Here is a 288,358-nt window from a genome sequence, read left to right on the forward strand (position 1 = left end):
TACTCTGGGTAAACAAGAAATGTCATTATCATTATAGTTATTATCGTTATTATGATGCCTTGAAGAAAAATTAATTTCATATGGCATTGAATTTAGAGGTTTCGAAAAAAGGAACAAGAAATTAAGTTACCAAGCAAAACGTCCTGCCATATTATCATTTTGAAAACATAATACATATGGTAAACTAGCATTATGTTGGCAGCTCTTACTTGAAACAATCTCTAGGAGCTTACTTTAAAAAGTCTTTGAGTATATATTTAATAATAAAAAAAAAAAGACATTTTTATAGCGCGACATATCCACCCAGAGGGTGCTCAAGGCGCTTACAATGATCGAGCTACATAATATACTTAAATACAATTTTACTTACAATACATTACACATTACACATAAAAAAGGAAGAAGATGATATTAGTTAAAGTTGGCCATTAGATAAGTTTTCAGGCTGGCCTTGAAACTATCTACTGATTTACAGTCCTTAAGTGTGTTAGGGAGACTGTTCCACTATTTGCGCAATTGCAAAATTCATCTACCTTCAAAAGGTCATGGATTTGACAAGTGATTGAAAATCGAAAATACCAACAGTATCTGTGCTACATAACAATCCTCAATAAGCATTTCTTTTTTCACAGGAAATTTTAATATTCAATTTAGAATTGGCAAAAAGGTTCATATCCATGTTGAACATAATGAAAAACTAATAAAATGGACAAATTCATGAGTATACATATTTCCTTTTCCTTCTTTGTTTACTTGTGTGTGTGAGTATGTGTGGTAGTGGTAGGGTGGGGGGGGGGGGGGGGTCCATCTCCCCATAAAATATATCTCAAAGCTTTGATAAATTCAAATATAAGTTAAAATATTTGTTTACACAATAACAAATTCAATCTCAATACATAAATTAAAACCACTGAAAACCATTACCGGTACCATATGTTTCTTTGAATAATGATTGATTGATGTCATAACTTCTATGTCACATTTTAATCTTCATTAAATACTTAAATTAATCAAGATCTTCTACAGAAATGGAAATTCATAAGAATAAAATTGGAACTTTGGCTCTGTACATGTATCTACATGTATGAAGTAAGGAATTGTTTTTTTAAACAAGAATTCAAGCAAAAGTATATTCATACCCACCCTTGCCTTCCTTTACTATTCATTAAATGATAAAATATATTCAAGTGTAAACATATGTCACTTTGACTTTCCTCTTTCTTAGACTGACCTGTTAATAATGTCTTGAAGTTGAGTTCTGGTCATGCGATTGCATTGTGAAAGAAACGGTGTGAAATCGACCAGAAAAGGTTGATCATTTAGCATATAAGAATTTGTGTGTACTGAAAGGTTCTGGAATCATCAAAATGATAAGAAATTTGGCCAAGTCTCGGCAAAGTTACAAACACTGTACACAGAAAGATGTATATGGGACTACACGAACATGTGGCGTAAAAATCCTACCCCCGAGTTTTACGATGTTACATGACATATTTAGAATATGAAGGCATTTGAAGAGCCATGCTTTTCAAGGAAAATGTCTTATCTGATGTTCTTCCACACTTGCATAATAAGAATGATAATGCTCACAAATTATTTTTCACCTCTTCCCAGAACTCAACCTTCTCTTTAATGTTTCCTGATGACATTCAAATAAGAAACATAAATGTTGTTCATTTTGTCGGGTGAATTCATATATGAACAAAATGATGCCTTTAAAAAAAAAACTAGATGGAATTCGACTGCGCGCAGTCGAAAATGATGCCTCCGTCATAGAGCAATTTTACAAACCAAAACAGAAGAAATTTTTCGAATTCAAGTTCAATTGTAATCCATTGACAGGTTCTCAGAATATCGTGATTACAAGCAATTTCTCATATACATATATGACCCTTTGATCTTTGACCTCATGACCCTAAAATCTACTCAGTTCATTGGCTCTGCAAGATGTCCTGAGTTAAATAGTAATCCATCTGTCAGTTCTAATGAGAATGCGTTCACAAGCTATTTTTGCATACATAATGAGCCCATGATCTTTGACCTTTGACCTTATGAACCAAGAATCTACTCAGTTCATTGGCTCTGCAAGTAACATACATGACCTAATTTTGGCAGGAATCCATCAATCGGTTCTTGAGATAACGCGATCACAAGCTGTTTTTGCATACATAATGTGTGCTGTGGCCTTTGACCTTTGACCTCATGACCCCTAAATCTAATCAGTTCATCGGCTCTGCAAGTAACATACATGACTTAAGTTTGGCAGCAATCCATCAATCGGTTCTTGAGATAACGCGATCACAAGCTGTTTTTGCATACCTAATGAGCCCTGTGACCTTTGACCTTTGACCTCGTGACCCCAAAATCTAATCAGTTCATCGGCTCTGCAAGATACATACATGACTTAAGTTTGGCAGGAATCCATCGATCGGTTCTTCAGATAACGCGATCACAAGAACGGGACGTACGTACGTATGGACGGACGGACGGACAACCCGAAAACATAATGCCTCCGGCTACTTCGTAACGGAGGCATAAAAAAGAAGGAAAAATTGATTATACAACCCCTCTAGAAAAGACTTGTTTCCAATGCTTCATCCCCATATGCCACATCACTACATAACTCACATAAACAACGGCGTTTTACACAAAAAGTTTCTTCTCATGACACAAATAATAAAAATATAGTACATCAGTTGATTCTATTGACAATAAATACACCATGTGGCCTTTGGTGTATATCAGACCATTTAAGCTGTATAGAGGTATCGATTTTGCACAACACAGCCATCTCATTTTCAAGTTCATTGGATACAATCCATTGCATATCTATCAGCATGTCCCAAGGTCACATGGCTGTACCATTTAGAGGTGTTGAAGTCTAGTCGCTGCATTATGCAGCTAAATTGCATGACAAAGCTATCTCTCTTTCCCTGCGTCAAAGTTCAATGTCAAATGTCAAAGTTCACACATTTCAGCAACTTGAGAGTGGTCAGAGGAACATAGTCTGCACATCATAGAGCTGGATGGCACCACAATGAAATCTCATTCTCCAGTTCTTCGGACAACTCTGGTTTAATCTTCTGTATCGCTTCCTGAACCTTCTGCACAAATGAGTAACCTACACATAGAAAGAGAGTAAGGGAAATATTTTTTAGTCACTACACAAGAACAAATTAAATTAAAAAAATGTTTTTGAAAATATTTTTAAAAGAATATTTTGGTCATTGACTTTTTTTAGGCCAACTCAAGAAAATAGTTAAACTCAAAATTCATATTGTGCAAACTACAGAGTTCAATGATAGCTTTTTAAAAAAAAAATTACATCGTGATCCCCCTTTCATTTTTTTTCTGGTATAATATTGTCTGAGCTCATTTATGAGCCAATGGCAAAGAGAGAACTAAAAGACAGGATAAGAATATTTCCACATCATATATATACTAGCAGGACCCGTGGAAAATCCACGGGATTCTAGGAGGGGAGGGGGAGGGGGGGGGGGGTAAATAGAAAGAGGCCTATGAGGTTATGTGCAATCAAAAATAATATGTGATTATTTTTATATAGGGTATAGACGATTTTTATAATATACCCTGTTTGACCATGAATGGCGACCGTCATACCCGTTTGAAAGCATTGATTTGATGCAAGAACTGTTTATCACTGAGTAAAGTATTCTATAGTATTCTAGTATTCTAGTATTCAGCTAATGAGCTAGGTTATGTTTTTAAACGACCCGGGACCGTCTGATTTTCTTGTGAAAACTTTACTTTGACAATTGATTATCGACATTCAGCATACAACTATACATGGCCAGAATAATCACAATCTAAGCTCAGGTTTCATACCTCTATAATCACGAAACTATATTGAAATCAGGGCAATAAGAGCAATTTCAAAGTGTTATCGAATGTCGAGTCTACTCTATGTAGCCCAGCTCAGCTCACACACAGTCACAGTTCCGACAGTGCACGGCAGCAGTGCATATGTGGCGCAATGCGCTGTCCGTGTGTGGACTCGAGCCTCAAGACAGCCAGCTTGCAACTGAACTGTAAGTTACGATGGATTCCTTGTGAAAACTTTACTTTGAAGAATGATTATCACAATTCAGTGACATGGACGGGATAATCACAAAGTTAGCCCTGCTTTCATACCTCTAATTCACGTTAACTATATACAAATGACAAATCACGGCAATCATAGAATGAAAGTCGCAAACCGACTGTGCGTGTGACATGAGCGTAAAATCATCGCATACACGTACAGGCATAGGCCGTCTGGCGTACAAAGCATACCCTATAGCAAGATCCATAACACGGGTAAGCCCAGCCCGTCAGAGCGTAGATTTACTACATCTCATCAACCGGGTGAGTCATCGGTTGATGTGTATTTCTCTGACACGCTACAAAGCATATCCTATAGCAAGAGGCCTAACTCGGGGTACGCCGCAGCCTTTACAATGAGACTTGCTACACCCGTTGACGCGAGTGGATTCTCGTCTATCGTGTGTCCCTTCGTCTCTCTTTGATAATTGGACAGAGGGCGGGTGCACGCCTTGTCAACTCGCTCTCGCGGGTTCGTCGCCTCCTCGCAATCCACGACGCCCGCCGTGCTCTCGTCCGCCCGTCCTCCCCGGCACCCCGAAACCGCGTTTAACGGCATGGACGTCGATCGCGGGGTCGAGGTGGCACGCGGGTTACGGGAGACAGGCCTCGTGGAATTGTGCCACCGTTCCCGCGCCACGGCGGAGGCGAGCGGGGTCGGGGAAAGGCGTTTTTGAGGAACCGTTTTGCCCCGTTTTGGACCCCCCGCGGCGATTTTGCGTATTAATAATATAGATAGCAGTGGCTCTTTAATAATGGATCATAAAAAGCACTTCTCATGTGGGAATTTTTAACTCAAAATGCACAACCTCCCCATAATGCTACAAACTTGTTCCCCCCGTTGACACGATAGTAATATTCATATGTTGTTGTTAATTCTGTAAAGCAAAAAACAAGTTTATAGGCCATTGCTAACTACAAATCTTAGTCCAGATTAGTTTGAAACCTGTGACTTTGAAAACTTACTAGATCCAAAGAAGATGGATGCTAGGATTGCCTTCCGCTGTGCTACATCAGGGTTCTTCTTCACCGACTCTGATGCCCCATGCTTATCAAAGTGATAACGGGTCCACCAAGACTTACGACGAGACCAGCATTCCTTAAGGAGTGCCTTGGCTTGCTTACTTCTGCTGTCAAGGAATAGCAAGAATTCAAAGATAATCGCTACCATTGGTAGAAGAAGCCTGGCTAAGACCAGGGTAATATCGGAGTGAATGAGAAACCGCTACATGTTGGATACTTATGGCTTACTATACAAGAGACCAAATACCATCATAAGTAGTTATATAAAAAGGCTACTTTTATTACACATTTATTTCCACCTTTGCAAAACATCATCTTTTCATGCAAGATTGATGTTATACCTGCCAATGATTACATATCTTCTAATTTATGTTTTCTGCATAAATAAGGTCATAATGAGGTATTAATTTTGTAAATACAGACCATCAAACAACTCATCCCATAAACCAAAGTAACAAGACCAACACACTTTTTAATACACAGTTCTGAGACCAAATATGACAATACACTTTCACAACGATACAAACTCAATGAATGGACCAAGAATGAATGACTCTCAAATTTCTCAGATTTTAGCTCTGTGGGAGCCTTCCTATAGTATAGGATGCTTTGTGTGATTAAACATAAATAACATACATCCTTACACAAACTCAGTCATGACAACTCAAAAGGTCAGAAGATGGCAAAGAAATACAGTGAAACCCGTACATAAGGACCGCTCAAGGGAAACGTGAAATGTGGTCTTTATAAGAAGGTAGTTTTGATGTACAGGTTCCTTTAGTACAGGTTTCAATGAGAAACCGTATTCAAGGGAAATGAAAATGTGTGGTCTTTATAGACAGGTGGTTGCTAAAGCAGGTTTATCTATACCTTTCTACTACCGCAATGACATGTTCTACCAGTGTCTCCCACAGTGCAGTGTTGTAACGGCAGGTACTGTAGTCAGCCATCTTGAAGAGCATGGGAAGTACCTCTGCTGAGTCTGCAGATCCTTTCTTCTGTTCTAGCAGCAGGTTTACGTACTCAAGAGTGTAGTCTTCTGCAGGCAAGATGGTGGCTAACTTCTGCAAGAAGGAACAAAAAGAACTTCCAGTTGTATACACAGGTGACAATTCAACATAAGTGTTCAATCACATTCTTTTGTTTTGTTTATAAATATCTTGTTGCTGGCAAAATGTATTAATATCTTAATTCATAGGGTTTTGATCACAGGTGCTGATGTCAAATTTAAGTCATGTCTTTCTTTGTGATGTTGTGTTATATATACATAGAATATTTCCATCTTGAGTTTAAGTTTTGACCTATCTGACAGATACAAAGACAAAGATATATTATGCAGTTGGAGAGAATGAGAATGAGAAAGAGAACGAGAGAGAGAGAGAAAGAGAACGAGACAGAGAGAGACAGAGAGAGAGAGAGACAGAGAGAGACAGAGAGAGAGAGAAAGAGAGAGAAAGAGAGAGAGAGAAAGAGAGATAGAAAGAGAGAGTGTGTGTGAGGGAAATGATGAAGGAGGCGTAGAGATAAATAGGAACACTAAATAGAGCTTAAGAAAAATATGTTGAAATAACCGGGAACTTCTGTGCTCCATTGATAACTGCTATTTTCATGTCACAAAACTTTCCCCAATTGCAAAAATTCACTGTCGTCATTGCATCTTTTTACAGCGTGAAACCTTCACAAATGTGGACCACTCACACAATAGGTGAAAGTATCATAATGCTAATGTTTCTGCTTTTAAGAAGAGGGTATAACAAACTTCAAGACAAATACATCAATATTCATTCTGGCCACCTTAAACTTTACATTGATAAAAAATGTCTTGATCAACGTTACCTTCAGTACTGGTTTGAGTTTTTTTGTTTTGTTATGCCTCTTCAAGAACTGATAGAGATAGACATGAGCATTAGGGTTTCCTGGGTTCTGGCTGAGATAGTTGTTGAGCAGTTCCTCTGCCTTGCCGACATTGTTTTCTTTTGCCTCCAACATCTAAGATAATAAACAATCGATACACAAATCTTTGAAAAATAAAAAATAATAATGAGTGGTATATAGCGGTCTTTATGTATAGATTTATTGTTGTGATCTATGTGTTAATATCGTCTATAGTCTATATTCTCTACTGCATTATGTTTTTCCGGTATTAACCATGTCCTTCCCCAGTCACATCAACAATACCAGTACCCGACTGACAACAGACGGAATATGAAATGACATTACCCTTTCGGACCAAACATCAGTAGATTTGGAGCAGATTTTGTAGTCAGTTTGGTAGTGTCACCGATCTATTCATAATACATGTAATAATAAGAATATAAAGTACAGTCCAACCTTTTTATAAAGGTAACTCAAGGGAAACAGAAAAAAACAGCCACCGTAGACAGGTGACCTTTCTAAACAGGTTCTACAACACACATTGCTTTCTCAGGGGAGGCAAAATGCATGGTCACTATAGACAGGTGACCTTTATAGAGAGGTCACCACCAAGACAGGTTTAAGACTGTATTTATAATGCGCCAACTCCTCAAGAATAATGTGCTCAAGGCGCAAAAGAAAATTATGGATAGTGAGAGTCTTCAGTTACGATAAACTTTTTAAATTCATTTTTATTACTATCAGTCAGTCGTACACACTAATAACCTTTCAAGTAGCTTTCAAACCTTCTGAGAAATAAAATTTTCTCCTCCCAAATCTATGGTGCTAGCCAAAGTAATGGCTATAACCTCAGAATGCATACACATCTCACCTCAACTTGCTTTGTAATGAAAATGTCCCATACTCCTGGATCATCGTTGAATTTGCCAAGATTGTTAAGGGCCCTCTTTCTGAGTGTTGCTTCTTTGATAACTGGTTACATAAAGTATAACATGAAAGCATCATACTTGCAAATCATGATCATTTTAGTGATCCAACATGTATGTCAATGATAGGATTTCATGAGGTGAATCTACAATCAATTTTACTTCCCTTATAATGGTACTGGGGGTGTTTCACAAAAACTGAGATTGACTTTAAGTTTGACTTTATTATGGCAGGCCATACATGCCACTGGTGAGAGAGAGAGAGAGAGAGAGAGAGAGAGAGAGAGAGAGAGAGAAGGGTAGGGGAAATAGAGAAAGAGAGAGAGAGAGAACGATGTGCGAGGAGGAGATTCCTGTCAATGCATTGAAAGTTACACATTCAATTGTTTGATAACAGACATGATTGTTCATCGATATAAAATTTATGAACGAAAACAAAAAATCACTATTTTGTACCTATTTCTCCCCTGTCATCATCACCTCCATTCTTTCTTTTTTCAAGCCATTGACAGTACCCCATCAACCCAGTATAGGCAGAGTTCATCTTCTTCCTGATCTGCAAGGAACAAGTTTGAATTCAAGTCTACATTATTGAAGTAGAAGTAAAATTCTGGTATTCTTGAAAATGCGACTTAAAAGAGCTGCTTAACCCAGTCCACTGATTAAAGAGTTCGAAGTACCCGTATTTAGCCTTTTCTATTTGGTACAAAAGATATGCAATTATGCTCTTCAATAAGGCATTTTATCAGCATTATTTCTCTTTTTCCTGGTACGATGTTAATATATCACTGTGATATGAATTAGCATACAAGCAAGTATTAAAATGGCGACTAGCTCATAAGTTGGGAATCGTTAATGAATCGTTAATGAATCAAGTGGTAGAGCCAGAGGTAATAATTGCTCTAATTGTAAAAAGCTTTCAAATATAACTACAGAGCTCGATCAAATATCAATACAACCATTATCATCATACCGAGGTAAAGCAAAATAACTACATAACATACCAGTCAATCCAGTCCATAAAGGCCACCAAAAAGAAACATGAAACACTTGACGGATGGCCTTTCTAGACAGGTTTCATCATACACATTTTCTACTAAGAAGGGGGGGGGGGGTATAAATGACCACTATAAATAGGCAGCCTTTCTAGACAGGTTCTAAAACACATGTTTTCTCTTACAAGGAGGCAGTACAGATGACCATAGCTTTAGCATGGCTGCCATTACAGTGCTCAAGCATTTCAAGGAATTAAGTCCTGCCAGGTTCCCATTTACATCACCTGGGTTGCGTGTGGCAAATGTAGATCGATGTCTTGCCAAAGTACATTACTTAGTGCCGTGGCGGGACTCGAACCCCGAACCTTCTGATCTGCAGTCGGTTGACTTATCCACTAGACCACAACACTTCTATAGAGAGGTGGCTATTAAATACAAATGTGACTGTACGAACCTCTGGTTGATTACTCTGTTGCTCCACCCAGCGCCCGGACACACCCCACATCTCCGTCAAGGTAGTGAAGGCATCCTTCATCCTGTTCTCACGGAGGAGGAAGAGGGCGTGCTCCAGCTTCTTCTGGTATGGATTGGTCATATTTATCTTCCGCACAAATCTGAAAGAGGAATTAGAGAGGTTTTCTCACCAGATCTTTGACAGATATCAACTTGGTTACTAATATTTTGTTAGTCTAAATGATAGTAGATGACATAAATCGAAACATATTTTAAAGTTTTCAGAAAAAATGGTTAACATTTTTGAGCAGGTTATACATCTAAAATCAATACCAAGCATGATTAAAACACGATTTGGCTGGTAGGTCGCTGATATCGATTCACTTACTTAATTTATGATTTAAATCAAAAAACCATTTGATATATATATATTTATATTTTGGAAATATAACTTTCCAGACTGTATTTCCAATGAAATGTTAGGCAAAAGATTAATTTATTGAAGCACTTTATTAGTCATATTGTATATAATGAGATTACTACATCATCATATAATAATGCAGGCTCTCACGTGCGTGAAAGAAATTTGACTTTCCTACCTATAAAGATCTTCTACTAGCTCAGCATTGCCACTGGGGTGATTTTGAAGTATGTGAGCTCCAAACTGAAAGAACAACAAGTGAGAAAAATCAACCAATACATACTAACGAATAATCATTACATGTAGGAGTTTAAATGCAGGTCATATTTCAAGGGTATTAGAATCAGATAAAGCATTTGAAGTACCTCAAAGCTTGAATGCACACTGCGTATAATTAGAACCACATGCCTCAAATACAATCACAATTAACCCAGCAGTTTGAAGAAAACAGTCAAATTTCTAAACTATGATGTGCAGGATACTCAATATGCTGCATTTCGTCATCGCGGCAGAGGATGTCTGCCATGACCACCTTAAGTTTTGACCAGCCAGCAATGGCTAAAATCAATAATTTGGCTGCAATTTGGGAAAATAAATACACATAATTATTATCAATTTATGTTGGTCCAAATATTTGCAAACAACTAGAAACAGGGCTGTAGCTGCAGGAGGCACCTGGTGGTGGGGCAAAAAAGAAAGAATTAAAACAAACAAAAAACAAACAAAAATAGAGAAAAGAGATGGAAAAATAGGAAAAGGACAAAAAAAGATGATAGGACCTCCTGCATCCTCTCCAAATCAGTGGCTACTTGAAAAAATATTGACATCATTTCATTTCCCTGGAAAGACTGGAGCAACCCCCCCCCCCCCCCACCCCTCCATGATGAAAGTACCCCCTCAATGGATGGACACATGCTATGCCACTGAGTGGATCAAGTAGGAATGTAAATGTAATAGTTAGATAATTACGATGACAGTGATATTTGAAACTTACCTTCCAAAGGCACTCCACATTGGGTGTTTGATACAAACACATAGTGCATAGGATCCTGTTAGCATCCTCCCATTTCTCTTGGAGAACGCACTCTTTTACCATGTTTGACATTGCCGTAAAACTTGTGGCATCTACACCTTCACAGTAAAGTTGACCTACGAGAAACAAGCAGTAATCTTAGCATTAAAACAATAGTATTAGCAACAAAATCATGTCTATTGTGATGATATTAATGCTTTGTATCCGTTTTTCAGTCTGCAGAATTCAACAGGTATTGAAAGGCTTCATAGTAATAAAATGTTGAAAACAAAAGGCTTTGGATTAAATCAGTAAAATCGTATAATGTACATCACATTAGAAGTGACTATTTGAGGATTTTGAGATGTAACAACAAATAAGAATTGAATAAATATAATAATCAAGACAACTGAAGCAGAAAACATTAATTGAAGTCTAACTTGAAGGAGTACATTTAAGAGTTGCCACAGGAGCATATGATGGTCCTCAAAAAAGTAAGAAGACAATGAATAATCAATAATTTTGCTTCATTCCTTTATCTAACTCGGTGGATTAATCATTTTTTCAAATCGTAAAAATAGATTTATCTCACCTTTGATATGATTTGCAAGGTGGGGGTGCTGAAGCAGGAATGCATCTTCTGAACTTCCTCTTTCCTCATGGCTCTGCTGAGGAGAACCATCCTTTTTCCTTTTCTTAGAACTTCCTGGCTTGGCCTCTGAGTTTCCTTTCCTTTTCTTTGGGATTATCTGATGTTCCCTTGAGTCTGTTGCACTTCTGCCGCTTTCTTTGCTATCTTTTCCTCTCGTTTTCTTTTGATCATTCAGTTCACTTTCAGAGTTTGTTGCAGTGCTCTTGCTTTCTTTCCCTTTTCGTTTATCTTTCTGGGGGCCATTCTGTGCATTCTCATTGCGTGATACAGTGCTTGTGCCGGCTTTGTCTATCCCTTCCTCTTTATTGGAAGCATTATGTTGTTCAAGAACGTAGTTTGTCACATTATTGCTTTGACTTCCTTCACTTTTCCCTTTCTTTTTCTTTATATAAGTACAGTCAATATCTGAGTTGATGATGCTACTCTTGCCAGCCTTTTCTTTTCCTTTCTTCTTGGAATCAATCTCTTTGATTTTAGTGAAATTTTCCGTTCCATTTTTAAGCAATTTCTTATCTTTATCTTTTTTCTTCTTTTTCTTTACATGCTTCTCCTTCGTTCCAGACTTTGTGACAGACATTTTCTTCTCTTTTTCTTTTCTTTTCTTTTTATCAGATTTAGTTGGAATGACAAAGTCTCTTAGACTGCTCTGGCTTCCTTCATCTTTTTGTTTCTCTTCCTTAGCATTTCCCTTCTCTCTGTTAGACTTAGAGTTTGTTGGCTTGGCCTTGGATGTTGATGGTACAGAACTTTCCATTATGAGGTCATCTTTCAATGAAGCACATATCTGGAGAAGAATTTTTCTATGAAAGAAAAAATAAAAGTAAGTGAAATGGAATTAATAAACTGCAAAGTTTTTTTTAAAGTCCTAAGAATAACTGACTTGTATATAATGAGAATGATTAAGAGAATGAGTACAAGAAGAAAGACCTAGAAGATAGTACCTGGAAGCTCGACTGCTGGCTCAGCATTCTTCCATTGTTTTCGGTAAAGGTAAAGATAAATAATGAATTGTTTTCTTACGATTAGACAATAATGTATTTCCACTCCCCTTCCCTTCTTCCCTTTTTTGTTTTCTTCTTTTGTATTGGTGTTTAGATTCTCTCGGCTTTCCTTTTCCTTTTTTCTTTTCTCAACAATACAGTGTATTCTTTTTAAGGGGTTGACGTACATAAGGCCAATTGCCCTTTTTGTTAACCCCACATTCCCATAAAATTTTGTTTGCTCCTTCCCTTTGTATTTTTTTTGTAATCGATCTTTTATCTGTATACCATGTTTGTATGTTTTGATGTTTTTATGGAGAATGAAATAAATGAAATGAAATGAAATGTCTGACTTAAACTCAAAGCCACCCATTTCTGTAATCCACTCTTAATAATCTCGGCCCAGCATCTTTAAGAAATGAATGATGACAATATCATAGACGTTGATTAAACAGACCCTTACTTAAAATACTAGACTTTATTTAGTCTAATTTTGTTCACTGGATAAGAAGTCGCACGCCGAATCATGCAAATGCAGAGCTATCAAGTATCACGCATTAGGCGTGACATCACGCATTTTGAGGGTCTGAAAATGCTCTTACGCACAAAGCGCGCGCTAGATTTTGAAAAAACGCTATACCTTATACGTGTGTTATACCCTCGCACGCGCGCTTGCGCGCCGAATCATGAAAATGTCACGCATTGCCGATCTTTGAACTTGGCGTCTCTGCAAATGTCACGCGTTGCTGATCTTTGAACTTGGCGTCTCTGGTTAAGGCATGCAGACTCGTAGACAGAAATAACCGTCTGAATAAAACTGACATTTGTTGACATTCCCCAATAATCGGAGGTCTAGTGGAGCCAGACGAAGTCTAAGCGGAACAACCGACGATATAGAAAGACTGAAGCTTTTGGTCTAGCACTAGTAAGTAGCTAGATCTAGGTCTAGATCTAGGTCTAGATCTAGATCTAGTAGCCATTGGTAGCACTAGCAGATTTAGGTCTATCTACAATAGCTTAGAACCAAGTATTAGTAAGATTATTTCATTTCTTATTCCATGAAAACGCAAAATGATGGGACATACGAAACACTACTTACTATACAGCAAAACAAAACAAGAATATGCATGGTCTACTAATCTAGTAATACTAGTCTAGATAGACCCTACATAATTATTCTCCCTTTATTTTTTACCCACACGAAACTCTACATATGGTAAAATGTAAACTTTCTACGCTGTCGACGCACGTGAACGTCTACTCACTCCACTTCCGATAGCAAATACACGACTGTTAACAATCACCAAACGGACCAAAGCAAAGAAAGGTAAGTAATAATCTTGTTTGTGTAAATGCTTTTATCTATAAGCAACATCATCTTTATTTTTGTAACTTACTTCCTAACTATTTTATTATCGGTGCTTGAACGTCGCGCCTAGTTTCAGCCAGTCCGGTCCAGCAGGCATGATGCAGCTCCGGCCAGCTAGCTCCCCCGGCCCCGGGGCGGGCGGCAGGCGTGAGATCGAGAGGCATGCTAGGGATGGATGGGCGTCCAGCCTATCTAAACCACTGCGGCATTGCCATTGAGTGGCTCCGAGCTGTAGCTGCGAGTGGTCGGTCCTGTAGCTTCGGCCGGGAATCTCTGTCCCGGTGGTCTGGCTGGAGCTGGAGTGTGAGTGTGGTCCATGTAGTGTGGGAGATACAGAAACTAGTCTATATAGGTCTAGATCTATCGTGTTACTGTTTACTTTGCAAAAGAGCTAGCTGTACAGTTTTCGGAGCTTTACATTTCATAATTAGACTTACTAGTTCAGAAAATGCCCCAGAAAATATGCAGGACAGACGTTGTGGCGAAGTTGTGTGTAGACTATGTAGGCCTGCAGATATTGTGTATCTGGACAGTAAATTAAAACTAAAATTTTAACAAGGTACAACAAGCAATATTACATGATGGTCTAAGTTACTCTAAGCCTCTGAGATTTACGTTTGACAATATTATAAAGGACATTCATGTAGGTTGTTGCTATTTCATTTATTTGATGCAAATTCCCAGTAAATCTGAAGGCAAAAGAGAAGGTTTTAATTTTGTTGAGTGTCCAGACACCCCCCCCCCCTTCCCGACCCCCCATCATACTATAAATTGATTTAACAATTGTGTTTTTAGATCTTCTTGTAATACATGTTTCTTAGTTGCATTTTTTCTTGATGAATCTAAATCTGTATATCCTCATCCTGTTGTTGTAAGTCAAAATGTCATTCCTAAAACTATTCCTGACATCAGAGTGATTTGAGTCTTTGTGTATTATTTTCTAGTTCATAATAGAATGTTCTGCCATTTTCATTTTATCTTTTATGAATGTTGCAGGTTGTGCCATATAGCAACAAATTTTTTCAGTGTCTCGGCAATCAGCACCTGGTCTAAAATGGCTGAAGCTGGCCCTTCAAGTTCTAATGATGGCTCAACAAGTTCCATCCAAAGTCCTGAACAGAGATTAGAACAGGCTTCAGTTTATAAGAACGCCGGCAACGAATGCTACAAGAACAAAGATTATAAGGGTGCTATCGGGAAATATCACAGATCACTGATGTATATCAAGGACTTAGACATGGGCGCAACGAGAAGAGACATGAGTGCTGCCCTGGGCTTAGCAAAGACACAGCCAGGTCAGGCTCAACCAGCCTCTATGAATAGCCAGCTCAGCCAAGCAACTATACCTCAATTTATGTTGGACCAAGCAGCCGAGTTTGAGTTGAGCTGTTTGAACAATTTAGCAGGTAACAATCGAGGCAGTGAATTTGTTTTTGTATACCTTTTATATCTACGACACTCTCTTTCAGGATTGTGTGTCTGAGACATATTTTTTCAGTCATTGAGCTATATATCATTATATAATTGGAAAGTGAAATCATCCTGAATATCCACCATTCTTGAAAATATTTTTTTTATTCACTTAGGCCAAGGTGTGAGGGAAACAGGTAGGGGGGGGGGGGCTGTTACGGGACATTACCTGTACATTTATAATTCTCATATCCAATTAATTATATGAGAATTCCTTTTCTGATGAGGTAATTAGGGCAAGTGAAACAGAGAGACAAGTAAACTGAGGATTTGCTTGCCTTATTCAGCATGCAGTCACTTTATACCACCCTGCATTGACCTTGTAAAGACATTTCTGACCCTCTTCTGTTTCTTCGTCTTTCTCATTGCCTACAGCTTGCCTTCTTCAACTGCCAGCACCCGACTACAGCAAAGTAGAATATTACTGCAATCAGGTACTTGAGAGGTGCGATAGGAACGGGAAAGCATTGTACAGAAGAGGTGTAGCACGGTACCAACTACACGACTATCAGGCTGCACATGACAGTCTTTCAAAAGCACAAGAAGTCTCACCGGGAGGTAGGTTAAAAACCTTAAATCTCTTTTTTTTCCGTCAATGATTCTAAAAGATTCATAGGATCTCATCAGGTGGGCGTTTCACAAAACTTGTCACCAGTGACAAATGACAGGTTTTGTTATAAGCTACTGAAATCCTTGCTTCTGATTGGTTATCAGCAGATTTGTCACTGATTTTTGTAATTTGTCATTGAAAAAAGGCTTTGTGAAATGCCCCCCTGAACAGTTATATTATGTGTAATAATAATAATAATAACAATATTTATAAAGCGCAACATATCCATCTCTAGAGATGCTCAAGGTGCATACATAGGAGGAGCAATAGCTCAGTGGTAGAGCAGTGGTCTCGTAATCAGGAGGTCCCGGGTTCAAAACCAAGTCAATGTTCTTGTGCCCTTTGGTAAGGCATTAATCCTCATTACCCTCGGAGAGGATTTAAAGCCGTCGGTCCCCTGGTTGCTTACTTACAGGCATATACGTTGTATAGTGAGTAGTGAATTCCGAACCTAGCCCCACTTCTTTTCTTTTCTTTGGAAATTAGGGACAAGATATACATTGTATATATATATATATATATATATATGCTTTCTTAGCAGTGAACAATAATTCTTTTCATCCAGTGTCCTTTATAAATTACGCCCACTGACTTCACAATGCATATTTAGGTCATCTACTTCAGGCTTTATAAGTTATTAATTTCCATTGTGTTGAAAACATCAGCCCAATATATTTCTGGTGCTTTCATTAATATTTGCTAAGATATTCAAATGAAAATATAAGTACTTGGATTGTGTATCTCCCTTAAAATCCTTCAAAGAACCTAACGGAAAGTTCCCAATGAATATTTTTATCAGAATATTTTTGTAATTTTTAAACTCTTCTGTATTTTTGTTATCTACATCATTTGATAAGAGACTATTTAAAGAAATGATGGAAGTAATAATAATAAAGCAGCCCTATATTTATTAAACTTATTTGCCTTATCATTTTTAGTGACTGGGAGGGGGTGGGGCTACAGGGGGCGAGGGTTACCAGGGCTACCAACTATTTGCAGTCAAACCCAAAACAAGGAGGAATATAAATTAAAAAATTAAGCCTTACAAGTAAGCAACTACTTCTAAAAGATGTGTTATTAGAGAATTTAAAATTTGAAAAAACATTCTTGGATGAGTTGCCTTGAAGATTCAGAAATCAAGCAAGTGTGATTTCTTTTTACAATAGCGCCATCTACAGTTTGTGCATGAACATTTGCACTGCACTTTGCAACTTTGAGCATTTGAGTGGGCAGGGAGCCAAGACAGTAGTTGTAGTGTGCAAACTCTTGGTCTTTTTCTCTTCAAATAGATAGATAAGTGACTGATTACCATGCTACTGATCAATGCAGTTGTATAAAAGATCTGTGCTATTTTTAGAAACAGTGAACAAGTTAGAACTTGTTTTCGGGAATGATAGAATTATTTTTACAACTATCCGAATAAAGACCCTTCACATAGGCTATTTAATACAGTATGCTCAATTAGACTGGGCACACCCCAATCTCAACCATATTCCGACTTTCCAAAGCCAATCAGAGAATAGTCTTCTTCTTTTTTTTTTAGCAGGTGCCTCCTACTAGGACAAAAGGCTCTGAAAGCAAGCTTGCAAAATTCTTAGCAAATATGTATGTAACTTTAAGATTGGTGTATTTATTTTATGGATGTTTGGTTTTTGAGAAAAATAAGTGTTGCTCATATTGTATGCATAAGAGTTAGTACAAGGGAAGGGGGGGGGGGAATGCTTCATTTGTATTCAGAGACTATTCTGTCATTTCACCTTCAGATATTTGTAGAAAGAGCTGTATCGTGATACAAATATTTGTTCATCATCTTATTTTGGTCATTCTATCTGTTTGACTTTCAATTTTTATTTCATTTTTAATAAATTAAAAAGAAAGAGTATGTTTTGTAATCCTAACTCCTTGTTTCAAATGTATCATCATCATACAAAAGCCTGCTTTAAGTTTGGGTACATGATATGATTATGTGGCTTCAGGGAGAAAGTACATGTAGCTACTCCCCCACCCAGGCCTGCCCCCACCCACCTACACATACACACACACACCCACACAATTTGTAAGGTGTTATCAGCATGTTCTCTTGGATGTGGTTCATTGTATTTTTAACCACCCCCCCCCCCCCAAAAAAAAAGAAGAACATCCGTATGTTGGTGTTTTTGACATCCTAATGCAAATACCACATCCCCTCTCTTCTCTCTCACTTTTGTTCTTATCTACAATGTTTGAATTCTATATTCCTTTCATTTACACACCTCTATCTATCCAATTCTATTCAAACCTATCTACCTACATGTATATTGTACTTGTTAATCCGAATGCCTATCTGTAGATGTATCTGATTATACATCTTTCTGTATATTTTTAAAATGTTGCCTATCATATATCTTTTGTAAATTGATGTACAGTCGATTTGACAACTAATAGTCGTTATTTTCCCACTTGAAGACATTTTCAAGCCCTACCTTTTTTTAGGGAAGTTCTAAATTAAAATTATCTTTCAAATGCAGTTGGAATTTAACTTTTTCATTTTTTTGGCCTGCAAATGGGACATAGTACCTTTAACTGAAATTTCTCCAATAGCATACAACAACATTCTTTTTCATTTGCTATAGTTTGATAATTTTTGAAATTTTGAGTAATTTGTACTTAATTGTCACTGATTATTCCAAAAATCATTGTTATAGGAGCTGCAATTTCATAAATTACTTTTCTAAAATCCAAGGGTGAAACATTGTGGAAGAAAAAATATAATAATAGAGTTATCAAGCAAATAAAGAGAGTAAGGAAATCAACATAGTAGTTCTTGCCATGTGCATACACTGCATATCAAGCGGTCTTTTTATTTATGCAGTGAATGTTATTTCCAGCAGGTTTTCAGTAGTTTCCTCATATTTGCTGGTCCAAATGCTCAAACAATGTAAGATTACATGAAGCTGTTTTCTCTGAACTGCAGGGAATGTAAATGGATAACATATATGACAATAAGCATAAGTAATAATGATAATAATAACAGTGGAGTCCAGCACTCATGTCTGGGACATTGACACCTATTATTAACCTAGTTTTAGCACGGCTGCCGTTACATCGCTCAAGCATTATAAGGAATCAATTCCTACCAAGTACCCATTTACCTCACCTGGGTAGAGTGACAAATGTAGATTAATATCTTGCCAAAGGACAGTAGTGCTACCACAGGGATTTGAACCCGTACCTTGTGGTTCACAGTCCAGAGACTTATCCACTGGATCAAAACACCTCCATGTCTAATTTGGACTTCTTGTACTGGCAACATTAATTTATTTTGAAATTCTATCTATACCAAGTGGCCTACGCGTTACAATGATTTATTAATTGGTATTTATCATGAGGAGAACAAAATCAATCAAAGTCAATGAGGAAATGGGGGGAGTTCTAGTTTACTTAATGCTATTATATGGTGAAAAGATCAACCACAAACACTTCATAAAGAGAAAAAGAGAGAGAGAGAGAGAGGGGCGGTGGACAGAGAGAAAGAGAGAGAGACTGACAATAACTTTAATCTCACATCTGGACACTCCCTTTATTACATACCATTAAGTTCATACAGAGTCCAATGTTGCAACAACAGTATCAGTTCATTTGATCACACATTTATTTTGCATTGTCATCATGCCATTATATACTCCTCTTTTATTTTTTACCTCATTATTCTCCACTTTGTTTATTATGATACGCAGAACTATTATTGATACTTCCAACATATTTAGAGTTGAAGGCTTGAATAATAGAGTTCCTCTCTCTCTCTGTCTCTCTCTCTGTCTCTGTCTGTCTCTCTCTCTCTCTCTCTCTCTCTCTCTCTCTCTCAAGTCCATTTCTTCATCCAAAAGTACCCGGTAATGCTAATATGGGAGGTGAGGTATCCAATTTACATGTACATATAAATAGGCCTTACTGATTCTTGCTATTAACCTGAATTCATATAATAAATGATAATATATATTAAAACATATCAGAGGACTTTAGCTAACATGAAACCATTGAAATGTGAATATTTCTTGTTTTCATTGGTTTAGAGTAGGCCTACATGTATATAGTATTTTGTTGTTACGTTCTAGATGTTTTTGTAGAAATTGGAAGGAAATGCTTGGTATAAGAATTCACATTAAATTTATAGTTTTGTGTAAAGAACCGTGAACACCCTCTACAATTTAAACCATTTCCATAGCCATCTGATCTGTATCTATGTTCAAAAATGGTTTTGTTATTGAATTCATCAGAAAATGTTATTTCATAAAGCTAGCGCGTGACATGACCCTTTTATCACACCCGAACCTTACCAAACTTCTTCCCACCAACATCCGAAGAAAAGCAAATTCAAAAGAAATACGGAGAAGAAAGGAGAAGTCAACACAGGGGTGTGAAGATCGCTCCTTTAAAAGGTCCAGGATCAGACCGGTACCTATGCACCTCATGGTGTGGCTCACAGTGGGGGTAGCTGTGAGGTATCATGGTTCATTCCAAGTTCATGCCCATCATTTATGGTTTGGGTTTTTCTCTGTTTGGAAAAATAAGATTACACAAAGGGAAGGAAAAAAAGCCGCCCACACACCCAACCACATGTAGAACTCAACTGTGCAAAAGGAAAAGTAAAGGAGAAGGAAATGCAGAAGAAATGGAAAATGAATTATGGTTTGATGATGGTACATTTCAATGATCTGACTGTATAGGTTTATTTTCGTGACCAGAAAATCCACTTCATCCCTAATCTGAATTGTCTTTTTGTTTGTTTGTTTTGTATTGTTTTTTTGTTTTGTTTTATTGGTTGAAGGAGCAGGTAGAGATGTGTGCAGTATCTGAAATGTGAGATGGCTTCAATAGTTTAAATTGTTAGCAATAACTTTCTCTATGCCAGATTTTTTTTTTAATTCAAAAAATGAAATACAGTTCAGTAGAAGACCAAATTTAATCAAAGTTAATAATTTTAACTTTAGTTATTAACTTCCATTATGGACTTAATTAATACAAGTATCTTGAGCCATTTGCTATGACACATTTAGTAATAATGTTCATTATAAGTGCACAGGTTATCGCAAGTGCGTAGACCATACCTGTATATTTCTCTCATCTGAAACATACACGTGAAATTCATGCAGCAGTCTCACCAATTTGGTATAAATAGAGTTATTCCCGAGTCTAAAGGTGCAAATGTTCATGATAATCAACATTTCACAGTGTTCTATTGATACTAGATGTCCACGACGGATGCCAAACCAAGATAACAAATAAAAGTGTCATAGTGGACTGAAAGAACACTTTGAAATCATGTGGAGTCTATCCTTGAAAATCTTGAGACAATAATTTTCTCTCTCTCTTGGTCTTATTTCTCTTTACTGATTCTCTTATGAAGTGTCTGGGATTCTGAGATTGTAAACGAAAGTTCATATAGTCATGCTGTGAAGATACACTTTTGGATCAAAACAGGGGAGAATAGATCTAAAAAAATGATATAAATAGTCTGATTTTTTGTCCCTTCTTCTTTTCCTCCTTACTTTGTATCGGATTGCAGCAAGCATCTGTCATGTTTTATCAAATGGTGCAGATTAAACTTCTATAATTCTCACCATTTTATCATTTAAATATTTTTTTAAAGAATGGGGTGTTGAAAATTGAAATGAAGTGAAAGGTAGGCCTACATACATGTAAAGTTCCTACTAATTCAATTGCTCAACTGAGAAAACTCAATTATGTACAATAAAACAATTGCTTTGTTATGATTATCGGAAACATGAAGTTGATCCGTTTTGCTCTGCTTTCCCCCCTCCAATGGGAAGGTCCTTCAAACAAAGCCTAAAGATTACAGAGCTGTTAAATGATTGAGACAGTTTTATTATCAGAATTACACTTTTGAAATGATCTAAAAGGTGCTCCTCCGACCTTTCCTGTGTGCACAAACCAAATGTCGTAAAACTTAAGCTGAGATTAGAAATTGGAAGCATATACTGTCTAATTTATACAAATGCTGTTTGACCAGCATATTTGATGCACTTTTATTGTGTCCTTGACCAAAATTGTAAATTACCTTTTGAAATGCACACACCTGAGTAGTCGCTTAATGACATTTGGACATTGCTGACCAACGGAAACCCCATTAAACTTTTCATAGAATTTTATTCATCATAGGAAGTTTTTTATTATCTAAGTCCCTTATTCTTTATTTTTGAGTTATGGGAATAGGCTTTTTCAGGTTAGTCAATTTATGATATATGGACACTAATGACCAAAGGAAACCCCATTAAACTTTTCATAGAATTTTATTCATAATAGGAAGTCCTTTATCCTTTGTTTTGATTTATAAGAATATGGTAGGCATTTTCAGAATCCTATATGTGGCAAGTGTTTACCGGTACATCCCTAAATAACCATTACTCTCTTTGAAGAAAGAAAAGACTACCATATTAGGCCTGCTGTAGTTATTCTCTTCTTAATTTGTAATGTAGAACTGTGCAGGTTTTTCGGTTTTATTTGTCGTTCTACCCAGACTGGACCGACTTGCTCATTTAACAAAGCCTGCTTTCACCTCCATGAAAATAGAATTCCACACATTTTTGCGGACCAAATTAACTTAATGAGGCCAACAGGCATTTGTTGAGAAATTTTTGTGAATACCCCCCTGTGATAATCATCATAAGAATTGGCCTGTAAGTGCTTTAGCAGTTTGGTGCAAAATCGCTGTAAGAAGAAATTGTATTTTTGTGTCAATGACCGAGTGTAATGCCCATATTTTTACAAGGACCGCATACCAGGCAGGGAGTGGGATAACCATTTTTGAGGGGAAAAAAAAGAAAATCAGTTTTCCTGCCTGGTATTTACTTGTGGCTTTGTTCAAAATCTTGCCCTTGCCCGCTGTCGACTCCATGCAGAGTTGTGTGATGTGTTTAACTACCAAATTTGTATTTCTAATTGATGATAAGAAAATTTGCTCCCTCCCACATAGCGCCTGCATGTAGTTTGATTGCACAGAAAGTATTTTGATGTTACATGTACTCTTCTTTTGTCCTTCAAATCATGTCTTTCTGGTCTTTCTTTTGTCATTTAAAACTTTTTGAAATGTTGTTGAATATTTCAGATGTCATCATGATAATGAACCCTCTTTTTCTCTATATATCCCAAAGATTATGATTAATGTTAAAAACTTGTACATCCAGCCTTTAATTTAAAGCCCTTCTGCCCCCCAAAATAATTGCCATTTGTTTGATTATTTGTAATAACAATTTGTAACAGTGAAGTTCTAATGATTTTTTTAAAAATAATTTCATAAGTGGAATCTTAGACAAGTGCATCATGAAAACATATCCGAGCTGGGATATATATTGATTGATTGATTTATGATTGTTTTATCTGACTGCTAAGAAAGCATGTGTAAGCTTGTAAGTTAGCAACCAGGGGACCAACAGCTTTAAGTACTTTCTGAGGGACGTACATGTAGTAATGAGAATTGATGCCTTATCAAAGGGAATGAGTGCATCGGCTTGGTTCCAAATTTAGGACCTCCCTTTTACGAGACCACCGAGTCGTCGCGCCTCGTCATGTACAACCAGTATAATACTGCTGGATAGATGTGGGCATGTAAAATTGTTCAAATCTCTGTAGTATAATTATGCTGTGAGCTTAGTTGCTGAGTGTTGACAGAGTGGAAAGATATCCTTAGATTTTAACTCTGATATTCATAGAAAATCATGAAAAATAACAAAATATACAATGAAAGGGTAGTACTCAGTGTCGTCAACAAGATCCGTTTCATTTTCCTTTTGCTACCAAAACTTAACCTCATCTCCAAATGTGGCAACTCCACAAGCTAAATTTGTAAACAAAGGTCTTATTTTTAAATGGTCAATGATATTGTGTAATCTGTAGAGGAAATTAGGAGCCATTAAAAAATATTACAACTGTAAGAAAATACCATTGAAAGGAAATTAGAAAACTATCTTGTCCCTAATTGTTTCACCATGTTTTAAATTAGCGTCAAGTTCTGCAAGATGATCTATCAAAGGAAATGAGAGGAAAACAAATCATTGGCATTAGATTACAAAATATAAAGTCATTGGCATTAAATTACAAAATGTTAATAGTAGTAGTTTTGTCACTTCCGTGTATGTGTATTTTCTTTCAGGAAATTTCATTTGTGAATGGAAATGGTAGTGGGAAAAATTCTTTCATTGGAAGGAAGGAAGGAAGAGTTCCAGAGAAGTAACAAAAATATCTCAGTGACTCTGTCTATTAGTGTGTTTTGTTGTGATTCAGATCAAAACTGATGTTTTTGTGGATATTATTGTTTTATGAAACAATAGTTTGAACTATGTATAGACTGGAAACTTGGCTTTTCATTTCCTGTTTACCAACTATATTCCAATTATTTATTTTATTGTTATGATTTCAGAGAAAGATAGTCCAACCATGACAAAGCATGCTGGCATTCACTTAATTACTGACAAAATCATTAAAGAACATGCGAGGAAAGCGAGGACTCTACACTTGTTTGTGGTTTCCTAGTTTCTCTAAATTCTCCACCACATCAATGGTTTTCTGACCATTTCAGAGTCATTCCGCTCTCGTCGCAGAGGGTCTGTTTTAATCCCTGACACACCCACTTAATCGTGAAAAGGAAACGAGAAGAAAATAGGTGTAAATTGGCTCCCCATGAACATACCCCTCCACAGACGATTAAAAAAGAAAGAAATAGAAGACACAGCTTGATGAGGTGTTGTGTTTTCTAAGAATTAGGTTTGTGACAGTCATCTCAATTTTCTCCGGTGTAAATGATACGTACCTTTACATCTTACGGGCAAAATGTCTGTTTTGTTGTGCTGTCAGCTCTAACATAATATGTTGTATAACAAGTTACATACATGTAGATGTATATCTTTATGTGGAGATAATAGTGCCCCTATTGTCTCAGTGCTTTTGCTATATGGGAATATAGAGAAAAAGAAGGGGGAATATTATCACCTTAACATACAAAGTAGTTGTTAATTGTTGTTTAGCCACTATTATACTCAATCTGTTATGTTCTTGAAATATATAATTCTTATGAATTCATACTTTTAGTGTGTTCTACCCTTTCTCTTTGTAGATTCCAGCATCAAGAAATACATGCAGCTATGTGATAAAGCCATGGTAAAGCAGGCAAAGGATGAGAAGACAAGATACAGAGGGATGTTTGACAAAATGGCCGCCCAAGGAGACCAATGACCCCATTCACACTGAAGAGATGTCTACTCTCCTAAATGTATCGGTGTGAAAGTCCACATCCATTTCTGCACCATTGGACTGTGACTCTGTGAGGCCATGTTCACACTTGTGTCAAGGAAGATAGATACAAATGTAATGACAGACATAAATTCTTGCCCTGTTCACATCATAATTTCGCCGCTGTTCCATAGTTGTGGTGTGAATGACCACATCCATTACTGCACCATAGCATTATGGAACCATGTTCAGGCAGTCGTCAAAGGAGAGCAAGATACATTCATAGAGGACATAATGTTTTGCCCTGTTTGCATTGTCATAATGTCTACTCTGCGTAGTCGTTTAGTGTGAAAGATCATTCACATTACTTCTCCAAGCCGTGGTACCAGGATAACATTGGCACCAGGCAAGAGAACAAGACTGGTATAATAATAAAGATCAAATGGACAGAAATTTGTTTAACCTAGTTTGTATTATTGTGTCTTCATTGGATTTTGTGTCTAAAAATCTGCTTTCGCACATTGAGTCTGGGATTATTTCAGGCATAGAAAGGCAAGAGACTCCAGATTATTTTTTTCAAAATACCTGACCTGTTTTACATGTGAATAATGGATTTGAATTGAATCTTAAGTGTTAATGCATCAATTAAATACAATTAAATAATACCTGCATGGATTCATAATGTTTTTGGCACATGTAACTCACAACTACATATGAGTGGCATGAGGGTTTTATATCCCTGTCATTTCCCTCTTCACATTGTTAATGCTAGCATGAAATTACTGGACAGATCATGGATGCAAATATGTTTGAGAGCATTTAGATTAAGATGTTCATGTTTGAAAAATCATACCGATATACTTTTCTCAATTGGTTATCTTTCCATTCAAACTAGCACGAAGAGAGAATGAATGTATACGTGATATTGAATATTTGAATAAAAAGTAAAAACCCATGCCTAACAAAACTTTCTTGATTAATTTAAGATGGATTGGTGTAAAACGTGCCATGAAATGTGCTTCATGTCAACATCAAAGAGACCTTTGGACTTAGTGACAGTTGTCAACATACCTGTAACAAAGAAGCTGACAAAACTTTTTTTTCAGAAAAGGGCAAAATGCAGAGAGAAGAGAGTCGAAAGTCTAAAAGACAGATACGGTATGAAAAATCACTGCCAATCAATTGGACCACCTGCGCACACATTGTGAATTCATCCTGGAAACATTTTTTTTACAATGAGTTGAGTGAATCACCATTTTCTGACAGAGACTGATAAACATTCAATATTTCTCTCACTGTTAGATGGTATTCCATCAAAATATACTATTATGAAAATTATTATTATGCCTTGGAAACATTTTAAATTATGATTATTTTGATTATTTGGTCCATGATTTTTCTGGTGTCATGCGTGTATTAATGTTTCCATTCCTCGTGGTATGTGCTTTATGTATGTCGTTCAAAGTGGAACATCACTTACCACTCGTTAGTTTGTTCAGTAGAGATGGGGGATGCAAAGTGGAAAAGGCATGCAATTTATGTCCTGCCAAAGGATATATCGGCCCCCTTTCAAATGAGCCAGGAACCACTGATCTTGACCCAATTTTGAGAAACAATATGGCATCTACATGAGAACTGATTTTGAATGTATACTTGCTCAAACAGCGATGCGCTGTGTTGGTCTAAGATGTTGGGTCTAGTATACCCACCCCCCCCCCCCCCCCCCCCAATGAGAGTTGAACACAGCCCCTAAAAATGTTTGCTTTGGAATGCAGTATTTACTCAGTTTTGAAAATCTCTTGGATGATATTGTTTCTTCATGTTCAACTCACAGATTCTGTTCATGTCTATAAATCTGAAAAATGCAAAATACCAAAAAAAAAAAGACATTGTAAGGATATTGTGTGTGCAAATAGATGAGATTATTCACTGTCTAAACAGATTATACTGTCCTTCTGTCCTAATTCAACTTTCAAAGCTCTTTGGTTGAAACAAACTTACTGTCAATGATTTAAGGCCGATTAGAGTTTTTTATTAAAGTATTTTTATAAAATAGTTTATCACCCTGGCCTAAACTGTGTATTACCTCAACCCCTCCCCCTCCCCTATACACCCATGCCCCCCCCCCATACATACCGTGTTCCTTCTCTCTCTCTCTCTCTCTCTCATTCATGCAAACTGCTAAAAGTAGTTCCCATTATCCTACTAAGCTGTCCCTGCCTCTCTTTCCTAAAAGATTATGACTTAATCCGTAATTATCACCCATTATCACCTATTGTTCATGATTTCCCATTTCCAGGTGAGAACCTTGTTTAGTTCACCCAAAGAAAGCATGGCTTTGATCAGGGATAAAGCTTGTATTTCCTAATCTGTTTTAATCCTGTCATTAATCTTATTCATGTCTGGTATTGGTGTTTATCCAAGGATGATGCTTAGTTTAATCAGGTTATACTACCTTGGTTAATCTTAAGCAGGATATTTTCAATATTGTAGCATTATAAAATGAGGTCTGTGGAAAAAAACATTAAAAACATTACAAGGTAATCTAGTGTTTAGGTATTGTTTGTTATACTGTGGCTTAGCATTTCATCCACCTAGTAAGATTGACCCCCCCCCCCTCCCCCATTATTCTTTCTCACATCACAGTATATCCATGGGTAAAAGATAGGCTTACATGATTTAATCTGGTATTGTACTTCAGTTAAGTTAAGCAGGATATTTCAAATATCTGTGCCAAACAGTCCAAGGTAAACTTTTGTTCGGGTAATATAATATACAGTGGTCTAGCATTTTATCCACCAAGTAAGATTGGTGCACCCCCCCCCTTGAAATATTAATGCACCTTCACACCAGGGCCCAAACAACATGGCTGATGTTATCTGTTACAATGTTTATAGATAATTTATGGAAGTCTTTTGGCAAAGGATTTCAAGGTACCGGTATATCTATTTGGTTTTTATTTCATCGGACAAACACACGGTGCTAAATGGATTGACTCAGTAGCGTATAATAGCGTGTAAGTTGACATTATATGTCGTGTTAATATTCCATCTTCAATGTTTGAAATATGATGCATAGGTGTCATATCAAATCTACCCTTGATGTTTGATATATGATATATAAGTTGTCAAGCTCAAATTCAAACAAAGTCCAAATATTTTTGCCCTTTTGGTAATTTAAATCTATGTTTCAAACAGTAACACAATTAAAACAAAATATTAGAATTCTGTCTGTTTATACAGCTAGAAGGACATTTAGCTTGTTTACTTTACTACAAAAATAATGCATTTGTGCCTCCAAACGAACATTTTGAGAAGGCAAAAATAAAAAAAGGAATAATATGGTTGTTTGTATGTCTCCAAAATTGATTTAGTCCCTTTCTGGTTCTCGGCAAAAAACTTACAGGATTTGTTTTCTGCCTCCTGTACTCAGGACATTCAAGATTAATGGTTAAATTTTATGATAACATTCAAAATGACATGCATAATATTAGTTGCATGACTCGACTGTAAATGATATAAAGTTGTGATCTTTATGAATGTAATCATTGTAATGTATTATAATGATCTATGTGTTTGTGAAATATGCATGATACCAATGTATCAGTTTGTTCTAATCGAACTGAAATATAAAGTGAATGTCTGTATTATGTCACATTTTCATTGTCCATTGTTGAGAATAAACCATCATAAACCAGATTATACCAATGTGTCATTTCTTAGCCAACACTCCTCACTTTATTTACATAAATCGTTCACATTTAGATAACATTATAAATTTCGTCGGCTGTGCGCAAGAAAGCCATAAGAGGTATGTATTGTCAAAGGCAGCAGCGGCCTTCATGAAAAGAAAAGTATGATGGCTTCTAGCTTCTTGCATAATATATTCAAATTTCTAAAATGAATAGCAGATTTTGAGCATGTTCATATTTGGTTATTTGAAGGATTATTTAAAAAAAATGAATTTTAGGAGGAAATGCACTCTCATCCGAAATTAACATGACTACATCAAGACTTTCTGAAGGAAAAGCTAAAGGACGCATTCAGTTCAATATTTGATTTGTCTTCTTGGTTTAAATTTTTTTTTTAAAGTTTGGTCACAATCTTGCCTAAGCCATTGTGATGGAATACTTTTAACCATTTCAATAATGAAACTAGTCGAATGTAGGACTAATTAAAACATATATATTTAACGATTGATTGCTGATCAGTAACAAAGTCCAGGTGAAATCACTTTGGATTTTCAAAATTGTACATACCGGGAAAAGTTGCACAGAGCATTTTAAAATGAGGTGTTTAAGTTCATCATTATTTCAACAATAAACTTTTTCATTCTAAATGTACTCTTAAAGTTATGTTTGCAAATATGTGCTTTCGGGACGCTCAAATATATAATTACAAGTTAAGTTTTTTGCAAACTTTTCAAAGTGAAGTTAAGAAAAAATGATATGGTTATCCACAATTTTGTTTTCTTATATTCTTCTCCCCCCCTCCCTCTCTCCCCTCTGCATCCACCTACTCCTCATCCAAATAAATAATATCAATGAAATCTTTGAAACCCATACATTTTCATCATCATATTCAATTCGAAATTTATTTAACGTTCATATTTTAGTATTATAACTGTTATTAATCATTTTATAACTACCACCGTTTTATTTGGTTTCATATACTGCCCAATTAACAAAACTTCTTTGAATAGCGCCCTCTGCCTTACTTGTACCGTTATAGATTTTCTTGTCTTCACCTCTATAGTACTGTTTGCATTTTTCATCTATGTTCAGATGAAGGCTATGCGACAAAAAAAAAAAAAATTCTGATAGGACTTATCAGCAAGTCCCATTACACTTTAACACAAAATTAAACAAATTGTATGTCTCCGCGTCCTTTTCAACTATATATATATTATTCCACTTCTGTATCAAGTAAAAATTATTTTTATCAAGTTCTTCGGCACCATGCATCGTTGCCGTCTTTCATGTTACGATGTTAACTTTTCCTTTACCTTCTTGTGAAAAGCTGATTGTTTTAAAGGAGTACTTGATATCTAAAAATCCTTTTTTGAGAGAGAGAGAGAGAGAGAGAGAGAGAGAGAGAGAGAGATTATAAACTTGTGTTTAATATACAATGACATCGATGAATCAAACAAAAATATTGGTCCATGACATGCAGACAAGTTTAGTACTTTAATATTTAATTATATCCATGCAGTGAAGTCAAGAATCATTCCTGATTTCCAATGTTTTCTCATTATGTAAAAACGATTGCATGATAAAGGATTATATATTTTCAGGGCTGGCAAAAACAATTCGGGGGAGGGAGGGGGGGGGGGGTGTCTTCACGATCAACGTCTAGAGATAACTTCTAAACTCGCAATTATGATGCCCTGTAGCTTTTGAGTTATCAGTGCCAATTTCGTTAGAAGAAGCTAATCTTCTTAGAAAATTGCTCATAAACAATAATGAATAATTATGTATGCTAAAAAAAAAGCAATAAAGCAACACAAAAAAAGACCCCCACAAAAGAAAAGAAAAGAAAGAAAAAAGAAAATCGGTTTGGGACATAATATCTCCCTTCTACAATATTAGAAAGGTGTTTTTCAGTGCTGGCAAAATAGTCATGTACATTTCGATTATCGATCAGTGAATTTTGTTTTCTTTTTTCCCTCTCGTTCTTTCATTTTCAGCCCTTTCCCCGGTCCTCTCCCGTGCGAAACTGATTTCTATATTTTAGCAATATTTTCAAAAGCGAGCATTGATCGTATATCCAACTATATCACTGATAGATCCGGTAAGGATTTTTCGGTCAAACTAACCATGGACGTTAGGTCCATGAACTAACCAAGGTCAAACATGGACAGAGGATTTTATACTGATCAAAACAAGGATAAACTCTTAATCAACATATTAAGCCGCAAATATTGAGCAAAATCGGTATTTAGTATATAGAGGTATATTGCAAAAAAAAAAAAAATGTATGATGCATTTATTACAATGCAGTATAGGCCTATAGGCCTATTCAATTTATGAACACGATGCAAAGGCTTTCGAGAAGTCAACTCAAGGACTTCTGATGTAAAATAATCTTGTTCTCATTACTGTTTTCTTATATTGTTCACACTTTTCAAAAGGTGGTGGATTGTCTTTGAATTCGTTGATTTCTCGAAAGTCTTTTTGTTAATGTAATATTTCATCCCCAGTATCATAAAAGGGCTATCACTATTATTGAAAACATAATTTATCTACATCTCCCGAGCGCTCTTACCCCCCCCCCCCCATCCCAACCGACGACCCCGCCCAAAAGTTAAAACCCGGTCCCAACCGGCCTCCTCGCCCAACAAAGACGATCGCTCTTTAAAAAAATTACTTTATGACTGCGAAGTTCTCCAACAATTACAGGTCTATTTCGTGACTTACCAAGTACATGAATAATCTTCTAATATGATTAAACTAATTCTTCAATTTCACGGTACAGTCTCGGGGAACACATACAATAATACGATTCGAAACAATCAATTTCGGAAGTTAGTTGCGGTTCGTGCATGCATTCACGTCAATCGGAAATACGGATATTTCAACTGTATAGACGGAATTTGGACATGAATTTAATTGATTGTACATTATCTTGAAAATTGCCCACTTAATTATTTCTAGCAACCCGAAATACCATGAAATTTAGCAGACTCCGCCTTATCCGGTTGTCGTCATATGTAATTTCCGCGGCCTAGCAACACCCGCTGACGTCACATGGCTGAAGACTAAAGAAGAAAAAAAAAAAAATCATTCATAAAATTGCACGGCGGCCGCGATTGCATCCATGTATGCATATCAGATAGCCGCGCTAAATTAATACAAAGCATCCTCTTTACGGAGCCGCGATAACGTGCTCCCGGTGCCCCCCCCCCACCCCCATTTTCTCCTTGTTTGCAATATTATGGCTGTAGGCCTACTATATACGTGTGAGGGGGGGGGGGGGGGGTGGGGGGTAATAAAATACAAAAAATAAAATAAATCACAATACACAAAACAGCAAATTCAAGTGATGGATACCAGATTCTTCTTTAGCGGGGGGGGGGGGGGGGGCATTTAAAGCCTCCCTCCCCACTTTTTGTTAGTTGTGCCTGGCGCACATAAATTATAAACGGCATCATAAATATTATGCTAGATTGGGTTTCGCGGCGGCCTGCGTTGGAGAGAGGGGGGGGGGGGGGGGGGGGGGATGTCTCCTATATAGCGCACCTTTCCCGATCCTTGGCTTCCCTTATACTTTAATAACGCATTTAATGATGCCGCACCTACATCGCCTATATGAATTACTTATAGGCCTATTCGTCTTATGATGATTAATTAATGAAGCTCGACTAAGTTGCAATTGTTGGGTATATAATATACAATGGCCTCCTAGAGTGTATTGTTGTTAATCGATTTGTTGGTTGGACTTTGGAATATCATTAAGCCCGGAATATATACATGCCTATTAGGCTATTACCGGATATATTCTAATAGTTTCTGCTGTCAGTTGGTCACAAAGCAAATTTGCAAAAATTGCTATATTTTTCAGACATAATTTATATGTTTACAATTTTAGATAACAAATATTTGCGTAATAATAATAAACTTACTGGGATAAAGATTTGTTTTAAATATGGGGAAGCCGAATATTAATTTATTGGTCTTTTGTCAATTCTTTTGTTTACTGATAAGCTAATCACATACACAGAGGAAATGGGAAATGGCCTATAGGCTATTGAGTGGCGGAAAACAAAAAGAACTTTTTGTTAAAACACCAATCGCTCATTGATTCGCGGATTATAACGCGTGTAATTAATCACAGCCGATTCGCAGGCAGGATCGCTCGCACTAATCTCATCACAGACAAGCGTTCTTATGAATGAATGAACACAATGACAGCGCGATATGGCTAGAACATAGGTGTTCGCCGCGACATATCGGAAAGCCGATACCTACAAGGCCAGAGAGAGGAAGTAAAATTTGCATATGAAATCGGTGCTGACATTGAAGTATATCACTCGCCGCTTGATTCATCCGCGGCAGGGGCAACATTTTTGTTCGGTGTTAGAATATGATTCTGTTTATCTTTCATTTCTCAAAGAGGCATTTAGGTAATAAAGACGAATGAATCTTTAATATAGACTCCACATGGATCTGAAATATTTCAAAATATACAGCCGGACTTATTTTATTATCGGCGCATGAAGGCTTGTGTTTGAGTGAGTGATTTGGCAGTCATTTCCTCTGAATCACCCGTTCATAATGTCGGTGCTATGCAGTCCACGAAGAGTGTGTACACATTTCGCATTTTATCGCCTCATATTGGATGAATAATGGATAATACACGGAGGTAACGAATTGTTTTGAATAAAGGAAGATGGAGGAGAGAGATACCCCACTGGATGAGTAAGTATTACTGATAGAATTTTGTAAAAATCTATGTAAGAACGACCCGATATGACTCTTGTGTGTGTGTGTGGAACTGGATGGTATTGATAGGATAGCTTAGCCCCGACTCGGGGCCCTGAGTGGGGTGAAACACGAGAATGCTCGATCATAACACGCCGCAAAAAGAGATGTTATTTAACTAGAACATTAAATGCCCTTTGTGATTTTTGCCCGTATTTCATTTTTCGATTTGCCTATTGTTCATTATCTATTGATTTTAATGTGTCGATGAAAACTTGACCGAGATTGACCATAATATTATAATTATGATCATCAAGTCTGCCGCTTCGCATGTTCGTTTTCAGCGGGCGCATGCATGCACCGACGTTCACATGCCAATGCATTGTTGCCATTGCCCCCATTGGGTTTTTATTTTACAAAATTTACAGGCAGGCGATACATCTCGTTTGGCTATCTGGCAGATAGTTTTTCTGTCTCTTTTATTTTGTGATGAAGGGTTGATAGTAAGAAGCATATGGAAAATATGAAGCCTCTACATCATTAATCAATGCATTTTATTTTCATAAGCATTCATTGGACATTGGTTAATTTTGTTATTTAATTAGGACCAATTTTGTGTGGCATTGCATTGGCATAAATGATGTTGATACTTGATAGTAAACTGTGATCACTCTAAATCACTTCTAATTTATTGTTCCTCCACTCCTTTAATACATGTAGTCTTTGATTTTCCTGGAAACCTTGAAAAGTCTTTTTATTGATCGAGATTCTAGATCTTGTCATTCGAAGAGGGATTAACATGTACTAACTAAAATAGAAAATGTAGATCTACAATGTAGATCTAGACCTAGACTAATATTAGTAACGAAAAGAAAACAAGAAGAAAAGGCTTTTTATTTACAGATCTATGAGAAATTGAGAACTTATATTCTTACTTGCCCTTCAAATGAAACATTCCACTGCCACAATGGGATGTCACTGTAAACTCAATCACCAATTCTTTGTACATATAACCAACAACTGCACCAACAACTGCAGTAATTTCTCCAAACTGGAGGAAGCCAAGCGTAGAAGAAGAAGAGGATATGTAATCACAATTGAAAATGGATCTACATGTTCATGTATGTTTAACTTATCTTGAGGGGATTATTTGGAAAGTCTGTAGTCTTAAAGATGAAGTTGAGTTCTGGTCATGCGATGGAATTGTGATAGAAACGGTGTGGAATCAACCAGAAAAAATTGATCATGTACATGTAGCATATACATGTAAGTATTTGTGTGTATTGCAAGGTTCTAGAATCATCAAAATGAAAAGAAATTTGGCCAAGTCTTGGTAAAGTTACAAACACTGTACACAGAAAGATGTATATGGGACTACACAAGCATGTGGCATAAAAATCTGTCCTGATTTTTACGATGTTACATAAAATATTTAGAATATGAAGGGATTTGAAGAGCCAAGCTTTTCAGGGAACATGTGTTATCTGATGTTCTTCCATACTTTGCATAATAACAATGATAACACTCACAGCTTATTTTTTCACCTCTTCCCAGAACTCAACCTTCTCTTTAAGACTTAAGAAGGCAAAATAGGTATAAAATTGTCATGGTTTGCTAATACACTAACACTATTTTGTGATTCAAACCTAAGGAATTTTGTAGAAAGCAGATCCCTCCCCCAAAATAATGATAACAAGATAGATAAAGCATGACATAAATACATGTTTAGACTCTTGGTAAAGACCCTAAATAGAAACTAATGACAAATCAGATTAGATCTATTGGTAGGTCTAAACAAAAAGTAATCATATAAAATTGTGTCAGAATACAATAGTTCTTAGGACCATGTTCATTGAAGTCGAGGTCAATCTTTTCGTAGTTTTGCAATTATGCACCATCTCAATATCTTGGATCCATTTTCTCCTAAATACTCTCATAGAAGAGTTTTGACTGGAGTTGGTTATCACAGAACCATTCAAATTTCTCTTATTTGTACATGTTCATAAAACATGTACAAGTGCCATAATGCTATAAATTGAAGTTCATGCCAAAGGACAAAACAGGATGGGAACTTTTGTTGTTCACCCATAGTATGATTACAGACTTACCAAGGTATGACATGGATGATGGATGTTATGCAGTTCAGTGCATTAGAAATATGTTAATAAACAATCTGTCAATATCTGAAATTAATACTGGTATTACGGTAGATATCAATTTCATACAGTACAGCATTAGAATTAGAAAGAGGCAATATACTGAGAAAATACTTTTCGTTTGCCTCTTCTTTTTTTACTCCAAAATTTAATACTAAGAGTATGCTACATTGTACATACATGTGTACATGTACGTGTATGTAGGTACCGTAGATATAAATGTATTTTAATGTTAAGGAAAAGTGGTAAACTTGCCTTCCTCGTGCATGCCCAAGGTAACAAAAATATTGTCATTTTAGAACCAGAAGGGCTACACGAGTTAACATCCATCGGCTCCAAACAGACAATATGCCAACAAACAAATGAAAATTACTCAAGTTCAAATTGTATTTTGCCGCTACAAGTACATGAACATGTAGGCCTTCATCATTGTCATCATAACACAAAGATTTGTGATCAACTGCAAAATGACAATGGCCAATCAAGATCATCACTTCATGGAAATTCATCCACATTTTGTTCAAAAGGTTGACCATTAATCAATCAGAATTGTCATTCCAAATTGCAGTTGTTCGGAAGTCTTTGTGTTGGGGGCCCTGCCCTAGTATGTCACATTCATTCATTGAGTTCACAGTACTACTACAAGTAAAATTCTTTCTTGTTATACATGTAAACATTTATGTACACTGTAGTTATTTAGACATTGTGACCAAGAAGGTGACTAAAAAGGGGACCTTTATATTCCATGCAGTCTATGTTTCATTCAACCATTTCAACGTTCAAAGAAGAAAAAACAGCACCTTCCATGATGTAAACAGTCACTACATACAGACAGTACATGCCACAAACACCATGTTATTATTTTTGTTAATTGGCAGGTGCTTACATCCTACTTGATATCATAAAATACATGTATTTCTTTTTTCTAATTTGTGTTATATGTATGTTACCACTCTTGTGTTTATTTCTGTTTTTATACATAAAATAGCATGTGGTTCTGGAAATGATAAATTAATAATAAGAAATTCAGAAAATAATTCTTGTCATGTTAGTGAGTAATTGACCAAATTGTATTTTTATTTTCACATTTGACACCAGTGACCAGTCACACCATATCAGTTCAATGTAAACAACTTCTGAGCATGTAATTTACTGGTACATTTGAAAAATTACCATTGACTAGATACTTAGTGTGACAAAGTCTGCTTTATTTTATATATTGTAAAAAAAAAGCATCAACAACAAACTTAATTAGACATCAAAGTATAGGGCCAATGTGTGTTCTTAATTTTTATTCAGTTGTCACCTTTGTAGATTGTAGAAAACGATGTAAACAACAAACAAAAAGCAACATGCAGCAGCGTTCAGGTGTACATTACTATGCAATGTACATGTACATGCAGAGACTGTATGCCGGAGTGTTGTACTGCCATTGACAATCTGACTGGTTCACTGACTTTCCAGTGTGGCACACAGCCTGTGTGCTCACTGGGTAATGAGACAGAACGTTGATATTTGATAAGCCGGTCACAATGTGGAAGTTTTCCTGCTGATGTTGGGAATGCAGATGGAGATGAGACTGCAGCGGAAGGAATTGATATTGCTTGCTCTGAAGGAATCTGTAAGCTATCACTGTGAGATACCCCCTGCTTTGTAGACAGAAGGAGTTTGGGTTACACTCAATGTATACTGTAGCCACAGTGTATTGATGTGTATATTATGTATCATACATTGTAAGTGTCCTGTTCAATCTAAATGCCATATGACATGATTATTTATCATCATAACTATAAATATTATTATGGTGCAGATGTACATGTACATGTACCTTATTATTTAGATTGAATAAGCAACTGAAATCCTGTCCTTCTAAAATCTACAATGTTATTTTGGGATTCCATGTTAGTGTTGTTACATGTACTGTACATGTACATACATCAGTGTTAATATATTTATAAGGATACAATGGTTTAGCAATGTACTTTTTGAATTGTCTTTTTCATTCTTGGATGGTAAAGCAAGTGAATAGAATATACAACTGTACTGTGCTTTACATCTTTAACAGACCACAGAGGTTACTCGTTTTTATTTTGTTAATAATTCATACATGTACATGTATGAAATGTACTGTATCTATTCAAGGAGTACCGGTAACATATTTGAAAGCCATTTTTACTTAATTTTTGAAAGAGGTAATTTTGTCAGATGCTATTAAAACTAGCAAGTACATTTGTATATTACAGTGTACATGTACATTCAGTGATGCACAAGTTCTGAATGTTAAATGCTAGCCATTTTTTTTGGTTATACTTTGCCTTTACCTACTTCTAAATTGACTTTTTGAAAACAATGTAAATATGTAGGATTTAGGTGAATTGTTTCAAATTTCAATGACATGCACGCTTAATGTACATGTAGTGTTGCCTACACTGTACATTTAGTCATTTACATTCATGTATGGAGACACTCTCATGTATATTACCGGTACTGAACATGTGTATCATAGCATGCCATGATGCAGAGTTCAGGTTTTTGCTCATTTGTAATTTTGTATGACCATGTATGGAGACACTCTCATGTATATTACCGGTACTGAACATGTGTATCATACTGTAGCATGCCATGATGCAGAGTTCAGGTTTTTGCTCATTTGTATGACCACAAATTTGGAGGTTACCGAGCCCTCTGGTCCCACCCCATTGGGGCATGATACTAGATAATGTACTGGTTGGGATGCTTTTTAGGCTCATCTTTGCTTCTCTTATTGGAAGATTTTATTGCATTTGCATAAACAGACCAGCATGTTGAAAGGGAATAAAGGGACACTTATTTAGGACGTACTGTACATGTTAATGGACAAGTTCAAGTGTGTGTGTGTGTGTGTTTGTCTTTATACATGGGTCATAGTAATCATAAAGAAGTTAACATATTTTTGTTCTTTGTATATGTCATGTACATGTACTATATATATCCAAGGTAACGAAGGTACAGTGTAACAGTATCTTGGACTGATAGCTGTGTGTGAATGTGCTCTACATGGAGTTGAGAATTATTGAGCGAGAGACATTGCATATAATGTAAAGTGTATGTAGGAATTTTGCATGATGTGTGTGATTATGAATACATGCCTTGTTGCAGGTGTTGTACCGGTAATTGTAGATTTTTAAATAATTCAATTTTGTTTTTATGGCCTATGTTTTTACATGTAAGCATCTAATTAAGTCCATCTGATTCTTTGTTTTCTTTCGGCATCCCCAATTTCCCATCAACCATTTACTTACCTTTTACTGAACTATTTAATTTTTTATTTTCTTGTGTAGAAAATCCTGCCTGACCAAAGTCCGCGCTCAGGTAATGACGCGGGAAGATGGCGGGTGGGTTCCAGTTGGTGGTGGAGGGGTCAGTATCGTAGGAATCTACAGACTGACCAAAGAAGACTGCAGAGTGGAATATGTAGTCGTGGGAACAACAATGGAAGACAACACAGTAAGTATTGTTCATCTAAAGCCTAAAGGAGCAGTGAATATTGTACATGTTATCTATTTTTGAACATGTACAATGTACCTGTACATGTAATACCGTTATGCTTCTGGTACGACAATCAGTTTTTATACATATACATACAATGTAAGTACACATGTACAGTACATGGATGCCTTACTGTAGGCCTAGAGGCACATACAGTACATGTACATGTGTATATTTGGTAAACTGCATCTTCTGCTGTACAAGTTGAGTATAATGAAGGAGTTAGACCTCAACGTGATAAGCTGGGTATTGTAATTTAATACAAGTGTAGTATAAAACTTCTGCTCTTGATGTGGCGTTTAGGCTGACCCTTACCTCAACCTCATTTTGATGAAAATGCATGACTTTTGATGGAGTTATCACATTTTTTGCTTCTACTACATGTAGGTAATTTATTACAAAACTTTGGGCAGCTTTATTTACCTCTGAAATTACATTAGAAGATTTCATCACCTTCCCTCAGCAGCAACATTACAAAATGTACATGTACATATGGTGTACATGGATGTAAATACACTACCTGTACATTGTATATCAATGCAGAATTTTCTAGTGAAGTGTGTTCATGTACACATGTATTTAGCTTTTTTTAGGCAGTTTTCACCAGACGGTTACATCATGGTGACTGAATCTTGCCCTTTCACGTAGTGACATGCATTTTGTAGTACTTACACTACAGTAGGCCTACTGATTTCTTTCCTTCAAGATAATATAAGAAATTGTGCAATCATTGGGTAAATACCAGGAGTGGAAAAGGTCAATACTAAAAAAAAAAAATGCAAGTCCTTCATGTCTACACTGGAGACTAGACAGGTTAACCTTTCAAAAATATGGTCCATTACTAACGTACATGTAGTCTTTCTCAGCTACATGTATAGCGTACATGTATAGTGCCTCCCCTTTAACTTTACCTCCCAAAAATCTACATGTGAAAGAGGGGTTGATTCAATGATTTATTTTCCATACCGGTGCACTCCTCCTCCAGCTCCAGCAAGCACTCTATTGCAATGCACACAATCTGCTCGATGGAAGTTGTAAACTGTATCTAGAGTAGGGGATCAAAAGTCCACCCAATGTAAACACGGCCACATCCAGGTTGTGTTTGCACAAAGATTATTAATGTCTCTAGGCAGGAAGTTGGTACTCAGTGTAAACCATTAAATTTTTCAAATAAGTAAAGTAAACTCAATTCCGTACTTGAGATAGCAGAACAAAGACAAAACACAGTTCTCCTTTGATTTATTTTTGAGCAATAGTTGTTTGAGCAAATTTATGTGTCATCAAAGGTAGGGGTTCACAGTAACATGCAAGCACATGATTGAATACCAGTTGTAATACATCATACATGTATTTGATTTAATAATAACATTCCACTTTTATATAGCGCTTAATACAAATGTCTCTAAGTGCTTGTGTGTCAATTCTTGTCTTTAATTTTATCATTATTTTTTTTTTATCTCCTGGTGATTTCGTGTTTATTTCTGGATTTTTCATGTATTAAGACTAGAGGAATATAGAGTGTCTCAAAGAAAGAAAAAAACTAAATGAGCTTTGAATAATAATCAAACTGTTTCAAGTATTTCCCATTAATATGGAACAAATTCATATTCCATGACACTAAATTACACTACATGTGATGTTTGCATGACGTGTGCTATTTAAATGCATACTGGCTCAAGTTGCAAGTACCCATGGAGCAGTAATTAAATTGTCCATTACCAAATACCAAGCAGTCTCAGCCAATGGGATATATCTGATTAGCTGTATGGCCTTGCGGGTAGTCCCCAATAATTTGCCACAATATTGGTTTGGTAGTACTTTAACATGAACAAATGTATAAGATAGCTAATAAATGTTTGACCGCCTCAAACCAATTATCATGAGAGTTAATTTACATAAATCTCTGTGCAGCGGCATGTGTATCTACAGTGTACTGTACATGTTCCTGATTTGCATTGTATTTAGTTGGTTGTTGAAAATGCAAAAATAGGCACATTTATATGTACCGGTATGCCCAGTTTTGCATTGCTACGTTTGCATAACAACCAATAATTTTATTTTTTATTTTTTCCTGTGAAACAGAGGGTGCTTGAATTCAATTTGCGAAAAGGTGTTCAATACTACAGAGGCAGTCATCTCTTCCACCATTGGAGGACTCCGGATGAAAAGAAATGTGGCCTAACCTTCTATGGCCCGGCTGATGCCAGGGCCTTTGAGAGGGGGTTTGGGCGAGCAGTTACGGAGTTGCAACTTGAAGGTAAGGACTTATGCAATAATCTTTTCGTAAACCATTTGCATCATTAACCAAACGTGTAGCAGTGTGAGCATAATGTGGGTATTCAAGAACAAAACAAAATCTTTGGAAAGCACTGGATCAAGAAATTAACAAATATAACGGTACAGACAAGTTATATTACCGTATTTGCCGGCGTGTTACCTTGATTTTGTATACCCGGTATCATGCAATGCATGCATCCACATTTGCATTGTAAAGCCTAAAAGTTGGTACAGGATATTATGGAGGCCTACTTGTAACTCACATACATAAAGCTCACTGTATAATTTCACTGTATAATTCCACTGAATAATGCAGACAGACAGACACATAATACACACTTATCAGTATTTTCAGGATGTACAGCAGTAGTGCGTAGTCATTTTGTCATCCTGCTCAGCATGGCAGTCAATTTACAATTACGCATTCCCTGACCTAATCACCGAATCCCTGTGGAAGGAAGTGTCAATTATTGCTTTCTATCATCTGAAAGGATGGTATTCATTTTGCTACTTACACAGTGTACTACATGTGTACTGCATATATACTATTCTATACTATTTTATGCCCAGTCATTTGTACTACGGTTCGATGAGTTGCATCTACATGTACATGTACCGTACATGTACACGTTCAGTACTTTACTTTTATGTCTTTCAATCAATAAAAAATTGTCATATTTTAACTGAAAAAAGAGCATCACACAGGATAGAATAATTATCATCCTTAAAGATCAGATGTTGACAAGAAATTAAGCTAGAGGTTTTCATAATTTCATTGTGTGATATTTCTTTGAATTAATGGTTGATTAAAAAAAAAAAATTCATGTAAGAAACATGTGTACCTGTATAAAAAAATCAACTCTACATAGTTGCTTAGTGAATGTTCTCCCACAAAGAGCTAGCCTTTAGGACGGAAGCTCTAGTTTTGAGTAATATAGGAATTGTTGTCTTCCAGAAAGTAATCCAAGTGAAAACAGAGTTGATTTACATGTACAAGTTTAGGAACTCCACAGACTCTTGTGAATGATGTCAGTCGATCACTTGGGGATTATCTTTCCCCTTGCCAATTTTCACTTCCTAAACTTGAGGCCAGACTAAGGCATATCATCCCCTCGTTGCCAGAGCGTTTCCTGTACTTTTGCAAACCATCCTGTAGTCAGATCTTGTCATGTTGCTGCGGCAGAGCCCTTTCTCCCTGCTAGCTCGGCTGGCTGGCTGTACATGTAGCATATGCCATGGCCATGCTCTCACTTCCCCCCTCCCCTTTCTCTCACTCTAGTCTAGTACAGAAGTTTGACTCAATTCTCAAGAGAGGAATCATTTAATCAACGAGAGTTTGTACTGAAGGCCCATGTATGCACTGACTGTGTTCATTTCAATTTACATTCAAAGTCAGTGGGTTTGTTCCTAAAGTTGGAGAAATTGCTAATTGGAATAGCAGCAGGGTTGTTTCTGTTTTTGTTTTCGTTATTCTAATGCCACAATGTGGTAATAGTATTTGATGGTAGTAGAGCTTAAAAGTAGATGTGGAACATACTGGTACACTACCGGTATGCCAACAAAATTATTCCTGGTACAAGATCATATATGTTTTAGGATATACTAACAATATGTAAACGGACATCCTCTTCAACATTAATTAATTCCCCCTTCAATTAAAGGGTTCAAATGAATGAGCAATATCAATTCAAATTGTGATGGGATCATACTCTATTTTGTTCTCTGGAGGCTTACAGTACATCTATAGTGTATGGCTACATGTACATGGCTAGTCTGCTTCATGCACAGTACCTAATAGTCATTCTAATACACTGCTGGCTTTGTACATGTATGTCTGGCCGGTGTGCAGTCTACCCTAGTGGAAATTGGTGCCCTCTTCATGTAACAAAGAACAGGAAGCACTGTGGGTTGAACTGTTAAGCTGGCCTTTTGTATTGAATTGAATACAGGGCTACTGGCATTCTTAAAGAATGGGTTTGCCAAATCACTCTAGAGGAAATTCACACAAAACCTCCCTTTGCCGAAAACACTTGTGGTACCCATATTGTCGCACAGTCTTTTGTCAATTATTGAAGCCACCAATGAGGTGATTCGCTCCAGTTGTTTTTAAATTGCATTCGATTTGAGCTGGTGGTTCAAAGTGTATAGTGCTTCCATATGTTTATCACTTTAGCAATTCGTGACAGATACCGAGAGGAAGCTTTCTGTTATAAACAGGAAAGCATGACTGGTTAAGAGCCATTAAAGCATGTCTTGTGGAGAGGGGAGAGAAAGAGAGAAAGAGAAGAAAAGAAGAAGAGAAGAAGAAAAAAAAATGGCTAGAAAATTATAGGACTGTGGGAAAGGTGAAAAAGATTCAATTTAAGAGCAGGAGAGAGAGGGAGAGTACTAGAAAGAAACAAGAGAAAGATGCTGTTTGAATAAAGGTTCTCTGGTGTCCTAAAAAAGTGGAACAGATCCAGAACTTATCGATGTACTGTACAAGTGTACATATTTTTGTGTAGAACTACATTTATAAAACAATGTAGGGAAGGCCGTTTTATTTAGGTGCATGCTTACATGGACTTGTTTTGGAATGTTGCAAATTTCATGTGCAGTATCGGCATATTTGTTTATTAATTATTTATATGATTATGTACAGTGTACTAAATGACTTCATGAAATTTTGATGCTGGTAGAAACAAAGTAGATAAAAAGCCTTCATTTCGTGTATTGAAAAAACATGCAAATTGATGGGTCTAGTATAGTTTAGTAGGATCAGAAACATGTCGCAAGGTTATGTGAACATTTCTATATTTTGTGATGCTTATTTGCTTACATACTAGTCGTTCCAAATGCATTGGTGTAACTATAAAGCTTTACTGATTTGTATACATGTATATCAGTGTCAGTGTTGAGAACTGTACATTCAGACCATTAGATGCACCCAACAGAAGTTTGTCGATATAAGTGACTCAAATTAGAGACAGTTGGTATCACCATGTCATGAGTCTGGAAGGGCATTCCTTTGTGGAACAGGAAAGGTTGTACTAACCGGGACAAACAGTTTACTTGTTCTCGATTGGGATGTTTTAGGAATTGACCTGTATTCTACGTGCAGTCCGGTTGCTCCCATCCAGAAGCAAACGAACATCAGAGCTAGCTAGCTTCATGGGAGTTTATACAGAGCTTTAAAGCAGGCCTTTATATTATTAGGCATGCATGCATGCAAGCACTCTCTGTGGCTGCATGTGTACTGCGGACACATACATGTACCCTACATTGTAGATGTGGCAAGGCTAGGCTGCAAACAGGGCACACACAAGCAATACACACAGGTACATGTATTATGGGTTGGTAAGCTCCTCAAACGTTCAGTGCCCTTCTTCCGAAGCACCTTTTTTCTCCACTGATATACTTGCTTGAAGCCTACAATACACATATAAATGGGGATGCTGCAGACCAACGATATGTTTAGGTCTAAGATTTAAATAGGAAATGAAATTAGGTCATCGTGGTGAGTGATAAGGATTTATTGTGTGTTCTATTGATACATAATATGAGACACTTACATGTATATGATAGGCCTGCAGCCTTAAAAAGGTTCACCTTGCAGTATTGCAGATCTACCATCATTTCTTCACTTGCTCTAGTTTGGTTATGCACATGTACATGTATTTACTGTACATGTACCGGTACATTTAGGCCTATTCCTCACAACGTTAGATGTAGGACTGTATTCCGGGCTCAACACTATAAACAGGCACCACCCAAAACACATGGGCACCCAGAACACATGAGCACCCAAAATCCCAAAAGCTCTTGCATACAGACTTTAAGATTTTGAATCCAGACCTCCTTCTTTCCGTGTGGAGCCCTGCTGTATCTTTCTGTATCTTTCAATTGCTAGTGCTACCAGTAAGGAATAAGACAATATTTTTATTTATTTTTTAAGTGAGTTACATGTATACAGTATGTATGTAGCCATGACTGAAATATACATGTAGGGCTACTTACAAGTTTTGAAGCAAATTATTGGACACATGTTGTAGCAGTGATGCTCATGTGGGTGGTTATCAAACTATCTATGTTGTATATCAAACGGGTTGGCAAAAATCATTGTCAGGTAAAATAAATTCCTCCTTATAACAGTTCCCCATGCCTTTACCACAAATATTGTAGGCCTATATTTGTGGAATATGCCATTTCAAACAAGCTGCGTTGATGCTGACAGACTATGCTCAGCCAGCCAATAAAACTCTAGAACAGGATGCATCAGGCCAACATGGGTCACAGGTCAAATGCAAAGATTGTCAAAGGCTTCCAGTTCACCGCTGGGGCCAGGATTGTTATGCCAGAGCTCAGGGATCATCTTAGAAAGATGAAGAGGGGAGGATAAACCCTTTTTTGCACTATCAGTATCTATCGTTTCTAAGAGTTGGATTTAATTTTAGGTAATGCAAGAAGAAGTGTTACCTTTTCAGAGTTCTTCAGTTTTTTTATATTGTGAATTGAAGGAAGCTACCCGGTACTTGGAATATGTTCATGCATTTTTTGTTTTACTGTAGGAATGCCAGCAGAGTAAGCAGTCCTGTTTACACACAAAATATCATGTTTACTCACTCTTTCTTAGGCTTAGGTTACCTACATGTATGTTGTCAAAATAATACAGTATTGACAAGAATAGAAAGAGAAGAGAGACGATTCAGTTCTTTTCCTTTTTGTTTAGAAGAAGTCAATTGTTTTGTTTTAATAATTACATATCCTTACAAAGTACATGTTCAAATGTAAGAAATTACATTTTTTGCTACCGGTATTTTAATTTTAATTCCTCAGACATTGTAGTGATGAAACGGTACTAGGAGTTCAGCCACGTATGGATTTGTTCCTCGAGTTGCACACCTGGCCATGCATGAATCTTGAATGAAGTCTATAAATACCCTTCCACTTATTGTTCCATACCTACCTACCCAGCCCCCACCCTATTCATTGTGCTCCCCAGCAGCTTCAAGCATTGAATGTTGTGTACCCGTAAACCTCACATTAGAATCAAGGGGACGCTGTCTTTCTATAGATTGTAATGGGCCTGTCACCGAGACTTGGGCTTTGTATTACATAGAGGTGAACACAAAAGTTAAACATGTTTATGAGTTGAGGGCTGCCCTTATTTGTGTGATTCCTGTTTGTTCTGCTCATACTGCAATTGTGTACAGTAGTCCTCGGGTAATCAAAATGACTTTTGTTTGCCATGTTTTTCTGTCCTTTCATTGTATTGCGAATTTTGGGATGTGTTATTTGGGAAACCTTACATTTAATGATTTTAAAGCCATAGAAATACTCTGGAAGCATTTGAGGAATGTGAAAGATGTTAAATAGACTGACTCTAGAGAATATTGATGTAATCAAGATGTGGTATTGTCCCCCTCTGTCACAGGAGAATGACGTTTCAATCATGGCCTAAAGAAAAGATAATGTGCATCTCAAACAGTGTCGCAGTGTAGAAAAAGGCTTATTTGTAATTACTGCACAGTATTATCTGTCTGAATTCCATCTAAGAAATAGTAATCATAGACTGAGCTCTATAAACATAGCTTTTTGGTTTCTTGCAAACTTACAAAATTATCTTACATGTATCTCCCTCTGTCTTTTGAAAAAAGCTCTCTTATCTTTTGTCCTCTTTCGTTTGACCCATTCCTTTGAGACAAATTTCAGGGAACAAAATTTAGGCAATGTTATTTTTTCAAAAATTACAGTAAATGAAAATTTCTAATGCAAATGAGGGATCCCATAATCACATTGTTAATAAACTTTTGAATGGAAATCGAATCAACTCTTGAAATAGTAATGATTAAAAAAAGGAAGCCTTTCGAGCTTGTCTTTCCCTGAAGTGGTATTCAGTCACACCCTTGCTGTACATGCAGTAGCAAGCATGCAGTGATATAGTAGTTGGCTAATTCAAGGCTTAAAATATGTCTGCAAGATGATGAGAGGATTTTGAGGCTGGCAAGCAAGAGCAGGCCGTAATGGTAATTGTGTTAATCTACTTGTAAGTCAATCAAGGCGGGAGGTAGCTTCTGCAGCTACATTTTGTACATGTATGAAAGTTGACTGGGGGGAAGTAAGCCGGAGATCACTGGCTTTTAGCCAAGGCTCACAAATTAGATGCTCAAATTGATTTTGGATATATTCCTGTGCTTCCCAATCAAACCTTGGGCAGGACCTTCCTGTCGCATGAAAAATTTGTTCGTCGAGTTCCGAGCGTACGCTGCTTGTCAAAATTAAGCGGGCTCGCATACATTATTGCTCTTATCTTCAAATTATGCACTGCCAAATATATGCATGTATTATGTTTAGGAGCACTCTCTCTACTACATGTAGGTCTACCATTCGCCATATGCAAAAAAATATATCAACATTCTTACTAGTTTATAGTACAGGACATGGGTATCCATGTTTTTTTTATAGGCTTAAATGTAGATGAACATGTGCAATATACATACCCATGGAGGCCCTACAATACACATGTACATGTATGTATTGAAAACAATATATTCTAAAGTGCGTATCATCTTCAAATTGCATTGAAAAAAAATTAAGAACATAAAATACTTCATTCAAAATGTGTCTCTTACAATCTACATTGGGTCATTATGATTCTTGCCTATCTCTACAAAGAATTTAATTTGTTTTGGTAAGATAAGTATACAAATGCCAAACAATGTAGTTTCTTAATAAATTAAAGATTATGAATCGATAACGACTGTGGTTTATGCAGCCATGTCTACACTTTAGCCCCTCTGACAGATTTTAAAGCAAAATCTTTTGACAGTGTGTATACAGAAGCATGTACTAAAGTAATGGGCTGTATAACAGGATCTGACATCTCATCACTTTCTAAAGTCATATTTTCCTCCTTGACTGATTCTGGAAGGGAAGAGAGGGCTTGGCATGGTTCTAGACTGCTGATTTTCATCCGAGTGGCTGCGTATCTGTGGCAAGATTCATAGCGAGTGGGAGTCTCACTACCGTTATGTATTAGGAAAAAACAAGTCCAGTATTTTTTATCTATTGGGGGAGCCAACTGGACAAGGTTTGGCCTTTAAAAAAACACTTTACATTGCTATCGATATTAGACAGTTGATTTTAAAGGATTCAACCGGGTAATTTCATGTGGATTAAAGATTTTTTTTGTCTGACACAGTAGTTCTATACATGTAGATTCAAATTGGAGAACATTTATGAAGCATATATTGAATACACATGCAGTAAATTGTATGAAAAATGTACTACTGTAGGCCTTCATTCACATGTACCAAGAACAACAAGACTGCATGTACATGTAGGTGTACATGTATGTACAGTACTTGAAGGAGTTCACATGTTTGTAACTTTGTACATGTACATCGTATTAGATGCTCATGTAGATGTGTATAATGTACACGCAGTGACAGTCTACATTCCAGTAGGTCTGCAATGTGATATCCAGAGACAGGAGATAACTAACTCCGTGGAAGAAGAACCCTCCTCTTGTCTCTCTCTCACTCTCCTCCCCATGATCATCTGACAGTTCAGACATATTTGTTTAGGTCAGAATCGGAAGTTATGAATACTGTGGGGCCATTATGGTGGCGGTGTTTTCTTTGCTCCCCGGAGGATATCCCATAAATCAGTTGAACTTTCATCATCGGGGAGATGGGTTGGTTGGTTGGTTGCTCCCTTCTCCTGGAATGCCAATATCACGGTCATGGGTGTTCCATCTATCCGCTGATGCTAGCTGTGCCTGCCTGGTACACACACACACACAGACACACACACATCTAGACACAGATGTAGATTACAAGTAGAGCTAGCAAACCTTGACATGCTTCTAACATTCATCAGTGAGTGGATTGTGGTTTATAGACTTCTATGAATGCACACATGGGAAGGAAGACAGGTGGAGTGTCGCTTGACTGGCAGGAGGAAGTGACGTGGTGGGATACATTTGACTTCTTTTGTATCCTCCTCGTACAGTTACATACTGATTTATGTGTACAGTTAAAGTCTGTGGTGATTTCCCAATCTTTCTAGTAAATTCTTCTAACTTAAGAATTCAAACATTTAGGGGGAAACTATCAGTGTATTTCCACAAACCACAATATTATAATGTCAACTGCAAGACATTACTGTAATTTTGAATCTACTAGTACTACTTGTACATGTAAGTGTTACTAAAAACTTCTTGTCCATGTATCATACAGCGCACAAGTCCTGATCTATAATGTAGTTATAAGACAAAGGAATTTTGATTGGAATTTAATAGCACTGTACAAACTGGGGTTGGGTTTTTTCCTAGTAACCATAGACCAACCAACTACATGTACACATAGACCTTTTGTTACAGGGAAAAACCACAACTCGTTGCTTGACTTGGTCAATCGAAATTCCATATGAGGTGAACCACAGAAAGTTGCGTAATAATGATTAAATCCTAAACTATGCCCTCTTATGACAAAAATCGAGGAAGTAATTTGATTTATTAATAATAATAATGATAATAAAACGGTGCCGTCCTTTTACTTCATGTAAAAAAAAGTAATACAAATATACATGTACATGCATTTACATTTGACTGCTTGTTCGATAGGGGTTGTACAGTGTACATGCACTGTACATATTTATGTACACCAACAGGTTTACGATGATAATGTTACACGAACATGTATGTGTTTGAATCATTATTCAAACATTATTCAATCTATTATTCTTCTTTGTTTTTTGTGCAGGTTCTTCCAGCGAGTCATCATATGGTCTGGATGACAGCGATGAGGATGTTTCTGTAAGTATAAATACATGTTCTGTAATTAAAGTCACTTCCCAAATAGGACTGTCTGATTGTCTCTATGTATTGTCATTAATATGAGCTTTGTATTTAATTTATACCGGTACTTGAGATGTTGTGTTATACTTGTATCTGTCAAAGGTTATAATTCATCTTCACCATCTTTAAAGAGTAAAGATGCATGACATCCTGAAATCATATTTAGAAATGTGATGTTATCTTCCTTTCCATCAATTATAACTTAAAATAATTGAAATTGTATTGTTGCAGTTTTATTATCATTATATGTTGTATTTAAAATTATAAAAAAATATGAATGGTGTGATAAAAAGCAATTTATTTCAAAAGAAGTAATATATATTTTTCTTCTTTCTGTATCGATTTTGTTTGCAGCGGTGTGTGGATCCATTGCTATCGCGTGATTGTGTTTTCCATGACTATCAGAACACCCCAAGTACATGTGTTGGACCTAAAGATGGAGGAGGTAAACTCCTCAAGGACATCCTTACACAGCCAGCCAATAAGGACTACACGTGTATATCAGGATATACGTATCCTCATAACAATCAGGGACACCTACACATGGTGCACTATGTGACGCGGAAAAGGGACGATCGGAGACCGCTGCACAACATGAAATATGCACACGAAGGATCATGGGTAAAAACAGCCACAGAGTGGCATCCGATAAGAAAGGACTTATCACAGGATCATTTCAAAGACTCATATGTGAAGATTGTTAAAAAGCCACAAAGTATTCATGAATACAGCTACCCCACAATACCACCCAGTCGGGAGATGGACGACCTCAAGAAGCCACCTACCTTCCCCAAAGTGGTGACCACGCAACCCCCGCCATCACCGCCCAAGAAACTCATGCAGAAAATGAACAAATATACAGAGCCCGCGCAATGTCTACACTGCAGTCAATACTTTGACCCGGAACGCAGCAGGAAAGGGGACTGTCCAGAAGCCCCCGATGAAGCTTCCTACTGCATCAATTTCTGTACATGTCTTTGTGCGGCACAGTGTATGTTATATCATTGTATGTCAAACTCAGAGGGGGATTTCCCATCTCCTTGTTCTTGTGACACCAACGAGAGTCAGTTCTGTCGGAGATGGTTTGGGCTTGCTGCGTTATCGTTTATCGTGCCCTGCTTATGGTGCTATCCTCCTCTCAAATGCTGCCACTGGCTTGGCACAAAGTGTGGTTGCTGCGGCGGCAGACACAAAGCGAAGTGACTTTGGCACTGATCCAGAGAGGACAAAAACTTGTATGCCACAATGCTGCCATGTGTTTTACTGTAACTGGACTGCAGTGAAAACCAGAAATGCATACATGCCATTGAGATGAGGGATGTACATGCCAACAGGAGATATAGTGTTTGTTTTTCATCAAACATGTCTTCAGCTGTGAAAGACAATCTGTAAAGCATCACATATCTACGTAAACCATTGACATTATATATATTTCATCTAAGTGATATACTTTTAATTGTAAACATGAGAATATCAATATTTTTATATTTTTATCCAAATTATTATGTACCTTGTGATTTTATTTTTTTGAATGTTGGTGAGTCTAGTTGATAACAAAAGAAGAATCTTTCAATGAATGCGTTCAACCTTCCGGATGGGCCGTAGATATGAGTGTCTTTCACAGCTGACTATCAGCTTGTTTAGGACAAGAAGTTTTACACAGATGGATGTTGTTTTCAGGTATTTTTACGAAATGGAAAAAATTTGGGAGAAGATTCTTTTAAAGGGTTTGGAACAATGGTTTACGCTCATTGAATAGGGAAGGTATGTTGAACAACAACCGAGAGATGTTGTACGCATGCTCTCTGATGATGGATGTCTGAATGCGTGGGTGTCTGTGTGTGTGCGTATGCTTGCAGGGATTTGAGAGTAATTATCTGTTCTTGACTGAATGTACTAATCATTGGGGATATCTCCATTCTCCATTTATTGAAGATGTATATGCAAATGCATTGATGAGGGTTTTAAAAGACAGCGTATTATGTTTTAAAAAAGAGAAGAAAAAAATGACAAAAAAATTGAGTGGTGTTGACCTTGCCAATAGTAATGTTATATTGATTGGCATTCCTCACTGCTATAACAGTACTTCATGTTAACCATACAAGTAATGGTTTTATGTGCTCCTCACTAGAGTTAGCTCCCAGTCTCTTATTACAATCACACAGTGACAGTGTGTAGATAGTGAAACTAAATGTTCTTTTCATCCCTTGTAGAAAGAACAGTATGAATATTTCTTTGAAATCGAGTCCATGATCCTTCACTAATCCTCCAAAAACGTTTTGTACGTATGTAATTGAAATCATTCACTTGTGAAAGAAAAGAATGATGAATTAAACTGGCTATAAAAAAAGCAGGAATTTTATTTTAAAGATAATTAATAGAACACATGACTTGTTCCCTTCTGTCATTGCTCATGAATGATATTATTCATTCAGTTTCATACAAAACATTCCAAAAACGGAAATCGGCCACTTTTTCTAATTCAGAACAGTTTGGCCTTTATTATTGCATGAATCAAGATTGATTTTTAGGCTTTCTTTGAATCCTACATGTACATTTGTACATGTAACTAATTATTTATACCTTACCTCAAGTTAAATGCATATTTGTACAGTAATGTTAAATTAACGGAAGAAGTGTATCACAATCGCAGAGATGGAACAATTCAATTCAGTATATGGAGGATACGTTTAGCATCAGTCTTGACTTAAGCTGAAGAATCAGTTACTCTTAATATTAACAACTCATTACATTTACAATGAGAATCGTCGTGGACCTCCAGCTAATAATCAGATACTCACATTTATCTTTAGAAATATTTTTCAAGAAAGTATGCTGACCAATGGAATGCATTTGCATTTTTTCCTCTAAACAATTAAAAATAAACATTTAAAGGATCCTTTTTTTGGATAAAACTATTTCTCTTTTCAGTCAGGTTGCAGTCATGCAACTTGTGGGTGCTATTGGGAAATATAAATATAAATGATGTAATCATTTCAAATTAACATTTCAAATAACAATATAACACCACTTTTGACAACTTTGTTTATAGTAGCTCCTAAGAATCTTTCAATTTCCTGAACAGAATAGTTATTTGTGCAATTGATTCATTGTCTGTATGACTGGAATGGTTGTTAGAAACAACAATGCAAATTAATTACCCTTTCACATAGATCAACACCCCCCCCCCCCCTCTCTCTGGGCAGTGGCCAGTCTAAGTGTGTAATCTTAATAATATGACAAGTTAATTTTCTGATCACAGACGATCCTCAATCTGAGGAAATTTGGATATTAGTTGTAATTAAACTTTACTTTACTCTATTGTAGTTCAGGGTTCTGTATTTGAAGTCATGGGACATTCTGACATGTGGCTAGGGTGAAAGTTTCAGCTAAAAATGAAATGGTATTCATCAACATCCTTTATTTAAAATCTTGCCTTTAGCCATGCAAGTTAAGATAAGCAGTAAGCCGTCCCTCCTTGTGAAGAATAAAAATCTGTTAAATTTCTACATTTACTAGTCAAATGAAGAGTTTTATCCTCTTGCAATCAAATCTCTCACATGAAATGTTTTCATCTTGATCAATTGCACATGAGAACTTGCCCTTCAAACATCACCAAGCTTCCACTTGTCACAGACCGATATTAAAGAGACCTGCGTGAATTCTTGAAATCTATAGAAGTCCCCTATTAGTTAGTATCCACTGTTTCTTCCCAGTATTAAACACACAAAAATAGTGGTTTAGGAATCTGAGACTAACACCTCTCCGACTTTCATTTGAACGTAGATGTGCCTTTTAGTGAGTCATATTCAAACGTAGCTACCCTACTACAGTTGCCATTATTATGAGCAGTTTAAACGAAAGATGTGTAAAGTGTTATTGTACAGCTATCAGGGCCCTCATAAATGTCTAATATTTATTTTTTACTATATCTTGTACAGAGTGATTTCACATTGCGGGATTGTAAATCGCGTAAAAAAACAAACTTATGGTTATGGTGACAGGATCAACTTCCCCACCATGCTCAAAGCAAGGTGGAAGGAATGGATTTACAACTTGTCTTGCTCTTTGTTCATATGCAGCAAGATCTATTTTGACTTCTATATATTCACCACAGCCTGTTTGAGGCTGACTTACATGCACTGTAAATATAGATATTATGTACAACACCATCCAGTGTGTATAACCGTAATCATTTAGCATATGATTAGCAAAACAGTAACATAGATGCAACAAAAAAATCTTATGCTTTATTGAAGTATATAAAGATATTTTTATGGTCTGTATTGTAATCTACAGAGCAAACTTTTAAGTGGACATAAAAATAGTTCGTGAAAATTGTTTATGTATGCAACAGAGCAAACGTTGGGACTACAACAAATTTTTCATTTCTAGGTGGTTGCTATCGCCCGTTAGGAAATTAGCTTAAATGCAGCTTAAATTGGTTAAGTCTGTATGTGAGTGTATGCATGAGCCCTAAAGAGAGTGACAGAGAGAGAGAGAGAGAGAGAGAGAGGGAGAGGGAGAGGGAACAGACCATTCAAAGTAAGATAAAGTTACGAGAGTGAGAGTGAGAGAAGAAAAAAATGAACTTAATATTTGTTACTAAGGCTGCTTTTTTATGTATTCCTATGTTTGGAGCTGGAAAAGAGTGAAGTGTTTCAAATATAAAACAATGAACATGCGCACTTTGACTGTCAAAGATTTTTAAGCAGTTCCAATTCTTTCTCATGTTCACCACATAAGATGTATTTGATTGTTATCAATGTGTTCCATAAATTTGGTACTGATCTCAAGTTCATGTGAATTATTGACAGTAAATTTTACAGTTTACATTTTATCTTTTGTGAAATATATTTGCATCCCTGTTGGCAACCTGCAGTTTAGGTTATCAGATATAAAGCAAAGAACATGCAACAAGGCCATACCATTAGCCATTAGAGTTAGTGAGTTTTATCAGCTATACAAAAAAAGTTACCAGTAATTTTTTTGTGGCCCATGATGTACATGTAGGTTTACTTTTATATTATTTTTTTCTTTTATATAAAAAGAAATCATGTTTTGTATATGTTCAGTCTGTTTTTTAAATATCCTGTAACTATTTTAACAGTTAATGATATATATTTCATACAATGAAATCATACTATGATTGCATATTTGTCAAAACCTGACAATTTTTATGTTTACTGCGATTCAATGACAGGCTTATGAAATGAATGATTTGTTGAGAAACCATTCCCTGCCTCAAGTGATGTTGTTTCTAGTTCTAGATGCTGACAAAACTATTTATCGCGCTGCTACAATGTAGCTCGTAAGTGACTACAGCTCATTATTAAACAACAAACGAGAATGACATCATGCTGATTTATGAACAGTTTCAGAATACAAGTTATCTGTTCACCTTCTCATTTGAAAGTTTTTAAGTATAGCTAATTTGCATCGATCTGCTATTGAGAGAAGCTAACTCATGTGATTCTGTTCTCACCAAATCAACAAAAGAAGATTTTTAAAAAGAAAAAAAAGACGTCATCTTATTCACAATCTGTGTACAAGTATTTGTACTGATACTGTTATTTAATAAATTCATGCATGGAAAGGGAACTGAATCCATTTTCTCTTTTCTCTTCGTTTAAAGTTGGTATGGTTTGCGTGACGAGTGTGTGTGTGTGTATGTGTGTGTTGTGCCTGGTAAGGAGCAGTGGATATAATGTCATTTGCTTAGATCCAAAAGGACATCAAATCAATATCAAGAGATGGGAGGGAATGCCCATCATGGCCCTGTTTCATCAAACTCGCCATCGATAACAAGTTACAATAACTGTTATAAGCTACTGAAATAGTGGCATCTGATTGGCGGAGAACACAATTTTTAAGCACTTGTTAATGATGAGAGTTTGATGAAACGGGGCCCTGGTTTTCAGCAGATGACATTTAATGCAAAAATGAGAGGAAGAAAGACTGCAAGACACAGAAGTCCATAAACAAAGAAAGTGTTTCATGAATCCTTGAAATCATTCTGATATTGGTGTTGAGATGTTACATTACTACCAATTCCTTTACGCAAAAACTAAAATTGATTGAAGGATATGAAACACTTTCCTCAGGTTTATCTTGCTCTGACTGATGGTTCAAGAGGGTTAACTGAGTGAAAGAATTTCCTTGTTTGTAAAAGTTGAAGAAAAAAAACCCCTGCTCTACAGTAATAATATTCATCTATTGAATAATTAAAAAGTTGGAGACAAATCTATATCTCTCTGTGCCCCAAGTCCCTTGTTTAAATCCACACCAAGCTCTACAATCATCTTCTTATGCAAAAGCATTGCCATGCACATAAAATTGTGTGCATTGCAATGCTTCAGAATAATCATAATAACCATGATCTATAATTAGAATGTTTAAACATAGCTGAGTAAACCAAGCATGAATTTGAGTATCCGGTATGGGGGAGGGACGTGCTAGTTAAGAATGTTTTGGTTTGGCTAGACAACATGTGCAATACTAGAAAAATCTAAAATTCCCCTCAAATTATTAAAAAAAAAAAATATTAATGATCCAAGGTTCAAACAAACAATTATAGTATAGTGTTTATTTGGAATGAATGTCTGGTATTTACTCTGTATACCATACGCTATATATACACACACACAGTACACGCAACTTTGGACACAGATTTCAGACTTAACGACTGGCAAATGATTATCATTGACTATTTATGGAAGCAAATTCTGAAGGGAAAAAAAAGAAATAGAGAGAAAGATGTAGTGATTATTTACAAAATTAGAATACAATTGACATTATGCAGAAGAGACCATAACACTCATCACATTCATTTATATTTAAATATATTTAGTACTTTGAAGTTAAAAGTAGATTTACCCTTTGGACAGCATTACAAATATCAAAGTTTGGTTTTAAACCGTTTTGAAAATGAAATTGAAACACCGGATCTATTTGCTATCCTTATCCCCCTATTGGTACTCATACATTAAACTGCGGAGAGCTAGAAGGGCATTAACTTGTACCGTTATACATCGAGTTAACACCCTTAATGCTCTCAACGGATGAAATTCAAGGACTTATCCTTCAAAGTGCAGCTTCATGACAAATTGTACACATCAATGTGCAACTCTCATTATATAAATTCGCCACTTTGGAAATGCAATGTCAGGCAAGTCTTACACAACATTCAAAATATTCCTCATGCAAAGGCAATAGGCACAGGATTTTTCCAGTTTACAAACCTGTTTTTTACAATAGAAAATCAGGAAAAGATAAACATTTTGGTTTTATTGCATGAGGAAGTTATTGTATCCTAGAACAATGACTTCCATTTTATATTTTCATTAGCGATGCACAATAAGAGCTTTTTTCCTAAAGTCATTTCCTAGCCCCGCTCAAGGTGTTTGTTATTGTATGTTATCATTGTGATTGGCAACTATATACATGTAGGAACTAAGTGAAGGTTTATCGATACGAGATCGGAAGTGTTTGAAGGTGGGGTGTTTCTAGAATGTTCTGAATGTGTAGATATTGCAGTGGTCACAAAATATGATTGGTAGTTTTGGTTCTGACATGCTCGTTTTGATGCAAGTTAATGAAATGATCACATAGTATTACCGTTTTTCATAGGGACAATAATCCTTCCACTATTGTTACTCTACGACTTCTACTACATGTATACTTCTACTACTACTACTACCACTATCGCTACTACTACTACTACAGCTACTACTACTACCACTATCACTACTACTACCACTATCACTACTACTACCACTATCACTACTACTACTACTACTTCTACTACTACTGCTACCACTTCCTCTATCGCTACTACTACTAATACTGCTACTACTACTACTTCTATTACTACTACTTCTAAGGTTTCTATTGTATATACCACTTTACTGCATTTAATCAAATAAAAAAAAATATATAAACAAAACCTGCATGTTCTCCCAAGTCAACCCAAGGTAATTGCTTTTGCCCATGAGTTTCCATAGCCGATTCAAAAGTCATTAGGACAATTTAGTGATTTTGGATTCATATAGATGTACTGAATAATCATGACCATTCATAATGCTCTCTTGATAGATTGATTCCGTTATTAATCTGTTTTGGTAATTTCCGTCCACTAAAAGACTCTGCATGTTTCCTATTCCGGAGGCACTGCACTTTCTTCAATAGGCGATTGTCCTGTGATCTGTACTTTGTACAAATGGAAACAAAATCCAACATCATACCTCACAATGTACACAATGTAAAATAGTAAAGATGGGGGTGATAGCAACAATGATAATGATGACAGTGATGAATAGGTATGGGAGGAAGGGATAAAGAACAATTGACACTTTTGTTAATATATGAGTAACGTTGCAATGTAGTTGTTGGTTGTGGTACTTGTAATTGGCAGCGATGATGATGTAAGCCAACAAGTAAAGTTGCAATGTTGTTGTTTTTGTTGCTGGTAATGGTGGTATTGGCTTTGTTGGTGCTGATGCATGAAGAAGGCATCAATAATGGATTTTGTGGATGTGATATAGTGTTCTGGTGGCAGACATCGCTGTTGTTGTAGTGATGATGACAGTGTTGCTGGTGATCAAAGTTGTAAGTACAGTTGACCATTATGTTGATTGCTGGTGGCAAAACTTGCCAGCTAGTGTGGTGCTTGAACTTACAGTCATGTTGCATTTAGCAGAAACAAGTTCAACAATGTTTCTGGTAGTAGAAATGTTGCTGTGGTGGTAGGGATGTCTCTAGTGGCAATGGCACAACTGGTAAGTGGTAATAATTGCTACAGGTCTATAAATGCAGTTGTACCTAGGGTGTTGCAGCAATGCAAATTGTTGGAAGCAGCTGTGGCAGGTGTGGTAGTAAACATGTTAAACTATACGGTTATCATTCAAGCAAACATGTCTAAATCAGAAGACTTGTTTCTGGAGGCTTTAAGCTTAGGAGAGGTATAGATAGAGGTCACAAAAAGAAAACAAAAGAAAGAAATTTTGTCCATCACCTTTGATTACCAGACTACACACTATTTCCTTCCTTCCAATTTGTAACCAGCTGCAGTTCCACCATGACGACCAGATGTTTTCTGGTAATTATAATGAAGCATTCTAATTAGAAGATTCTTCTGGTATCTGACCGGGAATTCTCCAGAAGATAAGCATCTTGAAAATAGGAAGTACCGGAAGCCGCCTCTCAAAATGGTCTGGAGTTCATGCGAGATCATCTGGTTACTATTTAGTCAAACTATGGTTACCCATAGAAAAGCACCCTGCAGATGCTTCATGGTGCATGACCATTATTTATTGTAAATAAAATTTCTGATTTGTGAAATATTTCACTGATTGTAAATATATCAAAGAATGTCCAAGGGTACACACACAACATATTTGAGTTGATATATGTCTCATATGAGTTCAATCATAAAACAATTATGAGTTAGAAAACAGCAAAATGCTGAAACCATTAGGTGAAGCAATATCACACAGAAAATTGTCAGTTCTCATTTTAAAAGAGGGGGGGGGGGGGGGGGAGAAGAGATTATGGGAAGGCTCTCTTTACAGATCTTTTTCAATAAAATTCCTTATTTTTCCTATTTTGTTTACTGCAACACACCCACCCTCAAATGAGAACCAAGGAAACAAACAAATAAACATCTCTGAATGAATACAGAACATTTGTTAAATTTATCATTAATTTATAGGGCAGTGACATAACGAAAGCCCTTCAAACGTACATTATGTTCTGAGTACCCAATTGGCACTCCAAGTAGTTTCACTATTGCTTTCAATGTTTGTCAAAGTCTGTAGTTCAATCATTTTTTTCTCTCATCGTAAAGCACTCGATAGTTTCCTGCACGATTTTGATTGATTGATCAAACACGACTGATATTTCGTGTTTTAAAGGTACTATGTCCCTTTTGCAGCCAACCTCAAATTCTGTAGAACTTTGCAGGAATTATGAATATGTCATGTATGTCCTATCTGTGAAATTTAAACGTTAGCAGTGTCCTCATATTCAAATTATGCAAGGAAACCCGTTTACTTTCTAGACTTCACTGTCAGACACTATTAAGTGACTGACTGGCTTTTCTTCTTCTTTGGTAATAACATACATGAAAAGAGTTGTAAAGGGTACATGAGCATTTGTCTACATCAATAACCCACTTCTTGTGATGGCCAAGATTAAACTGATTGAATCTTTGCGCAGCATAAAACGTATGACCATTCGGTACAATTGTCTGAAAATCAAGACTATTACTTTTGGGCTCTATAGCCCTAAAGTCGATTTGACAACTAATAGTCGTTATTTTCCCACTTGAAGACATTTTCAAACCCCACCTTTTTTAGGGAAGTTCTAAATTAGTATTATCTTTCAAATGCAGTTGGAATTTAACTTTTTCATTTTTTGGGCCTGCAAATGGGACATAGTACCTTTAAGAGCTAGAAGGGCATTAAATCTTCATTAACGGACGTGACTTAACTCCCTTCTGAAATTCACAAAATACAATATGATAACAAATATGAGAACAAAGATAATGGAAAAACCCAACTTTTATCCCAGTCTTTAAACATGAAATGACAAGTACTTCCACAACTACATCGAAACTTGTCTCAAGGCCAGGAGTGATGATTTTATATTTCTTGGTACAGACCGTCACAAAAGTTGTTTTGATCACTGTAATCTTCCGGTCAGCCGATATCCGTAGAATATGCCTCATATTTATCTGTTTTGTTATAATATATTTCAAAAATATGTGCTTTTTGCATCTTTTTTGGAGTAATAAGACTATTTTGAATATAGTATAAAGCAAGGAACAAGATAGGTAGCTAAGCTTGCACAGCATCAACAATAATGTCCTCTGCTAAAGCCATCAAAACTCTTGTCGTGTATATCCAGAAGAAATCATGATTGGGTTAAATGTAACAGCCTATATTGTTCTGACATTGCAATTGGCATTTACGCCTGATGATAATTGACCAGATTGTCTTAAAAGCCAGCTTGAAAATTATTAAATAGGTGGTTCATATAATTTCATGGTAGTGCTTTACCAAGCCAGGCAAAAGTTATGTAGTGTTTGCCAGTAGTTTGACGTCAATCCTCAAATCTATGTCAGCAAAATCAGACTTTTTCAAAGTAAAATGGCAAAATAACCAAATTAAAAAAAGAAAAAACATACAAACACAATTGTAAAAGTTGATATTTTCTCATGAATAGAAGAAAAGCATAATCAGATATTCAAGGTAACATTCAAGGATTGGAATCCATTCACAAGTACTGCTTCTACCATTTCATCATGACGTCAGACGCTAATTGACAATAACAAGACAATGATGCTATCCATTCTCGTCGAGGAAAAAGAGTTGTCAATATTGAGATCTACATATCTCATAACCACCCTGCCTTGCCTCTTGAACTCAAGGAAGTATGGTTTTCAATACATCCTGTGGAATAATACCAGTAAATGCACAAATATTCCCTCATATTTCTGGCACAATGCCTAACTTTGAAAGACTTAATCACCGAAAAGACAATAACAAGGATATCCATTCTGTATAACATAACTGTTAGCAGCAAACGTTATGGTCGATTGACAGAGGAAAATAGTTGACATTTTTTATTTCCTCTCCTGTCAAATGTGTTTTTGCTATTATCCAGGAGTGACAGAGATGGGAGGGAGAGAGAGAGAGTGGAGAGAGGGGATGAGGGGCAGGATCAAGAGGGCAAGAAATAATGACAGAAAGGAAATGTTAGGGACAGAAAAAGAGAGTGTCAGAATGAAAGGGTGGATGATAGCAACACAGACAGAGAAAAAAAGATAGAGACAGAGAAAAAGATAACGATAGGCGCAGAGATAAAGTGAGAGAAAGAGATATAAGAATAGAAGTAATAACATAAACATGCTAAAGTTCATATTAGCATTACGATCCAATATCAACCACAATGTGTCATCAGATTATTACTACCTAGTGGATTATATAGTTATGGATATCAGTATATCCTTCCTTGTAGACCCATTGATAAATCATAATACAAACATTTTATAATCGTTCATTTTTTTTTCCCTTCTAAATTTGGCAGCCTTTTAATCTTGTCAGGTTTTGACCTCTTGTTTTTGTGTTTATCCTTGGTTAAAGAATTCATGTGATGCACTTCAAAATGCTGGTTGAGTACCGGTATCAGTGTGACTAATATCAGCATACCAGTATCTTGCATATGATTGCATTGATTATGATATTCTCTTACATGATCACATTACGAGGATTTCCCAAATAGAAGCTCAACTTTTAAGTTGAAACATGGAAATTTGAGATTTTCTCAGAATTGTGTACTAATTATTGGGGGATTATAGAATATATTCATAACTCATTACATTGTATGCTCAGTGCTAGAAGGATGTTGAATCATTATATTAAATTAACACAGAGTTAATGCCTTTCTGGCTCTCATTAGGGCCCCATTTCACAAAACTTGTCATCAGTGATAAATGACAGTTTTTGTTTTAAGCTAGTGAAATCCTTGCTTCTGATTGGTTATCAGCAGATTTGTCACTGATTTTTGTCATTTGTCATTGAAAAAAAGGCTTTGTGAAACTGATGTCAGTTTGGATGCACATAATCTGCAAAATAGAAGCAAATTTGCCATAGAATGTTAGCATTTGTTATTTTTTCAATGACAAATGACAAAAATCAAGTTTTATGAAACAGGGTCCTGACATACTGCATGAGTGCTGATATATTTAGCCATTTGGCTATCACAATGCTAATATTGATAACACACTGAAAGTGCTTATAAAAGTTATTTAACTGGAATAGTGTTACATGTGTATCAATAACAAGTATTATCATCGATTGACAAAGAATGATTCAGATATTTAATGACTGTTTTTGACATACTAACTTAATATTGCATCATCCTATATCTATCAAAATATCACCAAAAGAAATTGAGATATATTAAAATCATTTCAGCTGTAAAAAAAAATTGATAGGGAGGTGACACATGTATATTGTTCACAGAATCAGAAGTAAGCTCACATCCTAGTCAAGCCAGATACTGCTATCACGTGTATCATGCAGTTATGAATAATTTCATCTTGACTTAATTCGTCTCTAACAAATATGGCATTCAGGGGCACCAAAGAGACAAATTATAACCCTTACTGCACCCCTTTCAAAACAAAAATAGAAATAGAAGTATAACAAAAGTATTCAAAGTACTACCTCGTAGATCTTATCTCGTGTATTTCCTTACTTTTAGCAGCACAATTTGTCAGTTACACCCCGATTGAGCACTTCCATGATGAAGGATATATCATTTCCAAAAAAGAGGATACAATCTAAATTAGGCCTCTGCTCGTTTTTATTTCACAGCGATTACATTTCCTACTTATTATACACTCTTGAATCACCAACAGGAAACGTTGCTATATCGACTTACACGTATCAAAATAGACATTTGCATTTAAAACAGTGTACTATTTACTTGTTGATGATGAAGTAAGGCTAGGCTAAAAATAAATACAATTGACAGAAATTAGACATGTTAGTAAAGTTCAGGCAGTTTTAGTTCATTCGAATAGTGACTCATGGGGAGACCGGAAGTATTACGAGTCGTAGCACACAGCTGAATAATTTCTAGAATCTGAACTACATTTATTGGAGTTTTAAGTGCAATACATTAAAGGGAAGAAAAAGCCCTTTTTCGCTATGTTATTGATGATCAGATTTGTATACTTGTTATAGCATAGAAGTAGAATTTATTATTGGTCCTGGAAAGGCCCATACAGTAAACAATGCAGGATTGTAGAGAAGCAATGAAATGGGCTGGAATAGAATGTGAAATTATAATGATCACTCCATAATATATTGCAAAATATGAAAGTAAACTGTAAAAGTTGTTCATTGAGACTTTGAAAGATTTGATCCTTTCCATCAATCTAACTTTACATAAATATTGGAAATGAACAAAAATATGCATCATTGGTTTGTTAGGCGACAGTGAAAATGTGGAAAAATCCAATGGAAGATCAAAGAGAGGAAAAGCATGAAAGAAGGGGGAGGGGGGGGGTGTACAGAACACAAGAAAAATAATAGTAATAAATGATAGAAAGATAGAGACACTGGCAGATTAAGACAGAAGAGAAAGAGAGAGAGAGATATGGAGAGAAACAGCTAACAATCAACATATAGAATTTAAACATATAGGACAATGTAGAGAGCAATCGAGAGGGGAAGAAGAGTTGAAAAGAAGGTGAAGATACAGAGAGGGAGAGAACGAATGATAAAGAGGGGGTGTGTGTGCTAAAGAAAGAGAAGAAGAAAAAAGAGAGAAAGGAAGTGAGAGAAAGAGAGACACACAGAGAAAAACCGAGCAAGAGACAGACATGGGGACACAGACCACAATGGAATTACCACACAACAGAATGCCGACATTCTGTGCGCTCTGATCTTCGCCACAAGTTTGAAAAACTTTATACAAAAAAAAAAACATTCACCGCAACGATTTCCCCTCTTATTTTCCCTTTTATTTGCCGCTTTCAACAGGAAGCACATGGTTTGGCTGTTAAGTCTTACTCATTCCCGGCGAGAACCCTCAACAAATACCCCCAACGAACACCCCGACAAATCCTAGTATAGACATTCACAGATTGGCCAAAAATCTCTGCAAATCGCACGTAGGAAACCCGATAGTCCTCATATTCATCCAGAAAAAGGAAATGATAGATTTAGACTGTAATATGAATTCTTAAGCCTTTCTAGTGACATTAGATTCAACTGTAACAATGCTTGTGAATCATGTTGGCACAGACACTGCTTTAATGCATGAATTGTGCTGAAAACAGATTTTAAAAGAAAAGGGGGTTTCATCATTATTTGTTTGGTTTACTTTGATTAAAAAGCAAATGCAATAAACTTTTGCGAGCTCCAAAGTAAAATTTCGCAATGTGCAGATTTTCTGACATCACAGGAATTCTACTCTTCCTAGAATAACTTCTCATAAGAACTTTTTTCCTATCTTTAAGTGACAATTTCAGCTTAACCATACAACAAAACACCACTATTTAACCCCTCCCTCCCATTGTATCTTTAACATATGTGACTGAAACATATAATTGATAACATATATATGGGGTGGAAGAGTAACAGCAGTTCAATTTAAACTCAACAAGTTTCAGACAAGAAGATTTTTTTTTGTTTGTCTCAAAAGGTGCACTCCTCCATTTCATTTCTATTTCCAGTCTACCAGTACATATTTACACATTTTATCTACTCTTCTCCCAACATGTGGATGACAAGAAGTAGAGATCTAGCGGGTGGAAAAGTAACCAGAAAAAAAAAGACGTTCAGTTCTAGCTCGACTAGAGACATAGAAATAGATCAAACAAATATAGGCCACCCCAAACCTTGTGGCAAATGAATTTAATTTTTCTCAGATATAAACACACCATAAAATTTCTTTTCAAGGGCACCATGATATCACAATAAAGTTTTATGTCTGTTTTGGCCATAAAAGTATTATTCCAGTAATATCGCTGGTAATATCGCGTAGATGTTAACAGTTGAAGTCTGTTGAAATAATCCGCACCCTCCCCATTCCCAAATTCAATTTCAGTCTGCAGGACATGTTTTGCAACCAATTTCACAGGATATGATGGATAAATCCTGTGGTTTTCTCTCTAATAATTTAGATTTTGGCATTACCCGATAAATGCTTTATGCCTGCATTGAAATGGTTACATCATTATATTGCGTGTTCTTTGATTAGAAGTTGAAGTAGTGAAAGAGCAACTAAACATATTTTTTTTAAATGACAAAATGGTAAATAAATATGGTCATTTCACCCAGTCCAAACGGCTTAAAAATCAGGTTTTCAATCAACAATTTGACTGAAAAATGGACAAGTTTTTATCCAATCTGAAAAGTGAAAAAAATAAAGTTCATTACCAAACACCTCAGGGCAGACAATACTTACTAGGGAATTCTCATCTTAGTTTTACCATTGACCTATTTTGAAGAAAAAAACAGATGTAATTTTAAGCCTCGGTCACAAATGCCATTAAGAACTGCTACGAACGCCGTACGAATGATTTTCAGACAACGGAAATTCGGGAAGACAATGGAAAAACAGAGATTCGTACGAAATTATCGCTCGTACAAATCTTTGTGACCGTAGCATTAAGGACAATTATTTATTTGAGAGAAATTAGACAAACAAATAACAACTAAGTTATTCATAACCTAATCCAGTTTTGTACTTTTCTATCTAAGTACATGAAAATATTATTTGTCCTGATTTATGCTTCACGAGAATGTGATATGTGAAAGCTTATGTCTAAAAGAAGTCAACTAAGGCTCTAAAATTCAACCAGTCCACCGTTCATTCCAGAGTTTTCAACAACAAAAAACCCATCAAATTTACAAGGGGTATGAATAATTTATTTGTTTACTGTACATATATTATTTCACTTCCAGAGAATAAAGGTAAGAAAAAACAAGGACCAACCCGAGATGTTTAATATATTTCATGTTAAGGGCTACATCTTCAAAAGCTCTGTTGAAGCCAGATGGCGTTATTAACTCCTATACTTTAACACAAAGATAGCACACTACCTGGCTCTGAACATATTCAGAAGAAATGATAGCAGCAAATGAAAGTCTAATCACACATTCTTAAAATGTACAAACATGGGTTATAGCACACCTTTAAGTATTTTGGTTGTTAATTAAGCTTGTTAGAAAAAAGAAGAATCACAGAGGATCTAACAGAAAAGCGATGTCGAATTAAAAACTATATACCCGGTATATATATATATATATATAAAGGAATTGGTTTCCCCCTACGTCATACTGTAACAATTTAGTTAGCTCCCCTTCCCACATACATATACATCAAAGAGCCACATCTAATTACTCTAAATATTAAGGGAGGGCATTAAACTTGTGCAAATGGACCTTATACTATCTTAGGCCATGATTAATGACATCCCATTGGCCCTCTTTTTTCAAGAGTTCATCATGGAATTAACTAGATGCAAGCCATATGCCAAGTTGAAAGGCATGTACTGCGGCCTATGCATAGTTGTCCAACATCGTTTTCTCAGATTCTTTTGACATTGGTTGATAAATACATGATATTTTTTTGTTGTAAACTGTTTTTTAAAAGTTTTTTTAAAATCTCTTAGTGGAGAGAATAATCACAATTGACTATTATTGTTTTTCATTGTATTCCTTGGGTCATATGCTAGCAAAGAGGATTTCAAGCAAAAACAAAAAACTTAGGAATTGACATCACAACTTGTAAAGCCTTCTCTCTCTCTCTCTCTCTCTCTTTGTATTTATGTATATATATATATATATATATATATATATATATATATATATATTTGCATTTGCATAAAAATGACAGAGTACACTTTATTTCTTTCTTAATATGACTTTTGACATTGGATCAGTGGCATATCCACATATTGATAAAAGGGGGGGAGGGGATCTTTCCTGGGCAGGGTGGGGTGTATGCTTGCTCCACCCACTGCTGGGCACGAACTGTAAGAAAACTGATTTAAACAAAAATAAAGCATATATTTGTTACATGGTTACAGATACATTACAAGCATTTTTTCTTTCCATATTCTTAGTAAAGCAATATAAATTTAAAATCTACCAACATGCCATATTTTGAATGTGGAAGCTTTCTTTAACCTTCAACCAAAACTAATCTCAGTTTGACAAAAACTGACAGACATGAAGCTGTACAAGTGTATACAAATCGTCCCTATTTTCACAAACTGACGGTAGTGAGGAAAATCGTAACGCAAAGTGAATGCAATTTTTTTCCACTACCGTCACTTCGTGAAAACAGCGACGAAATATCCAACCTTGGCAAACAAATAACACACAAAAATAGAGTAATCAATAACATTTCTTTGGCTGCTGTTTAAAAAACAGCAAACAGCAGCCATTCAAAAAAACTTTGCATCCTCTATCAACATGACTTTGAACAATGAATAATTGACACCGGGAGGAAGTCTGCTCGAAAAGGTCAACTCGTAATTTAGTCTTCACGTTGAAATAATTTCCTAACATGCCCGGCAAGGTCCATGGCATCAATCATTTTCTTTTTTGGGTGTCAGACAGCTAGGGCCGATGGAGGGATTGGTAGTGACGGAGCTACCGACTGGACTGTGGTCTATTTACCTGACCCCGAGATGAAAGGCAAACGGTCATTGACATGTTCAGACAAATGGTTGGTTTTCAATAAATAGCAGTGAGTTTGGATACTCCCTGGTTTTAGTTCACTCCTCATTCAGAGCACCATAATTATAGGAGTAGTCCTCTTATTTATTAATGAGTGATCCAGAAGAACACTTGAGTATATGTTTTAAAAAGTTTTGGTTTCATTTGATACAACGAGTCAGCACACTCTAGGAAATGTACCATAACTAGCAAAACATAAAAATAACAATCATACTGGCCGAGGGGTGATTGACCGGTACATATATACCTCCTAACCTCTTGAAATTTACTTGTAAATGAAATTGTTAGACCCAGTAATCTGTTGATGGGTTGTAGTCTCTAAATAATCTTTAAATGTTGCTCAAGTTATTAATTAAAGTTTACTTTTCATCCTAGCTAATACCACTGGACTATCTCAAAGAGGTAATCCAGCAAATAGGAAATGAGTCTACACTGACTTAAGATTGACCCAACTAAGAACAATCTTATATTTCATGTGTGAAAGAGGTCTTAGGGACAGAACTCGGCGTATAGAGTAGAAGCCATGTGTATGGAGAGGTTCTGAGACGGGTGTGATGGCAAAGTAATGAGGGAAGACATACAAAGCAAGCCGGTGATGGATCTATCCCACATTTGGAGAGATGGGGGGGGGGGGGGGGGGGGGGGGGGGGGGAGCGGAAACGAGGAGGAAGCGAATGTAGAAGGCAGACCGACAGGAAGATTAGACCAGCTGAGACAAGGTGAGAGAGAGAATGAGTGAGAGAGAGAGAGAGAGAGAGGGGAGGAGAAAGAGGGGAGAAAGAGAATGAGAAGGACCAAGTGAGGAACGAAGAGAGGAATACAGAACAAGATATTTAAAGAGAGAGACAGAGAGAGAGAGAGAGAGAGAGAGAGGGGGGGGGGGGGGGGGGGGAAGAGATAAATGTAGAGAGTCACAAATGGGATGGATAATATTGAAAAGTGATATTAATATTTAAGAGAAACAAGAAACAGAGTCAACAGCAAATGGTGAAGAAGAGGCGAAAAGGATGGAGACAGGGAAACTGAAAGAAAACAAATTTATAAAAAGAAACAGAAAGAAAAGGTAACAGCAGAAGCAGGTAAGTGATAAGGATGTCCAAACAATCAATAAAGCATACAAATATAACACAAGAGTTATAAAAGGAAAGAGAATGAAACATGTGATAAAAATGTCAAGATGAAACCAAAATTTCAACCACAAAAAATGATGTAAGTGACAAAAAAAAAAAAAGAGGCGAAAATCCCATGAACTCCAAATATTCAAGTTACATAAATAAGTACCAGAAGATAGGAAGGAAATAAGGAAGTAGGGCAATGTAAATAACTGAACATCATAACAGTTGAAGACATTAGTTACGGCTAGGATGGAGACAGTTGACTAACCCTTGAGGTCTGGAGCTAGCTGGCAGAAATAGAACTTAATATGCCATGGAACTAAAAGCAAACAAAGGAAGGAAGACATATGAAGCATACACACTAGATTTAACCAAGGTATTGCATCAGGGACAAAGTCTAATATTTCTGGGTTTGGCACATTAACTTTTGATTCCAAATCTTAAAACAAAAAGAAAGGAATATTCTTGAGCAGCATTTCTGAGCAACTTGTGCCCAGCTTTGTTGCACGATAACACCAGACACTACAATCTCGGAGGAACTGATCTAGCAATGTAGCAACAAATTGTAAAATTAGCGATGTATCAACAAATTCAAAACACTTTTTACCCATGAAATAGGCAATCTTTACAATAAAGGAGGCATTACGGCATGGCTCAGGGGTAAAACAAGGGAGAAACTGATCAAAAAGAAAAGGTGATGCGCTAGTGTATGTGTCTTTTGGTAATGTATTAATCCAAAGTTACCAACACCCTCAGATAGGACTTACATGTACATCCATTGGTCTGAGAGGTTCTTATTTACATGTGAAAGCTTGCTTTCTTATGTAAATATTAGATGAAATTGATTAATTTCCATTCAAATATATCCAATCACAAAAAGATAACTTCACGTAAAATGATTTAACAATAAAACATGACATCTGAGTCCTCAAATTGAAGAAGTAGAACTCATTTATATAATAAGGAAGGTTAACAAAATGCGATCATTCACTATCTGTTTACATTTCGGATTATTGTACTTCACTCCACAATTCACATATCATGCTAGTAACTTTTCATACACCATACTACAGACACATACACAAATTCTCAAGAGCCATACATGTACGTTACAAAAAGCTCAGTTCCACTTTTCCATTCCACATTTGTGTTGATGCATACCAATGTTATACTCTGAACAATCAGCATTGCTATACATTACAAACAACGTTTTTACCATTCATATTTTGATGAAAACAGTGCCATACTCTGGTAAACTTTATTCTGTACAAAAGAATACACATTACATATTTCAGTCACAAATAAAACAATGTTCCCATAAATTGGCAGTTTATAATCCCTGTTCAACTTTGTATCCTCTCAAGTAGAAGATGAGGAGATAAGTAACTGCCTAACTGGTAGTGGAAATGCCAATTTCTGTCTCTTAAGATACTATGTCCCTTTTGCAGCCAACCTCAAATTCTGTAGAACTCTGCAGGAATTATGAATATGTCATGTATGTCCTATCTGTGAAATTTAAACGTTAGCAGTGTCATAATATTCAAATTATGCAAGGAAACCAGTTTACTTGCTAGACTTCACTGTCAGACACTTTTGTCAGTATTGAGTGACTGACTGGCTTTTTCTTCTTCTTTGGTAATAACATACATAAAATGAGCTGTAAAGGATTTGTCTACATCAATAACCCACTTCTTGTAATGGCCAAAATTAAACTGATTGCATCTTTGCGCAGCATAAAACGTACAACCATGCGGTACAATGGTCTGAAAATCAAGACTATTACTTATTGGCTCTATAGCTCCTAAGTCGAATTGACAACTAATAGTCGTTATTTTCCCACTTAAAGACATTTTCAAGCCCCATTTTTTTAAGGGGAGTTCTAAATTAGTATCATCTTTCAAATGCCATTGGAATTTAACCTTTTCATTTTTTTGGCCTGCAAATGGGACATAGTACCTTTAAACATCAAACAAGTGAACAATAATCAAAACCTGTTTTTCATTTCGATAGTACCCAATTCGTCATGACAATACATCTGTGCAGACAGATTTGTAAACTCTTTAAATATGGATCCACGTATCTGTTTCTAATTAGATGCAGACATGCGCATGACATCTGGAACATATTCGCACCAACAGGTCCCGGTTAAGCTGGTGACATTGAATGCTTCTGGAAACAAATGATTGACATATAATGTGTAAATCTGAGTCACCACCACCACCACCCCACACGATATCATACACATGGACAATAGACCTTTATCATCACAATCATAAACACAACAGTATGCATTTCGTATGAGACAGAAAATAGATTTATCATTGTGAGTCATCCACATGTTTATTCGTATAACAAATAAATAGGAAGTGTCCAATATTCAAATGACATACACATTTTATTTCTAAATATATTATGATTTCATATTAAAATATACGTTTCAAAGATACTGTACAACAACTAGACAAAGGAAAAACACCCAGACACAATCACACAATCAATTTCCAATATTGGATACGAAATATTTTTTATTTGCATTCTAGGAAGATCAAAATTTGGTGGACTGCAAAACTATCATGGCACAAACATTAACCAACAACAGTAAATGAACAACACAGTTTCAATCAAAAAGATTTCTCACTACAATTTAATTCAATTTTGTATACCTGAGAAAAAGATAATAATTATCGACCCCCAAAACTGAATTCATACCTACAGATAACTGACAGAATCTTTGCATTTGGGCGTAATGTAATTTTGTCTCATTGATGTGACTGGGATATTAAGAATACTTTCCAGACTACTACCCTTTCATCCATCCCTCCTTGTTCGAATCTGTTGAGCAGAGACCCAACGAGGAGTGTATGATTGAAAGATGTCTTTGGAAGCTGATTGCTGTACAGAGACCCAACAAGGGAATGACTGAAAGATGATTTTCAGACTTCTGCTCCACTGGCATTTTTGTTTGCTCATCCATTTCTCCATGTCTTGGGTCTCTTGTACAGAACCCCGCGAGGGAATGACTGAAAATGGCTTCAGATGCAGACTGCTTGATGTACAGAGATCCAGAAAGATGGTGTCCAGGATACTGTGTATTTGGCCTTTGAGCCATCCCTCTTGGACGGGTCTGTTGGACATAGACCCAGCAGCAAGGGGATGACTAAAAGATGTCTCCAGAAGAAGCTGACTCCTGAACGGTGACCCATCGAGTGAATGATTAAAAGAGGGTTTCCAGGATACTGGGTCCTGTTTCATAAAACTTTTCATCTTTAACAAAATGCTAAATTTCTATGACAAATTAGCTCTCAGCCAATCAGATGCCATGAATCAGAAGCTTGTCACAGTAGCTTGTAACTTGTTATCGATATCAAGTTTTGTGAAACAGGGCCCTGGTCATCTAGCCTATTATCTATCCTGTACCTCCATGTCTCGAGTCTTCTGTGCTAAGACCTAGCAAAACTAGGCATAACTTACCAGATGTCTTTGGAAGCTCAATGCTGTACAGAGATACAGCATGATGGTTTTCAGGTTACTATCCCACTGGCCTTTTAGCCATCCTTCTTGTCCGAGTCTAACGAAAACAGATCTAACAAGTGAATGACTTCAAGATTTATTTGGAAAGTGCTAACTGTACACAGTGAAGAGAGCCGTCAAGGGGGGGGGGGGGGGGGGTGGAGTGGAATACCTTTTCCCATTTTCTCTACGGCTAGTCCGAATCTGTCTATTGTGCAGGTGCCGAGACCCAGCGGAGATGGAATGACTAAAAAATATGTCTTCAGCAGCAGCCGATTGCCATACACAGAAGATTCGGCAATGACTAAAAGATGTCTGTGGAAGTTGATTGACACACACCGTGGGTCTGTCAAGGTGTCTGCTATCCGTCCCATCAGATCTCATTACTCATCCAGTCATCATGATCCATCAGCGTCTCAAACCAGTCGTTACCCAGCTCGCCAGACAGGCTCTGTCAATCAAACAAGAGACAAATGGTCTTACATACAGTGAGTGTACAGACAGTGTGAGAGGACAATGCTGTTGCTTTATTACAGGTACGACTCATGTCCCAAGGGGTATTTTATCAATTGAGAACAATCTACTTGATTTAAATGTGCTAAAATCAACGAGAACATTTAAGATTGATTTTAAAGATTTTCAAAACATCCCCATCCTCTGTCATAATTACTCTATTGGAATGAACTTTCTATTGTGAGAAGAAAAAAAAAGAATCACAGAGGTTCTAACAGAAAAGCGATGTCAAATTAAAAACTATATTGGATTGATACATTCTGAACTTTAACTTTGGAACCAACACTATGCCAAACCTTATTCTGACTGCCTTACAGGTTTCAAAAACTTAATGATCCATCGGAAAAGATTCCCAAGAAATAAACATTTTTGATAAGGTCAATGTAGAAGAAGTTTCCAACCTTTCTCCTCTTTTTAAATAAAAAGCAATTTGGTTTATTTCCTTGTTGGCAGCCTTCCCCTTAGAGATAATAAAGTCTTGAGCTAGAGTCTTAGTATGTGGTCTCCCTTTTGACATTTGATGGTGGCACAGGAATAGATGAGTCACTACTCTTAAAATTGGAACAAAGATCTTCCACATGCAATCCTCAAGACTATGTGATACGGTGTCAAAGACTTTAAAGATCAGTGGTATAGTGACCAGAAGGTCCTGGGTTCAAGACTGGGTTGATGTTAGAAGCTTAGTTTGTGGTCTCTCTTTTGATATTTGATGGTGGCCGAGGGATAAATGAGTCGCATTCAAACAAAGATCATTTGCTTTTATAACTTGTGCTAATCACAATTTTTGTTTTTTTACTCTGATGGAAGTTACAAAACAGGATTTAAGAACAATAGTTTCAAAAGCATTTACTAGGTGGGACAATCTCCTTTTTTTTGGTATGTTTTTTTGTTGTTGAAAATTTCATTCACAATTTGACGAATATGGATAACACTTATATTGGTATGGTTGCCTACCTACTGTAAAAAATATAAAAAAATATTAAAAAATAAAAATAATCAGAAAGAAGGTAAAATCATAAAAGTTTTATAAAGCTGGAGAGGCTTGCATTGGTCTGCATAACATGGGTGAATCTGGAGGGATAAGAAGTTGTTTTGATTATTCCAAACATGATTATTCTACAAGTTTCCTTTACATACAGACCTTTATGCAAGTATTCAGTCATTTTCGGTTTAAATATGGATGGCTGAAGGAAGATAAAAAGATTTTTTTTAAACAATCGTTTGAACCCCTGACAATCAGGATCACTCTATTGTAAACCAACCCATTCTTTCTTCTACTAACCTCTTGCATCATCTGCACATCATTGTCTTGGACCTTGTTCCTCTTCTGCTCATCACCATGGGCTGGCCCTGCATCAGGTCTCCCTGATGAAGCATCCATCCCATCTGCAGTCATGTTACCATGGTAAGGGATACCCTCACATGGCTGAACATGGGATGAAGAACCTGGTGGTAGCGATGAAGATGAGCATGAAGTCGACTGGTTTGATGCTGAAGGTCTAGCTTGTTTTTTCGCTTGTGCAGATGATGAAGGAAGAAGCCGACTTGATGCAGACAAGGAGGGTAGCGTCGAGGATGGATTGACTGGTAGGGTTGACACGAAGGGGGATGATTGGTCCTGGTTACGTTGAGGACATGATGAAGGGCGGGGCACTGAACAGAGCGCAGGAATGTCGTCTTGGTTCACTTCCATGGAATCGCAATGTTGAAGTCTTGTCTCATCCAGGAGATCAAAGTCTGCATCCTCTTCACTCTCCTAGAAAATTGCAATGTGAAACAGAAAACAAAGATGGAAGCTGGAATCAGAGGTATCTAAATGTTTAAATCTTATCATTCATGATGGAATTGTTTGAGAAGCAATTAAGGCTACAGTATATTCATATCTCATCATGAAAAATAAGAAGGGCATTAAATCATAGTATAAGTATGAGCTACCATAGTGAATTTGGGGCTCTAAGCACACAAAATCACATTACAGCATACCGGTAACCGGGTAAGCTAAAGGGACATTTCCAAATATTCAGATTTCTTGTAAATTTATGAATTTGTTATACATGAACAATAGACTCTCAAAACTACCCCCCCCCCCCCCCCAAAAAAAAAAAAAAAATGATTTATGACATATCATCACACAATTGATGTATGACGTATCAAAGCAACTACGGGTACAATCTCCCACTCATCCCTCAGTGAGAGGGGCAATTAAGACGATTCTTCAACAGATTCATAGACCAGTGGGGAATGGAGGGGGGAGTTAAATGTTCAAAAACAGGAAAGAAGCGATATATACAATCGTAAGGTCTTTGTCAAGAGAGCTTCTCCATAATCTACGTGATAGGTACCTGAGAAGGTTAGAAGATGTGACAAGCATTCGTGCGAAAGAATAAACAATCTTTTTTTAAATACCTCTTATCTTATTTCCTCTTATATTATTTTGTACGTCTTCTTCCAATACAAAACACAAACCTAATTAACCATATAAAGAGATTAACTGGAGGACGAATCTCTTTTTCATTTCCTTTCAGTTTCAAGGATGAAATGAACGTCAACTGTGACATTATTCTACTGCAATTAATTTTAATAAATATCGTTTAACAACTCAGTTTGAAAAAATACAATTCTTACCAAATTCTTATCAAAGAGGTTTTAATAGTATACAGTACTTTTCCCCATCTTTATTTACCATTAAAGTATTACAAGTACATATATCAAATTATGATTTTAAAAAAGTAGCTAGATTATATTGTTTTTTTTACATATTCATACATCAGGCAGAATAGCAGGCTCTTCTCACTTTTATGATTTTCATGGAGTTTATGTTTTCCTTTGATTCAGGACAATATTATTTCTATGTAAAGTGTAATGCCAATGAATTGACACGTATGATAGAATAGTTTGGGGCCCAGCAAAGTGGTGATCATATGGCCCTTGGTGGTAATGGTCAGCACTTCCATTATTTATCACAATTACATGTACAGCAAACCTTTACTCTAATTATAAAATCCATGGTTTACAAGTAATTGACAGTAATTAGATCCTGTTTATCTCCCATATGAATTAACATGGACACGAACACAACTTAAAGAAAAATATGCACTGTATAAATAATGTATGAATATATGATGTGTATTACAATAAGAAAAGTTTCAGGCACGCATTAGTTGATCTAAATCATTTATAAATTTTGTTCTTCTTACCGGTAACTTACTCTTGACGAAACAAAGGTTTTAGCTTTTTACAAATGGCCAGGCTGGGATTTGAACCCATACCTTGTGGCATACAGTCGGATGACTTATCCACTAGACCACAATACTTCTACCCATTTTTTTAAAAACAATTCTTCATCCCCAAGACAAACAAGGTAGGAATTTGGGGGTGCATATTATAGCAGCTTACTACTTTTAACCATGTCTGTTCCATATATGTAGAATGTATTATGCGCAGAATCAACTGCATTTGTGATTTCTAGTGGCTTTCTCATCAGTAGTTTGACTGGACAGAGTAATAGCGATGGTGATTCACACCAGGCTGTTTGCTATGGCTACAGGCATGCAGTCCTGGCTGCTCTGCACAGTTTTGGCACGGGTAAGAAGCACAGGTTGCATGTGGGCTAGGAGGGTTAAGCAAAAAAAGAGCTTGGAGCGCCTAGGTGAGTTAAGTGAGTACATCCCGCCTAACAAGAAAATAAGCTAATTACAGAGCGCTGTTTTAATTTGTTGTGCAAGGAAATCATTCATAAAGCTCGTCTGTTATGACTGCAATGCTATGGCTTCCATGGAAGGTAGACAGAGCTAAGGGCAGGATGGAGGGAGAATGGGGAGGGGTGGGGTGACAAGATGAACGACATGTTATGCAAGCACTTTGGATGGTCATGGGGTGTTAATAAATTTTCCAGAAGGCGGTGTATCCAAACAGCATTTTGATGAGTGTTCATTTGTTCCATATTATTCTTGTTTCTTTCACCTTTTGTTGAAGGATTTATTCATTATCTACCATTTTAATGTGGGAAAAGTATGAGGGCCTACAGGCACTACTAAGGTCTGTGAAAGCCAATCTAATTAAGGAGTTTCTTTTCCTCTTTCCATTTTTTATCTAGAATATTACCAACTAAACATCACTGGAGAAGAGATAGCACAAATGTTGGACCATTTAAGTACATTGTTTTTTTTAAAGTATACATCATGGACTATTTCAATGAGTATTCACTGGAAAGTAAGCTTTAAAATCTTCACACTGGCTATGCTACATTAAAAGGCAACAGCAAAATCACTGTTTTCCATGTATCTTTCTAGGCAAATATCAAAAGCATTTTACTGAGGAAAAATAACATCCTTTTATGTTGCAAAATTTAAAATTCAACAATATGGACTCAATTAAAAAGAAAAAAAAATCAATGTATCTTTGAGTCCTTGTTACTAGGCAAGATATTTTCCAAAAATGCATAATTTTTTTTAATGACAAATATGCAAATCCCATATCTTTCATTGGATAAAGTTTATAATTTCTACAAAAATATACATTTCAAATGTTGAAAATTTGAAATTTGAAATTCCTGTCAATTTATAACAATGTTTTTCCCTCAAGTAACTTGTAAACAGGAAGCTGGAAACAACAACAGTTACTTTGCTTCCTAATGTGAGAAGTGAGTGAAGAATGGAAACCAGTGACAGACTGGAATTAGAGGGGCATGGCTTTGGCAATAAACTGCACAACAGCTTATTACTGAATTAACAAACAGGTAAATCTGGCACCAGGTGAGTTGGCAAATCCACCTTCCTACGTGGGACTGGCAAATATTTTGGCTTTGAAAAAATTGAACTTGGTTCAAGGGAGTTATTACAAGCAGGTTGCAATACAGGCCCAGTGCAAAAAAAGGAAATGCTTTAGTTCACTAGAGCTTTTCAGAGCTTGCTGTTGTAAAAGGCACATTTCCAATAAAGATTTAAAATATGTGATGCTTTTTTTTCATTATGAGAGCTCTTTTACGTATTTTTTTCTTTTCTGTGTCTTTTTCCAGATTTCCTAGATATTTGTTTTTCTTCATCCTATCTTTAAACAGGCCCCCCCCCCCCCCCCGCAAAAAAGGTGAGTCTTTTAAATGTAAATACATTAAAAGGTCAAATTCATAATCTCGAATATCATTGAACACTAGAAAAAAAGTTATTAAACAATACGTGTATTTACCAGCAAAGCAAACAAATGATTAATTCCAATTCTACAAGGTAATTGGCATGTTAAAACAACAAAATATTGTACATGTACAAATTTATTTCATTTACCATACTAACACATTATCAACTTTGACAGAAAAGTTTGAAACACAGAGTGAACACAAGAGATATTGATACAACACATTTCAAATCATATCAAACTAAACTATGAATTTATCACCAAAATTGGCTCCCGCTCCCCACTTTGATTTAATATTTCCTGAGGTATTGTCAACTCAGATTGAACACAAAAAGAAGCTGTTGTTGTGACCAAAATAATCAAATCATTCTTTGCTACTTCCTATGTCAAACATAACAATGGTGATACGATCCAGTGACTGATCTTGAATCAGACCTCTTAACAACAAAAAAACATTGTTCATGCATCTCAAAACAAGAGCGTCAAGGATATCAAGGATATCAAAGTTGGAGATTGAATCAAGTTTTATGATTCAAAATTTATGATCAAACTTCACTGCTTATTTACTTCACTTCTCAATGAAAAACCTTTATAGCTATTGTACATTGGGTATGTATAGCTGGTCATCCATTAATATGACAGAAAACTGACCAATGGAAATAGGACTTTAATAGGGAAGTTGATAGATGACTTGCAAATACTATTCATCGAGGTTGACACTTCAAAGATAATGGCTGGGAATTCCCACCGAATACGTTTGGACGAACAAAAGCGATTCCACACTTCCGAAACAGAAACAAGTACATGCAAACTACATTCCAAATTACTAAGTTTTCTCTTGAAAATGAAAGAAAGAATTAACCGCTACATTTGACATATAATATGGAAGTTAATTCATGATAATTGTCTTGTACACTGAAACTCTTTGGCCCCATAATCCCATCTGGCATTTCCTTGTTGGGTAACCACCCCCCCCCCCCCCCCTTCAACATACGTTTCTTTTGCCGGGAGCCAGAAAGGTATTAACTATTACACTGGCTCTTAGCAAACAATATTTGGGTTTGTTTTCATGTATGGTCCATTCATCACACCCCCTCATAACAAAAATCAGTCGTACAAAACAAAATTAAAAAAATATTTCCCAGGTCTTGAACCAATGACCTATCCCTCATTCAAAAACAATGCGGTATACCACCTAAAAACTACTGCAGCTAATCGAAATTCAAGTGTAAATCAATAGCATGTGGGGATTTTAAAATATATGCATGCAACAAAAGCTTTAACTGATACTCTGTAACGTAGGTGTTAAAAAAAAAATGCCCTAGCAGTTTTTGCAAGGCAGTTTTCTGCACCATGCATGAATGAAGCTTTGAGGCAAAGAAGGGGTTTAAGCTATATTGCATCCTTACCTCTGTCAAGAGCGTATCTCGAGCAGCAGTTTCTTGGTGATGGGGCATCCAAGAGGAGAAGGCAGAGGAGGAGGAGGCAAGATTGGAGTCATCCGATGGGACCCTGCCCCCATCCTCATCATCACCCTCACAAGGAAATTGGCGCTGGCTGTCGACTGCACTCTGTGGGATGGACGGTTCAAAGGGGCCAAGATTTAACCATTAAACCAAAGTCTTAATACAGCAGAGGCACGTATACATTAACTAAACACACATTGTGAAATTTGATGCTGTACTGAGAGTGATTCAAACTCGATAATAAAGGGAGTATCCTAAAGTGATAAAAAATTACGCGAAGAGGAAAGACATCCTCAGTGTAGTAGTCCTAAAATGGATTAAAATCAACAGGTGCAATACTGTCGAAGTTAGAATATAGATACAAGCTTTTTAAGGAAGAAATACGTATCAGGATACACAAACTGAAATAGATCTTTTTTTATGTGTGTGTGTGCGTGTGTGTGTGCTTTGTTTGTTTTTCCATAAATTTTCAACAAAAAAAGGTCAACTAAAATTTGAGGGTGGGGGTCAGGGGTGAGCACAAAAGGAGAACAAAATATTTCCAAAGCATTTAGTTACTACTATTTGGTAAGGTACACATTCTAATATTGATTATAATGACTGGTCAAACAATGATTATTTTATCTACAGCTTAAACTGGATGTTGCTCTAGATAAATGCTTAGTTTGGAAGGAAAAAAAGGCACTAAATACCATTGTTTCATCCCTTTCATCGAAAAAAGGATAGCAGCTGATATTTAATGTATAATATGCCATCTTTATTCAATTCATATTTCCAGAAATGCACACACGAATGAGTACATGTCTTTCAAATTATGATGCAGGTGAATTGCAACCAACTTCCGATGAAAGTCGCTTTTGAAAAGACTCACAGATTTCACTATATCTGCATCAGCATAATTTCAATGTCAAATACAAACTTATCATAAACATGTTCCTCAATCATATATTTGAAGAAAAAAAGTTGCATGTTGGGCCAATTTCCAGGAAAGTTGTCATAATCATAAAAATACATTGCTGCAATCATCTTCATCATTACGTAATTGCTTTTGACGTATTGGTTATGAAACAGGAAGAAGATGAAATGATGTCATCTGCCTTACACCATATTTCCTCATTTCTTTTACGTCATAAGGAAGTGATTACAAAAATAACGGATTATCAATTCGTTGTCATGTCTTTGATTTGACCGAGTTTTAATTAGGGCAGATGATTCAAGTTTGCTTTAAAAAGCAGATTCTCTGCCATAAAGTTCCGAAGATCATGCCAGGAATGACTAAATTTGATTCCGGTAAACTGGACAATTCAAGTTCCTTCCTTGTTTCCAGAAAGTACCTTTTAAATAATATTGGATGAATGATCTGTCACCATTTACTAATACTATCAACTATTAAAACCCACAGTACATGTAATTACTCAATAAACATTTGCTTTTGACGTAATGGTTATGAAAAAGGAAGAATACGATATGATGTCATCTGCCTTATGCCATATTTCCTCATTTCTTTTACGTAATAAGGAAGTAGTAAGGAAGTAATGATTCAAGTAATGCTTTAAAAAGCAGATTCCTTGGCATAAGGTTCTCAAGATCATGCCAGGAATGACTGAACTTGATTCCGGTAAATTTGACAATTGAAGTTCCTTCCTTTTTTCTAGAAAGTACCTTTTCAAGATTTAGATAAATGACCTGTCCTCGTTTACTAATTCTATGAACTATAAAAAACCACAGTACACGTAATTACTCAATAAGCATCAGTGGTTGCATAAACATTTTCTTTTGACGTAATGGTTATGAAACAGGAAGAAGATGATATGATGTCATCTACCGTATCTCTTCCTTTCCTTGAAATCATAAGGAAGTAATTACAAAAATGATGGATTATCAAAGAGATGTCATATCTTTGATTTGACTAAACATCATTAATTAACATCGATGGTTGGTTGCGTAAACATTTAGCTATTGTACTGCATTGCAAATTTAGATACATTCGTCCTTATTTTCAGTTACATTGTCCTTATAAATGTACTACACAACGTACTGTAATAAAGATGGACTTAAATTTCATGAAACTGTTGCTCTTTCTTTTCATACATTGAATGTACGTAAAAGCATTCTGGATTTAAAAAAGAAAATTGTGCAAACATGTCACTAGAAAAAAGGTAGAACAAAAATCAGGGCATAGTTGCACAAAACTTACCATTGATGGTAACTACTATGGACCCAAGTCATTGTCTGGAATTGTAGGTTGTAGTATTGACCAAATGGTAACTACCATGGAAACCTTGATTTTGATTGGCTGTTGAGCCCCGTTACCATGGTAGTTGCCATTGATGATAAAGTTACCACCATTGGAAGTTTTATGCAACAGGTTAAGCATATCTGAAATTATAGGTTGTAGAACTGACCTGAGAATGATCATTCCCTTGGTGACCAGGGGTCTGTCTCTCACACAATGCATTGAGATGTCTGGAGAGTCTGTCAGTCAATTCAAGGCAGTTGGAGGCCTGAATGGAACATAACATGAGAAAGAATCAAGAAATAATCACACACTCATCTGGTGATATATATATATAAAAGTCCACCTTAATCATTAGTCTTGCATAGCACCCATGCAACACAGTCTAAAGTAATAATTTGTATAATGGCTATGTATCAAGATTATATTCATTTGTATGAGTTAGGACAGAAGCTCTATAATTTTTCTCAATTTTCCTTAGACTTAGAGACAGTGCCTTGTATTTTCTGGAAAAGGCATTACCGGGTATATAAATTAAATTACATACATATTAATTATATCATTCATTTATTTAGCATCATGATTATCATCATCATCATTGTACATGTACCTGCACAGCATCCAAGCACCTCCGTCTAAATGCATCATTTGTACTGTGGCTAATGATTTTATGTAGAGATGACTTGATTGAGGGCACAGCAGATTTCATGATGGCTGCTCTCTGTAACAATGACAAAGTTTATATAAACAATTTGATTCATTTATTTTTAAAATATACATTACATAGCTACATACTATAACACAAAAGACAAACAGGGCTCAGCCAGATTTTAATTCCATAACTTCTACTGGTATGACTGCATTATCATGTCTATACCTGCATATATAAGCAAAATGAGTAACAAAAAGGAAATTTTATTATAACTTGAGGTATTCAAGTAATATTTTAACCCACACAGCTTTGTTAATCTTATACATTCTCAACTCGTATTGGATCACAAGCGGAATGTACGAGCAACATGATAGTGAAGAATTCACCTGCAAGACTGCTACTCTAATATAGATGCCTTCTACACCTAAAAGTCTTTTTAGTCCTACGGCAACTGCTGTGGTCTATATGCAGCACCAACTAAATTCCTAACTTCAACCCTAGATCCAACACTCTACTTAAAGGTAAAGACCAGTATTGGAAACGCCCCAATTTCAAAAAATGAAATGGAAGCTCTTATTACCAATCATGTGAAAGAATATGTTTTGAATATTACATGATAACAATTTTGACGGGAAACCGCCTACTAATTGATATATTTGGTAAATTAGTGTATCTCTCGCCTGTTGAGAGATATGAAATGCACGTGTCGCATGTGTGTGTAGTCCCATATACATCTTTCTGTGTACAGTGCTTCTAACTTTATGAAGACTTGGCCAAATTTCTTATCATTTTGATGATTCCAGAATCTTGCAGTGCTAGATGATCAACCTTTTCTGATCGATTTCACAACGTTTCTTTCACAATGCAATCGCATGACCATAACTGGTCTTTAGCTTTAACCCTATCCCTGAACATTAACCTATTTCAAACCCAATTGCAATCCTGACTCTACATCCTTGATGAAACAAAGCCCAGAGCACTTGTTGCAAGAGCAAGCGTTGGATTACCACATTAATAATCTATATTTAAAAGTGCAGAATAATGACAAGGACTCATATTTCACAAGCCAGGAGGAGATCTGTGTATCCATCAACAACCATTATCAAAATTGACAGAAACGTATTCCTCAAAGTCATTTCAGAGGATATCTTACAATTTCCATCCTCATGATTGAAAAATAACATACTTCCTCTCTTCTCTCGGGCTATCTCCCTTTGTAAGAAAATTACCAACTTCATAAAAGTGACGTATACAAATTGATAAACAATTTTCTTGAAGTCTTTTTGCTGAAGGCAATTCCAGTCTATAATACAACTATTTGCCAGAGTTGCCAAGTAATTGTTACCATCAGCAATCTTGAAATCATAAAACAAGTTAATCCTGCTTTAGTGACCACCTTTATGGAAAGACGACCTGTGTATAAAGACCAAACTTTTTATTTCTGTTAAACCAGCGTTTCCCATTGTTAAAGCCCCACTGTCCTACTTGTAGCTAGTTGCTCCCTCTATATAGAAAACTTCCCAAATCGGTGCCTGTTGGTCCCCCATGATCCTTTTTTTCTTAAGTTAGTTGAGAGCTGAGTTAATGAGATAGCCACCTGTCAGTGACCTCGCTGTGTGGTCTAATCCCTTCTCGCCAAGTAGTAATGACAGTCTTTAAAGAAAATTTGAGACCACCTGCCAAGAAAGAGCACTCTTTCTTTCTATACTGGTTTAACTGTAGTAATATACTGTAAATCAAGGTTTTAAAAAAAATTTGAATCTCCCATCACAGTAGATGCCTCAGACCAATAATCACTTCCTACTATTGTAATTGGTCCCTAAAGGGAAGAGGGGCATTGTAACCACTAATTGGTCGGGGGCTTTCAATTGTCTTGTTCCTCTTGACACAACCCACACCAGGGTAGTCCAGTGAGAGAGATAGAGAGGAAGCTAGCTTCATTGCCCCTCCCTCCCCTCGGGTATTCCCCCTTCCGCTGCATTCTTCTTCTAGGGATGTTTAATTCTCCTGTCCAAGTGTCAACCTGAATTGAAGACTTTCATTGCTGTGTAATTGAATGCATCTTCATTCATTTCAAGGTGTTTTGCAACATTTTCAAGGGACTACTGTATGCAAGTGACTGCATTGTGCACAAACCTGGATAAAATGTATTTTATTTTACCTCAATGAATTCAGCACACATTTATCAATTTCTTTTGAAACCACATTATTTACTGATTTTTGTTTCTTCTTTCTTGTTTCTGCTTGTCCAACTATTGAAACTGCATGTCAATTGTCATAGCCTCACCTTCATAAATATGTGTAATATGACCGTAAAAACAACATATTGTCACAGCATGATCTTCAAGGGATTGAAAATATCCGCAACAAAGACATTTATTTGAAATCTGATTTGTAAAGAATTGAAAGCTTAAAACAAATAAAGGAAACAAAGCTGTTTAATTTACATACTTTCTTATCATTCTTCTCTAGCAGCAGAAAGGAATGTTTGGCTCAAATTTTTCATCATTTCATTATTCATCCTCTATATATTCTAGATATTTACAGCTTTTTTATAACTTACTTGAGAACTTATCATGACATTGGGGCTCTGTTTTGAATTTGATAAACAAAGACTTGTGATAGTCCAAATTGAAATGATTTCATTCTCATCATCTTTCTCTTTCTCTTTCTCTCACTCTCTCTCTCTCTCTGTCTGTCTCTCTTTCTCTCTCTCCTCTCTCCTATATGCTTTCCTCTCGCCCCCTAGGTGTGTTTGTGTGAATCCCTCTAAATGGTCTACCTGAGCAATTAATATTCATCCATGCTTCTAATTAATCTTTTTTTTCCTTGTAAATGTTTATATTCATCCTGTTTGTATGAACATACTATTTATATATATTTTTTTGTTTTTTGTTGGTTCTTTTATAAATGTAAATAATAGAAGGACTTTATTGAATACTGGTCGGCTAACAGGAATCTCAGAGATGAGAGAGGGCTGACTAAATAGAGAACAGTGTCTAACCCACAGCAAGGCAGAAAAAGAAGAAGAAAAAAGACGCATCGGAAATGACACGCAGAGACCCAGCAGCAAAAGGTTTCAGCCAGAGATATGCAGCTGCTATATAATTGTAACATTTCATGCCACAACTGTGTGAAACCACATCAGAATGTGGGCTAATGTGACAAGCAGTAGCTTCCTACCAATGCACCAGGCCACATCGATCATAATGTGATGCAAGGTGAGATTCAGCAACTTGTCAGCAACATTTGTGCCATACCTGAGACTAATGCAACATCACGTCGGGCTCGCAGCAACAGAGTCCTGTATCAGTTTTTCAGGCCCTCTGTGATCTTAATGGAAGAATATCAGACCACAGCTGAAACAGCAAAGTTTCAGACCACACAAGGGTTACAAAACTACTTGGCCCCTATCTTTCTCTCTCTCTCTCTCTCTTAAAAAAAAAGAAGAAGAAAGGGGGCCCACAGCAACCAAGCCTAGTAACACACCTAACAACTTAGCCTGGTTTTTAAAAAAAGGGGGGGGGGGGGGGGCTGCAGACCAGCTCTGAATGTAGGATAAGTTGAAACAAAGCAACACAACAGCAACATTTTCTACCACATCAGAGCCTACAAACAATATCTTAAACCAGAACTTAGCCTGGCAAAACAAAAAAAGCAGCCTTCGGCAACGCTGCAGACCAGTTGTGAATGTCGGATAAGTTGAAACAAAGCAAAAAAACAGCAACATTTTCTACCACATCAGAGCCTACAAACAATATATACCAAAACTAGATGGAATTCGACTGCGCGCAGTCGAAAATGATGCCTCCGTTATAGAGCAATTTTACAAACCAAAACAGAAAAAAAAAATTGAATTCACGTTCAATGGTAATCCATTGACAGGTTCTCAGAATATTGTGATTACAAGCAATTTCTCATATACATATATGACCCTTTGATCTTTGACCTCATGACCATAAAATCTACTCAGTTCATTGGCTCTGCAAGATGTTCTGAGTTAAATAGTAATCCATCTGTCAGTTCTAATGAGAATGCGTTCACAAGCTATTTTTGCATACATAATGGGCCCATGACCTTTGACCTTTGACCTTATGAACCAAGAATCTACTCAGTTCATTAGCTCTGCAAGTAACAAACATGACCTAATTTTGGCATGAATCCATCAATCGGTTCTTGAGATAACGCGATCACAAGCTGTTTTTGCATTCATAATGTGCGCTGTGGCCTTTGACCTTTGACCTACGTGCTCCAAAATCTAATCAGATTGTCTTCCTATGGTGATACACACTATCATTAAGTTTGAAGTTTTTACATCTCCAGTGGTTCTTGAGATATCATGATAACAATCTCAATGTATGGAATTTCATAAGTTGACCTCTGTGACCCTTGACCTTTGACCTACGTGCTCCAAAATCTAATCAGATTGTTTTCCTATAGTGATACACACTATCACTAAGTTTGAAGTTTAAATCTCCAGTGGTTCTTGAGATATCATGATAACAATCTCAATGTATGGAATTTCATAAGTTGACCTCTGTGACCCTTGACCTTTGACCTACGTGCTCCAAAATCTAATCAGATTGTTTTCCTATAGTGATACACACTATCACTAAGTTTGAAGTTTAAATCTCCAGTGGTTCTTGAGATATCATGATAACAATCTCAATGTATGGAATTTCATAAGTTGACCTCTGTGACCCTTGACCTTTGACATACGTGCTCCAAAATCTAATCAGATTGTTTTCCTATAGTGATACACACTATCACTAAGTTTCAAGTTTAAATCTCCAGTGGTTCTTGAGATATCATGATAACAATCTCAATGTATGGAATTTCATAAGTTGACCTCTGTGACCCTTGACCTTTGACATACGTGCTCCAAAATCTAATCAGATCGTCTTCCTATGGTGATACATACTATCCTTAAGTTTGAAGTTTAAATCTCAATTGGTTCTTGAGATATCGCGCTAACAAACTCAATACAAGGAATTTCATAAGTTGACCTCTGTGACCTGTGACCTTTGACCTACGTACTCCAAAATCTAATCAGATCGTCTTCCTATGGTAATAAATACTATTCCCGAGTCTTAAGTTTAAATCTTAAATGGTTCTTGAGATATTGTGATAACGGTCAAACGGGACGGACGTACGGACGGACGTACGGACGGACGGACGTACGGACGGACGGACGGACGGACGTACGGACGGACAACCCGAAAACATGATGCCTCCGGCACCACCTTCGGTGGCGGAGGCATAAAAAGCAGCATAGCTTGGGCAACGCTTTGGACCAGTTGTGAATGTAGGATAAGTTGATTATGTGTGCCTAATCCCCACCGCTGCCACCATGAACTCGTCTACAATGATGAATCGGAAGTTGTGATTGTCAGCCAGGAAACAGGAAGCCAAGAGAAGCAACTGCCTGCCAATATCTTGGGATTCACATAACCTTGGCATACAGAGGGACCATCATCCTTCATCCCACGATGACCAAAAAGAAAAAAAAAGGGATGAAAATTGTCAGTCATAAAATAAAATTGCTGAAATCCTCTCAAGTTTTCCACGTACCAAATTGCCCTGCCTACATTAATATCCGGCTCTGTCTTCATGTGTGAATGCCACCTAATAAGGTTCAGGATATGGATCAATTGCATCGCGCTTGAGAGAGAAATAAGGATCCCTAATTTTATCTCCATTACTAAGATTGCAGCTTAACTCTTGGTACGATGGTCCTGTCTGGATTGCTTTACAGGGCATTAAAAATATCCGCTCTACCGTCATCACCCTTAAAGCTGGAAAACCTAACCCCAATGCAGAGTAATCTGCTCGTTTCCATTATCTCTGATCAACTCACATCTTTCCTGGCTGGTCGAGATGAACCGAGAAGCTTGGCTAATGTGTCATGAATAATCTTCTGGATCCTGGAGAGTTGTTGGGCACAGATGCGAGGAAACTCCTGCCGCACCCGATTCAACAGAGCTAGGGAGGAGGCGGAAGTCATGGAAAGTGGAGAGAGAGAGAGAGAGTGAAACCAAAAGAGGGTGAAAACAAATTGTGCACATGTGCTTGCTGCATAAAAAGAAAATGAGATGAGTTGAAAAAAAAAATGTAAAAAAATAAACAATATGTTGCCATCACAATATCACGCCGTCATCCCCAACAAACCTTTTACTGCTTCTTAAGCATTGATTTTGGATTGTTTGGCTATTTTCCTGACTACAGGATTTGACGAACTTCTAACAAACAGTTAAATCTTCACTGCTATATATAAAAATGTATGTCAATTAATAAATAAAAACCTATTGTTCAGGATGGGATAAATAAAATGAAGGTTAAAAATTAGAAGAATTCTGTAAACAGTCAAGACGGAATTTATGTAATGAAATAGTGAAAAATGAAGTACTGCGACATAAATGACAAATATATAAAGTTGTAATATTTGATTTATGTGGAAAAAAATCTTCTGAATACTTTTATTGTGATGTAAGCTGCCACATGACTTGATAAAGAGTAAGCAAAATTATAAGGAATGTAATCAGACAAAAAGTCAGGGCTCTAGCAATTGTTTTCTTCCTCAACCTCCTCACAATATGCAACCTGTGTTGGAGACAGCATGCTCACCTAGCCTGTTTGGAGCAGTCATCGCACATCCCTTGAAGTTCTCCTTCAAGAACAGCATCAAGTGGATGATGTGGGAAGGTTCACAGGGCTTGGTACATCCACAGAAAAAAGCTTGCAGGTCAGGTTTGAAGCAGTCTAAGCAGAAGAAATAAAATATTTTGGAGAAAGAAAAATCCTTTCATGAGAAATCATAGACTGGTAATTGATACTTTTTTCAAACTGACACAGAAATATTATCACTTCCATGGTATTCTGCATCTCTATGATCAACACTTCTATATATGGCCGAGCAAAATTAATTCTTTGTTTCTTGAAATGACTTGTTCAGAAATAAGAAGGGGTTTTCATGGTATTTGTTATCAAATATTTTTCCTGCATACACAAATCCCATTGGGTCAATCTACACAAACTTTGTAGACAAAATCATTGGCTACAGAAACTTGAAACTAGTATTAATTGTGAATATTGTATTGTATAGACTTCATCAGCTCCTTTTAATTTAAGTCACAGCGAACAATAACATAAACCTAAATTAAAGGTACAAAGAGCTATATAAAGACAATTAAAACAAAAATTGAGTGGCCTAAAATTAATTTTATTCTACATCTCTGAAAGTAATGAAAACCATCATGGCACATAAAATAGAGTCAATTAAATTGATAGTACATGGATGTTAATTGATGTTATATAAATTGAAGAAACAGCAGGAAAACGAATTTTATGCCTTGTAATTATGCATGATCAATAAAATTGAACTTGAACTTGAAATAGATTTTAATATAGCAGCCAAGCGTACAGCAAGGATTTAGTAACACAGATGCATGGCAATGGCCACTTAATCCTCCAGAAGACAATACGGTAGCCTAAAATAGTGCTACCAAGTAATGTCTAGTTTAATAGAGGTCACACACTTGGCAAAGAAAGTCTTGCTTTACAGACCAGACTGGTCGGTGGAACTATCCTGGCCAAGACGTGCATCAGCTGTCACTCAGCTCACGAGGGGGTTCTCATCACAGGGGAAACTTTCATTAACAAATTACTCTCTCTCACTCTCACTCTCACTCTCTCTCTCTCTCACTCTCTATATCTCGTTTGTAACAGCAAGATCTTTTTCCCTCTCAATCATCCTTTTCTGTCTCTTTTCTAAGGAGTCGTCCAACTGTTGGAATGCTCCATCAGAAGTCATTGCGCAGATAATGAACGTTAATGGCCGATCCCCGATTACCCAAGCTTCTGACCTAGATAGGAAGCTTCCGCTAACTCTCTACCGATCGAGAGCTTTATTGAGGGGCTGCTACCAAGAACTTGCTACTGACGGATTACTATTAAAACCACACGGTTACGCACACATCGGGCCACGTTGGCTTGCGAGGGAGGGACCAGCAGTGACCTCTGGTGGGCTAAAGCTTGATCTGCATCCAATGCCAATCTCAACATTTGCTCAAACAAATTAAGAGAGATTCGCTCTCTGGCAATATTAGCTGTGAAGATAATCGGAAGCGCTCTCCCTCTCTCTCCTGGGGGGAACACCCAAGCCACATGGTCGCACTTTTCAAGGCAAGGAAACTAGGCAATACTGTTAAACTCTTGTGGTTTTGATGGGGAGCCAATGCTGTCCAACTAATTAATAACCTGGAGGTTTGTTGCTCTTCCCCTAGTCAAGAAAGACACTTCCTCTGTTTCCAAACATCTTCAAGTCAATGCACTGCTGCATGCTCAAGATGATTAACAGAATGAGGTCAACGACCCTTGAAACACTGCCAGGTCAATCAATAAATTGACGTAACTGTAACTGAATACGTGAAAGTTTCTCTCTTTTTAGCACATCTACAGCAAACCACAACTGGTTTTTGCATATCAAAATTATACTCAAAAGTTCTTGCATTCTGATTTTAATAGGACTTCAGAATGATTGATTAGTTATCTTCTTTTGGCACTATAACATATTTCTCAAATATCAATGAATTTGCAGTCTTTTCCCATATTAAGCATGTACATGTATTTCTTATATTTTAATCATTACATTTTGTATATTTTGAAATCAACAATAAAGCTAAATTAATACATGGCCTGTTCTAGTACTTCAGGTATAAGGGCTTTCAATACCAAAACAGTAATGGGTCTTGTCAGATTTAAAGTTGTTAAAAGTTATTTTTTTCCTCAATAATACAAAATTAAAGATTTAGAGATATATCCCAACAAAAGTTTAAAATAAATCTGTCATTCTTTACATGAACAATTGTTTGGGGATTCAGAACATAAACTGCATGATTTCAAAGTTTCAATACCTTAAAAATCACATTTTCTAACCACTCCTGTTTAGATGCAACCACATCCCAAATCTTGGTGTACCTACATGTAAGCATTTTCTCTTCATCTTCTGGCCCTATGAATCTCTATCATGTCTCTACTTTTGTTTCTTCCCCTCCCTCATCAATTTTTCTAAAGATTCTTCTCCTTTTTTTCCCTTCAGTTCTCTAAATTTGCAAATCATTCTATGAAAAAGTGCTTTTATAACTTCCCTTTCCACTTGTTACTTAAAGATAAACTTTAGTACTGGTAATGCGTTTACATTGTGAAAGAAAAGGTGTGGAAAGGATCAGAAACAGTTGATCATGTAGCTTGTAAGTATTGGTGTGCACTGCAAGGTTCTGGAGTCATCAAAATCATAATAAATTTGACCAAGCATTGGTAAAGTAGCAAGCACTGTACACAGAAAGCTATATATGGGACAACACACATGGTGTCAGGGCTAGTACTACCTTGATTTCCTTGTCTTTCTATGCTCATTACTCAGCCAGTATACATTTTCTACCAACATTGTTTGGCAAATGACATTTATTTGTGATCTTGAACATTCAGTGTAAGTATCGTTTGATTCTGTGAGAATACATTTTCTTTTTTTAACCAGAACTCAAGTTTATCTTTAACCATTCTTCTCAGGTACAATGAAGTCAAGTATAATTGAAAACATTATGTACATGGCATTGAAAACAAGTGAATGTAAGCTTTGACAAATGAAACATGCATCTCTCAGAGGAGAACATACAAACACAAATTGTCTATTCCAAATCTGAAGGGCATAAACTCTGAGTTAGGTAAATATGAGTTGATAACTTTCTGGCTCCAAACAGAAGATAACATCTGTTCAAAGTCAGAAGGTTCTTAACTCTGTGTTAAGGTACTGGTATATGAGTTTTAAATGACTTTTTGGCTCCAAATAGATGACACATTTATGAACTGCAAAAAAAAAAAAAAATCAGAATACAAGCACGAGCCAAATTTTCCCTTCCATATATCCTTTTACTTTCTTACTTTCTTTTTTAGTTTGGATTGCTAGGCTACGATGGCCATGACTTTTACTTTCCTCCCTGTAAACATGTCTGGCACTGATCACTGGTGAGGTGTTGAATCATCGTATACAACATTCTGTTTGCTGCAAAAGAGTCCATCAAAACACATTAACACCGACATCTGGAAGCAAGGGGTCGGGCTTGACTCCCAATTCTCTTCCTTCTGCTACTTCTTGTACTCCCACTTTCTCTCTCACTCTCCCTACCTCTGTCTCCACCTCTCTGTCTCTGTCTGTCTCTCTTTTTACTTCTTTCTTTCTTTTTGTGGTTATGGTTTGTCTTTTATATTTCTTCCCTGTCCTATTTTCCTTTCCTCTAAATCTCTTTCTATCTCTACAATGTTTTGAGTTCCCTTTCCTCATTTCCTCTCCCTCTCTGCCAAGTCTCTCCCACTCTCTCTCTCTCTTTCTATTTCTTTTCTTAATCTTCTTCTATTCCTTTCCCCCTCATAGTCTGTTCCTCTTCCTAACCCCTCCATCTTTTTCCATATCTTTTTTTATATCCTTACGCCTTACATCTCCCACACCCCTTCTCTCTCTCTCTCTCTCTCTCTCTCCCTTAATATTTCTCTCTCATCATCTATAATCATAAACAAATTAAACATTAACACTTCTTTCTTATTCCAACATCTCTGTCTTCTTCTCCTTCACTAGTGTATTTGTTTCTCTTCGTCTCTCTCTCTCTGTCTCTCTCTTGCCTAAGGTTTCTGTATTTTATCTCTCATAAGTCCTCTTCTCACTTCTCATCTCTCTTTGACTCTGTCTCTCTATCCCCCCTCTCCTCTCCATTTCTATTTCTTATCTTCCACCTCGTCTGAAATTCAGTGGTGGGTTGCCGGGCAACAGCAGCCACATTCTTGTGGATGTTTTTTTCGAATCATCTGGTGAATATTGGCGTAATCACCATGCAGCCATGATTTGCATTTTTTGTAACATTTATGATCTTGAATCAGCAAATTATTTAAGATGGCTGAATGCCTTCCAAGTTAAATTGCTGTATTTTGTATATATAAAGCGTATCATAAAATCATGTGCAGTTTATATCAACAAAAATAAGAGCTATACTGGCAAAATATACATGACTTGCATATTTCCATGAGCAAAAAAATGTATAACTGTTCATGTCACATAAAACGTTCCAACATGTATATGTAGCTACTAGGAATGGACAAAACTGTTAGAAATCTACAACTTTAAATATGAATGTCAATGAGTCGAAGGATTTGGTTTTCAAAAATGGAGGTTTCTTTTCAACCTTGGACCACAACACTGATAAGATCTCCAGTTATGATATGAAATGTATTCATAAGGAAAGGATACTTGCATACTGTATCCCTCCAACTAACTGTAGATTACAAGTTCTGTGGCTCCTTCTGTCCCTTGCCCAAGAAACTTGGGACCAACCAAACAGAAGTACCAAATTGTATGATCATCTATTTCTTAATTCCTCCTCTCCAGACATCAATCAAACAATTGAGGGAGCCACGCCGGATGGGCCATAGCCACTTCTTCATTATGCAATCAGTCACGATTGGTTTGTAATAACCGACACCATAGCTGCAAGACGGTTTGCGGTGTTGTCAAATTACTTTCAAGATCCCTCCCAGACATGTCTTAATTATCAATCATTTATCAAGAAATTGTACAAGTCAAATTGTCTCCTGGGCCTTTACTTGTTTGTTCAAATCAAATTTCCAGGTATTGCCTCACGATTGTGTAATGTGCTTCATTTCGTAAGCATGCTCCGGATGTTTTGCAACGTTGTACTACTTCCTTCGTGAATTAATTCTGGAAAGGCTTAGTTTCTAGAAAACTAAATGCAAATGGCTAATGAAATTTGAAATGAAGAACATGTGCCATGACAAAATAGGGGTTCATTTCTTCTAAAGATAGATATGACATAATCACACATGACTGCAACTTATTTGCTGATTAAGATCAAGACAAAAGAAGACCTACTGAATCTCTTTAACTTTGTGTACTTGGTGTATTGTTATTTGGTGCATCACAATCTAACAGAAAAAAAAAACCGAACAAATGAATTGTACAAATTCAGATGCACAACAGGAAATCTTATGAACTTTCTAAGTATATGATTATGAAGCACATTCTTCAAAAAGAATGATGAAAAGACGGGATTCCTAAAATAACATTCCTTTTAAAGGGTTAGGATGGGTCAATCCTTAGGCGGATTACCAATGAGGTAAATTACATCACCACCACCGTCATCGCCCAATTTGCTTGGTGAATTCCAGAAGCAACCACTACTAGGAATGAACCTTGCGGTTTGGCTACAGCACTCAAGGTAGACCTATAGTCCAGACTGATGTGCCAAGGTCCTGTTACCTGTGACGTGAGCCCCCCTCCCCCTACCCCGCTGAGGAATCATGAGGAGCTGGCACAACCCCAACACTGCGCCAAACAGACAGGAGGGTGTCAATCACTCACCTACATACTGCTTTTTCATAGCCTTGGCTTTGTACAAAGTTTTAGAATATTTTAAAAGGTTTATGTCCTTTATACAGCATGATTTTGATAAGGTTTCATGAACTATTTCATCAATTTTTTCAGAAGTGTTTCACCTGCTATTGACCCCTCCTGTTGGAAGTACATGTACGTAAGATTTGAAATTTTCTAAGTTTCAAGAGTGTCAACATCTATTCCCTACACCAATGATTTTAAAACATACTTGTTGGTATACTGATTCAGATTACATGTAGTGATATACGCATGATCATGAACACTGTATTGGTATAATCAGCTAGCACTCTAAAAGGAACGAAATATCTTCCAGTAATCAATAACCTACATCTTAATATCTCTTAAGCCTGAAAACTGGAACTACTTTATAAGAAGTGCAGATTTAAGACACTGGGACAAGAAATTATATCAGAAAAGGATTTACGGTTCACTTGGGTATATCCTGAATCAACTTGATCAACAGGTAAACTGTTCCAAACTTTGGATGACATTGACATATCGAACCTTAGTCCCATCTTGTACACCTACAAGCAATTATTCATAATGCCCATGTTTTTCCATAAATGTGATGAAAACAAAATTGGCAACACAAAGCAAAGAAGTGCCAATTTTCTGTTGTTTTTTAAATGTAGGTCACTGCGAACAAGGTTACTTTTTGAAGAATATCACATAGCTAGCTATAGGCTTCATGCACCCGTCAGCACCCCTAACACAACAAGGTGCGTAATGCTACCTTAGGGAAAATACATTGGAGGTATTTGAGGTGAGTAGCTCATGAGCAATTTGATGACATCATCAAGAACTTAACAGAAATTGATGATTTCTGGCACATTCAGTCTCCAAAGTCATTGCTCACAACATTTTCCCTTTTACATTATATAGTCAGAGGCCCTTACCACGGTGAATGCTGATGGAAATACCTATGGGGTATGCATTATGTGCCCTTGACAGTACGCTTAGTCCCATCTACCCACAGCAATGTCAGTGTAAATGACTTTGAAATGTGTCATAGCAGGTCATATGGATACACTTTCTCCCTTCATGACCTTCACAAATTTTACATTATATATTAAAGTCATGAGGCACTGTTGTGTAACTTACAAGGGTGCCTTTGTTTTCAATTTTTTTTTTACAAAAACAGGTTACATTATTTTCTAAATAGTTTCTATTTAGTAATATAAAATCATGGAATGAAACTGATCAGACCCAAACTGCAAGGGATAAAGAGAGCATTATGGCAGGTATTGAAAATTAAGCAAAGACAAACTTACTACACTTCAACTTAAGTTTTGAAATTTAAGATCTTTGGTAACATCATGTGGTAGGCTTTGCAAAAAAGCAGATATCGTATCATGTCACTTACTATAATTTTAGAGGATTAAAAGCAAATGCGATCAAAAGGGAAAGGTAAAAAGGAAGTGATGAGGAAGTGAAATTAAAACACTTGTATATCCCTATTTTTGGCCTTTGTTTATAAATGGCGTTTACACTAAAAATGAGGTGGAATGAAAAATAGATGGGGAAAGAAAAGGGGACATAATTTGTCAACCAATAAAAAAAGAAGTGAGAGTTCAACCAAACTATCATCCTAAATAATCCTCACTTTAATAAGATAGTTCAGCTTTTTAAGCACAATCTCATTTTTTTCAGTATATGGTAATTAAGTCTAAATATTTAACTAGAAACAATTACCGGTAACTCAAAATTAAGAATAGAGTAATTAAGCATCCACAACAAAAATTGTGCAAATCAATTAATACGACCCCTCAACAAATTATGCAATGCTAATTATGCCATATCAAAGATGACTTTTCATATTCAACCTTCAGTATCACTCTGTATTAAGTATTTAATTTAGTATTCTTAAAAACTGCATTTTAATTGTAATGATGTACACTTTCGAAAGAGAAGTTCTACTCATTCTAATAAGACTCAGGAGTGAACACCCCCAAACCGAGGAAGAAGTTCCAACATGTCATAACTATAAAACTTTTACAATGATTATCTTTAAATAAATTGCTGGTTTCATTTCATTCTTATAAGATACCAAAACAAGAAAAAAAACTCTTGATGTCAGCAATAAAATCTGTATCACCTCTAGAAATCCGCACCCTTCTAAATTTTCTCCTTCATATTAGTTTTGTAGAGGGATGCTGAGCAGTGATTCATACGCTTTTAGCGGTTGAATCATAGTACACCAAATGAAAACCTCGCTTTCAACAAAATCTCTCATTTATTTAAAAGAGGAACAAAAAGCATCATGAAGCTCAAATATCTCCTCTTTTTAAAGATGTGTCTAACGTTACAGCCAGTACATGTTAACTACTACATGCACTCATTCGGAAAGTTGATGCTCCTGCTCATTACCCATGGAAAAACAGAACTAGTCATGCTGGTTGGAAATGAAATAGCGCAATTTCAGGGCTCTTTCGATTTGATTAATCTTGAATTGATGTGAGCACCCAAACTTCTAGTGCTAGTATCACCTCTAGAAATCCCCACCCTCCTTTGTTTTCTCCTTCATGTTTGGGTTAGTTGAGGGACGCTGAGCCGTGATTCATATGCTGTTAGCGGATGAAACGTGGTGCACCATGGGGAATCAAGAGGGACATTCTGCTTTTATGGATGGATATCCTCTTCCTTTCACTCCCTGTCCCCTCTCCCTCTCCCCTGTCGACCAACATCTCTCCATAGACTTCTTGCCTTTCTCTCTCTCTCTCCTCTTTATTCCGCTTGCCATTCTCTCCCTCTCTTATTTATCTTTCTACCTCTCTCTCCCTGTCTGCTTCCCCCTCTGCCCTCTTGCTCTTACCTCCCTCTCTCTCTCATCCACTCTCTCTGTTTCCATCTATCATATATATTTTCTCATTGCTTCATATCTCATTCTGTCTCTTTCTATTTCTCCTTTCTTTTCTCTCAATCTTTTAATAAACATGATGATTTCAGACTTTTTAATGTCATTCTTATGTCAACAACTTTGAATCACTATTTTTTCTTTCCATTACTTCCCTCTTTTATCACTTTATTTTTCTCATGCTGATTCCTCATTACATCTGTATATGTTATATTTCACTTTTCAGCTCTACAATATCAATATACTAAATATGCAATTTTCATCCTTGAGTCAATCATAACTCTTTTGTCATTTCCAATTAAGTCAAAGACCTTGTATCTCATGCATCTCATCAGTCACCTCTCTTAATATTCTCTTTAGTTTGACTTGCAAGGATGCATTGAGTACTTTATTCTTAACATGAACCATCCTCTCACCACTCCCTAAGTCCATATCCTTTACCTAATCTTTCTCTTTGTCTCCCCCCTCTCTCTCTTTCCTTCTCCCCCTTCAATCTCTCTGAAGTTTATATGCAATATACTGTAGCATATTTCTGCTGTCATTACCATGAATGCTCTTCTACTCACTATCCCCACCTCTCTCTCTCTCTCTCTCTCTCTCTCTCTCTCTTGCTCCCTCTTAATCTTGATCTGTCTGTCTGTCTCTGTCTCTTTCCATCCACCCATCTCCCAAGTTTATGTGTAATAAAACCGATTCTCACTCTGTTTTCCTGTTCACCTCTCGGCAGACTGAGCTCTCTATCCTGTTGATATTATTCAAACCAGATGGTCTGACTTTATGCTCAATTCGTCCTACTTTCCTCTTCTTCTTCTTTACCTTGCTATAATCTATGTGGATGACTCTGAGTCTCATTATGTCAGCAGATGGCCAAAAGGCAAATTTAAACTAAAAAGATCATCAAAGGCCACTTTTCAAGACAAACAAATAAATCTTTTTACTTTCTTTAAATCATATCGTTATACCTTGGGTGGTAACAACTTTTAAAATTTGTTTCCTTCACACTCAAGATTCTTGCATCTGATTTTCATTTGAACAGATTCATAAAAATCAAGAATTCAACAAAAGTTAAGCATTTTGGTTTTGTGAGAATTACCAATAATGTAAATGAATTCTAAAAAAATCTATCTAAACCAAATCACATACAAATTATACAATATGGGATAACTTAAGAAATCTTTCATGAAATGAAAGGGAAAATTTCCAAAAGAAATGATGAAGTGAACTTCATCCAAGTCCATTCTTGGACATCTCAAATTCTCAACCTATGATCATTACAGACAGTACATAATGTAGTAAGTCACTCTGTAATTCCGACGGCCTTGCCTCTTATTTGTCCAGTATCCACTTGTAATTAGAGAAATATGAAGCGGTTTTAACCAAACATCTTGGACGACATCGAGGGACACTCCATCCTGTAGGAAGGGAAAGCAAATTGGGGAAACGCCATTGACATTCTGGAGAGCCACTCTGGCAACATTTGAATTAGTCTACTTACCTCTGATTGGCAGGTTCAGGGAGCCAGGCCCCGCCTCCAACTCTCCGCCGGCCAGGGCTAAGCCCAAGTCTTCCCACTTCACAAGATGCTTTAGATTAAGCTGAGTCTCCATCGGGCTCCAAGCAGGATGAGCTAATGGGAAACTTCCCGGCCCGTACACGCTGAGGTATTTTTGTGATTAAGGGAAATGAAGGGGGGTAATTGGATGGAAAACAATGTCAAGAATAAAAGAATTCTGTTGAGAATTCAAGCTAAGTGAAATAATATTTGGGTAGACTCGCTATGAAGGCAACAACTTCATAATTCTGAATAAAAACGTTTGGCTCCCCATATTAAATGAATTTTGTTTTCGACCCTGAAAATTTGGTAAGTTTGCGGGCAAGTCCAAAGTGTATATATTTTCCCTAATATGTTACAGACTAAAACAAAGATTTGAGTATGATATGAAGTTTAAAACCAAGTTAAACCTTAGAATACACTAAATATCAAAGAAAATTATATTTCAAGTGCTGATTATGTTGATATTTTCATTATTCTTGGGAATGTACATGTACATGACAACAATTTTACTAAAACTTGCACTTCTTATAATCCCATATTGTAACAAGTTTATTGCAAACTTATTATGTAGTACTGACTTGAGAATTAATTTGTTATTTATTTTACTGAATTTGATAGACAGGTTTAAAAACAATTTAGAAGAATGAATCTCTGGGTACATGAAAATGTTAATTCTTAAAAATTGTTGTTACAAATAACTTCTATTAATGTATAATGTGATTTTGTTATAGCCATATCTATTGGGGTATGGGGGGGGGGGGGGGAATGACATTTCTAAAAAGATAACTTAATAGAAAAAAACACGGATTTCTTTCAAAACTGAACAAAGCAATAAACAAGGGAATTAATGCTCATATAGATACAAATTCATTAAAAAATGTCTCCTAAAACATACTTTTATGGTTTCCTTATTTTCATCAACCTTCAAGTAGCTCCCAAAATATTTTTCAAAATAAAAAAAATTACATTCTAAGATTTACTGGCACACAAGCCCTGAATTTCACCTTTATTTTCACAATTAGACCCCCCCCCCCTCTAAAATGCATAATAATAACAAAAACAAAAACTAAAATACAGTAGTCAATTAATGAGCAGTAAAGACTTCAGGCATATTTCAAACTGCATCATTTTCCCCCTTTTCCATTGCTTCTCTTCCGTCCATACTATATCCGCAGGATGTAGTTCATTCGTGAGGGCCTCAGGGGGAGAAATTAAAGGCCCAGAAAGCGAGAGAGAGAGAGAGAGTGGGAGGGAGGGGGAAAGAGAGAGAGAGATGTCTATTAAATACATCCCTACATCCTTGAGTGCATGCTATTTAGAAGAGGATGTAGCTCCATTTAGCATAATACATTCAAGTGGGAGTATATCATCAGCCTTCAAGGAAAAAAATTTACAGTTTCTTGGTGAAAAATTAATATAATCAAAACGGGTGGTTGCAGAAGGTTACAAACTCTGTACTTCAAAATTAAATAAATAGTGGAGAAAAGTAATAGCCTTTAAAAGGATTACGCCCCTCAAGATCTTGGTCACAATATGATGAATAACTACAAAACTTGACACAAATATCATATAATGAAAACACTTACTAGTTTTCATACAAATATCCATACTAATGCATTTGGGGGAAATGCACTCTGATTTTTGACATACCAGTACCTTTCAAACTCATTTAATACCTACATGGGCCTCTACTTTTCCTCTTTTTTCATGAAGATGTGAATGAACTGAAGTTATATAAAATGAAAGCATTGACCAGACCATCGTTGTCATCTACAAAATCATGCTGATCCTGTATACTTTTCTTCATTAACAGACAAACGTGTGCTCTATATGCTATAAGACAAGAAATGCTCTTAGAATTTGAAGTACAACTAACTTATCAGTAGCCTATAATTACAAAGTCCATTACGGCAACATTGTGGGGTTTTGTATGCATTCACATAAAAATAGGGAAAGTCTTTTTGAGGCTAAGACCACATTCAGGGAAGTATCTACTGCCAATTAATTTGTTTTTTCTTCCTCAAAGAAATGCATAATGAAGAGAGAAAGAGAGAGAGAGAGAGGAAGACAAACAGAAAAGAGAGTGAGAAACAATAAGACAGAAAGAGACAAACAGAATAGGTCGAAGTACACAAGAAAATTTGTTTAAATCTTTTGGCTGCAGAAATATTTGAGTCATTGAATGGGAATATTCTCACTGACATTTACACCCCCCCAAAAAAATTTTCCCAACTTTCAAAGGCTCATAACTTAGTTGTTTCGGAGATAGAAAATGACATACATGTACATCAAAGCCACATACACATAACAGTAGTGTATAACAGTAGTCATATAAACCAACCAAATGCAAAAACAAGATGAAAGAATGAAACAAATTGAAGACGTTGGAGCAAACCAACAGGCAATGAGAACACGAATCTTCTGGACATACAGTCACAGCAGCCATGCAGGCAAGGCAAGCAGGAAGCCCAGAGCCTGACAGAGGAGTAGTCTCGGATCTGCGCATCACAAAACAGGAGATATTTGTCATTTCCTAACGTTTCTGTCGGCATGGAATCATCATTTCGATATCCTCCTGCCAATGGGGCAAGGATATCCCCTCCCAGCATGCGGGAGCTAGCTAGGTCTTCTCTAGGTTTGCAGCTAGGCTCAGGGTCTAGCTTGTATCTACTGCATTGGAAAGTTCTTTCTTTCTACCTTTCCTATGATGTTTCAGTTCTAGTTAGCTCTATCCGGATTTTTTTTGTTTTGTCAAAGCGAGATTTCTTGCAGCAATATTTTTTGGCTATTTATCACAGCATTTGAAGAATAAGAATAAGAACAAATCAAAATACAACACAGCTTTCTTTCATAATCTTTCTAGAGCTATTAAATAATCATAAGTTTCTGTATATCTATTTCTATTTTATGTCATTTAATTCCACTCTAATATAGGCAGGCTAGGGATTGTCAGGGTAGAAAGACTTGCAAAATGACTCCAAGTACACTTTCTCAACATGCAAGAAATGTTGTCAAATCATAATAGTGAGTTTTTATGATTCTATCAAGCACTTCCACAGCCTTGTTCTGCTTAAACTGTACCTATATTGGGCAAGTATATTTATATTTACAAACAATGCAGTTTGATCATGACAAAAAAAGTGTTTGCCTTTTGGACAGAATCATCTGCTTTATTGTATGAGTAAGTGCATTTGGCAAAGATTAAGATGAACGGAGGTAAGTGAATATGGAAAACACTGTGTTATTGAATTTGCCTAGCTCATGATTATGACATTTATGACATCACAGTCACATTCAAGACATGATTATGACATCGTGATATCAAGATTACTAACAAGACAAGCAGTTTGCTCGCTAATTGCGAAAGAGAATTAACTCAAGGTACTGCATACCACTATGGATTCCCATTGTAAAATTTAACATATAAACAGTGTACATGAAATAGAGAAAATACATAGAATGTATTCTTTTCCTTGACCTTGAAATCTTTTTATATATAGATATATATGAGATTTTTTGTTCTTGTTTTCTTTCCTCTATTCGTCCACGCTCCATCTATTCTACCCTACCCTACAATAGTCTCCTGTCAACTCATTCACTTCCAGTAATTTACCTGCTTCAAGAATGAAATGAATTAGCATCATTGCATATAAAATAGGAAGTACAAAAAAGATAGTCAAAACAATAATGGTTTCAAACAAATCGTTTTGAGTACTTCGCTAGACAAAAGAGGGAAAAAGACATAAACCTTGTTCACTCATTCACTCACTCATTCATTTTATTATTTATTTATTTTCTTTTGGGGAGTGTTTGTTTTATTTGGATTTGACACTTTTGCTTTGTGATGTCTAGGTTCAAGCCCTCTACAACCCGAAACTATAAATGCACATAGGACAACAATCTGACTGCTATTACTTTCAATGTTATTACTCCAAACATAAACTGGATACAACGCCATTTAGCTTAACATTTGCATCCTTCCAGCTGGTGCAGTTTTCTTCCTCGTCTCGTCTCGTCGTTGATGTCAAGGCACAGTTTCTTTTTTGGCTCTGAACCGCTATCAGGATGTTAATACTTCATAGGATATCCACTCTACCCCCTGACTGGCAAAATAAATATCCGATTCTCACTAAGACGCCACTGCCTGTTTGTTTGCATGCAGGCATATCCAGAGTTGACATGGATGGCTATGGGTGCCGTTGCGTTCATGCCAGGTTTTCTTTCCACCCGATTTGTTTAGTCTCACTTAAAATCAATCAAATTGAGGATTGAGAAAACTGAGAGACTTCTGGGCCCTGTTTCATGAAACTTGTTATAAATAACAAATGATAAATTGCTTCAACAGTTCTGCTCTCAGCCATTCAAATGCCACTATTTTGGTAGCTTATATCTTGTTCTTGATATCAAGTTTTATGAAACAAGGCCCTGTTCTGAAAAAAGCAAAGGTACATATTTTTAAAAGTGAAAATTATCACAAGAATAAAAGATTTATCATCGCAAAATGCCTTTCTTCTGGTAATTTAACCAGAAACTTGAAATGGTTCAAAGGCGAATTCCAGAAGTGTTAGGTTTTAAACTCAGTGTTTACTTGATTAGATAATCATGAAACATAAGTGAAGATATTTGTCTTTTGAATGAGAAGATTTTCTTACAATGAGAGAATGTCTAACAATAGAGTTTTTCTTTTCAAATCTCTTACAAAGCATTATAGTCTAGATTAAATCAGAAAATGTCCTGATTGATCGAAGGGTAAAAAGGCGTATGGACGCACTCTCAAGAAAGGCCAGCATGATTCCAGCCATTTATTGACATTGACATTGCCCATTTCCATCCCATTAATGAACTCAAATACTTCCAGAGGGAGGTTGTAATAACTAACAGTGCATATCACCTTGCCCTCCGTCATTTAACCATGTTATTTTTAAACATGACTGCACTAACGCAGGTCTTTTTCAATGATGTGTTGACTTGTATCATAACACAGGACTCTAAAGTAAAAGTCTATAAAAACAACAACAAAAATTAACCTCACACTATTTTTCCTTCAGGAGACTGATTTTTGCCTTATGAGAATCCAATAGTATACATATTATATGGGTGATGAATATTATGCGATTAGTTAGTGGATTGTCTAACGCTGTATTTCTTAATGAACAAAGAAGGGAAACAAAAATAAGACTAGAGCACCTTCATCACTTTGCGAGAGGTTAATTTAAGATACATCAAGTAGGACCTTTCCGTATCTAATGTTTGTTAGGGAATAAAACGCAACTTTCCCCAGCCTTTAGCAGAATGTTGTTTTCATATAACCTGCTCCTTGCTGCACCTGTGCAATTACAAAAAAGGTAGAATGTGCACAGCTTTCTCTGCCCACTATCATCTCCTATAGAGAAACAGGACTCGTTCCTAAGAGGGAGAAAATGGGCTTTAAAAAAAAACCCTCTCTCATTCCTAAAGGGGTTTATGTGCCCCCTTCCTGCTCATTTGTACATGTACTTGTACTTAATCTATAAAGCACCTGCACAACACAGAAGGGTAGAATATTCACATCCTTCTCAAACCCTACCCTGCTCTTATCTCCTTAAAGAAACAAGTCTCCATCCTAAAACGAGGGGGAAATGGGCTTCAATAACTCCCCATTTTTTGGTAAAATAAATATATTTAAAGGGGATTTATGTGCCCTTTCCTCCTCAACAGTATACCTGCCCCAGGCTGCACCTGCACTACAAACAAAAAAGTATTAAGGATATGAATATCCTAAACCCTACCATCCTCTCTCATCTCCTCAGAGAAACAAGTCTCCTTCCTAAGAAGTGAGGCAAATAAATCCTTTTCTCCCACCTGCAAGGAGGGAGGGGGGTTGGGGTCATGTGCCCCTTCCTGCTTAGAGAAGTTACAGTCTCCTTCCTAAGAAGTGAGGCAAATAAATCCTTTTCTCCCACCTGCAGGGAGGGAGGGGGGGGGGGGTTGGGGTCATGTGCCCCTTCCTGCTTAGAGAAGTTACAGTCTCCTTCCTAAGAAGTGAGGCAAATAAATCCTTTTCTCCCACCTGCAGGGAGGGAGGGGGGTTGGGGTCATGTGCCCCTTCCTGCTTAGAGAAGTTACAGTCTCCTTCCTAAGAAGTGAGGCAAATAAATCCTTTTCTCCCACCTGCAGGGAGGGAGGGGGGGGGTTGGGGTCATGTGCCCCTTCCTGCTTAGAGAAGTTACAAACACCGCTCACCAAAATGAGGAGACATGGATCCAATTCCATGTTTCCTTGTTTGCAAAGTTATGAATGATCTTGATAAATAAGTAAGGATAGCAGCTGCTTTTGTAAAACCAGCCTGAGAAGCAACATACATTCTGAAAACCGACATAAATATGTGTAATAAAAGCTACAAAAAAACTGATGGATATCTAGGACTGAAATCAAAGCAACATAGTGGATTGGTATGGTACATATACTGCCCATTTGTCTATACACAGAGAAGAGTATAAGAAAGATATTACGGTACTTCATTGATATGAAATGGAAGAGATTTAAAGATTTTTTTGTAAAGGTAGCAAAAAAAGGTGTCAATATATGGAGTTTGTTTCACACGAAGATCATTCCATAGAGAAGCTACCACCCATAAATTGCAAAGGTATGTTATGTAATAAAGAGCATCTCTCTCCTGCCTGGCTTTGCATACATCTGGAAACTATAATAAATGAAAAAAAATAAACAGATAAATACAAATGAAATAAAATACAATAAAATAAAATATTGATTAAAAATAAAAGAACAAAATAAGAAAGAAAATAAAGTAAAATAGAAAAGGTGAATTAAAATCATCATAGATGTAACTGTATGGCAAGTGGAGTGAAAGAAAATAGGTGCTTGCATACTGTGATCTATTGTGTTACAAGATACAGAAAACGTGACAAACAATTTCATACTTTTTTGGCTCACACATGGTGTTTTTTCTTTAAAGGTTGTTTATTACGTCATGTGATAGAGAGGCGTTAGCAGGAAGAAGCCAAACAAGAAAAATGTGCATTTAGGATGTGGCAAGATTAAAAGAAGAAGAAAAAGAAAAAGAAAGGATTATAAGAGGAAATGACCTTCTCTTTAACAGATGCGGCACATTAAAGTTGCTTCTTGTATCCTTGTCTAAAAGCATTTGATGTGATCACCATTTTTAATTAAACGATATAGATTTTTAATAATGAATTGTCTGCAAAGATGTTAATAGCTTTTGTTCAAATTCAGACTAAAGCTTAATTCTTTGTATGTTAATATTGCATATTATGTAACAAACACACAGAGAGATATGCATTATTAAAAAAAATGCATGGTGTTAAATGGGTAGATTATTTTCTAATTAATAACTTTAATTATATATACAATGACTCAGCTGCTATGTTTATGTTTGTTTTCCTTGCTAAATTATTATTATGAGTAATTTCAAGATATTTTAACGGGATCACAGTTCCTTCCCAACAAGGCTAATATCTAAATTTAAATTGGTTTTCATTTACCTTTAAAGGTATTATTAAACTAAAATAAAATATAAATCCAAAAGATGATAGGAAGCAAGGGTACATGGTATTGACATTGGTAGGGAATTCTTTCCTTATCCATGATTTTAAAGGTTATTTCCTAACACAATAGAAATGTAATTGTCATTCCTAATAAGTGTTATTATCAATTTTCCTTCATTTATAAAAGGTCATGGTTTCTTAAAATTTCCAAGGATGCTGATTTTCCCACTTCCTGAGATATGGTAAATACACAATTCCAAGTACTGACATGAAAAGAAACAAAATTGGACTGTTAATACTATTTAAAATTTGATTGATTACAAAACCTCCGGTCAATGAACAAGATCATACAACAACGTTAAAAGGGAAGCATTTTTTTATGACTCCTTTAAATGAGTAATGCCATCCATTCATTTATAATTATGTGGTATCAAATTCATTTCCTCAAATACCACAATGATTCATTTCCTCATGTTTGTAACGGAATAAAAAACGAAGTCATGCTCAAAGAATGATTAAGTTTGTTGACTTGTTTCACTGTCAATCTTTACAGCACTGTTTTAAAAGCCAAGAGTTTTGTAAAGTGCTTTTTTTTTCCCCTTTCAAAATGTTCTACTACAATATTCAGTTTGCAAAGGTCTATTACTTGTTGCCATGTCAGTAAGCATTATGCAAATAATAATGTTCACGAAATTGAATGATATCCATTAAAATTCATTAATTTTATTGGAATGTCCTTTGTCACCAACAGATTAAGATAATTTTTCTACAAAGCATCTTATATGTCAGGTACATTTAGCATACAAGTCAGTCAGCCCTTCAGTCACTTAGAGGTCATGGTTTGGAGACTGCGTTTCTTGATGTATATTTACGGCCCAAGACAAAGAAATTATGATTTCCCTCATATTCAGACCCAATCCTTTCAAAACAGAACAGCCTTGTAACAAAGTCATATTCAATCTCTGGTTCAATCACTTGGCCGGATCTCTAAATATAGCATTCTCTGAGGAAATTTTCAATCATAATTTTATATTTTGAGATCAATTCCGGTGCGCAAAATCTCACCTGTGATTTATATTTAGCTCAGAAACACTTGTTAATCAAAAATCTTTGGAAAGTAGATTCATCTGCCAAGACAAAAGCCTTATATTATGGGGTCCTACCTTGAGCAAATCCATTGACAAAGTGATCAACTCTATCGAATGTATGATCATGGCAATGCAATATACAATTTTGTAGTTATTCACAAATCCTCCATTACTCCCTATAGCATATATGACAGCGTGATTTTAATACACTAAATAATAATCCAAGGACGTTTAAGGGTACCGTAACCTGATAAAATCATCACAAAAAACTAATGTAAGTCTTGCCAAATAATAAACCTTTCATTCGAATAGATATTTGCAACATTTAACAGAATAAATTTAAAAGGATAGGGATTGAAAGACAGATTTTAGAGCAGTCTAAATATATGTGTGCCTTGTATTTACAAAGAGATCACTGCATTTCCATAATATTTTGATACTCTGCCAAGTTATAAACATGATACATAAACCACTGTGTTTATTTGTGTATAAGCCTGAAAATACGATGCAATTACCCACTTCCATCAACTTGCTCAACACGTTGATGTATTGACGCAGAAGGTGGTTTGATATTTTGAAAGAACACAAGTAAATGGCACCAAATAAAACCCTAATTGGCTGACACAACATCCGATTTCTGAAAAATCGCCTACTAATTTCCCCACAGGCTTCTGCCCTTGGCCCTTAACTTTCATGTCCTAATGGGGAAACGTATTGACACATTAGACCTGTAAACACTCATTGGAGTTCATATAATGAATCAAGGGTGGTCTCAGGAGGGGAGGGGGTGAGGGGGGCGAGGTAGGATAGGTTAGGAGGTGTATATTCACACTTTATCATTTCAGTCCTACTGTACTACTTGCTCCCTCTATATAGAAAATAATGCCTAGTCGGTGACCAGTGGTCCCCCATGATCCTCTTTTTCTGATGTTAATTGAGAGCTGAGTTGAGACAGCCATTTGTAGGTGACCTCCCTGGGTGGTCTAATCCCTCCTAGCCAAACGTGTACAGATAGCCTTTAATGCAGATGCTCTAGAAAGGATACTAGGCACATGCTGTACTGCCAATTGTGATTTCTGTGTTGGGCAATATCCTACATTTGATCAGGGGGGTGTTTCACAAAACTTGTCATCAGTGACAAAAGACAGTTGTTGTTATAAGCTACCAGAATTCTTGCTTCTGATTGGTTAAAAGGCTTTGTGAAACAAGTTCCTGTATGTACTTATTTTGGCAGAGCATTTTTTGGCAAATGGCAGAAGCAAAAACTTCCGATCTCATATTCATATAAACGATTGTGACCATTCCTATATCATTTACACTGTAGCATGAAAGTAGAGGAAGTTATGTTTCAAATATTGTTAAGTTTGATGGGCAACTTTTGGCCTAGAAACCATTATTATGCAGACTGAAGGAAATAATAACCAGAAAATAATTGAATTCACATGACATTTCAGACACCTAGACATTGTGACATTTGGCTTAATATTAACCAGATACTACTACTATTATCAAAACTAAGATATAGACTAGAGCACATAGCCATCAGACGATTCATATGTCACACCAAGTACATCCTACACTGCATGTACTTCGACATTCTGCTCAATCACAACTGCATTGGAAGACTGATAGGTTATGAACTTCTCACTCCCTCAACCAAATTATAGCAATCTTGATTAAAAATCTTGCCCCTTCCTCTCCTTCCATCGCCCCCCTCCCCGACTTCCACCTTGAACTACGCCCTTGCCCCGATCCCACAGCCAATAAGAGAGGGTCCGTCTCTGCGGGATACTGCACTCACTGATGGATAGGTAACTCAACACCTGGCACGCCACGTAACCCTAAACGAAAAGGATCCAAGCTTGGTAACTCAACGCGCACTTCCCACTGGAGGAAAGCCAAAGCGCACCAAATTAGCGGTTCCCGTAACCTTGGTTTCCATCGCAAGACATCAGACTGGAGAACCGAAACTCTATCTTCTAGAACGCCGAGAGATTACATCCTAGATAGCACCGCTAGACATCCTCATAGAGTTTGCAATAAAATAAATGAAAAAGGTATGAAAAAGGGAACGGGCATGTGAATAACAATAAAAATAAACCAAAGGAAATGAAATAAATGCTTATCTCTCGGAGCTAAACTGCATCAAGCTATATTTTGCCTCAAAAATATCAAGGTGTATCCATGTCCTTCCTGTGATTAAGTGTATCTCTCTAGTGAATGGGGAGACAGACTGCAAGGTAGCAGTTGTGACCCACAGAACATTGACCTCGGCTCCAGATTATCTTTCGAAAAAAGGGTGCAAAAGTTTACATCAATGCGGTAGTGCTTTTTTCACTTTATCAATGTCTTAAAAACCTTACAACATCTAGCCATTAACTTCTTTGACAATGGATAAATTAAATGTTTATGATGTTCCTTGAAATTTCTGGACAACAGCTCATTTTCGAATAACGTATACCAGATTAGTAAAGATGTCTCTGACTATACATTTCATGCAAAAGTCTTCCCTGTATTCAGTAATACACCCGAGCTGTGAAGCATAGATCATTCAAATATTGCTAACTTCAAATTCTGTAACTCTATTCCATGATGATCAAGGGTTCATCTCTTGGAGATTTAAACTGTGAACCCTCATTGGTCAGTCTTACAGAATGATTGATTGATTGAAACTTGCATTCTATTTCCAGGTGCTTTGGATCTAGGTTTCACGCCTGCATTACATAAAATGAAAATTGAGCATTGACAAAAAAGGCAGAGTATTACAGGTGTAATATAAGAGCATCCTCGGAAGATGAATATTACAAAATACAGAGAGAGGATGACATCACAGTCTTGCTATCACACAAACTTCAAAAATGAAGCTTGGATGTATTTCCTTGATCATATTTCAAATGCCAGAGTTTCATAGGAGTTAATAAAAAGAAGAATCTAGGTTACACGCCTGCATCACATAAAAATGAAAATTAAGCATTGACAAAAAAGGCAGAGTATTACAGGTTTAATATAAGAGCATCCTCAGAACATGAATATTACAAAATATAGAGAGAGGATGACATCACAGTCTTGCTTTCACATAAACTTCAAAATGAAGCTTGGATGTATTTCCTTAATCATATTTCAAATGCCAGAGTTTCATAGAAGCTAATAAAAAGAGGAATCTAGGTTTCACGCCTGCATCACATAAAATGAAAATTGAGCATTGACAAAAAAGGCAGAGTATTACAGGTTCAATATAAGAGCATCCTCGGAAGATGAATATTACAAAATATAGAGAGAGGATGACATCACAGTCTTGCTATCACATATACTTAAAAAATGAAGCTTGGATGTATTTCCTTAATCATATTTCAAATGCCAGAGTATCATAGGAGCTGATAAAAAGAGGTTTCCTCGAAAGATAATCTAAAAGTGTATTTCCCTATTTCCACATATGGAGTGCGGTCATTAAAAGTATGTCATGGCCCGTCGCTGGTTTACGTCATAGTCATCAATCAAAGTATGATGAATTATCATCGTATCCTTGACAGCTAAAGATCTCATCTTCCTCTGACCTTCAACAATTTTTTCTTTCTAAAGATGTTCCCCCTGATTTCGATTTAGTTGTCTGTGATGTTCTCTACCCACTCTCTATCTATCTTATCCACATGAGATGAGAGAATGAGAAAAAGGAAGGAGGGAAGGGAGAGAGAGAGAGAGAGAGAGAGAGAGAGAGAGAGAGGGGAAGAAGGATGACATCACAGTTTTGTTAGCAACAAACAAACTCTTCATTTGACACATTGAAGTACGGAAATAGCCTTTCAACTTTCCTGAATTCAAAACACTAGGTATGGTGGCAAAATGTTGGATTTGTGACACTTGCTGCCACTATGTACCAAAGAAGATTTGGTGGGAATAATTTTCTCTAATGCATTTGTTCCCTTCATATCTTTTATCCAGCCAGATGTCAGTGAAACAATTTTAAGTCCTACTCTCTTACAGATTAAATCTATATTGCATATATTACACTTTGCTCCCTTTTTTTGTTTTATCTAGAAAAATAATATTGGGGGAAAATAATCAATTTCCTTTTCTGTGGCGAAACCTCAGATACCTTGCATGCAATACAACATAAGCAGAACTTTCTCCAAGCCTTTTGATCATTCCGTTCGGCTGAAATGTCATTTATGATTGAAGGGGAGATAAGAGCTAAATTCAGTTGCAGGGTTAAATATGGAACATTGGCATCACAGCATTGACAGGAATGAGAAGTGAATATAATGGTGTTTGATGAAACAGGAGGGCTGAAGCCTGGCTACTCCCCCCAAGAGAGGGGCAAAAAAAAAACATGGAGGAAATCATATTAAGATGAGGGAAATATGACAGGCAAACGCAGCAAGTATTAACTGAACACCATGCAATAAAGCCTAAGACACCTGACATAAAGTTCGTAGGAGGATGAATAAATTTGCTAAGTTTCATGTTATACATGTTTTGGGTAAGATTAAAATTCTAACTGCTTCTATAAGGAATATCTCAGTACAAATCAAAGTCAAAGGTCCTGCGTGATGTCATGGCAATTAGTAACTGATAATTTGCTTCTAAAAATGCTTCGCACCTGGGAATGAAGCCATTTCTTATAAGTGGATTAATGCCATGATTAAGACATCCTCAATTAAAAGCTTCCTCAGTGTGCCAGTTCCTTATTAAAGCCATTAAACCATAAAGCTGTAAGTCCCTGTACATGTATACTTGCTTGCTTTGGGAGTAGTCAGGTAACCATAACCATCAACATCTCTAGCATTTCATCTAGCTTAATGCTACATTGCCAAAATGTAACAAATTCAGAAGAAAACAAAGAAGAGTACACAAACATCACCTTCTTCCTATTGATTACAATACACTCCATTATCTCATATCTGTCCATAGTACTTTACATCCATTGTTGTAGGCAGATAATAGCCTAGGCCTAAGTTGGTGATTGTGAAAATGATGATGGAATGGGGTTGCTGCAGTAAAATATCTCACAGTTTAAATATTTTTAAAATACTCTATCTTATCATAGTTCTAGGGACTAGAGAGAGCGCTAGAGAGACAGTAAAGAAGCACTAGAGAGGCAAATATCATAAAATGTCCTTATATGGTAACTTGTTTCAATTTCCTAACAGATTTTTCCAACAATTCTCAACAGTGGGGGTATCTGCCCTCTACTTTTTAATCTCTACCATACTATCAACCACATTGCACCGTTTGCCTGAAGTAAATGAATGTGACTTTCATTTCAAAAGGATATCCATAGCTGCGATGGGGTGACGGCCTGGGCCTGCAGGAGCGGCGCTGACGGTCGTGACGGTGGAGGAACGAGGGTCGCTACTGCAACACACCTGAGTGACAGGGGTGACTCACTGGTGCTGAGGGAGGGGGAGAGGAAGACAAAACTCCCCTCTGATACTGGGCTAAGGTGATGACATGGGGCACCCTCCACACCGTCAGAGCTGCAAAGAGGAAATCAAAAAGGGGGGAAAAGGAAAGAAAAATTATTACTCTCACATCTGGTCTACCTGTGCTGCATCTATAAGGACATATTCTGCGAGGCTATTGCTTCTCTTTCTCTATTGCGTGCAATCTATAACATCTATGATTGTATCAGTTCTTGAAGGTAGTTCCAGCAATTTGCAAAGCTCAGCAATAGCCTTCAAATTTCTAAAAATGACCAATCATCAAAAATCGAAATACCTGAATTTCAGAAGGAGCGTATGATGACAAATAAATTTAATTTCATTTAATATTCATCATAAAGCAAACATGAATTCGTGTCCAGAATTGGGTCTTACATGACTGTATATTTTCATTGAATTCTTCTGAAATGGTCATTACTCCCTTTCATGGAATATAAACAAGCACATTGCAGTATGTGTCACTGAGCAGACTCCCATCATAAGATCTATATTTTTTAATCAAAAATGTATGTTGTCTTAAATCATCAGTCTCGGTTTTTCGTTGCTTTCCTAAAATGCCTCCAACTTTAATACATGATTTCATCGTGAGGAGCATTTATCACTGTATTTTCTTTCGCAGAGTTCTGCTCTAATCTTTTACATGGGGGTCTGGACAAAATATGGGGGTCCTTGTACATATGCCCTTGTTTACGTTATTGCAGGACCCAAGTGCAATTTGGATTACTTGTGTGTACCAAAACCGCCATTTTTTAAAACCCTGGCGATGGGATAGATTGTACTCTTTCAACTGCATAAACCAACAACTGTAGTTCTGTACCAAAAATCCTTTGATTTACAACCAAAATCATATCTCAATCCCACGAATGAGAAGTTTTCCCTACTGATACACAATAGTATCCACCACAAACACCTTGACAACCAAAGAATGCCTTTTTTTTTTCTTGGTCAGGATTTCTTTGTCTCCCCTGATCAACCTTGTCACTGTAAGCCAGGTCTTTGCCAAGAATTCGCAATGGCACGTCTGATCTCTACAGGGAGGGTCATGGCAGGAGGGGTAATCCTAGACCCTTGTTCTTTTTATCAATGATGATGATCCATCTATTCCATTCCAAGAACCCAGCAGGTAATTAAGTCAAGTTAAAAGTTTGTTGCTAGACGGATGAGTCAAGAATTCAAAGATGGATGAATCATATTCTTTGTTTAAGAGTGATTTCAGGCATGATTAGCAAGCAATAACCTATCTAAATGGAATTTCATAATTACATTGTGGGAAATATTAGGATTAAAAATATTCTCCCACTACATGTATCTAACATCAAAAGTTTAGAGTCTTATCGATGATGATCCGTTTATCATATTCCAAGAACCCAGCAGATAGTTTGTTGCTAGACGGGTGACTGGAAACTGCAAAACATCTAAAACCAGAAGGTTATACCTGTAAAAATATCTTTGTACCCTGAAGAAAGTAACAGTTCTTTCTAATTTAATGAGGCAACTTTGTAACATTTGCTCATCAAATTTTTGCACCCTGAGATATTCTAATTGTTTTAGCTAAGCCCTCAAAGTAAAGACGTCTAAAGTACTGTAAAAAGAGTAAAATTAAAATGGAGACACACTATAAGAACACAGCTGCGGTGGCAAGTTATACAGACACACTGATAAAACATCCCCATATATAGCGCTTGAGCCTATTGGCTCTAACCTTGGCTTTAACAATAGTTTGAAATCAGCATCCTGCTAATTCAGAAATAAATGATAAATCATTCAACAGTGCTACCGATTTATCACAAATTATTGGAAAAGATATTTATGATATAAAGATAAAGGAGGATATTTGAAAACTAATGAACACGTTTCCTCTATGTCTTCATCCATGACTAAACAGAACCGGAGAGCTACTTCCCATCCTGTATATCTGGCATTTAATGCAAGTGAAGGACATGAACAATGAATTGACAAGTCCCAGATCCAGGACAATTCTGTGGAAATGTGAAGGTTTTAGGATGTCTATCGTATCATTTTTCACTTCCATCACCACCAGTGTTTATAAATAATCCTCTTTGTTGGGATGAGCAGAGGGATTATACACCAGCTAGCGCTAGGATACAAAGGAGAAAAGGAGACGTCACGTCCTTGGACTTAAAGCAAGAGGAAACAATCAACTCCAAAGACCCTGTGAATCATTGTTTTCGTTCATCCCCGATATTCCCCCGTGCGCCTGAAAATAACCTTCATTAGGAGCGAGCCTAGCGCTGATCTGTTAAAGACGCTATTACTCATATAGCATATCTCCTGTATCCCCCCGTAGACCGTGGGGGATACTGTGAGATCATACACGTAATGGCTTCAGAGTAAATTAGCGCGGTGCGATTGGTGCGTTGCTGAAGGAGGTGCGCAATTAACAATGGGCATGCCCGCGCTATTCTCCACGGAGGATACGTAGCTCAACCGCTGGTCGTCCTCAAGGGGGAAGGGTTTAATTTGCTTCCCTCCTTATCTCACGATCATGTTCAACTTGTGAAAACAGGCAGTATTTACGGTCAATTAAACAATTAAACATAATAACAATGCAAACGGGTGCTCAGAATAAACATGGAAGGCATTTTTAAACTTTGGTTCAGGTTAGAGCCCCAGAAAGGAGTGCCATTTTGATGTAGCCTATTCAATAATATACATGCAGTAGCTCACTAAATTGAGTACAACCCTTAGATAACTGTGACTAATTCAAAGCAGCTGAAATACAATTAAAACTGTAGGTTTACACACAAAAAGTAGACAGTGTGAGAGCTGTATGTTGGCAAAACACATTCATTCCATGAAACTAAACAAAAGCTTTGAGGAAAAAACTGCAGTGAAATATGCACACCTTTCAGGGTGCACTCCCTTCTGTGCGCTGAAATGTACCACAATCTCAAGTTCCTCTTAAATATAGATTTCATTTTGAATATATATGTGCAACTCAAGTCATACATTCTATCTTAAAAAAATATACATATATAGCTTAAAGAAAACCTATCAAAAGAGCAATTTGGAAAAGTTATATTAACTAAGAATAGAATAATGTTCTTTTGTTTTATCAATCTACAATTTTTACATGATCCTCTAAAGCATAGGTTTATCAGATAGATATAGGAAGCATGCAGTTTTCCACATATCCATCTAAAGGAGTACAAATATTCTGATGAAATCATCAGTATTATCAAATCTTTTGGATGTGTACAAATAGTTCTTGTTCATAGTCTAACATGCAATAAAAAGTGTAGCTGCCACTAGATGGCAGTATTTCACACAAATTGTGAGCGGTTTGGCTTTTGTGCTCTCCTATAATCATGAAAAGAATTGCAGACCAATTGCTATGATTGTTCTGCTAATTGCAATTTTGTCAGTTAATCAGGCAATCACAACATGCAATTAACTGAAGTTAAAATGTAACACAGACCATTAATTTCTCTGTTATCAATGAATTATATAATTTGAAAAAGCTTTGACACAAAGAAGTATAATTTATCTTAACATGAGTGGTTTCTTGATAGTACCGATAGTCCGTCAAAATGCTGATTCTTTTCCCATAATCATAATTCTACAATAGAGGGCAGTATACATATTTGTCTTACCAGACACACCAGTCCCAAGGCATAAATAATCCAATCTCCAGCAAAGACGAAACATTGTAAGCGCAAAACCAACAAAACTGAACTGTGGTAAAAATACAAAATAAGATGCAAAGTGAAATTTGTGTTAACTTCTGTTGTCCAAGATATAAAACGAACACAAATGTGCCATATACAAATTGGTCTAAAGTTATTTTCTGAATCAACAAACAATTTCAGATGAGCAAAAATGATACTAAAACTAACTAACACATCAGTCAAGTTTGGTCATAAATCCAATAAACAATGAAACACAACACATCAGAGAAATTAGTAATTGTAATTGTTAAAATTAAGAAAACAGTATGATTTGATGAAGTGGGTTTTTTTCCTTACAAATGACAAGAAAGTGATTAAAATCATTGTTTTTTTTTAATAAAAATACAATACTACTCATTCAATTGATAAATTCAAAAATTAAATGATATATAAAATGGCTAAAAATCAAATCAAATCAAATCAAATAATCTTCAATATTACACATTCCCTAAAACAGAACTAAACTGCAGTCAAGAGTTAAAAATTAATGATAAAATACATAGAAAGCCAAAGTTTAAAACAAAGAAAACAAACGTTTAAATTTCACAAACAGCTCTGAAACAAGTATACTCACATTATGAAATATCGTGGGTCGGTGATCATGTTTATACCATGGCAAACGGAAGCAGATTCAAATTGTTCTTCCCTAAAAAAGGGAAAAAGAAATATGCATAAATAGTAATTACATAAATATATCTTCAACATCTTAATAGGGTTAAATGAGTCATGATATTCAATGATAGATACATAGGGTTAGGTACATAGACTGATAATTGCACAAATCAAACATGCAACATGCAAATACAAAAGGTTACCCGGTAGTAACTGTACGTCCGATTAAAAAAAAAGGTTTTAAAAGGTGCGCAAGACTTGAAAGAAAAAAGTCAGGAAGTGGCGGGGCTTCATCCCTATGCGTTCCCGAACAATCAGAAAAATTGCGGGGGGGGGGGGGCCATAATGGCCCCCCACCCCCCTCCCGGCCTCATTACTGTTAATGCTGGCTCTCGACAGATGGTAAATACTTTCTGATTTGGTTTTGTTTTTTTACTATCATCTTCATCTCCTTATTATGCATACGTCTATTATTTTGGTGAAAATAAAACAAGTAAATACATTTCAATCATTCTTACCCAAAATTATACAAGAGAAGCTCATCAGATGTTGAAGAAAGACCAACTGAAATCTGTTGAAAGGAAAAATAAAAACCATTGACATATATTACAGAGTTCATAGTTCACACATGATTGCTTTTTTGTTTTGTTTTCTTCTTCAAATTCCACTACTTTTCAATAATTGATATACAGCTGGAAATGAGTGAGGTAAATAAATCGGCTGCAGTCCCTTTATTTTGAGCAACAAAATAAAAATGTCATTCTTGATAGAAAATTTCTCTTCCCTTTTCCCAAAAGGCAAGCAGGACTTTGAGATGTATATTCAGTGAAGAGGTAGAAGGCAGAAATTATCATGAAACTTTTGAAATCCCTTTTTATGTTACGATTCCAGACCCAACTGTAACCAGGATTAAAATGGCACACTAATATAATTTTTTCTCCAAGAGAGTCACAGTATTTTTGTAAGGTGTGTGGTGGTCCTACGACATCCATTCACAAACTATCACCATGTAGCCCCTAGTTTAGGATTTAAACTCCTAGATCCCCATCTGCTAAGGATAGAGAATTACAGCTTCTTCACTAACCGAGGGATGAACCAACTTGAACTTGAACAAGAAATTCCTGACATCCATAGCGCACTTTGAGAGCTCCACCACCGTACTAGAACACTGAACAAATAGAGAGGTGTACAAAGAGAAAAAGAGAAGGAGAGAGAAAATGAGGGATATGTTAAAGAGCTGAATGAACTAGAATATGACTCCATGTACAAATTTTTCAAAACATATCTTGGTTTAACCTGCTTTTAATATAGCTTTGAGGAAATCGCATGTCCATTGAAAAGAAGGGATTCCTGTTCATTGGCACTGTAATTATGAGCCTTCATCTCAGCATAATAAACACCCTTATGTGAACCTTCCAGAGGCAAGCATGTATCAAAGTCATTGCCAAACAATGGTTTACTCAGAAGAATTTGAGAACAGCAATTGTTTAGGAAGGGGGGACCTCCAAAAGATGATGGAAATTTGAGCTGAAATTTTGCTTTAAAAAAAATAATCAAGTCAATACCTACAGGTACTCCTGAAATTCTTTGTGGAGTATTTTTTGAATGATTGAATGAACAGTTTTGTTAACGTTTTGTAGTTGGTTATAGGCGGGCAATTCCATAAGGGAAAAATTCTGAACCATGTTTAGGTGTTATAGGTGATATAGCCTATATGAATATATAATTTCATAGTCAAACAAATGTCTTTATATCTCAAAGAGAAGATACAATGTTTTTCAATGACTTAGCATCAGGGCTCTCACTTAACTTTTTTTCTTGGTTGCCAGCCGGGCATCCTGTACAGTTTTTTAGGTTGCCAAAGGGCAGTTTAGGTGGTCACAGTAAATAGGTTTAAAGAGGTTCGTGTAATGCGAAAATTGGCAAGGTTTACTAGTGTAAATATTCCGATGATGAAGAGAGCTGCACTGCTGTCTGCAATTTATAATAGGTACGAAGGACAAAGTACAAAACATACAAAGCAAAATTGATATTCTTTCACAAGTTCAACTAGTCAAGTCAGTGACTTACTAGTGTTTGTTTTTATTCCTTCGATCTGATCAAAGCAAAATACATGTCTTTGCAAGTAGTGTTTGATAAAAACATTACCCAACAAATGGTCCATTTTTCTTCATCCAGCTATCACAATCAATGCCACCTTACATATAATTATATACCATATAGTTATGCTCATTTTAGCTGGCTGTGAAGTCACAAGCGGTAAAAGGTTCTTTCATTTTTTTTCATTGGGCAGGGCTTAGTTGCATTGATGGGAGAAGAAAAATGAAGAAAAAATTATTACATGACTGTTTAAAAATATGATTTTGGGGGTTTACTCTTTTCTTGATCTGACTGTAGGAATAATAACTTGCAAAAATGTCAATTGAATAAAGAAGTCATTGCAGAAAACAGAGTCAAATTTACCTGGCTTTGTCACAAGTGTAGTTGTTGGTCACAGGTCACAGGTAATTTTGACTTTAATCCAGATATTCAATTGAGAATTTTTGCAAGATTTAATTCTCACAGTCAGAGCAAGAAAAAAGTTATTGATTATCATTAATACAGGGGCATTGGCAGCAAGTAATATTGGCAGGTGAGGAGGGTGTCAGGTGATCGAGGGGTTTAATTGATCACTTCAGTTATCGGATGAATCGCTATTAATGTCCATCGGTACTACTTCATCTTCAGACAAGTCTGTGTCAGGATCTTGAGGGACATCTCCAGACATGTCTGGTCTCCTTGACCTCTTCGCTCCTGAGTTCCACAGTGAGATGGCTGGCATTGGATCAAAATGTTCCTCATCTGATCCATGGAGCATTATGAGGAGCTGATCCGTCACCCTGTCATCCAGCAGGGAACTCCTGATAGAGGTCTTTAGAAGCTTCAGTCTACTAAAACCCCTCTCCGCCTCTGCTGAGCTGGCTGGTATGCTCAGTACCAGGTCGATGAGAGAGCAGATATTGGGAAGCTCCTCCTTGAGGCCCGGGATAATTTCCGACCATGGCTTGCCTTTCTTCCTATAATAGTACAGAAATGATGAAGATTTTGAGAAGAGATGTTGCATGATTAATCTCCATCATCCATGTAATATTTTCCTTAAATATTTATTAGTATCCATAAATTTGCTCCAAGTCTTTGAACACATTAATGATTCAGATTGTCGTATCTTATTGCAATTATTGTTATTAGAAATTATAGAAATATTAAAATCAGCATTTACATACTAGTATGACCAATTGGTAACGACAAGATTTGAAAAAAATGCAGAATAAACATAATGGTTATGCTGACATGCACAATTTTGTACAGTGGATAAAATGGGTGTTTAAGCAGCAAGAATCATTTACTTGTCACTGTTGACTCTCGCTTTGAGGAGATTCCATTCCACACTGACTTTCAGGGTGTCCACACCTCCTGCTGTCAGTGACTCGTTGAAATGTCTCACTAATGTTTGAACACCATCATTGCCAAACTCTGCAGAATATGAACATAAAGAAATAATACTTATTAATCAAGTTATACAACTAATCTTTTCTTGTAATGATTTGTATGGTAGAAAGTTATATAATATCTTGTATACTATCAAGTCATGTGTCATGTATCTCAAATTATTATCATTTGAAAGAAGAAAGAAAAATCTATTCAAATTATAAGATTGCTTTTTTCAGTATTATAATGCCGGTGTCAGTGTATGAAAAAACATACCACTTGTGTCCTCTGGCCAGAAGTTGAAGCTGACTATCTTCATCGCTTCACAGACTCCGTCATTGAGGTCCTGGAATCTGCCTTGGAGGCTACTCTCCAGACTGTCCAGCAGCTGTGTCAGTCCACCCTCAATGCTGGTAGTGCCCTTCAACTCCCCCTGGAAGTGTGCGTCAAATTGGAGCATGTGTGGTGTTGACTTTCTGAAATAAACATGATTGGATTGGAAGAATAATATATAATGTGCAACTGCCAGAAATAAAACTGAAATCTGCAATGTAACACAATTTGAATAAGAATATGTCTAGCAGGAATATGGACAGCAATAAATCATATCTTATTTCATTCATCAAAAAAGCATAATTAATTAAAATTTTAGTTGAATGAGTTCTATTTCCATCATACACTGTCCAACAGCATACATGTAATTGCATTGTTAAAGATTACCTTTCATTGTACATTCCGAGGGTAGTTGCAGCCGCATCAATTGATGCTGCAACATCGGCAACTGTTGAGATTGACTTCTGTGCCACAAGGGACACCTTCGACAAGACTGTTACAACATCATACAGGAAAAGAGTGTACATGAGTACATCCTTGCGCTCCAGGAGCTTCTGGAAGCCCTTTGCCTTGGCCTTTGCTTCACCAGAACATTTTTCCTGTGCTTGAACCTGCAGTAAAGTATATAATAAAATGAGAGTGTGGGTTTGGGCTTTGGATAAGGAAGGTAAGTAAAAATATGCAAGTAAATCAATAATTTATTTGTATCATTAGAAATCATAAAACTAAGAGATAATTACCTGATGGAGATGAGTTATCATGGCTCGATATCCACGAAGAAAATTCCGTATGGCACGTTCGAGGTGAGGCAGCCATCTGGTTCCACCAACACGTGTAGGGATAGCTGGATGATCGCCATGAGCTTCGGCAGAGACTTTCAGCGAGCTCCTATTCTTAGAGCTGTTCTTATAGAACAGGTAGAGATTGAGAAACAGTGTATTCAACTGGGTACACATATTAGATCGTTTCATTGCATCTTTGAATGCAAGTTCTAGTCGATGTGCACAACAATGAACGGCCTGAATTTCAGGGTTTAGCTGTTTCATTAGGGCTGCAACACCACCCGTCTTCCCAAGCATCACTGCTGCCCCATCTGACCCGAAACCTACAAGCTTGCGGGAAACCTCTGCTTCTGACATCTCCATCCTCTCCCTGAGTGCGTGCAGAGTTGCATTGTAGATGGAGACAGCATTTGCAGTAGTCACTCCTGCCAAAGCTACAAAGTCCATGTTAATGGTTCCATCGCAAGAGTGGCGGATGTAGATTATTTCGTCTTCAGTAATGGAAGAGTCGGTTGTTCCATCGCTGATGACCGATACAAACTTCGACCCCTGCACACGACCAACCATTTTGCGTCTTTCCACCTGTTTGATAAAAAAAAAAAAGAGAAAACACATAATTAATTAAGTTTTTGGCTACTACAACTAGACAGAACACCTTATTTTATTCAAATGTAGGAGCAGTAACTTGCTAAGTATTAAGTGAGCATAATATTACCAGTTTATATAGAAAGTGGAACTTGATTAGTGAGAGCAAACTATCTTTACACAAACTTGAACAAATTATAGAAAAGTAAAGTTTTGAAAATTATATTGTAGTTCTTTTGGGATTGTCGAAACTCAAGTAGATGTCTTTTATTATTTTTATTACACTTTCTAGCAAAATTTGCTAAGCTGGTGCCCTTATTCTTTATTGCAATAAGCCAGAGGATATCAGCCTTTATTAATTATTTCATTTATTTTATTGAGGGAGGCCAGGGAGAGGGCGGCATATTACCTTTTCATGTTTAATAATTATTTTCATACTAATTACAACAACAAGAAAATCTTGTCTCAACTTTATTTTAGGGATAAAACTGTTGATACAGTGGCAATTATGAAAAGACTTGTTACAAGCATGATAAAACTTTTATCTTCTCCGCCATGTCCACACTTAAACAATTGTTATATTATGAGCTCAGCTGCTGGATTGCTGGAGTGGGATAATTTCGATTACAGTGTGAAAAAAAGGAGTTTTTTTAATATAATTATTTAGAGAGATATATCTTGTTTTGCAGGACATTATATTTTTCAAATGACATTTTTTTTTATCCAGTTTATCCTAAGAAGTGGGTAGTCCCTTGAGCGCTGTCGTGCTTGTAAATTGTAATTAATGATTGGTGACAAGTTCATTTTGGGAAAGATAGAAGAGTCGACCGTAAGTGCAGAAGCTTTGCACTGCACGCGCCGTTGGAATTAACACCGATGTGATTGGCTGAATATATTAATTAAAAAATGAATATTTATATATTCTAGAGAGTGAATCAGAGAGAGAAACACACAGACGAAGCCTACATGTACCCAATTTAATTTATTTTTTGCTAGCTAGTGATCGGGTCAAAACATCATGATAAATTACATGTTTGAGTTTATTGACAGTAGAATGACTAGATGGTCTAGAATCATAGAGATATATACTATGTCTAGAATAGATAAATCACGTGACAAATTCCAGCTTCCCCGACCCGATTCCCAGCACAGAAGGCGTTCCGGTAACGAAAATAATAGTAACCGTATCTTCGATGCGAGATCGAGAAGGAAGGAATTTTCACTCGATTGATGAATATCCACGACATCACGTGATCTTTACTTAGCCAATCGCAGCTCAATATACAATTCACACCGCGCGCGAGTGTTTAAAGTTTTATTATCACGTGATGCATATATAATTATGCAAATTTGTTCACGGTGCCGGCCGGTGTCCAATCCGATCTCTCATTCTCTCGTACTTAAACTTATTTTTGCGTGGAAATTTAAGGTACGTTAATGCTATAATTAAATAGATCTAGGCACTTTATAATTCTAAATACAATAATGTAGTAATTTTAAGAACAATTTACGTACCTCAGCAATGAAATGAACGAACACTTGAGCTGAACGGTCATTTAGATACGTTGTTCCCACGTCGAGTCCTTTGGCTCGATCCAACGAGCACATCCACGTAAAGTCAGTGAAAGGTCTGCAGTGTCTAGCGATTGCGTTGGCATTTCTGAAAAGATGTTTCAGACGATGAACGGCTTTTTCGTTGAGAAGATGAATCATCTTTTCGGCCTTCGATGTTCCAGGCTCAGCCCTTCTAGCTCTCATAATGCCGACTCCCTTGCGGTGATTTTCACTCTCCCCATGCTTTTTCACCGAGTTAAGCCTGAAGCTGGTGCTGCCGTGATAAAACGCATTGAATTTCTTGCCTGGCTCACCCATGATACCTGCCTCCCGACAAATCTGGCAGAACATTTCTCCTTTCTCTCCATCATATTTCAACCACTTATGATCATGCTCCCATACTTTTCGGTAGTTCCTTGATCTTTTCTCTTCCTCATACTCTTTGTCCTTGTCTGCCTTTCTTTTTGCACCCTCTTCATTCGGTTTCGATACATTCATGTAACGCCACATGATCTTGCTTATTACTTTCTTTCTCTTAGACTTTCTCGTTGTCAATTAACACTCAGAAGGGGCCGTTAAAGAAATAAAAAATCATTGTCATTGTCATTGTCATTGTCATTGTTATTGTTATTGTCATTGTCATTGTCATTGTATTGTCATTGTCACTCACATTCACTTTCATTCACATGCATCATGTATCGTCATGTACGTAAGGCAAAGTATAGTTTGAAATCAAAGACAAAATTTGTTCAACATTGATTTGTATTAGTTATATTTATTATTTACGAAATGTAAATCCATGCAAACTACAGAGGAATAATCATAAAGAATTAATTGTAACCCCAGGCCGGGGGGGGGGGGGGGGGGGGGGGGGGGGGGGGTATGGTATTAGATACTGTACGCGCGAGGGCTTACGTACGTATTATTAAGTTAGGTATCTATGACGAGCGCGTGCGTTGAATGATCGGAGTTCGAGCTAGCGCGCTAGCTAGCAAACCCAGGCCTCCCGCTCCCCGGCAGATGGTGCCGGCATGGCGCATACGCTCTCCGCTCTGGCTGCGCGAGCGGTGGATAGCTGGCAGCATTGTCAGCTGTTAATCGTGTTCGTTGACGAAGTACGATCATTGTAATTAGTGCTCTGACGCCTTTGAGTCTTTATTTTTTTCAGCCAAAGTATTTTGTGGATGTGCCTTGGCATTTGTGAAGTATTATGTAAGTGTTGGTTTATACTGCTGGTTTCTTTGTTAGGTTGCCAGCCGGGCAGCCAAGACGGGACTTTTAGGTTGCCCGGTAGCGTTTTAGGTGGTCAATGGCACCCAGGTAACCGCTAATTTCGAGCCCTGGAAATGTTATATTTCTGCATCATTCCGTATATATATCAATTCCATGGCATGCACAGGTACAGCACAAAGAGCTATGTAATTCTGTAACTACCTAATTAAGTGGAGTTACCCAGGTAGTAAGATCACTTACTTCTAATGTGATGGTGACTTCAGACCAAGTGTTCTGTACAGCTGAACAAGCTCCCTCATGGATAATATCGAGTCCTCCGTTTTCCATGGTAACAGTGTACGTATCCTCTTTGGATTGGTTCACCGCTATGTATCTCATACGGGAAGCGCCATCACGTGCTTTAGTCTCTGCTACAGAATTGTGAAGATCCTCACTGAGAACCGATGCCAAACTTGGACAATCATCTGGAGAATGTTTGAACAGAAGGGATGCATCATCTTCAAATACAAACATCATCAACAAACATTATCTAACCATTACAACTGACAGCCAAAGAGACTGATTCCAGCTTGATCTTGAACATATTCCTTAAAATGACCCCAATGCTTTGAACCACCTGGGTTATCTTCTACAGAGTTGTGATTGTTTGAAATTGATCAATAACCTGCAGAGGTATGTGACTGTAACTCTGTAATTGACTGGATTTGAGTACTTGTGATTGATTTGGATTCATCACAACTCTCTGTGACAGAGCACAGGTGCTTGTTTTGTCTAAATTGGTGACTAACAATTGCAATCACTTTTTTTTAAAGTGTGGAGAGAGTATATGAAGCATTAAAAAAAATACAAATAAGGTTATGAAATCTAGTGTTATTACCACAAACAAAGTTGAGGGTTAGTCGCATCTAAACTACAGCTTAGTAACAAAAGTACCTCATTTTGACCATTTGGAAGAGTTAAATATTGGAATTATGCAACTATTCAGTCATTCAATATTGTCAGTTCATAATTCACGAGACAAAACATGTGACTGATTCAATATCTCACCTATGACACCTTCACATGACAGCAAACTCGTCCATGCTCCCTCAGCAATAACTGGATGAGAGAGAAACACACAATATGTAATGATAAAGACAATGAAGATTAAATGATGATGAAGAGACAGTACCTAATTAAAGTGTTTTGTTGATCCTGTTTGAAGAAATAGATTAACAATTAAATCTTAATTTAATTTATACATTGAATAAGTCTCTCTTATGAGTTCTATTTGCTATGCTACAAACAAACAGATCATTTTTTATACAAAAAACTCACTTAATGAGGCCAATATCTTAACAAAAATAAATCAGGAAATGGCCTATGTCACTTACAGTTCACAACATTGCATGGAGTCTTGTCCTGCCTTCTGTTGACTCTCACATTCAGTACTTCATCATGAACAGACCGCCCACTGGATGTGAATGCTGCTCTATGTGTCAATAAGCACTCCAATATCTACAAATGGAGAAAGAAAGAGAGAGGGGGAGGAGAGAGAGAGAGAGAGAGAGAGAGAGAGAAAGAGAGAGAGAGAGAGTCAAGTCAAAGTATACTGAGAAGATATCCAACTACTTGATCTAATATAAAAATTGTTTAAAAATTCACAATTCATTTAGGCTCATATAAATATACCTTTCTTTCTCTTTCCTTATAGAGAACAGCAAGGTGATGTTGACAACTGCATAATTAGATTATAGATATTACATGCTAAATAGTTGCTATCTGAGTAATCCCGTGCCTGTCTGGGCTTGGGCAGGCTATCTCTATCAGGGGAAAGACAACAAAATGCTCTGCAAAAGTCTGCAGTGATGATACAATGAGCTTGGTGTCCGTATCGAGATTGAAACATAAAATGTCAGAAATAGAGAACTGAGATTTTTTTAAATGCCAGAATCCGAGACCAATGGGCCACTTTCATGGATACCAGCACATCGCTGAATATATGGTCTTTTTGGTATTTATGGCTTAGATCGTCCTGAAAGTAAACATAACAACATCTTCTACACAAAGACCTTGTTTTTTTTATTATGTGAGTATTCCTTTTAGGGGTGACAGGTTTAGTATCAACCACAATATCATCATAAAAATTTAATGTCTAAAATCTTACTTCAATGCAAACTTGAGACAGGGCCATCACTATTCAGCTATTCATGGTGACCAGACAGCTCCAACTCTGTGTGATATAAAAATGATTCAAATAGAAAAATATTTCATCTGAAAGTTCAAGGCAGATTTGTAAAATTAATTAAGAGTAGAAAAATATGGAACTGTAGACAAAAAACAAAAAAAAAAATACACAGACAATCAGCAACAAATAAAATTTCCAAGTAATATACATTTCAGAGATAAAGTTCCAACAATTGCTACAAGTTTAATATTTTAGATTCATGTGTTGACTATGGCTCAGGTCCATGTATTATAGGTAGACTAGACTGTTTATGTGATGCATCACTGAAATGCTAACAAAAGGGGCAGCCAATGACAATTGATGGCAGTCTGTAAATTGGGAAGAAACTGTAACATGATCTTCAAAGCTATATGCCAGTCAATGCCCATTTTAATTTCTATTTTACAGATTAGGCCTATTACTTTTTTTGTAAGACGGAGTAATTTAGTCTTGATAACGAAGTGCTAACATCATATTCGCTCATCGTCTCGGTTACTGGTTCCAAACATCAGTCTGCCCATGAGGTTCACTGCGACATCATGCAAGTAACGGACTGGAGAAGGGCAAATATGTTTGGCGCTGATGTGGTCACCACGCCATTGTTTAGCACAAAATTGTTTGAAACCAGTTACCCTGACAACTTGGGGTCATATGACGTCACACTTCAGTAATTTATACATGGCATCAATATTTTTAATTTTTTTTCTTGCTTCAAGAATACGGCTCAATTTACTATATATATTTTTTTAACTCTAGAAAAAAGAAAAGAAAAAACACCCCAAATTAAGGCCAAAACAAGAACAGAGACTTAAAAGTGTCTGCATTAATGGAAACAATACACACCCAAAATACTTGTTTTCCCCATAAACAGATTGCACTATCATGTAACATTTGTTTTCTTCTTCTACCTTAACATTTTCTACAATAATACCACCTTAATTCTGTACTTAGTCTATGATTATATAGGTCACAGTAGACCTACTAGTATTGTTACATAACATGCACTGAGCCAAAGTTGGGTGGGCTGTCAGATGATTGGAGTAGTGCATCAACATGGACCAACTATTCTAAATTCAGACATTTATAATTCATTGACATTCAAACCGTCTCTTAAATCTACAACTCATCCCCAAAAAAGTGATCTAGACACATATCATAATAATCTTAAACAAGTATAAGCTATGAATACATGATCATGATAGACAAAGATCCCTCTAATTGATAAAATGATAATAATACACATATTCTTCGTCTGAGACTGAGTCTGACACAACCTAGACGCAAGACTGGGTCTTGGATTAATAATCTAGGTTCACAAATTTGCATATCGGCTCGTCTGCTCTTAGCACAGTATACATTTAATTTCACACCAAAAAAGAGACAGAGGAGGAACATATGCAAAACCTACCTTCTCTAATACTTGAAAATTACACAATGCATATTCTCTCATGTAAACTATACCTGTAAATAATCTTTCTTTGGTGAAACATCCGTACAAACAAGGGCAAGTCGTCGAAGTTCGCACACATGTTTGTGACAGATATGGGCTACAATGAACTATGAACTGAATTTAAGACTTAATAGACAGGGGAGATTCATGCTATATAAACCAAAATGCTAAAAAAAAAAATGTATATAACAAAATCATTTATTTCAATTGATTATGATTTACGCAAAATGAAAGCCTCTGAATTATCAAGAATTATTTAATAATAATAATGAATTAAGCTTTTCATATATTACAGAAAATTGTTGTTGATATTTTTGTGATATTTTTTGAATTACTTTTTAAGCTCAACCCTTTCTAAATCGACTAGTCTTGTACCACGTGACGTCCAGCCAATGATATACGAGGACCCCCTGTGAAAAGAGATGTTGTTCAAGTCTACATGCATTGTGTATGTACTGTACGTACGACGTGTGTAATGTAAACGTATACAGCGCTATGCATGTAACGTAATTCAACGATTACCGCTAGATTTTCAGATGCGGATTCTACTGTTGATCTCAGCTGGCAAACCCAATGTAAAACATGTAATTTGGCGATTTTTCATGGTTTCATGAAAGACTTACCACAAGAATTTGTACCAGTCAAGATAAACACCGAGGAAATCATCTGTCTGTCGTCTGGAGAAAAAGAATCATGGTAAAGTATTTAACTTCGAAGAAATATATCACATATTTCACGAATTGTTTTGCGTGTGTTCTGCCTTCTGGCAATAGGCGAGTCGTGCTGCAATCCACATACAGTCGTAACGCATAAGATTTTAATGATGTGCAACAAATGGATGACAGGTAAAGGTGTCAATAAAACATCAGTAATTGTCTTATCAATTCTGATTTATGTGATCATTATACAATTTACATGATTTCTTTACACAGGATAACATTATGATTTTAATCTTCGAGACAGATATCTGTGGTTAAGTGATAAAATGGTGTGTTAATTTTATGATTAATTTTCGAACTGCAGTGCGACTGCGAGTGTAATGATTATTTATGGTGATTGATCATGATTCATTGGTCATTTGTGTCATGAATTAGGATCAGTGCAGTGCTAAAATATGTTGTCTAAAATGATTGACTAAATGCTCTTTAATAGTGTTGCCTTGAAATTGAAACGGTTGTGTATCTCGGCATCTTTTTCTGAGACTAAAGTAAGGAGTAAGGCTCCGTCGGTAAAGCATCTGCCTGTCAGACCAAAGATCTTGGGTTTGAATCCCACCCAGGCGGATGGCTGAAGCCTGCGTTGTGTGTTAACGTACCCCTCCCCAGGCTATGTTAAGTGGAAAACATTCTGATACATAGGAAGTTAAATGGAGAGTCACCACCCTTGCACGTGAAGAACCCACTGCTCAATTCGTAGAGTACTATGGGAAACTGGTGTATCGGTCCACCTGCACACCCCAATCAGGCCGAGTATATAAGGCATCTGTAAGAATCTTCAGTATTGAAGGAGGCAGATTATCTTGAAGTAGAAGAAGGAGAAGTCTTTAACTTGCCAGAAAAAAGTTATACAAGTATCAAGTATCAAGTTTATTTGTCTTCCAGAAAACACATGTGACAAAATATAATAGAGTATAATCATAACAGTACAATGTAGAATAAAGGAAGATGAGGAGACCTTGGTTGAAGCACAGCTTGTTAAGTTAAGGCCCCCTCATATGATGTGACAAAGATAACTTATTCATGAATACAACAACAAAACTATTTACAAAATACTTTCAGAGAACAACTACCCAACGATGCATCGACCACAGCATGGATGACTACAGCAAGTATACCCGAAGATGCGCACATCCCCATCACACCGGGTGAGCTAACAAGCTCACCGTGTGTGAAAATATGTATCATATGTGCAAAAAACCAACCCACCCATTGGTGGGCTATCTAATATGGACAAACCCAAGCTGACACCAAGTCGAGACATCAATGAGTTATTGCTCTCTGAGTGCAGAGGTCAAGTAGGAATATATGGTATACGACCATCGACTTGACTGTACTCGCCACTCCGTGCATCATTACACTTTTTTTATTGAAAAGAGGAACAAAACTTATTCTATAAATAATTGAATGATTTTGAAAAATGTAATCATGATTGGGAACCCTAGACCTTAAATGTCAGTGAACCTACATGTAGCATTTGACTTCAAATTAACAAGTATTTTCTTTTATATTCCTGTAAGGCTGTAGACGCAAAGGTCTACAGTACTTCATCTGACAAGAATCTCATCAAAATTCAAGCAAGAACAAGACATTTTCACAAGAAAAAAAAGGCTGTGTTATTTTGACTGTTCAAAAATCACACATGTTCCCATGTCTGTGTAGTCATTCAATAAACTTTTCTCCATACTTTTAATTGTTTACTTTTGTTGCTTGATAGAGACAAAATTCTTGTGTTCGTTGCATGATTTGTTTTCACAGAATCGCACACAAGGGCACTGCACAGACATGGGCACTCTGGTCAATGGCCATACTTGTGGTGTGTGTATGATAAACCTCATTATCCTCACTGGGCTTTGCATGGTGGATCTCTGACTCCAAGGAAAGAAGAAGAAGAAGAAGAGGAAGGAGGAGCTTGCTTTAGATTTTAGATTTGATAAACTACACAAAGCCCTAACAAAAATTAATCTAGTTTTGTTTTACTCCAGTTGTAGGTTCAGATCTAGATATCATCGGGAAAAGGGTACTTCCCATCAAAGGTGTGGGAGACATTCATGGCTCATGTGGTTAACAAATAAAGATTGAAATTATTTTAATATCAGGGAATGAATGCATATGGACAGATGGAAGTTATTTCAGTCAGAGTCGGCTTGTGCAGTTGTGTGAAACTTTTGTGTGACACCATTGTTAACTCGTTGCTTTTACCTTAATTAAAAGTTGAATGTCAATTATTTAAAGTTCATGTATTTCTTAACAGAATTAATTTTAAAAGGTGATAATTTGAACCTAGTATACAAGCATTGAAGAAGCTAAATAAAATATGATCATTTTTTTGTTCAAGTCTGATACTACAGACCTGCCAACCAGTACGATTTAGTCGTATTTAGTACGATTTTTAGAAGCAAATACGACAGTACGATTTTCCTTAATAAAATACGATTTTCAAAAAAAAACAAAAAAAAAACATTTTTTTTTAAAAAATTTTTAAATTTATTTTTTTAAATTAATATTTTGTGTGTGCATCCGCCATTTTCAATGGCAAAATGTCCATTCTGTCCTGTAAAGTATCCTACAAGCATCTCACATTGGCAATTTGGGGATGTTCATTGGTTCATCGAACACACCAGTCATGACGAAATCATGCATATTCAACCAATGATCAATAAAAAAATCTTCCTGTAGGTAGAAACTGTAAGAGGCATTGATCCGCGTAACAATCCGTGTTTATTTTCACGAATACAACTTTTGTCAGTAAAATACAACTTTTGGGACTAAAGAATACAGTTTTTGAACTCCAGAGGTTGGCAGGTCTGATACTAGATCAGATTCTTCTTCCATTGCGTACAGTCCTCTTTGTAGAGTATAGTCGTACTTGTCAATGAGGATGACATTTTGTTTGGTAAATTCAATGTCTCCAGTGTTGTTGAAACATTCTCTCCAGTTGACATGTACTCCCTTAGATATTTTTACTTGTAGGCTATGTAGCTTTTAATATTCCAAGGTATTAAATCAAACTTTGATCCAGAGTACATTTAAACATTTTTCTTTCAATTTACCATTGATCTGTGATGTTGCACATGTACAGTGGTCTGTATGTTTATGATTAACGCAGCATGGACAGATGATAAAACAATTATCAATTTGCAAGTCATTTCTGTTTTAATTCTTAATACTTTGAGCGCATCAACATCCAACATTGTGTCTCTGAACATTTTCTACATACAATCTAAAAAATTCATTTATTGCACATGTTGAATAAATGATAGTGCCATTTTATTTGATAAATTCAATTTTGTTTCTTTTCATCTCCAGGCTGGAGAGGGGCCTCCATTCCTGACAGTGGGTACTGACGTCAGTGCCAAATACAGAGGAGCTTTCTGTGAAGCCAAGGTCAAAGTGGTCAAGAAGTTGGTGAAATGCAAGGTAAGGTTATATCTTATCACACATTCATGCTTCATGCCAATAGGTGAAGTCATCTGTTTGTAGCAAGAAGGGTGCTAACACTTCCCTGACTGCTTGAGACAAGGAATTATGCAGTAGGATATCCAACAGCTTCTGGTGATAAGTAAAAGTGGCTAGATTTGTAAATCTATATAAGTATAGGAGTGACGGCCCTTCCGACTCCCAATAGACAAATTGTCATGCAAATTGAATCATAGAAAACTTGTTTATTAATTTTAATGAATAACTTTGAACATTTTATTGCTTAGATGACACATATTCATAGTTTGATCAGGAGCCTGAAATGTGTTTTGATCAAGAAAGAAGTATTCTTTTTGATCTCTATCCAGCGATTAATATGTTATGATAATTAGGGACTTTCATCCCTGTTGCATGTAACTTGAGCTTGAACATGAGATGAAAGCAACAACTGTAATCACAATTAGTTCATTTACATTCTTGTATTTTGCAGATGTTAATCAATACTGTAAGTGTGTATCTTCAACTATCTTGTATAGATTGGCTGAGCAATGAAGGGAAATTCATAATACTTTTGTATTTATCATTACATTCAGATCAACTTCAAAAGGGGGACAAGCTGCATAGTCAGCGATGAATTTATCATAGGGAATTTGAAGGTAAGTTTGACAAGAGGTCAAGATTTTTTTTTCTTCTACATTTCTTCTTCTACATTTCCTTACTTTCACGAATTACTGTAACTTTGACCAATCAGTGTTATGGATTTTACCATATATGTTGTGTTGACAGATTTTTTTTTTTTTTTAAAGAGAGGTAATACTTTCACTGGAGCTGTTATATTTGCACTAAACATTGTCTTCTAATGATGTCCACAAATAGTTGTATATGCAGATAAGTAAAATGTCTATTTTGAATAGACTGATATGTTGCAGTGAGCATGCCTCCTACAACTCATAAACTTATGAACTGAATCCATTTCCCTTTATGCTGTTTCTAGAAATATCCATCAGTCCACCTAGAACGATTTCATGCAACTTATTTTCCCATGTGTATAGATTTGAATTACTTAACTTGGGCATAGTTTTTATTGATTACGTGGATTGGATTCCCATACTTTCTATAATTGATGTGATGGAATTATGTGAACAAACTTTTTATTGCTGTTTCTAGAAATATGCATCAGCACACTGGGAATGATTATGAGTTCATTCTCTTCAAGATTTGTCCAATGAAGCTTGTGCGTAGTGTTTAATAGTTAGGAGAAGGTTGAGTTCTTGGAGAGGTGTAAAATAATTTGTGAGCATTATCATTGTTATTATGCAAGTGTGGAAGAACATCAGAGAAAAAGGATGGCTCTTCAAATATGATTTGACATTAATCATGTCCATCTCATTGTGAAAGAATAAATGTTGCATTGCCGATTGATATCCGCCATAATCATCTTTACATCAAAGAACAAACCCACGGCAAACACAAGAGTGATATCTACTGCTCTGCTAATATGGCAACAGTATTCTATGAAATTTATCAAATCACATTTACTTGTACTGTGAGTGTTCTATACAGTAGTGTGTATTGGTGTAACAACAATACATGTAATATTTCCTCTTATTTGTCATAAGAAAAATCATATCAAATTTGTGTAGCAGTTTAATTAAAAGTGTAAGAATCTTGGCTACTGCGATAAGTGTGCAAGCCATTTCATTATAACCAATGGGTTGATTTTATAAAGAGAATTACACCCCTTCTTCAGTCAAGTTTGTATTGTTAATTTTTGATGCATAGAAATATGGTCGTAACGATTTTTCAGTATTGTTGACAGTTGAGTACACAAGTACATATGTAAATGCCTTGCCAGGTAAGAGATTGTGTTCCAGACGATTAAACATAGTACCTGTACATATGCAAGATATTGAATAAATTGAATTACATTCCCATTGCATAGTCAACAATGCAATTTGATCGTGGGTCACTTAACTGCCAAGGTTAACTGAAGGACAAGCAGAATGACCTTTAATGTCACAGACATGCAGACTTGTCTAACCAACATCTGTTCCTGTCATTTACCATAGATACAATGTGTACTTTTACAGCTACTGGTATAAAGGAAAGGATACAGACACGACAAAATATTTTTTGCGGGGTCAAAGGAAAAGGCTTTTATGTATACAAAAGGGACATGCTGGAACATGTTTACCTGAAGATCAGCCTGTGGTTCTTACCTGACATGTATGTATTGTTCCATGTCACTCTGCAAATGACATCAATTTAAAGGGAAAGTCCCCCTTTAAATTTGTTATATGATAGAACTTTTTGAGATATTCATTGTTCTCCAAAGACAATATTTGATACCTGTAAAGTAGTCCTGTACCCTCAATACAATAATTCATTGAACACATGTTTTTACACATCTCCTGTATGAAATATCATTTTTGTATTCTATTAAGATTGGTGCCAAGGTAGAGGCTAAAATAACTGAAAGTAGTCCATATGAAGATGGAACAATTATGAAGCTGAATGATGCAAGTCTCTATACAGTTGGTAAGTGAGATCACCTTTTTGTAAACTGAATGATTTGTTTCACCACACCTTGACTCATGAAGAAACAAATAAAACTGAATGCGACAACAGGTACAAGATTCATTAAATGTTACTGAAAAGAACTTTGCTTTATACCAGCTACATTTACGGGGGATTGAGTATCCTACTTGGATGGCTCGGCAAATCTGCCCTGAAGGTTCTTATATTTAAAAAAAAAGTGCAAAATACATATCATACTCACATATTTGTTTGGTGAGGTACATAAATAGATGTGCTGGTCAGCAACGTACATGTACATGTATATTTTAAAGAACATGCATGGCATCGTAATGTTTAACATTGTGCGTTCATGCAATGTAATATTGTTGGTGTGTTAACTTGATGTTACCTGGAGTCTTTTGGGGCATATTCTGTTGTGAGGGAGCGGCACTTTTATCCAGCTTTTTAAACCTCTCTTTTTTCCTTTTATGCTCTCTCTTATAGTATTTGATGATGGTGATGAAAAGACTCTGCGAAGAACCTTGCTATGCTTGCAAGGAGAGAGACACTTTCATGAGAGTGAGGTAAGTGCTTTTATTTACTTGTCTTAACTTTCCAAGAAATGAATAATCACATGCAATTTTTTCTGCCTTTTTGATATCAATGAGGAGTTGTTTTATTTAACCATGCAATATGATAAATTTTTATAATGATCAACATATTTATGTAGTCTTGTGTGAGTACAATTTGTACTGCTAGATGAAAACAAGAAGCATGTAACATTAATTTGAGTTACGTCCAATGAAATTAATTACCCAACCTTATACAGTTTGGTATTTTCTTTCCATACTTGCAAACCGTAGATCACTTGTCGTTGAAGGATCCTCAGCAATGTCTGTTTCACTTGAGTTACACCTGATAAGCTTGATTGATTGATCAATCTAACATGTTTTGATAATCTTTCTTTTCTTTTTATGTGCAGACCTTAGATCACCTGCCATTGACAGATCCAGAGAACTTTGGTACTCCTGTCATGAAAGACAGTAGTAAGATGAGGAGAAAAAGAAGAATGAGTAATCGCTCACAGTAAGTCTTCTATATTATGAACATTTTTTAATTTATTTTTATTTATTCATATATATTTTTTTTAAATGAAGTATACAAATGTCCTTCAACTTGGGCCACATTTAATTGTAAATCAATTAAAGAACATTGACTTTACTTCCCATACTGAAGAATTTTAAGTGCAAAAGCTGTTTTCATGGCATTCTGAAAGTTTGATATCATTACGACAATCATAGCTTCCATATTCTTGGTCTGATCATGCTCAACCCCCTCTATATCTGTTTGCTTTCTTTCTCTCTTATACACTTTTCTTAAATACTTTGTTTGGGCTTGACTTCTTAGTTCATTGCAATTTGAAAAGATGACAGAAATCACACAATTTTTTACTTGGAAAGTCCAGTAATCTTGTACAAAAGGACAAGTGAAATGATGAAATTACTGTTTTTGTACTACAGGAAGAGTGAAAGTGAAGAAGAGGAAGAGGAGGAGGAGGACAGCGACAGTGATTCTAACAAGAGACATCGTAAGGAGGAGCCCGAGGATGCCGTGGGCAAGATAGTCATCGTGGAGATGAACGAGAAGAGGAAGAATTCCTTCTTTCCTGCACTGGTGAGTGAACACCTACTTGATTCAATGGGTCTATAGCAGGCATGGAAGTGCATTGTATTTTAGAAGCATTGGTCTTGAAGTGTCCTTCTTAATATAAACAAGACAAAGATATTCAGTAGAGATTGAATTTGAAGGTTATATCATTCCACTCTTCTGAGGAGCAAAACATGTGATATTCAATCCTGATGCTCATTCTTGTATTGAACACTGGAGAAGTCGATCACAATATCTGATGGTCATAGAAATGTCAGTTATTTTCAAGTTGATGATAAAATATCTTGTTTATATACAAGGTTAAATCCTCATATTGATTGATCACTTGTTCTTTTATCTTTAATAGTTTGTGAATCTTTCATTTTGTAATTGATATTGTCGGAAAATCATGCAAGAATTTAACGAGTATGTTTTTTAAGTCTTATATCATTTGTACCTTCTTCAGCATGTTCTGTGATAGGTGCAATTTTAAAAGATGTTCTATATGTATTCTCCATGTTGCTTGTTACAATCTTTTTATTTGTGAAGAGATATTAATAAGAAATAATGCACAAATCACTCTATTAAAACTGATATAATGTACCGGTAATGATTTCTGATCTCTTTATTGTTTGCCTTTTGAAAAGGTTGTTGATCCAAGCTGTACAAAAGATGTCCAGACCAATCGGAAAGACTATATAGTGGCACGATCATTCAAGGATAACAAATTGTAAGTGACATACCGGTAGTTGAACACTTTCAGTTTGTATGCATTGTATTGAAATGCACTTTTTAACCAAGGAAATTCTGCTGTTTCTTAGCAAGTAGTCAGTATTTGATATTCATGAATTCATTCATTACTGGTCATCTAGTTTCGATCTCCTAGTATATAAAACTACATGTATGTTCAAGATTTTGATTTGAATTGCTCAGAGAGAAATAAAAGTAAAATGCTTGGAAATGGATCTTTATCTCCAATTCAAGCTTTGCACAAATCTTAAGTAAACAATTATATGTTTTAACTTTGTAGTATGATTCTAAAGAATAACTTGTAACCTTTAGTGATGATTCCATCCTCGTTGAAAAATCTCAAACTGGAAGAATATTTGACTATCTGTTCACTATTCTAATAAATCAGATGGTCTTTAGAGACAACAATGACAAGATATACTGTGGTTGAAGACAGTGCAGATGCATTAAAAAGACACATTTTTATATATATAACAATTTTAATAGGAGCTCAAGGAAAGTGACACATCGATTTTGATTTATTTTGCGATGGCAAGTAGAGTTGTAAAAAGTAAAATCTTTTATTTATTCTGTTCAGTTCAGTTCACTTTATTCAATCATTTAAAATCAAATATCTTTGTTTGAGGCTACCCTGGGTAAACAAGACATATTATTATTATTATTATTATTTCAGCTACACTGTTTCCAGATCAAGTAGGAAACCATTTCTGTCCAAGGATCATACGTACAAAGGAGATGTAGCTTCTCTCAAAGCAGGTAAGTGCAAAGACAACAAACAAAAAGTAAACTATTACATGTCTGTATGATAGATTTTTATGCCTCCGCCACCGAAGGTGGTGCCGGAGGCATCATGTTTTCGGGTTGTCCGTCCGTACGTCCGTCCGTCCGTCCGTCCGTACGTCCGTCCGTACGTCCGTCCCGTTTGACCGTTATCACAATATCTCAAGAACCATTTAAGATTTAAACTTAAGACTCGGGAATAGTATTTATCACCATAGGAAGACGATCTGATTAGATTTTGGAGTACGTAGGTCAAAGGTCACAGGTCACAGAGGTCAACTTATGAAATTCCTTGTATTGAGTTTGTTAGCGCGATATCTCAAGAACCATTTGAGATTTAAACTTCAAACTTAAGGATAGTATGTATCACCATAGGAAGACGATCTGATTAGATTTTGGAGCACGTATGTCAAAGGTCAAGGGTCACAGAGGTCAACTTATGAAATTCCATACATTGAGATTGTTATCATGATATCTCAAGAACCACTGGAGATTTAAACTTCAAACTTAGTGATAGTGTGTATCACTATAGGAAAACAATCTGATTAGATTTTGGAGCACGTATGTCAAAGGTCAAGGGTCACAGAGGTCAACTTATGAAATTCCATACATTGAGATTGTTATCATGATATCTCAAGAACCACTGGAGATTTAAACTTCAAACTTAGTGATAGTGTGTATCACTATAGGAAAACAATCTGATTAGATTTTGGAGCACGTAGGTCAAAGGTCAAGGGTCACAGAGGTCAACTTATGAAATTCCATACATTGAGATTGTTATCATGATATCTCTAGAACCACTGGAGATTTAAACTTCAAACTTAATGATAGTGTGTATCACCATAGGAAGACAATCTGATTAGATTTTGGAGCACGTAGGTCAAAGGTCAAAGGCCACAGCGCACATTATGAATGCAAAAACAGCTTGTGATCGCGTTATCTCAAGAACCGATTGATGGATTCATGCCAAAATTAGGTCATGTTTGTTACTTGCAGAGCCAATGAACTGAGTAGATTCTTGGTTCATAAGGTCAAAGGTCAAAGGTCATGGGCCCATTATGTATGCAAAAATAGCTTGTGAACGCATTCTCATTAGAACTGACAGATGGATTACTATTTAACTCAGAACATCTTGCAGAGCCAATGAACTGAGTAGATTTTATGGTCATGAGGTCAAAGATCAAAGGGTCATATATGTATATGAGAAATTGCTTGTAATCACAATATTCTGAGAACCTGTCAATGGATTACCATTGAACGTGAATTCAATTTTTTTTTTCTGTTTTGGTTTGTAAAATTGCTCTATAACGGAGGCATCATTTTCGACTGCGCGCAGTCGAATTCCATCTAGTTTTTTTGTATGATAATGTGATTTTCTCTTATTTGCAAGATGTAGTATTTGTCAATAGTAACTGTTGTTTTAAAAGTTGTTAGAATATTACTGAACATAGATACAGTTATATAGGATATCAACTAAGTTTACAGCATATTTGATCTAGACTGTATTGTACGTTTTTCTTTTGATCAGATGCATTTCAAATGATTTGATAAAACGATGTTTCACTTCAGCTGATGTATAAATTACATTGTACTTTGTATTACTACACATCATATTGATATAACTCTTACATTTTCTTTGAGGTATTGCATAATTCCCTTGTTTAATAACAATGAAAGAAAATTAATATAAAGAATTAATTGTATGGAAAATAGAAAAGTCATCATTTAGTGAATGCATGTGGATATTTTATGATTGATTGATTCTATCCATCCCCAATATCCCTTTGGTTGTACAGCCAACGAGAAGGCAGTGACCTTCATCGACACCGGCCAGCTACCCCCCAATTGGGATATGGAGTTGCTAAAGAAGAAGAACAAGAGCGGTAAGCAAGTACAGGTGCAATCAGAGGATGAAACCAGCGAAGACTCATCTGATGATGAGTATGACATGGAGAAAGATGCCTGGCTTGCCTCACTGCACAAGTTCATGGAAGAAAGAGGTAAGGTATCATTTGTTGAGAGCTTGGGGTGGGGGATGGGGATGGGGGGGGGGGGCATTGACTCTGTTAAAGGATATGAGCTAACACTGCCTATTGGTTTATAACATATATTTTAGGAAAACTTTCTGGTACCAAGAGCGAAATATTTAATATAGTCAAATGCAGTAAGGTTCGGTGAATGGAGTAATGCGTTCAAAAACAAGATGTTCAGGCTATCAAGATTGAATGAATTTGCGAGAACTCATTTTGGATGCATGAATCCTCATAGATGCAGTCCATTTTTGTGACCAGGTAGTGAAGCTACTGCCTCAGCAGCATACTTGATTAGGAGAAAGCGAAGATAAAGGGAAAGAATAGCATGTCAAGAGGGGGATGAAGGAGAAGTATATGCAGAAATGAACTAAACCTGACCATAAACCAAATCAGAGTGTGAAGAGGAGCTGCAATTAAGAAGAAAACAGGCTAAAGCTACACTGCACTACTTATAGCTACTTGCGCCCACTATATAGCAAACAATGCCTAAGTGGTGACCGTTGGTTCCCCATGGCCCCTTTTTATGCCTCCGCCACCGAAGGTGGTGCCGGAGGCATCATGTTTTCGGGTTGTCCGTCCGTACGTCCGTACGTCCGTACGTCCGTCCGTCCGTCCGTACGTCCGTCCGTCCGTCCCGTTTGACCGTTATCACAATATCTCAAGAACCATTTAAGATTTAAACTTAAGACTCGGGAATAGTATTTATCACCATAGGAAGACGATCTGATTAGATTTTGGAGTACGTAGGTCAAAGGTCACAGGTCACAGAGGTCAACTTATGAAATTCCTTGTATTGAGTTTGTTAGCGCGATATCTCAAGAACCATTTGAGATTTAAACTTAAAACTTAAGGATAGTATGTATCACCATAGGAAGACGATCTGATTAGATTTTGGAGCACGTATGTCAAAGGTCAAGGGTCACAGAGGTCAACTTATGAAATTCCATATATTGAGATTGTTATCATGATATCTCAAGAACCACTGGAGATTTAAACTTCAAACTTAGTGATAGTGTGTATCACTATAGGAAAACAATCTGATTACATTTTGGAGCACGTAGGTCAAAGGTCAAAGGTCACAGGGCTCATTATGTATGCAAAAACAGCTTGTGATCGCGTTATCTGAACAACCGATTGATGGATTCCTGCCAAACTTTGGTCATGTATGTATCTTGCAGAGCTGATGAACTGATTTGATTTTGGGGTCACGAGGTCAAAGGTCAAAGGTCACAGGGCTCATTATGTATGCAAAAACAGCTTGTGATCGCGTTATCTGAAGAACCGATTGATGGATTCCTGCCAAACTTTGGTCATGTATGTATCTTGCAAAGCCAATGAACTGATTAGATTTTGGGGTCACGAGGTCAAAGGTCACAGCGCACATTATGTATGCAAAAACAGCTCGTGATCGCGTTATCTGAACAACCGATTGATGGATTCCTGCCAAACTTTGGTCATGTATGTTACTTGCAGAGCTGATGAACTGATTAGATTTTGGGGTCATGAGGTAAAGGTCAAGGTCATGCGGCTCATTATGTATGCAAAAATAGCTTGTGATCATATTATCATTAGAACAGATTGATGGATTCCTGCCAAACTTAGATCATTTATGTATCTTGCAGAGCCAATGAATGGTTCATAAGATCAAAGGTCATGGGCTCATTATGTATGCAAAAATAGCTTGTGGACGCATTCTCATTAGAACTGACAGATGGATTACTATTTAACTCAGGAAATCTTGCAGAGCCAATGAACTGAGTAGATTTTAGGGTCATGAGGTCAAAGATCAAAGGGTCATATATGTTTATGAGAAATTGCTTGTAATCACGATATTCTGAGAACATGTTAATGGATTACAATTGAACTTGAATTTGAAAAATTTCTTCCGTTTCGGTTTGTAAAATTGCTCTATGACGGAGGCATCATTTTCGACTGCGCGCAGTCGAATTCCATCTAGTTTCTTATGTTAAATGAGATCTGATTTGATGAGATAACCACCTGTCAGTGAACTTGCATGGAGGTCTCATCCCTCTTGGCCAAACTAGTGCAGACAGGCTTTATTAAAAGAACTGGTTTAAGAACCAACTTGACTTTTATCTTCACCATCAGTCATCAAACTGCAATTCATGGCAACTGTGTCTCTTCTTTCAGGTACCCCCATCAACAAGCCACCGGTGCTAGGATACCGGGATCTCAACCTGTACAAGCTCTACAAGCTGGTCCAGGAGCAGGAAGGCTGTCGTAAGGTGACCGACAGGCAGATGTGGAGACATATCATGACCAAGATGGGCATTCCAGTCCCCGCTACCCAACAGCCGTACAACATTCACACCTCCTACAACAAGTCAGTACATGATCAAATTTTGGAGATATTGTGATTCAAAGTCATCGTGTATATAAAATTGTCCATGGGAAAACGAGGAAGTTCTTACAAGGCAGGTGGCCTTCATATCCAAGTTTCCCCTTAAACGTGTTTTAAGGATGAAAAATCTTTAAAAGGAAAACAAAAATGAAGTCCTTACTAGACATGTGGTACCTTGTGTAAAGGATAGTGGCTAAAGCAGGTTTGACCACACAAGTCTAGCATCCTATTACCATGCAAATAAGTTTAGAAATTAAAGACCTGAAGATATTACATAACAATTACATAACAACTATAAGCATTATTTTGTTGATCTTACTAGTCAGTCTTGTGGGACGGTGAGACAAAATAATCAAAATTGGTATGAACATCAACATCACCAAGAAACAAATGCAGAATGGAAAATTTCTCTTGAAAAATGTATATTCATGCATTTGTGTACAGCTGCTTTTTATGACATATCTTCTTGGCATCCTCAGTTGAAATGAACATGAATCTGATAAAATTAGATGATGATTATCAATATCCAATTCTTCCTCTCTTTTTTTCTCAGGTACCTCTTTGCATTTGAGGAGTTCAATCGGAAAATGGGACCGGGACCTCGCGTCTTCACCCGTACCAGGCGGCGGTCTTTTGACAGGGGCTGGATATCCCCACCTCCAGTCATCAGCAGGCAACGGTCAGTGGCCAAGCAAGGGGTCAAAGACGAGCCAAGTGATAGGGAGGAAGAAGAAGAATCACCATCCAAGAAAAGGGTATGTGATTGAAGTCTTGTAGATCAGAATTTCGCACACATTCCATGAGACATTCGTGGTTATCAAGTGTATGCTTCTGCTGTCAAAGTTGTCATTAATGCCAAATTGGACAAAGTTCTGATAGACACAAATGGAGGTTATCCTTTGACGTTTCTATTTAATTAATCAAATGAAAAGGGTCTTAAATGTATCCTTGCCTTTTAATGGTATCATAATGGTCTAGTACGAAGTATCACTTACATGCACTGCTTCTAGCTTATTTTTTTCAAAAATCAGGTTTGTTTCTTTTGCCTTTTTCATTAAAAGTCTCTTGGATACTCAACATGGAGCTCCTTTCATATAAAGGTATAACTGTATCATTGTTAGATTTTGCAGGAGATAATTGATCATGAAATTTTGCTGTTATTACACCCAGGTCACAAGAAAGAAAGGAGAGGATGCAGGCAAATCACAGGAACAGGAAGAAAGTAAACGAGAGACAAGGGAAGCCAAGACAAGGTCCAAGGAAACAGATAAGGAAGAGAAAGACACCAGTGACCGGGACGAGAAGAGATCAGGGAAGAAGTCTTTGAAAGACGACAAGGTCAAGGAAAGACTGCACAAGGATGCCAAGGACAAGGTGAAGGACAAACCCACCAAGGAGGACAATGTCAAGGACAAAGTCAAGGACAAATCTGACAAGGTCAAATCCTCCAAGGAGGACAAAGCCAAGGATAGATCAAAGGACACAGCTTCAAAGGAGAGCGATGAGAAGATAGGCGAGAAAGCAAATGAAGGAAAGGGGAAGGTGAAAGACACAAAAGGAAAAGAAGAAAAGACAAAGGAAGAGAAAGGGGATAGAAAGAAGGAGGAAAAGACAGAGGAAAAAGAGCTGGAAGCGAAAGGAAAGGAAAAGAGGGGCAAGAGCAGTGAAAGGGAGGAAGAAAGCGGTAGCCCCACTCCTCAAGTCCAACACATGTAAGTTTCTTACAGATTTCAAATATATATTTGTCTTAACTGGTCAAAAATGAAAAGAGTCTCGCCCACGAGTATAAAAGTGTTGCTTGATTTGATGTACTATTTGAAAATTTTATAGAATAACCCTCAATTATTTACATTATTATCAAATGAATGATCATAGAGATTTAGTGTGCACATTTCCAGTTTGTTTAAAAAAAAATTAAAAAGGTTGCCTATTTGTTAGGCAGTTAGAAAATGTTCCATGTCTGTGACAATACCTATTCTAAGTCTGTGAGAATACCTTTTCCAAGTCTGAAAATTAGTGCTGTAAGTCAGACGCTATGTTCGTGTTCGGTTCGGTTCGGCAGAGTTCGGCAATTTTTCACCCGAACTTGGTTCGGTTCGGGGTTCGGTAATTTAATAGCAAGCAGCGTTATAGCCACGGCGGTCAGGACTGGGCAGGCCGCCCGCCCTGCCGGGCCCGACCGGCACAGAGGACTTCTGCACACTGCTTCCGACCAGCACAAATTTCACATTAAAAAACTGCTCTAAACGTAATTATTTGTGAAGAAAAATACTACTTACATTCGTATTTCCGTCTTGAATCGTGTTTTATTTTCAATTTTAAAAGAATCATGTTTTCAATTTGTCAATCAATGATATTTTTAAAAGATTTTCCGAGACGGTTGTTGTCTAATGTTAGAGTCATACAAGGTGCCATCTTGAATAGAAATTTTCAGGCTCGCCAAGAACTGTTTTTTATAAGTTTTTATTTTCAATAGGAAAAATATAAAATCCCTATTTTTCCTGAATAAATAAATACCATACGATAATAAATATTTATTTCATTATTTATATTGTAAAATTTGTCCGATATGGTTACAATTAAAATATTAATGTTTTGTTCAACGGGTTTGAGCAAATTGAGCTAAACTTGTTTTGATCACGCACATGTATTCTTGTTTATGGCTTGCGATCGCGACGTAGCGTGGTCAGGATTTGGGATTTAAATGGCGCCAGTGAAGTTGCGCCCACCACTGGATAGGCATAAATCACAAGGGCGGAAAATGGGAAAAAAGTAAATATAATATGAGCAATCATAACATGAAAATTAGGTACAAAATGAAAAGTTTATTAGCTTGCAAAAACGTTTACATTTTTTTTGCCGAACATCCGAACCAGGCCTTTGCGTTCGGTTCGGTTCGGTTCGGTTCGGAAGTGCCATGTTCGGCGAACTTCCGTTCGGTTCGGCGGTTCGGCTACAGCACTACTGAAAATACCTTTTCCAAGTCTTTGACGATACCTTTTCCATGTATGCGTTTTCCTCTCGTAATGGCAGTATTGTCCTGAATGCATTTTCATTTATTTTCCTGTAGCACTGGTGCTGGCTATGAGGTTGGAGAGAAGGTTCATGTCCATTATGGAAGGGGAAGAACAGAGAAAATATACGAAGCTAAGGTGAGTTGCAGGAAGATGTATGCAAGGAATTTAATTGCTTAGTGTTTTATGTTTAACTTCTATGTTTCATGTTTTTATTCAGTGTAAACATGGCAACATTTTGCTCAATTTCTATTCCTTAATGATTGGTTTAAAAACTTAACTTGAGAGAAATTATACCATGATTAGAGAATAACATCCTATGTTACAACGTTGTATTCGTTCTGGACTAGAAAGTTCAAAACAAAAGGAGCCCAATATGAGTTGTCTGAAATATCTTTTGTACCACATCTGGCAATGTGCAATCTTTCTTGCAATACAAGTGTCTTTTATGAACATCAGGATTTTATGTTTTCACTGGAGTTTCCCAAACCTCTGTAACCATTTCTGTTGGTTTTCTCTTACCAGTATTTCAATATATTTCTTCTTTCAGGTTGTAGACATCGAACTGAAGGGCAAGGATCACGTCTTCACAGTCCATTACACAGGCTGGAATAATAGGTATGACGAGGCTGTCAAGATGAGTCGCATTGTAGGCTCTGCTGAAAAGAAAAAGAAAAAGTCAACTCCTAAAGGGAAACAACCTGAGAAGGAGAAGGCCAAAAAGGATGTGGAGAGAAGAGATAAAGAAGAACAGCAAAGAAAAGAGAAAGAAGAGGCAGACAGGAGGGAACAAGAAGAAAAAGAGAGGAGGGCGAGACAGGAACAAGAACAGAAGGAAAAGGAAGAAGCAGAGAGACTTGAAAAGGCAAGAGCAGAAAAAGAAAGGCAGGAAAAGGAAAGGCAAGAGAAGCTAGAAAGGGAGAGGAAGGAGAAGTTGGAAAGGGAGAGACTTGAAAAGGAGCGAAAGGAAAAGCAGGAAAGAGAAAAGAAAGAAAGACTAGAGAGAGAACAGCGAGAAAAGGAACAGCAGGAGAGATTAGAGAAAGAGCGACAGGAACGAGACAGGAAAGAAAAGCAAGAAAAGGAGAGGAAAGAGAAGCAGGAGAAGGACAAAAGAGAAAAGCTGGAGCGAGAGAAGAAGGAAAAGGAGAAGTTGGAACAGGAGAAGCAGGAGAAAGAACTAGCTGACAAGGCCAAGGAAGCTGAAAGAGAACGAAAGGAGAAGGCAGGAAAGGAAGGCAAGAAGACACCAACCGGAAAGCGAGGTCGTCCATCTCTTAGCAAGACATCTCCAGCGCCTCAGACTCCTCCAAGGACCACTCCATCATCTGCAAGGGGGAAATCCCCATCTCCCGGGTCAGTCTTCTCACAGAGGTCCATGAGATCTGATAGGAAGAGTCTCACAGAATCACCATTTGCAATGGGACTCAATGGTGAGATAAATGTTCTGCATTGATTCTACTAGCAAAATATAGAAGCCTTAGTAGGTACAAATGAAAGCTAGGGATTAGGAAATTCCAGAGTCAAGAAATTCAATTTTTTTTTGCACTGCTGCATAATTTTTAAGAAACAAATAATATGACAGCATGATCTTGTGTAAAATGATATTGACAGTTGCTGTTCCTGCTTCAAGCAATTTGCAAGGTTAAGTGTCCTAATCCATTAATTTTGGAGAATTAAACATTCACAACCTGGGCCGCCCACTAAAGTAATAAAATTGTGTGGTTTTATAGTAGCATCAGAACTTTAGATATCACATATTTTAATCAGTTACAATGTTTATTCTGTAAGAATAGATGTTTTTCTAAACGCTTTTCTGTATATTTTATTCACAGTACGGTCTCGAGGCAAAAGGTCGTCAACTGGGGAATACAGAAGAGGTGTTGATGGTGAGTGCAGTCACTTTGAGTCACAGTTATGCCTTGACAAAGTTTATGAATATCACATTGAGGAAAAAATTGTGATTCAAATTGCCGATGTAACGAGTATGGTGTGTGTTTATTCCATTAATTTAAAACCTACTTCAGCATTTTTTATGTTGATTGGTAGAACTAGTCATTGTGCAGGAACAATTATGTATCTTTGTATCTTTATCACATACATTAGAGATTATTACCATTCGACAATGATATATAATTAATGTTATTTTAAAGCAAAAATTAAATTCTCCCCCCCCCCCCCAAAAAAAAAACCCTTTCTTTCAGTGTGTTTGTTATTGACAGTGTATCTACAATAATTGATCATTAATTTGTGATGTAAATTGTCCCTTGTACCACAGATTCAGACAGTGACTATGATGAGTTGGATGACCTGTCTGAAAGCCAGCAGTCTACTCAAGATAGTGAAGACTCCCAACAGAAAGACACTAGTGTCCAGGAGCCCGAGGACCATGACGACAGTGCGTCAACAAAGACTGAAGACTATGCTGCAACTCTGATCAAAATCAGCGAAGAGAAGCTAAACTTTGATGATGACTTAGACGAAGGACCCCCGACACTCACGGCTGAAGTGGCACCAGAGACTGTAGAAGCCAGGCTGCAGGAAGTAGATTCAGAAGCACCCAAGGTGGAAGAAGAGGATAAGGTATCAGGAGAGAAGGAAGGAAGGTTAAAGACAAAGAAAGAATCCAAGATCAGGCTGAGGAAGTCGATAGACAAGGAGAGAGATGGTAAGGATTCAGCAAACGAATCCATGAAAGGAGAGAAGGTTGCTGGGAAGGATGGTTCCAAAGGCAACAACGATCTTGATGATTCTAAGGAGAAGATAGACGATACTCCTGTTCTGGAACGACAGATACCCATGGAAGCTGAACTGAAGGTGAAGTTGGAGGATCTGAAGCAAGAGACCAAGGGTTCTGCATCAGATGCTGATAAATCAACAGAGAAGAAGAAGGGTAGGAGGAAAGGAAGGAAGAGCATTGAGAGTAGAAAGAGGAGCAAAGCAGAAGCGGATGCTGCAGAAGTCTCAGAGAAATCAGAAGCCTCGGAAGCATCAGAACCAAAGAAGAAACAAGCCAAGGTCGACAGGAGGAAATCCGACAAGGGAGGGAAGAAGTCCAAGGTACATGAGGCCAAAACACCTGCTGATAACACAGACAGTGACTTTGGGACCAGCTCCGTCGATGACAAGTCCATTCCAGGAACCAGCAAATCTTTCATGACAACTCCACCTACCACACCAGAGAGTTCTCCTAAGATGCAATCTCCAGCACGCGAAGAAGAACTTCAGATAAAGACGGAAGAACAGAGCAGCAACAAGAGCGACAGTGATGCCCTGATTGAAGTAGCAAATCTTGATGACAGAGAAACATCGCAGACCAGAGAGAATGACACTCCTCTTGCTAGCTCTGCACCACCAAAGAAAGGCACACAGTCATCCCAGCAGGCTTCCCCTAAGAAGAGGCGGAGGGGTTTGTCAGAGTCGGAACCCACCAAGAGACGCAGGAAGCACAGCAGGAGGCGACAGTCGTCCATCTCTGAGAGGCAGCAGTCTGCCAAGGAACGAGGCAATAACAACAGCAGCGATACCGATGAGAGCAGGTCAGAGAGCAGATTGACCTCGAGCTCAGCCAAGCGTCAGGTGACGCTCAAGAAATATGCTGGTTCTTTGCCTCCATCAAGAGTGGCTGACAGCAGTGGGCAAGATGGGGCTGAAAAACAGCGCAGATGGAACTTCCTTGTTGGTGAGTGTGTTCACTTTTTATTCACTTAATTTTCACAAAACATATGAGTGTGCATCGTCACTAAAACCACTTTCCAAAATTTGTGTAAACTAACATTTTATTCATGCACTTCTGTTTGACATGCATGAAACTGTATGAGAATCAAAATTGGACATCACAGTACTCGTCATATCATGACATCATGTCTGTTTGTCAAAAGTATGTTTACATTGATATTTTACATCTGTATATAAGGTACAAGAGCCCCTATGCAATTGTCCATAATTTTTGCTTAGGAGATGGAAATAATCTTTACAAGGAAAACGTACTTGAACAGTCTCATAAATAGAGATAGAATAATAAATAGTAATTATTCTAAAGGTATTGCATCAACTGACATAATGAGGTGATATGTCCCAAAAATCATGCATTGAGCACATACAAAGGTCCTGAAAAGTGTTCTTAAAAAGTAAAGAAATTGTATATCATTCAAGATGCAAGAACAGTGAACATGTTCCTGCCTGCCTGCCTGCTTATCTTATGTTATAATTCCTTTATCCTCCAGATCTGAGCAACGTAAAGGAACCCGATGAAAGGATAGCCATAATCCAGCATCAACTGACAGAATTACGCTCGGTCTATCTACAGCTCAAACAAGAAGTGGCAACTATCGACAGGAGGAGAAAAAATTCCGCAAGAAGGAGAGAGAAGGTAATCTAATCTTACAATGGTGTCATCACACCCCCCCCCCCCCCCCAAGTACATGAAGGAAGGTTTGTCAAGAAGGAAAAGCAGCACTCTGTCTAAATAGATTCTTTCCACACAAATATGACATCCTTTAGAGTGAACCTTAAAGCTTTGGTTCATTTTAGGGTTCACTTTGGATTTGTAGGGGGTCACTCATTGGGTCAAACCCCACTAAAATCCATGCACAGAAACATGTATACAGCAGGTAATGACATTGACCAAAATATGTATTTTAGTTAAAGGCACAAGGATTGTCAGTTGTGTTTGTGGGGCCTAGAAGGTTGGGAACCATTGCTTTGAAATGTAGTGCTAATGGTCTTGAATCTTCCCCTGGCTATATAATTGGTTCACACCCCCAAAGCAAAATATTTGGTGGTCATCTAAACATCCACATATTTCCCAACGATACTGCAACTCCATAAATGAGATTTTGAAAAGAGAAAGAAGTGTGTGTCATTGACAAAGTAAAATGGGTACTGTCTTCTTCTACAGCTCTGGGCCCTGTCTTACAAAGAGTAAAGATTGATCCAAATCAATCGTAAGTCCTCCAATCAATCGCAAGTTTGCAGTCTCCTATCTCTTATGTACATAGCTGCGATTGATATCACTTACAAAGAAATTGTGATTGATATCAACTCTTTGTAAGATGGGCCCTGGTGTCTATACCTAACCTGCTCTGAGTCCCATTTTTACCTACCATTTCCACTTTCTCATCTCCTTCCATTCTCTTTTGGGGTTTCCAGCTGCTCACGTGATGGCTGGTGTTGCGCTAGGTCACTGCCTATCCCAGGGTCAGGAGAGGATGGATTCCGGTGGTGGATCATAGCAACAAGCCCCGCCCCTAGTTACGTCCCCCACCCACCAGGCCGTCACAGGTGACGGTGGTACAGTATGCAGGGTCAGCAAATAAAAGGAACCTCAGTATTAATCCATCATGTCAAACAGGAAAGTGGATATAGATTCAGTGATTGTACTTCTTCTAAACACACTACGCTTGAAATATACAAAAATGGTATTCGTGTTATAATGTTCCCAGGAACTCTAAAATCAGTTCATGCTGCACCTGTGCTATAGACTTCATGAGAAAGAAGGAAAGACAAAATTTTCTTTTATTTAGACCACCTCACCAAATCATATTTTTATATAAACATGCAATTTATTATTTGTCCGTGGATGCATGTTAGTTGTTAAGACCCCCCCCCCCCCCCCCCCCCAAACGACACTAGTAGATTAAGCGTGTGATACAAGATAGGCATCAGATATTGGGAGCTAGGCACAATGTAAACACATAGGTCACATCATCAGATGTAATACTGTTAAGGAAAAAAAATATTTCAAACATTCCACTATTGCCTCATCATTTGTAACAGGAATGCAAAGATTTTGCTTGAGCGTAAAGTACTGTAGGAGAAGTTGGGTTTGTTAAATTGTGTCCATTTTACGAGACATGATCCTGAACGAGTCCATTCAGGCATCCTGCCGTTTTGTATCAATACATGTATTTACTGCACACTTTTTGGTGGAAAAGTTTCTATCTTGCTCTTTCACAGTTTTTGAGACATTCAATCTCGTCAATTAGGTTTCATGCATTTTCTCTGTGGAATTTCATGTCCCCCCTCCCCCTCAAAAAAAAAAAACTGCTTGATGGGTTTTTCAATTCCTTTAAAATCTGCAGGTCATATGATAGCATAGCATATTTTCAAGTGGAGTTTGTTTCAAACTTTTGATGTTTAAAAAACCTCCAAGAGGACCAACTGACAGCTTTTGCCTTGTTATGCCCCAAATCAAGCCAGCTTACATGTGTTTATTGTTCCTTGTACTGTCTATGCCAACTTAAACATTGGATTTCACTGGTACTTTGGGAGTACTGCTAGCTGTATTGACATCTAGGCATGGTAATATCAGTTTGTACAGTCAAACCTGCTTTAACAACTGTATGTATTGAAAGACTACCTGTCTATAAAGTATTTGCAATGCAAAGTGGTGATAGTGTGAGTTCTGCGATATGTAGTCATTGAAATTTCTTGGGAATTGAAATTAGGACAATGCAACTTTTTCTCCTTGACCAATCTTATACTCAAGATATGGCAGATTTCAGATTCATGAATTCTATTTGCATTATGCTATTTCTCGTAATATACTTCATTTTGTGTGACCTGAAAAAGAAAATAGAACAAACAACAACAGTGGACTAAATCTTAACAAGATTTGGAAGGAAAATGACATTTATACTTAACTGTCAATAAGGATTCCATGTTTTTTCATTGCAAGAATGAATAATAATCCAAAATAAACGTATATATGCATGAAAAGAAGCACTTTCCAATTTATCTGTTCGGAGACAGAAGGGTGTTAGTTCAGTGTTAAACTATAAGAGTTAACACCCTTCTGGCTGCAAACTGATGCTATACTGTGCTTCGCCAATATACGATGTAATTATGTGTGTTAAACCAAGTACTGAAAGTAATTCTGTTTTCATGAGATAGAGGACAAACCATGGGAGCCAAATGGACCTTTTTGTTGTTACCATTTCGTACTGCTTTTGTTTTGTGAATTGACATCATATGTTTTGTTCATAACGAATACCAAAAAGGTGACATGTAATGGTCATTAATCACTTAGCAAATCTACTCGCACACCAATGCAACCTATACTGTTGTAAGAGACTATTTTTGGAGGCCAACAACAAAGAAAAGTAGTCATTATCCCTGAGACATGAATAGATGTTATGTTTGCCTGAACACAAAGTGAATTGATGAGGTATGACATAATGTGCTTCCATGAGTACTAAGTGGCTTAGATAATCCACCATTTGTCTACTTATACTGTTTCGTTTGTATCGATGTGTGTTCAACCAATACTGCACCATGCATAGGAGTTCTGCTACACAAACAAAAGCATGTGCACTGGTAAGTATGTATCAGAGCAAAGTGCCTCCTTATTGTGCCAAAAAATGACTAAAATACTGCAAATAGATCCGCAGAGGATGTTCAATTCTTCCAGGCTAAATGTAATGATGTGACAGAAGAAGAAAAAAATTGATGCTTTTATGAAATGAAATGCTTCAATTGGATGTACCTTTCGCTGTGTAGAACCCATAGGTAAGACGGTTTGTTGTATTTTTGTCAGTGATTATGTGCTGCAGGTCAGTTTTCTAGTGCGTAAAGTTTTTTGAAGCGAAATACTAAAGCGAGTGGGAGTTGTTCATTTGGATGTAATATGCTCGGATATGCTGATTTAAGTTATGCAAAGATATCAATGTGATGATTGTTTATTGAGCGTGGAGGTGAATAAGAAGAATGGATTTGAATATGATGTGATTACTTTTTGTATTATTATCAATGTAATCTTTAATTTATGAAGGATTATTGACTAACAAACCACCAAATACACCAAGCTATCTTGAATATCTGGGGTTAAAACCAAAGTTTTGTTATGGACAAGCTGCAGTAGGAAAGGGGGCAAAGTGTTGATGATAATAGACGGTTTGATTTTTTAAAGGTTTTGAATGAATTGATTTATAAGTTGTGGTGCAAACTTTATCTTGTGACTCAAACTAACAATGCAATACCAATTTTGAAGCATCGAGTTAAGATACAAATAGTACTGATTGATTTTTGTTTATTTTACCTTCTGATTTTTATATTGAATTAACACAATTCCATTTACCCCCCCCCCCCCCCTTGTGCATTGTTGCTAGTTGAGGAGCACTGTTAGCTTCAGTTGTTTTTATTTTCATTACTTTGTACTTTCAGCCTCTAATGGCCAAATCCATTCATTAATAAGCGACTGTATTCTTTTGATAGATGATTTTTCCCCACAATATTTGGTATTTCTTTGTCATGTAGACAGTACGCTTTACTGGTTATACTGCAAACTCTGGAGGGATAAGGTATATTAAAATACCGATAACGAAACATTTCAGTAGAGTTCAAAGGGATGAGTTGGTGGATTAAAGCACAGTTCAACTTTTTTTAAAGCATCAAGCATATGATGTTACCTTCATTGACTACTTTATAGCATTCATTAAGATGGACCTTCACACAATGTTTCTTTCGTGTGTGTTTGCTTTTCGCCTGACTTTGCCAAATTTGACTTTGAGGGTGATGACTAATATCAATAGTGGAAAAGGATTCCATTTTTGCAGAATCTTGAATTCTTGATCAATTTGTGACGTATGTCCTATCTCGTTGAGAAGAGAGCTTCAACCTGCCAAAAAGTATTTATTGTTTGTCAACTGAAGGAAATATTGATGCATTTTATATCATGGGTGTCGTACATTTGTATAAGTACCATGTGTAAAAGCATGCGTTGTATAACGGTAATGGTGTGACTATATATTAGCTTATCATGTTCAAGATGTCTTTGATTTTGATTTATGAATTTCTGGAATTGTCGCTTGATCAAATAATATGAATTTAAGTGCAAGAATGTATCTGTGAAGATCGTGTGCATAAGAGCTTTGTTTTATTTTCTTTATGTAACATTTAGTTTACAGAAACATGTCCCCCAGAACCTGTATACAGTGCATTAGAAAACTGGGTTTTACTAAATATGACAGTAATGACACATTTAGTATTGTTACGAAAAGTTGACCTGTGAACTTTAAATTAACTTATATGTGTGTAAATTTCCCTCACAATTGTGCTTTTTTCTGCATGTAAATGTTCAATAATACTTGAAATACTTGTAGGTGTTGGCAGGTAGCTGGCAATAACAAATATTCTTACATGTTTTGTTGGTTTGTGTATAGATTGAATTTGAATGCATTGTATAGCTGTACAAATAGAATATTATGCATTATTGTAAATGGAAGTGAATGTACGTTTATTGTGTATGTGAACATAATATATTCCATGTTGTGTAAAGAGAAGAAATTTATTCCTTCGGCTAGTATTCATTAGTATTGAATATTGAAACAACCAGCCAAACTTAAAGAAAGAAATAGGTGAATTTTCTTTTTCATGGGAGACATATATTTTGTACCAGATAAAAAAAAAATTCAGAGAGATAAAAAGAGTCAAATTTGAATGAAATTATATAAAATTATATATGTAATTTAAGTCATTCCAATGTGGTACAATAAAATTAGTATACTGGTAAAAATATTTTCAAGGCACTGGCTATAATACTGGCTGACAGTTTTGGGGAAAACAATGACACGGTTTATTGTCAACCAATTTTTTGAAGAAGGATGAGGAATTCCCTTCTGGTGGTTTAGACTTTCATGGATTCTAATTAATTGATGGTAAATTACTTCATATACTTTTCAATTCATGTCCCCAAGAGGAGGTGATTTCTCCCATTATTGACATGGGTGGGACGATCAACATACAATTCTTTTTCTTCAATCAACCAGCAGAGACTCTTGCTCCAATTTATCCTGGGGAGGAGGTTGAGCCAGCCATGTTAAGAAGAATCACTGAGGAAGAGGTTGAATGCAATCTGAACCAAGAACTTTTTATGCCTCCGCCACCGAAGGTGGTGCCGGAGGCATCATGTTTTCGGGTTGTCCGTCCGTACGTCCGTACGTCCGTACGTCCGTCCGTACGTCCGTCCGTCCGTCCCGTTTGACCGTTATCACAATATCTCAAGAACCATTTAAGATTTAAACTTAAGACTCGGGAATAGTATTTATCACCATAGGAAGACGATCTGATTAGATTTTGGAGTACGTAGGTCAAAGGTCACAGGTCACAGAGGTCAACTTATGAAATTCCTTGTATTGAGTTTGTTAGCGTGATATCTCAAGAACCATTTGAGATTTAAACTTAAAAATTAAGGATAGTATGTATCACCATAGGAAGACGATCTGATTAGATTTTGGAGCACGTATGTCAAAGGTCAAGGGTCACAGAGGTCAACTTATGAAATTCCATACATTGAGATTGTTATCATGATATCTCAAGAACCACTGGAGATTTAAACTTCAAACTTAGTGATAGTGTGTATCGCTATAGGAAAACAATCTGATTACATTTTGGAGCACGTAGGTCAAAGGTCAAAGGTCACAGGGCTCATTATGTATGCAAAAACAGCTTGTGATCACGTTATCTGAACAACCGATTGATGGATTCCTGCCAAACTTTGGTCATGTATTTATCTTGCAGAGCTGATGAACTGATTAGATTTTGGGGTCACGAGGTCAAAGGTCAAAGGTCACAGGGCTCATTATGTATGCAAAAATAGCTTGTGATCGCGTTATCTGAAGAACTGATTGATGGATTCCTGCCAAACTTTGGTCATGTATGTATCTTGCAAAGCCAATGAACTGATTATATTTTGGGGTCACGAGGTCAAAGGTCACAGCGCACATTATGTATGCAAAAACAGCTCGTGATCGCGTTATCTGAACAACCGATTGATGGATTCCTGCCAAACTTTGGTCATGTAACTATGTTACTTGCAGAGCTGATGAACTGATTAGATTTTGGGGTCATGAGGTAAAGGTCAAGGTCATGCGGCTCATTATGTATGCAAAAATAGCTTGTGATCGTATTATCATTAGAACAGATTGATTGATTCCTGCCAAACTTAGATCATTTATCTTGCAGAGCCAATGAATGGTTCATAAGATCAAAGGTCATGGGCTCATTATGTATGCAAAAATAGCTTGTGGACGCATTCTCATTAGAACTGACAGATGGATTACTATTTAACTCAGGAAATCTTGCAGAGCCAATGAACTGAGTAGATTTTAGGGTCATGAGGTCAAAGATCAAAGGGTCATATATGTTTATGAGAAATTGCTTGTAATCACGATATTCTGAGAACATGTTAATGGATTACAATTGAACTTGAATTTGAAAAATTTCTTCCGTTTCGGTTTGTAAAATTGCTCTAAGACGGAGGCATCATTTTTGACTGCGCGCAGTCGAATTCCATCTAGTTTTTTTCTTTATCTTTTTTTTTCTTTTTAAGCAGAGGTGTTCTCTCTCCATACCTGAGAAGCATTCATTTGTAGATATGTAGATTAAAATGTGTGGGTTTTAGTAGAACGGCTTACTCATCATGAAGTACATTTTTCGCATACTAGTTTAGTAATTGCTACTTTCTGTACTTTCCTTTTCTGAACTCTCTGTCGATGTGGATGTGATACACTTTTATGCTCACAATCCAATAAAATCTTGCCTTCTAGATTTTGAAGAAAAAAAACTTTTGAGTGAAAGGAGTGTTTCTTTCATGTTTTATACTTTTGTGTCAGTTTGGTTTAATTTTTTGTCATTTGTCCTCGCTTATCCTTTTAAGTGTCCTTTCTGTCCCCCTCTCTCTCTCTCTCTCTCTCTCTCTCTCTCTCTCTCTCTCCATCTGTCTGTCCCCCTCTCTTTCTCTCTCTTCCATGTTCATTTCTAAATTGCTAATAACATGACACTCTTACATCATAATCTTAAGCATGTTGAGTTTCAATTCAAGAAGATCAAAATGTAAATGAAAATGAAATGAACAATCCATTTGTCCAATAGTTATGTGAAAATATGATAAATTGACATATCCGAATATAAGCTTGTCTCATAAATAATTTATTCAAGGTCTTTCAAAGAAGTTAATAGTAATGTACCGTTCATAAATATTTTTCATTCATCATCAAAACTAAAGTTCCTCTAAAATCAGTATAAACCTTGGTATGGTGTAATGCCTTTTGCCCTCGGGATCCCCTGTACCTCATTGCCCCAAGAAGAATTCATTGAACACTAAAGTAGGTGAAAAAAAAAAAAAAAAGTAACATTAATGTTCTCCTTTTTTTAATCTTAACAAAAGATGTGTAACAAAATTTGAAGCAATCTGATATGTCACATGTTCAAACTTGAGGTAGGGTTTCACATTCTAACCAAATTGTGCCAATTTGAAGAGAGTTGATACACTACCAAGAAAAGAAGATCAGATCATTCCCAAAGTAGATAATACAGGCACAGAATATATATCTATCTATCCTGATATATTCTGCAAGCTCAGAGGTTAATTGCGACATTTCGCACACATCTCCATTATATGCCATTCTAGTACATGCACTCTTGCAGTGTCGTTCCACTCCAGGTCTTTTTTTCTCCACCAAGTTGTTTCCCGGCTTTCCTCTCGAATTAGTACCTTAACTTTACCTTCTGATAAATATTTCAAGAGACTCTGCATGATGTCTTTTTCACATGACCAAAACATTTGACAAACACAAACAAAAGTTGCACATTTTTTAAAGACAGGGGTGTTGATGAATCATGGCGCTCCACCCCTGTGATGCAGCCCTTATATCATAAAACTGAACACAGGAACAAATAATTTGTTATACCAGGGAGATGAGAGTTAACTCTCATCTCCCTGGTTATACTGTAATATTCTTCTTATTCAAACGTAACAGGACTCGTGTATTATAAATAAATAGAAATCATTTCCCTACCCATAACCCCCCCCCCCCCCCCCCCCACCTGGTAGATGTGGTTGATTAACTGGGTATTAATTATTAGGGCAGCTGCCTCCCATCATAAAACGAGAAGGGACCACTGACCCCTTAATTCCCATAAAAGACAGGTGAAGTAAACAAAAATACGTCATAGGCCCATCACCAGGTAAGTTTTTGTATTAATTTGATCATGTCACCAGCATAGTTGTTAATCATCTTTTTCTTCCAATTAAAAAAGTGCTTATTTTGCAGTTTCATTTATCATTACTTTGTCAAAGAAAATAAAGTGACTTAGAATGGTAGGAGCAGTATTAGATATTGAGTTCTTTATCAGGGTGTCACCTTAATTGTCTTGTCGGTCGAGAGATTACCATAAAACCATAACAAACTTTGACATTTAAAAGGTGCATTTTCTTAGATGTAAATATTAAAATTATTTTGAGTTATTAAAGCTATAGCCCTGAGAAACAAGTTATTTTCTGTGGAAATGGAATCATAATACAACAAGCGAGAGTGCCCCCTCCATACATTTATACTAATTCAAGATGATTAATATTTGAATTGATACTTGAATTGAATTGATTATGACAGGTGGTGCTGTATATTATGTCACTTATCTTTAAAAAGAGAGGAAATGTGAAAAATCCCAGGTAGGCCTTTTTTTCCTCAAAAAAGTTGCGTCGCATCTTTATCACAAAGGGCCTAAATCTGATTCTGTGTCATAAAACACACATTTTAAATATTCAGGTTTAGTTACAAAGATTTTTAATTTTATAAATTATCTACGAATTTGAATTTCGTGGGGCTATACATTTTGAGGTTCTCAAGTATGGAAAGTGCCGTTTCAAAATTTTCTTTTCTTTTGTAGACTTTTCTGAGGATACCTTACATGTATTTTGCGAAGCTAGTCTCGAGAATTTCGACCAAATTCTGTTACCAGAAATAGCACCGAAATGTAAGCACACATATTCATTTCATTGATGAACGATATATATAATTGAAGAAATATGCGTCACTTTCTTTTGAGCAAATTATATTAGGTTTTACAGTATTTTATAATAATTTGAAAAATACTCTAGCAATTACATGTAACACTACACAAATAAGTACATATGGGACAGTAATAATGTTGAACGGAGGTTTTTGGATATGAACTTTTAATTTATGATTGTTAGTTCAATCAAATTGTTTTAGCCTACTCGTGCGTAAAGAAATATATATAGATAAATGTGGGGAATCTGAGGTTTGCCAAGGTTTGTATTTTGCATTAGAACCAACTTTAATTTATTCTAAATCCATTGGCTGCATGCTGTCGTCTGACGGTCTGGTGATGTGGCTAAAGTAAAAATTATGAAGTCTTGCCCTTTTATCTACAAGATTTTCTAACCAAAAAGTGTATGAGACAGGTATAAAGCAACTATTAAGGATGACATTCTTAGCATGATATACAGTTTCTCAGCACGATAAGACATTAGGGTAATGTGACGTCATTTTCTTTATATCACAACGTGACGTATGGTCTACTAATACTGTGCAAAGTTGTTTATCAACGCACGGCCCAGAGTGCAATAGCGGTGAATGCAGTACGCGCGAGGTTTCTTCAGATTGGTGCCGCTCTGTGCAACGAGCCGCTTGCGGTGACGTGAGTTGACAGTGCGAACCATCTGAAAAAACCGAGCGTACACTGCATTTACGTTTCGCACAACAGGGTCAAGTGCGTTAGGGTAGAGTGCCCAGTATTCGGTCACTTACGGGGAAATCACTAATATTTTGAATTCTTACCTCTTTTATTTGGCAATCTACCCATCAAAAGAAAAGAAATTTATTCCTCTAACAGGATTTTATAGTCACTTAAAATAAGCAAAATACTTCCGAAAGAAGACGGAGCATTTTTCTGCCCAGAATTCGGTCACGCGATTTGTGCGTGGTATCTCCGTTGCAAAGGAGCGTAGCGTATTTGCGCACTATTTTCACACAATTGCGCGATAAAGCACTGAATGTCAATGCGTTGACCGAATACTGGCTGAGCGATACCGCATGGCAAGGGTATCGTATAAATACCTCTTGCACATCGGCAAGTGCGTCATTTGCAAATTCGCTGCGATGGAGCGAACACAGAAGTGATTCTCTTCACACACATACTAAATTCATTGTGACAGCACACGTAGTTGTTTCGCAATAGACTTCTACATATGGCTATGCATGTTAGCGCATGTGCTAAGAGAACGCGGAAGTGCGGAAGTGCGGAAAGTTGTGCGACACTGACCAATTTCAAGCTAAGTTGGAGATCTTTCCGGGGCCCTAAATCTGATTTAATTTGGAGACTTAAGAAAAGTTGTTCAGCTGCCTGATTTGTGCAAGTTTCGTGGCTCATAAATTATTTTTTGAATTGTTACAGCTGTTGAAACGGCTGTCTGACCGAATACTGGGCGCGCTACCCTATTTGTTTTATAAAATAGCGACACAAATAGCAACAAACAAAAGTTTAGATCTTAAGTTAGAGTCTACGAGAGTTCGATCTAGATCTAGAGTTATGTTGGTTCTACTAGACTAAAATAAGAGTAAGACCTTGCAGGCTTACCAAAAAGTCCACGGGATTCATTGTTTGATTAAAAATAAAATCCATAGGGGGTCTAGAGACGAGTCTACATCAGACAGCTGAAATTCCTGGCTTCATTATATAATCCAAAAGTCAAAACAGGTCTAACTCCAAGGCAAGCTTTCTAATAATTAATACCCCGCTCTAGCTAGCTACCCTGCGCTGGGGATCATGGTGGAGCGTACAATATTAGCTACGCGTAGCCTATAGCCTACAATGCACTCGAGGGAGCGTACTAGTACTACGCGTATGCGCGTGCGCGCTGGATCTCCATCACGTGTATTATAACTTTTTTTGCGCTTTTTCTGCACTCATTTCTGCAAAATCGTGCTTGCATCAAAAATTTGTACATGTCATGTGACGCGTATTGACCAATCACGATGCTTAAAATACTAGAGCCATTTTATAAAGAAATCTATCTAGATCTATTCAAATTTTTAGATGCTTCCTTCCCAGGTGTGTGTTTTGTACTACAATTCTCCCTATTGCCAATGCATACAAAATTCATAGATGTAGCCTCTTGCAAGTAATTTCGAGCCAATTCCGGGACTTACTTACTTCCATCATGCATGGTACACGTATAATGACGTATATGTGCATTGTACGTAGGTATGTGTGCGAAAGCCATTTCTAGGTTTCTCAATTTTTTGTGATGGCAGCAATGAAAAACAAGAGAAGAATACTCCAAATCTGCATGCATATCGACAACCAGAACGAAACAATGGAAGGCTCTCAAAGCTTTGAGAAAAATTGATGGGTTTAACTTTAGAATACCCCACCAAAACAGTATATCCATTGATCGTCCAACAAGCCAACAAACCCTTTATTGTAGTCCCATCTATTAGTAGTTAGACACGTTTTCGCACTAGTCAATGAACACAACCAAAGAAACTATTTGTTAGTATTACTATGCTAATACCAATTACTCTTGCCCAGGCCCATCACTCATCTAAATATCTTTTTAGTATGATTAACAATATTTTCATACATTCTTGTAATGATCGATGAACTCTTGAAATTGCTTGAAAATCGCAATTAATCACTGTAATAACTCTCAGAAAAGAATTACACACACAAACCCAGACATGCACAGTGCAGCCGCATGGCAGAAATTGGAAGTGACTTGGTCATCAAACTATCCCAGAGTGCACTTGAAATGGGGCCTGAACGTAACATACGTGTACATATTATATTTTGGCGAGAGTGAAAGTGAAAGATATTACATGGTTTAAAAATGAATGGAAAAAAATGAAAAAATGACTAGAAATGATGGATTTTATTGTTTTGTTTCATTAAATTGGCTTGATTTACCAGTCATCAAATTTACCAAATCACACTTCTTAATAGAAAATGATTTATTATCTATTGTAAACAGTTTCACCAGCCCTTAGGCCCTACAGACATACCAGCTATGTCTAAGGCAACCGTGTGCAGTAATTGTGGCGGTAGTGACATAGACACAGACCAGGCTCGAGGTAATGCTGTCTGCGTGTCCTGTGGAGCGGTCATTGAAGACAACTTCATCGTCTCTGAGGTGGGCTTTGCAGAGAACACTCTTGGAGGAACTTCTGTGATCGGCCAGTTTGTTTCATCCGAGGGTAAATGTCACAATTCTGTTAAAAGTCATATCACCTAAGTGTAAATAAAAATCTTACTTAGGTATAGTGGTTAATGTTCAAATATGCTCACTTCACTTTGTATGACGACCAAGTTCAATTTGCAGGCAATCAAATAAAAGTCTAGTTAACTGTCTCATCCGATGTACATACAAGATTTGGATAGTAGAGTTACAGGTTCTATTGAAATTGTTCTTCTATGAATCAGTTGTTATGCTAACATTTTATAAAAATATTTTTTACAGTTTTTGAAAAAATAATGGTCACTATTCATTGTGATTGATTGGTTTTTTCATAATTTTGGAGGTCTTCTATGAAACTATGACACATATATGTCCCAAATGTAGTGATATGCTAGACACCATACAGATCAATCAATGTCTCTTGGATAACCTTTAATATGGAACAAATCCTTTTCTGTCATTACTCTATATTATAAACAATTTGTTCACAGTGATTAAATTATTGTTATCTCTTTCCATTTCCCTACAGGTGATAAGAGTCATACTTTAGGAAACAACTTTCGTCATGGCTATGGCAAAGAATCCAGAACAGTTACACTTCAACAAGGTAAAGATCTAGCCTCATGCAAGTCACTATGCGTTTGCACGGTCGTGTTGCCTCTAGAATGCTTCACAGCTGATCATTAATTTTTATTAGAAATTGGCAACAATTCGGCCTCGGTCATATCAGTGGAGATTTCTTGTCTAGGTTATGTATTATTTTTATTGTAGGTTATGTAATGTTGCAGAAAAAATTGCAATATGCTCTGATACAGTAATTATGCTGTAAGTGGGAGGCTTTCTGGAATATGATTATAACGTAAAGAATTTATTTTTACTGCAAAGTGGTTATTGGTTTGACAAAATTATCTCCTAATATTATATATCTTTGTGTTGTATGTAATATTTTATAGTCAATATGAGTTGAAATTATTCTAGATGTATTTGAACTTGTTTCTACAGGTGTACAATGAAAGAGATTACAGTAACATACCTTATCATAGTATCAAATCTTACTATGATAACATATATCTTATGATGATCAACTGCTCTTTTTCAGGTAAGAGACACATCCAGAACTTGGGTGGGCAGTTGAAGTTGAACCAGCATCGTAATGACATGGCCTATAACTTCTTCAAGATGGCTGTTCAGAAGAAGCTGACAAGAGGAAGAAAGACCATGCACATTGTAGCGGCCTGTCTCTATCTGGTCTGTCGACTGGAGTCTACTCCTCGTATCCTTGATATAATGCAATTCTCTTTTATAGGAAGAAGAGAACTATGCCAATATTTACCAAAGATTTTTTTACTTGTTTGAACACAAAATATTCACGCTTTGAGGTCTATTGGGGAACATGCTGCTGTTTTGATGCACCACATACTGTGGCTCTCCCTGGACTAGCCCGCCTCTTCCTCAAAAAAATATGCGCTGTATTTCAATTTAGCACAAGAGACTAAAAAAATGCTTACTATAACTATTCATACACAACATTCTAGTTGATCTGAAGACCTTTTATTGACCTTGATTCCTACTTTAGATAGATCTCCACTTTCCGAAATATCTGTCGAAACCAACAATAGTCGGCCACTCCCTGTAGGAAAGAAGCACTACCACAGATCATAATTTGTGGCCCTTTTCCTGAATTAAAATAATATTTAAATGGTATGCAGCTCTCGCTCAGTCATGCGTTGTCTGCACATGGTGTAATATGTATTAAGGTCCATGATGGTTAAAAGTATGTATTGTCCTTGCTCTGTCATGTACTTTTGTTAGTGCAATAATTGCAAAGATAAATAATGACTTGATATGATTTAGCATGAATTCTTTTTCCTTAACCGATAACCTCTCCAGATATGTTGCTAGATCTCAGTGACTTGCTACAGGTAAGCTATTACACATTATTTTTAATATTCAATCTAAAAAAACAGACCACTGTTAGGATATGCTTCATCCACAGTAGATGATTGATATTTAATTATAATGCTAAATCAGTTCAAAGGACTATTAACTCATTGCCTCCCGGAATCGGGTGGTTCCTGTATTAAACATATTGGGAATATGAAAATTTTGTAGTTAATGGGTTAATGCACATATCTGTAACTTACATTTATAACTTATAGTATAAGTGATAATCTTAGAAAAAAAAAAGGGGGATTTAAAAAATAAATACATAGTATTAAAGGCACACTGTCTTACTTGTAGCTACTTGCTCCCTCTATAGTGAAAAATTCCCAAATCGGTGCCTGTTGGTCCCCCATGATCCTCTTTTTCTTATGTTAAATGAGAGCTGAGTTAATGAGATAGCCACCTGTCACAGTGACCTCGATGGCTCGCTGTGTGGTCTAATCCCTTCTGGCTGAAGTAGTAAAGCCTACCTTTAAAGTGGTACTGTAGTCCTAGAAGATTTGTTTTTCCTTCAGTGTTCTTTGGGATTTAGAGCTATGACACTCTATTATAATTTAACAAATCCTATAACCCTCATAATTTCTGGGATCTTGTTCCTGAGGAGTGATATGTTCAAGATTAGCCTTTGATGATCTATCATCACTGGCATGGGAGTGTTGTTTAAAACGAAAGGTGGGTGTATAGTGAATGCACTTTTTGATATCTACTTTATTCTCTAGCACAGCAATCTTTATTCCACAAATAAAAGGACTCCATGTCATTAGAAAGCATGTTAACTGTTATGAAAATTGATATTACTATTATTATTTTTAATTTTATAACACAAAAAGATCTAAATGTTATATGCCATCATTGCACATCTACTGATATCTTGTGTTTGACTGCAATTCATGCACTCACTTGAGACAGTAGAGGGCAGTAATCTTTTATCTGATTTGATCATGTACTTTGTCAAACTAAGAGATAGGTATGAATCAAAGTAATGGAAACTGATGTATGAAAATGATGAACGTTAAGCCAATTTCTGTTTCTCACTCTTATGTCATCGATTCATTCATCCATGTAGGGTGTGAGATTTAAAATAATATTGTCTATATCCAAAATTTTTTATGAAATTTACTTTGTTTTCCCCAGGTGAATGTGTATGTTCTTGGGAAGACCTACCTCAAGTTGTGTCAGGAGCTTCACATCAATGTACCTGCAATCGGTAAGTCTTAATTTCAAATATTATTCATGATAATTTGATATCAATAATGTGTTTTCCTAGTGTTTAATAGCAAAGAGATAAAAACAATACAGTTTTCTTAAATTGTTACCAATATTTACTCGTGATGAATGATGTATTATAAGCTACTGAAATCATTGCATTTGACTGGCTGTTAGTGTTAGCAAATTCATCACAGATCTGCGGCAATTATTCTTGGTAACAATTTTCATGAAACAGGGCCAAGATTTATAATCATCTTTTAAACTACATCGCTGATCTTTTGTTGATTACATTCCTCCTTGTCTACAACTTGTAGCCAAGAAATCAACTCTCTACTTTTTTTGGTTTTTGTTATAATTGATTATTACATCTGCAGAATATCTGCAATCTAAATAGAAAATGACAACAACAAACAATAGAACACATATTGGCTGGTCGGGAGAGGGGATGGTGGACAGTATCCAAAATATGAAACAAAACAAATAACACTTAAAATAACGGATGGGTTGGAAGGGGATGGGGGGGGGGGGGGGGGAGAGGCACTCCAATTTTGTGGGAATAGTTCTGTGAAAGTATATAAATAATTACAATAGCAATCCAGTGAACCTAGAAAAGAAAATATTGAAGGGAAAGTAAAATATTTTCACTGTTCAGGCAGTTTCAATCGGAGCGTACATTTGACCTTGCTGCAATGATATCAATGCTTTCAATTTCAATATTATAAAATTCATCAAGGAAATACTGTTAAATTCCATTGAAAATAAATGAGAGAAGATGCATGGAAATTGTTGGGCATACTGCTCGAGAGGTATTTCATGATCAAAAGCAACACTCTTGATTATTTGGTGTTTTCACATGTTGTTTGCTGAGAGCGGGTATATCAAAATTGTATGACATGAATCTGGGGTATGTTCAATCAGGGTGGTCCATCCAACAAAACAAAATTGGAACAATCAAAGGATTATGAATAGATATAATTATGCGAAGCACAGAGTTCCTTATGGCTGGGCTCCAGGGCTTGCTTGCGGGCTCTAAGGTTCTTACTAGATGCACTCAGGTGCAATCTGATCCATATTTTGAGGCCTTTTCAAATACATTTTCTGACTAATATGTCAGAAGTAATTTTGGTTGAAAATGAACATTGCTGATTTTTACACCTTGAGCTAATTTTTAAACCTGTCACTGTTTAATACTTGTACCCCGTGTGGCCTACTCTTCTTCAATACTTACTTTCTGAATATGAATATCAATTAAGCTGTAAAAAGTATTCGCAAATTTTCACCAGTTGTGAGTCAAAAGCTACACATTATAAGCAAATCTTAGTAACAAAAAACTTGTATTTTGTAGACATGTTAATGTATTTATCAGTGTTGATGCAATCTGAATACTTCAGCAATACACCTCCAAGTGAAACCAATGACCATCCAGGGGGGTGTTTCACAAAGATCCCAACTCGAACTTAACTATAAGTTGGACTTAAATATTATGGAGAGTCATTTGTAGCTTTAAAAAAGAATATATTTAAAAGCGAAAATTCAAGTATTTTAGACTTTTTTATGAATTCCACATCAAGAACATGAAATGTCCTTGATAATAGAAAAAATGAATGATTTAAATCAACATTTTATAGCTTTTAAAATAACTTTTACAAAATATTTTCATAGATGACAACAGCTTTTCATAATTTTTAAGTCCAACTTAGGATTTTTTAAAACAACCCCAGGTGTACCCAAACCTTACTGGATTGTAATATCTTGTTGTCTTCTATAAACTGTATGTTAAGTTTTCCAAATTTGTGTACTAAATGTTTACTTAAAGGTCATACAAAGTTTTGGTATAGGGTCATGAGTTTGGTTCAAATGAACATATTGGAAGCATATGTGATCCTACAATATTCGGTGATCGTTGTCGCGGTTAAAATCGAGTCTAAAGTTATGAAATTGTAAACAATGAACTCTTCATGATGTATAGCTCCCTCTCAAGGTCAACATATTGATTAAACCATAAAACAATATTCTTGATTAAAATCGACCGATTGGCTATTCCTGTTTGGCAATTACATATCACAAGTACATATTCTGAGATTTTCATGGTCGCACTTACCATTGTATGGCCGTAAGCGCTATTTGAATTTTATCAAAATTTACCGGGAGTACTGGTAAATTTTTTAATTTTTCTCGAAATTAGAAGTGTTTTAGGGACTACATTTTCTAGTGCTTATAATACATCCACATGGTCATCAAAAAATATCAAAATTGTAAAGAATCAATATCCAACCAATTTTAAAAATCCCCCGAAACTTTAAATCTTAAATTTCTTTTCACTTTAAAGACTAACAGGTGATGGCCATTTTTATATTCCCATTTTATATTTATTGATGTTGTTAAAAAAAAAAATGTTTATTGGTATTTTTGTTTTTCTCTGGATTATTTATCCATATTTTTGAATTTCTGCTTTAATGACAGATTTTTGCTATGAAAGTTGTATTGCGCAGTTTTGTCCTGTAATGTAGGCATGTAGCAAACTTACAATTACAATGAAACTGCAATTCCACAAATTGTCGTCATGCTAATGAGAATAAATACCTTTGTAATACAGGAATTCTTCATTCTGTATATAATATACTATATGATGCATGAGAACAAAAATCAGCAAAGAGCAAAGTAAAAAGGAATACCTATCTTGCTTACATGTACATGTAGGTAAATGACAAAGATTTACATGTAATGGAAAGCCACTTGAAGTTCTTGAACCTTGTTTTTTTTTTTTACCTTGAGCTCACCTTTTTTGTAATTATGATTTATGAAGACAGACATCCATACCAAAACTGATTGACATTTATGATTGCCTTGTTATTCTGTATTTCTTTATGTCTGCTTGAAAAGTCGAGAAAAGCGAGACGAAAAATAACAGATGTTGAGCGTTTGAGTTGTTAAAAGTGTTTGCCATGAATAAGGTGCAGTGCTATGAAGTGGAATGACCCAGTATTGTGTACTGTCTGTTGACTCTGTTTTGATGTTGTGCCATTGTTCATTTTCTTGTCACTTGGTGTGGTCCAGTTAAGCAGAAAAAAAGTCCCATTGTAGTAGGTTTGTGAACTGTACCAAGTGACAAAAACAAGTGAACATCTTTTGATTCCCAAATAGTGTGTGATTGGGGATGTTTACCAAAGAAAATCTGTTATTCTGGTCCGACCTCCACCTGCAGAAATGATTATAATTGCAGAAACTCTAGATTGTTATCTTTTTTTTCCAATACGAAAGCTCCTTATTCAATGTAGATTAAAATCATATTTTTGAACACACATGCATAGTATGTTGCCTAAAGTACACTGTAGTAGAGACAAATCATCAAATCATATATCACGTTTGACAGTTGACAAATGACAGTGCATACAAATAACCAAATTCCCTTCTTTGTCTGGGAAAGCACTTACCGTATTTAAATGATTTTCAGAACTCTCAATTTCAGCAGACATAGACATTGAGTCCTGACCCATTATACATTTGTAGGAAAGCTTTATGGCCAAGAAAATCATTGCAAAAGAATTTTGAAGCATTCTGTTAGTACAATGCTTCTAATATGAAATATAACTCTTGTAAGGGTTCCATTCCTTCCCCTTTGGCTATTGTGAAACATATTTGTATGAAACCATAAAAAAGATATCTTTTATGCTTGATATTTCTAATTTTCAAAACCAACAGATGGTTTCACTGGCATTTTAACCAAAAGTTTCTTTCTTTTATTCTTATAAAAAGTGCATTCATTGATGAAAGAAGAAGACCAGAAGGCCCTTTGAACGAAATATTTGCACTCTAAGTCATATTTTCTTACTTTATTGTGGGTTGGTGTTATTGCAGTATAATATGTGTCACCTTCACTTTATAAGAGGGATAATCATGGATGAGGGTGAGAATAATGGGATTTTTCCTTTGTGTCTAATCATGCATGGATACTTTGCACCTGACTAGTTTGTTATAAAAAAAAGTTTGAAATCCCCTCTAGCATTGTGGATACTTATTTACTTGCAGTCTTTTGGCCTTTGTCTAGATTTGAGAGCAGATGTGAAGTTGTACATGTACTCTAAGATTAAACTGTATACATATTTTTCATCCCATAAGATATATCTCATTCTAGAATATTTAAAATCCAAATCTGAAAATATTTCTTTCCTGTGGGGGTCCTGTGAAATGATATTTTGTTATTAAAAGTTTGCTCCAGAAGGAAAGGGGCTACCTGTTAAGATCATATGAGGGTTTTGTTCACTCATACCATAGGCAACCATTACCCCCCCCCCCCCCCCCCCCACCACCACCTCATCTATTAGGAATATTGCTTGCTTTGCGACCAATGTCATATCTGTCAGTGTGTTAATAGGGGATAGTCTCTATTGTAATTCCTTGGGCCAGTCTCTCGAAATAGTCATACATATACCTTTGACATCCTATGAAATAAATATAAATACATGTGTTATAGATAATAGAATTAGCACACATTTGAATCTGATGTCCATGAACTTATGACTTATGATGATTTCAAGAAACTGGCTCCAAGTGTAACTATCAACACTCCACATTGAGCCAGCCAGATGGGAAAGGACAATGGTCATGTATTGCTTCCTCCCAGGTATTTTGTAGTGACACTAATTGTCATCGTAGCAAACGCAAGCAAATGGCAAAGGTTGTGATTTTCATTTCCTATGTCACCAGAGGGCTTGTTATTGGGTGGATGTGAATTTTAACAGATGTTTATGGTAATGGCAAGATTCCCAAGAAGCCGTTGGCACATTGTGATATTTATTGGGATAAACTCCACAAGCTTTTTAAATTTTAGTTGCTATCCTCTGTGTAAAGGCATTGAAGGAGAAACAGAAACAAAGGAAAGTTATTCAGAGCATTACTAACGATTTAATTATCTTTCACCTTTTGTCTAACCACATATTTTTCATTTAAGTGGAAGCTTTAAAATAAAATTAAAAAAAAAAAAAAAAATTGTTGAGGGGGTGGGACTTCAAGGTCTTGAATTTCAGTGTCACAGTTTTCAATCAACATTGTAGAGGCACGTTCATGAGATGTCGAGAAAGGGTGAATTTATGTAAACAGATGTCACGCGCAATATACACCTTTATGTAGGAAACCCAAGGCAAACTACCGGTACATGATCAGGTGATAAAATTCATGGATGTGATCATTAATATCTCTTCCTCACATCGCTCTTTGACAAAATATATAAATGCCAAACATTACTATACATTTCATCAACACATTTCAAGTTTATTTTACATGCAGTAAGGCTTACATGTTTCTGAAGGGCACTCACATGGAATTCTATTTTGCAATACTTTTATTGTTCAAATCAGCTTAATGATGTTTGACAGCTTAAATTGATTTTCCACATCATTGAATATGGGGATTAAAGTCCCTGGTTGTGTATGGGTCTGGGTCGTTAAAACCTCTCTGTTTTATGTCCTGGAATAATTATATTCTTGTTTGGAATGGGGAAAGTGAATCAGCCTCATCATTCCTAAAAACTTATAAGTATAAACAAGAATTATATCCTTGAAAATTATGTTTAGTTGTTTACCATTGCAATGATGGCCTTTGCCCTGAGTTTGTTTACATGTATTTAATAGTCTATTCTCCTGGTCATACGAAAACAAGTATAAGTACTTATCAATTCCCCCTGTTTGAAAAACAGAGGCATTGGGAAATGGGTTTGTGTGGGTGTTTAAGTGGGTATGTAAAATATGAGCAATTTTGATGTATCACCCATATAAACTCTACTAAAGTCATTGACGACCACAACAGACAAGGACCTATCAAAGAATGGGAGAACACGAGGGGGGAAAAAACCAAAGAGAAGAAGCAAATGGTGGAGCACATGCCCTTGCCTTGTCACATAATGAAGCCTAACAAAGCAGCACGAAGCTAGCACAAGCTAGGAAAAACAGAATCCTAGTTTCACCCCTCGGGCCAGCCGCTCCAGATGACTCACAGTGACTCCGCTGAACCAATCTCCACATTTTTCTCTCATTTTTTGCCCCCTCAGTGGGGAAAAAGCAGGAGGAAATGAGTTGTATAACTGTGAAACACATCACCTCTTTTGTGGGGTCAATATTTTGACAGGCATTTTGTGTGTAGATATTAGATGGAATGCCTGTAGATAGCCCTTGGGATGCGATGTGATGATCTAGTTTGAAGGTTTGGAAAGGGCACAACACTCTTTCTTTATGATGATTCAGACCTGATGAACTTGTATGGTTAACCATTCCTTAATAACAAAGAGGACAAAGGGAGAACTTGGGAGATGAGTAAGATTAAGAACTGCCGTAGACCTTGTATGATCATAATATCCAGTCCATATTCTATAAGATACTATGTGAAGGCTGTCTTAAATGAGGGCATTTGAAATACCGTCTTAAAAACATAGCTTTGAAATATTTGCTGTACATTGTGTAATTGTTGGCCTTAATTGCTGAAAAGGACATACTCATGGACATTCTTATTTTAATACGAGGTTAAACTATTATAGATAATGTTTCAGCCGGGATTTTAAAGGGATGTTTACTCCCAGACTCTCTGTTAGTGACATTGAATGCTGTTGTTTTTCTGTAAATTTAAACAGTGGAACCTCAGAATTTACACGTTAGGACCAATGCAATTTTTCTTTACACAAATTGAAATCCCGTCTCATCAGCGAGGTATTTTGGATGTGTATATTAGATTGAATGCTTGTAGATAAAGCCCTTAGGATGTGATTTGATGTGATAGATCTAGTTGGAAGGTTTGGAAAGAGCACAACTCTCTTTCTATACGATGATTCAGAACTGATGCACTTGTCTTTTAATATTAAAGATGACATGGGGGAACTTGGGAGATGAGTAAGAGAGAGAACTATCATGGTCCTTGTAAAAGCAGAATATACATTCCAGAATCATGAAGTAGATGTTTCAAGTTGATGTCTAGGACTGAAAGAGAGTTGTAGGCCTCTTTAATTTTCTTTTTTTTTCTCTCTAATATTTGTCATCTTTAAAATAAATATAGGTCAAATCAGTCTAGCAAATGGTGCTTTTTTTTAAAATACTTAAAGATAAAGACCAGTTATGGTCATGCAATTGCATTGTGAAAGAAACATTGAGGAATCGATCAAAAAAGGTTGAACATCTAGCTCTTAAGTATTGGTGTGTACTGCAAGGTTCTGGAATCATCAAAATGATAAGAAATTTGGCCCAGTCTTCGTAAAGTTACAAGCACTGTACACAGAAAGATGTATATGGGACTATACGCACACATACGCGACACATGCGTTTATCTCTCACACACCAATAGCTAAACTAATTTACCAAATATATCAATTAGTAGGCGGTTTCCTGGCAAATTTTGTATCATCATGTATTAGTCAAAACATATTCCTTTACATGATTGGTAATAAGAGCGTTTCCAATACTGGTTTTTACCTTTAAAGGGCTATACATATTTACCATTGAGCCCTATCATATTACTTTGACTATTTGAATTACAATATACTTTCCGTGTACATGTTAGCCCATGTAGCCCTTGTTTTACATGAACTTTCTGTGCACCCGGAGTAGTCCAAGCCTGCTCCTACATCACAATGTCCGGCGGGTATGATGAAATTGATGAATGGTGTAAACACATGACAGTGTAATAACAAACATGGTACAGCTGGGTCATTAGATTAAATAGTGTAGGCAATACATTTTAATAACATGTTTACTGAAATACATTAAAATGTGTCATGTGAAGTACCACCAGGGTTTCATTAATCAACATCATCATCATTGCATCAGAAACACTTAGAAAATCTACTGGTACGTACACAACTGTACATGTATGAATTCATTTACATTGAAAAGTTAACTATATAATGTAGGAAAACTCTATTTTATCTCTGATTTCTCTATAATGTATAGTTCAAGTTCTACTGTACTTGTAATAAATAAGACAAAATAGAGGCTAAACATGATCTGCTGCACTGCAAACATTTTGCAAAGGGGATTCTAAAAACTCAAGTTCAAGGATATCAAATTGACAGTTGACGGACTTGAGTCTTTTGTAATACAACACATATACTGCAAAACTAATGGATGGTAGCTAAAGTCAAATACATGTACCAGACTACCAGTACTAAATATTGAACCCCTATTCCCACTATGGGTACTTACTGAGTGCCAGAAGGGTATAACTGATATTTTATGTCTCTCAGCAAATTACATGTTCATAATATGTTAGGCCTACACAGAGGGTTGAGACATCACTGATCTATACATGACATGAAATAAAATACATACATGTACACCCCTGTAAAATAATTTAATATGATATTTGAGATTTACTCATTCAAACAGACAAGATGCAAACTTGCAAAGGGAATTAAACAATACATGTACTGGTATGCAAAAACTATGACTTCCATGCAGTCCTTTCTATGTACTTTAGTGAAGTGAAAACCTGCATGTACCTCAATACATTTGAGAACAGGCAGTATCGGTATACGGTACTGAAATTATTTAAGAGCGAAAACTAAATTGCGAAAAAAATTGATACCTATCGCTACAGATACTGAATAATGGATGTAATATGTCGGCACACAAACTCAGGCATGCTTGGTTTTTATATGCTGAAGATGGTGGGAGTATTCCCATTAGATAGCCTCGTTAAAGTGCCATCCCCCAAGTACCTATCGCAAATTGTTTGTCGAGGGCCGGAGGGGCACAAGCTCCTTTACTTTTACAGAGACTTAAATCCCTTCTGGCTCTCAACGAACTTTATTGCCTCATCAATCTGGTCAGGTGATCAGTTTCACCTCGTAATGAACAATGCATACACCGCCCTACGTCACTGCTGCCTGAAACCAACCAGCAATATATATTTGGTAATGAGGTAATTGCTTACACATGTGTGCAAAATCCTACCAGGATCCGGTGTAATAATAATTGTATCAGGAAATTAGATGTATAATTTAATTTTATGATATATAAAGGCCAGTGTAATTGAGTGCATGTATGTATGTAGGCGAGGCCTTCTAAACATTTGACAGAATTAATCTCCTTTATTGCATCAAGTCACAAAATTTACAAATTGAATTTTAATATTTCAGTGTGACCTTTCAAGACTCTAATTTGACCAAAAGCTTCCTGTTTAGAGGCAGCCCCTATATCTCAAATTATTTGCAAATATAACAAATCCTACAGGATTACATGGACATGCACGATGGTGGTGTAAATACATGTAGTCATGTATAAAAAATACTTTGTTATTACGAGTTTTACTTAAAGATAATCTTGAGTTCTGGTAAAAAAAGAAAATGAATTCTCACAGAATCTAACAAAACTTACACTGAATGTTCAAGATTACAAATAAATGTCATGTGCCAAACAATTTTGGAAGAAAATGTATACTGGCTGAGTAATGAGCATAGAAAGATAAGGAAATCAGGGTAGTACCAGCCCCGACAACATGTGTGTTGTCCCATGTACAGCTTTCTGTGTAAGTGATTGTTACTTTACCAAGACTCTGCCAAATTTATGATGATTTTGATGACTCCAGAACCTTGCATTACACACCATTACTTACATGCTATATGATCAACTTTTCTGATCCATTCCACACCTTTTCTTTCACAATGCAATCGCATTACCAGTACTAAAGTTTATCTTTAATATGGATATTCAAATATTCTAAGATACTTAGTGGGACTACATGTAGTTTATAACATTGCATACATTACCCTTTCCATTTTTTTTGTGCTACATTGTAAATCTCAAATATCTTTCCTCTCCAAGGATATCTGTATTTAAAAATCTTGCAATATTTCAAAGTCACAGAGATTAGAGATGCTTAGTATATCCAGTTTGAATTTGAATTTTGCAAGTCAACAAATTTAGTATTCCAAGCTCAGTTTTGACAACTCCTGTTTTAAACATAACTAGCAACTTGATGATAGAATCCCTTTGAAAATCACTTAAAACACATCTCATGGTCTTTCTCTGTTCATTGGGATGTTTATAGATTTTTTCAAAAGCTTTTTGAGCTAAATGTCGGATTTAGGTAAGGACACATATTGGGTATCTATTGTAAAAAAAAATTGTCTGTAAGCATTTTCTCCTGTAGACTTTGATACCAAGATTTTCTGGTATTAATTTTTCAATGGTAATAGTGCTCAATCAAAGAATGTACTATTTTAACAAATTGTTTTTTTCCCCCAATTATGGAAAACATCATTTATTATAATCAGTATACATGTAGATGTAAATGGTACTGGCATTAATGGTCTTTTTTGAGCAGGATTAAATCAGACTTTTGAGTCTTCATCACCATTCATTGTAAATGATGTTAGAGAATATGTATTGATAAACTGTTTTAGCAGTACCAGTACAACATTCTGGGAAATTACAATGTTAAGCATGAACTTTATTCCAACTGGGTTTCAAAACTTAAAACAAGTGTTGCAACAAGCTAACCTCATTTTATGATCTTATTTATTGCATCGATTGTAATATTGTTTCCAATATTCATAGGATTCCTATTCCAAAATAATGCAAAATGATCAACAATCTATAAATAAGAGTATGACAATCAATTACAATAAAACCAAATACAGGTATACTTTTCAAAATAAAATTACCAGTAAGTATCTGTTCTTAATTTGCTCTTATTTCAGTAAACCGTCTGAAATCTGACAGGAACAAGATGTAGAATTAATTTACCCAATAATTCAAATGTCATAGTAACTTCGCAGCAGTATTTGCACTTCAAATGTTAATCCAGCCTCACCAAAGAGGACAAAGAGATAGCTGCATAGTTTGGCATGAAGATCCAATCATCATGCGTAGAATATCAGTTCTGGTATTTGACCACCTTGGACTCCAGTCCCGTTTGTGCTTTCAGGAGAGCACTGAAACTGGAAAGTGACGTCGTTGCTGGTACTTTCCGTCAGGCCTTCTTGTCCGAAGTAACTTAACTCGTTTCCACAAAGCGTTGCACTTGCTGTGTAGTACACATGGGGCTCAACCTGGACGGGATGTGGGAATGTGACCGCAAACGTGCTACTGGATCCATCGGAAAAGAACTTGGTGTGATTCTCTGCAAGGCTCTTCCCTCCTCTCTTGAGTTCTATCTTCACCTTGTACTCTGCACCACCGGAGCTGGAGCCGTACAACCCAAAGCCGGCAATGAAGATCCGCCTGTCAACTGCAAACTGGATACTGTCGCACCTGCCCCTGTAACGCCACTGGTTACTCCTGTAGGCAGACGACTGGAAGCGATGGACAGTACAGGTTCTCAGTCCTGCTCGCTGCTTGCAAGGAAAGCGTATCTTGGGCCTGATGTCTGCCGTGTAGTGAAGAAATATGTTTGTGGTTTCTTCAAGAGTGATGACACCACTGCAAGCAACGTTGTTGGCAAACTCCTTGAGAGGCATGGTAGGGATGCGGATGAGATAGAGAGCGGAACCAAGAACCTTTCGAAGGCTGTTTGGAGTCACCACCAAGTCCTGCCTGGAGCACTCTGCATCTGCCCATCGCATGGCCGCATGAAAGAGGACAAGTTCCTTGACATTCAGGGTCTCCCGCTTCAGGATGCACTCAAGGGTATCCTGGTCAACATCCACAAAGCTGTCAGACCCCAATGCTACTTCAGCCTGGGCGTCGATGACCTCCCAACATCGCTGCATGAGGTCTGGTTCCTCAAACAAGTGACTCTGACTTAACAGGACACATGCGTTACGTGCGCTCAAACTTCGCTCCAAGTACTCAACACACGACCTGGCCAGATGAGGTACAAGATACTTCTTTGCAGCATAGAGGGTATCCAAAACGTTCTCCGGGGTTAAGTCTATCTCATCACAGTACATGTATCTGCAAGGAAAAAAAAATGAAAGTTTGATTTAGTATAAGGATAGGATAATTTAATATTGATTTCAAATGATTGGCTATGATCATATATTTTCCTTATTAAAATGTCAAATCTCATGAAATGAAATCCATCTCACTTTTCTACCATTTCATGTATTGTGACAACAGACAAGCAAAGTGTGAGAAAATTGTTGAATCCTGTGTCTTTACTCTTTACAATGTGATACAAATTCTTTCTTTCTGGTTAGTTCAACAAAATCAATGTGACTAATTACTCACTTTAGTAGGGTAAGAAAGGCCTCTGGCTCTACGTCAGGTGTGACAATTTCTGAAGTGTTCTCTGCCAAGTCTCCATAAAACATTGCAAAGAAAACTGAGCTTCCGGTTGCAAGCACATACTTGTGAGCAGGTATTCTTTGAGCAGCATTCTTTGGTCCGACCAAGAATGTAACATCGCTCATCAGTTCATTGTTGAACATCACCGCGTTCCTGTCTCGCACTGTCACCCCACGATGCCAGTTATCGCAGGACCATAGGGACGGAGACGATGATATCGACGTCGATACCGAGGATGCTATAGTACCGGTAGGACTATCTGGTTGTATAACATCCAGTGTCTCGCTATTGACAGAACAATGGTTACTGTCCAGATTCTGGTATGGCTCTGCAGAGTTGGACACCTGACTGGCAAGGAAACTGGATCGTCTGTGGCTAGTGCGCTGTTGAATTTGCTGCTCCACGTCATCCTTTTCGGCTCCTGGGTTCTGATTGTTCATTTCCATCTTCCTTCGTAATTTTCGCTTGATTCTACTGAAGGTGTGCACTACTTTCCAGAATTTGGTGAGCCTGAGTTTTGGAAAGGGCATCTAAGATTATTGCGTATTACAATTTCTTTAGCGCAGTTGATGATAATCCCATCGTTGCGATGATATTGTTGTCCAATTGTCATTCATGTTATCTGAAAGACAATGTTAAAACAAATAGAACATAATCAGTGCTCAAAATCAACCACTTGGCATCAAAAACAAACCTATAAACTAAAGCTTTAGAGAAGGGCCAGAAAGACCAACCCAAACCTTTAAAATAGATATGGTCAAGAAAAGAATATCATACCAAACACTTTATCATGAAGCCTATGACTCTGAGCAAGATTTGTTTTCATGACAATTGTCCAATAATGCTATACATATGACATGTAATGTATATTTCCAAAATCTGGCATTGATAAGATGTAAACAGAGTGTAGTCTCTGATCCTGCTGATATATAGTTCATCTTTTAAATACATGAAATCATATTTGTTTTGTATATTGCACAGACGAGATCCATACTTTTTAAACACAATCTATTTCTAAATCTGAGTATGGAATACCAATATCAGATTATTTGGGATAACCCATGAATGATAGTTATAATAATATTATAAGCAGGCATAAATATATTATTCATTAATAATTTTACCAAAATAAATATCCGATTCCCGGGATAATACCACATTCTATTTTCCTTCGACTTGAGCAAATTATATAGTATACTACTATATACTCACATATCCCATTGCAATCAGGAGCTCATTCCAATGAAAAACGACTCAGTTAGAATCAAAATATTATAGATAGATGATGTCCAACGAGTAGTAGAAGACATGAACTGTACATGTAGCACTGTATAGCTCGACTAGATCGGTGCAGTGTGTTGATCCTGTGGCCGATTTACAATCTACAGGGCACTGTGCCAGCGCGCGCTCTCTTCACTGCACGAGCCCACGGACCAGCTACACACAAACAAGACACACACAACAAATTCTGTAATAAATGCAGTACACAACTCGCCCAGCAAAACAACTCGTACAGCTGTGCAATCAACAAGGCCCTGTGTGTCATAATGATAACAAAGAATGCCCAGGGGACCGCTATTATAGGTGACTCAGTGATGTGCGGCTAGCCGAAAGCGACTCAAAAGTTTTGATTGTATAATCCTGGAGAGAATTATAGGCTTTGTACTGTCACGACCAACTACCGAAACCAAAATCAGAACAAAAGACAGATTTAAATAATACCAAGGCATAACATTATGGACTCGAAGATTAGGAGGGGAAGGGCGGAGGGCACAGATTTCGCGCATGTGGCGGGATTTGGACCATTTGGTCGAAACTAGAAGGAAAATATATAAATAGGTGAGAGATACAAAATTAGATGGACATAACAAAGGATGTACTGTGCCCTTCGCCCTCTCCCAGGTGCGTCGTAGGCCATTTTGAGTGGGGGTGGGGTGCACAGAACTGGTGGGGTGTCGGGCCGACAGCCGAATATATTTTACTTTGATAAGCAAGAAATGGGGAAAAATCATAAACAGATGTCACATTGGCTGTAAACCAGGGTAAACAAAAATAATAGTCATTCGATTCTAAAGTTAGACGACACAGATTCCTAAATCATTCGAACACGAAAATATAAAGTTTGTCTCTATTTTCCATTTTCTGAGAAGGCTTTTTCAAAGGTCCAAATCAAAAGACGGGTGTCGCCACTCAAAAACAACAACATGCAACCTCCTTTATACTTTAGCCACGCCCCTGCGCCCACTTTCCTTTTCTCTCTGTTCTCTCCCTCTACTCTTTGCGGGAAAATGGTCAAACTATCAGTTAATCAAGTTGTAACTTAGAATTAGTTGATAATTATGTCCTTGCACGGTGATTCAAAATAAAATAAAATCATATCTGAATTTCATGTTGTATCGATAAAAAAAATAGTCACTCTCAACCTCAAAAAAATATATAATTATTATTTGATTGAGTCTCCCTTTTTCAACATTCTTTGTGATTATTCCTCCTGAAATATTATTCAGCAAAGTAAGCTGTAGAGTCTTGGTGCGCTGAGTCAGGCGAGTCTGTACTTCACCGGGTCCGGCAGTTTGGTTTCAATATTGACTTTTGATCTAGTCTAGATGAGATAATTTGTGGTATAAGATAATGATCAATGACAGGCCGTAGACTGGCCGCCCGAGGGCAAATAAAACTGTTTTTAGATCTCAATTGAAAATGGTATAGATTGCGATTTGCGACATCACTATAATGATGTTGTCGGGTGCCTGCGTGCCATGCTATGTAGAGTATGCCTGTTATGCCGACAATTTTTCCTTTGCGTTTTATAGATACTCTGGACAAAATTGTCAAAAAACTTGGAGAGCCAAGCCAAATAATTGCTGTTTTACAAGTAACAAAAGAAATCTGTCGGTATTACAAAGACAACAAAGGGAGAAGATGAAAATCGGATAAGAAGTAAATTGCGTCCGCAGTGAAGAACCCTAATTAAAATCGTATTTGCAGATGACCGGATGTTAATTACTAGATTTTTTGTTGGTCGATACGTTTTTATTACCAGTACTCTAATTTAGCTAATCATGTGAGGTCCAATGGGGATTTCCCTTAATTCGCCTACGTGAAAATTACTTCCTGCAGATCAGTTTCAACTTTTTTTCTGTCGTAAGATTCAATCCTTTTTATTAATCTAAATTCACAGGAATACATGGAAATTTGTTTTGGTTACACATTGTAAAAATACGATGACGTGCGTTCTAGATAAATCATGTGATTAACTCTCCCTATAAGCAATGCCAAGGAAGTGGTCTCGTGACGTCCCTGTATAATAAATATGACGATGCATGATGCCCAAGAGGAGATATTAAAATTAAAATAAAACCGAATCAATACTGAGCGCGGAAATGGTATTTTAGTCTTTCTCAAAATCACCAAACTTCCCGTCCTTTGTTTTCGTCACCGATAAGATATTATAGAAGTAAGAAGGATGTCGAAGAGATGATCAGTTTGGAACAATGACCCGATTTAATACAACTGTGTTGTCCGAACTTTCTGTTTTTCTTATTCCGATTTCAGTCATCCTCTCCACTCACCCTTGACGTAACCCCTCCCGGAAAGAAATTAGTTACATACCGATCCTCAAACAAACCAGGGATAACATCGAAAAGTGAAAGTGCACCTCTGCCATAAAGTGAACGTATTGAGTGATTTTCAAAAGTCCTATATTAGGTATGACTGAAAAACTGCACCGAGCATGATGAAATGTGATTTTTCTCGTTTGAAGCTAATTATTCTTGATATTCCCAGTTCACCCTCCAAAACAGTCTTTTCTCATATCATATTTTCATTGGTCGCATAATATATTCAATTTGCTTTATGGTGTGTGCTGTTAATATTATTCGGAAATTAGATTACGTAGAAAAAACACGAAATCGCAAAACTAAAATAATACTTTTCCTTATAAATGTTATATCAAAGGCAAATTTCGAAAGACTGCATGCAACTTGCTTGCTGGCGGCATTCGGCGACAGTGTTTGAAAACTCGGTTTATTAAAGAAAAGTTTCGTTCCGAAGATCGTATTTGGAATGATCGGTAACAGTTTTTGTTTATTTCGTGGAGACAATGAGAAACAACTCCTCCTCCCCCCCCCCCCCCCACCCCTCCCCGCAAAAAAAAAAGAAAAAACGAAATCTGAACGAAAAAAAATCAGAAGTTAAGAAGTAAACAAACAAAATCATTCACAAAGAATTTCCGTTCATGTCACTAATCACTATGAACAAACAAAATCGACTTATTCGTACACAAAACTGACGGATGGCTATCTAATTCCGTCGCAGGAAAAGAACGCAAACTAAATATTTTTCAAACTGATTTTCGTCGTAATTTACGGCAACTTTACTAAAAAAATAAGTAGTTCTAAAATATTTCGTTCATAGTTTTCGGTTTTGATAAGCACACAGAAGATCGAGATTTTCGTATAGCACATTTATGTTCGATTGTTGGATTGTAAGGTTTTAAAAATGGCGTCGTAATTCGTGCACTTTTGCATTTTCCTGCTGTCGTACAGGAATCGTTTGACGAATCCGTCATGAGTACAAGTTCACCGACATCCCATTTGTGTGGTAATCGTAACATACGTGTTGCGATGGGAACTCGGTGAACTTGTACTTGTGACGTTTTCGTGAAACACCGCCCTGGAAGATGAAATAAAGAAAATCAAGGTATTGATTTTGTTTAAAGCTCATATCAAGAACTTCCGGAAATTGTCACTACTGTCCGATAGACTGCCGCCAAAGAGATGTCTTGATTTTAATCCCGTCCATTTCTCCTCACTGTTTATCGATTTATTCTTAAGCGTATTTGACTTGTTGAGTGCACCTTCAGAGAGTTTGAATAGGATTATGAGGGGTAGCGTCGGGTTGAATTAGGGGGGATGTGGTTTCTCTATAGGGTTCATTAAAGAGGATTTGTTTTCCGCGATTAGGTTCATGGTCTCCCTAACTGTTTTTTCTTTAGAAGTTTAGAACAGGTGAAATGGGCCAGAAAGGCGGGATGGCTATTATTAGACAAGCTGTTTAGCCTCGATGTCCGCTTTATGGATCCATGTTTATTGGAACAGCGTCTTTGAAAGGTCAAACGCGTATATTTAGTTTTGCTGACCATATGAAACTGATTGAAAAGGGATCATGTTCTGCCGATGATTGAAACCGCTAACGAGGTACATAGCATAGGTGGTAAAACAAAAACTTAGGATTACGGCGAAAGAACAGCGATGAGGCTCTTGACTATTTAAAGCTAGTTTTACTTTAATGATGGAGTTAAAGTGTAGGAGGAACAATGTTGGCAAAAAGACATAAACCGTGATAGAATTCACGCCCTATTAAATATCACCTGATTTTGATATCAAAATTTGTTTGGTGTACGAGAATAACCATGGCAATATAGCATTGTTTTATTTTCTCGCTCTTAGGCAAAGGCAGAAATTCTCACTCTCACTCTAAAAGACTTTATTTTTATGGCATTTTTTGTGTGTACGAGATTGATCATAACATTTATTTTTGTTCTTCTTCAAAATTTCCTTTCATATTGAAGGGCAGTAAGGTGTAATTTTGTCAGTGATATTTGTTCGTACATGTATTAATAGGTCAAAGGTTAAAAGTCAGCTGAGGTCTACTATTCATTCAAAAATCTATTGCAAAATTTTGGTTCATTTAAGTACAATTATTTTATTGATTTATTTTTCATGCATGGTTTTTAACAAATGTTTATTTTGACAACAGTCAAGCTTGTCAGAGGATTGCCCGACATATCAACAACCAATGAATGTGGATTTTATCCAATAAAATGTGAGAATATTAGATGTGGTAACCAGGGGTTACATGCATCATTTGAAAAATATTAGTAAACAGGTCTATCAGTGTAAACACCCTTGTTGATGGTCTGTCTGAGCTCTGACAGGTCATGATCGTGAGGTAAAAGGTCATCTTAGGGTTGTTGGCATGGAGGCCTTGTTTTTTAACGTGCACACAACTTTCCTTCCCCCATCCTGACAGAAATAAAATTGTGTTTCAACATTCATTAAAATGTTGATGAATTCATGAAAAGATGCTGCCGATATTATTTTTTTGAGATTATGTCAGAGGTCATCTTAGGGTCAATTATTTTGACATTATTATTGTTATTTTTTTTTAAATATGCATCTTGGCTTACAATTTCTCAACATAAAAAAATTTGAATGCATTAAGTAGCATTTATCAATGTTGATGATTTTGTTAAAGGTATCTGCAAATTGGTGTATTGCTTTGATATTTATGTCTGAGTTCATTTTGAGGTCAATTATTTTTATATGAGGTCATGTTTTTTTTGTTTACATGTACATAACTTGCTACCCCACCATTCAGAAATGAAATCAATAGATTACTAGCATTCACTGATGATTATATGTATGTCACAGTCAGAGATCATCTTGGGCTCATCAAATGCATTTATTTCTTACATAATTCTATCCATTTTGATCATGAAACTTGGAAAAATTGATCCCTTGGTTTGACATTAAAAGTCTTCTAGTCAAGAATCATTTTGGTTTTTGATTTTTTCTTTTTAAACAGATTATTGTATTATCTTATGCTTTTTCTTTTCTTTTACAATGTTATGATTTGTTTCTATATCTGACTTGCTATATAGTTTTCACAATTAATATGTAATCTTGTGGCAGAGAGTAATATGTTCATGAATGCTTCATCAATATGATACAGGCCACTCAGCTCTAACCAACCTGTGCCTATCACTTCATTTTATCTCCACAGATCCATGTTTGTTCATCCAGAGGTTTGCTCACAAGCTAGAGTTTGATGAGAGGACAGATGTGGTGTGCGAGACAGCGTTGAGACTGGTATCTAGGATGAAACGAGACTGGATGCATACAGGCAGGAGACCATCTGGTTTATGTGGTGCAGGTATGTACTGTCTGGGAATTTTTTGTGACATTTTCTCTAATGATATTTACCAGGGCCCCAAATTAACTTTCTTTTGAAGGGGTATGGATAGAATTTGTTACAGTCCGTATACAGGAGTCCTATCTTAAAAGTATGAAATAATAATTGGGATGCAGACTTATAGTTTGGTCATTCATGTGGCCCGGGTGCCTATTACTGTCGAGCCCTGTCTTGTAAGACTAATCAAATTTCAAACTTCATCCCTCGACCAAACACAATATCCAACCCTAACTCTAGACCTAACCTTCACCTTAATTGCAACTGAAATCCAAGTATATGATGAAGAATATCCTTGTCACAGACTGTCACATTTAACACTTTCTGGATGCTTGAGAATTTCAGGAATAGATTTCTTGAATGAATATAAGAAGAAATTTTTAGAATTATTGGTGGAAATTATCACTAGCATTTCTATTATTGATACTGTTTAGATGCTGGCAGTTTGCCATGTTCCTTTTTAATTGGAATTTGTTGCTTTTTTCCTGCTGCTTACAGCTTTACTTGTCGCTGCCAGAATGCACAATTTCAGCAGGACTCAGAAAGATGTCATCAAGGTGGTCAAAGTGTGTGATGCTACCCTCAGGAAAAGGTAAATTTAGGAAAGAAAAAACAATTGTTTTTAAAGTAAACAATAATCAAGGAAGATATATGTCCAGACACATTTTCTTGATTTAACAAAAAAAACTTGGCATCATATAGTTAAGAGTGTGTTGATCCAATGATTTCGGCAGATTTCTTATGTTTGTTAGGTCAAAGTTTGAAGATAATTTAATGGATATTTACTTGGTCTATTTATTATTATGTTGATCACACAACCTTTGTTCATGCATTTTGAAACCTTTGCATTGATGTTGTGATGCAAATATACCAATCAGATATTGGAAGATCATTCTTAAATTGTAAGATTATGGAATAAAAAAATATACCTTTTTAATCATAGTAACTTAAATACCTGTAACATAACATTAAAAATATGTCTTTCATAGAGATAGACCTTTCTAAACCTTATTTCCATGGGTTTCATTGCAATACCAAATCATAACAAACTTACTGTAGTCTTTCCCTCATCCGTATAAGACAACAACAAACAAATTCTTTATTTGAATATTTATCATTTGTATTTATTGACTTGTTACCCTCACTAAAGCTCAATATAATGACAGTATTCAGTGCTTTGTATCATCACGAGAAAGTGCTTTGTAAATCCAAATATTTTCAAATTCAATTTTTTTTTTTTGCCCCCAGGTTATCTGAGTTTGAGGAGACACCGTCTGGCAAGCTGACCATCGATGAGTTTCACAAGATAGACCTGGAGGAAGAGCAGGACCCACCATCGTTTACCCGGGGAAGGAGAACCGCAAAACTTGCGCAGGTATGAGCACATGTATTATAGTTGTGTAATTATTATTATTATCATTATTTATATACTGCGCTTTTCCCAGAGCGGCCCAAAGCGCTTAAAAGAAGAAGAATCCTATAAAAAATGAAAATGAAAACTTACAGAATCCTGAAAATCTGGATTACAAACAAGAAATGTTTTAAGTCCCTTAAAACTGATAAGAACTGATAAGAATTGTAAATATGTTTTGTTGTTTGTAATCTCATACCCTAGTGGGGTTTTTCAGAGTAAGTCAATATTATCATCTTATATGCCCAGGGAGTGTTTGTAAATAGAGTCTAGATGAGTTAGTACACATGTGCTGGTAGCTACATGTATTTACCACTGTTCTTTCAAGTGCTATATATATATATATATATATATAGTTTGCATTGTTTGCCTGATCGATAACATTTGATGATTCCAGGAAATCCCTTGGATATTGAAGTGTTTGTACAAACAATTGTAAATAATGGGGTCCATCATTATATGAACCTTCTGTAATGTTGTATATTGGAATAAAAATTGGGGAAATACTTGTATGATATTGATACGTGATTGTTTTGTAGGCATGTTCATTATGTTGCTAATCTAGTTAAATTCAACTACATGTGTATTAGAAATATAAACTTTTTTATTAGTAATTTGCTTTGACCAGTAACATGTCCTTTACCTAAGATACAATCAACAATGTATATCTCCTCTTTGTCTTCATTATCAATGTCATTGGCCATATATGAAAATTACGCATAAGAAACATTTTAATCCGTTTATTCGTAACTTCTGTGTATTCAAAATCAATTTAGCTCTATGTTTTGTCTTGATTTTCTGAAACTGTCCTCAGTTGGAAGAGCTGAGCAAGAAACAGGTGCGAGAGTTAGAGGGAGAGATCGCTACTATACAGAACGAGATTGAGAGTGCGCTTCATAAAAAAGTACCAGGTGAGTGCCTGTTATTCTTTTCAGGGATATATATTAAAGATGTTCATGCGTGGGTATATAGTCGTTCATGAAGTAGGCAACTTGGCGATCACTACATAACACTGAGCCAGCAAGTATTACGCTCTTTTGCGTACGTCCGTGTGCTGCCCTCTATATACCTACGAATGAGCAACTTTAACTACCCAGTAATCCTGTTTGTATTTTAAGCATAGTATCATCACCTCCCGTTTTTGCTTCAAATTATCTGAAAGACAATTTCGGTATCATTTTGCTGAACCAATTTAAGTGAATTACATCCTAGATGGAAATCCTAAAAGTATGGTTCTGCCTCTATGCAATGAACCTATGATAACAAACAAAAATGCTTATTGTGTTCTTGGCTTGCACTACTACATTTTGCTTGTCACAATAAAGATAACTGATTAATTAATTGTTAACAATTATTAACAAGTAGTTTGTCATAACATGCCAGGGCTGCAATGTTGTTCTAAATTTCAGAATTCAAACTGAAATCTCATAAGAATGTTTAAAGTTTTATGCAAAATACACATTTCTGAATATACAGTCTCTGCGTCGTTTTACAGTATCAGTTTGAGGAATTTGGGTTTCCTTAACAAAATGCTAGTTTTCAGCCATTGGAATACTCAGCTATTCTTTGAACTATGGCAGCTGTGACACGTCTACACTTTTAAGGCAATTTGTGTGCCACAAGAGTCTATCAACCTGGAAATCATCACTTCATTCTGAAGGACTTTCCACATGACAATAGAAAGTGAAAGTGATAAAAACGCCTTGATTACAGGAAGGAACAGCTTAACCTTTCGTTATTGCTATTGTTTGTGCAGTTACATTCAAGTATTGCAGTAAAATCAATGTCTGGCTAAGTAATAAAAGCTAGTAGGAAGTAAAATCTGCAGAATTCCCAGGATTTATTCTCTTTTACGACGAATTTGAACCCAATCATGCTTTATCTTGCCCATTACTTGTTCTCTTTCTCCTTCAAAAGAGTCATGTGAGCATTATACTGTTCATATATTGTAGAGAAGTATTTATAATATTGTAAGGTCATCATTTTGACCCAATTTCTCGATGAAAACTGAGAGATCAGTGTGAAAAGTTTTCTACAGTTTTGAGTAGAGTAAACAGTCACACTTGTAGTTGATTTCAATTTGAAGAGGAATGTTTGCAACCACCTAATGACAAGCAAAATTGCAGTATTTTGATATTATGATGATGATGATGATGATTAGTGAAATGATTTTTGATTATACTTGTGGCTATATCAAAAATACAAATTTCAGTTTCACATTCTATTTCATGTTCTCTTTATCAAACTGAGAGCTTGTATTGAAAACTACAGATTTTAAAATTTGAATTACCATTCCAGTAATTCTTATCAATCATACCAAACATGTGTTGAAAAATGATTGATATATTTGTCACAGCTTTCTCATGTTGTAGTACAGGCAGCAATATTGCGGACTCTCTGAACATTTCAAAATGGCACCATGACACCAAGTTTCATTCTGACTTGCTCTCTTGTTTCCAGATGCAGCAGCAGCAGCGTTAGGGAGTGTACCAGAAGAAGACGATAGCAACGCTGGCGGTGCTGAACCTAGCAAAGAAAACATAGAACTTCTCAAACGCTTGGAAGGCGACAGTGTTAAAACTCTAATCGAGAACAAAGTCAATTCACATAAACAGTCGCAAGGAGTTGATGAAACTGGTGAAAATGCGGACTTAGCATCGAAGAGTAGCGTGAATGCAGATACGGGAGGGGGAGGAGATGGAAGAGAAGGAGAGGAGAAAGGAGGGGGAGATGGGGAAGGAGTAGGAGAGAAAGGAGGGGAGGACGGGGCAAGTGGAGCGGGAGGAGGGGGAGGAGGAGATGCCACATCAACAGAGAAAACACTGCCCTCGGGGGATGTTATTGATACGTTGCTTGGATCTGCAGTATGGAGCGATGAAGACAAGGGACTGGGGCCGTCACCATTATCCTTGGGATTTGAAAGCATCATCAAAGAGGCTGCTATTCCAGAAGAAAAAAGTAAGTTTTGTTATATTCCAAAATTTGTATTGCTAATAGCTCTCTCCAAGGGATATTCAAATATTCTGAAAATGAAAACTGGATTCCTTCAAGTTGTTAACTCTTTAAGAAAATATGAGATTGGAAATAAAACATCAGATTGCCATGGATGTAATGGTTACGAATTAAAGATACCAAAATCAATTATTATTTCATATTCAGATTTACTTTTCAAATTGTTTCCCTTCTATTTAATTTAGTTCTTTTGCTTTTACTTATAGTGTGTTACACTTTCATAGTATCTTTTTTTTCACTTTCAATAGGTTCTTTCTTCAGAATAATGACACTACCTTTTGATTATTTAAAGTTTGTTTTCAATGTACAATTATTAGAGCTTTATGAGTATGTCTCTATTTTTCATGTCCTTTATTTTGTAAGGTCCTGACAGTGATGATGGAGAGTTGGATTTAACAGGCATAGATGAAAAGGAGATGGAACTGGTAAGTTTATTGTGTAATTTATCCTATTATTGACTAATTTGACCCCATATTTACTTGGTATATGTTTTTTCTTTTTTCTTTCTGGGCCATTCTCACAAGCATTTTGCCAAAATCGATTATTATTTTTTATTTACATTTACTTTTCAAATGTTTCCCTTTGAATCAATATAGTCAATATGTATCAAGTAATAATATTTGTACGTTTTTATGGTTAAGGTTAAATAAAATATCTTGAATCTTTTATACTCCCATTCTTCCCATTATTTGAGCAATGGACAAAGTGAAGTTTGCTCTAATTGGTGAAGTGCATATTGTGGTATGAATTACACAGTCGTGATGCTTTCAAGAGGTATGCAAGCTCTTAGGTAAATGCCAAATGAGTTTTAAAGTATCTCTCTTTGGTTTTTTGATGACATTGCTTAAACAAAATAGCTGCAGATGTACTTGTAATGTACTTCACTCAAACTAGTAACTCTTTCTGATAAATTATAGCAATTTAAAATATATATATAATCTATACTTCATGATGTCTTTCGATAAAATTTGCTGTTAATTATACTTGACTCAAAGTAGTAAGATGTCCAGCAAGAGGATATACTTCATCACCATCTACGACACGATCATAACAGAAAAGACTACATGTGGGACTTCCTTCAGGACAGTCAGCCTCATTTACGCAATTTCCATTTACTCTACCATAAAGTCAATAATAAAATGATACATTTATTATACCATCTCTTTAGTAATAATGATATAAAGTTCTTAATTTTAGTAATGTCTTTCCTTTATATTCTGTACTTTAACAGTTTATTTTGAGTGAAAAAGAAGTGATGATAAAAACCACTCTGTGGATGAAGGAGAACGGAGAATACATGAAGCTTATGGAAGGTTAGTTTGAGATTCACTAAATGTCTTTGACTACAGGTATTAAGGACACAAGACAGAAAAAAAAATCAAATTAGATATGACACAGTACATGGCAGCAGTTTTTGTGTGTGTATTATGCTTTTTTTGTATCTTATAAGACAGAGCTAAGTGAATCTTTTACCGCTTCATTTCTGGGAAATCTTCATGCAGAATTTGAAGAATTTCCTTGATTTGTCCTTTCCAAAGGTTTTTGTTTTTTGGATGGTTTAGAAGTTTCCTATTTCCTTGTACATGTATGATGTATATACAGATTACTGAATGCTGAGATATACTGGATGTATATATAAAATGTAAAATTGCTTTTATCAAGCTTATGTGTAGAATGAATGAAGTTATGTAGGCAAATTATTGCTTACCGGGTATTCTTATTTCTAACTTTCATTGGTGTTAAGGGGAAGAGGCAGTAGGGCTAAGGTTATCTAAGAAGGATCACAAGTTGCCCTTCACAGATCAGAGCTATAAGATGAAGAAATTCAAGTTAGAGCAAACAATTTTGTTAGAGAGGCTTGTGAATTCATCTTTCCCTTTTCTTTACATCTGTTATATCCAGTTTTTCTTTGATTTAATCGTTTTCAGAAAAGGAGCTGAGATTACGAAAAGAAAGAGAACTGCTTGGATTGAAACCTGACCAACCAAAGAAGGTGAGTTTCATCATGTCCTTTTTAATAAAATTAAAAATAAAAGATGGAGTAACGTTCTGTGGATTCAAAAGTATACACATTGCTCTTCAGAAATAAAACGTCTCTTGAATCTTGATATACTTTATTTCATAACAGAAGCGGAAAAACAACAAGAAGCCCCCGATCCAGGCCAACACTGCTGGCGAGGCCATCGAGAAACTCCTCGTAGAGAAGAAGATATCCAGCAAGATCAATTACGATGTTTTACGAGATCTCACCCAGCCCAGCCCATCCCACAAACCCAGCCAACCCTCGCAACTAGCGGAGACCTCGCCCTCAGTCAACCTCAGTACGCCGTTCAGGGCGGGAGGTGTCAGCCAGGGTGCCCAGTTGACGAGGGCAGGGAGTCTGGGCGGAGTGAAGCGACTCAGGCAGGGCATAACTCCCACCAGACCGACTGTCAGAGAGGTTTTTAAACCTACGTTAATTCTCAGAAGTCTAAAAGCAAACATATATCTCTTTTTTTCTCTTACACATAGAGAAGTTTCCATTAAAAATGTTGATTATCGTTTTCAGAAAAAACCTAAATGTTTTAACTTGTGTAAAAATCTGTTTTTGATGCTATAAGAAAGCTCATATTACAAAGTTATAAGCAAAACATTTTACCTGTGAGTGAATTGAAAATTAAAATTTGAATTTGTTTTTTTCTTTACATGTACTGTTCAATGATCTTTATCTGCATCTTTCATTCAGGGACCTGCCCAGAAGACAGCAAAATTAGAGCCCAAAGAGGAGAAAAACCCCAACCCCTTCACTATGCCGCAGCCTAAAGCCCCCGATGACATAGTGGTAGAGTCCGGTCCTGTACAGTACGATGCAGAGGATGGACCCCACCATGAGGATGAAGGGGAGGATGAGTATTATGATGAGGAGGATGATCATCTTCAGAGTGCTGCTCAGTTGATGGGACATAGAGGTAGGTCGAGAGAATCTGTGGTACAGTCTCTGATTTTTACGAAGAAACACTTAATTAAAAGTCTTAATCGGGCCAATTCACTATTAAATAATGTCAATATGCTTCTTCCTTTTTGGTGAGTTTCTGTTCTATAATCAGATCGCACGTGGTGTAGGTGAGTTGCTGCTATTGTTTCGGCTGTAAATATTTGTTCCGACAAAATCAGGAAATCATTTTGGTAAAGCGAACGTGAAGAGAAGGTTTGTGTATTGCGCAAAATGCAAACCCTGATTTAGTATCAATGAACATTTGCATAAAAGGCAGCCAATATCAACATTGCTTCCTCATATTAATTTCACATTGATTTCCTTTTCTTTTCCTCTCTCATACAATACCTGCAGGTGATGATGATTATCAAGACAACTATGAAATGGACGACTTGGAGTAGGAGCCAGAGCAAAACCTACAAATTCTTTGACATACCTCTGCTATCTTGACACATTTCCAATGCTAGATGAGAAAGAAATTATCAACTTTGTCAAGTCGGGAATAAAAATCAACATAAACACCTTGCATTGTCTGTGATTTGATGTATTCTTAGAGAAACTACCGTATATTGAATGATTATTCATGATAGACAATTTTTATCATATATGTATTGATCTTGAAATAGCATCATGTGTGCTACAATAAAATGTCCTTATTAAATGTCATCGCCATTCTGGTTGAGAGACTCCATTGATTGTAATGATGATTGTTGCCGATTTGGGAATGCCATTGCTTATGGTTTGAAGAAGTCTGAAAATAGAGGCCCAATGTAGCTGTGAATGACCATTGCATATCAGACGAGTTACAATGTAATGGTTGTTCAATGAAACCTGTCCATAAAGACCACCGAAAGGAGACAAGAAAAGTGGTCTTTATAACCAGGTGGTCTTTATGGACAGGTTACTTTAGTACATTTTTCAATGAGAATCCATTTTCAAGGGAAACCAAAAAAATATGGTCTTTGTAGACCAGTGGTCACTAAAACAGGTTTTGCTCCTATGTACTTGTCACATTAACATTAACAATTGGTACACTGTAGACTGGTAATATTAATCATCCTATTCCACTGACAATAAAGGATATTTGTCCACCCCTTCCTGATATGTTTTTTTTTTAATTGATGTTCTAAACATTGCATAAATACAATGTTATTAAAGAAATTGTTTTACTAATTTTTTAACCTATGGGTAAGAATAATTTATATATTTTAATTGTCTTCTATGCACAGTATCATCATTTGGCAAGAACCCAAAGACAGTATATATATTTTGATAACATACTAATTAAAAAAAATGTTGATATACATGCTTTACCAAATATTAGGGCTATATTTCTGTCATCATGAAATGAAAACTATTTGAATGAAACAAACAATACCTCACGCTATTGATAATGTAAGAATTTCATTTTTTAATGTTCATCACTATTCCTTTAGCAAATTGGCTCTCCACAATGAAATAGACATGAATACAAAATATATACATTTAAATTTTCTTGTATACATAAAAAATTGAACTGAATGTAGTACAAAGACTGTTCTTCTTAGAAGAGCAATATATGAATCAATTTGGCAACAAACGCATCAAAATAATCACCTCTAGGAATTGAATTGAATAACTAGATCCATTATCTTTGAGCAATTGAAATTGAGATGAATCCTTGCATTAACATCTTTCAATGCACAATATACAAGCTCTTTTCAGGCAGAACAATTATAAAGAGATATTTACCAGGTAACATTGGTATAAATTGTCTGCTGAGAGCCAGAAACGCATTATCTCATACACTTAAACTCACAATCAATGTTTTTGCTCTCACCAGACATTTGTCATTTCATTTCCTGATGTTCTCTACTTTTCTGAGACAGTTGATATTATAGTATGAAAGATTATTTGATTTAAACTCCTACAGAAAAAAGAAGACTTTATTGCCAATTTGGCTATTATTTAACAATAAAAAGAAGCGTTTGCTTCTCCCAGTACTCGAGGATTGTCTCAAATATTTATTTGGTGTTGTCAGAAAGCATTTCAATGAGGACAGTTCAAATGGTAGAGAGATTTTTGTTCCCATTATTTTTAGTAATGTGTTTAAGCTTCTAAAGGAGTGGAGGTGATGTAAAACATGTTTAATATACAAATGTACAGTACAGAGAGCTATGTTTAAATTTTGAATTTAAATATACTGGTAGCAATCGTTTCCTTTCTTTACCAGGTATTGTAATATGGAAGTGATAGTGTATAATAATAATAATAAAACGGTGCTTATAAAGCGCTTTCCACCAAAGTCTCCAAGCGCTAGCTATGAAATTAAGAATGTTACCCAATTGGAGTTCTATCAACAAATACAATTGTTACTTTGAATATAAATAAGGGCATTCCATATATTCTGAAATATTTAATTTGAAAGAAATACATGAGCAAATAATTCAACTCAGTGATGAAGTTCCTCATTTAAATATGAATGCTGGAGATAAAACATAGTCATACCATTTATGCATCATATACAACTATGAACTTTTCATAATATCACCATAAGCCCACTCTTTCATATTTGTGATGCAGGGTATTTATCTTCACACCTAATATTTTGTACATATGTATATTATGTAAATGAGATATTTGTGGAGTTATGTTTGAAAATACAAAATAAAATGGAAACCTGTAAATGAACATTTTGTACTTGTGATCATTGTACAGTATAGAGATTCATATACCATAATGCACATACAACTTGTGAAATCAGTCATTATCTTCACCTCATATTTTGTACATATGTATATTATGTAAATCAGATATTTGTTAGTCCAAAATCTTTGCTCTTTCTTATGTTAGCTACAAGTAAAAACACTAAAATAGTAACCAGTATTTACTACTAAATCAAATGCAATGAGGTTTTAAAGATGTTTTTCCTATGCCTGTGGCACAGAACTAATGTAGTTCTGTACCACAATAAAACATCTTGACTTGGGCTTCGAGTACTAGAATAAGAGCTATACCTTTGTGGTTGACAAATACATTGGAATTTCAGTTTATAGCAAAGCAGTCTTGGGTAAAACTTTTTCATCCTCACAGAGCGACTTCTAAGTTCTCCTTAGGGTACAAAGCTTGGACACCAAATTAGAGTTTACATGCGTCTCTGTTGGTGTGACTTGTATTAGCGTCATGCATGATAGCTTTGCTCATGTTCTTTGTAAATTACTGCTATCCTTACATTTAAAATTATTTTATTGGAAGCCTGACTTTTATTCTTTGACCTTCTATGGCTTTTATCTTTTTGCAGTATTGCAATTAATGTGTATTATAATTTAGCTTGGGACGATTGCTTTTTGTTTCAGCTGCTTATTGAAGTAACCAGAGCAGAAAGATACTAAAAGGTTCTTTCTCTCTCCTTCCCTCTCTCTCTCTCCCTCTTTTTCTCTCTCTCTGTTCCACCCTCCCCATTACTCTTGGGAAAGGTGTACAATGACAAACATTTTGAATAATCACTACAGTAGGATTCACATGTAACAGCTTCCAATACGATTTTAAAACCTCTTGATAATTCAAAGTTAATCTATTGCTCAACCAAATATTATTAAAGTATGAGTAAAATAAACATTGGTAAATTTTTCGGTATTAACATTGATGTTTATATTGCCTCCATGGTTTGGTTTCATACCACTCCACTTTAGAGTCTGTTTGGACTTCGTAATAATTTAACTTCTTTTCTCTCTCTTCTGCTCATCTAGCCGTAATCTCTGCCTTCAATTGCAATTCATTTTCAATAAACTGAATTTCATGCATTCTTCTGCAAAATGTACACCCTAAGGCATGATCTTTTAACAGCACGTGCTATAAGCTTCATTGCACACAAATAGTCTCTATTCAGTTTACCATTCCTTCCTTGCAAATATTACTTAAACAGAGAATATAATAACATTGTTTACCAAGGTAAACCTCATCAGCATCAATACTGTTCTTCCTGAAAGCCCTGTTTATGACTTCATCATTCTCAATTTCCCAGTTTGCTCCCCCTCACTAAATCCTTCCATTTCATTACTTTCCTTTAGCTTTTTATCCCACTTTTCTCTCTAATCCTTCATCTCCTTATCTGTCGATTTAATCTCATCATCTTTACAATGGCGTGATTCCATCTAAACAGGAATAATTCACTTCCTACCACTCTCCTTAAGAGTGCATCTATCATCATTCTTGAGTCGTCCATCCACATGTTGGAAAGTATTACAATCATTACCTTCCTTCAACCTTTAATCCTTATCCATCACTAAAAGTATGGAAATTAAAGTTCAACCCTATCGTTCTTCTCCTTATCTGTCCATTTAATCTCATCATCTTTACAATAACTTGATTCCATCTTAACAGAAATACTTCAATAAAAATCACTTTCTTTGAGGATGCTAGCTTGTATCATTGCTTGCCCCTAGGCAAGATGAGAAGTCTTGCAATCATTACTCTCATTAGCCTGTCGTCTGTTTTCTATTGCTAAAAGTACTGACAATACAGATAATCCTTATCGTTCCTCTCCTCATCTGTCAATTTCATCTCTTCATCTTTAAATTGGCTTGAAACCATCATGACAGAAATAATCGATCCCTATTAATTTCCTCGAGGATGCTTGTATCACCAAGCGTCCCTTGACAAGATGACAAGTCTTTCTTTCTTCCTCTTTCCTTCTGTTATTCCTCCCTCTGTCTCCTCTTCTATAACACGACTCTTTGCTTCTTGATGTGATCTAACACCATCTCCTTGGAGAGCTTGCTGGGGTCCTGCCTCATCTCTTGCTGGTCGTGAACTTTGACCCCTTCCTCCCAGGCCCACAGCAACCGATGGATCCGACATGCTCTGAAAATAATAAAATAATGCATGGGTACCGGTATTCCAAATACCATATATTACCATATATTGGTCTTGAAATGTGACTTCTTTTGTCCAGGCCCAAAGAAACGGATGAATTTGATATGGTCTTAAAGCCCCACTGCACTACTTATAGCTACTTGCGCCCTCTATATAGCAAACAATACCTAGTCGGTGCATGTTGGTCCCACATGATCCCCTTTTTCTTATGTTAATTGAGAGCTGATTTGATGAGATAACCATCTGTCAGTGACCTTGCAGGGAGATCTAATCCTCTGGCCAAACTAGTGTAGACAGGCTTTAAAATAAACTAGCTCTTTAGCTTTTCGATCAATTCATGGTTTTGACAAGACTTTACTTATACTTATACTTCTGGAGCAGAAGAACGTGTGGTCAGTGAAAATAATATGATCAAGGCCATAACCATAAATTTACAGGTGTGAACATTAAAACTATCCCATAATTGAAATGATAATCATATCAAAAATTCATGCAAAGGACATGACAATTACAATCTTATGAAAATACTGCCACATGGTGATGATAATAATGGAAAAACAAAATAAAGCAGATTCCAGTTTTTACAATAACAAATTACGAGATGGAGCAATAAGAACTCACTTGAATGAGGCGATGCTCTCTGGGGGATACTCAAACACTGAGTTGCGATTACTCATGTTGAAGAAATACAACCTCTTCTGGGTCCTACTCCATTGCACTGTCCATGGATCTGCATAAGATAAGCATTGTAATTATCATTATGTAACAAATACAATCAACATCAATGAGAGTACAGGTAATTAGATTGTAAAGACTTTCAAAAAAGCAACTCGGGGGCAATTTTAATAATAATAATAGCTAGTTCTTAAATAGTGCTTTTCAGGACCGAAGGCCCTCTCAAAGCGCTTTACAGATATATATATATTACTACCCCGGTCATCGGATTCAGGCTTACCCGCACACAATGTATGCACATTCTCCACTCCAGCCAGGCATCATTTTTACAAGCGCACACTTGCTAATATAAGCACATTAGCTTTCGCATCCTACCGGGTACCCATTTAACACCTGGGTGGAGAGTGGCAAATATAGATCAATGTCTTGCCAAAGGACATTACTGTCGTGGTGGGACTTGAACCGCGGACCTTGTGATCCACAGTCTGGTGACATATCCACTCGTCCACGACACCTCTATTATTATTATTATTATTATTGAATATGATTATGTACTGGGAGCCCCACCCCCCCCCCCCTAAAAAAACATACTTGGCATTGAAAGTTAGTTACATATGCAAATAAATAGTTACTGATGTAGTGCTCCTGATACTGTAGTACAACAGTTGTGAAAATCAAATTTTTCAGAGGGCGTGATGCCTTGGTTGTCAAAAGGTAGTCTCATAACCGGGAGGTCAAAGATTTGAAACCAATTTGATGCGCTAGTGCCTTTTGGTAATGCAATTAATCCTCAATTACCAATTCCCTTGTATATTGCCCTAGTCTATTATCTAAAAGCACATACTTGCTTTATTAATTAGCAGTTGCATAGACGCTTTACACAAATCACTGAATCAGAAATTGTTCATGCGTTGTTTCACAGTAAATATAGTTATAGCTATATAATAATAATAGGCATTTCTATAATGCTGTCTATCTATAAATTCTATTCCGAGGCGCATTTATTTAATATTATTATCCCGGCTTTAGCCTAGCTGCCATTACAGCGCTCAAGCAAGGAATTCATTCGTGCCAGGTACCCATTAACCTCATCTGGGTCGAGGGTGGCAAATGTATGTGAGTGTCTTACCGTTGCATGTCTTGATGAAGAAGATTCCCTGTGGCATGTAATGTCTGCCATTATCCGTCCTGTAACACAGTCTTCTTTGCCTTCCTCCACCCTTCACCACTAGCATCACCAGTCTGATGGACAATCACAAGGGCACCAAATCAAACATTGGTTTCATTTTCATCTAACATGCATTTCTAATAGAGTTGAACTCCTTGTATTCTCGAGCACAGTTTTGTGTACATGTTGGGCAACTTTTCCCCTAGTATACATGTACAATAGAGAGTGAATGTGTGCACTCAATTCAATTCAATTCAATTCAATAATGGTTTATTATGCAATTTCAAAATACATGCACTCATAAAAGAGATGGCTCAACACATTAAATTCCTTTACAACAAGCAAGGAAAATAACTACTGAAGTCATAGACATTCCCTGATGTAAGTAATGAATACGTCTTTGTGAATTTTAGCCAAGCAAATAGCAAATTGATTAAGCACGAATCTCTTCACTCTTGTGGATTAATGAAACCTTAATTACATACAAACAAGGGACAGTCACGTCATGATAGATCATCAGGGCCCCGTCTTACAAAGACTTACGATTGATCCAAATCAATCGCAAGTTTGCTGTCTCCTATTTCTAATGTACATAGTTGCGATTGATAAACTCTTTGTAAGACAGGGCTCTGATATCATAAAAAGCAAACACTTTTACATAGTCTGTTATCATTTTAATTTCCTTATTTAAAAAAAATGAACTTAAAGTGACATAAGGGAGGGGGAAGTTTGCAAACACGGCAAAATAATCGCGGATCAGTGATCGCAACCATCACATAACTCACCTATCCATTATCTCTGAGACATCCTGACATCTGAAGACCTCTTTGACCCTCAGTGGGGTCAGGTCAGATCTCGTAGGTCGATTCACTGCTTTGACAAACAAACTAATCCTTTGGACTCTGCAAGTATAAATGAAGAATTCCAATTAAACGGCTATTGACAGGTTATATTGACGGCTATAAATTATTCAGATCACTCGATACACCCATCAGAGTAGAATATATGCTCCCCCATTCTGCATATTTGTTCTGGAACGCTTGTTTTCAAGAAATCGTATTTAATGATAATTTTTGGAAACTCTGAATACACATGTACATTGAAAAGCTAAAAGGTGTGTCATTATTTGGCTTATGAAGGTAAAATTCAGTCAATAGATCATCTGAAATAACCCATTCATTTTAAAGATGACTGATAGGTATTTTGGAGAGCTTTATGTTTGATCATTTCACAAACTGATCACAAGAACATAATTAGTGTTTTTATTTAAAGTCTAGAATAGCAAAGAAGCTGCACTACACATCAAATCTTTGAAAGGAAAACAATATCACAGAGAAATTGACCTAGTCATTTAAACTTTTTCCAATTTTGACAACTTTTGTAACTTCCCCTTTTCTGAAGATAAAAGATTTCAGAATATTTCACTCTGCAAATCTCATTTAATAATTTTGTTTTATAGAGCAAGATTTTTCTATCATTAATTCTAGCGACCCTTTGCAGAGATCGACATTGACTGCTTTTCACATATTTACCTCTCTGAGTATGGTAATGAATGCACATCCTGACCTGCTAACCACATGGCGTCTATGATATGAGCTGTTAGCATTCTCCTCTGACCCGAGCCCTATACACATTCAAAACATGACAGGTAGTCAAATGGTATAGTGTAAACACATCATTCATGGGAGATGAGGTTTTGAGAGATATGTTGGGGAGCTATCCACATAGCATCTATGATATGAACTGTTCACATTCTTCTCTGACCTGGGGAGGTTTCACAAAGACTAAAATCGACTTTAAGTTGGACTTAACTATGGCAGGCCATGCACGCTATTGTTTGTTCTCACAATTATGTTCTTTAGATAATATTTTTTCATTCAATAAGGATTTATCAAAAAATGTAAATTCTGTAGATTGGTGACCATGATTTGTACGCCCCTCAAGAGAACAATGCCATTAAATGGTGAGAGCAAACAGTGGCATAAACGGCCTGCCATAGTTAAGTCCAACTTAAAGTCGTTCTTAGTCTTTGTGAAACACCCCCCTAGACTCTGAACAGTCAAAATAAACTTAGAGGAGATGGGATTTACAGATATTTTTTTGAGAGATGTGAGTTGGTCTAGTGGTCCGCTCTCTAGACTTTCAATGACACCGATAATGAATGAATGTTTTGATTTGATCTAAATACAATGTGTTATGAAACTGCTCTACAACTCTTTAATGACAAGACACTGCCAGGGGGGGGGGGGGGATGCTGCAAGGATGTGGTACCAATGTCTCCCAAATTACAAGAGAGACATACTTATATGCATGGCATGTATCGATGTGCTTCAGACATTTAAAATTTACCAAAAAAATAATAAATATACAACCACAGCAAATCTTTGTTATATAATTTAACTGATGCATGTTTCTCAAATCAACAACTTTGGTGGCAGGACAATTCAATAAGTAATTAAAAAATATAAACAATTTCAGTGCTCATTGTAAAAGTGTAATTTGTTTCTCAATTTAAAATTTGTGTTATCCTCACCTCTCCTTTGAGTTCCTCAAGAAGTTCTGCTTCAAACAGTGTGTCTCCTGGTAGCCGTAGCTTACACTTCTCTAGCTTCCTCCACCTAGGGGGTTGGTGCTTCCCATCCCAGAAGAATACATTAGATCTCTGTAAGAAAATAATGGGGTAGATAGAAAGGTAAAAATACTTGACAGGATTGATGTAGCTTTCTCCTTCGTGGTAGTTGGTTTAGGGCAATCCCAAAAATATACATAAGATATCAACAAAAAAATAATGGGTTATAAAATAAAAATACTTGACAGGATTGATGTAGCTTTCTCCTTCGTGGTAGTTGGTTTAGGGCAATCCCAAAAATATACATAAGATATCAACAAAAAAATAATGGGTTATAAAATAAAAATACTTGACAGGATTGATGTAGCTTTCTCCTTCGTGGTAGTTGGTTTAGGGCAATCCCAAAAATATACATAAGATATCAACAAAAAAATAATGGGTTATAAAATAAAAATACTTGACAGGATTGATGTAGCTTTCTCCTTCGTGGTAGTTGGTTTAGGGCAATCCCAAAAATATACATAAGATATCAACAAAAAAATAATGGGTTATAAAATAAAAATACTTGACAGGATTGATGTAGCGTACATCAAGCTAGCTTTCTCCTTCATGGTAGTTGGTTTTTGCTATCCCAAACGAATACATAAGATATCTACAAGAAAGTACTGGGTTAGATACAAAAGTAAAATTGTTGAAAAGAATGATGCAGCTTAAACCTGTTTAGCTTTCTTAGCCTTGGGGATAGTTCCTCTCATCCCAGAAGAGTACATAAGCATAAGATCTCTACAAAAACAAAGTTATGGTACACACAAGGAGCTGATCAGACACTTCTCATCTTAGAAAGAACTTGTAGGATCTCTACATGAACAAAAGGTGGTATATAAAAAACCTTTTCCTCTCTATCGGAAACTTTGTTTAAAATTGTAACCGAGGTTGAGAGTGAAAAAACAATTACAGAGTCAATTAGAAGGCCAACTTTCGAAAGTTTTAATGTATATATACATATATATATATATATATATTTTTGTTTTGTTTTTGGGGGGGGGGGGAAAGAAATGAAAGTTTTCTTGAATGTTTTTCATAAATTAAAGTACAACCTGTGAACCTGGTATAGAATGATCCAACGTATATTCCCAGTACAGTTAGCACAGCACTTTGTTTCATAGTATCCCAAGGTTTTTTTTTGTGCAATTGGAAATAATGTCCATCAAAGCTGGTACAATAGAGAGGAATATCATACTTGACACTGAAAGGAAAGTGATAGAATTTCTATTATGACCTACCCCAACACCAAGAACAAAGTAGCGCTCTCCTGCAGACACTGTACAGCGATAGTCATACACACTCTTGACTTTCTGAGCAAAGTTCTCCTTGTCCAACGGCATGGCAATCCTGCAGAAGTAACCGCAGTCGCCCCGATCCTCCTGTTAAACAGAAAAGCATCCCCAAATTCTTAATTCTTACCCCTCTCTTGTTACAACTTTCATGTCAAGGGGTCAGTGACACAAAGACGTAACTCCATTTTGGCCATTTTGAGAAAAAGCGGTTTATGTGTCAATGAGCACTTAGGCCTTAAGGAGTTAAGTCTATGTTTCACTAGCCATTGACTTTAATGATATCAAATACTCATTTTAGCAAAATATGGAGTTACGCCTTTGTGTCACTGAACCCTCGATATGTACATGATTTTTGTGTGTAATGGAAGCATGCCATAACTAAATATCAAGCATCATCAGTAGAATGTGACCCCTACAGGAAAACATTTTTCTGGCACTATAAATCTTCCAAGGGTTTGCTGCAATGGCTTACAACACACCTGTTTTTCATCATGAATAGCCTCGATCAATGCAATAAGTGTTATGTAGATCACAGAAAGGGAAAATTAGGCTTTCTCAGGTCTAAATGCCCTACATCAAAACAGGTCCTACAAAATCTTTGGTTTTAATAACCTACCCCTTTACTTACAGTGAGTTTCCTATAAGCATCTACATAAAAAAGACAATGTAAAAGCCTTTTGAGTTAATTTTGACAAAAAGTGCAAGCCATCTGTTGCACCATCTACAAATGCATCTACCATAGGCTACGGCTATGTCTTAGGCAGTGTGTGGACATAGAAAGGGAGTGACGACCCTTGCCTCCGGAGTCACAGGAGCGGATGGGGTCAATCTCTGCCTCAACCGCATTTAGGTTATACCATTTAATAGTCATGGATTGAGAATGGATTAGGGACCCTTACTGGTTTGAAATAGAAAGATTAAACAAGAACTTATGTTCAAAGTTTGTGTGTTATTTTATGAATAATTAGAGGAAGAGTATATGCCAACCTCTCCTTCCCTTTATCATAAAAGGCCAACTTAATACAATTCTTGTCAGCTTCTATTTTCTTCAGGACTATTTTTCAACAGTAGCCAAGATTGCTTCAAAAAATGATCTGCGCATGCTCGGGCGGGTTTAAACGAGAACTATGAAGTAAAATTAACAAGGGCTATGAAGTAGCTCCACAGAATTACATTGGCTGGAGTCAATACATGCATTATGTTAAGGCAAGTTTGACATATAAATCTTCACCACGATAAAGTTGACACATGCATGCTAAAAAAAAAATAAAAGTCTCATGTTTAACATGTCTTCATACCTGGCAAAGTTCACTGAACTTAGTAGCTGTATCTGGGACTTTGGGAGCTGCTCTTGATCTTCCTGGGATCTAAAGGAAAGCAAAAATAATTCTTCAAATTAAACAGAACATCAAAATGTCACTTTTATATTGCCTTTGCTCGATTCCTGTGGGTTTTCGTAATAAACGAACAGGAGTATAAAAAAATGTTACATTGCAGTGATGAATCTGGGGTTTCATCTTTATTTCACAATCAATGTCTTTGATACTTAAATACAGTCACCAGCAAAATCATTTCCCTTTTGATAACTTGTAAACCTTATAGGTAGTGGGCAGTTCTACAGAACTGCACTCCTGTCCTCCACGAGGTCCTAAGGTCACACCTCTGGCAAGTATGACCAACCCTTAGCCACCCAAACCTGAGATATGGTGAAACTGTTGAGCAGTAACAGCAGTGAAAGACCTCAACTTAATTAGACAATAAGATCAAATAGTTTGTTCTTGTATAGTTCACATCACAATATGAGACACCACCCTTCTTCACTTTTAAAGAGCTTTGAAAAAGATGACCCTAAGTATTAGAAATAATCCTACCAGGTACCCACCTACTACACATAGGTCAAGTGAAGATTAATGTTCTAACAAAGAATATAAGTCCTGTGGCAAGGATTTGAGCCCTAAACCTTGTGATTCACAGTCTTGTGACTTCAAACTACACCACAGCACCTCTACAATCTTAAATAGCAATTGTGTTGTTGGTAGTCCATTGAGTAGTCATGATCTTTAGAAGAAGGAAGCCAAACGTACCCCCCAGAGTGCCAGACATTCATCCCTCATCCTCTTCTGTTCCATCTCAATCAGATCGGAGTTCTGTACATAGGCCTGGATCTTGGCAAGACCTTGGGTTTGAGTTTCAGCTTGCCTGAATAAACAACCATTATTAATTTTTAGTGTCATTAGATTCAACTCTTTGTGGAATGAATGAAATAAAAACAGCTTGCCTGAATATACAACAAATATTAATTTTTCTTTCCTTAAATTCAACTCTTTTTGGAATGAACGAAATAAAAACAGTGAATACAAAATTTGGGGTTGAGACTATTCACTCAACAGACTATTCACTACACAGAGATACATCTGCATTATCTCCAAGTTGTACAAAGTTATTGAGATGACCAGTACAGTGCTTTTCATTGACAGTTCATTGACCTTTGACTTTGAACTTTGGCTTTGACCTTGAAAACATTACCCAATATTCAAACTTGACTGAGGTCTTCAAAAGATGAGCATATAGTATGAAGTTATTGAGAGTGCGCTGCATGGCCTGACTGATGGACGGACAGGATTAAGTCCTTTAAAATGACTAGGGACAATGACAATACTGATAGTAGATCATTAATTATAATAATAATACTTTGTTTCTAGGCGCAGTACATATTATTACCCGGTCATCAGATTCAGGCTTACCCACACACAATGTATGCACATTCTCCACTCCCTGGGGAGCATTCCGTACATTGTACATTGCGACTCATCACTGTACCTTTCATTCTGTGCTATGACGTAGTCCATGAAGGCGTCGTCTGCTTGCAGCACACCGAGAGGAACACTCTCAAGCACATCCTGTTTACTTGGTTTCAGCATGTTCAAGGTCACATTCAGGTCGTAGAGGAAGTCATGCGTCGGGTCAGTTCCCGACCTACGACCCTTGCAGATCACATATCTAAATGAGAAATGTTATACTCTGCCAATTACACAATTACAAGTGCACACTATCACACACACACTTTTAGAGATAGTGGAAAATCAATATTGGTCATGACTATCTATTTGAAGTGACACTGAGTAAGAGCTTTGATGAGGCATTGACCTCTCTGAATAAACAGCTTTTTCAGTATTTGTGCTTTATAGAAGCAAAGGACCCTGAAGCAAGGCATTGAACAACGATACTGACCTTTCTGAATTTGCTGGTCTGCTTGTGACGGGTTTGAAGAGGGAGACTTGTTCGAATGACCGGTAAAGGACGTAGATCAGACCAATGCTGAATGGTGTGAAGAGGTCAAAGGTCTTGCACACAAAGTGACCACCTGTAATGAGTGATTGAAAGAGATTGAAAAAGAATTTAAATGAAAGATTAACATAAGAAACAAAAAAATGTTTAGATTATGATCAGGACAAAAGCTTCTTTTACTGTGAGGCTTAAATGAAGTCTTACAAAGCACAGCTCCTGATAGAAATAGTGAAGAGAAAGAATAGCAATAATAACTTCTTTGATCATTTGACCAATTAAGAATAAAATAGTAAGGGATAGGACATTGAATGATTACTGAAACACTGGCATCTAGAACATGGAAATATATTGAGTTGAAACCACCGCATATATTTTATGTATGTTTCTGTATAGGGATGGATTTTACAGGTACCTCCTAAACCCATTCATCACTCTGTCCTAAATGTATTAGAAAGCATGGGGGAAAAACTGTTTAGGAGTTGAAGCTGAATTATGAGACATATTATATGACATGATTCTTACAAGAGTTTATTCATAATAATAAATATATAGCGCCAAATCTACTCTTTGGAGTGCTCAAGGCGCATGTAGGAATAATTAAGAATTAATTAATTAATTTTTTTACATGATTTTTAACGGTTAAGAACCAAAGGGTATGTACATTACAATACCTTCTCTGACTATTGACATGGCAACCAAGAACTGACATAGCAACAGTTGTTTATTGAGAATCTCCTGGATATTCTCCTGACCTTCCACAGAGAAACCCTAGTGAAGAAAAAGACCAAGCAAGGGTGAAATTCAAATGTCATTCACGAGGGCTTACTGTTTTCATTTTGTTAAGATTTTTTACATTACACCCTATTGCTAGAAATCTTATTCAGCGGTGGCCCTCTTTTCATTTACAGGGCATTTTAAAGACGATACAGATATCCTATTGTGGAGGTGTCATAATATAGTGCTTCGTTCACTTGACTCTCAGTCCAAGTCTTGAGGGTTCCAATCTCAGTCTGCCATTAAGACATTAATTCACATTTGCCACTCTTCACCCAGGTGTAAATGGGTACCTGTCAATCGCTGGGATAATAATTATTGCAGGGCCTTCAAGAAGAGCAGCGTTGAAGCTGGTGAGGCTGCCATGGGTACCGGTAAAAGAAAATTATTATTTCATCAATTACTCTAATTCTTGGAATACTGTAGAAATTTCATAAAGACGATCCGAAGACCTGATCCCATGATTACACATAGCTTATCTGCCCCTATGTCATTTCATAAACACACGTGCAAAACTGTGGATTCTAGGGCCTTTTATTAAAGTTGAAATCATTGACGTAATCCATGTACTAAATATGAAATACATAACAAAATACTCACCCCATCGGCCATGACGAAATGGACACCTTTCCCATCCGTGTGCTCCATTACAAATCTTCTGAACTCACTTTGGTTCTCACTGTTTGTAGCATCCCCATCACCATCACTCCCATTCACACCTAGCATAAGAAACAATAACATCACTCATCTCAATATGATGCAAATAGATGCAAATAGGATGCGAATAGATATCATGCTTGAGAGTGGACAGCAGCCAAAAAAGGAAAAGGCTCCTATAACAATAATAATAATAAAAATGGTGCTGATAAGGCCTTACTCCTCAACCGTATCCTCCATTTCCCACAACAAATTCACAACCCTGATATTTTAATTCTACCAAACATCAAGCATTATTGGTTGGTTACAAATTTGATTTCCAACCAGACCCCCCCCCCCCCACAACAACAAAATAAAAAATGTAGGTAAATAACAAGTATTCTTACACGGAAGATTACCTACCATAGTGAGGTTCAAAGAATTCTGGAGATGCTGAGAAGAAGTTCTCCAGCTTGAAATCACAGCTACCTTTCAAGGTGAACCCAAAACCTTTGACCCGGAAGTCCCTCCTGGTCTGAGACTGTGTTCTCCTCCACACCACGTACTCTGAGAAACCTCCAGGGCCAGCAGCCACATCAGCAAAATACAGGAGCTCATTGTCTTTCACCACCGGCGTCTGCTTATCAAAAATATTAAAAATGAAAAAGAGGCGATGAAGACATATTCCACTGATTTGAGTGTTAATAAACAAAAAACAAATCTTATTCAGAGAGACTGAGTAAGTCATCTTGAGCAGTAGTAAAAGTAGAAAAAGAAAACAAAATTGATATTTTTTATAGATATCTTCATAATCAAACTTAAAATTATATAACATTTAATTTAACCTCACTTATTATTTATGATATAAAAGTCAATACCTATTGCGCGATCAAAAGATTTTTAGAAGAATTTCTCCTTTGCCAATTTATAATATACCAACTATCTGGAATGCAGCTCCATTACTCACCCTATCTGGGTGTTTTGGCGATGTGAACATATAATCACAGAGAAAGTCCATATTAGCCATCTTCATGGCTGCTCGATTCAGGAAGATGCCACCCCGGATCGTCTCATAGGGGTTGGAACGGGTTCTGGCTTGCCTCATCTCCTCTGCGTCAAGGCGGTCAAAGGTCGACTATTGAGAAAAAAAGGAGTAATGCTCAGCTTATTCTACATAAGATCTTATCAGCAGTAATGTATTCTCATTTTTTAAAATTCCATTTTGCACACCCTGAAACTAGAAGCTTTTTTAAGGTTCGATCTTTGGCCCATACTGTTAACTTAGGACTATTAAATAATGTTGCTCCGATTGCAAATAAGCAAATAGGGCACATTTGATAAAACCATACAGTAAGGAGAGCATGACTGTAGTACTGACTACTATATGACTAATCTTAAACAAGGCTCATCTCAGTTTGGTCTGGATAGGACTAGTTGTAATGTGCCAAGTATTTGAAACTTCATACAAACATTGCCTATCACCCAAATTGAGAGCGAAGAAAGAAAAAAAACAAGGATAGTATGCATTCACATTGTAATTACATGCAGAGTGAATTCAATTTAGATGTAATACTCTTTTGAGACTGACTTAAGTCCCCCCCCCCCCCCCCCCACCCTCCAAAAAAAATTACAAAAATTCTTGTGTGTTTCTTACCTTTTGTTCAAGGAGTATCTTCAGCAGGGTTTCATCACAGAATTCTGTCTCATCATCAATTGTCAGCTTTTGCTGTAGATAGAAAGAAAGAGATAGCAATTTGTCACATCCTTATTACCGTAAAGGCAATTAATAAAAAAACATGAGAGGAAGAGGGTGACATGTTCATTTCACTGCTCAATTAAGGATGTCATGTTGTATGGACACTGACAGACATCCTTTTTTGGGGGGAGGGGTCCTAAGTGAGCAGATGGTCTTGCAGCACCCCAGGGTGTGTTCCGAGAGGATTAAATTGATTTCACATGTTGCAATTATGCATTGATTTATAAATCTATCATGCTTGTTTGTCCCCTTGTCAGGCAGAAGGTGTCCCTCACACTTGGCATGAGCATAAAGTGTTTAATATGTACTGGTGAGAACACTGTGGATGGAAAATACCTTGTGAACATATGTACCGTTTGTCAGCCCTTACCTTTTGGGCATCCCACAGGACTTTCCATTCCTCTATCTCAGCGCTGGTCAGGATACCTTGTGATGGCTCCATCCATTCAACGGTTTCTTCAGAAGACACCTAGAGTAACAAAATCAATGAAAGTAATAATAATGATCTCGATTTATATACCTCTTAATAGAAAATACAGTCTTTAAGCCCTTTACAGATATTATTACCCCGGTCATCGGATTCATTCATGCACAATGTGCACCATCTCCACTCCCTGGGTTGTATTCCTACCATATGGTCACCGTGAGGGCATATGGCAATTACTAACACAAATGCTTTGGCATGGAGTGGCAAATGTAGATTAATGCCTTGCCAAATTACATTAGTGCCGTTTCGAGGATCGAACCCACAACCTTTGCATTTGAAGTCAAGTGCTCAAACCACTCAACTACGACACTTCTACTGATAGTTATGAATAGCTAGCACATTCAGAAATTAACATCATGAGCACAGAGAGATAGCATAAATGCCATGCATCATTTCAAGTGAAGAATGATTATAATGCAAATTCAAATATGCCAACCTTATGCTCATGCTTTCATTGTCTCACTCAAACTGATATTATTTGAAAGAGCAGCTAGCATAATTTTGCTCTGCAAATTTCATATTCACGATTATACTGTTAATTATGCATAAGTGATACTGATAACTAATAGAAGTAAATTTTGAGCAAACTGGCAATACCTGACCAGACTATGTACTCCGGACAAGATATTACAATTTATAGGTGGTCCAATTATTGATCATTTGTACTGGCATCATTCGCTGCAGCTTTATTCTTTCAAATACATAGAGTTTTGTTTGGGTATAGTGTTGTGTCAAGGATTGAAATTTAAACGTTAATTAAAGGACGAAATTGACTGCTGAGCAATTGTGGATGTACTATATGTTGTACGTTGCCCCTTCATGGAACGAGTTCCCATCATCATCTTTTCATGAAAAATGTAAATATCATGATTGTATTTGATTGTTTCAATAAGACACATTTATTTTTAAAAAATATTTCAAAAGTTCCCATCATAATCATCATATTGAACATACCTTTTCATCTCCGGCCCACACCACTTCAGTGCTAGGTTCAAATCCAGCCGTCTTGAGACCGAGACCACGTCGCCCTCTTTGTTTGGATGCTTCAACGATGTCCACACGACCTTTGCCCTTTTTACCAAGTCCTGCGCCTTCTTTGTAACCCATTTTAGCCTGGAGTCGAAAGAAAAGAAATTTTATAGACCTTGTGGTAGATTAGCCTCGTACTACACAAGTTATCCAATAAAATTTTCTACTACTTCTTCTATTACTACTACTACTACTACTACTAAAAACAAAAACAAATTGAAAGAGAGAAATTCTACAATAATTTATTACAAAAGAGGGTTCCTACGGAGATATAATGTTCTATGTATTCCTCCTTTATGGCAATAACTGTATCAGTTTACATATAGCCATCCTTCATGAAAGAGTTCAACATTCCTTCAAATATCTTCAAATATTGGCACTGCTTCCCTTTCCATCTTCTCTGCCATTTAAATAGCGGAGGAAATGCAAAGCACATACAAAGTACAACTTTTTGTTTTTTTATAGAAGTTGCAAGAAGGGGAAAAAAAGGGATATAGCCTATTGTTTAGTATTAGTATTACCATCATTTTCTGTGCAGCTGAGCTGTATCCTGAAGATGATGATGGCGCTGCTGGCTTGGAAGGGGCCATTGATGGGGCCATTGATGGGGCCATTGATGCACCCAGGCCCATCGGTTTGAAGAGAGGCGGTGGAGATCCAATCGAAGATGAAGAATCAGAAGAGTCTGTGGATGCATCGCTCAGGGATTTGAACATCTGCTGGGGGGCAAAAGACACACCCCCTCCTCCACCGTCATCCCCATCTAATAAATATTTGAAAAGAATCTAGTAATCAATCCTTTGTTTGGTGTTGGTTTTTTAGGCTTCGCCCTCCAGGTCATAAATAAACGTACAAGCATGCCTGCCTGAAACTGTCATACTACTACTAATAGAGAATTTCAGTATTACCCATCTATCCTGTGGTTCTAGCAGGCGCGGATCCAGGATTTCTTAGGGGGGGGGGCCCAAATTTGAAATTATGCTAGCCAAATATTGGTACGTAATGGTGACCAACGGTGATGTAATGCGGCGGGGGGGGGGTCGGTGCAGGGAGGGGCGAGTCCCCCCCCCCCCCTCCTCCACGAAACGCGGAAGCTTTGACGTTTCGTTAAATTATTAAAGAAAGAAGACGATTCGTTGTACCGTTCTCGACTCAAAATCTTCGTCTGAATTTAGTTTTGCCCCTCCCGCGCGAAGCGCGGAAAATTTTACGTTTTATTAAATTATTAGAGAAAGAAGACGATTCATTTTAGAGTTCTCAACTCTTAATCCTTGTCTGAATTCAGGTTCCCCCACCCTCCTGCGCGAAGCGCGGAAGATTTGACGTTTCATTAAACTATTAAAGAAAGAAGACGATTTGTTGTACCGTTCACGACTCTTAATCCTCGTCTGAATTTAGTTTTTCCCCTCCCGCGCGAAGCGCGGAAAATTTTACGTTTTATTAAATTGTTAGAGCAAGAAGACGATTCGTTGGAGAGTTCTCGACTCTTAAACCTCGTCTGAATTCAGGTTCCCCCATCCCGAGCGAAGCGCGGAAGCTTTTACGTTTCATTAAATCATTAGAGAAAGAAGACGACTCGTTGTACCGTTCTCGACTCTTAATCCTCGTCTTAATTCAGTTCCCCCCCCCTCCTGCGCGAAGCGCGGAAGCTTTTAAGTTTCATAAGATAATGAGAGAAAGAAGACGATTGGCTTTACAGTTCTCGACTCTTAATCCTCGTCTGAATTCAGGTGCCCCCCCCCTGCGCGGAAGCTTTGACGTATCATAAGATTATGAGAGAAAGAAGACGATTCACTGTACCGTCCTCGATTCTTAACCCTTGTCTGAATTCAGTCCCCCCCCCCCTCCCCTCCCGCGCGAAGCTTTGACGTTTCATTAAATTATTAGAGAAAGAAGACGATGCGTTGTACCGTTCTCTATACTCTTAATCCTTGTCTGAATTTCAAAGATGTTCTTTGTCTGCTCCTTTTACTTCCTACGTCCTCTTCCGTTTTTGGGGGACCGCCCCCCCCCCTGGCTACGCGCCTGCGGTTAGATAAACACATTTTGATAACTTGTCCGGCCCCGGAAGCTCAGGGTTTCAGGCGTTTAATTAATGTCAGATGATCATTTTTTTTTAATACCTATTATTTTGTGACACTGGTAGTTCACTATTTGGCGTGGGGTCCAGGGGGCGGATCCCCCCCCCAAAAAAAAGAGGGGTTTTAGGCAATAAATTACCGTCAGATGAGCATCTAAGGGCCAGCCGTAGCGCCCTAGGTGGAATCCAGGGGGCAGAGCCCCCGGAAGCTTAGGGGTTTTAGGCATTTAATCACGGTCAGATGAGCATATTTTGATGCCTCATTTTTTAACACTGCACTGGCATTTAACTATTCTTTCTTTCTTGCTCTCATTCTATTTTTTTTTCTCTTTAATATACTTTTTCAAATAAAGTGGGGGGGGGGGGGAGGGAGCTCGAGGCTCCCGATCCCTGCCGTACCTCGGGCCCTGATATGTAGGAATCTCAAGAATCATATTTCGTGCCTGGCTGTAAATTTAGGAATTTGTCATTTTCCAACAAACACATATACAAACGTATAATTTACTAAAAAATGAGGACAAATCTCGGAAATTATGTCATTTCAGCATTAATTGTAATCCACCGTTGTGGAATTAGAAATAAACCACGTTTGAATTTGATTCCCCCAAAGCCCCCCCCCCCCCCCATTAGTACGCCAGTATCTCCTCTTTTCCTTTTTTCTTTCCCTTTCCTTCCTTCTCTCTTATTTTTTTGATTGGGGGGGGGGGGGGGGGGGTTAACAGCCTGGGAGGCAGGGCCCTTTCGGCCCCCCCCCGATTTCCTTCTTCCCCCTTTTCTTTTCTTCTTCTTCTTCTTCTTCTTCTTCTTCTTCTTCTTCTTTCTTTCTTTCTTTCCCTTTCTCTCCTCTTTCCCTTTCCCTTCTTTTCCTTTCTTCTCTCTTTTTTTTTTTTTTTTTCTTTTTTGCGGGGGGGGGGGGGGGGCCAAGGCCCGCTCGGCCCCCCCCCTGGATCCGCGCCTGGGTTCTAGAGTGTATAATCTTTTTCAACTTTAACTTTAATCAAGTGTGTAGATCCAACATACGATGGCACTGTTGTTTTGACGAGTGTTAGTTTTGTAATTGCTGCCTGTGCTGAACATATTTTCTTCATCGTAAGTAAAGAATAAAAAAGATGACCTTGTTCTAGATAATATCTAATGTTTTAGTTTTACATTTCAAAAAATAATTATAGGTCTATAAAATATATAAAATATGACTGACTTAATTATTGCAATCATTCCACTAGAATTTCCAATAATCCAGCATTAAAAAAAAAACACTAAAATAATGAAAGTGAGGGAATATCATATGGAATACTAAAAATAGATCCAACGTACTTTAGTCTTTAGACCGCATTAACATTTTACTCTAGATCAAATCAAAGTCCTTGACTACCATACAAATAGGATTCATATTCATAATACCTAGATCTGCAGTTAACTCATAAATTATTCATAACCTTACCAAGTTTTTTAATTTCTAAAGCAGTCTAGATCTAGACAAATGTGAAAAATTGATTTGTCTGAATTTACGTTTATTGACAAGACTTGAGAATGTGATGAATGTGATGTGACATGCAATATATATGTTAAAGCTACAGTTACTTTTAAAAGTATTCAACAAAGGCACTAATTCAACTAGTCCATCTGTCATTCTTGAGTTACAGAAAACACAAAAAGACATCAAATTTACAAGGGGTAGGATTATGAATGTGTCTGTATGTGTTGAGCTGAGCGAGGCGAGGGGATCAAACGTATAATGTGTACATGTGGGACTAAGGTTGTTTTGAAAATTTGATGGTTGGTAACGGGAAGATCTACATCATTTGACACGGAAGAGAGGTAAATTCTCACCATTGAAATTTGATTTCTTGGACAGAGGTGGTCCATCTGACTCCCCGTCGTATTTCCTTTTCCTATCCATCCTCAAAATAGCGTTAAAGTGTACAACAAAAATTGAGTTTTTATCCTTCTTTTGGCTCTGGTTAGCAGTTGGATTCCTGTGATCTCGGCAACTAGTATTTTCTGCGTCTTTCGACTCGGCCCCAAATTGTACGATGCGGGACTACTACTCCGTATGTGATCATGATGTGCTTTAAAATAGCGATATTTGTTATAGAAGAAAATTAGTAAAAAATATATCGTTATTCTATAGAGATTACCAAAACCATAGAAATAGTATGGTTAATACTGCCACTACATTAAGCATAATACACGAATGAAAAATGAAGTCGAAACTAAATGGTGCCGACTTTATTAAGGACAGTGTGTTTCGACGCCTGGGTGGCTCGTAATGTACAAGATACTCGGGGATTCCCCGTGCCTACTTTTGTTTACAATTGGAGGAAGTTCGTTATTCCAGTAAAAAGAGGAACGCGGGAAAAACGTAACGAAAGCGAATCATGGAATGAATCGAGAGTCAAGAGTTGCAATTTATTTCTGGAACTTCTTTCCAATGCACCACCTTCACTGTCGGCTAGACAAAGAATAACCATGTTTACAAACAACGGAGGTCTATAATAGCCTGTAATTTCTAAAATATGAAATCAGATTATAATATATGGTGTATTCATTCTTTGCGTTTAAAAAAAAAAAGTGAAATCAATTTGTATTACCTTTTTACCTTCAAATGCTCCCATGGATTTTTATTACTTCGACAATCAACATCCCTCATTCTCTCTCTTAATTATTTTTGATTCTCTGTCATTTCCTCTCAACCTCATTCTCTTACCCCCCCCCCCCCCCCCCACCCCCTCTCTCTTATTCTTTCATTCTCCCTTAAACTCTTTCTCGCCCTGGCACTTTCAACCTTTTTTTTTCTTTCATGGTCTGAGTCTCTTTTTATCTCTCTATTTATTATTTAATTATCTGTCTCATATTCTCTCTATTTAATTATCTGTCTTATATTCTCTCTATTTAATTATCTGTCTCATATTCTTTCTATTTCTTTTTTTATGCTTGTTTTATTCATAAAGATCATATTAATATACATGTATCATTTTAACTATGCACATATGTTATCTTATTCTTGTTTCCACCCACCCTTTCTCTCTCTCTCTCTCTCTCTTTCTCTCTCTCTCTCTCTATTTAACTTTTTAGCGCTTAGAGACTGGGGTGGAAAGCACTTTATAAGCACCTTTATAGCCTCATTATTATTACATGCATTGTCCAATCAACACACCAGTAAATTTGAACTTTTATTTGCACAATTAAAAAACAATACATATTTTGCTGCCATTAGAAATGAACAATAATTAACAGGTGCTACAAGATTAACCATACGGTTATAAAGAAAATGTCGGGATGTATTCAAAGTCTGCACAACAGCACAACTCATTTTCTCATACTGTATCTGAATCACATCATTTATTAAAAACTTAATTTTCATTCAACGTCCATGTCAGCACTGTGAACATTGAGCTTGATTTAATGACTTTTAAGCCATAAGTTACATTTATGGTCATGATTATAGTGAGAAGTACTATAAGAGATCCTTAGTTGTTAGATCAATGTTCTTTATGATTGAAATTTGGTAATATATCATTTAAAGGTCTGCATATTATTCTCTGCCAGTTTCAGAATGATAATGCATTCCGAACTTGTACATAGCCGTCTGGGGGAAAAGACAACTTACAAAAGAAAGAAGCAAGGCAGAGTGCAAAAGTCACATATCACATTGACTACCCGGTACTAAATTCCCTCATGCACATAGGCTTAATATTGGGACCATCTGAATGCTGACTAACAGCATCAGGCAGCAGACACAGAATATGCTATGACAGGACACCACTTAACATAGGTTAAGATCAGTCTTCAGTTCTTGGCAGGGTTTGACACTCCTGGTAAATAAGAACCCCCAAATTTTGTTCTGGTCCCCCAATATGTTCTAACGTAAATTGTGGAATTATAACATGCATATTGACCTAATATTTTATATATTAACCCTCCCCCCGAACAAAATAGAGTGGAGTCTTGTTTTACATTTAGAATCTTGATCTGATCGTTCAGGATTGTAATTTCTATTCCGTAGTCAATCCATGCATTCCGTGGTCTCATCCTTTTGTTTCGAAGTCCTAGTCTTATAACAAAGTGGTAGTTCCTCAATCTAGGACTGCAGGCTTTAGCTTGTCATTGCCACTGATGAGTATAGAACATGAAGAGTACACATCGCCAACTTGGCAATTTGTTCTTTATTTCTCTAGCAAAATCCAGGTCTCCAATTCTTGGTTGTGGCTTGACAGCTTGGTCTTCAATTCTGGGGACATGTCTTGATGTTATGGCCTTTGAGTCTCCTTGCTCTTAGTTCTTGTCCTAAAGGCCATTGCTTTGTCACTTTCACTGAATAATGCATATGCAATGTAAAGATGACCAACTTGACAAGAAGTCCTTTCCAGCCAACAGTGATGTAGCAAGACAAGTCTCAGGCTGTTGATATTTTGGTATTGGTCTCAGCCCCAAGACCTGAATGAATGTAATCAAAAGCATCCTCCAGGTTTGCGTCTCTGGGCCCAGCGACTTGACTACGATACTCCTACCCAATCACAATGTTGCTCCTGCATCATGTGACCTTGATGGCTGTAATATTCTTGTCTCTGCAGCCAATCACGACCTCTTGTTTTCCTTCCTTATCCACTTCTGAGAGAGACATGGCTATCACCCAGTCAGAGGTCTGGTACTTTGCAAGGCACTGGGGGAAGAAATGGAATAAATTTGTGAAAGGTTGTGAATTAATTTATGGAATTTAGTATCATTTCATTGATTGTCTATATTTGCAAAAAAAACAAAAGAGAAAGTACAGTGTATTATTATACTTTCTTCCAAGAAGTATTCAATGACCTCCAGCTTGAAGTCCTATGAGAGAGACAGGTTCAACAAATTGAGGGTTAAGATTTATTCCTTCCTTATCTATATAATGGACTCTAAAACACCACTTTGGTCCTTCAGCTGGACAAATTTGACTTTATAACCACTGCTATATACTGTGTTTTGTCATGCATATCATAATTTGAGAGAAAAAACACCCATATACTCCGAAAATGAACATAAGTATAATTTTTTCAAAGCAGCATTCATAACAGGTAACACTCAACAATTGTGAAGAGAATTTACACAAACATTTCCAACTTCATACCTTACTTTTTAACTGTTACATTTTATGTTTTTCATGATAGCAGGATACTTACTATTGCTGAATGATACAGAAAAACAGAGTTGAAATGTCCCGAACACAAGAGGGAGTCCTTGCCATCATTCTGTACTGACGGAAGGCGGAGCATCTGGGTGATCGGCAAATGAACATTGGCATACTGCAACTCAGATATCTGCCAAATAAACAGATTAAGATCAAATTTAGAATGGCTTGGAATAGCAATAGTATGAATCTGCATTTTATTGTATTGTGCAAATGCAATTCTGTTTCCTTCACTTATCAACTACTTTCCTTCTTAGCCGCTTTGCTTTGCGGTATCAAAATATCTTATTATTATCATTATTATTATCATTGTATTGTGCTGTATTTGTATTTGTATTGTATTGCATTGCAAGTTACATATCTGACATATCACAATAATCAAGCCTCTGAACTGTTGACTTTAGTGACAACTTGAGTTGTAAAGTTCTTCTATAATTTGGAGACCAGATTCAATTCATTAAAAACAACCCCAGCACATACATTTTTAAAACAATAAAACAGCACTATAATGATTCAGAAATGAGAATTAAAATCATATTCTGAAGCAACACTTTTGTATAAAATCAGATTTCAGTTCTGTCTTATTCTTGTACCTTGAAATTTGACAAGATGGATATTGTTCCATCCTCTCCACCCAGAGCAACTTGGTGGTCTATTCCATTCTTCATCTCAGGGATGTCAGTCTCCTCTGGGAGGGACATGAAATAGCCACTGCACATCTAAAACATAAAATAAAAAGAAAAATATATAAAAAGCACAGTATCTATCTTGATGTACTTTGATGAGATATAAAAATCAAATTTTCAGCTAATAGATCAGTGCTGAATATACAACAGTAAAATAGCACAGTCAAGCTTGAAATTTTTCATCAGTGTAATTTTAGGAATGACTTTATTATAAAAATGAAAATGATTGTGATAACAGAACACAATATTTGATTTGACACAAAACGAGTCAATTTTTTTTATAAAGTAAACAAAAGAATTATTAAAGTGGTGACTTATAAATATGGTGAATAAATTCACTTTCAGTTTCAATACCTACAAAAGAAAAAATTATGGAGAATAGGCAAAGTTTTGAAGGATGATAAAATACAATAATAATGTAAAAATTGTATACATAAATGAGAGTATGAAAATACAAATTAAAAGATCTTTGAAAGAAGAGGAAGAAACTTACAGCTTTAATGGATGTCACTGCTGGTAACGTGAGAACTAGTGCACCTTGCTGAATGAAGTGAAGATTTTTAGCCCTATCAGATGCAAGGATGTAGTTTGTAGCTATCCCTGAAGTACTGCTGTACAGTCTTGCTGCTAGAAGCTGACTTACTCCTTCAGCAGATTGCGGTTGAGTCTTGAAAAGAGAAAGAATAGATTAATTTTTAATTCTTGGAATGCCTGGTCATAAGATATCTTTTCAAACACTTGCATGCACTTGAAGTGTGCTTTGCATACTAAAATATATTAAGTCTAGTCAATTTGAAGATTTGAAAGCATATCAAGCAATACATAATAACTCTAAACAGTCCACAAATTGTATTGACCTATGCAATAATAATACTGACTTTGTATACTTCTTGGTAATTTTTATCTTATGTTTATTTCCATCAACCGGTTGGCAAAGATAAAATGTCTTATATAGAGAATATTAGTGTAATATTACAATTGTACACATGTACTCTATAAAGGCTGAAATTGAGTTGTGTAATCTGTTTTACCTTGTTATCTTTTTGAGGTCTGTTGTTTGTTGGCTTAAGCCTAAGCTTCCAAAGATTTGAGAAGGGTACAACTGCATGCACTTGGCCCTCTAAGTCTCCTGCAACTATCTCTAAGTTCCCAGCTTCATAAAGAAAAGGAAGAAAACATTAATTATATGTATATCTCAAGTAAATCCCTTCTCATCCGAATGGCTATACATACAATATATATATATTTTATGATTTTATATTTTCCAATGATATACAAATAAACTGTTATTGCAGTTTGTCACGGTTAAATGTCAGAGTCACATGTTCTGATTATTCGAGAATGAATGAACTTGGATATGATACAGGGTCCGGTGATAAGTGCCCTATGGTATATCCTTCACTCACTGACGTTTAAAATTAAACTTTAGACCAAACACATACCTAAGCATAACCCTATCGCCAAATCTACCCTCAAACCCAATTGCAATCCTAACCCTAACTCTTCAACTTTTACAAAATTAAGCCCTGAGTCATTCTCGCTGGAGCACACCATACTCATTATTTTACCAGGTACTGACTTAATGCCTTTCTGGTTTTCAGCACATGATGTCACGTCTTATTCATGGTTACATTAATTATAAGTAACACCAACCTAAAGCACATTTCTGTATTATTACAAATACCGTCAAACCTGTCGACCAAGGGAAACAAAAAATGTGATCTTTGTATTGATCATTAAAGCAGGTTTGACTGTATATGGACAACAAAACTTGAAACTTGAATCTGGAATGCTGACTCTTGAACTCACCAGCATCTTTGTCCACCTGTAGACTGTTCAAACCATGATCAGATACACTTCTCCTGTCCAGGATCTGCTGCTTGCTGAAGATGGTGATCATTCCTCGGGAGTCTGCAGTGATTAGCTCCAACGAGCCAAAATTGGCAATGTTATGGATGGTCATGGCTTGTATTGGACCTCCCTTTGTTTCAAGGATCAGGTTAGGCTGTAAAAAATGGGTCGGGATGAGAAATATTGAAGATATTTTGTGATTATTTGCAACAAATCTCAGCATTAAAAAGCTCTGAATTGATGAAGTATTTAAAAAGCAGTTGAAAGAGAGAAATTACTAAATATTGATATGGTGATATCCATAATATGACATTTAAACAGCAAACTTGTTATGTTAGCACCCCCCCCCCCAAACCCAGGTTGGGAAAACTCATAGTATGTACTCTCCACAACATCTTTGACAAGAGACTAAACCTACATGTACCTTTCCCAAGAATCTAAATGGGAGTAGCCGAGTAGAATATACCTTTGCATTGCTGATTTCTGCAGGACTTAAGGAGTTAATCTGGTACATCCTGACAACACCATCTTCAGATCCAAGGAGTAGACTGGCATTGCTGTGTCTGCATTAAGGAAAAGGGGGGAAACAAAACATTAGAAATATAACTCATGACAAGATAAAACTAATCAGCCAACCAAAATCAAAGCATTTCATGGAGTGAAATATCAATTTCAAAACATCAATATCATTTCTGAGCTGAGATCACTAAACAAGTTTAGTATGCAGTAAATTGCTACACTTCACAAAGTATAATGCACACATTTCTTCATCAGGCCCAAGTCCTAGGGTCGTCTGAAATCGAAAGCTCTAACTATAACATGTTTAATCACAAGTACCTGTTACAGACGATTGCCATCATCATTATTCATTGACAACAATCAACATCAAGATTCAATCAAGATCTTCATCAGACGAGTCTCTTCACAAATTATTGTCATCAATGATATCATCGTCATCAACTCATCATGACATGGTCATCATCTTTAACCATTCTTCCATAGATCGCCCTCCCTTTTATATATGTTTTCTTTAACAATTGTTGTGTTGTTACTTTTCCCCTCTTCGACAACAAGCTGAGATGGGACACTCACTTCAAGAAGCTCACCTCCAAAGCCAACAAGGTGCTTGGCTTCCTAAGAAGAAACCTCTGGTTTTGTACCAAGGTCATCAAAGAGTCTGCATACAAAACGCTGGTCAGACCCATCCTGGAGTACGCCAGTAGTTCATGGGACCCGTACCGCAAAGGGGACATCCTTCTCATCGAATCGATCCAACGAAAGGCAGCTAGATTCTGCATGAATGACTACAAGCAACTGAGCAGTGTTTCCCAAATGATCAAGGAGTTAGAGTGGGATTCACTGGAGAATCGAAGGAGGATTGCCAGACTTCAACTCCTGTACAAGATCATAAACGGAGAAGTGGGAATCAAGGCCGACACATACATCCAAACCAACAACAGAGGGGGAAGAACAACTAGAGGGAACAGCAAAAGAATCCAGAGGGTGTTGATTAAGAAGGACGTGCACAAATACTCATTCTTCAACAGGACAGCAGCAGAATGGAACCTACTCAAGGAGGAAACAGTTATGTCTACCTCCAGTACAGTCTTCAAGCAGAAACTTCAAATGTGAAACACCTCTCCTTCCATAGCACAACCGCGACCATTCAAATCAAAACGTTGGTGAAGTACAGTTAAACCTGAATCTACCGACGCAACCGAAACAGAAACAGAAACAGAAACACGATTCTTGTTCTGGAATCAGCGCGCGGCCGCGGGGCGTACAGCTCAGCTACAGTTAATCGACATGAATTCGTGAATACACAAATATTAGTATGTGGGACACTAAAAAACAATCTAGGCTTATCAGTCTTTAGTTTTAGAGCGTGTAAAATCTAGTGATAATGCAATATACCTGAATGTACGTCCGACAAGGAGTGTATTGAAGCTTTCTTTAACTTGAAGATTCCAAAGGGGTTGAATTTCAACTTTGAAGGGCATTTTCCAGCCTTTGTTTTTACCTTTGGCAGTAATTTCGCTGCTTAGCACAAGACTAAATTACTTGTTACGTTTCATGTGTCTGAAAATAAGACTAGTTACTGGATGGAGTCGGAGGCGCCAATCAACATGATCAAGAGCAAAAGTCTTTGCATTTTTACACATTTGAACTTGAATTTATCAAAAACATTTTTACTATTTTACTAGAGCAGAGTTAAACCCATCCATGACTAATTCTTCATATTATTATATAACTATGTGATATATGTCTACATCGATGTAAATACAGAAATCAGTGTAATGAGGACAATTACTACCCCCTGGACAATCACCCCCCCCCCGAAAATATCCCCCGATAAACTACCCCCACGGACATTAACCCCCCAGGAAAATTTAACCCCTAAAATTGCCCCCCAAAGGACAACCAACCTGAGGACAATTACCCCCTGTAAATTTGCTCTAGAACAATTAACCCTCCCCCCCCCCAAAAAAAAAACGACCGAGGAAAAACACACCCCCCCCCCCTGTCTAGTTAAGGATTAGGCTATATAAAAAGTTGGTTGTAATAAAAACAGATTTCTTTTCGGGGGTTGGGATAATTGTCCTGGGGGAAGGGGTGATTCTCCGATGGGGTAATTTACCCCCATCGGAGGGGGGGGGGGGGGTAATTTTCGGTGGATAATTGTCATCGGGGGGGGGGCGGTTGTCCTCGGGTGTTAATTTCCCGGAAGTAATGTCCTTGGGGGGGGGGGGGTGATTGTCTCTCTGATTGGCCGGGGGGGGGGGGATGATTGCCCAGGGGGTAATTGTCCTAGAACTGTAGATATATATTAACCGTAGATGTTAGGCTTCAGAACCTGAGAAATCCTTCCTCACGACAAATATGCAATTTCAAGAGACGTCGCAAAATGCAAAGTTGAGCATTCTCGCATTTTTTACATATATATATGATTATATATTTGAAGAATTCTTTCATGCTCATAATTATAGATAAAATATTATACTAATATATTAATATGTTAAATATATATAGTTGTATAGTGTATATATACACTTTAAACAGATGTGGTGGAGTCGGGGCAAGGGGGGGGGGGTCAGGGGGTCAGGGGGAAGGAGGGCACAATGCCCCCCCCACTTTTTCAGGTACCCCTAAAGAGTCCTTTTTCCTTTGGATATGTGTCCCCTTTTCCTTTTCCCATAAAACGTGCTCCTAATTTAAAGACACTAAGAGCAACTTTTCTTCAAATTCCGCTCGCTACGCTCCCTCGCATTTAAAGTTGATATAATCATGTTCCTTATTAAAGATCTTTTCAGTCTTTCATTATTAGATTGTGCTTAAAACCCCATCAGGGTTGTTTTTTCCTCTTTATAAGATGTAATTTTCCGCACTGCGATCTCACAAATCTTATAATTTTGCTCGCTCGCAAATAAATGTTTAGATCATCACACCAAACTGCAAAGTACATGTATGATGCTTAAGCAATATCTTGGACCACGTTAAGAGAGAAACAAACATTCATCCCTGATAATGTAGTCACAATGTGGGGGTATATACTAATGTTTAACAAAATTCAATATTTTCGCTTTGAGGTTTCCTTTTTGTAGGTGCCCCTTTCCCCCAGAAAGTACCCTTTTTGGTTGGTGCCCCCCCCCCATTTTGAATGACGCCCCGCCGCCCCTGATTTTAAATAATAAAACTTTCAGCAAACCTTGATGAAAACCAGAGACAGGGCATCTATGGCATGTATCTGATTAAAACTATTTGATATATTTAGAAATATGCATGAAGACATTTAAAACTAAAGACCCTATCCGATGGAAATACAGCTTGATATAAATGGAAAGCTGAATGAATGTAGAATACAAATTTAAAAGAATAACAAGTATTTACATTTTTATTATTGCACAAAAGCAAATTAAAACCTCATTTTCCGCACCCCTCCAAATTACGGGTCAACAGGGGCCAAATTTGCCGAAGTTACAGTGACGACATATTAACATGTGGTCCCCATCGGTTCACATATATAACAGAGGCAATGAGCCGTGATAATTAACACAAAGTCATTGTGAATATGCGTACTCCACATCAAGTTGATTGCAAGTTTTTGGGTCGACAACTTCCGATTTTCAAAGCTTTAGAGTTTGAGTTTTCAGAGAGCTGACACTCGTCTGACAGACACTTAAATGGCATATAACTGATATTATTGTAATCTATGGCTTATAAATGTAAGCTCTCCGTTGATATATAATTCATCCATTTCATTTTCAGTTTGGATAATATGGTCTTTAAAGAAACTAAAAAAGGCATAACCAAACGAGAATCATTATTTATGTTTGACTATTATTTTATCATCACCAAAATGTATCCATGTTTAATGTATCATATTTCTCTTCTTTGTAAACCTTGTCTGACTCTGAGCCTTTATTTTACATGTGCGCAAACCAAATATCCATGTTGAATAACAAGTAAATACATTGAATTGAATTGAATTAAACCTAATTGCTTCACTTGTACACACAGAGTCATGTCTTTGGGTTCGAAGGTTTGTTATTCCGAAGGTTCTTATTTTAGAAAATGAATTAGGCCTATAGGGCTAGTAATTCTGAAAATGAGAAAGGGTCTGTAATTCCAAATATGAAATATGGTTCATAATTCCGAAGGCTCATGATTCAAATAATAACATTAGACACAACACCTTTTTCGGAATTAGGCCAATGAACATTCGGAATAATAGAACAAATGTTTAGATTTATGAACCCCCATGGTATTGGAAAGTTGTGTCTCGGATTACGAGGGCCTCCAGTGTTAGGATGCTAATTATCATGATTTTGAAGATGGATATTTTGTTATTAGAAATGATTTTTTTTCCGGCATATACAGTCGTAAATTTGATAAATGGAAATTTCTATTCAGTTTTCGTAAGAGCCATGATCATCATAACCATTTCTACGACTTCTTTGCAATGTAACTATAACTTAATTTGAATATTAATTGTGCACTGACCAGATCAACGTTCGATTTCGTGAAGAATTATCACGTTAGGCTCTGTTGTCTAAAGCGTGCACGTAAACATGGCAAATGCCAGAAAGTTTTTCTCAGCAATTCGTCATAATTTACAAGCCCGAGATCATGCTCTTTCCAAGGTCATAATCACACTCCCAAAGAATTAACAACTTTCCTGCACTTTACACTCCCAGAAAAATACATAAAACTATTTTTATTGTGCAGTACTTTCTTCTTCAAAGTAGATCATAATCAAAAGGTTGTATTGAGATAAATAGAATAAATAAAACCTCACGAGGAAAGTGGGTGTATAGGATTCCAAATTCCATCGTTCTTTGTATGTTATAGTTCGTTTTTATTTTTGTAACGTTCAAATTCGCCTTTGCTGTGAACTATTTTCGGCACAGGCACAACAAACTTTTATAAACAATGATAAAATCCCTTTTACTATTGCTATCAAGTATCAACGTTTACGTATTCATTGCAATTTCACGGTTTATCTTCAATTCTCTATGTAACACATTACACATCCAAAAAGAAAACAGATCCCCTTTTAACTTAAAAAGGTAAGAATTCTGTTGTTATTGTAGTAAAGCGATGACGTCTTTGAGAATGGGAAATGAAAACAAAGAATGGACACGCACTAATTGAATGTCGTTGCGGATTTTCTTCTCTTTGGGCGCTCTTGAAGAAACTGATGTAAGCGAAATACGTCATCCAATATGCAATTGTCATGATTGTTTTTACATTTTCTCCATAACTCTTTCCTATTTGCCGAGCTTTTTTCTTAATTCTGTGTCTTCAATCTTTTTCGAAATGACTCGGAAGTCATATCTTCTTATATTAGAACTATATTGATAAATAAAGATTGATCAATTAAGTTTGATCGATACAAATTTCAAAAGATGGTAATCCATCAAGAACAACATATTGTCCCAATCATGTCATGGAAAGGGGTTAGAATCCTCCCCCCCCCCCCCCCCCCAAAAAAAAAAAAAAAAAAAATTATAGGCAACGGTGTACCTGTATAACAGGGAAAGGTCTGGATGGAAAGACATAACCCTAATATTACCGATGGATTAAATTAAAACTATTATGTTTAACCTTATATTAGAGAGAGAGAGAGAGAGGGGGGTAGAGAGATAGAGAGAGAGAGAGAGATAGATAGAGAGAGAGAGAGAGAGAGAGAGAAAAGGGGGGGGGTATTAAATCGTTAACACTTTACTACAACGGTAAGCTTTATTATGATCATATTTTATACTCGTAAATAATATCACTGTAAAACGTTGAGTTGAGTGCTGCAAAGGTCTATGCTTATCCGTACACCAGTTCTGGAGATAGTGTGACAAGTTTACAGGTCACTGTGACCTTTTGCTTTTTGGTATGTCCATCCTAGCAGAAGACTTGATTTCCTATCTGGAAATTGAATTGCGGTCCGGTTAGCTTCTTTCACTCTTTTCCACTCAAAGCTTACTTAAGGTATCTATACCTTTCTTATTGACTTTTAATTTGCCCTTCTCTTTGCCCCCACGAACACGTAGTTTTGTAATCAACCAATTAAAAAAAATGAGGACCTGAACAACATTTCCCAAAACAAACACTATGACAGTGTCAATGACGTTTTTACTGAATTATTGACATTCAATGGACAGAGTGATCATTTCACATGATTTCAAGACAGAGCGATTATGATAGAGAGAGGGGATGAGAAAAAAGAAAGATAGAGAGAGAGAGAGAGAGACAGAGAGAGAGAGGAGGAGAGAGATAGAGAGAGAGAAAAGAGAGAGAGAGGGAGAGGGGGAGGGGGAGGGAGGGGGTAACATTATGCAAAACAGATATACAGAAAAATTTAGAAAAATAGAGGAAAGGGGAATAGAGAAAAGGGTTTCCATGATCACGTTTTTGTGAACTGGTAAGGTGTTGAATTCTAGTCCCCCCCCCCTCTCTCTCTCTCTCTCTCTCTCCTTCTTTTCCACCCTTCTCCCTTAATTATCAGGGTCTGTATTCATCCTCATCGTCCCTCTAGCTTTCACCCTGCCACCACTTCTTCCCCCGCTATCTCGTTCTCTCTCATTCGCTCTCCCAATACTCATGACGTTTACTTATTGTAATTCTCCGTCATTTCATACAATTCTATTCCTTTCTTGTCCTCTCCTTTCCTCCTCTCTCGCATTCTCTCTTCCCGTCCTTCTTTAAAATCCCTTTCTCGATGAAATAGAAAGGCTTTAAGAATCGTTAACAAAATAATGTACCTGTCAATATAAAAAGAAGACCCGGCGGTGGTGGTGGTGGTAAGAGGAATCCTTGCACGAATCCTAAAAGTGAACTTCGTTCAAGTGACCTCCTTTCTTTCGGTGGGGAGGGGGGTTGGATGTTGGGTTGCCTGACCGATGCCAATGGATAAAGTCAAGCAAATGAAATATCACTAGATTAAAAGAGAGACAGTACATTAATCATAACTCTACGAATATCGAATCCTTAATGTATTCGGTTTTTGCATGACAGCTAAAATGCAAAACTGCTTGCTTACCTCTATTCTTCCCATTATAAGAGGGTTGTTTAAAGTAGATATTCATTGATTTTAAAAACTAAATTTATTTTCATTATTGCAAAGTTGAAACTTTGACTCGACAAGGTTATTAAAATTCAATGCTTGGAAACATTCGAAGTAATGATTGTTATAAATTACAAAACGCTTAAATACAGCCCCGGTATAGCACCTGAAGAGCTCTCCGAACGTTGCTGAGATATGTGAGATCACAGTATGGACATGATTTGCACAAGCAGACGATGTCCCATGACATCTCACACATTTTCAGTGCCTGTGTTTTCATCTTCTCTTGAGTTCTTTCTCTTACTTCACTACCGTCAGGCTAAATGTATAATCTATTGCCTCACTCTAAACCCCGCGCGTGTTTTTATTTTGATGACAAACGCAGCGATACAAAAATAAAGGAATCTGTCGCTTGTAAACAAAATAAGACGCCATTGTATATTCAGCTGCACACACCGCGGTATGTTCGGCGTTTCAAGAGGGAACAAATTTGATTTGATTTGATTTGATTTATTGGTTGCAAAACATTTATTGATTGCGAAACATTTTTTGAAAGAAAAGAAGTTATGAGAACAATAGAATAATCCCAAATTGAGCATGCCGTCCTTAATATCATTCCGGGGGTTTTAAATTTGAAAGTCTGGTTTCTTTGATTGTTAATTAACCCCTATCCTGTGTATTTACAATAGTGATCAGAATCGGGTCATATCCCCTTTTGAATTGTTTGACATGCCATTACATTTATAAACACCAAACTCATTATAATTTGACAAATAATAGCTTTGCAATTATGTTCATTCTTTATGGGATGTCGTCTGCTTGGGCAGTATTGGTCCATATAGTGACGTCATTAAAAAATCGTTATTTTTCTGGCGAATCTCTGTATATCCCAGCTGCTATGGAGGTGGTTTTATTTGTATTGTTATAAATCACCCAATATGTAGTTGACCTAAAACTTGTACGATGGCCATCTGTTATCTTAACAGTTTCTAGTGATACATAATTATTTAGTTGACATATTTGTGATTTTCTTTGAATTTCACCTTTAATGCCGCTCTGAAACACAGATTAATAGAGTGAAAAATTGATATATCACTAATGAAGTTAGGGCCTTTGATGCAACACAATTTTAACAAGTTTGCCAAAAATGCTGCCTGCTCACTCCGCTTTTCCCAGTGACTAGGTTATTTATTCTGCATTTAAAAATCGTAGGTCATGGAGTTATGTTCGTTTGAGATACTTTTTATTATGACCTTTATGGAGCATTCATCTTTTAGTACCCGTTCTCAACCCATGATTTTATAAAGTGACAGTATGGGTAATTACAACTATACGATTCAATTTCTTTTAATGAATTAAAATTGTCTTTAAGAAAGTAGAAACTACCGGTTATTGCCTCCTCTCTAGACATCAGACATTCTGTCTGCCTCTCGTTTTCTACCTAAAACGATTCAAACAACGCCACACATGCAAATAAATACGAAGGCAGGGAACATATCCACCAAGACAGTGCCTAATTCCTTCATTTAACCACCATGTTTCCAAATCTGAAAGTAATCTTCAAAGCTGTCACTTAGAATCAATGACATTTTCGTCAGCTCATCCGTCTGGCATTTGGCGGGAAAATAATAAATACTCGAGGGCGACTGTCGACTGTGCGGGCCGGTGTCACCGGTAATGTTAGGGAAAGGCTGGCAAGGATCAGCTTTAACAACTGTTGCGGTTGTTTTACGCCATGTGATGGATATGCGAGAGAAAATCTATCATTTCAGGACTGTCTAGAATGCACATTTTCTCACCTTTTATTGCTGAATCTTCAGTCAGGTGAACTCAGTCAATCCTCCCACGCACAGAATATGATCATACCTCCCACACATTTCTCTCTCTCTCATTGTTTTCTTTGTTAAACTTTCTTTATGTATACACCTGTTTCAGGCATCCCTTTTTAGAGATAAATTTCTAAATACTTTATGTCTATCTAACCATGTATTTACTTACGGGTATGTATTATCCATCTTCTCTCTATTTATCAGTATCATACAGCTGTTTTGTTTGTTTTCATATTTATCATTTTTCGTAATGTCATTCCATGTTTGTATATTTGAATTCTTTACGCACGTATACCTCTGTTTTCTTTTCTTAATAATTTCGTTTGTTTGTTTTCTTTTCGAACACTTGGATATAGTCAGGTAAAAATAAATGAGTGTCTGTATTGCATATCCTTATCCAACAGACCCACACACCCACTCACCATCACGACACACCTGCACTCTCTTTCCCTTTCTTTCTCTAAGTTGTCCTTCCCACTTACGCTTTTCACCTCCCCTTCTCTTTATCTCATATAAACTTTTAAAAGTTATTATTATAATGGCGTCTGATGTGAGTGTGTGTGTGCGTGTGAGCGCGCGCGTATGTGAGGGTGTGTGTTTGTGATGTGTGCTTGTGTGTGTGTGTGTGAGAGAGAGAGAGAGAAAGTGGGAGAGAGGGGTAAAGAGAAAGTGAGACAGGGGGAGGGGGAGAGTGTATGTGTGTGTGTGTGTGTGTGTGTGTGTTTGTGAACGAGAGAGAGAGAGAGAGAGAGGAGAGAGAGGTGGTAGATTTATTTACATAGGGGAGGGGGATATCTAAAGATAAAGGGAACAGAGGAAAATAGCGATAGAGAAAGTAATATATGTAATAGAGAGAGAGAGAGAGAGAGAGTTGGAAGGCAAGGAGAATAAAAATGAATGCGTTCTTTAGTCTCGCGGATTAGCTTCATTAAACATCCCGAATTTATCCTAGCTTAGCTAGCTGCTGGTCGCTGAATATAAATTGCAGATAATTCCCTCAAAACCTTGAATGAAATCCTCGTATAATGTCATCAAATGTCAATGACGGAGTCCATCTCCCCCCAATTGAAAATAATTGTATATAGTTAATCCGGTAAAGCTGTTTTTCTTCCAGTCGGAAATAACATATTTCATTAATCCATTAGTTATTTCCCATTGCCGTTTTGTTTGTTATTTCATTCTAGATGATTTTTGTGTTATGTTACAGAAATTAATTTGCAAAGGGGTATGATAAATTGACGCAGGAAAAGACGGGTCGTGGTTGAGTCGTATTTTCAATTACAACTATCATCAGTTAATATAATTAGTTTTGAATCGAATACATTTCTATGCCATTGTTATAAATAACTATTTTTCTCTCCAAGCGCATACACTGTAAATTTGTTGTGTAAAGCTGTGTAAAGTTATTCAAAAGTTGTACACCACACATGAATCAAGCCTGGTTCATAAAATACTCAACCTCGTTCAAATCCCACACAACTCTACACAACGCCTTCTCAAAAAAACAATCACACAGAAAACACTAAGTGTTGAGATTTCTCTTAAATGATTCGACTAAGGAGCAGGAACGAATGTTTAATGGAAGACTATTCCAAATAGTGGGACTAGAAAAAGTTATACTTTGTGGACCCTTCTTCTGATGCGGGGGATTTGCAGAAGAAGAGGATCTGACCTTGAACGTAATGAATAACTTGATTGCTGGATGGGACAAAACAGAGTGTGGGATAAGGTTATACATGGATTTGTAAACAAATAGTGCAACTTTAAGCAAAGGAGACACATGTTCACATTTTCTTGCATTTGAGACCTTACGGGCTGCACGATTCTGGATTCTGGATTGAAGTTTATTAAGATCTGAAACATTGATATTAATCAAGAGAGAATTGGCATTATCAAGACGTCTCAAAACAATAAAGCGAATAGCATAATGGCATGCTTCATCAGTTAACATCCTTCTGACCCTAGACATACTATACAAATTAAAAATTAATGATTTACTAAGTGAGGTAACCTGTTGAGCTGATGGTCAACGAAGAGTAAAGTTCAACACCTAGAGTTCTGACTGATTTAAAGGGCTCAACTAAAGCATAACCAAGTAACAAATGAACACAATCCGGTAAATAATGTCTAAGACTAGGAGAAATAATCAAAATAGACTGTTTTGTGTTCATTCATGAGTAGTTTGTTCCTTAACATCCATTCATTAACTTCACTAAAATATTTCTCTATCAATAATATTGCCTTCTGAAAGCTGCTTGAAGATTGGGGTTAAATGTATAATACAACTGAATATCAAGATATAAATGAAATTCAACATTGAACACAAGAATATAAAGAATTAACTTGACAAGATGGATAATAGAAGCTCAATAGCTTAATCATAATGAGGTCCTATATGAAATAATTAATAGATTTTTATAGCGCCGTCTCTTTTTATAGGAATGGTGATATCTACTTGATTGTGATAGTTGATACTGATTCACTGCCTCTTTGACCTTATGCAAGGCAATACCAGGTGATCAGTATAGAGTGAATGATATCATTAACCTTGCGATCAAAATGTGATCAAACGTCAAACCACTGGCAGCCAACTGCCACAGAGTAACAAACACCATCAACGCTGAAGAAAACCCCGCTGAGAATCAACTATGTTTGTTACTAACATTATAGACGCCATGAGTAATGGGTTCGGCAGATGCCAGGCACATCAAAAGATCGTCCCCTTTGATTAACCTATGGCTATCGCTGGGTGCTCATTTACTTTACTTCGCTAATTATCATTAATAATGGATGGTGATGCACACCAGACTGAAGGGCATTGGGGGTATCTTTCCTTGACATCTAGGGCAACGAGGAAAGAAGATGGTGGTAAACCGGAATTAAATATAAATTAAAGAAAAAGTTGGGTTAGCTTGAGCTATTTAATCAAAAAAGGTATTTTAAGTAATTAATTTATCGTAGTTATATATCCATGGTTGACAGAAGAGAGTCGTACAAATGCATCCACTCGTAGTACAACAGAAATAATTGTTTAATGGACCCATCAAATAAATAGAAATTGCACGATGAAGACTGCCATGCTACCTTGCACTGATCATCATATTTAGAGACGATTATGTTTTGTAAGGGAGGGGGAGGAGGTATACGTTATGTTTTATTTCTTGCCGATTTACTAATCATGTCTGTAAACCAGTCAATCAATCAATCGATCAGTCAGTCCGTCAGTCAGTCAATAAATCCGAATAATCAATGAATCAATCAATTAGTCAGTCAGCCAATAATACCGAATAATCAATGAATCAATTATGTATATATAAATAATTAAATCATCATGAACCTATCTAGCAAGCAATCAACCAATCAATCATTCATATCGAGTCTAAGCCCTTTGGTGCATGGGATAGATGAGCCTGAGGTAAAATCGACCCGACTTTGGGGTATGTTTTTAATCATTCAATCAATTAAAGAAATGCTCCACAACCCAATTAATCAATCATAACAATGTTATATCAATCATACAAACCAATTATTGAATTAACTAACTAAATAATTAATACTGTCAATTAATCAGCCATTATTAAGTTTTACTAAATGTTAGCCGTATAATTGACAAAGTGAACGGGTTCTCGTGATAGTAATCATCATTATTGTCAACATCATTATCAGTCCTCTTCTTCTTCTTCTTCTTCTTCTTCTTCCTTCTTCTTCTTCCTCTTCTGCTTCTTCTTGTTATTATTATTATTATTATTATTAATATTTTTTATTATTAACATTATAACTATTTTACTATTGTTAATATTTGGTATTATCATCTTGTTTTTTTTTAAATGGAGAGACTTGCTAATATCAAATTACGGACAAAATTCTATAGCCTAAAAACAGTTTGTAGTGTGAAGAAACTATGGATTTGCACAGAATAAGAAATCGAGGAAGTATAATATCAATGGAGTTTTACCGGGCAATCATATCTCCTTTGCCACACAGCAGGAGGCGTCTCGTAAGCAGGAATGTCCATCAATCTGATTATCCTTTTTTCTTACTCATCATAACCTGATGATAACGAAGTGCAAACACGCTTCTGGGTTCTTCTGAATAAAGACCTCATACATGCAGCCATGTCCCCACGGCCGCCCAATATTATTGGCGCTTCAACAACGACACATCTTTAGAACTTGGACTCCACCCCCGGCGGTGGATTGTTATTACGAGCCTTCTTCCACGCTTGATATATACCATGGAATGAAATGCAAGGTTATTGATTTAATTTAAGTGGTATAGGTATATAGGCATATATGTATATCTGCATGGACATGGATATATGTTTTATTCTTGACTTTGTCAGCGATAATGAATATCAGGGTTTTACAGGAAAACATGTTTTTAAACCTATATATTATATTATTATCAATATGTTATGCTTTTAGTCATTGTTTATTATATTCATTATGTATATCTTATTCTGAAGTTTCATATGATATTCATTTGTTCATGTATTCAAATATGTTATTCAGATATTTATCTTCGATAAAATGGCCTGTCGGAGGGTCCACAAAATCATTATTTAAAAAAACTCTCTCTCTCTCTATATATATATATATATTATATCCCAATTGAAATACATATATTGAGTGTTTCTGTTGCTGTATTGACTATGATTGGTCTCGAATTTATTCCTTTAGACAGAGAGATCAAAATTCAAAAATTACAAACAATTTTGATTAAATATTTATATATATATATATAGTTATATATTTATATATATATATATATATATATATATATATATATATATGTTTGTATGTGTGTGAGTGTGTACGTGTGTGTGTTAATGTCCACCTGATGCATTTTGCATTAAGGGGTACACTTACTTATATCCGATACCACTGTTATTTTGTTTGACTGTGTTTTCTTTGGATGAAGCAAACAAGATTTTCGATCAACAAGTATGTTCGAGTGTGTCTTATTTGTTGGAATGTAGGGGCGGATATGTTTTAAGACTTGATAAGAGATTGAGGGGTAGTTGTTCCCGATCTAATAAAACTATGCCTAGAATATTTTACGAAGTATGCACATAATGAGCTTACTTCATGTGATTTATGCTAATATGTAAGTCTTATAATGTAATTAATTTAATTTGATGATGTATTATAATTTATATATGATTTGTTTATTAGGTAAAACAATGTAGTTTGTAAAGAAAATCTGAAAAAACATGAAAAGAAATGGATTAAAAAAATGAAAATGTTGACGGATTAGATTCGACTCGTGGTGATGCGTCGTGCCAGTGTAAACTTGACTTAACCGAATCTACTTCTTTGACCTTGAGACTGCCTAGGACGTCCAATTGCACCGCCATGGTTGAATGAACACCATCAGCTTGCTACAGATATATGCCGATATATCGGCTAATATGTTTATCGTAGCGAGATCACCACTGTATTGTGATTAAGTATGTGTCATTCTTTTAGCATGGAAATATGCGTCAATATTATAATATGGTCTGACAGAAAGTACGTGGTGGCTGCACTTTCATTTGTTGCTTTTTATTGCTTTGTGGTTTTGATCTGAATATATATAGACTATTTCGAGCTGGGGTGATGGATAATTCTATCTCTTTATAGAAATGCATAAATGAATATACAATGATGACTATTGTGTTTTATGTGTATGGTAGGATGAAAAGTGACAGAGGAGAATCAATACAATTCCATGTTATAGTGCCTGCTTGCCTCTCATTGTCTTTATGCCCTATAAATATTTGAATGATAATTTACTTATGATAAGAATGACGATGACAATGATGAAGATGATGATGGTGATGGTGATGGATGACGATGATGATGATAAGGATAACAAAAATATTATTAATCAATATAATTACATATCAATAAAATTAGGAACGATATGATGGAGATATATCTGGGAAAAGAAAATGAAACAGATAATGAAAAAGATTTCACCATGACATACAGACAGGAATCAACGAAGGACACAGTTATTGATTTATTTGCTAGACAATTTGAACAGGTTTATACAAGCACTCTCTATATGTCATATAATCTCACCTTGCCATTATACACTGTTATGGAAGTACAATCAATTACTCTTCGCACCTTAATGTTGTAGTGAAATGCGAAATGATTGGGGGGTTGACTCTGAAACGGGCACAAGCCGATGGGAAGTTTGAGTGCTATAATGATGCAAAGTGCTCTGGTAAGCCAACAACCATCTATAGTAGATATTAAAACACTTGCAGAAAATATTGTTTATAACACCAATTGTTGTTTATGAGAAATTAAATGTAATGATTGAATACCACTGTCCGAAACGCGTTTAAATTAATTCCATGAAACCGTAATAGTGAAAGAGCCTTCATAATGGTTGTTGGTTTCATGGAAATCATATTTTATTCATACAAACACGTCGAGTTCATGATAGCGAAAAGGGAGAAGATGTGTAGGAAGTGGCGAGCTGAAAGCTAGAGACAAAAAGAGAGAGATACAAAGAGAGAAAGAGAGAAAGAGAGTGAGATAGAGGGGGAGAGTGAGAGAGAGAGAGAGAGAGAGAGAGAGAGAGTAAAGGGATGAAAATACGACGCCAAAATCCAACCGAAAGTTCAATTGCGCTCCTATCAGAGACCGTAAAACTTTGAAGAAGCTTTCATCTCTCGGCTTTCAACGTCAGACTTGTTATTACCTGTAATATCCTCTCAGCCCATTGATAAAAAAAATCATCCTTCACTTGTGGTGAATGACACTACTAAACCGCCAGACAGTTCAATCGTTGACTAAATTTGCATTTTGCATTCTCCAGGTCTCTATTCGCTATCTATTTTGGTTTCCTTTTACTTTCAACGCAATTTTATGTCTCGACTGATGCATGGATTACTTGTCTGCGGTAGACGGATGTATTTAGTTGTCCATTATCCTGTTGACATTTGCACCCCGCACTATTGTTTGGAAGTGTGCAGTCGTTGAAAGAGCGATTGATCGTTAGGCCTGCGGCTTAAGATGCCATCCAGACGCGCTTATAAACCACGTGACAAGATCTTCAATAGCATCTCGAACCATCATCATGTTACTTTCTATTTTATCCTCCACATTAGGTATTTAAACTACAGAAACCTTGTAGTTCATTAAACGCATCACATTCGTCGTTCAGACTTTTTTTCTAAACGTCACGCAAAACATCCCTTAGACGGCTGCACACGAGGCGTTTTTATTGACGTAGCACTGCGTTAGCGACATGCGCGGTCTTTGTGCGCGTAATATCGCAGAAAAGTTGATTGCAAAATCAACGGTGCAAAGACGACATTGAATTGCTGGTGTGTGCACTAAATTTCTCGTCAAAGACTCGATTGACGCATCTATTCGAAACATACTTCTCGTCTGCTATAGGCCTTATTCCGTCGTTCAGACAAAACATTTAATCTTAACAAACCATTATCATTAGTAAACCGTGCCGCCATTTATACAACATCACTGTTACGCCGGACAGACTGGATATCAAAACTTAGAAAAAAAATGTATAGAAATGTCTCTGGTCTTTTTAGTATCGATCAGGAATCCGGATTCTTAGCAAAAATATGTCAGGGGATATTTTTATTGAGATATTTTTGTAAACAAACATGTCGCCGCCGCAGTAGTAATAATATTTAGATGTATGTTTTTCTTTCTCACCACTGCGAGGCGGCGGATCAGAAATAGAAATTATGTAGAACATCGAACCGATATTTTCGATATGTTATTACATTTCTGGCTGACGTAATACGCCTTGGGCTTGTTTGTATACATTTTGATGGTAAACAAGTGAACCAACATTGTATAACATGAGGGGCTGTAACATCGCTTTATCACTTCTTAAAACATGAATTGACATGTTGTCATCTAAGGTCCTAGATAATAATGAAATCATATAACCGTTGATCCAGTTCCGTGGTGCCAGTCACTTAATTTGATTTATTGCGGTCTATATCTGAACACCCCCTTTCTACCCGGGCCACTAATCTTATTAACACGTCATACACAAGTAGTAAATATCTGGATGGAATCTATATCCTCACCGACACATGCATTACTACAGTGTGAAATAATATTCCTCTCTGCAATGTGGAGCCGTCCTATTTTTATATTAATGAAACTTATTGGTTGATCCGATATAAAATCTATATGCGAAGGCCGAAATGGGAGATAGAAATATTGAAAAAAACGATATGGTGATTCATTGTCAAACAAGAGACCTTAGAATATCTAAATAATATGAAATTGTGTTAGATTCCTACATAATTGCCGATAATTTTTTTAAACAATTTTAAAGTATATATCACCACAACAGCACAAACCCACATCCACACACACACACAAAAAAAAACACAACCACACAAAAACGCACACGCACTTTCACGCGCGCACATACGCCGTATGTTTTTGATACATGATGTAATTGAGTGTGGCAAAATATGATTTCGAATAAAAAAAACTCGTACTTGATGAGGCCTACTTATCGATCCGTGCCTTTCCTCAACCTCGATTTATGTGACCCTAGAGAGAGAAAAAAAATATCCGATGTCACAAATTTCTCAGCACAGATAAACGTTATTCCAGATTGTTGAAGGCTATCATATTCTACAATCAGGTGTTTTTTTTTAAACATGTAAAAAAAAGGAACAGACAAACATCGTGATGTCTCAGTCGAATTTGCTGAATGAATGTGTAATTTTACTACTTTATTTCCATAGTAACAGAGCGATGGAAATAAAATCATCTCGAAATATATAATTGGGCCTATTAATCTGGTAGTGAAATTGAATATGTGTACTTTTTAAAAAATTTTCTTCTGTTTTGTTTTCAGGTGCATGCATCTTTTAGTGGGTGAAGCTATACCGACTCCACCCGTTGAAGAAAACTCCTCTGTGGTATTCAAACAAACACAATATGCACATACAGCACACATACATACACACACACGAACAAACTTTGGATGACTCTTCTCAATATTCTCCTTGACATTATTAATCTTTGACGGTAGGGTGCCTCTGACCTTCAAATCTGCTACGGTACTATATCGATTTAATTTGTTTGTTCTCTTTCCCCCTCCCCACCAAAGTTAATGATGAACAGAGAGAGAGAGAGAGAGAGAGAGGAGATAGAATGAGGGGGAAGGCATATTCAGGGATACAGCCGTTGGACAGGGAACGCTTTGATTTCTACCTGGAAAAAATGAGCTTGTCTGTTTTGTTTAGTCTCGGATCGATAAAATGTCAGGGTCTCCCAACCATACCAGATACGCTGGTCGCACGCCAGATTGAAATGTGGTCGCACATTGCATCCCCTGTTTTTCATCTCAATTAAGACCCACCTGAAAATAGAACTCCCCCAAGGTCAGTAGCTCTTTGACGAGCTCATCACAATGTCAAGTTTACCAACACAATGCTTGAAAATTATGGAGTGCACTTTGCTCGAAATGCATTCAATAAGAACAAAATAAACATAAACATATGGTTACGTTGATGCTGAAACATTTCGTTGTTCTTTTATTACTGTATATTTTGAAACATAATTTATGCATATTGTGAAACTCCAGACGGCTGCGGTGTAGACGTTCATTCTTAAAGAGAACTGCTTGTACACTTTTTCTTATTGCCACTGCTACCTCACTATACTCAATACACTAAACAATCAATAGTTAACCTCATTCAATAAAGTCAAGAAATTGCCCAAATGATTTTATACTTTCTTTGAAGTAGACAACACTACTTGGAAATATTTACGCAACTTAAACATTCGCTGAAGGGTAGTACGATTCACTTAAACCAAATCGTATGCTTCGATTGAATTTAGCAGAGTGCACTTAGTTTTTTAATCTGAAGTTATTACATAAAGTGGTAACTTTTACATTTGTTCATATCATCAGTATTTACATATCATTAACATTTGCACATTGTGCTTCATAGTAGACACCAAAGAATGAAGGTTTTATATTTGCAACCTAAAACGGTACAGTAGTAGAACCCTTAAAAATGCCCAATATTATCCGTTAGCTTCAACTTTTGCATGATGCACCTGGCATCCTTAAACTTACAATTTACAGCAGTTAAGCCTTCCGAAAGACTACACTCTAAAAACTGAAATGTTAAATCACCATTTAAAAGGGCCGAGGAGTGACCACTCTTTCAAAATGGTAGATTAACACTTTGAACGTGCTGGATCCAACACTATAAAGGTTGAATCTAGCAGGTTAAAAGAAACAATCTGACATTCTGAAAGAGTGGTCACTCCTCGGCCCTTTTAAATTGACATTTAACATTTCACTTTTTAGAGTGTATGTGCGATTTGCACTTTGAAGGGTGCAATGAATCAGATTAAAACCCTTATATTTCGGATGGTACAAACTTAAAAGTTTTATTTTATAATCTTAAGTAATTTTATAGGATGAGGAAACGGGTAAGAATAGTTAGACTAATGAAATTCTTAGTTTGATTCTATAATAATGAATGAGAAGCTAAAATACACAGTCTCTCTTTACAGCATACTTAACATCTTAAATTGAACTACTTCAGTTGCTGATTAAGTCGTTAAACGATGCATTAATGAGACACACATCCATTGTCTTATTACATGAACGTAATACATATTTATATACAGAAAATATTTAGATAATAACAGATGCCGCTATCTTTTACAAGTCTGGCAGTAACTTGAGATGACATCTATCATGCCCATGTAAAGGAAGAATATTCAGATATTGCGAAATCAAATCATAGTACAAAATGACACGTGTTGCACCATCGTCAAAAGCATGATGAAGAATAACCATCAGTTATTAAAAGACAGGTCTATTGTAAGATTACCCTCACCGAATATATGATTTATACAATTCTGGATTCAATATTTTTCATATGGTAACGTTTGAAAGTGATTTGCGTGAGTTTAGACCTGTCTATTTGTTGAGCAATATTGATTTTTTTTTCTCACTTTATAATTTGAAATTGTGAAATATTAGCTTATTTTGGTGGTTTCGACGTTTATTTTTTTATTTTTTATTGACAAGTCGACGTTATAATTACTTCTGTACAATGTACAGAATGATTCAGATCAATAATCTCAATGCCACTACTATAATTTAAAATCATACAAAAAACATCACAATGCACTCAACAAAATGAGCAAAAATTGGTCACCGATAATTCCAGGAATATTATTCACACGTAAGCACAAAAGGCATAATGACAAACATAGTGTTAACTTGGTCGATCGAATTGCAGCAAAAATTCCTGTTCTAAATATACAAATATATTTATATAGATTAGAGTGATAATACACACGTTGTGAATAGCAGCTGCTTCTCATAGGTTTTTAACATGAATTCAACATGTAATATGTACTCACATACTGCATAGCCTTTCAAAGACCTCTTTGACAGAAACAATGCTGCGTCTAACGCCATTTCTCGATCGCCCGTTGCACACGAGACCCAAGTTCGACTGCGTCAAAAGATGCGCTTTTCAAGCCTCTGCAGCTAATTAGCCCGTACGCAAAAGCAATTAACTGTTATTTTTCATTTGCTCTGTGTGTGATGTCGTTCACTCTTTCATGGTACGTCAAAGACTGAGTCAATCTTTAACGCAGTCCTGCGTCAGCGGAATAATTCTTCGTGTGCAACGGGCGTGACATAACATGTGTTAGTAGACGTCAGTTTATTTTGTATACACTAGGCACATAGACGACACGGCTCATTGTGGTTTCCAAACAAGAAAATTAATTTAAGAGTCCTTGAAGTATTGGAAGCCACTAATAAAATGAGATTACTAGTGGTAAAAGCGTACACTGTTAGTTGAAGTGAAGCTAAATGTACTTTTTAGACTACATATAGTGCTATATAACAGTTAAACTTGTGGTTTACCAATTTAGGGTGTCGGCGATGTTTCCGGTCGTCCGAGTAATGGACCTTGTGTTATACGGGAGCTGACTGCGGTGATCAATCTCCTTCCTCTGCTTAGTTTTCGATCCGCTTGAAGATCCGGGTACATTTGACATCGCCCTTGGAACAAGTCATGATCATCTCATCGCCAATGACTTCGCGTACGACCACGTGTGGTTTATCAGACTCTTCCTCCTCCAGGAATCTGATCTTGTTTTCATCTTCCAGTCTGGCGATGGTCATCTGCTTCAGGCCGTTGGGGAGCAGGTCTTCGAAGGGGACGCCGATGGTAAACCCCTGTTCGTGTATGGTGATGACAGGGACGTTCATTTTGATGCTGAAGGAATCCCCGTCTCGCTTGATTTCGCAAGAAGGATGCATGTGGGTCGCCAGCTTCCGCATTGGGGTATTCACACCCATCTCTTTCAGGTATTCCTCAAAACTCTCACTGCGGACTAGCTTCCAACTTCCAACCAGTTGAGCCATTATTGTAACTGTTTCTAATGGTAAATGATCGCGGCAAGCTCAAGAACCAGTTAGTCACAAGGCTAACGGTGAGTGAGTTTTAAAAGAAAACTTGCAAGTTCACAGTTTTGCGTTTAAGGAGGATGCTGATTGCAGCTCTGGAAGATTGTTTGCACTCCAGTTATCGTTAAGAGTGACAGGCGACTACAGACTAAACACTGACAGGAATGTTCACCAAGTATTGCGGTGGATTGAAACGGAAATTCTTCGGGATGAGAGTCGGGCTATCCCCCGTCAACCCAACTGGCATACCTCAGCTATGATGCCCGTGAGCCGGTGTTAACGAATCTCCTGTCTGCCGAGTGATGGTGAGTAGAAAATATGATACGAGTTCGTCTGGTGCTGGGGATTATCAGGCTGTCTGTTGATCTGTGCACGCTGTTCAGGGCGATTTATATGGAACAGACGACAGAGCTGACTGGTAGCACCCATCACACGGCGGCTCTCTAGTGAATTTGGCGCACTACTTTCAGTGTTATGACAACCCTCCTCCCTGATTGGTCAAAAATACTAGATAGATTCCGCCACGTCAGTTCTGCGAGTGGAGCGTTGTGACATAATACGCTACAAAAGCGCCACTGAGTGCATGCTTACCATTTGCTTACAGAATGATACAACCCCCTCTCACTCCTTCTTTCTCCTTCTATTATGATCTGTCGGCTTATATTGTTTCGTTTCCTTCATTCATTTGTCGTTTTATTTACTTTTTCCGTCGAGTGATCACGGACGTCACTCCTCTGGAGAGTGAAAATGTAGTGAAAATAGAGTGAACATTCACTCTTTTCTTCTTAGAGAGCACTCTAAAATCAATCGATTTTCACTCCTAAACAAGTGATCACGGACGTCACTCCAAAGAAAGTGAAAATAGAGTGAAAATTCACTCTTTTTTTAAAAACAGTACCCATATCCTTATCTATTGCGTGAATTAGCCAATTTACCTGATATATGGTGCCCTTAGAGTAACCACCATGTAGAAATTCAAAATAAATAGCGTCTGTGTGGGGTCAGAAGGGCTTTAAGTCATATATTCATATATTTATAACATAGAGTTAACACAACCTTCTGGCTCTGAGCAGACGATAGAGTCTTTACAAATTTGGCACAAGCCTTCAAACAAACTTTGAGTTACTAGTTGAGCTAAATCGTCTTGATGAAAATGGTACATGTATTAGTAATAATGCAATCTTACTCGTTTCATTTTAAGTAGAGTTACTACCTCTGGCAATCACAGTTTAGAAACGATAATGACGAGTTTATTAAAGAGAGGGAGAGGGAGAGATTTAATTCTTATATGTTTCGAAATTAACTTTGGGGAATTCTTGCCTTCGGCTTTGATATAAGTACATGTACTTATTTCAACTGTCATTGCAGCGCTGAAGAACAAGATGATGCATGGTGTTATATCTGTTTGATTATGTTCTATAAAGCGTTCGTACGTCTTCACGAGCCAAGAAGAACCCCCATCATCTATTTCTAGTCACTGTTTGTTTTCTTTGACCTAAGGTTAAAATACAATGACGATCATCCACGTCGTAGAATTCAGCTATATTTAGTGAATGAATCTCGGCAACCTATCATCATTAACACTCACGATCCATCGATTCGGGTAATAATTAGGACATTCAAACATGACGGTCATTTTTTTATTTATGATCTCGACAAGACTCTCCTCTCCCCCCTCTTCCTCTTTCCAAACGTTGGTGCCGGGGGATGATCCATATAAATTATTCATTTAAATCACACAAGATGGGGTGCTCGAACCGCATCAGAATTAATAATAACTCCGGGATAGGAGATTGCCCCTCGGCCATGGACATGGGGTGTCGAACATTAAGAAAAAAAAACTTAAGCCCCTGGAACCTCGGTCGACTGACCGACTTTACGGCACATTCGTGATAAGAGGTGATTGGGGAGAGGAAGAAAGGAAGTTTGGCTGCGGGGGATGCCGGGAAGGGAAAATTCCCGGATCTTCGATCCGTGGTAGACTGGGGTGAGATGGGAAAGGAGGCCGAGGTCAACCGAATTGGGATTACCAAAGTAAAGATTACGTTAATATACCACGTGGCTTTTCATTATTTTATTCGGAAACCGGCTCGCCGATTCGACCTTATTTTTTACTTGTTACATCTGTAAATCGTATTAGATCGATAATATAAAACTGCTCTATGCATGTAGGTTTATATAATCATAAGGGTACGTGCGTGTGCGCGCCTCTGTGCGTGTGGGTGTGTGTGTGTGTGTATGTGTGCGTGTGTGTGGGGGGGGGGGGGGGTGAGCGCGTACCTATCCCACCTGCATCGGATAGAATCAAAAGGCAGTAAACTATTTCTTTCCGAAAATGAAAAGAGAAACATCTTGAGGGGGGGGGGGGAAGTATCACAACTTGTATTAAAATTACAGACAATCGTACGTCTTATAGACGAGAACGAATATCTTTATCAAGTGTAAATAACATGTTATGTGGGCTTTACCACCATGATTACCAGAAAGACTTAAAGTAATCCAGAGGTTAATCGAGTACTGTTATGTTGTCATTGTAATAAAATCAAGTGGCTTTACTTCAAAGGCGTCGTTGATTATTTTAAAATTCAATGCCATTATTAAGTCTCTATATTACTTATTAATGAAATGAAAAAATTAACTGTGTATTATAGAATGATGAAAAAAATTCCCAATAATCGCAAATTGAAGAACTTGCAAAAGTACCAATCAGAACTTGTGACCTAGAATTACTATTTTGAGAGAGCTGGCTGATATAAACATCAATAAATAGAGGGACAGGCAGACACCCAGATAGCTGTGGCGACACTCAAGGCAATCAATATTTTTATGCAACATTTACAAGTCTACCCTCCTTAGAAAGCGTAAAACAGTATACGTTACCAATAACAATGGAGTCATTACCGCCCACGAATAGACTTCTAATGCACTCTCTTCATATATTTTAAATGAGACAGTGCAGACATGGAATGGCTAGCTAGAAATCGGGAGGTATGACTATATAAAGAATCCTTAAAACCATTGTTAATTGACCTTTCCTCTTCACCCCCGAAGTGTCTCCCTAATAAAAACCATGTCACACACTTTGAATTTTATCTCTATATACGCTTATTGAAATTCTGTGAAATTAATGCGCGATATATTTAAGGGTTCAATGTTGTAAGCGTGCAAGTTTAACCACGTTTCAAAGAAAGTTTGCAGTGTTTCAACACCTAATTGTCGTGAAAATAGTCCCTGGTGGCAATGTGTGTATATAATAGTCATTGATCTTATCATCAGCCGAGCAAATTGTCTGCTTTTTGTTCTTAAGGGAGTCACATTAACCAGCTAGGGGCAGAATACAGACGAGAAAAAACACGAATAACACCCACATAAAAGTGATAGAGGAGAAAGGGAGTGTTCCAGTTCTGAGAAAGTAGGTCAGGACATGGTGTAAAGTACATCATTCTTTTAGCGTGAGCAAACTTTTTAGGGAGCTAAATCTCCAGAGGAAAAATGTAGAGATCCTTTTACGATGACTGATAATGTCTTCTCAACCGAGATAATAAAATGCTGTGTTCAGGCTGACGACACATGATCGACTTTAATGCAAGTGTGATGCTAACTCACTTCATAAGCACTTATGTTTAAGTACAAAATCTCCATTGAATTTCGGTTAGCTTCTGTTGTGTTGGAGTAAGCAATGCATTTTATTAGGACAAACACTGACATTATTATACTAGTGTTGCTTTGGAACACTGGTATATTAATGTCAGTGTTTGTCATTGTCAGTGCAATGTCAGTGTTAAGCTTTAGTTTCCACATCGGCGTTTCATACAGCATCGATTTGATAATAATTTGTGTGAAGTTTCGTTGTCATATGTTCCTTTAATAAATGTGTGCAAAAGTGCGTTGTCTTTTGAGATTGAGGATTTATCGTCCCAAGATCATAAAGAGGAAGTTTCCTTTTTTCGAAGTATTCAAAGTATTCAAATGTATGCATTGTATTTTCCTAATGATGCAATACATCATCTCATGCTCTAATCATGATTAGGGACAAGTCTCTATATTATATGGACTTCGCAGCCGACTTTATGTTAAAAGAATAAAAAGGAAAGGAAACAGAAAACAAACAATCAAATAAAAAATAAAAAATAAACAAGTTACCGTAGCTATTTACGGAGCTATCGTGAGTCCTATCCCTTATCGTATAATATATAATTTAAACGAAAATTAGGGATACAATTCTTGGAAAGAACATCTTCAGAAAATGAATGATTTTTTAACTGTTACTCTAATGATAATCTGTATACGCATAACTCCCTTCTAAAATACATAGGTCTTCATCAGAAATCCGTTTAAAGGGAAATATATATGGTGTTAATTGTTAAGGAATTAATAAATGTTCATTTTTTAACCTATTTTTAAATTAATGATTTATACTTATCATACCAGACCTCATGACTCTTGTAAGTCATAATAATAATAGAATCAATTAATAAAAATGAAATTTGCTGAAATGATCTAAAATGACAAGTAATTATGATCATTAACTTATGTAAAACGATTATGCAAGAATCGACCCGGTATTTACAGCCAGAGAAATAGAAGAAAAAAGGTTGAACAGATACATAATAAAAACACACTGTACAACCATCTTCTTTAGTGGTGCACCAAGGAGATCATTTTTGAGGGAAAATAGCATATTTTATCTTTAAAGACGCCGTTTATCATCGTAGCAAAAAATGATATCTGCGGCATTTATACATGGTATACTTATCCAAAAGAATAAAGTAATGAGTAAACTGAAATGCAACGAAAAGAAAGAACAAAATCAAAGTATTATCATCACTTTACAATAAATCTATATCTCCACTGGAGTGCAGGAAATGGTATCAGATATGAACGCGCCGACAGGGGCTGCAGGCGTTGCGAACTTAGTCGCAGATTATACGTGGCCCACTCACAGTGCGACACAGATAGCAAGTTAAAGACCCTGTCAGAAGTGAAAAATGAAACAGATGAATTACATATCAAAGGAAAGCTTACAAGCCATAGACTACATTAATACCAATTATATGCTACGTTAGTGCCTGTCAGACGAGTAACAGCTCTCTGAAAACACGAAATCTACAGCTTTGAAAATCGGGAGTTGTCGACCTAAAAACTAGCTATCGAATTGATGACATCATCGTATGTGGAGTACGCATATTCACAATGACTTTGCATTAATTAAGCCCTCAGCTATACAGGCTGAACTGCGGCAAATTTGACCCCTGTTGACCTGTAATTTGGAGAGCTGCGGAAAATATGGGTTTTAATTCGCTTTTGTGCAATACTGACAGAGAATTTTTTTTAATTCCTTTATATTTGTATTCTATGTTCATTCAGCTTTCCATTGTTAAAAATTTGTATTTTCAACGGATAGGGTCTTTAACGAAAAACAGTGGCGGTTATTATTCTTGTCCCACTGGGAAACACATTAACCGGTTGGCTGGATCGCCTTGCCAACCCACAAAGTGGTTAAGAAGAAAGGAAAATAATGTCGTTGAACATGAGAAACATGACTAAACTAGGCTGTCAGGGGATACCCTTTGCGTGAATTATGTAAGCATCTGGAGGTTCGGTAGTTATTCCAGCTATTCAAATTACTTCTGGTGCAACTGATTAATCGTGTGCCTTGTATGAAGCGAACACTCATGCTTAATCGTGAAAGTGATAGAGAATTTTTTTTTGTGGCGTAAGCATTTTGCTAGGCTCTTATATTAACATGTCAAGAGTGTTTCATAGTTTTCAAAAGTTCAAAGTACTGCTGAACCTTGCTATCCCGTACCATTCTTCAAAGAAAAACAGGAACACCTTTATCTAAATGACCTTGATCTAAAATGTTTTATTTAGTTTTGGGTTCAATACGAAAGATCTTATTGACATTCAAATGATTATTTAAGCCCCTCTTATTTTGGGAGCCCCAAAATTCGCCTAAATTGTATCATAATGTGAAAAAAAATATGTCATTTAACTTATTCAAGACACACTTCTGCAAAGATTTAAAAAAAAAATTGTATTCGAAGACAAATACCGATAACAGAATACACATTTAGGTTTTCTGTTGTACGCAGAAAACCTAAATTGTGTATTCTTTCATCTATATTCGACTTCAAACACATTTGTTTTGAAAATCCTTGCAGAAATGTGTCTTAAATGACATCATCTTTCACATTATGATATACTTCAGTGAAATTTTGCCATCAATTTTTTGGGGCTACCAACACTTTAGAGGGCTTTAAATGTACACACATGAAGAATGAGTTCATTACATGAAGACCTGTATGAACGATATTCACAATTCTTAATATTCATGAAGATTAAAGCGTTTCATTTTACTTACAATATAAACAGATCATTGTTATCTCTAGTCAGGGAAAGTAATTTATTAGGCTTATACCTAAGATGTCAAATGGTTCCCACATTCATCGGAAATGTATATTATTTTATTTGAAGTGTATATAATTTTACTTGAAGTGTTTATTATTTTACTGGAAGTGTATATTATTTTATTGGAGGTGTATATTATTTTGCTGGAAGTGTATATTATTTTACTGGAAGTGTATGTGTATTGAGTGTGAGAAGACCAAAACTCTGCATATTATATTTAAACTGTATGTTTTAAATCGTCCTGTTTGATGCCACGGTGAATATTGTATTTCTGAGATAATTGTCTCAAGAGAAAATCAATTCGATACATTTTATTTTCATAGAGTCTAGTGAAATCTCTTAGTATTCAAACTTTCATTGAATAAGAAAGAATGATGGAAAGGAGGGAAAAAAAAAGGTAGGCCGCCAGTGTTCTGAGGCGAGTTATGACGTGCTCCCAGCTCATTTTACCGTCTCGGTCACATGAATGTTTGGAAGAGTCCAACACTCTAACCTATTTTTTACCCCAGAATGTTGATCAAAAATAACAAAAAGAAGGAGAAGGGGGTTCTAACTTTTCATGTAGGAAAGCATCATATTCCGTCCAACAGTCTACCCTCCTTGTTTCCCCTCTAGCTAGAACGATTATGACAAAAAGACGTAAGAGCAATGTCTACTAATGATGTATCATACTCCGCTCCCAGACGCCATGAACACCGGCAGCACATTGTCGCTCCGGAGCTGAACGACGGTTTCGATTAACATTCCGTGGCTTAGCCCTCGAATGGGAGCCCGATGTCGGGCACATGTCTCAAAACATGTTTACTACAATATCATTTCTCAATGGAAACATGGGAATCAGAACGAGGTGGTTGGCTAGAGGAGGTCGTCCTTATTTCATATGTTGGGTTATCCGTGGTTGTCGACCTTTCGGCTGTAAGACGATCACGACGATGTCGCGACGGTAAGGTGGTCGACCGGCGGAGAGCCCGTCTCGGTTACTACCACGTGCGTGGGAGCTGCGAGTGATGGCGTCACAATTTATTAGGGTTGAAAAATATCCAAAATGGCGGCGGGCCTCTGACCCCCTGAACTAGTTTGGTAGACAGTTAAAAGCAGAGAAGATGGCAAGCCATATAGACATGAAAGAAATGCACATGGAAACTTGGCTGATGAAAAACTAATGAAACAAGTTTGAAGATTGATACAAAAAAGTTTCAGATTGAATAAGACTGTCACATGACGATATCTAACCCCAGACCTAGATTTTCAGAGAGAGAGAGAGAGAGAGAGAGAGAGGGGGGGGGGGCGGAGAGAGGAATATAGACAGAGAGAGTAAATGGTAGTGAGAGAAAAGGGATATAGAGCTTCTTCGCTGTATATGAAACGTATAAGAAAGTTTGCGTTGATTGGAAGGTTTGGGTTCAACTCCCCTAAAGATCATTGTTTGTGCTTTAGGATCTTCCACAGCTTTTTCGATATGGCCTAATTTTAATAATAATAATAGTGCGTTCTTATATAGCACTTTTCAGGACCGCAGGCCCTCTCAAAGCGCTTCACAGATATACATCATCCTTTAACATTTTATAACGAATGCTTTTTCTCGAAAATATATTAGTTCAAAAGATTGTTACTATATCAGAATATTCGGTGGATCGTTCAATTACCAGATGTGTTTATACAGCTTTTTCTGAAAAGAGTGAAAATATACTCCGCCACTGCCACAGGAAGAGCAGTTCAGTATAGATGTGACCACCCTTAAAAAGTAAGAACAATCGTCTCGACATGGGCCAAGTTAAAAAAAATTGTAATCGTATATGTAATGGCAGAAAGTGTATGATAAAAATAATTTATTAAGAAGAAGATGTAAAAATGCAAAGAGTAGATACAGGGATAGAAAGAGGGCAAAAGAGGGGAGCGGAAGTAAAGAGAAAGAAATAGAGGGAGAGAGAGGGGGAAGAGAGAGAGAGAGAGAGGGTGGAAGAGAGAAAGAGAGAGGAGGAGCGTGTGTGTTATTTCTAACCAAAAAAAATGAAATCATCCCTACGTTAAACAAGACGATGTCTATTTTAGAACCCGATAAACTAGCCACAGGCACTGATACGCTATTGCAACTGTATACAGCTTGATGATTATGATTCAGTCCGCACTCCACATGAAAAATTGAATTCGAACATGGCAGCAAGTGAGTACCGATCTAATAATGACCATTCATCCTAATATGAAAGCGATCAATTGTGATTAGTCATCGTTTTGTGTCTCCAAGCATCCATTTATGCTTGTGATTCCCAGAACAATGTCTCTATATCTCAAGGCCTTCGATCATGATTGTTATTATAAGCAGATTATGAACGGATGAATTCCTCTTCATCAATAATAAACGCAGGGTTTGTGTAATCCTGCAAAAAAGTGTTTTTTTAATAAAAAATGAAGGACAATAGTTATTAGCTGGAAAATATTACACCGTTTGTCAAAATACAATTACGTTTCAGTTTCAGTTTCAGTTTTATTTTTCAAATCCAACAGAACAGTAATTTTGTAGTTATACCAAGTTATACCAAGCGATCCCGAAATGTGAATATCTCGTTTTATATTTAGATTATTCACCGTTGGTGTTCGAGCTGCAAGTTTATTGGATAGATTCAGTAGCTGTACTTGTTGATAAATCAGGGAAAAGAGCCTCGAAGTATGTCCGGAACTCATGTCATACTTTATTGATATCTTCGTAAAATGATCATCAATGACTCATTCATATAACACTTCGATATATACTATACCATGTCGTGACTTTCTTGTTGTTTCTCTGGTTACCATTTTTTATTGCTAAGTCACACGTTTTTGTTTTGCTTCCTTTCTATCAAGCGATGCCCGTGGTGATCATGTATTCATTTTTAATTCGTTATGAGACGGCGTGGATGTTTTGGAATTCATTCAGAATGATGAATAGAAATGCCCTTTTACTTTTGGCGCCAACTAAAACCTGGCGCCAACTATTAACACTATAGTTTCACCAGGAGCAGGAAAATCCATCTGGCGTATCTCCTATTAATCGATGGAAAAAAATTTAGTTGTCCTATTTCCTTTTAGATATTTCTGAAACTAAGAACTCGTGCATCCGATTTATAATATTGGTTTAAGTATTTTTCAAGAAAATAGGACTATGTTCTAAAACCAGGGCATGGGCTAATCGTGATAAATTAAAAAAGATGTGTTACATGTCAAAAACAATATTGGTGAATACATATATACTTTTGATTTTTTTCTTAAGGCGAGGTGTTCTTATTCTATATAAACTGTTATCCAAATGTATTTAGACATATAACACGATTGCACAGGCTTTCGAGAAAATCTATTTAAAGGCGATTCCATTAGCCTATTGTATTGCTAATAGAGATCGTATTTGGATTACCGAATATGGCATGGTCATGTTCACACATTCCAACAGTTTAAGCACAAGGATATTGAAATTTCTTTAGGTTGAAAATCTTGGCGATCATGTCAGTGTCGTTTCGGAAAGAAATGGATATGAAACTGCTCAGAAAAAACCTCTTGGGTCGCTACAACGCTTACAGCCCCTCTCTATTCTCTACTTTTTAATTTGACAAGGGCAAGGTCCCATGTGAGCAACACGTCTTGGCATGGAAACATGCTGGACACCTCGACCAATGTCACGTGATAATGCTTCTTTTGGAGTGTTATCTTTACCATGTTATCATGCACCATGTGAGAGATCGACTACGCGCTACATCGAATTTGATAATCATGCCATGCGAGAGATATGCTACACTTGCTGATTATGCGCAGGCGTCGGGTAATTTGTAAATTTTGCTTCGTTGATTAATACGTAGTCTTTAGTGGAAGACCTTAACACCAAAACGACGGATACAGGATAATAGATACAATTGAGATTAAACACATGATTGTGGGGGGGGGGGGGGGGTACAAATGAATGGCAATTTCTTAAATTGTTATAGCTTAACACAAAACCATGAAAGTAATGATTACGTCATATCACCATGGTTATGTTCATGCCCACAATCAAGATATGTTTTTGTTTAAACCAATTTGTTTTTCTTCTTCTCCAGTGATATATATATCGTGTACTTAGGATTTGTCTTAATTTAAAATTTCAAGTATTCTGGCTCCCTGTTATACAACCAAGGTATATACCAGGTTATTTGCCCATAATTATATTGACACTCGTCTTTAATGAAGCCCCTGCATGATCCACTTGGCTTCCCATCATTAAGGTGGCTATCCTCGAAGACTATGGGGCTGATGAGAAGTGTTGGCCCAGATCAATACGAATCAAGTGACTTACTTTTCGCGGTCGTCTTGATAAAGGGCGCGAAAAACAGGGGAAGAAGTTGTTGATGAAGTTGTTAGGGCATGCTCCAAGAGATCCATGTTACTCATTGGAGGCAGCATCTAAAACAAACCAAGCAGAGAAATACTTGCCCTCCGGAGCAAGAAATTATCGTTAAATCAGCTTGAATCCAAACAATAGAGAAAATAACCCCTTTGGCCACGAGCCAGCTAGAAGGGCGTTAACTTATGTTCTTGTAGAAAGAGTTAATGTACTTTTGGCTCCTAGTGGACGTACATGAAATTTTGGGGTGAGAGCACGAGACCCACTTTTCATGATTGTTTGCTGTTTGAAATAATAATTAGTACGGACTCATGATCAGTGAGTGGGCTTGTCAATTGGAATAATCCACTCGGTATATTAATTATGCCAGGGAAATTGGCGTATCGAGAGATATTGTCATAATTATGAGGGGCCACGTCAATTAGAGAACTGTATATCAAAGTTGGCCGAAGCACGTTTATACTGGTTTAAATCAAATAAGAGCAGATATTGGGGGCGGGGGCACCTACACCACTGGTATCCCCTGGATCCGCCAGTGGAGGCACGCGTCACCGGGGTGGATCAAAGTTAAGCTAGACCCAATCCTCCTTCGAAATCCCACCACTTCCAACCGGATTTAATGACATTTTGTGTTATTACGATCATTATTTCCTCGATTGTTTGGACTATTTAATTACATGAACGGTTGTGATGATGAGGATCCTGTGACTAGTAGGTTTCATCGTGAAAATATTTTATACAATATATCACTGGACTACTTTCCACGTTGTAGGCATGTGCAGTAATTTAAAACTGTTAAAGCGTACAGGTTTATCTATACACGCTGGAGAAAGGATGGGATAAAGTTCAATCAACAAAGATTTTTTTTTGGAGAACAATAAGATGGACAAACGGAGAGAGGTATGGTGAGTGAGTGAGAGAGAGAACAAAAGAAAGGGAGAGAGGGAGACAGCTAGACTGACAGACAGACAACATATAGGCGTATAGGAACAAATTCAATTATGACATCAAGTTGGCTACGATAAGTTATTTTAGTCACTTAAACATATTGAAAATGTCTTTTGATATCTTTGTACGAAGATTAAGAATGGTAACACACCTGCTTCCTATGAAGTCAATGGTGAAACTGTAACAGATAAGCGTCCAATATGTAATATCTTTGATGAACATTTCATCAATATCGGTCCAACCCTAGCATCAAGTTGTAAATGTTTACCAGATGACAATGTTAAATAATTATGTTGAACCAAATATCGGCATTGTTCCAAATAAATTTAAAGTTTCTAAAAAATACCCATATACAAAATACCGTTGCAAAGATTTTTTTCTTCTAATTATCCTCCAATATCCATACTTTCTAGTAAAATGTGTAAAAAATAATTTGTTTAATTTGTTAATGAAGTGAAATATCATAAAACCACACAAGTTGGATTTAGACCGAGACGCTCCACATCTTCTGCTCTTTTAGAACTACAACATGAAAATAAAAGTGTGTTTGAAAACACATTGGCTTATTCCTAATTCTTTGTAAGGTTTTTGATTCGTTAAACCATTCTATATTATTCCATCAACTTCAAAATGTTAAGTTTTAATTACAAAAAAAAAGTCAGAATTATTTCACATTCAGTTTACTATGCTCCTTCCCTGCCACTATTTTCTTGCCTTAATTTATTACATGTATATTTACGTATGAATGCTTTTAAGGACTGCTACCTAAAGTACCTATATATCTGATATATATATTTGATATATATAGATCTGATATATATCTGATATATAGATATATATATATTGATTCAATACTAGGTCACTTTGAATCAAATGCCAATACATAGAGAAATAAAACACGAGGCATGCTTCAGACTTTCACTTTCCACAGAGCAGAAACATAACCTTCAATAACTCCATATTCCGTACTGGACCCAAGATATGGAGTAATATTCCAAGTAATATCAAGATTGCAACTACCAACTTTAAATCCATTAAAAGAACGTTAAAAACATTCATTTTCGAATTTGTATAAAACAAAGATTTAAATCTCTTTCAAGATGCTTGTGAAGTAAATTATTGTTTTCTGTTTCGGGGGATAAGCTTTGAATAATATTTTTGTCTTCTGGCTAATCCCCAAACACTTCATACTTAGTTGTTGTTGTTGTTAATGTTTATTTCCTGTTTTTTATTGTAATTGCATATGTTTTTTGTATCTTCTGATGTCCATGATTTTATGAATGTGTTAAATATATGAAATGAAGAGGGAGAGAGAGAGAGAGAGAGAGTGTGTGTGTGTTTGTTATCTTCTCTTACACATTCTATATGCTTGGTAATTGCGTCCGCCGTCCGATATATAAGATGAAAGAGGTATATTGAATCTTCGTGTCTGATGATTATTGTCCGTGATTTTATGAATGTGTTAAATATATGAAATGAAGAGGGAGAGAGAGAGAGTGTGTGTGTGTGTGTTTCTTATCTTCTCTTACACATTCTTATGCTTGGTAATTGCGTCCGCCGTCCGATATATAAGATGAAAGAGGTATATTGAATCTTCGTGTCTGATGATTATTGTTAATAATGTATAAAGATGAATAATGCTTTTTTGTAACTGTTGGTAAATTTATTGATGCAATAACAAATGTTAAGGAGCATTCTATATGGACTTTAGAAACCACGAACGTGACTGTTTGCGTCATCCAGAGTTATTTAAGGTAACCATTCGTAAAACCCTCTCCACACTCGGGCAGTATGGCATCCTTACCTGTCGACTCGGCAAAGAAATCTTTTCGTTTGAAGTCTGCAAAACAAATTCCAACGTCTGATTGCCAATAAGCGATTAATGAATCCCCTCATGGTTTCTGAAAACCGAGTTGAAACGGCGATGAACATGATCAAAAAGAGAGGACACGACTTGCTGGATGTTTCATGACCTTCTCAACTCCTTCTGTATTTGGCAGCATGGGTCTTCCGGTTTGATTACAGGGCGTTATCTTTCATTTGAACCTAAATTGGTTACTATGGTTACCAGTGAATGTGTAGACCTAACAGTTTTCATCGGTGGGTACGACATTGTCTGGAAGTGAGGGTATATCTCTCTCTTTCATTTTTCATTTGAAGGTCTCATTTTCCGCTATTCTCCTGGAAAGAATTCTGTCCACCAATATTATTAAAAGCGACTTCCACTGACAAAGTTGGCAATTTAGGATTAATACCTGACTAGTGTGATAATACGCGCAGCAAAAAATGCTAACAAGTCAACTATGAAATGGGCAATATACAAATTTCGGACCCTTATGACATATCATCACCATCGTCTTCCATCAAATTATTATTTAGGGCATTTGTGTGTGTGGGAAGGGGGGGGGAGGGGTTGGGGAGGTTGTGATTATCAACAATTTCTGACAATCTTGTGGTTGTTCTCCCCGTTGGTGAACAAAAAGATGGGAATCGCTTTCTCGTATTTTCACCTCTCTGTCTCTCTCTCTCTTCTTTTCTCATGTTGGGGACCCAAAGGTTTACGGATTTGCCGACAGTGATTGCCAACAGTCATCATCACCTTGATCCTCACCCGAAACAAGATTGCACTTTTCACTGGATCGATGACCCTATGATGATATTTAACATTCAAGTAACATCATAAGAACGATCAGCAGCATCCTTTCCTTCACAATTGTACTTTTCCAAGTGAATCATAGAAATGCTAAATGAAGGCAGTATCACGAACTCAAAAGAGACGTGTACTTTTGAGTCTTTCTTTTCGTTGTATTCGTCATGAGAACTACTAATAGTGGAAAAGCACGCCTCTCTTTTTAAGGTGTTGGTTTTTAATCTTCGGGCACTGTTTCCCCCTTTCAGTGTTCAAAACGATATTAAAAAAAAAACATCAATAAAAGCTCTTTAACTCATATTCTGTCCTATATGAACGTTATCTCTGCACCTGGTGTTTTATGATCATGTTTAAACCGTTTTGATAAAAAAAAATAAAAAGGGAACTTGGAACGGAGGTAGGTAGCTTAAAGAAAGACCCCACAGGACACTTATATAACTGAAAGGATTAAGACAAAAGACGACGAACCTTTTGATTTTATAGATTTTTAGAGAAAAGGAATGAATTGAAATTTGACTAACTAGAATTTCTTGGCCAGGGGCTATAGCGCTCAAAGTATAAGAGACGTAGTCTCGTCAGTTTACACCCCCTTTGAAGATACTATGTCCCTTTAGCAGCCAACATCAAATTCTATAGAACTTTGCAGGTATTATGAATATGTCATGTATGTCCTATCTGTAAAATTTAAACATTAGCAGTGTCTTAGTATTCAAATTATTCAAGGAAACCTGGTTACCTTCTAGACTTCACTGTTGAACACTATTGAGTGAGTGACTGACATCTTTTTCTCTTTGTTAATAACATTCATAAAATGAGCTGTTTCAAGTTTCAAGTTTTTATTATTCCACATTTTACAACAAATATAGACATACATACAAAATAAGAAATTATACAATTCATGAAGTATAAATAAGCACGTCTCAATGATTCTCAAATTCTATAATAGATTAAACAGAATGTGAGGAACATTTAAAAAAGCAGTGATTGTATATTATAGGTTCCTGGAAAACTAAGTATTGTAGAAGAAAAAACCGAAGCATTTAGAGAAGGACGTAATTTAGAGGGGAGACAATTAAAACACAATGGAATAAGGACATTTGTATACAAAATATTGCATTAGCACCAATACCCAGAGTCACCCGGTTAAAGATAAACTCCAGTTCTGGTTAAAAAAAAAAAAAAATTCTCACAGAATCAAACGAAACTTACACTGAATGTTCAAGATTACAAATAAATGACATGTGCCAAACAATTTTGGTAGAAAATGTATACTGGCTGAGTAATGAGCATAGAAAGACAAGGAAATCAAGGTAGTACTAGCCCCAACACCATGTGTGTTGTCCCATAATAGCTTTCTGTGTACAGTGCTTGTTACTTTACCAAGACTCGGTCAAATTTATTATGATTTTGATGACTCCAGAACCTTGCAGTGCACACCAATACTTACATGCTACATGATCAACTGTTTCTGATCCTTTCCACACCTTTTCTTTCACAATGCAATCGCATTACCAGTACTAAAGTTTATCTTTAAAATGCGTAGTCAAGATGCGTAGTCACCCGAGCAATTTAGTTAGCATAGCACGAAGTAATTTGTTTATACATTCAAAAACCGGAACACGCATCATTAATTAGGTACATGAGCATTTGTATACATCAATAACTCACTAATTGTAATGGCCAAAATGAAACTGAACGAACGAAGGGTGTGAACATCAGACTATTACTTAGGTGATTGCAATCACTTAAGTCGATTCAACAACTAATTGTCGTTATTTTCCCACTAAAAGCCATTTTCACTCCCTTTCGTTTTGAGGGAAGTTCTAAATTAGTATTGTCTTTCAAATGCCGTTGGAATCTAACCTTTTCATTTGTTGGCCTGCAAATGGGACATAGAAACCTTTAAGTGGAATACACACTGTGCATGTACTTCTACAGTGTACATGTACCGTATCATATATATATATATATATATATATATATATTTTATTATTTTTTTTTTTTGGGGGGGGGGGGGGGGTCTCGTGACCGCTGGGCCGTTACCATGGTAAGAAATCTAGAAATATTGGAATTTTAGAAAAGTACTTTAATTTTCAACATGGAACAAATAGTAGGAATATAATAATCTTGGCTGTTAGTTTGATTATAATCAAAATGGTAGTCTTATGGAGTAACAAAAAAGACCGTTGTCATGAAAAACGGAATGTCAAATAAGCTTTTATCTTTGAACCAAAAAAGAAAAGAAATGTAACTAATCAATACAAAAAAATAAAACAAGTAGAATAAATAAAAAAAGAAAATGATACAGCTCTATAATCTAGTTACCTCATCCATCAGAATCGGTTCGTTTGGCCATAACCAATTTCATAAATAAGTTCTCTCAAAAATGTTTTTAAAAAATACTGAATTCCATTGTTATCCCACGAGAATAGCAAAATGTTATCAGTTCTGGAGTCATCAAATTCATAACAAATTTGGCTCAGTCTTGGTAAAGTAACAAGCACACTACACAGAAAGATGTATATGGGACAACACAAATGGAATCGGGGCTAGTACTACTTGATTTCCTTATCGTTCTATGCTCATTACTCAGCCAGTACACATTTTCTTCCAAAATTGTTTTGCACATGACATTTATTTGTAATCTTGAACATTCAGTGTAAGTTTCGTTAGATTCTGTGAGATTTCATTTTCTTTTTTTTACCAGAACTCAAGTTTATCATTAAGTGGTTGCTCTCACGCACTTTTTGTTGCAAACGTATCAGAATAAGTAGTTCCCCGTTTTTTTTCCCGTAATTGGCCAAACTGGCCATTTTTTCCACATCGAAAGTGTGACTTGTATAATATTTATATCCATATAATACTAATTAAAAATGATTCCTCTATGGCCACCATTTCTTTTTCTCTCCATCTATCCCTGCTGGAAAGAACACACTCATTCACACTCATTCACAGTGTGAAATACAGTGTGAAAACGTAGCTCACACTGTGAACACAGTGTGAACACACAGTTCACACTGTGAACGGAGTGTTTTCACAGTGTGGACACCGTCACAATGTGGTAAACCACACAGTATTCACATTGTGAAATTCGATTTCACAGTGTGAATGTACCCGCTCACAGTGTGAAAATGATTTCACAGTGTGACCAAACTGTGAAAAATATTTCACACTGTGATAAATAGATTTTCACAGTGTGAATACCTTACGAGATACATTACACAGTGTGAACAGTAAATTTCACAGTGTGGCCACTCTGTGAAAAATACTTCACATTGTGAAAAATAGAATTCACAGTGTGGCCGCCCTTTGGAAAATATTTCACAGTGTGAACTATAAAATACACAATGTGGCCGCTCTGTGAAAAATATTTCACAGTGTGAAAAATAGAATTCACATTGTGGCCGCCCTGAGGACAATATTTCATAGTGTGAAAAGTAAAATTCACAGTGTGGCCGCCCTGTACAAATTTCACAGTATGGCCACTCTAGCTGTGACAAATATTTCACAGTGTGAGCGGTATCATTCATAATGAGGCCGCTCTTTGAAAACTATTTCACAGTGTGAAACAGTAGATTTACATAGTGTGGTCAGTGTTATAAATACAGTACACATAATGAATTCCTCATCCACATTGTGAATCCTGATCATTAACAGTTTTGTTTTGCATATGTATTTGCTCAAAGGCCATACCGAACCACGCGTAGCATACTTTTGTGTACGTATACACTGAACTCTACCCGTATAGCGTACAATAGATACCACGTGCGCGTGCATGCAGCTCTCTTCGTTTTCAAGAATGTGGCAGGAATGTGGTCCTCGATTGTGCTCGTAATATGTCTTGTTCCGGTATAGTTTTAAATAAGATGACAACAACTGAAGAAAAAATCGAATACTCGTGTATTGCATGGATCGAGGCCAAACAAGTTTCTGTGATATAAGATGAATATGTACAACTACAAAGACATGTTGACGGATGAGAACATAACTGGAATGGCGGACATGGCCTGCATGGTGAAGTTTTCCAACGGCTAGGATAGCTACCAGGCGAGGGTGCTGACGGGCTGCTGCCGAGCTGCTGCGTGGCTGTCATTGAATGGTGAGTATCATCTTTGCTATACGTACTTCACTCAGGGGAACGCTAGGAAGACACTTTTTCAAACATTTTTGGACATTACAATTGAGCATGTTAAACACACAAACTGTTAAGTAGTGTATATCGGCCATTTTAGGCCCGGGGGGGGGGGGGGGGTACTCAGATTATAGTCGGACGGGGGTGTGCGGCTGAGACCTCCGAACCCATACCCACATCCAAGGGTCCTTTTGCTGTAAAAAGGTACCCATGTCTAAGGATTTTTTTGTGAAAAATGGACCCATGTCTAAGGATTTCAAATTTCAAATATTACATTTTTAAAGCTGTAATAATACACTCCAGCAAAGTAAATAGAGAGTTAACGCTAATGCGTATTAACCTTTAGCACTGCACTACGCGTTAATAGGCAGCATTTAAATACATTAATAGTCAATACATTCATAACACACAGATGCACACAGTTATGCCGATGCGGCTGATCGGCAAGTTTGACAGTGGACTCACAATTTGATTTTTTTTAATTATTCCTTCTAACATCAGAAAGTTGAAAAAATGTATCTTACTGTTATTTAGGTGTCATCAATCGTCACTTAAGTACCGATTTTGAGAGAAATTGGTTGAGTTTTGTACAGTGGTGTTTAAAATGTTGAGAATCAATAGCACAGCTTTTAATACACAGCCAGGATAGTAATGCACCTATGTGTGTAATAATACAATGGCCAATCATTTTGCAGTTTCTCGATAAAATTCTTTATTAGTAAACTGTACCATACTACATGTATTTTACAAGTAGGCTACATATATTAAAGATGAAAACGCCATGCAACATTATTATACTGCGCTGGCACCTCTAGCATCTGTTTTAATTGAAGGACTTTTCCTGTTTTAATTAACGTACCCGTACACGAGCTCTCAAGCATCGGCTATATAGCTCCCTGCTTGAGCCCGGCTGCTGCCCGGCTGCTGGGCAGAGGGTACGCAGGGTATCTGCCGATCATATCATTTTCAGCGCGCGAAGCGCTACAAGTTCCCGGGGGTACGAACCCTATACGGGCGGATACCATACCTAGCGCGCATTATGCCATATAAGTACCCGATATAGGGCCCATGGGGTCCTGATATATGTGGTACCCCGGGGTCTATAGTTGAGTTTACGAGCTACGTACACCTCGTACACTGGAAATGCAATCACAGAAGGATTCACCGGCATTGTTTAAGCCCCGGATTTATTTAGACATGGGAGAGATTTAGGCATTTACAATGTAGGCTCGATTACTTAGGAGCAAATCCTAAAATCCCGTAGAAAATGAGGGAGAAAAGAGGGGAAAGGAATAAATGAAAAAGAGGACCCATGTCTAAGGATTTTTTTATGAAAAGGGGACCCATGTCTAAGGATCTTTCCTGAAAAAGTCATCCTTTCGAGCGGCACATCCCCGTATACCCAATATACGTGAGTACCCCCTCCCCCCCCCCCCCCGGCATTTAGGCTCTGGACTAGACCCTATATCACAAAACTCTACCGAGAAAAGTGCAGATATTTCCAGATATGAACCAAATGATCCAAATCAACCCTAGATTCTAAAGAGAATGATCCCATATTCCGAGTCATGTAAAAATTCATGTAAGAAACAAATTTTGCTACAATTTATTTCATGTTTTCTGTCGGTAAAAAATAGTCAGACGAAAATGCATAAAACTAAAATATAGGCCTAGCTCACTAGAAATGACATATGTTCAATAATAATGTCCAAAAATGTATGAAAATGTGTCTTTCTAGCGTTTCCTTGAGCTAGGAGTAGTATGAATAATGTTTGGTTGTGAACTGTGTCGTACTACAACTTTCACACTCGATCTGCGTAGGGTTGCGAAGTGTGGCATACCGAGTATGTCAAATTTAGGCTGCGTATGTCTGATTATTTTATTTAAATCTGTAAACGTGCTTTTCTTTTCAGTAATACTTGACATTTCTTTTCTGTTCCACAGTTCCATACATGAGGTTCGGACATACTTGACCCAAGTGCAGCTGGGAATGCTGGAGTTACACAAGCAATCCTGGTCATGTGCTGTTCTTGCACTCATGGGTATGCTCTTTACCTATGAGGAGATGGCAGACAGCATAGTTTCAGCATTTAGATTAAAGGAGGAGAATAAGGGAAGCAGTTGCTTGACCAAGACAAGGTGGATGCCATCATTGGTGAGGCATTTTACTATAAAATATACTGACAGTGCCCCTTGGCTCACAGTACTAACAATGCTAATGGGAAATTGCTTTTGATTAGAAAAAGCATAATAAATTGCTGAATGTATGTTGTTTTTAAAGTTTTCTTTTTAAATTCAGTTGATTTCAGACTTTGACTAATTATATGTAGACCAAAATATGAAACTATAACCTTTAATCTGGTATCTAAGCAATATTTTCTCATATTCGATGCTATACAGCATGTTTATTTGCAAATTTATGATTTACGAACCTATACTTTTACTCAAGCATATCTTTAACAACCGTTTACAATGTACGTTAGTTTTATACGTGGCATCTTGTTAACACAAAAGCGAATAATTTGTAATGTCTGGGAGGGCAAAATGTCATTTAGGAAAACATTTACTTTATGATATTTCTTTTCAGGTAATGTAGGTGGATATGCAGATTTGTTACATATTTTGTATTCATCACCTATCATTGTTAATGATTACAAGTTCATGCTAGCAGTTGAATTAGAAGTTGTAACATTTCTCTCATTTATTTTTATTTTTTTCTTCATCATATAATATGCTATGGGAAGATTGCTAGGAGTGACCTCCGCAGAAAATAAGAGGAAGATGGGCCAAAAACTGAAGGACACCAGGGTAGCACGCAGAAGAAAGCCTGTCAAATGGTCATACAGCATCCAAGGGCAACTTCTTGAGACTGGAAACTGCTAAATATCTTGATGTTCACCTCAAGAGCAACCTGAATTGGACAGATCACATAAGGACAACAACAAATAAAGCCAGCTCTGTCGGTGCATTTTTGCAGTGGAACATTAGGCCTTGCCTAAGAGAGACGAAAACGTTGTTCTTCTTTGCTCTTGTTCGCCCAATCCTGGAGTATGCGTGCACAGTGTGGGATCCTCACCCGGGACAACATACACAGGCTGGAAATGGTACAGCTCCGCAACGCCCGGTTTGTCACTGGACATTACCATCATACCAGCAGCATCGCACCAATGCTGCAACATCTCAAATGGCCATCTCTCCGAGAACGCAGGGCATGGTTTAAGATGGTGATGGTGTACGGGACTGTCAACCTGCACTCAGAGTTTCTCAACATCTACCTTCTATCGGTGTTAACATCCAACCATGGTCATACCCAGCAATTCCAAATACAATTTACAAGGACTCCCTGATTTCATCATGCTTTGGAACTTGCTACCTTTTAAGCAAGAGGTACAAAATGTCCATCTCCGTTAGAAGGGGAAGAAGAATTTTTTAACTGCACATAGAATATTATAGAAAGTTTTAAATTTGCACTGTATATTCGCGACACCAGACCTGACGTACGTGATACACCATACGGTGGACTGAAGTGATATCTCAAGATCTGGGGGATGATAATTCGGGCTTTAACAAATTGCATGATAGTGGAGGTACTATTTTTGACTACACAGTCGGAAGTTCCATCTAGTTATAATATCCTAACATCAGTATAGTGTCGCTAGAACAAACAAAAAATCACAAGTTACTTATGTAGTCTAGGAAGTTATTAGGAAGTACATATATTTATGTATGCCATTCTGCTTTTTTTTGTGCCACCGTATATAGAGTGTATGGTTATTTATTTGTAAAAACATGAGCAAAAGCTATTTTTTCTCATCTTCAGGTATTTATTAGTATTAGTTGTAGAGATTTATGTAGCCATAAAAGCAAAACGTGTCTGCCTAAATTAGATATGTTTTCAACTTTTTTCAAGATGTATTGACAGAGATGTTTTGAAACTTGTTATCATCTTAATAGGTTTATGAAGAACCTGTATGTGCCAAAGATTTTCTGATACATTGCAATTGCCAAAGTTACATATCATGTGTGGATATTTTATACTTGGAAAATGTGACTAGCCATAAAATGTATGTTCATAAATGTAATATACCTACAAAAATGTTTAAGAGATATTGCCAGAGAAGCTCTAAAACTATTTTGTATACTGCTGTTACATGCTAATGTGCTTTTATTATGTTTTTGCGAGTGTCTTAACACCTTTAAAATACATTTTCAGGGAAATATTAATGATATGTGCTAATTGTTTGCCGTCATTGTAATTTATGCCTCAATGTTATACAGTAGAACCTCTATAACGTGTATTAAGAGGTAACTGATACGGCAAGGTTTTTTCACAATTCCATGTTTTTCTGTAATTCATTGTTTTAAACCCTAGTACAATGAGATATCTGATATAAAGAGGTCAATTCAGTGTACACCAATGTGCTTATTATAATGAGATTTCACTGTAGATAGCAAGTTCTGTTTTCAGAAGTATCTCTACTATCTAATGTAAACTGTTTGGATTCATTTGTCTTTGTTTTCATTCTGGTTTACAATATGTTGGCATTCACAGAGTAAAATTTGTTTATCTGTAAGTATAGTATTACTGCAATCTTTGTATACTTAAAAGGATGTATGTTCATAAGTCCTTTTAGCGAAAAATAAATAAAAGCTTTTGAAATACATTTTAAGTTACCTCATAAAGGCTCTAACATGTAAATATTTAGATTACTGTATTAGTTTCAGATGTTTCAGGGATATCTTTCTATTAAAGTTGAGTTTATAAGTGAGACATTGATTATAAACATTTTCTCCTTCGTATTTATACGTACTAAGCTCTACATGACTACATTTTCATAATTTGAAATATTTCACATAGAATTCAAAAACTAAACTTGTATCACAATGTGGTGGGCGTTTCACAGTGTGATAATTTCATACAATATAATGTGTCACAATGTGAAAACGCCCCAAATTAACATTGTGGGCGTTTCACAGTGTGTTTGGTGTTTCACAGTGTGGTGGGCATTTCACTGTGTGAATGTTCACAATGTTAAATTGGGGCGTTTTCACATTGTGAATAACGATAGATTCACAGTGTGGTCACATTGTGAATTTCACAGTGTAAATCACACTGTGAATCATAGTGTGCTCCACAATATTAAATTGGGGCGTTTTTACATTGTGAATAACGATAGATTCACAGTGTGCTCCACAATGTTAAATTGGGGCGTTTTCACATTGTGAATAACGATAAATTCACAGAGTGCTCCACAATGTAAAATTGGGGCGTTTTCACATTGTGAATAACGATAGATTCACAGTGTGCTCCACAATGTTAAATTGGGCCGTTTTCACATTGCGCTCCACAATATTAAATTGGGGCGTTTTCACACAGCGCTCCACAATTTTAAATTGGGGCGTTTTCACACTGTGCTCCACAAGGTTAAATTGGGGCGTTTTCACACTGCGCCCAATTTAACATTGTGGAGCACAATGTGAAGCTCCCAATTTAACATTGTGGAGCACAGTGTGAAGCGCCCAATTTAACATTGTGGAGCACAGTGTGAAAACGGCCCAATTTAACATTGTGGAACACAGTGTGAAGCGCCCAATTTAACATTGTGGAGCACAGTGTGAAAACGGCCCAATTTAACACTGTGCAGCACAGTGTGAAGCGCCCAATTGAATATTGTGGAGCACAGTGTGAAGCGCCCAATTTAACATTGTGGAGCACAGTGTGAAGCGCCCAAATTAACATTTTGGAGCACAGTGTGAAGCACCCAATTTAACATTGTGGAGCACAGTGTGAAAACGGCCCAATTTAACATTGTGGAGCACAGTGTGAAAACGGCCCAATTTAACATTGTGGAGCACAGTGTGAAGCGCCCAATTTAACATTGTGGAGCACAGTGTGAAGCGCCCAATTTAACATTGTGGAGCACAGTGTGAAGCGCCCAATTTAACATTGTGGAGCACAGTGTGAAAACGGCCCAACTTAAGATTGTGGAGCACAGTGTGAAGCGCCCAATTTAAGATTGTGGAGCACAGTGTGAAGCGCCCAATTTAACATTGTGGAGCACAGTGTGAAAACGGCCCAATTTAACATTGTGGAGCACAGTGTGAAGCGCCCAATTTAACATTGTGGACCACAGTGTGAAGCGCCCAATTTAACATTGTGGAGCACAGTGTAAAACGCCGAATTTAACATTGTGGAGCACAGTGTGAAGCGCCCAAATTAACATTGTGGAGCACAGTGTGAAGCGCCCAATTTAACATTGTGGAGCACAGTGTGAAGCGCCCAATTTAACATTGTGGAGCACAGTGTGAAGCGCCCAAATTAACATTGTGGAGCACAGTGTGAAGCGCCCAATTTAACATTGTGGAGCACAGTGTGAAGCGCCCAATTTAACATTGTGGAGCACAGTGTGAAAACGGCTCAATTTAACATTGTGGAGCACAGTTTGAAAACGGCTCAATTTAACATTGTGGAGCACAGTGTGAAGCGCCTAAATTAACATTGTGGAGCACAGTGTGAAAACGGCCCAATTTAACATTGTGGAGCACAGTGTGAAGCGCCCAATTTAACAATGTGGAGCACAGTGTGAAGCGCCCAATTTAACATTGTGAAGCACAGTGTGAAGCGCCCAAATTAACATTGTGGAGCACAGTGTGAAGCGCCCAATTTAACATTGTGGAGCACAGTGTGAAAACGGCCCAATTTAACATTGTGGAGCACAGTGTGAAAACGGCTCAATTTAACATTGTGGATCACAGTGTGAAAACGGCCCAATTTAACATTGTGGAGCACAGTGTGAAAACGGCCCAATTTAACATTGTGGAGCACAGTGTGAAGCGCCCAATTTAACATTGTGGAGCACAGTGTGAAGCGCCCAATTTAACATTGTGGAGCACAGTGTGAAAACGACTCAATTTAACATTGTGGAGCACAGTGTGAAAACGGCTCAATTTAACATTGTGGAGCACAGTGTGAAAACGGCCCAATTTAACATTGTGGAGCACAGTGTGAAAACGGCTCAATTTAACATTGTGGAGCACAGTGTGAAAACGGCCCAATTTAACATTGTGGAGCACAGTGTGAAAACGGCCCAATTTAACATTGTGGAGCACAGTGTGAAGCGCCCAATTTAACATTGTGGAGCACAGTGTGAAGCGCCCAATTTAACATTGTGGAGCACACTGTGATTCACAGTATGAAACACAGTGTAATTCACACTGTGGATGAGTGTGAATGAGTGTGTTCTTTCCAGCAGGGATGCCTCTTCCTCTCTTTCGCTCTCTCTCTCTCTCTCTCTCTATTTCTCTGTCCGTCTCTCTCTCTCTCCCTCACTGTGTCTTTTACTTCTTCTCTTTCTGCTTATTTTCCCCCTTTTTATGTTTGTCACTCTCTCATTCTTATTTTCTTTATGTATCATCCTCATCTTGTCATCCTGCTATTGTTTCTGATTTGTTTGTTGTCTCGTTAATTATTTGTTTTTATTGGCTAACATGTTTTTTTTTTATTCCGTAATTGTTTTCAAAATTAATTTATAAATGTGTAAAGTTTAATTATTATTGTGCGAACCTACACCTGTATAAGAAGCATTGCTTCCAAGTAGGTTCGTTATTTTCATTTCCTGTAACCAAATAATTTTGCATTACAATGACTAAAAAACAATCTAAATTTATATCATTACGTTTATTACTGTCTGTCATTGTTTATATCATGTGAAAAGAAATGAAAAATAAATTCGCTCTGTATAGAGCGACTACTACTTCTAATACCACATATTTGTAATTGAGCAACAAATTTTTAAAAAATGTATGCATCTAATTTATATAATTTTAGCTTCCAGTTTGGTAACAATTTATTATTTAAGTTCACGACAAGGTAGAAAGATTGTTCTTTGTTTTGAAAAGGTATAATAAAAAATTAAAATTTGTGAAAAAATACTAATCTAACTAATTAAAGATAAAGTTGACTTCCGGTTAAAAAAGAAAGAAAATGAATTCTCACAGAATCAAACGAAACTTACACTGAATGTTCAAGATTACGAATAAATGTCATTTGCCAAACAATTTTGGTAGAAATGTATACTGGCTGAGTAATGAGCATAGAAAGATAAGGAAATCAAGGTAAGTAGGCCCGACAACATGTGTGTAGTCCCATGATATACATCTTCTTCTGTGTACAGTGCTTGTTACTTTACCAAGACTGGACCAAATCTATTATGATTTTGAACCTTGCAGTACACACAAATACTTACATGCTACATGATCAACTTTTTCTGATCTAGTAGTGTCTGTGTAAAGTAACTTCTAACTATCTCTTGCAAGGTAATAGTCATGTCCAATATAGAGCAGTGGCTAAGAATACCTCATTATTTCAGTGATACTTTACATTGCTATATGTGTCAAGGTATAATATTTAGGGAAAAGCAATCTCAGTAACGATTATTATTGAATTATGGCAACACTCGTTCGCCAATGCTGCTCTTTAATACAACCACGGAGTGGCAATTCACTCTTTCACGACTCATAATTAGGGATTACGTCGATTTAGAGTTGATTCCACTCCAAATTTAGAGTTGAATCCACTAAAAATACACGTGTTAGTTGAACTACTCTCTTGAGAGTTAATTCGGAATTTTTCTTTTTTCTCCAACTTTAATTAAGTGATCCATAATGTATCAACAAGATAGCACAAGCAGGATGATTTCTTGATTTTCCATAACGGATGCATTGTCTGTTGGTTATCAATTTGGAACAATAAACTATAAAGCTAAAGATGAACCCATTTGGGAAGAATAGTAACACGTAATACATCAAGTACCGATTCAATTTTGTGCATTATTTCGGGGGGAGGGGGTGTAATTGCTCAACTGACAATCGTGAACCCTACGTTATGACGTCTGTTTAAGTTCATCAAATGATTTATAGCCGAGAAGTTTTATGACGTCGGCGCACTCCTCTTCAATTTGTTTTATCTCTAATTCAGACAGGTCAACAATCCAATGTGTAGCTGCTTCAAGAGAATTTCTTAGTGTTGAAAACATATCATCGTTCCTATAGACAGCATGCGTGTTCCTCTCGATCCAATATTCGACGTTCTCCGGGAATGGCAATCCCACAAACTTGTAAATCCCTCTGGAGATCTTCAAAGGGTCCACGGCGAAATCCTCATACTTTACGAGGTGGTAGCGTCCCTGCAACCACGGCGGCAAAAGATCTGGGGAGACCTTGATATTTTTCCTTATCCACTGGCACATGCCACGCACAGTTGGATTGTTTTCTCGCATCTCTTGGATGTACATGACCTCATCAGGGATATGGTTCAGAAGACCTAGTGGTTTCAGTCTCCCGACGTTGTTACCTGGGCGGATATAGGAGTACAGTCTGTTGATGTAGTGGAGTCTAGAGGCAGCTGCACCCCTGGGATCGCGGACGAGATGGATGATCTTCAGGTCAATCTTGTCCTCCTCGACGAGTGGTCTCAATTCCTCTAGGTCAATGCGAATGATTTTAGTGACCAGGCTTTTCCTGAACGTCTTGCAGAAGTTCTCAAACCACTGTTCACCGTACAACACACACTCTGGGTGAAGAATGCATAGACCTCTGTTTTGGTGAGGATGCCATTCGTTGTATGTCTCGACAAAGTCGTCATTGAACTTACATTGCGCTAACTCGCGTATGATCTGTCGGGAGACGTCCCCTGTGGTTGGTGGATACCGCATCCAGGGATGTGTCTTCATCGCCTTTATTTTACGGCTAGTCCACAGTGGCTCGTATAAATAAAACGCTTCCAAGTTCTGATTGAAGAGATCGCCGATCACACTTGAACCAAATCGCCACTGGGACAAAACGACAGTGAGCTTCGGGTTTGTTATTGGTGGTTCGTTACCAGAAACTTGCCGTTCCCCATAAACTTTCCTGTCCGCACTCGCAGTGACTTCAGGATGCCATATGGAATCCTCATCGAACTTTCTCCGCATTATCTGGTTATTGTTATATCTGTCAAATACTTTATTACCAAGACTATTCCTGTTTTTAATAGTTCTGTGTGTGACCTTTTCTTTACTCATTAGCTTACGATGCTGGTCTTCCAGATTTTCGTGTAGGTCATTGTCTAATTCAAGATTACCGATTACAGGTGCACGAGAAGACCTAGCCCCGTGTGAGCTGACGAGTTTCAGACGACGACGCGGAACAATATTAAATTGCTCGTGACTACTCAATAAGACGAAAAGAACAATCACCTGACTAAATCCGAATATTGCAGCACACATATAAAAACGACGTAAATATCGACGAAACGCCATTTTGTTTATACCCAATGAGAGCTAGTTCTCCCCAGAGTAAAGGTACAGCACGTACACAAGTTCGAGCAAATATGAATGCTGTTCATTCTAAATAGATCTCCTGTATCGATCGCTACCACTTCATTGCTATGTCTGAATGAATTCGAACAAAGCTATCGCACCCCTTAGCCATTTTGAAAACCCATTCAAGGGCGAGTCATGCATAAGAGATTATTTTTCATGATTTTTTCTAATATTTTTAATGGGAATAGCAAAAAGCGCACACATTAGGAAAATGGCAAACCCTTGCATTCATGGACAAAATAATTTTAAAAAATGAAGTAATTAATGGAATCATTTAATTATGTTATATAATTCTTTATCTTTTATTTAGTGTAAAGTACTAAAGCTTTGTTTTTAATCACAGAACATATTTACCCTAGATGTATAATAGCTTGTAGCTTAAGTATGTATTAAATAGTTATTCATATTTATTCATTACATTCTCATTCATTGCTGTGATACTTTTGTGGGTTAGTGGTAACAGACACGATTAGCATTAAATGCTATTTTCTGGTCCCATTTACCCTTTCAATGTTAACCATTCACATTTCATTTTTTTTGATGTACTTTTGTTTGGATAATAAATTCAAACTCAAACTCAAACTTCAAACTCAAACACAAGCACAAAAATATTCTCCGAAGCGTTAGCATATAGACTTGAACAATAAATCCTAGCTCTACAGCTTTTCCCGGACTTGGAGTGGGTGAAGGAGGGGTGGTGGTGAGTTGACGCATGTATATCCCTGAACAGACCACTATTTAACAAAAGAAGTCGATACAAAATATACAAGAACCCCCCCCCCCCCACATTTGTAAATTACACCCCAAAAAGGACCTGAGATTGGCCGGTTTGGAGTCGGCTTGGTGCATGGTGCGACCATCATATCTTTCTAAATGTACTGTGGAATTATATTTTAACTGTTCTGTATAAACGTTATGCTTTTTGTTCATGTTTATTCAGGTCCCCATGAAAGACCACTACTTATTGGTGAATGGGCTACCCTGACAAAAGATTAGAAATAAATAAATAAATAAATGAATAACTACTTGTGTAGTTATACCCTAGACACTCCAACGAGACAGAAACCAGACCAAAGGAGGACTTAATCAAAGCTGCACATAACGGATCATTAAATTTTCGTTGACGGTTAAGATTTGGTCGAGGTTGACATTGTTTCAATGATTTGTAAGCTTTCTCATTTTTTCTTCTTTAGAGAAAAAATATCACAGTGGAAATGTCGAACAAAAGAGTTGCTCTTATATTCTCGATGTATACAGTTTGGACTTTGGACCGAATTGTGATACTATGCATGTGCATGACATGTGGGTTCGTTCATGGTTCAACCAAGCTTACAATAATGCTCAGGCCGCGATGCGTTGTTATTCTTTTAATTCTCAATAAATCATCAATTCAATTCGATTCAATTCAAGCATACCAGGGTTGGGTCAATGATTTTGTATCAAAGGGTCGGGTGGTGAGGGGGAGGGGGGGGGGGGGCACAAGTCCGATATACATATATTACAGAAATGTAGGAAATATATTTTGCTGTGCACTTAAATATTGCAGTGGGGTATCTTGGTATGGGGAGGAGCACAGGCATAAATGCACTCCCTATTATAAGATCCCCCGAACTTGCGTGCACGAGGAACGCTCATAACGAGGGATTAAAGCCTATCTGCATTAGTTTGACCAGGAGATATGTGGGCAAACCTGATCAAGTGGTGTAAGCATTTTAATTAAAATTGTAAATTTCAAACAATTACCCCCAAGAAAATAGTAATAACTGGTTGAGCACTTTTTTCAAAAGCATACCATTATCTAGTTCAGTGTGGTTTACAATGCGGACGAACGAGACGATTCATAGGGAAATTCAACCCGAATAGAACATTGCTATGCCAAAAATCAGGGGAGCATATTGGTTAAAGTTTGAAAGAAATCATACAAATTATGAAAAAAGAGACATATGTGAATGTTGAAAGTTATTCACTTATAAAATGTGGGAATATGAAACTATAGCCGTATCGGTATCGTCATCGTGATACATTGGCGGAATATCCCTATTCCAACTCACAACATGACCAAAATGCCACATTTAAAAACGTATTACTCGATAGGACCTGTCCTTTTCCTTTTGGACGACAGAGACAATATGATGTTCATGATACAATCTACATAATGCGAACGAGCGAAGCAAGCTAGCAAAAAGTGACACTTGGAAATCACGTTATCACTGAAATGTTCACACAAATCAATAATGGTTGATCGAGAAGGCTATTGAACTTGCCTTAAAAAAACACTTCAAAACAAGGACAAGAATGGGAATCACGTTTCCTTAATGATGTTCAGATAGTCCTAATTATGCATACTACAGTTCTCACTAGTTTTAAGTGTCTTAGTTATGTCATTTTAAAAGAGAACGAGATGCTCCTTAAAAAAACATTGTGTGGTGAAGCGAATCAAATGGGAAGGAGAGAGTTAAGGTGATTGGTATTGGGTGTGTGTGTGTGGGTGCGTGTGTATTATTGTGTATAACTCAATTTATTTTGTTTTGTGATGTTGTTTTTGTCTGTTTTAAGGTGGAATGTACACTTCATTTCCTGTTCCTTCTTTTAAAAAAAGGGTTATAGTTCAAATGCTTATGACATGTTGGCATACGTTATTATTTTCTCTCTACACTCTTTACATAAGTCCCTGATGTTAAAGTGACATTACAAAAAAAACATACAATAACATGCCATTAATTCATTACAATTATAATTCATAATAATAATAATGGTGGCTTCTTATATAGAGCACATGTCCGTCACCATTTTATATTTCACTATATGTCACTAGAAGTTGTTGGCTTTCAGATAAGATATCAAGCTATTGTAAAAATTGATTCCGAATTGATCAGGCATCGCTTGCCTCAGTATTTTCAAATTTTTGGTATAAATCAAGCCACCGTGTCCAAGCTTTGATGATTGTTTGTCCGTTTTCACAATCGCCAAAGGGAGGATGTAGATGAAGGATGTTGACCATGGATGACCCTTATTAGACTAACATTGGTCATCACATGGGACCCATCGATTATTTTCATCTAAGAGCGTCGAGATGTCCAAATGGCTGCGAGCAATGTGGCGGTTCAAAAGTTCATTCATGCATATAACGATTGCTCATAAACTGCCCGAGAGATGAACTTCATGTCGTCGCCTCCTATTCCAGTTTGCTAGAAATAGTTCATTGGCATGGTTGTCCCTCTGACTCCGTGTTCGGGGAAGGGTTCCTCTCCGTGGGTATCTAGGGCGTTCTCAGCCAGCCAAATTGCTCGCCGGTCGGAAGCAATGCCCCATTGCGCTTCCTCGCAGTTTCGGCCAAGACTCCCGCGCATTTCCGTCGCAGACGACACTTTTCAAAAAGGAGTATCGCGATTCGATCGCGATACCCATGGGGTGACGGGATAGGATGGGCTTGTTCCATAACTTCGCGCCACATGAATGTTATTGCCATGGTTCTCCGGTGAAACGAATGCCTCAACTCTCATCATGATCCAGGCACGCCAAAGAAATGTCACGATGCCCTAGAAAGTCGCCATTCCACCACCCTTCCAATCGTGATGATGAAAATTTCAAATGGTTCTCGTAATAATCCATCTAGGAATTCCTCACATGGCACGGAGATGATAAGCCTGATAATAAAAAAAAAATGATAATGGATATTGGTAGACCTAAACCACCAGGACCTATTTAAAGCTTTAAAATTTTGAGGAACAACGCATTGAGTTCCTTGTTTTTGTTTCACTATTCATAAATGATTTCAGATGATCATGCCATTTTAACTCATAATGACTAAAATAGCAAATGACAGTATAGCCTAAGTATTAATACATAATAGGCCTATAACTTCAACAGGCACGTTAGTCAGAAGGTAGGTCTTCATGTATTCTAGTTTTGTACTTATAAATGTTTTATTGTTGTTTATTTTTAGAATTTTTATACACTTGAATTTGAACTTGACAAGCTATACAGAATGTTTGGTGTGAGTTTAATAGGCCGCTTCTCCCTGACATTTCTTGTAAACCTTGCGAACTCGCCAGTGCCTCTGAATAAGAGTGACACTCCGATTATGCACCGCAACCCCTGATGACTATACCCGACCCATGTAATGTATATAGAATTTGTATCACGACTTTTCCAAGACCCTATTTTTCATTAACAACCCTTCTTACGACAGACAGAAACTAATTGCATGAAATTAGCCATTATTGCACCATTATATAACACACAACCTAGATTCGTCTAGGTTCATTAATGATTTGATACCAAGTAAAAGTTAATGTATTTGTAATGAAGCACATGGAGCATCATTACTGAGATCCCCGATCAGGGGTGTAGCCTTTAATGGCTTAATGAATGTGGGGCCGTCTTTGTTAACATGAATCCTTTAGCAGCTATATCCAACCATTAGAGATCAATTCAAGGTGGAACATTTGGGAGGTCACTTAAAAATTTAGTGGACGTCTAGAAAGTTCGATATGTGCTGAAGGAAAAAGACAAGATTGTTCAAAGAGACAGAATGAGAAATGGATAGAATCGTATTTGTACTGATTGAAATGTAATAGCATATTTCTAAATTTGCATTTTTTTTTTTTGTATGTGCACTTTACTAATGCTCGGTATCAAGAGACTTTGAATGAAATTTTCGGAATATATATAAATTCTCCTGAGGAAGGAAGGGTACTGCTTTCCGAATAATTCTATTCAAAGTCTCTTGGTACCAAGCATTACCATATCTTCCTGTGTGAACTTCATTAGCAGTAAGCCAAAAGGTGGATATCAATTTTATCTAAGTTTAACTTACCTTTTTGACATCGTGTTTTCTATGAAAAGATTTTATTCATAATTATAGACATATAGAACCGATAAATCCTAACTAGTATATTATTCTTAGGTCAGTAAAGTATCTTACTTGCAAATAATATTCAAATAGTATAGTACACTGTCGCTCATATAGTTGGAATATTTTTGTTTTACCCCAATTTATGGAATTATTTTTAAAATAATTTAAAAATAATAGATCTAGATAATAATATACATTCTCAGATTTTATTGAATAATAATTTGACAATGTGTGTTTTGCGTGACTGCTAAAGCATGTGTATGCTACTATGCTTATCAACTAGGGGGCCTACGCCCATAAGTCATAAATGACAGTAATGAGGATTAATGCCCCACAAAAGGGCACTAATATAGCACATCGACACGGTTTTGATCCTGTGGCCTCACAGTTACTAGGCCATTACTTTGTCACCGAACCATGACTGTACGCAGCGGGGGCTAGGGTAGGGGGCAGTTTCCATAAATTAAAAAAAACAAACAGAAAATACAATAAATTTTCAATAATTTATTGCATTTTACCCCGGTCCCCAACATAAACAAATCCTCTGGACGGCCATGCATTATGGCTCAAGGCATGGGCACACAGAAGATTTGTTTATGTTGGGAACCGGGGTAAAAGCAATAAATTATTGAAAATTTATTGCATTTTTTTTTTTTTTTTTTAATTTATGGAAACTGTCCCCTACACTAGCCCCCGCTGCGTACAGTCATGGCTCAGTGACAAAGCAATGGCCTCGTAACTGTGAGGCCCCGGGATCAAAACCGTGTCGATGTGCTATATTAGTGCCCTTTTGTGGGGCGCTAATCCTCATTACTGTCATTTATGACTTAAGAGTGTAGGTCCCCTAGTTGATAAGCATAGTAGCATACATATGCTTTAGCAGTCACGCAACACACACATTGTCAAATTATTATTCAAAAAAATCTGAGAATATATACTATTATCTAGATCTGTTATTTTTAAATTGTTTTTAAAATAATTCCATAAATTGGGGTAAAAACAAAAATATTCCAACTTTTTGAGCGACAGTGTAGTAGTACCAATAGTGGTAGTAGTAGTAATACATGTAGTAGTATAGTGGTCATATTAGTAGTAATAATTGTATTCATGTGCCTCCTTGTAAAATCTAAATATTAAGCGAGTATAAAATGTGTAGTCTTTAAACCTTTGTTTAATCAAGGGCAAACAAGACCGTAAAGACTTTCGAAAAATCAACTTAAAGCAATTTCAATATATAGGCTTGTCCCTTATCTTTTAAAAAACACAAACCTTATAATTACAATTAAAATTTAATAACATCAAATTAGTGTGTGGCAATTGCCATTACTTGATTTCTCCTATGTCGTTGTGATCGTCTTTCCCCCAATTCTCGGCTATCGCAAAACCACGTGACCTAAAGTTTATTATGTCTTCTTTTTAATTGATAGGTTAATTAAGCAATCGTGGTCATTGATGGTTGAGCAGTAGAATGTTCCCCGAACACAAGACAAATTTCTCTACCTCCATGTTTTGGATGGGTGGTCTGCCTTTACTTTGGTTGAATAATCGCAATCATTGTCGTCGTCATGTCTGCATCGTTTCTTGCTTGAATACATTTTAAAGCAAAAATAACGAAATCATTGATAGAACAAATATATTGAAATAATGTAACAACTTCGACAACAATAACAAAGAAGTAAATAGTAAGTTTTGTACAAAAATGTGAAACAGCTCAAGCAGAAATTTTTTCTTCATATATGTAACATTTGCGTGCATATTCACTTTTAAAATTGTATATTCGGAGTCTGCATTCGATTTGTCAACCGAGAGCATAAACTTTATTGAAACTGAATATATATATAATAAGCCAATGTCTGAGATAAGATTGAATATTTGCCGTCTTAGAATGTTATCAAACTGGCTGGGGATTAAAAAAAAAAAAACTTTTGTATCGGGAATGAGCATTTCATAAGGCCTTCACCTTATCAAGGCCTTCCACGGACGTGAGCATTGTGCCAAGACTGAAAAAACCGCGTCATTTACAAATACAAATATTTATTATTTTACTAGCCGACACATAATGAATGAACAAAAAAGCTACAGCCCAATAATCATTTGAAAACTTCTTATCATTTAACCCCCTCTCCCCCAAAAAAGATCGGCAAGAGTATGTCACTGTCTGTTATCATGCAATGATAATCTACCAGACATATTAAAGGGAATAGTATAAGCTTTCAAATCACGTAGGCAGGATTTCAGATTTCAGCATATTATACAGACTTAAATAGTGTTTGGCATATGGGAGAGGAAAGTCAGTTTATTTTATCGAAACTTTTTTGACATGCAACATGATCATTTTTGATGAAAGTATGGTAATAAATCCAAATCCCTCTCGCCGCAAAACCCTAGTCTAATTTACATTCGGAGCTTGATATCATTATCATAACGTTACAAAATGAACATACGAGTCTTTATAATATACACATTCATTACTTTGCTTATTGACTTTCATGTTTTTTTCCCCTTCTTCTGCAGTTTCATGTATAGGAGAACAGTGCTCTCCTGTGCGATTAAAGAAATGTATTCCAGCGGTTACAGGCGAACATGAAAACATGACATTACTTCATGAATTTTCATGACTTCTGAAAGGTCATTAGTGGTGAGGCGGATACCCATCCATCAAGCTTGTATCATAGAGATTATACTGTCAAAAACACACCAGTCTCATATCTTATCAAACATAATATGATTTGGGGACAGAGATAGAGAGTGATTGGGAAAGGCAGAGCGTGGTAGATGAATAAAATTAATGACGGGCTTGGAGGGAACAGAACCACTAGATTGCGATGGATAGATATAGAGAAGATTAATGTAAGGAAAGACAGGAATGAAATGGAAACTAGAAAGATAGGAAAATAGATTGACAGATAGAAGGTGATGGAGAGAGATAAGAGAGATGGAGTGTGTGAGAGGAGAGGGATGAGAATGTATGAGAGGGAGAAAGAGCGGAGAGTGAGAAGGAGAAAAGAGAGAGAGAGATAGAATAAACAAATAAAAGTAGAGAAATAAATGCGCTGGAATGAAACAGATAGAGAAATAAAGGGAATAATAAGTATGAAGGGTATGTGAGGAGAGGTGAGTGAAGAGAGAGAGAGAGAGAGAGAGAGAGAGATTATGGGCAGAGAGAGAGAGATGATTAATATGACTAAATGTAGCTGTTCCTAAGTCGCATAATTCAGGGGTGGAGAAAATGTTGAGGGATCGATCGAGGCGGTCATGAATTCTGAATTATGTGTTGGATTAGAGGAAGATACATTTTTTACCGCCATCCCAGCAAAATCTGAGCATTAAATCAGCTTAATCGTTAGGGTTCAGTGCCCAAATATTCATCGGCTCCGCAACAAAAGAGAATAAAGATATAAATCTTATAAAGTTCCTGAAGGAATTGAGTTGTAGCGAAATCCTAAGGAAGATATTAATTCTAATCATCTAATGTATCATCCTGAAAAGATACATATCAGCTACTTGTGACAAAGTACTGTCACAAGAGTTGGACGCAATTTTAAGAAAAAAAGAAGAGAAGAAGAAGAGTTTTGACGGTGACCATACCTTAAGAAACTTAAAATGAATGGTCTCTAAAACCCGGGGTAAAACCAAATTAATCGATTTTTCTTCGGAAGTAGTTTCAAATCGAGGATTGGATTACTCAGTTGTTAAATTCTTTATCTTCATTTTTTTTTGCATTGACGACTTTCGTTAATGCCTCGTTTTCGTTCGTGTTCGGAATTTTTCTTCTCCTTCTTCTTTTTGATCTTATTTTTCAAAATCCCGTTCGTTTTGCACGCAGGCAATCAACGTCACCTAACTCTTCGTTGTCTGAAATCACCCATCATCTGACCGTCCATGCCCCACTTTGTCTGTTTCGGGTCTGGTTTCATGCCTTTCTTTCACCGGAGTGAAGTTAGAAAGATATTCGATATTCGATATTCGATATTCAAAGTGCGAATATCGAGCCCGTTTGATATTCGGATTTTCGGATGTTCAAAATATCACAATTCGATGCACATAAACACATCTGATATAAGCCTGTTTTAGGTATTCAACCCTTATTGACCGGGACCATCATCTGTTGTCTGATAGATATGAAAACAACATACATTTTTATATGAGTTTTATCCCGGTCAAAAGGGGATAAGTCACATATCTTGGCAAAAAAGATACATGTCTCTCTTTTAAAATATAATTATTCCATACAAATGCATATATCGGATATATGAGCCTATTTTAGGTACCCATCCCCTATTGACCGGGACCATCATCTGTTGTCTGATAGATATGAATACAACAAACATTTTGATATGACTTTTATCCCGGTCAAAAGGGGATAAGTCACATATCTTTTCAAAAAAGATACATGTTTCTCTTTAAAATATATTTATCCCATACACATGCATATATCGGATATATGGGCCTTTTTTTAGGTACCCATCCCCTATTGACCGGGACCATCATCTGTTGTCTGATAGATATGAATACAACAAACATTTTGATATGACTTTTATCCCGGTCAAAAGGGGATAAGTCATATATCTTATTTAAAAAGATACATGTCTCTCTTTAAAATAGAATTATTCCATACACATGCATATATCGGATAACGGGGCCCTTTTTAGGTACCCATCCCCTATTGACCAGGACCATCATCTGTTGTCTGATAGATATGAATACAACAAACATTTTGATATGACTTTTATCCCGGTCAAAAGGGGATAAGTCATATATCTTATTTAAAAAGATACATGTCTCTCTTTAAGAAATAATTATTCCATACACATGCATATATCGGATATATGGGCCTTTTTTAAGGTACCCATCCCCTATTGACCGGGACCACCCTCTGTTGTCTGATAGATATGAATACAGCAAACATATTTATATGACTTTTATCCCGGTCAAAAGGGGATAAGTCACATATCTTAGCAAAAAAAATACATGTCTCTCTTTAAAATATAATTATTCCATACACATGCATATATCGAATAACGGGGCCCCTTTTTAGGTACCCATCCCCTATTGACCAGGACCATCATCTGTTGTCTGATAGATATGAATACAACAAACATTTTGATATGACTTTTATCCCGGTCAAAAGGGGATAAGTCATATATCTTATTTAAAAAGATACATGTCTCTCTTTAAGAAATAATTATTCCATACACATGCATATATCGGATATATGGGCCTTTTTTAAGGTACCCATCCCCTATTGACCGGGACCACCCTCTGTTGTCTGATAGATATGAATACAACAAACATTTTGATATGACTTTTATCCCGGTCAAAAGGGGATAAGTTACATATCTTATTGAAAAAGATACATGTCTCTCTTTTAATTATAATTATTCCATACAAATGCATATATCGGATATACGGGCCTATTTTAGGTACCCATCCCCTATTGACCGGGACCATCATCTGTTGTCTGATAGATATGAATACAACAAACATTTTGATATGACTTTTATCCCGGTCAAAAGGGGATAAGTCACATATCTTATTGAAAAAGATACATGTCTCTCTTTTAAAATATAATTATTCCATAAAAATGCATATATCGGATATATGGGCCTATTTTAGGTACCCATCCCCTATTGACCAGGACCATCATCTGTTGTCTGATAGATATGAATACAACAAACATTTTGATATGAGTTTTATCCCGGTCAAAAGGGAATAAGTTACATATCTTATCAAAAAAGATACATGTTTCTCTTTAAAATATATTTATTCCATACACATGCATATATCGGATATATGGGCCTTTTTTTTTAGATACCCATCCCCTATTGACCGGGACCATCATCTGTTGTCTGATAGATATGAATACAACAAACATTTTGATCTGACTTTTATCCCGGTCAAAAGGGGATAAGTCATATATCTTATTTAAAAAGATACATGTCTCTCTTTAAAATAGAATTATTCCATACACATGCATATATCGGATAACGGGGCCCCTTTTTAGGTACCCATCCCCTATTGACCAGGACCATCATCTGTTGTCTGATAGATATGAATACAACAAACATTTTGATATGACTTTTATCCCGGTCAAAAGGGGAAAAGTCATATATCTTATTTAAAAAGATACATGTCTCTCTTTAAGAAATAATTATTCCATACACATGCATATATCGGAGATATGGGCCTTTTTTAAGGTACCCATCCCCTATTGACCGGGACCACCCTCTGTTGTCTGATATATATGAATACAGCAAACATATTTATATGACTTTTATCCCGGTCAAAAGGGGATAAGTCACATATCTTAGCAAAAAAAATACATGTCTCTCTTTAAAATATAATTATTCCATACACATGCATATATCGAATAACGGGGCCATTTTTAGGTACCCATCCCCTATTGACCAGGACCATTTTCTGTTGTCTGATAGATATGAATACAACAAACATTTTGATATGACTTTTATCCCGGTCAAAAGGGGATAAGTCATATATCTTATTTAAAAAGATACATGTCTCTCTTTAAGAAATAATTATTCCATACACATGCATATATCGGATATATGGGCCTTTTTTAAGGTACCCATCCCCTATTGACCGGGACCACCCTCTGTTGTCTGATATATATGAATACAGCAAACATATTTATATGACTTTTATCCCGGTCAAAAGGGGATAAGTCACATATCTTATCAAAAAAGATACATGTCTCTCTTTAAAATATATTTATTCCATACACATGCATATATCGAATAACGGGGCCATTTTTAGGTACCCATCCCCTATTGACCAGGACCATTTTCTGTTGTCTGATAGATATGAATACAACAAACATTTTGATATGACTTTTATCCCGGTCAAAAGGGGATAAATCACATATCTTATTGAAAAAGATACATGTCTCTCTTTTAAAATATAATTATTCCATACAAATGCATATATCGGATATATGGGCCTATTTTAGAAACCCATCCCCTATTGACCGGAACCATCATCTGTTGTCTGATAGATGTGCATATAGCAAACGATTTGAAATGAATTTTAGCCCGGTTAATAATAGGGAATAACTTACATGTCTTTCAATTTAAATCAAACAATGTTTATTCTGTCTTTAAATACTTTGTTAAATTGTACACTTGGTTTTTCACTAATATATCTTCTTCTTTTTTTAAACTGAAGCACCCTCTAAACCAAAACAGTACTATCTCTTTTAGGTTTTAAAAAATATCCGGGGGGGGGGGGCTCTGCCCCTGAACACCTCTGTACCCCACCCGTAAACTGCACCCTGATTGTACGTAACTATACTTACCACGTCGCTCAATATGCGCGCCAAAATAAACATGAAAAAACATTTTATGCAGTAGATTCAATATTTTAACCTGATAAATAGCTTCAGAGTTCTGATAATTCATTGTCATGTACGCAAAAGATTAACCAATTCACATTCATACTTATTAAACTGCAAATTGAGAGTGCTAAAACAATTGGTTGACCCTATCCATTTAAAAAAAAGTACATTGAAAAACATTGTACATTGAGAACATAATTATAGAATACACAGTATACATGGAACTTTAAACACACTATTAAAAAGAGAAGCAAAGAGAAGAGTAAGAAATGAAAGAAATAGATAATGAACATGACATGGGAAATTGCAAAAGAACTCAGTAAAGGTTCTGTCGAGGCAATCCCCAGCCTAATAAAATACCTACATTTTTACTGATAAAGAACTAAAAATTCATAGTGACATTATGGCAAAGAAGAGTTTAAAAGGTATAACAGTTATAAAAGTTGGGATGGATTAATTATTTTGTAGAGTTTGTGAATAAAAAAAACTTAAGTTTTGATCTAACAGGATTAAGAAACGAAATCGTTTGAACATAATGAGGAAGAGAGTTCCATGTTGACGGTCCATTTGATTTGAAAGAAAAAGATGATATTTTTATATTTTTCGACATAGTAATTTTCTGGATTAAAAAATATTATAATTATGCATTTCTGTTTTACATTTAATAATAGAGGCAAGATTAAATGGTAATTTCTTATGTTTATGTTTAAAGACCATTAATGAGATACAGTAGTCATACAATTGATAGATTGTGAGAAGATAAAGTTTTTAGAATAGTGGTTGTAAAGGAGCAGTATAGTGAGACATTGAACATATTCTTACAATTTTTTTTTTTTGCAATTTCAATAATCTAAGGAGCCTGCTGGGATATGTATTGGCCCATACAACTATATTTGTTTAGATATAGTAGATATATGTTCGACCCATGATAAATGTTCATCGATAACAACTCCTAAGAAATTTGTAGATTGCACACGTTTCATGATTACATTATCCATACTAATATTAAGATTGGTAAATAAATTTTCTGTAATTGTATTTTTGCTTATGATGAAAGTATACAAAGCTAGATTTGGAAGTGTTAAGAGATAACTTATTACAATTAAACCACTGTGAAACATGGCATAACTCCGCATTAAGAAATTGACATAAATCATAGAAATTTTCAAGGATATTGGTGTCATCAGCAAAAAGAATGAATTTTACACTAGGAAAGGATCTGATATGTCGGAAATCAATGTACCACAGGGGAAAAACATAATTGTCGGCGAAATATAAAAGCCACCAAACTCAAATTATGCTGATTGTATTGATGCATTACAATCTATGTTAACATCACCGCCTTTTAATGATAAACATTATATGATGATGGGCGATTTTAATCTTAACCTATTTATTTATAATGACAAACTATATGTCGAGATTTCTTGGATATCATGACTTCAAAATCACTTTCCCAAGTACATGTATAACTAAACCAACACAAATTTCTGATAATGCATCGACACTTTAATATTGATAATGTGTTCTCTAATATTTCCAATTGTATGGATCGAGGCATTATATAGTTTCCGACATATCATATCCTTTCCTAGTGTTTACATGAAGGGGGGGGGGCACTCGTTTTTCCGAATGTTCATTTTTCCGAAGGTTCGTTTTTCCGAAGGTTCATATTTCCGAAACATAAATGTCCCATGCCTGGGGGTTCATAATTCCCGAAATTAAAAAGGGTTCGTAATTCCTAACATTTTGTTGCATTATTTCGAATGTTCGACCTGACTGCTAAGAAAGCATTAATGCTTGTAAGTAAGCAACCAGACGGCCGACGGCTTTAGGTCCTCTCCGAGGGACATGGTAATGAGGATTAATGCCTTACCAAAGGGCACTAGCGCATCACCTTGGTTTCGAATCCGGATTACGAGACCACTGTCCTACTGAATCAGCTATCGCGCCTCCTTCTATATTTCGAAGGTTCTTTATTCCGAAGGTTCTTTATTCCGAAGGTTCGTTTATCCGAAGGTTCATATTTCCGAAAATGAAAAAGGGTTCATAATTCAAAAAAATGACATCGGGTTCATAATTCCGAAAGTGAAAAAGGGTTCGTAATTCCGAAAATGAAATAGGGTTCGTATTTCCGAAAATGAAAAAATGGTTCATAATTCCGAAAATGAAATAAGGTTCGTAATTCTGAAAATGAAATAGGGTTCGTAATTCCGAAAATGGAAAAGGGTACCTGAACAAAAAGCCGAGACAGCCCCTCTCCCCATAAGAGATCCACAAGGACTGGAGAGAGAGAGAGAGAGGAAGAGAGAGAGATAGAGCTAGAGAGACAGATCAGATTTAGTGGGGGGGGGGGTGTAAAGGCCAACGATTACTGACAAAACTAGCCACCAATTGCCGACAAAATTAAATGTCCAATATCTACAAATTCAAACCTATAAACCTGGGGCCGAAGGCTAAATTGTTTTTTCCGATGGACTACCTATAGTACTTGCATATGCGCAAAATTGTCATTTTCCTCGACGACATAAATATACGAATTATTTCTTCAGTTTAGTCAGCATCATAGCTATATATTTTAATGCAGGCGCGGAGCTAGGATCTAATTTTAGGGAGGGGCGGTAGTGAGCAAGAGAATCACTTAAAAGCGCGCTCATTAGGGGGTGTGGGTGATGGGCCTCCCGCGCAAAGCGCGGAAGCTTAGACGTTTCCTTAAATTATTAGGACAAGAAGACAATTAAATGTACCGTTTTCGACTGGTAATCCTTGGCTGAATGATGTTTCCCCCCCTCCCGCACGAAGCGCGATAGCTTTGACGTTTCATTAAATTATTATAAAAAAGAAGACGATTTGCTGTACCGTTCTCGACTGTTTATCCTTTTTTGAATTTAGTTTCCCCGAAAATTCTCTGATTTCTTTAGCTGATATTATAGGAAAGTGAAACTTCGAGAAAATACAAGTATTGTAGTTGTAGTCACTCTCGAAGTCGTCAAAGCGGATAAGAAGTCACAGTTCGTAGGGAAATAAACTTGTCGGCCGACCGTCAATATACATCTCACCGACTTCAAACTTCTGCATTGATAAAGTACAAGAGGATCGAGCAATAATACCGACACAGCTGACCCGACACAGCAACAT

General features: G+C 36.7%; 12 protein-coding genes across 13 annotated transcripts; 4 read left to right on the forward strand and 8 right to left on the reverse strand.

Moving 5' to 3' along the window:
* Window positions 1–2,540: 2,540 nt before the first annotated feature.
* On the reverse strand, window positions 2,541–13,954 carry LOC105440467 (TATA box-binding protein-associated factor RNA polymerase I subunit A). Of its 2 annotated transcripts, none has more exons than XM_011670658.2 (11): window positions 13,836–13,954; window positions 11,399–12,258; window positions 10,789–10,943; window positions 9,973–10,037; window positions 9,375–9,534; window positions 8,382–8,481; window positions 7,871–7,971; window positions 6,961–7,113; window positions 5,995–6,188; window positions 5,068–5,228; window positions 2,541–3,121 (listed from the first exon to the last, which is right to left on the reverse strand). In XM_011670658.2, the coding sequence occupies exons 2-11, from the start codon at window positions 12,210–12,212 to the stop codon at window positions 3,015–3,017; spliced, it is 2,010 nt and encodes a 669-aa protein (XP_011668960.2). In that variant the 5' UTR covers window positions 12,213–12,258; window positions 13,836–13,954; the 3' UTR covers window positions 2,541–3,014. The 2 variants fall into 2 exon arrangements, with proteins under 2 accessions (XP_011668960.2, XP_011668959.2); XM_011670657.2 differs by having other exon boundaries at window positions 5,068–5,231.
* On the forward strand, window positions 13,658–26,067 carry LOC763552 (tetratricopeptide repeat protein 9C). Its single transcript, XM_001199567.4, has 4 exons — window positions 13,658–13,765; window positions 14,804–15,213; window positions 15,653–15,835; window positions 24,997–26,067. The coding sequence occupies exons 2-4, from the start codon at window positions 14,862–14,864 to the stop codon at window positions 25,113–25,115; spliced, it is 654 nt and encodes a 217-aa protein (XP_001199567.2). The 5' UTR covers window positions 13,658–13,765; window positions 14,804–14,861; the 3' UTR covers window positions 25,116–26,067.
* A 7,237-nt stretch (window positions 26,068–33,304) lies between these two features.
* LOC580515 (sprouty-related, EVH1 domain-containing protein 3) lies at window positions 33,305–55,937 on the forward strand. Its single transcript, XM_780567.5, has 5 exons — window positions 33,305–33,528; window positions 39,008–39,173; window positions 41,298–41,472; window positions 50,237–50,289; window positions 50,686–55,937. The coding sequence occupies exons 1-5, from the start codon at window positions 33,500–33,502 to the stop codon at window positions 51,532–51,534; spliced, it is 1,272 nt and encodes a 423-aa protein (XP_785660.2). The 5' UTR covers window positions 33,305–33,499; the 3' UTR covers window positions 51,535–55,937.
* Window positions 55,938–72,019: 16,082 nt separating this feature from the next.
* Window positions 72,020–130,124, reverse strand: LOC763563. Its single transcript, XM_030999061.1, has 17 exons — window positions 130,037–130,124; window positions 128,516–128,581; window positions 127,743–127,866; window positions 127,417–127,467; window positions 126,610–126,833; window positions 119,499–119,582; window positions 118,933–118,985; window positions 118,377–118,448; window positions 113,948–114,149; window positions 100,023–100,188; window positions 89,841–89,975; window positions 89,074–89,198; window positions 83,175–83,285; window positions 82,734–82,832; window positions 80,272–80,433; window positions 75,015–75,488; window positions 72,020–73,670 (listed from the first exon to the last, which is right to left on the reverse strand). Exons 2-17 carry the CDS (start codon window positions 128,540–128,542, stop codon window positions 73,593–73,595), a joined length of 2,187 nt encoding a protein of 728 aa, XP_030854921.1. The 5' UTR covers window positions 128,543–128,581; window positions 130,037–130,124; the 3' UTR covers window positions 72,020–73,592.
* On the reverse strand, window positions 120,449–126,473 carry LOC100891334 (zinc finger protein 862-like). The gene is made up of 6 exons (XM_011670659.2): window positions 125,098–126,473; window positions 122,956–123,579; window positions 122,603–122,826; window positions 122,159–122,358; window positions 121,801–121,927; window positions 120,449–121,470 (listed from the first exon to the last, which is right to left on the reverse strand). The coding sequence occupies exons 1-6, from the start codon at window positions 125,644–125,646 to the stop codon at window positions 121,089–121,091; spliced, it is 2,106 nt and encodes a 701-aa protein (XP_011668961.1). The 5' UTR covers window positions 125,647–126,473; the 3' UTR covers window positions 120,449–121,088.
* A 481-nt stretch (window positions 130,125–130,605) lies between the features above and the next one.
* LOC105440474 (AT-rich interactive domain-containing protein 4A) lies at window positions 130,606–153,790 on the forward strand. The gene is made up of 19 exons (XM_030998346.1): window positions 130,606–130,721; window positions 134,051–134,161; window positions 134,755–134,817; window positions 136,606–136,699; window positions 137,183–137,262; window positions 137,661–137,764; window positions 138,199–138,352; window positions 138,973–139,055; window positions 139,749–139,831; window positions 141,652–141,855; window positions 144,040–144,232; window positions 144,804–145,005; window positions 145,421–145,962; window positions 147,321–147,402; window positions 147,815–148,697; window positions 149,100–149,153; window positions 149,543–150,946; window positions 151,491–151,636; window positions 152,416–153,790. The coding sequence occupies exons 1-19, from the start codon at window positions 130,719–130,721 to the stop codon at window positions 152,425–152,427; spliced, it is 4,497 nt and encodes a 1,498-aa protein (XP_030854206.1). The 5' UTR covers window positions 130,606–130,718; the 3' UTR covers window positions 152,428–153,790.
* Window positions 153,791–164,764: 10,974 nt separating this feature from the next.
* On the forward strand, window positions 164,765–195,960 carry LOC115919061 (transcription factor IIIB 90 kDa subunit-like; the record flags this gene model as incomplete). The annotated part of the gene is made up of 15 exons (XM_030998604.1): window positions 164,765–164,849; window positions 165,342–165,515; window positions 166,133–166,164; window positions 167,321–167,393; window positions 186,391–186,540; window positions 187,075–187,168; window positions 187,825–187,951; window positions 188,802–188,898; window positions 190,448–190,945; window positions 191,363–191,424; window positions 192,231–192,312; window positions 192,928–192,992; window positions 193,128–193,439; window positions 193,725–193,947; window positions 194,328–195,960. Coding segments are annotated over 15 exons (2,121 nt in total), but the record flags the coding sequence as incomplete, so codon positions are not given.
* On the reverse strand, window positions 177,619–181,075 carry LOC115929485 (BTB/POZ domain-containing protein 6-B-like). Its single transcript, XM_030998479.1, has 3 exons — window positions 180,817–181,075; window positions 179,548–180,226; window positions 177,619–179,271 (listed from the first exon to the last, which is right to left on the reverse strand). Exons 2-3 carry the CDS (start codon window positions 180,132–180,134, stop codon window positions 178,239–178,241), a joined length of 1,620 nt encoding a protein of 539 aa, XP_030854339.1. The 5' UTR covers window positions 180,135–180,226; window positions 180,817–181,075; the 3' UTR covers window positions 177,619–178,238.
* Window positions 195,961–196,094: 134 nt separating the features above from the next.
* LOC580281 (cap-specific mRNA (nucleoside-2'-O-)-methyltransferase 1) lies at window positions 196,095–216,599 on the reverse strand. The gene is made up of 20 exons (XM_003729253.3): window positions 216,457–216,599; window positions 213,068–213,309; window positions 212,472–212,630; window positions 211,401–211,499; window positions 210,929–211,000; window positions 210,242–210,409; window positions 209,698–209,911; window positions 209,239–209,357; window positions 208,536–208,632; window positions 207,808–207,940; window positions 207,397–207,576; window positions 206,661–206,775; window positions 205,875–205,943; window positions 204,523–204,663; window positions 203,204–203,332; window positions 202,203–202,294; window positions 201,456–201,572; window positions 200,632–200,744; window positions 199,449–199,557; window positions 196,095–198,815 (listed from the first exon to the last, which is right to left on the reverse strand). Exons 1-20 carry the CDS (start codon window positions 216,524–216,526, stop codon window positions 198,674–198,676), a joined length of 2,580 nt encoding a protein of 859 aa, XP_003729301.3. The 5' UTR covers window positions 216,527–216,599; the 3' UTR covers window positions 196,095–198,673.
* Window positions 216,600–217,786: 1,187 nt separating this feature from the next.
* On the reverse strand, window positions 217,787–224,398 carry LOC115929707. Its single transcript, XM_030999578.1, has 8 exons — window positions 224,245–224,398; window positions 222,797–222,893; window positions 222,289–222,484; window positions 221,511–221,632; window positions 220,973–221,146; window positions 220,387–220,512; window positions 219,786–219,923; window positions 217,787–219,289 (listed from the first exon to the last, which is right to left on the reverse strand). Exons 1-8 carry the CDS (start codon window positions 224,328–224,330, stop codon window positions 219,161–219,163), a joined length of 1,068 nt encoding a protein of 355 aa, XP_030855438.1. The 5' UTR covers window positions 224,331–224,398; the 3' UTR covers window positions 217,787–219,160.
* Window positions 224,399–242,418: 18,020 nt separating this feature from the next.
* Window positions 242,419–244,588, reverse strand: LOC580154 (sodium/calcium exchanger regulatory protein 1). The gene has a single exon (XM_030998322.1). The coding sequence runs from the start codon at window positions 244,117–244,119 to the stop codon at window positions 243,709–243,711; it is 411 nt and encodes a 136-aa protein (XP_030854182.1). The 5' UTR covers window positions 244,120–244,588; the 3' UTR covers window positions 242,419–243,708.
* A 26,944-nt stretch (window positions 244,589–271,532) lies between these two features.
* Window positions 271,533–272,621, reverse strand: LOC580095 (carbohydrate sulfotransferase 3-like). The gene has a single exon (XM_780169.3). It carries the CDS (start codon window positions 272,619–272,621, stop codon window positions 271,533–271,535), a length of 1,089 nt encoding a protein of 362 aa, XP_785262.3.
* Between the last annotated feature and the right edge of the window lie 15,737 nt (window positions 272,622–288,358).

The sequence above is a fragment of the Strongylocentrotus purpuratus genome, unplaced genomic scaffold (genome assembly GCF_000002235.5).
Source record: "Strongylocentrotus purpuratus isolate Spur 01 unplaced genomic scaffold, Spur_5.0 spur5_scaffold_5, whole genome shotgun sequence".
Lineage (NCBI taxonomy): Eukaryota > Metazoa > Echinodermata > Echinoidea > Camarodonta > Strongylocentrotidae > Strongylocentrotus > Strongylocentrotus purpuratus.

Bases quoted from the DNA above. Each gene is read 5' to 3' on its own strand.
- LOC105440467 (XM_011670657.2), bottom strand. From the start codon at position 12,212: ATGGAAAGTTCTGTACCATCAACATCCAAGGCCAAGCCAACAAACTCT. The intron at 7,114-7,870 runs GTGAGATGTGTA...TTATTATCTTAG, and splicing joins TCATTACAAAGCAAGTTGAG to ATGTTGGAGGCAAAAGAAAA. The intron at 5,232-5,994 runs GTATAGATAAAC...ATTCCTTGACAG, and splicing joins GTCATTGCGGTAGTAGAAAG to CAGAAGTAAGCAAGCCAAGG.
- LOC763552 (XM_001199567.4), top strand. From the start codon at position 14,862: ATGGCTGAAGCTGGCCCTTCAAGTTCTAATGATGGCTCAACAAGTTCC. The intron at 15,214-15,652 runs GTAACAATCGAG...CATTGCCTACAG, and splicing joins CTGTTTGAACAATTTAGCAG to CTTGCCTTCTTCAACTGCCA. The intron at 15,836-24,996 runs GTAGGTTAAAAA...TTCTCTTTGTAG, and splicing joins ACAAGAAGTCTCACCGGGAG to ATTCCAGCATCAAGAAATAC.
- LOC580515 (XM_780567.5), top strand. From the start codon at position 33,500: ATGGAGGAGAGAGATACCCCACTGGATGA. The intron at 39,174-41,297 runs GTAAGTATTGTT...CCTGTGAAACAG, and splicing joins CAACAATGGAAGACAACACA to AGGGTGCTTGAATTCAATTT. The intron at 41,473-50,236 runs GTAAGGACTTAT...TTTTTTGTGCAG, and splicing joins TACGGAGTTGCAACTTGAAG to GTTCTTCCAGCGAGTCATCA.
- LOC100891334 (XM_011670659.2), bottom strand. From the start codon at position 125,646: ATGTGGCGTTACATGAATGTATCGAAACCGAATGAAGAGGGTGCAAAA. The intron at 122,827-122,955 runs GTAATTATCTCT...ACTTTACTGCAG, and splicing joins TGATAACTCATCTCCATCAG to GTTCAAGCACAGGAAAAATG. The intron at 121,471-121,800 runs GTAAATGATTCT...GTACTATTATAG, and splicing joins GCGAGAGTCAACAGTGACAA to GAAGAAAGGCAAGCCATGGT.
- LOC763563 (XM_030999061.1), bottom strand. From the start codon at position 128,542: ATGGCCCTGTCTCAAGTTTGCATTGAA. The intron at 127,867-128,515 runs GTAAGATTTTAG...CTCCATTTGTAG, and splicing joins TGTCTCAAGTTTGCATTGAA to ATATTGGAGTGCTTATTGAC. The intron at 119,583-126,609 runs GTAAGTGATCTT...CTATTTGTTCAG, and splicing joins AAGTCACCATCACATTAGAA to TGTTCTAGTACGGTGGTGGA.
- LOC105440474 (XM_030998346.1), top strand. The intron at 134,818-136,605 runs GTAAGTTTGACA...TATTCTATTAAG, and splicing joins TTATCATAGGGAATTTGAAG to ATTGGTGCCAAGGTAGAGGC. The intron at 138,353-138,972 runs GTGAGTGAACAC...CCTTTTGAAAAG, and splicing joins ATTCCTTCTTTCCTGCACTG to GTTGTTGATCCAAGCTGTAC.
- LOC115929485 (XM_030998479.1), bottom strand. From the start codon at position 180,134: ATGCCCTTTCCAAAACTCAGGCTCACCAAATTCTGGAAAGTAGTGCAC. The intron at 179,272-179,547 runs GTGAGTAATTAG...TTTTCCTTGCAG, and splicing joins GCCTTTCTTACCCTACTAAA to ATACATGTACTGTGATGAGA.
- LOC580281 (XM_003729253.3), bottom strand. From the start codon at position 216,526: ATGGATAGGAAAAGGAAATACGACGGGGAGTCAGATGGACCACCTCTG. The intron at 209,912-210,241 runs GTGAGTAATGGA...TTTGATAAGCAG, and splicing joins CGCCAAAACACCCAGATAGG to ACGCCGGTGGTGAAAGACAA. The intron at 209,358-209,697 runs GTAGGTAATCTT...TTCTTATGCTAG, and splicing joins ATTCTTTGAACCTCACTATG to GTGTGAATGGGAGTGATGGT.
- LOC115929707 (XM_030999578.1), bottom strand. From the start codon at position 224,330: ATGCCCTTCAAAGTTGAAATTCAACCCCTTTGGAATCTTCAAGTTAAA. The intron at 221,633-222,288 runs GTGAGTTCAAGA...TTCTTTATGAAG, and splicing joins ACAGGTGGACAAAGATGCTG to CTGGGAACTTAGAGATAGTT. The intron at 219,924-220,386 runs GTACAAGAATAA...TTTATTTGGCAG, and splicing joins CCATCTTGTCAAATTTCAAG to ATATCTGAGTTGCAGTATGC.
- LOC580154 (XM_030998322.1), bottom strand. From the start codon at position 244,119: ATGGCTCAACTGGTTGGAAGTTGGAAGCTAGTCCGCAGTGAGAGTTTT.
- LOC580095 (XM_780169.3), bottom strand. From the start codon at position 272,621: ATGCGGAGAAAGTTCGATGAGGATTCCATATGGCATCCTGAAGTCACT.